General features: G+C 40.3%; 5 protein-coding genes across 12 annotated transcripts; 1 reads left to right on the forward strand and 4 right to left on the reverse strand.

The window, feature by feature from the left end:
- Positions 1 to 11214: 11214 nt before the first annotated feature.
- Positions 11215 to 21254, forward strand: IRAK1BP1 (interleukin 1 receptor associated kinase 1 binding protein 1). Of its 2 annotated transcripts, XM_072332837.1 has the most exons (4): positions 11233 to 11627; positions 15393 to 15458; positions 19945 to 20075; positions 20973 to 21254. In XM_072332837.1, exons 1-4 carry the CDS (start codon positions 11352 to 11354, stop codon positions 21241 to 21243), a joined length of 744 nt encoding a protein of 247 aa, XP_072188938.1. In that variant the 5' UTR covers positions 11233 to 11351; the 3' UTR covers positions 21244 to 21254. The 2 variants fall into 2 exon arrangements, with proteins under 2 accessions (XP_072188940.1, XP_072188938.1); XM_072332839.1 differs by lacking the exon at positions 15393 to 15458 and having other exon boundaries at positions 11215 to 11627.
- A 179-nt stretch (positions 21255 to 21433) lies between these two features.
- Positions 21434 to 34828, reverse strand: LOC140250534 (F-box only protein 21-like). Of its 4 annotated transcripts, XM_072333303.1 has the most exons (10): positions 34796 to 34828; positions 34099 to 34214; positions 33129 to 33203; positions 29201 to 29368; positions 27971 to 28060; positions 26798 to 26860; positions 26095 to 26165; positions 24989 to 25152; positions 23013 to 23123; positions 21434 to 21619 (listed from the first exon to the last, which is right to left on the reverse strand). In XM_072333303.1, exons 4-10 carry the CDS (start codon positions 29323 to 29325, stop codon positions 21524 to 21526), a joined length of 720 nt encoding a protein of 239 aa, XP_072189404.1. In that variant the 5' UTR covers positions 29326 to 29368; positions 33129 to 33203; positions 34099 to 34214; positions 34796 to 34828; the 3' UTR covers positions 21434 to 21523. The 4 variants fall into 4 exon arrangements, with proteins under 4 accessions (XP_072189404.1, XP_072189403.1, XP_072189405.1 ...); XM_072333302.1 differs by lacking the exons at positions 33129 to 33203; positions 34099 to 34214; positions 34796 to 34828 and adding an exon at positions 30384 to 30442; XM_072333304.1 differs by lacking the exons at positions 33129 to 33203; positions 34099 to 34214; positions 34796 to 34828 and adding an exon at positions 30329 to 30432.
- Positions 34829 to 36479: 1651 nt separating this feature from the next.
- Positions 36480 to 139554, reverse strand: PHIP (pleckstrin homology domain interacting protein). Of its 2 annotated transcripts, none has more exons than XM_072331402.1 (40): positions 139034 to 139554; positions 138888 to 138946; positions 138669 to 138698; positions 138502 to 138561; positions 129067 to 129217; positions 128857 to 128955; positions 117685 to 117845; positions 111584 to 111805; positions 110947 to 111047; positions 104117 to 104187; positions 103209 to 103309; positions 103076 to 103116; positions 101982 to 102080; positions 99483 to 99636; positions 98529 to 98663; positions 83763 to 83891; positions 78590 to 78815; positions 76039 to 76176; positions 74771 to 74954; positions 73735 to 73858; positions 66583 to 66723; positions 65850 to 65926; positions 64956 to 65187; positions 62588 to 62707; positions 59882 to 59989; positions 59351 to 59475; positions 59075 to 59157; positions 56808 to 56919; positions 56546 to 56607; positions 54948 to 55103; positions 52896 to 53016; positions 50914 to 51039; positions 49595 to 49667; positions 49175 to 49225; positions 48656 to 48805; positions 47303 to 47455; positions 45213 to 45376; positions 44455 to 44738; positions 43967 to 44128; positions 36480 to 42799 (listed from the first exon to the last, which is right to left on the reverse strand). In XM_072331402.1, the coding sequence occupies exons 1-40, from the start codon at positions 139077 to 139079 to the stop codon at positions 42159 to 42161; spliced, it is 5472 nt and encodes a 1823-aa protein (XP_072187503.1). In that variant the 5' UTR covers positions 139080 to 139554; the 3' UTR covers positions 36480 to 42158. The 2 variants fall into 2 exon arrangements, with proteins under 2 accessions (XP_072187503.1, XP_072187502.1); XM_072331401.1 differs by having other exon boundaries at positions 36480 to 42802.
- A 13494-nt stretch (positions 139555 to 153048) lies between these two features.
- Positions 153049 to 176853, reverse strand: HMGN3 (high mobility group nucleosomal binding domain 3). The gene is made up of 6 exons (XM_072333246.1): positions 176669 to 176853; positions 161186 to 161236; positions 156053 to 156082; positions 155407 to 155454; positions 153552 to 153665; positions 153049 to 153434 (listed from the first exon to the last, which is right to left on the reverse strand). Exons 1-6 carry the CDS (start codon positions 176681 to 176683, stop codon positions 153303 to 153305), a joined length of 390 nt encoding a protein of 129 aa, XP_072189347.1. The 5' UTR covers positions 176684 to 176853; the 3' UTR covers positions 153049 to 153302.
- A 45285-nt stretch (positions 176854 to 222138) lies between these two features.
- On the reverse strand, positions 222139 to 240567 carry LCA5 (lebercilin LCA5). 3 transcript variants are annotated; one of them, XM_072331958.1, is made up of 8 exons: positions 240432 to 240567; positions 234755 to 235146; positions 231994 to 232523; positions 230531 to 230668; positions 229252 to 229348; positions 227632 to 227777; positions 225868 to 226006; positions 222139 to 224111 (listed from the first exon to the last, which is right to left on the reverse strand). In XM_072331958.1, the coding sequence occupies exons 2-8, from the start codon at positions 234951 to 234953 to the stop codon at positions 223309 to 223311; spliced, it is 2052 nt and encodes a 683-aa protein (XP_072188059.1). In that variant the 5' UTR covers positions 234954 to 235146; positions 240432 to 240567; the 3' UTR covers positions 222139 to 223308. The 3 variants fall into 3 exon arrangements, with proteins under 3 accessions (XP_072188059.1, XP_072188057.1, XP_072188058.1); XM_072331956.1 differs by having other exon boundaries at positions 240319 to 240563; XM_072331957.1 differs by having other exon boundaries at positions 240309 to 240563.
- Positions 240568 to 260294: the final 19727 nt, after the last annotated feature.

The following is a 260294-nucleotide window of genomic DNA, read 5'->3' on the forward strand; positions in this document are numbered from 1 at the left end:
TACATCTTTGAGTTGACTAGCAGAACTCTTGAGATTTCTCCTTCACAAGGTCATATCCAGGACCTTTCTTCCATTCATTAATAATAAAAGGAGTTATGAATTAATTTATGAATTAATTTGTCCCAGCATAAGGGTAGACAACAGGCACTGTGAGTTCCATACTTCTTGTTCAACAAGAAAATCTTCAGCTGTCATCACTTTGTGTGGATCATTGTTAGTCGTTGCTCAGGACAGTGGGATGACACTTATGCAGCCATATGTGTGATTGGTATTTCTGACACACAAACATGGTCTGTGATAGAGAAACTATCTATGTCACGTGTGATCAAACAGTGTACTGAAAAGACATCCAATAAAATGTCCATGTGACCTGCCCAAAAGCTTCATTATTTTAAAAATTGCTGAAGTAATATCAACTGACTTTTCTTCTTATTTCATTTTCTGAAATGTTAACATCCTGACTGGAACGAATCAAGCACGTATGAGCTACAATGAAATAAGATCTCATACCTCAAAGATGAAAGTAGTTGTAACTCATCAGGACCCAGCTCCTGGCTTGCAGACTGAGGCCTTCAGGGAGTGTGACAAACCCACATCATCCCTCTACATGCCAATTTTGTGTTTTGACCCATGGCTTAGATAGCTGATGAAATTCACACATAACCACAGGAGTCCCCTGTGACTGCATTAATGCAAGTACTGAAAAGATTCAGCCATTTGTGTGAAAAGCTTCATGAATATAAGCAAACATGAAAATCACTTCAAAATCTACCTTTCCCTGATAAAACAGAGCTTAGGAAACACACTGCAAAGTACTTTAGAAAATCTTATTGCCCGTTGTTGTTTTATGTTAATTTTATTTCATCTGATCACATTAATCCCTTTTTGGTAAGCGATAAGTGCTTCAAGCACTTTCAGTTCTAAGGATTAAAAGCCCTAGCTAAAACTGCTATCACCATTTCCACTGCAAAGGATTCAGAAGACGTGAATCTTTTTGTTTGAGAGGAGCAAGAAGTATACTCCAAGGCAACAGCACACAGCTTTCAATGCAAACATCAAGTTATTACTGAAAGTTTCAGCACAGATCTAATGGAATCATTGACACTGAGAAATTAGGCACCAATTTTGCAAGTCACCTGCATATTCTCTCTTAGCAATGTTAAATCCAGAGAAACCCTGATGGAATCAGTTTTTCACAAACCCTCTCTTTTTTTCCAGTTTCTTTCCATATAATCTTCACAAAAAGCTATCATATTCAAATTCAAGACTCAATTCTTTGCCCAGAAATTAGGTCGTAACCCTGGACTGAGATGTCTGAAGTCTCTAAACTGCAACTAGAACACCTGACAAAGCCCTCCCCCCAGGCTCACCAGACCAACCGGTGCTCAGCTCATCAATTACAGCCCCGTGTGGCTTTGGCTGACTCTGCCAAGAGGGTCCCCACCCACAAGAAGCTGTTCTCTGCACTGGAGTTTGTAGTGAATTATCTTTGCAGCACCTCGATATTAATGGACAGAGTGATATTACAAGTCCACATCGCTTGTGCCCCACAAGGAAGGCTGCAAACCTATCTGCACATTACTGGTGTGGCTATTCCAATCAACTTAAATCCCTCCAGCATTTGATGCTATATTTAATACGCCTCTAAGTTTGGAGTAATTTTCATGCAACACAGCTAAAAACAAAACAAAACAAAACAAAACCAAAAAACATGAGCAGCAAACTTCAAGCACTTTCACACAGATGGCAATGCAGTGTGAAATGTCATTCCATTTTCCCACACTAAGATAAGAAAGTCTAAATGCCAAGTTAACTGGAAGTTTTCCTCTGGGGAAAAAAGAAAATGCAAAATATTTAGAAGCTGGTGCCTATATGGAGATCAGCGACCCCCATTTTGTCACTTGTTATACAATCATGTTTATTGCAAGCCAGGGGTTGATTCACTGGAACGTGTTGCTCCAAACCACTGTATTTCCCAATCTCTTACTGCCATCTTATGCCATATCTTGTCACTGCACAACCCAGGGCTCACTAAAAATTGTCAAAGAAACACTTCATCACATATATCTTTACTTTCATAACTGCTTGCCACCCTATGAGCTCATTATCTGACACCCCTTTCTGCACCCTAAGTTCTGTAGGAAGACATTGGAACACTGGATTAATTTTGAAGCTGATGAGAGCCCCAGCACCTCTGAGGATCATGTTTAAAAGAGTAATAAATAATAAGGTCACCCCTCGACAATTGTATCTGCAGTTGCCCACTGCTTTTCAAACGTATGTCTCCACTCTCATTTGCACTGACTGACTCCTTGTGTCTCATACAGAAACCACAATGCAAATGAAGACAGGCCTGTGCAGGTTTGTACACTGAAAAAAGATGACTATTGATGGTGAGAACAGACCCACAGTACACATTACTCACATAAAAACAATTCAGAAAGGTTGCAGATCTAAAGAGCCTTGAATGCCAGAACAACAAAGTGAGTGAGGCACAAGCAAAATTAGTAGTCTTTTAAGTGATCTTTTAAAATAGTTTTTCCCCCTCAGAAGCTAATCTAACTTACATCTGGGGCTTCCATGGACATCTTCTTTCTTGAATTCCATGTTACATTTCCAGTCTGAAGGTAAAGGAACACTCTGGCGTTCTATGAGCAAAGCATAAAAATTCAGCATCAAGAATTAGCAAAGGTTTTCCTCTTTTCTAGTCCCAAGCACTCTAACAAATTTTCAGCCAGCCAAGATATTTCCCCAGCACTGTCTGTAAAAACTGCTCCATTTTAGTGCTGTTCTAAACATTGATGATTTCACTTTAGTAAATAATATATCTTGTGACTGATGTATGAAAGCAAATAAATTCATTTCTCCCCCCTTCCCTTTTCCCACTGGGCTGTGGTTTTGTTCTGGTTGCTGCACTGATGAAAATTAAAATAGAGATCAGCTTCCCAATAGAGCTAATGTAAACTAACTTTCCAATTCACAGCAAACTCTGCAGTCACATTTTATGCCACATCAAGTCCATTTTCTTAAAACGCATCGATTTCAACCATTCCCAACTATCACAATCCCAAAGCACAATATTGCAAGACAACTAACATTTGTATTGATTTTCCAATATGTACTACAACAACTCCTTTTAAACACACTTCAGTGATCACTCTAAATGACGATGCAACTCAAGGAGAGTGCAAAGTAGTTCACTGGTTGGCTCTCTCTAGCTCTGGAGCAGTTCCTGTGTTTCACTTAATAACATATCCACAGGAGATTCAACTAATGCAGTAGGACTCCACCATCTAAAAGCAAAATTATATTCTTCTGTACAAGTTTCTTTAGAGATACTAGTGCAAAATTGTATTAAGAAAAAGAGGACAAATTGATGCCATTTATTCCACCCTCAGACATCATTCAGCCCTTGTCACTGCTCTTTCTCTGTGTCATTGTCCAGAGAGAGGAAATCTAAGTCGTTCTAAAAGTCCCAGTTTTCTGCTTACTTGCAAAGAAAAGAAATGAAGAATCTAAGCTTGAAAAACATGACAGATTTATATGAACAGAATAATATGGTTAATGGTACAACAATTTCCCTTTGTGCAGATCCCTGTGGTCTGCATTTTTAAATATGAGATATAATTCACCCTTTCCAGACCAAAACAAAGCTCCCACTGAAAACAAGAGATACTGGAGTCACCCTCAGTATCATTCAAAATACTTGATCATTTTTAAATGTAAACCTTGTTAATTGCAGATCTTATTACTAACAAAAGAGGAAGAATAAAAATAGGGAAAGGTGGCATGAATTAAGACAGTCAACCCAGTTCTCACTGATAATAATGGTCTCCTGAAAACTGGGGAGGGGAAGACAGCAGATATCATGTTCTGCTAATACTAAAATGGCAAGAAAAGACTTCATTCCTTAAACAAAATGTAAAATGACATTCTGTTACGTGCTAATGGGAGAATTCAAATTCAGGCGAGGTCCATAGACACAGAGACCTACAATACAGATACAGTACAGATACAGAGACCTACAATAAGTAATTTGCCAGTTTGACACCAATAGCTAGCAAAACCTTCCTCTAAACTAAAGATGATGCATTTGTAAGGCTGAAAGGTATTTTACATATACCTAGATTGCATAATTACACAGAGCAATTAACCCTTTGAAATACCATATTAAAAAATATATATATGTATATATAATATATACATATATATTATATACATTAAATACATTACTATATAGTGCCTTCATTGACATTTTCAGAATATAATTTCCTATTCAGAAAAAAAAGAGGATAAAAAGAATAGAAACATTTGCCTTTGCTATGCATTTTGCAAGGCTGTTGAACTGATTTTAATTATTTGCTATTTTACATGGGTGTTTAACAAGGTTATATCCTTCAGTGTTACTAAGTACTATGTCAGTTTGCTCCACTTCACAGCTGCTTTCAAGCTTCTATACAAATCAGTCCTCTCTCTTCATGAATTCATTTTACACTTAATAGCAAAGCAGCAAAATTCCAAGTTCATAATCCTGGCATGCTTACAAATACTCTCCTGAGATTCAGCTTTCAGCTCACAGACCATTCTGCCTTGGTATAACTACACCCTGATATCTGCTTTGACAACCCTTCTTCTGTCACCCCTCATTCTCATATTCACTATGCAGTTTCATATTACCTCTGTAGGTCTTACCGGTTCTATTTTATTTCCCTTGAACTTCACCTCCAAATGCCTTCAAATGGATTTTTATACACATTGTTTTCTGTGAATGTTTACTCTGCTTGTTCTTCCAGTTGCGATTTGACACGTCCCTTGCTGCACCACTTATATTTCCATCAACCCAGTTGCTATTACAGCTATTATTCCAAAACTATCTCAGGTTTCCTAGCAATTATCAGGGTAATTTCAAAGTCTGGAAGAATCTTCTCTGTTAAATGAAAGCAAGATCAGGAGTCATATCTCCCACCTCTTCCACCTGTTAGCAGCTGTACAGCATGAAGACAGGCCAGCAGCCCACTAACTGTGGTGCATGAGCAACATATAACTTCTGCAACAAGCATTTCAAACTGAGAGCAACCATGCTCCTGCACCAAGAACCTGCTCTAGGGCTCAGGAATATAGAGATGCTTTTCTTGGGCAGCTGATGTCATCAGGAACATCATCATCACCTGTGTTATGCAAAGTGAGACCTGAGGCACCTGGGCAGGATGGGAGCCAACGTTCCTAGCTTCAGGAATGCTAGGCAGTGCATACTGTTATTACCACTTTGCATGGTTTCACTTTAAACCTCCTTGCTGGGGACAGTCTCAGTGTTTTTCTAGGTCTTTAATAGTGGGAGAATCTCTAACAGGTAGAAAAGAAGGTGAAAAAGAAATAAGTTGGATTTAGTAGAGCAAAGCAAACGGCGGAGGATACAGACAAACTCCAAGGTCATCAATGGCAATGTGAGCCTTAATCACTGAAACTCTGAAGGGCAAAAAACAAAGTTAGTAAAAAACAGAGAGAAAACACAGTGTCACTGCCTGCTTCTAAAGCCAGCGACTCTAACTTTCATTCCCCCGAATACTGTCAGAAAACAACATCATCCTCTTGCTGTCAGAGGCCCTTGCCTAATTTTTCCATTTCTGCTGCTTCCCATTCAAATTTCTGCATGCCAGACCTCAGCTAATTTCAGAACTGTCACACCCTCTTGTAGCTATATTTACTTCTCACAGGGGGGAGGAAGATTCAGCTCATCCAGACAATGACCAGCCTAGATTTAACGAGTTCAGTTTTTGCCTCGTCCTCCACCTGCTGTGCAGTAGTGAGATCTCATCTGAGTTGACAGCTTGGGAATGACAAACTGAAGAAAGGAAATGTTCGGTCTGTACATAGTCAAATTATGGATCTCCATAGTGCAGGAGATCCCTGCTACAAATTAGAAGGTCAAGTCTAATGACTGCCTGGGTAATTTTCTGAAAGCTAACATTTGTTGTGTTGCACACCCAATTAACCTTATGCTTCAATACATTAAATTCCAACTTGCTTTGCCGAAAAAGAAGCTGGTTTTTAACCATGCTGTGATGTTGTCAGATTGGGATAGGTTTGGTATAGCTAAATAAATCAATAACATGTAGACAAAAGACTATTTCTTAATTTAGAAGAAGTATTTTTTTTAATCCAGGCTCAGATGGACAGTTTTTAAGTACTGATTTTTACATCTATTTTCCATTGTGCAGTTTCCATTACATGAAGACAATTGTGAGTGAGCAGACAGATGCAAGGAATAGGACTGATAAATCTGCCCTGGGGGAAAATAGAACAGCTTTGGGCCCACACAGTTAAAGAGTATTGATAAATGAGATCATAGCCATGAGGCTGAGAAGTGAGCCTCAGAAAAAAGAAAGGAAAGAAAAATCCAAGGGGGCTAAAAACCTCAATTTCTTTTCATTATGAAGCTGGAATACGGGCTTCTGCAATCAGTCATGAGGAAGAGATGCTGCATGGAAACCTCATCTGAAATTTAGAAGCTCCTTGTGGAAAGATGGAAACCGCATCTCTCAAAGCAGTGTGTCTTCTTTGCTGCTGATTATAATCAAGTGTTGAGTCAGTGCATTATAAAGCCTCCTGACAAAGCGAATGTAAGCAAACAATAGGAGGTTCAAACAGCTAAGGCTGGGAAGTGAAAAATATTTATAATCAGGGGGATTTTTAGATGTTTTAGTTCAGCCAGCACACTTTCAAAGTTATGAAAGTTCTATGGCTTCCTGCAGGGACCAATACACACAGTTTTCCTTTGGCTTTATAGTGCAGTGCTCTGCAATTCTTCTTTGCTCTATAGTTGCTTCCACAAAGTTCTTTAAAATGTTTTGCTGAGCATGTAATTGCTGCAACTGTCAGGTTCCTGCTGGTCAAATTACAGTTATATTTAGCCTTGCTAGAAAGGAATATTTAGGGACACTTAACATTAAGATGTCAGCAGTACTTACATATGTGAAGTATAAACGATATTCATTCTCAGCTGTTGTGGACATTAAGGAAATATAAAGACGTAGACCAGGGAAAATATATATTATTTCCTTCAGAGCTCATGAAAGCTCGAATTTAAGTAACAACAAACTGAGAGTAGTATTAAGCTCTGTTATACCCATTAAGCATGAAAATTTCAATTAACAGATGCTTATAGTATTAAATCACATTTCAGTCATCAGATCCTGACGAGTTACTGTTTTTCAGTTATCAATTAAATATTGTTTCTTATGGTGCAAAAATTTTGGCAAATCTTTATTGTTCACAGCAAAGAATTGCAGGTCATTTCCTACGTGAATTAACATGAACTATCAATAATGATGCAATGATGACTTCTTGTTCTTTGTGTTTGCCACTAGTAGGCCAAACCTTGGAAGTTCCATAGGTAAGAAAACATTTGAAATTCCTTGATTATTAAATATGTAAGAATTCAGTAAATTAGGAAGATAGAAGTGCCCGTGTTCTGAGATCTAACCTGAGTTTCAAGTCTAACATGGATTTGAAAAGGCTGATAGTGGATATTTATTCGCCCTAGAGTGCTTGTCAATGCCATGTAGGAAGTGGGTGACCAACTTGCAAATAAACGCTGTAATAACACACACAAGATATAACATGGAGCCTCCATTCATGGAATGTTTTACAGCACAGTAAGTCAACATCTGAGGACACAAGAGAAGGACATTGGTATGGCTACCATAAATTTCACAACAAACAAACAAGCAAACAAAAGGCATTAGATGTAACAGTGACTTCTTTTTCACACACACTCAATTTCTCAAAGATCTTCAATTAAGAAATAAATCAATTATTAAAACTTACACATAACGCAGTATCTCATTGCTAGCAAACAGAAAGAGAGCCAAGCAAAAAAATTCATGTTTTCTAAGGAAAAACCCAAACCCAACTGCAGATTAGCACCACCTCCATCACTTTGTGATCTCCAGTTAAATTTTCAGTTTTTCAGTTCAACTGTAATAGAGCAGAATGATTCTCTCCATTAGATCAGTGTTTCCAACGCTACAACAACATTTAAATCCACCATCTGAAAAAATGCATCCCACTCAAAGATAATATATCATCCATAGACTTGGTCTTAAATTCCGATTCTGAGTGTCAATCACAATACTTAGAACAGTGCTTTGCAAAGTACCCTTTAAAAGACTGCAAAGTAAATATGTCTATAGTTATCGCATTATTTTTAGTGTATGATGTTCTTACATTTTAACTACTCGGTAACGCTCTTACCCTGCTGCACAGAAATGTATACTTCCACCAGTAAATTTGCATCTAAATCCCCTCTACTCAGCTCTTGTGAGGCCCCATCTAGAGTACTGCATCCAGTCCTGGGGCCTCCAGAACAAGAAGGATGCAGAGCTCATGGAGTGGGTCCAGAGGAGGGCCACCAAGACGATGAGAGGTCTTGAGCAGCAATCCCATGAGGAAAGATTGAGGGAACTGGGCTTGTTTAGCTTGGAAAAGAGTAAGCTTCAGAGCAGACCTCACTGTGGCCTTCCAGCACTTGAAAGGAGCATGTAAACAGGAGTGGGAACAGATGTTTACAGTACTGGATAGTGATAGGACAATTGGGAATGGTTTTAAACTGAGACAGGAGAGGTTTACGTTAGATATCAGGAGGACATTTTTCACTCAGAGGGTGGTGAAGCGATGGAACAGGTTGCCTAAGGATGTTGTGGATGCCCCATCCCTGGAGACATTCAAGGCACGGCTGGATGTGGCTCTGAGCAGCCTGGTCTGGTGACTGGTGACCCTGCACACGGAAGGGAGGTTGAATCACAGAATCATAGAATTACTCAGGTTGGAAAAGACCTTGAAGATCATCAAGTCCAACCACAGCCTAACCATAGTACCCTACCTCTAAGAACCCTCTGCTAAATCATATCTCTGAGCACCACATCCAAATGACTCTTAAACACATCCAGGGATGGTGACTCAATCACCTCCCTGGGAAGCCTATTCCAGTGCTTAACTACCCTTTCTGTAAAGAAGTGTTTCCTAACATCCAACCTAAACTTACCTTGGCACAACTTGAGGCCATTTCCCCTCGTCCTGTCACCTGCCATCAGTGAGAAGAGACCTGCCCCGCTCTCACTGTAAGCACCTTTCTGGAAGAGATACTGAAAGAGAGCTATAAGGTCTCCCCTCAGCTTCCTTTTCCCCAGACTAAACAGTCCCAGCTCCCTCAGCCTCTCCTATTCTGTCAGAATAGTTTTAAACACACAAAAACAATCTGGTGAGGGCATAGCTTGGCTTCATCGTAGTACCTTTAAAAGCTTTATTGATCATTGCTTGGTGAATGGCATTCAATATTTACTCTGTCCATTAATATTGGCATGTATTTAAGTAAATTTTCTACAAATATTTCAGTAAAAGAAAAAATAAGAATGATAGAAAAAGAAGAAAGAAAGACAGAATATTTACAATTTTGTTTTTGTCCAATGAATTTGTTTTGTCCTGTCCAATGAAATAATTTCTTTCCAAGGAATATGCATTGAATATACATTTATAATTTCCTCCGTACTCATTTTCCTTTTATATTTCCCTTCTTAAAGACAGCCCTTTTTTCACATCAGCTCTGGAACTGATCTTTATAAGTGACTAGGCACCGATATTTTGGATTCTGTTACAAGCTTCTTCCTTGTCTTCCTTGTCATATAATTTGATCAAAGTCAGTTACACTCAAACTTTTAGGTGTCTCTACTTTCCTTTATTCATGCTGAGAAACATGGAACATCATCTCCAGAGATAATGAATACCTAACAGGTTCAATCTATTTCATCTGAAGCTCCAAGTGTTCAGCAAGTCTGAAGAGAAAACTGAATTAAAGGGAAGAAGACTCTAAAAGTCAAGAGGCATGCAAAAGTCACTGACACTTCTTAAGGCAGATGTGATATTAACAATGGGAAAGGCAATCTGTACAGAATCTCTCTAATGACAGGACAGGACATGAAGTATATACTGCATCAAGAAGATTAATAAGGTAAAAAAAAAAAAAAAAAAAAAAAAAAAAAAAAAAAAAAAAAAGAAAAAGAAAAAGAAAAGAAAAAGAGAGAACTTCAATTCCCTTCATATTTCCTTTCCTGCCACTTCCAATGAATCTGCATCTGACTTGTAAAATCAGGTCTTAATGTCTTTACACGACACGTCTGCACCTAGGAGAGTATAGCAATATTTAGCTGTATCACATCAGGCAGATATTCTGACACAAATTCTGATGGTTACAAGACCTTCTACAAACATACAGCACTGTTAGCTTTCAGCCTCTGTGCCAGATTCCAGATTTAAAGTCATCAAAATAAAACGCATCACATATGTACACAGTAACAATGTACTAGAGCTCTCCTCAGAAGTTCTGTAACAAGTGAGACCAGACGTACAAGTGAATGCTAGCTGGATGCACCTATGAAACGTGGGGGTTAGCTCATTAGGGAGGTAACTTGGCACTGGTGAGGCCTCATCTCGAGTACTGTGTTCAGTTTGGGGCACCTCAGTACAGAAAGGACATGGAGGTAATGGAGCAGGTCCAGAGAAGGGCAACGAGGCTCGTGAAGGGCTTGGAGAATCAACCCTATGAGGAGAAGTTGAGGGAGCTGGGGCTGTTTAGTCTGGGGAAAAGGAGGCTGAGGGGAAACATTATTGCTCTCTTCCAATATTTGAAAGGTGCTTACAGTGAGAGTGGGGCAGGTCTCTTCTCACTGGTGACAGGATGAGGGGAAATGGCCTCAAGTTGCACCAGGGTAAGTTTAGGTTGGGTATCAAGAAAAACTTCTTTACAGAAAGTGTTGTTAAAGACTGGAATAGGCTCCCCAGGGAGGTGGTTGAGTCGCCATCCCTGGATGTGTTTAAAAATGGTTTGGATGTGGTATTCGGGGACGTGATTTAGCAGAGGGTTGTTAGTGTAGTATGGTTAGGTTGTGGTTAGACTTGATGATCTTTAAGGTTTTCCCTAACCTGAAAGATTCTGTTTCTATGCTGAGGGCTTGACTCAGCCCTCATAGGCTTCATTAGAAAGAGCATTGCCAGCAGGTGAAGGGAGGTCGTCCTCTATTATTAGTCATTAGTGCATCATCAGTGCAGGAGGAGGTAGGGCTGGTTTGTAAGAGAAGAGGCACGACAGCACTGCACAACCCAGGCTTCCCTATACACAGAGGGTCGACCCCAGAGCTCTTCCTCACGGCACGCCCCCCTCAGGTTGCCCTACTCTCACGTAGCTCTCGCGAGAGCTCGGCGGCCACTGCAGCGCTGGCGGTGGGGCGTCACGTCCGGCAGCACCCAGAGTGCACCGGGCGGGCTGGTTGCTATGGTGCCGCGAGGGGCTGGCCTGGATGACGCTGCCCGCGCCGCCTCCTGCGCGCGTCTTCGCCGAGCTCTGCCCCGTCCCAGCCTCAGTCCCGGCGGGTAGTGGTGGTGGCAGCGGCCTCCCTGCTCCGTCCGGCCGGGAAGTCCACGTGAGCGGCAGCGCGGAGCTGAGCGCCGTCCCGGACCGTGCGCGGGTGTCGCTGCGGCTGGGCAGCCGGAAAGGTGTTGCCGGCGCGGCGCGGAGCAGCGTGTCCCGCAGGCTGGAGTACATCGCGCACAGCGCCCGGCAGAGAGGCGTCCCGGTGAGCGGAGGCTGGTGACAACGGGGTGGAGGTTTCATCTGCCATCAGCATGGCGTGTTCAGCCAGAAACAGGGGGATTATGGGCTGAGCGTCCCTGATTTCTCTCATGTGAGCTAATAGGAACTTAGTCTGGTGGACTGTCAGGGGAATATGGGAAGATAAGGCAGTTTGTGCATTCGGTTTTATTAGTAGGGAAAATGATAAGCTTTGTACCATGGGGAACTGTCACACTGGACTGGGCTGAATGTGGCTCTGGGCAGCCTGGTCTGATGGTTGCTGACCCTGCCCACAGCGGGTAGGTTGAAACTGGATGATCATTGTGGGCCTTTTCAACCCAGGGCATTCCACGGTTCTATGTCAGATGATGTGTGAATGGAGTGAACTGTGCAAAGTGGGTGAGCGTGCTTTTGGGGTGCTGTGCACGCTCCTGCAAGGCAGAGAAAATAATCACAGTGATGGTGTAAGCGGGTGGAAAAGAGGCTGGTTTGACACTGAGAGCTGAGCAGTCTGTGAGTTGTTACAGTAATTCCTCAGGACTCTGTTGCTATTTCAGAGATGGCACGTGTTGGAGGATGGAAGCGTTCCTCTGCTGACTAGAGAGGCTGTGACATGCTGCGGAAGTTCTGGGCTTCTCAGTGTTAGCCGCACGTTAACTCCGAAGAACAAGTTGTGTTTCTTGATGTGTTTTTTTTCAAGGGTAGTTCCCTATGGTGTCATTTTTTATTGCTTTGTTCTACCCAATTTTCAGTCACTTGCCTTTTCTGTTGACTAACAACTGCTGGCAGTTTGTTCTTAACGTTTCCTAACATCCGTTATTAACAGCATTCTAGACTCTTCACATTCTCCATATGGCTCTATTTCTTTCAAGGTTATAGAAGGCCTCTTTAGAACTAATAGGTTAGTCTATATGTTTACTTGTTTATTTATTAATCCGTGGATCCGTGTCCTTAACCCTTTGTACTGCTGTTTTAAGAAGCCTGTGAGGTCAGGAGTGTGTAACCTCTGCAGCAGGAGGAGCTTGTGTTAGCAGCTTGTCATGATGCTGCACCTAATTTCCATGTATATTTACAAAGGAATTTAATCAAAAGTAGGTGCACGTAGTAGCATTTATTTATAGAGTGCTATAAGGATATACTCCAGAGCACAGAACCTGCTGCAGGGAAAGAAGAGTCAGTAGGGAAACCAACCTCTTGCTGAGCCCAGCTGTTTAAAAGTAACATTTTCCCCCTTTCTGTCGAAGCGTCCTGTTTAATATTCACAACTAGGAATATACCTGGGGAGTGGTGTGATGCGTGAGGATGACACCCATTTTCTTTAATTACTGCATCTAACAATTGTCATGGGCCATCTTGTTTAAAAACAGCAGTGCTGGTACTCGTGCCAGTTTATCTGAGGCTTTGGAATGAGTGTTATTTAACAAAACAAACCATTCACAAACAGGATCCCGCAGGCTCTGGTTTGGGATTTGTCCATGCTGGGGTTGTGTCCTTGGATATACGTGCGTATTTGGAGACAGTTATTCAGGAATCACAGTCATGGATGTACATTCAGTACCACCAATGGAGAAAAGTAATCGAACTTTTGCTCACTTATGTACAGTTTACCAGTTTCAGTGCATCCTTGATTAAGAGATATAGAAACCTCCATGAGACATCAGCTTTTTAAGACTACCGTGTATTTTAGGAAGTATCCTCAAAACATCCTGACATGTGCTTGGAGAAAACAATTGCAGAAGTCCAGGACACCCGAGGCATTGAAAGTGTAACTAGGGCACAGTGAAAACTGCTTTTCCCTTGTGGCTACTGTGATCAAATAAGCAGAGTTCTGCAGCCAAAATATAAACAGTAGACGTAAGCAGTAGTAGGTAGATAGATGAGATAGATAAATAGATAGATAAAGAAGCCTTTTGCTTCTGATGTTGTCAAACCCCATATTCCAGCTTAAAATTCTGTGATCACCAGCCTGTCGGTTCTGCTTCCTTGTCTGAAGATACAACAGCCCACTGAAAGGGAACAAAATGTCTAACAGAAGATGTATCGCAAGAGGCCACATTGTTATGACTTCAGCAATTATGTCTTCCATTTATCTCCAGTAGCTCGTGCAGCTACTGTCAAATCGGGTGGGATAAAAATTAGCTGTTGAGGGGAATGTTACAATAGATGGCACAAGAGGATCTTTTCCTCCCCATCGCATTGATCTTGCACTAGTGCCTAGAACCACACGATGGCACTGCCCTTAAACATACAGCAACGGGGTGAGTGCAAGACCCAAACACAAACAAAAGATACAGAAGATGAATCCCTTTCGGGGGAAACAACTTTTTAAACAGGAATAGAGAATGGGGTGGAAAAAAAATGCATTTTTTCTGTTTACTCTCAAGCTGTATTGCAGTAGGGTTACTTCTATAGAATAGGAGTTATTCCTATGAGAAATGTTTATTCCTATAAGAAAAGAAAGCTTTCCTGTAGAATTTAAATTGAGTCTGCTAAAAGTGGAAAGATTTACTCCATTTCATGAATAAAAGGAGTAATTCATTCTCTGTTCATTGCAGGGGAGCTGGACTAAATGACCTTTAAAGGTCCCTTCCAACTCTAAGGACTCTGTGATTCTGTGTTCCTTTACTGAACCACAGCTGCAACTACCTCAAACCTATGACTATAAAAAAAAAGGGAAATACAGTTCCTAGGAATTCACTGTGCCTGGGCCTTGCCATAAGAGATTGTCCCAAAACGAAGATGGTCATGCTTGTATTTCAGCACTGCTTATCAATCATAGCATTGAAAGAATTAGTTAGTTGAACATGCTGTGCAGTGGCAATTACTCGCTTCCATTCCATGTTTTAAAAGGAAAGTGCTCCTCACAATTAGTGTTATTTCTAAAACAATTCTCCATGCTACTCAATAGAAGTGAATGCTCAAGTCCTGTGTAGGAAATATTCTGACGCAGAGCATCTTCTGAAGTGTGTCGGCCCTGAAAGCAAGTATTATGTGTTCCAATGGAATTAGGATTAATAAAGCTTTGTCAGTAATTTGGGAGGCTTAGCAAGTCTGCTTCTCTACACTTCATGACTATTAAATTCACGTTTATATTCACAATTAGATTGTAAACTGCTTTTTGTTGTAGTTTTACAGTAAACTGCTCACACAAACTGTTTACCAAAGAAGGTGAAAGGTGGTCAGGTATTCAGATGTAACCAGAGTTACTCTGTATCTGAGTTTAATATCTTACTGATAAGGTTTTTCTAGTGCTCTGTGCAGACATGACATTGAATAATATAGCTGCTATTACTGCAGAATGTCAGATTGGAATAGCCTCTCTTAAGGGTTTCCTTCCTGCTCAATAACCGCTGATTAGGCATTGTTTAAATCGTCTTGCCATGAGCTGCTGTGGTTGAAATGTCTGCAAATCTGAAGAGTACTTTCCATACGCCAGCTTTCTGAAAGCAGCTGAAATCTCCTACTTTTTTGTATCAGGTGGATTGACAGTTACATGCTGATACACAGAGCAAACAGTTGCTTTCAAGACTTCATTCCTCCCTTCAGGTGGATAGCAGCAGAATTAACCTATAGCGCTGCTGTGTAATTTGCTTTAAATAACATCAAGAAATCTTTAACATCCAGCTTTAACTGAAGAGATTTGCATGGAAAATTCCCAATTTCTGTTGCTAGGTTATAAGTAATAAGCCAAAACCGTTCGGCGTACATACGTTTCCAACAGACCCTTCATTTCTGTATCTTGATATTATATCACTGTGTCTTGTTTTAGGAAGAAAATATGACTGTAACAGAGGATTTTAGCAGAGTAGAGGACACTTACCAGATGGAAGCAGAGGTATGTATTCATCCTAATAAAACAAAACAGTGGAGCCTCATAATGAGGAGCAGGTATTCTCTGCAGGAAAGCCAGTGTTTCCAAAGAATCTAAGGAAGGACTGAAGTTTAAAAGCAGCATTTGGTTGCAGTTTTCTGTTGTGTACAAAACTTCTGCTACTGTAACACGGGAAGGATTCTTTTCTTCTCGGATTAATATGTGCTGTGATGCTGCAGAAGGGACTGCTTTGTCCTAGGACTCCAGGGCTGTTGTCCTGTGGTGTATAAGCAAACCTCTTGCTCTCACCTCCTCCCCTGGATGTTCTTGCCCTCCTTTTGCAGGGTGTTTTACTTAGGTGGGAAGGTAATGGGTTGGTTCAGAAAGCTGCTCCAATTAAAAGCTAATCCAGGAAAAATAAAGTCATTATTTTTTCAATATTATAGCTCTGCGAACTGGAGGCAGTGAAAGGCAGAGGACAAGAGTGAATGGGGGACAACAGTAGCACAGCATCCCTAATCTAGGCTTATTTAAGCCACAGCTGAACATCACCTGGCTTTTAGTCTGTTCTACATGACTCTGCCATCAGCCTGCTGCTAAAGCAAAGCTAATTGTTTCCTAGGTAATTTGCTTTGAATTCTGCAGGTAAAAAGTGCTGATTGGAAGTCAAGTGTTACGGGAATAATCCCATGTACTTCAGAATCAGCTCAAGGGGGTGTATTTTTGCACATTCGTACTGTTGGGAGAAGTAAATGCTATGCTGAAAGTATTCCCTAAGGGAGATTAACGTAGTCTGTGAATCTTTTCAGCTTTTATCCCTTCAGTCACAACAAAGCAACTTTACTGGTTCTTACAAAGTAAACATAGAAGTCCACAATAAAATGGTAGCAGTGTAATAGAGCTGCTGTTCACCTTCCCCTTAAAACAGAGTTCAGCCTCTTCAGTCTTTTTGTCTAAGGTATATTCTCCCAACAACAACAAATATACAAATAATTGAGTGTTTGGAGAACAAAATTTGAATTTTGGAAGCGAGTCCTTGGCTGTGTAAAGTGATGTCGTCAATGTCATCTACTGAATGGCTTTAATTTCCTAGTTTAGATTACAGCTTTCGTGAAAGCTTCCACTACAGAGTCTTTTAGGTAACCTATAGCTAAAAATTAATAAAACTATATCTACTTATTGTTTGGGCAGTACTTTGTTACCAGCAAACTGAGGCCTACAGCTTCAGTCTTATGTGGTATCTTAACCAATCACCGTCCTTCCCCTACCAATAATTTTCAGTCTAAAAAGATTGTAAGTGGAAAGCAAATCACATGGATTGAGTGTTCAGTCAGCTTGGACCAACTGTAATTGCTGTACTGAAGTTTTATGGTTGCAAAGTGCCTGGGAACCAGAGCATTAAAATCTGCTTACCCGCAGTGCTGCTGCTGGCTACTCTGCGTGCTTAAGTAGCAGTGTTGTGGCTCCTGATGCGGAGATTTGTTTCTCTTTGCCTCTCCCTTTCTGTAAGCACTTCTTTTGTTAGTGCAGCTTCATAAACTGTTGAAGCTCCATTGACCAGCGTGCTGTACTACTTCAGTGATATAAATGAATTGAAAATTAAATAACATCGCTTTCTGTACTAAGGAATTTGCCGTTGTGTTCATTATACATCAAATCACAGAAATCATGCATTGTTTCATTCTGTAGACTCTTTACCATTTGTCTACTGTAAGAATTTTCAGGAGGCTTAAGAAATACCCGGACAAATAACTATTTTAAGGTATAATTAAGATACACTTTTAACTACAGCTCTAATTTATCCTTCAGCAAAGGAAAATGTGCAGAAGAACAAAGTTTTACAAGACCACAAAGCTTTATGATATCTTAATCATAATAGTTCATTTTGTGCGTGCTGATCAAATGGGATGAAGATTAGGTAGTTCTTGTACACATCTTAATATACTTGCCTTTTCATAAATCACAACTTCTTGTCCTTTACAGCCTTACCCAAACCTTACCACGCGTCCGCAGTGGTTTTGCCTACCATGTTTTCACACTTCTTAACCTTCACTGTAATTTTATTAAGGAAATCAAAAGCCCATTTTGCATTTTATTGCTCAGATATTCTCTTTAGATTCAAGTAGAATTTACTGACTGTAGGCATAAGTAGTCCAAGTGAAAACTGGGAAAGAACAAAATTCAGTATTTCTCAGTGTTTTTCTGCTCTCAAGAGTACCTGATTACATGCTGCTTTATTAACAATAAATTTCCTGAGTGCCCAAAGCCACCCCAAACCGAGTAGCTTATCTCTTACTTAAGACCCACCGTTCTTTTGCTTGATCATTCTTCTGTCTCATGCCCTTGAGGAAAGTAATCTTGTAAATGTTGATAGCAATCTGGAAGACACTATGTCAGTCCTCATAGTGAGGCCGTATCATAGTGAGACCAACTTCCACAAAATGCACAAGAAAATACGTGAGTATGGCAAGAGCTCTCACTTAAGAAAGAAACCAAGCCTTAGTCTCATCTTTGGTCTTAGTTCAGGTTGGTGCTGCACCTCCCAAAAGTGATCCAGCTACCACTTTGTCATGGTTTTGCAATTTTGTAATTTTGCTATCAGTATTCCACATCATAACATCATGTTAAGCATAGATAATTTTGACGAATCTACTGCTCACAAAAGAAGACTGAATGTCCCAGGGAGCACCACGGTCAGTCATATGACCAGGACTATATAATCTCACTTCAGTGCTGGACTCGCTCTCTTGGATCCTGCCAGCCAGGGGGAGAGTCGTGTGGGAGCGTTCCAGCCGTTTCGCCTAGAGTTACAGTAGGCCTCTCGGTTTCGGGACTCACTCTCTCTTATTTTACTTGATTCATTAGCCTTAATTCCAGTTATATTGCATTATATTGTGTTATTCTGTATTCCGATATAGTATTTAGTAAAATAGTGTGCCTCCTTAGATCGTTGCCGCTGTATTTATTTTCTCTTTCCCTGTTTTCTTTTCCTTTTGGGATAGCGGCCCTGCAGGCCGTCTATAACCCTGTCATGGGTGCCGGTAGATTTTAGGATAACCTATGACACACTTTATGGATGAAGGGTGTATAAATCAAATGAATGTGCATACTTCGTGCACAGTGAACATGATTTGTCGTCATAGAAGGTGTAGTTACTTGTTACTGTCACTCAATCTTGGCCAGTTTTTAAGGCCCTAAGCTGAGCTGTGGCTCAGTTTTATGAAGACTGAGCCGGTACAAAGATTCAAGCCAGGATAAGGTGCATGTACACTGAGAGAGGCTAACAAGAGCAACAAAAATAGTGCATTAATTGCTTTGTGATAACTGTCGGTATCCATTTTTTACCTTACCCTGCAGATGAAGTAGCTCTTTCTCACTGAAAGATTCAACTCACTTAGATGGTCTTTACCACCAGGTAAATGTGTGGCATGCCCACAGGAAGTTACTGCAGTGCAGTTGTGTTGCAGTAGATTGGATTTCCATAGCTATGCGTTCACTGGGGTAGGTTGCATGGATTGCGTGGAGAATGTGTTCTGTACTTCACATGGGTCAGCAGTGGAATTTCCTGTTCAACAGCTTTCTTTTTTCCCAACCTGCTGAAGCTTTATTGCTGTCCAAAAAGAAGTGGAAGAGTCAGGGATATGAGATGTTGACCCTGACTCGGTGATCAGAGCAGTGTACTGATAGGTGAAGATGAGGATTTGGTCCTAAAGAAAGATTTTGAGAGCTGGGATTTCTGCTTGCTGAACGCTTTGGCAGCTGGGCGTCATTACTTCAATGCTCACAACTGCTCTGCTGCAGGGAAGGCTGGAGGGCTCTGAATCCAGGCTGATAGCAATGCCTGTTTTGTAGCACTTGGGAAAACACTTTAATTCCTTATGTATCTATATTTAATGCTCCTTATTGCCAAAGCTACAGACAGCTAAATATTTAAATTGTATTTAATCCAAGACTGAAGTGCCGCGGTCTTCTTAGCCTCTGTAATGAATCCGTTCACCCATCACAGTGTTTTGAGCCCACTGCAAACTAGACTGGACTAAGCTTATTTTCTTCTCACAGTTTAGATTTCTTGGACGTAATGCGTGAAATTAAAATGTAATTTTCCTTCCTGCACAATGTTTTCCACATCATTTTGCTTGGGCTTCTGCATAATTAACATCCACTAATCTGAGTTTAAATTTAAAAGAGCTAAGATGCATCTAATCATGTGTCCCAACTAGCACACGTTCATTTTTCACATTGACTGCATAGCACGAACACCATGCTGCCTCCCTAAAGAGAATTTTCTTAGTCCTCAATTTTTAATCATTTTATGAGTTTCCATTGCAAAACAGCTCATTGTCTGTATGGGTATGTAAGTGTTCCAACTCAGTAAATGTTTGTGTTATAACACAAGATTAGCACATTTAGTTAGTTTGTAGCTGTCTTCATGCTGACTTAATTAGACGTGTTGAATCATTGGAGAAAACATAACAAAAATTACCTGTCTGATGTCTGTGTTCACTCCCAGGTCTGCATTATATTCACTGATTTTGGACAAATGCAGAATGTTTGCAATCTACTCATTGAAAAGTTGGGGACTTCTGTTACCATCAGCCCACCTCATTTCTACCACACGCCAGAAGCCATAGCCAACCTTCGGTAAGTTTTCTCTTGTGCCGTGAATTTTACAGCCTCAGATAATATTTAATATGCATACTTAATTTCTACAGTTCGTAATGGGGGGGAAATAGTTTCCTTCATACATATGAGAATTTATGTTTCAGATTTTAGCATTTGGTCTAAATATAACTTAATGCTTTTCAGCTTGGGAGGATGAATCTTGTGCTTTTCTTCAGTGCCCCTGTGCAAAGGCAGAGTGTAATAAATGTTTTCTCACTGATTTCCATTGGGAGCATAATATTAGGTCAACACAATTTGACTTCTTTTACATCAGTGTGTGTAATTTGAACTTATTTGTGAAGGTACAAATATGTGACCAGATGCTGATAATTCTAAGTACCCTTACCAATTCCCAGTGCTTTCAGCTACTGACGTGCTCTGACGTGAGCCATGTGCAGTGCTTGCTTAGCATCAAAACATGCTCCTTGCTACTAGTCTTGCTATTCTAGGTCCAAGAAGTGAATTCAGCTTGCTGCTGCGAGCACGTCTAGAGATGTCAGTATTGTATCTCAGATGCGTCTATACAAGAGTCCATTAATCAGGGCAGTGATTTAAATAGATGCTGTTATGACTCACAGCTGGGCCACCATAGTGTTTGGAGCAGGGGTTGGATGCTTGCTGTGCCCCACAAGCCACTAGTGCCTGCAGCATATTGTAGGTGTTTGAAATGCTTGATTATAGCTGATGAGGAGGCTGACATTTTCTCCTTAATAGTTTCCCCTCAAACTTAAAAGCTACCACCCAGAAGCTGTGGGAAGGTGACGCTCCTTACACCTATGCAGTTACAAGAACCGATAAACTTGAAAAAGGTGTATGGAAGGAATACTCGTACAAGTTGGCTTTGCTTATTGTCATGCTGCTTTTTCTACCTCTCAGCCGTAGAGTGTGTGTTGCTGCTGTTGGAAACACACGGCAGAAAGCTCAAGAGGTGTGTCGGCTGTTTGGCCAGTCATTGGGAAAACCTTTATTAATAAAAGAAGAAGAAACAAAAGAATGGGGAGGCCACATAGACAGTCACCTATCTAACTCCTCAGATTCACTGACGCTGCAGGAAAGAATCCAGAATGCTACTGCTTATGCATCTTGTAGAGTCTTCGCTGTGTTTGAGATAAAGGGAAAAGAAAACAGAAGAAACAAGTTGCTCTAACATTTTTCAAATCATATTTACTTTCTTAATAAATTTTTATGCTTTCTTAATAAATATAAAGCTTAAATGTTTCATTTTTTTCCTCTGGTCTGCAACCTACCAGTTGTTCACTTCTGATGAAATGAATCTTTCAACATAAAACACCCCTAGGAATGCTTTATTCCATCATACAAAAGAAAAAAACCCATGCTCTAGTTTTATCTTGGTGTCTATTTGCTCAAGTTTAAAAAGGAAGTAATGTTGTCCAGATGTATATTATATGTACAGATACTTGAATGCTTCAGTCATGAGGATAGATGTCTCTCAACCACGGCTGCAAAATATACTTTGATCCATCATATCCACAGAAATAGACTTGAAGATCAGGGTGGTGAACCTGAGAAAATATTTCAAGTTGAATTAGCAGCAGAATTAGCAGGAAATAGGAAGGGATACTTGGATGATTTAAGTTCCCGTTAGCTTTTTGAAAACTGATCAGCCCAAATTCATAATGTACACAGATATACTTCCAGTGGGATTTTCCACACACTTTAATAGAGATCATGCAGTCAGAACGGTGGCTTTCACAGACCATCAAGGGCTCTACAAACGAACAAATCTCCTGAGGTATCACTTGCTAGATCTAACTGGGTTTGAGTTTCTAACACAACGCTGTTTCTAATTGAAGTGGTTTCCACTCAGTTGTCACTGGTACAGCTTCCTGTTATTTTTTTTGGCTGTATCAGTTATCTAATCCAACTAGCCTGGCAGTAGGAACGCAAGAACAGTCAGGGAAGAGGTGAAGACGCATCAAGTTGATGATCTTTCACAGAATCATAGACTGGCTTAGGTTGGAAGGGACCTTAAAGATCACCTAGTTCCATCCCTCTCCACCACAGGAAGGGTTGCCTCCCAATAAATGAGGCTGCCCAGGACCCATCCAGTTCATAGTATCATAGTATCATAGTATCATAGTATCGTGCGAGTTGGAAGGGACCTTAGAGATCATCGAGTCCAACTCCCGGGATTCGAGCCCTCTAGTGTAGCAGAGCGGCAGTTATCCACTTGCGCCACAAGGGGGATTCGAACCCGGGCCTCCAGTGTTGCAAGCGGCGGTTCTAGCACCGTGCGCCACCGGAGGCACACAATGTCTAATTTGAAGATGCAAGTCCACAAATGGCAATCCAAGGTAAGTATTTTCTTATGATCCCGAAAGCCAGTGGGTTAAAACTGTCAGCTGGAAAATGGTTAGGGCAAGTTTAAACATTTTCTTGTTATTTTCTACTTTTTAGGAAATAATTCTGCCCATTAGGTTGTGAGGACAACCTGTAAGAATCAGAGTGGTCAGAACCCATTTTAAATACTGATGATAGTTATCTGCAGCACCATAGTTCCTATTCCTGAGTTCTGGCGTATTAATTGTTCTGTATTACTGGCTAACAGTTGTTTTTTTTTAATAGTCTCTGGCTAGTTTAAGGATCAGGTTCATCTTTTGTAAGCTAGAAATCAAAAACCGCCAAGACCATGGTATACAAAACAGAACTGTAGACTAGCAGAGTCTTGCAATTAAAGAAGGGAGACGTTAATCAGTCTAGGCAGCGACTAAGCAGATGCTTTTTGAAATGCAGATTTTTCAGGGTTGAATTGAGAAACCGATGTACTTGGCCAGATTCAGTAGAAAGAAATTAAACGACTTGTCCAACATTGATGGGTCAGTGATATTCTAAAACAAGAGGGTAACAAACAAGAGGGTAACAAACAAGTTGCAATTAAATAGGAATAAATGCTACCTGTAATCCCACAGTGATTGTTATCTCTTCCTCAGAAACGTAAGCGGTAGATTTGCCAAATCCACTTGCGTTGTTAATAAGAATTCGATAGTGAGGAGTATCTCTTACATCCTGTTAAAAGAGAAGATAAAGAGCCTCAAGAAGCAATGGTGACTAAGGTTACATTATATAATCCATTAACTTTCACTAGACTTACAGAGCCAAAACACTCAATATATACATATGGCAAGTTTATGTTTTGTGATCACGCAAACATCAATTTGGAAAACTAAATATAAAACAATTAAAATGCAGCGTGGTTCTTCTTGGCAAATATATATATATATATATATATAACTTTAAGAGCCAAGATTTTAAGTACCATTTTCTTCCATGGGTCTGTGAAAATATATGACTTAGAATAAATAGTTCTTGGGGCTTGCTTTCTGTGTATAGGTCCTGTGATGTTAGCCCTCCTACCTTCATAGCTGTTGACAGAGAGCACCAGAGAGAAAGGATCAAATTCAGAGCACCTTCAACAACCTCAGTGTCCAATCGTGGATAAAACTACAGCAACTTGTGTATACAGCAATGTATAATAATCCTCTAGCCAAAGAAGGAAGTGTCGCTTACTATTATTTTCGTAGTGCCTACAAACTCCAGTCATTGGCCAGGGTCCCGCTGTGCTAACTACTATCCATAAATGTTCCCACCTAAAGCAACTCACAATCTAAACACAAAACAGTGACGGATGAATATAGGCAGGTAAATGGAGTTTGTGCGGCAGTTAGTATTGATCCATGTGACAGGCAATGGCCTCTGCTCAACAATGTGGTAATGAATGCAAGGCAGAAAAAGGATGGAATATAATCTTGGCTAATATTCAGCGGAGGTTTGCAACAACCAAGCTTAAGGGTTGCCTCGTAATGGTCAGAAGGCATTTTGCATAGCAGGAGCACAAGACATGAAAAGGTAAAGGCAAGTCAAAAATAGTATAAAAAACCAACCAAACAAAAAACCAAAACACAACACTTAAACCACACTTTCAGTACTGAAATTAAAACCATAATATGAACACAAGGTCACTGGGAGAACAGAAAACTGGAAGATGCTTAAAACGAATCAGAATGCCTGATGGAAAATACATGGGTTTGCAGTTGGTAACAATACCATTGAGGGGACAAACAGAAGGGGGAAGAGCGAGAATGCAGATGTTTTAGAAGCCAAGGATGAGTAGCAGATGGATAAAATTACAGCAGGGAAGGGACAGAATGAGCTGAATGTCTGTTCCCAGCTGAACATGAATTCTCATCTACAGGCAGTTTCTTGTTTTTTCTCATTTTCAGTCCTCTCTGGCTTACCAATGAGTGCCTTCCTGCCACTTAAGCAGCACGGCAACCCCCAAGTATCCTGCACTGCATTATCGGGCCAGCACTGTCAACAAACATTTAGCATCTGATTTTCTAATACAACGCAGACTTAGGCTACAGAAATTTCAAAAGCTTCAAGAATTCCAATAAAAATTCACTGTAAAACAGATAGGCATTTCAGCTGCCTCAGAAGCATGGCTTCCTGTCTGAAAATGATTAAACACAAAGGCGTGCTTGCATTTCTTAGGTGCAGTTACCAATTATATCTGCTCTAGAAGATCAGGTGAAACTTTTCAACTTCATTTGCACGTCATGAAAAACTTTGATATTTTAACGTTGATGCTGCTATTTTAAATACAACGCTGTGTATTAAAACTAATTTTAAGTCAAGAAATGTCAAGCACAGCCCAGACCATCAGAGTTTAACCATCAGTGCTGCAAAAGCAAAGCTCTGCAGTGATGATAGTGCAGAAGAAACAGAGGTATATCTCAGCTGCAGAGCTAATAGGGGAATCAAGTATTTGCCCTTAGGCTAGCAGGAGGTCTGAAGGAATGTTTGAGATTTTGTTTTTAATCAGAGTTATTCTGTGTCTGTATTCATAAAATAGGAGTTTAATTCAGCCAAACCTGTTTTTCTGGAGGATATTTGTGTTGTAGCCATTCTTCTGGAGCTTCAGCTTTCACATCCCATCCAACAATGACTCCCAAATAACCAAATGTTTTGTGAACTATCACCTGTCCCACGCTGAAATGGATAGATTCAGGCTTCGGACTGTGAACGTGAGATGAAGCTAATTTAATAAAGAAAGAAAGTTAGTGAGGAGAAGTATTTTATGAAGCACATTAAATACAGTTGAGTCACCATCCCTGGATGTATTTAAGAGCCGTTTGGATGTGGTGTTCAGGGATATGATTTAGCAGAGGGTTGTTAGAGTTAGGGTACCATGATTAGGCTGCGGTTGGACTTGATGATCTTTGAGGTCTTTTCCAACCTGAGTAATTCTATGATTCTATGATTAAGCATTTACACAGACAATCGCATTCTTCTGACTTCTAGGAGAAGAGAAATTGTTAGATTTATAGGCAAGAGTTAGGAAGGAAACAGGTTGGTTTGGTTTTTTTCAACCCCCAGGAGTGTTACCATGATATTTGACAAAGCAGCAATCAGTAAGGAAGGTCATTTTCTATTTGTGTGTCTTTGATGTTACATACAAGTCCTAAAAGTGATTTGGAAAGCATAAACACAGGTATGCATTGGCAGTTACTGTTCAGCTTCACCTTTATATTCAACATTTTACAATGCTACACGCAATAACTAATTTTGTCATTATTCTTTTTCCATTTTGGGCCATGGAATGTTTCTACTCCGTCTGCTGTGGGAAATTTTTTGTCAGAGCAGAATAATCAATGGTTTCTTTTTCTTTTTGTGAAGTTGATTTAAATGTATTCGTTCAAGTCAAGTGAAAGCTATACTGTTATTTCATACATCAATACAAAACACACTCAAATCTATTCAATAAAACAGACACATATATGTGGTGTATTGATAACATCTTACAGCACAAGGTGGAAAGGCCTCAGATTTTACATGTCCTGTTTTGCTTGCTGAATCATACCGGTGTTTAGAGAGCACAAGGAAAAGAAATACAAACTAAGTATAGGAATGCACTATAGGAGAACTTGAAACACATCATCACTAGCAAGATCCAAAAAGATTGCGAAGTCTTAAATACCTGCAAAATAAGAATTGTTTTCTGCTTCATTGTAGGCACTTTTAATTTTCTTTTCTCCATGGTACCAGGTCCTAAAATGCAAAATTAATAACCAAACATTCAAACAAGTTAATTAGAAACTGAGTTTTAGGATAATCAGCTTTCTGATTATTACCTTAAGCCCATGTCTGAATAAAGGAATGCTGCAAAGCCTTTGGCTCGAAATTCCTCATAACTTGAAGCCCCAACAGAATGAGAATTTTACTTTAACACCACTTCAAGACAAAGGATTTTTTTTCCAAGAGGATAAAAGAACATGAATAGAACTTCCTTGGATACGTAGCTCTGCAGCTGCATTAGAATCTGTATTTCAGAGAAAATCCATTTACTTTCTCTGGATGAGCCTGATATTATTCGAATTTGTAAATTCTACTCTGAAAACTTTAAGATCGGTTAACTGTGACTTGTACAGGATGTCAGCAATGAGCCCCAGCTTAAGGCGGTAGAAAATACAGCTTATTTGTGCCAAGCTGAATTTAAAGGTGGGGAACTCAACTTCTTTTTTGGAGGGGTTCTGGGGTAGCCTATCAAATATTTCTTTGCTCAAAATATAGTAGGAGCAATCTATGAAAAAATATAATCTGGGCAACCCAGCCCATGGCAGACCAGTCCATCCACTGCAGCCAGGAACCTGCTGGTGCCAAAGAACTAGTGTTTGTCCTACCTTCCCTCCTCTTCTATGAGCTTTGCCAGCTTTGCTCTTTCAGTCTTCCTCCCTTCACCCTGCCTGGAAGAAAGCAAAAGTAGGTTCCACAACTGTGCAAAATATATAGTTCTTTTTTTCTTTTTTTTTAATTAATCTTAGGTTAACTCACAGCTGTTGGAAGGCTTAAGGTTGACAAATATCTTTTAACAGAAGCAGAAAGGGGCAAATAACCTGACTTGCCAGACTGTGTTGTTGAAAACAGCAGTTAGTAAGGAAGGTTTGGAGTGTCACAAATATCCCCAGATTTTTAGGATAACCAATTTTTTTTTTTAATGATAAAAACCAAAACAAACAAACAAACAAAAAAAGGCAGAAAACACAAGTTGCTCCAAAAAATACACAAATAACTGACCGATCTTTTAGAATTTGAAGGTTTTGTCTTTACACACAACTGACACTTTCTGTAAAGCTGAAAAGCAATTTACAGCGAAGCTGAGAGCAGCACAGTTTCCTTTTCTGTGCCACTCTGCCAGGCTTTCCTGGGGGCAAAAGTAAGTCTGAATTTTCCACAGTTGTTCTTAGCACCTGGATCACTGTACATGAATCAATTATAAAGCACCTTTAATGTCTAGGCAGCATAGAACCTTTGATATTTCAACTGCACAAGGGTTGCGTATCACAAAGAAGCCCTTTAACCTCCCTGAACAAATCCATTCAATAATTGCCTTAAACTGAAGTGGCATATTGGTAAATGGATACAATTTTATATTTTTCTGGACCACTTCAAACACATGCAACCAATAACCAAGACTGAATCCTAAACCCACAGATTTCCCATCTGCATCTTCTAGGGCCGCCATGGACAGCGTAAGACGCCCATCTCATCCTTGTAGATCTTATCATGCAAACGTTAACGCAGTTAATCCAGTGGTCTTTGATACAGATTTAAAGCAGCAGATAACACATAGAGAATTACTGCCGTGAATTATGTCCAGCTTCACCTGGAGTTCAAATTGCACATTTGTATAGAAGACATGCAACGGTTATCTTAAAACTGGTGCAAAGCCACAAATCAGTCTCAACAAGAAAATGAGAGCCATTTCCCCTCTGTTGCTGATTTCACCCCTGAAGCATGACCTCCTGTTAAAAATAGGCCGCGTTTGAAAGATGCAGACAGTGCGTAACACCTACCTCGCCTCTGATAGCCACAGCTTCAAACGATCTGCCCACAGGTCCAGGCTCAAGTAAGATTTCGTAAAGCTGCTCCTACAGGCAATTAACCTTCCGTAGTAAAAAAGAAATAACGCCACAATGTTTTTAAAACCTTCTACAGGCATTTTACCTTTACAAATACATCAGCATTTACATTTATACGCATTCAAACTTGAAGGTTTCACTTCTGCAGCGAACAGGAAAAAATAAAGCTCACAAGACAAGGAACAAGTTCTTCTCAAGATTCATATCTAGACTGCAAATAAATACCCTTTCAATCACCACTTGTGCCAGTAAACCACATGTAAATGTTGGAAAATATCACCTGTCGTGGCAAAGCAGCTTTTTTTCTGCAATCAGGCCACAGGAGTTGCTAAACTGCATCAGATTCTGCTGTTCCAACTGTTAGCTGGGAATATCGAGCACAAGGTGTTTTAAAAATGGTACCCATCACTAAATGACTATTAAATAATACCCAAAATATTCTTCATGAACCTAAACAGTTAGCAGTTGTCTTCAGCTGTGAAATCTCTTAAGTGTTTTAAATGGGGAATTTTACCCCCCCATCTCCTTTGCATGGTACATCCTTAAGATACCAACATTGGCCATTGGTACAAGGACTAAATACTTGGATCTGATGCACTACTGTCTGCCTCATGTTTAACCAAATGTACCTGTGACCCTGTCAATACATAAACTCTTAATTCATGAACAAAATAGGACCATTTGCCTAACTCTATCGATACAACTGATAGAACTTCCTTAAGTAATGTGTGATGTGAGAATTTCTGTTACTTAAGACTCTATAGTGACTCGTACTGTACAAGAAAGCCTGTATTAAGAATTAGTATCAAAAGGTAATGGAAAGTTAGAAATAGTCTTACTACTCAAACATTTCATTTCTCCCCTTTTAAAATGACTTATTCATATAGATTGGAATGTCCAAAAGCAGAATGAGATGCAGCTGTGCAGTCAGGTAGATTATACACAGATTTTTATGTGAAGACAGCAAGAGTTGTCACTCAGATGCTGAAAGTCTCTTTAATACAGCCACATTAAGCCATAAAAATATCTTAGGTTCGGTGTGAATGTTTCTGTGCAGGAATGGGCAGCGTCCCTCTCAAACTCTCAGACTTTCAGGACAAAGATTCACTGGGAATGTCAAGAGAACTCTCTAATGAATAGCAAATGGGAGGAGAGATGTACCACCTTTTTGTCATTCGGACGCGCTGAGCAGGCTGTGTTCCATACCACTGGGATATGTAGTACTGCGCAGGAAGTGCAGCCAGCAGCGCGCAGATCTGCAGGGCTGCAGCTGTGCTGATGTGAGGCATCCCAACAAGAAGCTCTTCAAAGACACTTCCCTGCTCTCCTTATCTAGAAAAGAGGGAGGGGGGAAGGGGAAGGGGAAAAGGAAAAAGAAAAGATAAAAAAGAAAAAAGAAAAAGGAAAAAGAAAGATAAATAAGGCAACATGCAGCTTGTCTAACTGCACAGAGCTTAAAAGTTCCCCGCGGATTGCTTTGTTACTCCACAGGATAATACACAAACTGTACACACAAACGTAAATTAGGTTTCGCTACATTAAATTTGAGAGCGTCTGTAGAAACTAATAGAAGGCTGAAGTAGAGTAATTAAGTGCATTAAACACATTTGACACATCAGATCGATGGCCTCAGAAAAAGCCGTTTAGATGCAGAATTGCATGTGCAGAATGGAGGGATTTCTTTCCAAGAATGTCTCCTTCAGATCAGAAGCGTTACCATAAGGTAAGAGTAACAGGTCACAGTCACACCACAGCCTGGAATCACAGAATGCCCTGGATTGGAAGGGACCACAAGGATCATGAAGCTCCAACCCTTCCACCACAGTCAGGGCCACCAACCTCCCCATTTAATACTAGACCAGGCTGCCCAGTGCCCCATTCAACCTGACCTTGAACATCTCCAGGGACGGGGCATCCACAACCTCTCTGATCAGCCTGCTCCAGCACCTCACCACTCCTATAGTAAAGGACATCCTCCTGACAAGCAACCTAAATCTTCCGTCCCTGAACTTAAACCATTTCCCCTTGTCCTGCTGGAAGCACAACGACACCACAGTCACCCCTTCACAATGGTTAAAGAATGCTGGGGGTCACTGCAATTGAACTGCCTGCACAGCAGGCAGGCCCCACGGCCCCAAAGACCTGTGCCCAGGTACCTCAACAGCCGTCAGCACACGTTTCTGCTCCGCTCCGTTCACCCTGAGGTACAGCCAAGGGCTGCCTCCAACAGCCCCCACCCCACGGGCTCTTCACTCTGTGGCCCGAGGGAGAACAGCACCCCTAACCCCTTACCCTATGAAAGGAGAACAGAAAGAAAGGAAAAGAAAGAGTTGCTTCTTATTCTCACAGCTTCCTTCTGAGTGAATACGCGCTGCTCCCCTTAGCACAGATTTCAGCTGTTTCTTCCGGAAAGGCGAACAAGCCCATTTCCCTGCCACAAGACAGAAGCTTGATGGAAGTCCCCTGATTTGAATATTATGCAAAAGACAATCAGGATGTAACGCACACTTGTAACACAGTGTGCCTGGGACCACCCTCCTGGCAGCTCCAAGTGCTCTTCACAGCAGGCACAGCACCTGACTCTGTCATGGGTGGATGAACGCATAACTGAAGTCTGTCTGTCTTCTTCACCTCTCAGGACATCCATCAGACTTCACTCTGGCCTCTACCAGGTTGGGTCTGTTTGCACAGCATCCACAGCTGCTGAATGTGTCACCTCTTTGTCACTGCAGTGAGTAGCATTGATATCTACACTTCTTTCTAGTGTAGAAAATACTTTGAATTCCTGTGCCTTGGCTATGCAGGCAGCTAAGGAAAAACAATTCAAGATTTGGCTCTGCTTCTTTCACCCCTCCATAGCTTGTGTTACCCCTCAACGTTCTTTCCTCCCAGCCTCAGGGCCTCCCCAGAGTCCTTCTTTGCTTTGGGGTCTGCCCACATTAGTAAGGTTTTACAAAGATGACCAGAGGCTGACAAAAACTACAGTAGCAGCTTCAAGGCAGCTTTGATGGAGAACAAATTATGTGGGAACTCAATGCGTAGTCCTGGGGTTTTGTCTGCGGGTGGATGTCGGCCTATGCAGCATGGAGGTCTGCCCCATTAAAACCTCACATAAATACCAGCCTAGACTGGAAATACAAACCTAACCTGAGGAGAATGCTTTTAAAACAACAGATCAAGTTGTTTCTCAATAAATAAAATATAGCATAACTCGCTTCAGTTAGATAATAAAACCGTTATTCTTCCATGCAATTAAAATGTCGTTATAAGGAAAACATAGCATTAAGCTTTTTGAAGGTACTTAGGAATAGCTTATCACAGAGGAATCACAGCCTGTGACCAATTCAGCAAAAGAAAATGCCTGCTTATTCCCTGTGTTGCTCTAACAAAGGGATGAGATCAGGACCTGAAGAGGAAAATGCAAATATGCTTCTTCTAGAAGCCTCACTTCCAGCATCAAAAGCAACTGGGAATAACAGGAAGGAAGAGAAAGAGGGGTAGAAAGGAGCAGTTTTTGTCTGAAATGCCTTTCTCCAGGCGGAAGTTTGGTGCTCAGGCAGCTGTGAATGTTGGTTTTTGCATCTACATAAGCTGGCTGGATATGAAGTTAGAAACTCTTTAAGTTTCTCTGCATCATGTCTTTATGTGTTCTTGGCAATGGTAGGAGTTGAAGTCAAACTCTTTTGTTTCCCTGGATTGAATTTGTGCTTTTTTCAAGTATTAGAAAGCATTTTTTCCCTACCCTTCCTCCCCCCCTGAACAGTAGAAAGCTTGGGGAAAACAATACGAGTTTGCCATGATAGCAATCAAGTCAAACTATGAAATGGGATGGGATAGGATAAAAATAAAGTATGGAGTCAGACTTGTAACGCAGTGACAGCAATACCAGCCTCAGCACTTTGAAGGGCACCAGATACCAAACCAGTATTACTGTCCCTCTAATCTCACTTCTGCGCTGACCACAGCTCACAGCTGTTACTACTGGCCACATTTCATAGATGTAACCACGATAGGGACCGAGCAGCAAAATGATGTTCAGTAATACAGAGCTAAAGCTTTTTTTCTGGTGGAAGATCAAGCTCAGTGAAACAAACCTTTGAAAATCAGGCAAGAGAATCTAAGGTACATTTTCTATACAGGCTTAGCCTGAGCTGTTCTTTATCTTTTTTGAGCAGCCCCTCTCTACACTTGTTCTTTCTGTGTCCTGTTAGCAAAGAAGTCATTTCTAGCACTCTGAAGGCTTTTCTACTGATGTAAGATGCAGGTACCTGCTGACTGAGGTAAACTCTTCAGAGGGCAGCAGTGATTAAATATTAAGTGACCCATTTTCCCTGAAAACATTGAGCAGCCTATGCAGTACAGCGTGGGCAGATCACCCAGAGATAAATGCTAAACATCATCTTTCAACTCCAGGGTTTTCACCATCATCATCTCCATCAAGAACTTTCAGTTCGATGCAGCTGTATTTCACTCAAGTTTAACCTCATACATACATTTGCATATGACAGCACATAACAGTACCAGCCATTCTGTAGTTACTTAAACAGGGTCCTCCCACTTAAAACTGACACCCCTCCTCCCCCGGGGAGGAAGGCATTGGCAGACAGAGCTGCTTCAGCATGAGCCTTCTCAGACTGCATCTTCATTCCTCAAAATGGAAGATGTTAAAAGCAGGGCAGGGGCAGGAACATCCTTACAAGCAAAGTCAAGTCTCAGTCTCTGCTAAAGCAGGCACTTTGTTTGAGGGGGTGCAAAAAGCTGTCAACCAAAAACATGACAAAAATGATCATAAAAATGGTGCCCTATAGCACATTTGGCTTCCCATCACTTAGCTGTGTGCCTGGAAACCAGTTCTGGGCTTGGGTGGGACCAACTGCAACACTGCTGTGCTGTGATCTCTTTAAGGGAGCAAAATTCCTCACAGGAGTTGTAAAAAATAATAATAATTAAAGAAAAAAAAAAAAACAGGAATGAAAGAAAATCAATATTGATATAGAAGGAACCACAGACCAAACACTCAGAAAGCAAATGCTTCTTGATAGAACGCAATTCCATTTCCATGCACAAAGGGAAACTGGAATTTTCTGCTGACCTGTGAGTCTTGGAAAAGGGTGTTCCTTGGTGATCTGCACTCCCAGCATCCAGATTCCTCGTCAGTACCAATTCTCTAAGAGAGAGAAAGAGAAGTAGCTGAGCTGGGAGCCGGGGGCACCCGAAGGAGGGCACAAACAGAACCAAAGCTCACCTGAAGCCCCATGCAATTCTTAATATAAATTTTGACACCGGTACGCAGACCGAAGCATTTTCTTTGAAGAATTCCAAAGTGGAAATCGGGTTTGATAAATGAGCGTGTAAGAAGAAAATGCTGCCCTTAAGACAATTTCTTGACAGAGAGCTTGTACAAATTTTCCCATCATTTTCCTAAATAATTTAACCTCTCGTTTTCCTCGTAGCATCAGCTGTCAGGAGACATTAATATTAATGCACATTTTACAGCTTCAGATTCTTTTCTATTATTAGGCTGAATAGAAATTTCAAGTTCTGGAGTCCCAGTCCTCCCTCCAGTGTTTTTTTTTGCCAGAGAAGGACGGCTGTTGTGCATTGAGTTCTCCTATGCTGTTCTCCTCCATGCTAAGGTGCTGCCTGGGTAAAAGCTTGCACTGCTATGGGATCTGCTGACACAATCACAAATTAAAGAAGTTATTTGTTATTTTTCTTCCTAAGTAGTTTTATTCCATAAATATAATTAACATAAAACCTTGGCAAAGAGGAAGCTTTTGACAGCTGTATTCCCATTTTTAGCAGTTGATGGCAGCTTGCCCCAGCCTCCTTAGTAACAAAGAGTATTCAGATTAAGATCTGTAAAACGGGGTAAAAATAATTTCATTGCATTTCTCTACGGTGGGATGTAAATCAAGTAATTCTAGTGGTTTAGTCACATTCTATACCAGCTTCACATCTTATGCTACGGTCAAATATCCTCGCTCAAACAACACAAAATCAAAGACCTGAAATAAATCACACATTAGCAGATTAGACCGCATGGCACTTTGAACACTAACCGGTATTGACTTTGAGCTTGGTACCTTCAGGAAATAAACACGACCCTGCAGAAAGGTGATAATGGATGAAGCAATTACCCACTTCTGCTTTTGTTTCTTCTGCCTCTGTGACATACCTGAAAGATAGGTGCATCAGATAGGAGCAAGTTTAGGTAAAATCCCCCCATTTCTAAAATAGCAAAAGGAAGCATGGATTAGAAACAGCCCTCCACAGTCCTCTATACTGTCTTCCCTTCAGCCAACACAAAGATTTCAGAGTATGAGAGAGGATCTGTTAATCCTTACTGCGCCCCTGTCAGAGTAAATAAAGCCTGTTGTGCAGAGATCTAGCACACAGGATGCCAGTGAGACAGAAAAACAGCTGGGGACTCTGGGCTTTGAGTTTCCTGTCCACTGTAGTAAAACTCACACGGACTATTTTTCCTGCTAATTTTAAACAGAAAGTCAATTATATGCTATTTGAATTCCAACCACCTTCCACGTTGCTTGCAGCATTTAGCTGTCTGACACTCCTTTTATTTCCACACATGCTTCAAATAGAAACATCGATCAATTTTTACAGCCATTACACTTTGCTTATTTGTCTTTGAGGAAAAATGACAAACCTGTTCTTTTGTAAGTGCGTATTGATTGCCAGAGCAGGAAAGAACAAGGGGTTTTGTACAAGAACTTTTCATGCTGAAAATAAAAAGCCTACCTTCTGTGACGATACTTGTTTGCCTTCATTTAATGAGTATTATGTTCCAACAGGATTGAATGGTTTTAACAAGGTAGTGAAGACTTTGTGCACTCACATCATCTTCCAGATGTCAGACATCACTTATGCCACCTGCTGTAGCAGAAATGCAAAGTCACAGCCTGAAGCAATGATTGAGCATTTGGTGGGAAGGCAGGGCCAACCCCTTAGAGCTCAGGTGCATGTAATGTACCTGAGTGACCAGAAGGGGTGGAGCCAGGACCCCTTCCAGACCTCATTTAAGGGTTGGCATTGGCAGTGAGGGCATCTCACTGGAGATCCCTGCCTACCTGAGGCCTTCCAAAGGAAAGCAGTTCTTTTCCTTCATTTCTCTATCTGGGTCTCCTGCATTTGGGTTCATTCTCATTTGCTGTAGCCAAAGACTTTGCTACCCTGCTGTTATTGCAGTACTTTCTATCCCATTATAGCATTACATGTGTCAATTCTGAAGGAAGCCTCACTTTCTAATCCAAGTAGGACAACTGCAGTAGGGTTCAAAAATACACGACAGACGTATGATGATAGAGAACTGGGACATGATTGTGTTTTAAAGATGGTGTTCACGATTACACTGAACAATATCCCTTCAATACAAAAGACTATAAACTTCCTATAAAATCATTTCAAGTGTAGTTCCCTAAAAGAAACAAACAAACAAAATTATTAGGTGCTGAGAGACAAGATCAGTAACAAAACTAAAGCCAGGCCTAATGCCAAAACCAGGGACCTGGGGTGGTTTGCTTAGGGGAAAAAAAAAACACCACTTCTAGAACACAGAGATATTGAGTATGTGTAGAAGCACCGATTTTCCATACAAATGTAGGAGGAAAAGTATGTTGCACTGTCAGAACTCTGGAATTTTTCCTCTCAGTGCAAAACACACCGTTGACTAAAACTCACGTGGGTACTTGAGGGAACCAGAGACATTTTTCTCCTGTGCAAACGGGACTTTGCCACAGGACCCATCATGGGCAATTCTGATAAGAGCCCCAGACCCGTATTCCTGCATCTTGACTGCCCCTGGTCCCAGAGCTCAGCAGCAACCCTACCTGCATCTGTTTGGCTGAACAGGGTTTTGCTATCACTTTCTTGGGGTTACAGATAAAGTACATGAGGAGAAAAGATCATTTGTTAAAGCAAGTAAAGTAACAGGTGAAATTCAACAGAATCCACACGGTGCAGTATTTGAGATATCGAGCGTTTCTTTCTGCCTGCAAGTTTTTAACTGCTTGCAGAGCTGCTGAGAAGCAGAGGTTCCTGCACAAATTGCTGTAGCTGTGATGCAGGCAGCTGTCACATGGGCAGGGCGATGATGCTTCCTGCAGGATGAGGTTACCCTGCTGATGTGTGAAAACAACCTAAGAGAGCTGGCAACAGCTCATCTTCAGTGCCAGATGCTACTGCCATTATATTGCCTCCGGATCTGCAGTTTTAAGTGAAAGAGGTGACAAAGCAGCAAGTTCTGATTTCTCTTGAAGGTTACTGTGGCTGAAATTCTGTCTATAGCCACGTAACGCATTAGGAAACACAGCTCCACAAGGAACAAAAGTCAGCTGATTTTAGGCTGTTTTGAAGAACACAGAATGCAATTGCCCCAGCACACAGTAAATCAGCAGATAGAAACGAACACTGTCGGACAACTTAGAAAAACATGTTTTCTATTTATTTAAAAATAAGTTTGTAGTTACTACATTGCAGTGACAGTAATTCTTACACATACATTCTAGTTTGTATAAAAGGATTCAAAGTATTATGCATCAAAACTAACATAGAAAGTGTCCACATAACAGTAAAGAAATTTCCAATCCTTATGTACAAAAAGAAAGGGCACTGTTATCCTGGTGAGATACTTCAGGTTATAACATGATCATCCAGAGCTCTGGAAGGAAAAGGAGAAAAAAACAAACCAAACCCAACCAAACCCCTCGATAAAGCTAAGGAATTAAAGTTTTTAAAACTGTTACTCATTACATACAACAGATGTGTTTTACATAATTCTGTACAAAATAAGTGTAATTCTTTAATCTGAAAATGTGTCAGTTTCAAAATTAACCTTTCCCGGTAATTTCCTTGAAGTTGAGCTCAATTCTATACATATTTTCAACGTTGTGAAAGAATTTAATTCGCTTGTGATCATTATCCAGTTGTCTGCCAGTTCTGCAGTTTTAGTATGGTCCAAAAATGTAACTTCTGTATGGTCTCAATGCATCAAACCAACACACGCAGTTGTAAGCACAGAACAAGTACATGTACATCATACAGGCACGTGTGTACACGCCAGGTACTTAGATTTCTTTCTACTCCTAATTTTTTATGACCTCGTTCTTCTTTCAGGGTAGAAACTGTTAGCACAACACTACCTTCCTTCTCTAAAATGTATAATTCGCATTTGAAGTGAATTTCCTGATGTATTTATCTGCATTAGAAAAGATCCAAATGGCTACTTGTCTCACCACCTCACCCCTAAAAGCTAAATGAGGGGGGGGGAGAACAGCACAAGAATCTCCTTGATCTGCAATTTAAGAAGCCTTTTAAAACAGCCTTTCTGGAGCGTTTCCTTCTCTAGCGGGTTGTAACACAACATGGCAAATTCCCACATCAGAATTAGCACAAGTGCCACAGCGCCTGGTGGTAAGCTGTAGTTCACCAGGCTACCTGCTGTTTCCCCCAGACACAGTAGCAAGTGTACAAGCCGTATTCCTGCCTCAAAAATAGGAAATCACATCAACCATCATCACCAGATTTGTTATTGGAAATACATTGTCAGCTTCGGCCAACCTTATGGAATTGGATACACTTCATTCTGCATACGAACAAGCATTTATATACAATAATTTACAGCAGAAAGCGAACAGCCCTTCTATCAGTTCAATGCCCAAGTCCCCTTGGAAAGCAATTTGTTATAACAACTTTGGGGAAAAAAAAAAAGAAAAAAAAAGGAGAAAATATGTAGGAATCTGTAAACAGAAAATGAGCTTTTGCTGTTCCTAGGTGAGGCCTGAAAGCCCTCCACCACCGCAGCCTCACAGCACTGCTGCAGGGATGCGCTGAAGTTGGTTTCTTTTTTAAACATACAGCTGTATTAAAAAAAAAAACAAACGACAGAAACCTTGGAGTAACTATGGTGGACAAAAGACACTACCTTAGAGTAAGGTAAGGACTCGGGACACAACACAATTACTAGGATACCTCTGTATCCCGATTGACCAGCAGTAGGCTATAATTACCTCCGCAAGATTTGCACGCTACACATTAAATGCAAATGTTGATGAAAGTGAGCTTGAAATCCTCTAACCTCCCATCTAGCATTTAAGTACAGGGGGAAAGGACTCTGGTTAAGTCTATTGCTTTTACAGGACCAGCCAACCATTTAATGTGTGCCTAGATTGAAATTACACATGAAAGCGTGGACCTTTAATTCCTCAGCCCAACAAAGGTGAGCAAAAGATTTAACAACACGGTGCAGAAATACTAACGAGCTCAAAGTTACCAAATGGACTGACTGTTCTTTTGTTGTACGTCTCGCCTTTTTTGTTTCTATTTGGTAAGGCAAAAGCCTTCGGCACAGAATCAGAATTGGTACTCACGAATACTTGTACAGCAATACAGTGAGTAATTTGTCTCTACACTACCATTTATTTATTTATTTTTTAATAGATATTATATATCCTACGTGCTGCATCAGGGTCCTTCATCAATTAATAGTTTTACAAATATTAAGTCATAGTAATATTCAACTCAACCAACTCAATCTTACAAATCTACCCACAAACTGATCACACGTACAAACCAGACACTGTACAAAGCAACATATGCAAATATATCACACGGCAGTCCAACCACTGGAGGAAGACATTTTTCTGTAGAGTCGTACCACTGTCATTGCTGAGCGACAACGAACTCCAGTCAGTATTGACATCAATGATCAATATAGCGGTAAGATTTAAGTTCAGTTCCTGGATAACACGTTAACAACAGAAACAAAGTGGCAGAAGAGTTGTTAAATATGTAGGCACGAGTACAATGATTTCTGTTACACATTTAAAGCACACCGGTATCACAGAAACAGAAATTACTTCCTCATCTGCAGTCAGAAAACACACTGCTATTAAGATACCACTCAGTGGTCAATATCAATTGGAACGTTCCCCAGCATAGAGCAGAAATATCAGAACAGTATCTTCATGTAAATATAAACAAATGCAATGAATGTATGCGTGTTAATTGCTACCAGGTCTGTAAGATCATCTGATCACATATGACTATGAACCTATATAATATTTAAAATGCTGATGTGAAACAAGCACATGGGAATCTGATAGCCCGTTTTCTGAGTTGTTAGGTACTTGGGATGGCATTACAGAACATGTACGTGGCTGCAAGTTCTTCGTTATCAGAACACTGACCAACAGTTTATTGCTCACATTACGGAATTTAAAACTTGGCCATCAAAAGCTCCTTTTCTGTCTCGGTACAGTGTGTCACAACACCAAATAATACAGTTTTTCCCAACCCAATGCAGTCTGATGGTGACTGAAGTCTCAAGTAGTTTGCAACCTACTGAAACTAAATTATAAAAATAAACCTTTTAAATAAGTCTGATATTAACTTCTAATATCATCTGTGTGTGTGTGTGTGTGTGCGTTAAAAGTTACCTAACTGACACACAATTGATTTTAAAAGTTTTGAAAAACATTTATGTATGTAATAGGAAGTTAAAAATATTGCCTAAGTCACCGCTGTCACTGAGTGGGAAGAGTAGCCCTGTTCTGCAGGTAAGGCCTTCTATTCTCATAAAATGAAGATGGATAATTTTCTACCTAGTGTTAAAGGGAACAGACATTATTTAAGTCTCCAAAACTTACATACAGGGTATTTCTGATATATAAATATATACATAAACATGCCATATAAAACATTATTACAAATGGAGTAAATACAGAAGTTGAATTTTAGATATAATCTATTTTGTATATTACAATGCAGATAACATCAGGAAATTACACGTTTTCAAATGATTGCCTTCATCAGTGAGAATTGACAAAATCAACAGGTGGAAGCAATTAGCTTTGAATTAGGAAGCTGTACTGTAACTGAACAGCCACAGTTCATCTTACCACATGATCAGTGATTCCATTTTAATTGAATAATAAAGACATGTTCCTTGAAAAACAGATACAGAACAACAAATGAAATGCAAAGTGATCCCTGTTCCCCCAATTTATAATCACAACAGTTCAAAGAGGATCTGGAAGAATATTATAGTCATTTCTTTTTGGTAACAAAATGACTAACAAAATTACATCAAACTGAGCATGGTGGATACTGGTTTGTCATCCACAATAGCATTTTTCCATTCCTCTTTGTGCCAGGTATCAGTGTTCTTTGCTCAAATATCAATGCTTTTTTTGTAACAGAAAATAAAGAGTGAGGAATTAGGCCCCAAATACGTATATGGAATCCGTGCAAAATTTAAGGTTTTAATTCTGTATGCCCTCCCGGATACCGTCAATGTCGTTTGTTAAAGAAAAATGTTACTAATAGAAAGAATTGTTATAAAGTAAGGGTGTACGGAATTGAGGTTTCATGTCAGGTTTATTTCTTCAGCTAAGTTAGGGTCACACAGAAATCTGTCACACTACCCAAAGTTCCAAAATAATGCATCGTCAGAAAAATTTGGTTACATTTTTGTACCATACCAGATTTCAGAAAATTGGACTACTTCCGTATTTGTTCCTTAACACTGGACAACGCTCGTTTTGAAGTGATAGAAAATGGTATTAAAGGTTGTTTGTAAAGGTATAAAATAACTAAATGTACCATAAACAAATAAATAACTGCTCTTCTTTTCCATAGCAGTACATATAACAATACATTCCCCTAAGTCATATAGTTATCATTTACAATAGACAACTTAATTTTACTAAGGATGCAAGAAATAATAGAATACAAGGCACAATCATTAAATGGAATTTTTCTTTAGGGTGAATATTGACGTATGTCAGCGTGATATACCATAAAAAGTGCAGAAAAACGCAATGTGCAATGAGACCACTGTATAAAACATGATTGCATAAAAAGTGATTTGGCCTTTTTAACCTTAATAATTGAAAATAACCAATCTTCCCCTTAAAATTAAACTATAAAGTATGACATTTTAAAATTTATTTTCAATTCTAGTGCTATCTAAAAAATCCTGAAAAAAATTTATACCTGGGAAATATTTTATACGTACGTGTTTATGTATATATTAATATATACACATACACTCTTCTTTGTAGCTCATTTTAGCCTCTTAAGCACGTCTCAAGTTGTAGAAACAACAATCAATCTGGATCAGAAAGTAAACATCGTAATTCCATACCTGTCCTGTAATTTCCTTGAATCCTTTAACCAATTATACATTTTGTCTAAAACATCTCTGTCAAAGGACCCCACCAGTGCATTATTTTCTACCAAAAGTACCAAAAAAGGATACAGTTCTGAACAATGTTAACAACTTACTATTTAAAACAATACACAGCTTTTTCACTGCAAGTTGTATGCTGTACTGACACTCAAAAAGAAAAAAGGCTTTCCACTGCACTGATTCTCAGTCTTTGGCACAATAAACAGAGATTTAGTGATTGATACAAGAATCAAGGTCTGAAAAATTAGACATTAGTCAAACTTTTTCCAATGTGGATATATATATGTATATATATATATATTTGTGATTACATTTTTGCTATGTTTGGCAGAACTTGGATAAACCAACAGCCTGTGGTAGGCTTCTTTTGCAGTTGAATGCTCCATCACTACTGAAATCAAGCATTTTCAGATTAGCAAAGTTTGGTATTTTTGTATTCGTATTTAACAGAAATGTAAGTGAATTTACTGCCACTTTTTGTGAAGATCTGCCTTCCTAGGCAACCTAACTTTACAATCAGAGTGTACCTTGCTTGGTCAAAAATAGATTTCTGTTTTCAGTTTGTGGCATTAAAAGTTCCGTCACCTTTTCTAATTGTGTAGAGTACTACGCACTACTCGAGTGGAGTAGTTCTCAACTCTGTACGTCAGTTGGAAACTGTTTCAATTATTCTCAACTACGAACAAAATGACTGTTGAAATGCATAACCTATTTGGAGGGCAATAAATAGCAAAAGTTTAAAATATATATTTCTTTCAAAGAACGTTCTTTCAGTTTGCTTTTTTGCTAGATCTTTCTCCCAAATCAGAACATATTCTTCTAGCCCATAATAGCAGCAGGGAAGCAGAAGTCTGTTCTGCTGTTCCTTGACTGTACCTGCTTCATAGCATTCTGAAGTAGAACACTTGGTAAAAGTTACCAACCGATTAAATTAGCTTTTGCTTTTTCAGTCAACTTTCGGACTCTGCCTCTGCTAGAAGTTCCAAAAGTTAAGGAGGTGTCTTCAAACAATAGCTGCCTTTGCTCTTCCTCAGAGTCGTCTTCGTTGTAAAAGGCTGTCCTCCTACCCTGGTTTCTAGTTCTCATGTGAGGTTCAGAATCTTTAAGCTCCTCAGACCCTTCTTCCATAGGCTCATCTATCTTTTTCCTCCTGCTTCTTGTTTGCATTTTAACATTTGCAGGAACTAACAGGTCCGAGCCTGATGGATGCGTCTTTATCTTTCTTTTTGGCTTTCTACCCCCACGGCCTTTTTTTTGTACCAAGTCTTCCTTCATATTATTTTCAGAAAGCGAATTGCATGCAGTAGAAGCAGAGGCTTCTTCTAGTACATCCTTTGTGGTCTGGGCTGTATTCTGCTCTGAAACCTTTTGCTGTTCAACCATTTGTAGCTTTTTTGGTTTTCTGCCTCTTTTCTTGTGCACCACTTCACAAGTACTGTTATTAGCCTCAATCTTCGGTTTCCGTCCAGGGCCTCTTTTAACTGGAGGCTTTGAAGGCTGCCCTCCATGTCCGTTTACCTGAATGCTTCCTGATGCCAAAGCATTATTCTTGCAATCTGCTGTAAAGAACAAAAGAAACAAAACATGAGAGTATGGAAGATTGAACGGATTTGCATTTATGTTTATCTTCTCACTGCATTAACAAAACTCTTAGTAAAATATCTGAATGGATTCAAAGTGATTATCAGATCCAAGAGACCCAAGTATAACTCAAAGAGTTTCATATCAATAGACAACAATGACTAACTTCTAGCTGGTCTTAACTCAAGGTAGCTTGGGACAAAAAAGAAGGAGAAAAAATGCAGAACAAAAAGAACAGAAGAACAGATACAGTCTTTTTCTTGGCTGATGCAAAAGAAGTGATCGAAAATTCACACTTGTTATTTGTAACAGCAAAAAGTTGTTCATAAAGCACTGCTGCAAGGATATGGAATGCCTCACAGCAGGTCACCTATAGATAAATGAAAGTTGTTTACAGCCCAAGGTATCATCTTCTGTAGTGATTTCATTAGATTGAGCTTATTTCAAAAATAAGTGAGGAAAAGGTTAGAAATGTGTGAGACAAAAAAAAAACAACAACAAAAACAGACCATGCAGTTTGCTAAGATGTCTCATCAGACAAATGTCAGAAGAAGACATCTGGGGAACTGTACGAAGGTTTTCCTTGCTGAGTGGTACTGAACCTGTTCATGCAAAATAGGACCCCTTACAGAGGTGCTCTGATACCACAGCCTAAAACATGACCAAGATCAGATTCATAGTATGATCCCTTTGACTGAACAACCATGCACAGGTTCTGCAGTGTTCAAGTACACCCAATAAAGCACTAGTAGCACACAGCTCTTTTTAGGAATAGTTGTGCCACAGACATCGGGAATTTATGTGACCGGTCCTCCAGCCATGTAACAGGCACATGCTCTGCCATGCAATACAGTAACAACTGAGGCCTTTGTGAGAACGCATGTAAAGATAATTTAACATATCAGAATTGGCTTGACAACAGTATTACCACACCATGCAAATGGTGCTGTGAGCAATAAAAATCATGTTAATTATCAAGAAGAAAACTGTGGCCAAATTATTCCATTAGACTTCCTTAATCTGCAAAATCATAACATATATTAATTATCCTACTTGTAAATTATAAAGTCTGAAGTGCAACTACAGTCACTACATGAACAAAAAGGTGTATGGGGGGGAAGTTTTCCAAAGAAACTTCGTACCTTGTTGATTAACAGCAGAGGATTTTACTTTGCGTTTGAGTGGCTTCTCTTTCTCGGGATTTTCTTTTGTGGAGTTATTCCTAGTGTTATGACTGTTATCAGATTGGCTGGAGACTGGTAAAATATTCTGGTTCTTGGAATGTTTGGTTGAATTCTCCAGTACTAGAAGGGATAAAAGAAAAGGATAAAAAGAAAAGAAGCATATATATATTTATAAAAATACTTGATACCATGTTTAATCTTATCTGTCTAAAAAGGATACCACAAGAAAGAAACTTGAATCTGTGATTAAGGAGTGGAAAAAAGTTTCCTGGATTAAGTAACATACCTTAATCTGTTCAATTTTTTGCTGATGAACCTCAAGGCTTGAAAACAACACCAGTCTTAACTGAGACAAACACATCTGATTTTCCAAAAAACGACATTTATGTTTAGAAAGATTCTCTGTATAAAAAAGGTGAGCAGGAAAAATAACTCTAGCAACTCACCTGACTTTCCTGACGCTGCAGTAGCATTAGGTTTTGTAATTAAAGGCTTTATTGTTAAAGGCTTTCCTCCTGAAGAAGTAGATGGTTGCTCTGTAGAAGCCACATCCGTTATCCCCCTATTGCTTCTAGTCCTTACAAGAGAAGAGGTTTCAGCTGCTTTTCCATTCATCTGAGGTGGGGCATGCCTCGGTGCTGTTGATCGCGCAGGCATAGAAGATGAAGAGGAGGAGGCAGAAGGTTCTCCCTTCAGCTGAGGTTTTATTAATCTCCTTTTCCTTTCAGGACTGCAAAAGAAGTAACAATTTGAAACCTGGATGACCACTCATGTGTACACTTATGTTGTACAGGAATACATAAAAATAAATACTAGTGTCTGAGACCACAGGAGAAATACAATCATCTCTGTATCAAGTACGTTACAGATATGATGTTTTCTGAAGAAATTTCTGTAGTTGTGAGCCTTTGAAAAGTAAATCTTTAGGAAAGGATCACAATACGTGCTACAGGTATATGACAAAGCACGAAGCCATCACTATCCTCACAATGCTGATTTACCGTACATGTTTAGCACTTACACTAGGGATAGCTCCAGTTAAAGGTCTAAAACCTCCCACACCATACCAACTTGCATTTCAAAGCTATCATTCTGCAACAGAGGGGACAGTAAAGGAAGTATTAAGAAACCACCACATTAACTTCTATTCAGGTATGTCAAACACGCACAGCCCTTCACAAAAACCATAAAGAAATGAACGTACCTCGATGCAACACTACTGGAAACTGAGCTGCTTCTGCTTCTTTTTTTCCTTCGTCTCTTTATTGTATTTCTTTTATGAAAGCGTAGGGCAGATTTATAATCTGATAAAATAGAGCTTATATGTTCTTCAAAGAAAGCAGAAAGGCGCAAACTCATGCTGTAGATCTAAAAAAGAAAAAAAAGGCACTAAATGAGCAAGTTTTCTATTCTTCCAAAGCATCAGTTTATTTATCTACTGTGGTGCAATATCTAGAAAAGGTACAGACCAATATGGAAATATTTTAAAGAAATATACAGAAATTGCAACACGTTTATGCTAATCCAGTTTGTAGCAACTGTTCTCATAGTTCAAGAAGTATATTATACTGAAGAGCACGCACAAGCAAAACGAAAATCCAGAAAAGCCATGTTTCCAGCTGTCACTTTCCAACTGCCTTTCTAGAATGTATTCCTTTCCAGCTTTTGAGGAAACAATAGAGAAAGATCCCTACTGGAATTTACTTGTTCATACCCAGGGTAAAGAAAACTGATTTTCTTCTGCATTACGTTGCACCCATACATCCTAAATTTGAGCACCTCTTTATTCCTCTTAGAGATGATTTAGTACTACTGGTGAGTTGGTTGCAATAACTATAACAGACAAATTAGAACTATGTAGGCACACATTTTTCTTTTCTTTTATTTTTCCCCTCTGTTCTTGGATTGCTTACAGAGAGACACAATCCAACTCACTTTAGATCACAGCTAACTGATGGCACACAGCTGCTATTAATTCTGGAAAAAGAAATTCACAAGTGAACTGACTAAACACTTTAAGAAGGGACACAGAAAAGTCTTGAAATACGAAACATAAAAACAGTATTGCAACAGTTGACATACCAAATTATTTGATAGCCAGACTAAACAGTGGATGCGACAGATACTGAGTGTTTCTGGAGAGGACATCCAAAGAAAATGCATAAAATATGTGAAAATATGTAGAAATTAGATACAAACGTATGTCTGACATGCCAAGAAAAAAAAAAAAAAATCCAATGGATTTTACATTTACTTTTCAAGAAAAGCATCAGTGATGCAGACTAAGATACTAAAAATATCACTGACTTGTAAGAGTGAGAATAAAAACACTGCCATGCCTATGCATGAGAGCAGAGTTTCCAGAATATTAAAATGCCCAACCACAAAACACTCCACTTTTGCTTCTAAGTAAAATACAAAGGAGCTACAAGCTTAATTCTAATAACACAGTCCATTAGGAAGTACATGGAAAAGAAGGTAACAATGTCAGAAGAACCACTGAAGCCACACTGGAGCCAAAACAATGACCAGAATTCTCCTGCTTTGGTTCTAGCAGATAAAGTAACATCACAACAGAATCTAGATCTACTCCAAAAACTTTGGTCTTTGTTATAACGACCGGAGAAGGGACTGATTTTTCAGGCTGTTCAAACTCTGAGTGGAACTACTACTGACTGCAAAGAGAACAACCACTGAAAAAGTTCTTTTAAGGCCCCTCCGCCCCCCCATTAAGCCATTTGTTCTGCTTAATAACAGTGGCTTTGCAGGCATAATTCTGTGCAAGATTTCTGGGAAACAGAACTGTTCAAGTGCCTCTTTACTGTCTCACCATATTCTAGTGAACATTATTATTCTCTGTTCTCTGTGTGATATTTCTGTTTCGAACAACTTCAGAGGTGGAGGTATTTGGGGGTATGTATATGTGCACATCTCCACGCACGATGAAAATCCTATTTCTTCTACTACTGTGCACACAACCACATTTCTACAGTCTTTCCTGCAGTACAGATCTCCCTCCTGATCTACTTTGAAACACTCTGAAACAAACTAGCAGAACATCGGAAGTACAGCCATTTAAACAGCAAACTTTCTTTCAAAATACAAGGCTGCACTACCTTGTCAGAAATATTCATATTTGAAAACCAGAAATAATTAAATTTAATTGATTACTGTAAAAAACAAAAAACACCTCATTTCTGATTTTCTGTCCCGTCAGATTTTTTAAAATCATAAATATACTTAAAAAATTAAACAATAATAAATAAATAAATAAATAAATAAATCAAGTCTTACCCTTGATCTTTTACTTGGTGTGTAGGCCTTTGAATTGCTGAAAATGAGTCTCACATCTTTACACAACTCCATTGGTGACTCATAGTTACCAGCTTCCAGTGTTTCTCTAACAGTAGCAAAATCCATGGGGGTGTCAATGATATCTCTGTAATCCTGTTAAAAAACAAAGTATTAATATATATTTTTTTAATGTATCATTTTTATCTGAATGAATTTGATACATCTGTTAAAGTGTCATATTGTTTTCACATACTAGCATTAAAACATGCAGTTTGAATATTTCAATCTGATGATAGTCCTGGTGTATTTCTGCTGAAACCTGGATGGAGATCTGACAGTTTAAGAAAGTTAATACTGAAATAATGAAAACTGCACAAACCCCATTCAAACCAATCACAGAATTTTTACTAGGCTACAGGAGAACTTTAATATAAGAAGCTCAAATACCCACACGATGTTGAGTTAATCCATCAGAACACACGCAACCTGTGCAAGAGACTCTGAATGTTAAAAGCTAGGGAGGAGAGCATTTCATGCCCAAACCCAGTAAGGTGCTCCTTCCTTATCTGCTCATTCAAAGATCTGAATCACAAAGGGTGGCTACTCGTAATTAGCCATAGCACGAAGTTTACGTTTCTTCAAAAATTATGGTGTGCACAGCATCAAAACAACAGTGAATAAATGTTACCAGAGCATCAAGACCAACCTAACCACTGACTTCTGAGAGAGAATCCTTTCTGGTTTTCTAATTGAGACAAATTATTTCTCCCAGTTTAATCAGATTCTTTAGAGAACGGAGATCCAAGGCAACAAGACTTTTGTGTTAAAACATTCAGTTTTCACAACTGGCTGCTCACAGCTATTTTCATTCCAGTGAAATCATCCAGGCAGAAAGTTGTTATTGTTATTACAGTTAATATTTTACTGCAGTGCTTCAAAGGATACTTTTTCCGCAACAGTCTTGATGACTGTGATATGAAAATTACTCTTAGTTTATATACTTCTGAAATGAAAACAAAAAATGTGCCACAATAATATCTGTCACAACAAGCAGCCAGACATATTCACTTCATATACGACCATTTTTCACCCAGAAAAGGATACAGGCATCTTAATCTCAAAAGCTGTGCACTTAACAACACAGTCATTTCTTTTAAGAGAGCAGAGATGCACATTTTATTTTGAAATTAAAGAGATAATAAACATTATTATAGGGCGATAATCAAGCACTGACAGAAAAGCTCTGTCAATAATACTGTCTGAAGTCTCAATTAAATGAGGTGAAAAAACGGTCACAATTGAAAAAACCTAACTATTCTATTATAATCAACCTTCCTGTTCTCAAACACTCACTGGATATTCAAGGAGATCCACCGGCTGCCGAAATGGTTCAGAGTCTTCACACTGAAAAATGAGATTCAGCAGCTCCTGGCACTGCTTCTTCCATGACTGAATGTCATACGATTGGGCTCTATTACGTAGCCGCCTCTTTGGCTGATGATCCTGAAATGACAGTATTGTCTGGTATTTATTCAATAAACCACCTCCCTTTTTTACAAAACCAAATGTAAAGGGTACCCTGCAGGACACAAGTTCTGATTAATTAATTAATAACGTGCAACAGAATCACAGAATCATAGAACTGTAGAGGCTGGAAGGAACCTTCAGAGATCAATGAGTCCAACCCCAAACAGCACATGCAGAAATCCTTTTACAATAACAACTCAGGAGAGCAACGCTTCAGTCACAATCAGTTCAAAACTTTCCAAAAATGAGATAACACAACTAAAGACATCCAATTTTAAATCCAGTTTGTTTACAAAGACATTTCATATTATTTGATGCACTATAAACAACAAAATATGTTTTTACCTTTCTTTTTCTAGTGGAAGTTCCTGGCACATTTGTATCTTTCTCTTCTTCCTTTGAGTAAGATAACGAGTTGCATAAAAATGTTAAAAAAAATATAAGCATAGATGAGTAGGTAAGTTCTTTCATACTTCGCCTCGTAATTTGAGACTTAACAATTCTATCCACATCTCTCTAGAAAGCATTTTGTGCTACTGTCAGTTTTGAGAATCTCTCAGAAGTCTAAGGAAAAGCCCTCTGTGCTACAGGACTAGAGGAAGCTGGATTTTTACCAGTTTCCCAACTAACAAGAAACATCTAATTGGCAATATTCCCTACTCTATTAAAGTGACAGAACAAAGTTCTTTTGCATCAAGTGAGAAAGATGCTTCAGTCTCATTTCTCCCATCAAGCACTGACAACATTCAAGACACAACCACTTACCTCATCAGAGTCAGACAACACTTTCTTCTTCATTGCGTTGTATAATAGAATGATGTCATAGCAGCTCTGGTCTCTGTACAAAAAGAAATACATGCTGGTGTTATTTTTCATCTTCATCTATGGGATCAACTGTATTTTGCATAAATTAAGGACAATATTTATGAAGTCATGCTTAAATGAAGCGATACAGTGTTTAGTGCCTTAGGAATACTTAGAGGACCACATTAATAAGAAAAGCTAATTACTGCTCAGAAACTGCAAAATATTTTCTATATTCCATAAAACATAGAATGCTTAACAGTGACATTTCAAAATGAAAAACCGTAATCCCTTACCATAAGCTTATTAGCATTAGGAAAATGTATTGTACTGCATAAAGGGCTTCGGAGCCTATTCAGCTTTATAAGAAGCACTTTATTTGTGTTTCTAGCTCACTTAAATGAGTATATTAATCGGCACAAGTAGACCATTATTAAATAAGAACAGCCATGCACTGCAGTAATTTAGGTAAGTCAATTAAAAAACACACAATTTTAATAACACCAGTGTGCTTAATTAATCAAAAGAAAAGAAGCTATATAGGGTAAAGGCATTAAAGAACTAAAATTAACAATGAAGCCTTTCAGGTGTGCATCTATTCCTAAAGGTGGGTTTCACTATAACTTTAACATCTGATGCAGTTAAGTATATTTCACTATTTCTGCCAGTGTCAGAAATCGAAGGCACTGCAAACCTCAGAGATTTATGAGTGGCTACAGAAGTCTTAGATTTTTCAAGTCACTCATATAATTCTAATGTTTTTAAAAGAACATACTAAGATCTTGTTCATCTAATGAAGCATCTTGCCATTTCAACCATGTAAAAGCAGATGCATTCGCAGCCTACAAGCAAATCAGGACAGCGGGTATAATAAGCTCTAGCAAACTTTAGATCACAGACAGTCACGAAAAAGATTTGAGACTGTATCTACCGACTCCCATTTTTATTGCGTACATCAACCATCACTTTCAGGCACTTTCAGCTGTAAAGATTTTAGAATTAAATTCCCAGTTACACTAAGAAAGGCACTAATACAATAAAATATATCCATCATTCCACAGATACTCAGACCCATGTTTATTATGTAGTAAAAAGTCTCCAGTCAGTGTATTATAAAACTTCATCTTGTTTTGCAACCTAATGTACAACAGAACTTTCTTTTTTTCTGCCCTAGCAGCAGACAACAGGCTTATTAAAGCTACAGAACCACCTCCTCGTACCCTATATTCCAAAGAGCTAAGTACCTTGGTAAGAGACAAGAGATGCATTAAGAAACTCACTTTATGAAGTGTAGCAGAAGATCTGTGACAAATTTGGCAGACTTGACAATAGGACTTCCAGGCTCATTAAATGTGCGTGTGTTATGTTCTATGTATCGGACCTCCCACATCAATGAAGAAAGTCGCCTGCGTAAGAAAGAGCAGGAGTCAAGACCGTGGAAAAATAACAGTATAAAACAGGCTACATTTCTAACAATGTATTATAAAAGAGGAGAAAAAGCCTCATGTTCTTCTTCGAATGTATTATCCTCTGCATCTTTCGATGCACAAAAATCAAAAAAACACATACACTCAGGCACATTGTTCTGCAGGACATCATACAGACAGCCTGCACTCCCCAGAAAGAATCAGCTGTAATGCTTTAGCTATTACCAATCTTTTATGATATAAATAACCCAGCATGTATCACTTCTTAAGTCACAGTTGAGAGTTACCAAAACTGTAATGATGAAAATGTACTAAAAGTACACATCTTATTCTAATAGGTGGCAATGATCAGAATTCCTCACATAGATCTGATTTAATGATCTGACTAAGGAATAGTCACAATATTGTGACAAACAGCGTATAATCAAAGCAAAATAAGTGCTGTGCATGTCTGTGCGTTACAGGAACACACTGGCATTCCAAGACCCTTGTTTCAGAAGAGGAATAATGCCCCATGGGCAGGCCTCATGAAAAGCTAGAGGACATCACAAGCAATCTGAACTGCCATTCCTGCACACGTTAAAGGAAAATAATTCACTGTAATACACAAGGCAATACCCATTAGCTAACCAAGCCCAGGCAATCCTATGAACTAGTAAAAACCAATGTACCAAAGAACCTATGCCAATGACCAAAAATAACTATTGCTTTTGACAAAAGGAAACAAACCCAAGTGAAAACTCCTTGCCACTGCTGATGATGCAGCAGTACATTAGAAAAGCCAAACCTAGATTATCACACAGTTAACACGGAATCAGATGTATGTGCATTATGGCATTATAACATATAAAAACTAAGCATACTTCAAAAACTAAAAACATGATTTCTGTTTAGAGTACAATCTCCAGTCAGTACATGTGAAGTGCTAGGAACTAAATGAAATTTGGCCCAAATCAACATGCTGTAGAATCATAGAAATGTTTGAGTTGAAAGGGACCCTTAAAGATCAGCTGGTCCAGCTCTCCTCTGCAATGAACAGAGACACCTACAGCCACACCAGGGTGCTCAAAGCCCTGTCCAGCCTGACTCTGGATGTCTTCAGGGATGGAGCATCCACCACCTCCCTGGGCAACCTGTTTCAGAGCCTCACCACTCTTCCTGTAAAAAAGCTTTTTCCTTATATGCCATCTAAATCTCCTCTCCTTTTAGCTCAGAACCATTGCCCCTTGCCCTGTTTGGATGAAGTCAACAAAAGCATTAGAGGGAGATGCAACTGCAAGCCATAAATTTTCCAAGACAAAAAAGGAAAAAGAATTATTTTAAAGGAAACTCCTCCTTAATGGGTGATATTTTTACTGCAAATAAAAAACACCGATTGCAATCACAGTTACGGTAAAAAGTCAAAATCACATAAAAAAGCTTAAAAGTTACTTTTGTTACTGTCCAACCATTTAGAATTTCAGGGCCAATAATTTAAGAATCTACGTTCCATTTCATGTCTCAAAGTGATGATGCAAGATTTAAAATCAAACAAACAGAGCTGCATTATAAAGCAAACGCTTTAGAGATGTCTAAGGTTTCTCCCACTAAAAAAAAAATATCAGAAGGAAACTTAAGTTACTTTGCAATTTGAATCTCACGTGACATAAAGAATTTACACCACATAATTGTGACATGCATTTTGGTCAAGAGATGTTCAATCCCTTTAGGATAGAAGATTAGACAAACAGAAAAGCACACCTGTGCACATTTCCAAGGTGGGTATAACAAGACTAAGAGCTACCAAAACCACTGTCAGCAGGATTTCACAGCAGTAACTGAGACTTGGTTCTAACCTGTAAAATCTGCTTTCCAGCCTTTGTTTAATGGTACTCAGGTCTGTGGGATATGCCACAACAGTGCAGTACATTGGGTAAGCTTGAAGATCCACAGGAGCCACAAAAGCAGATGCAATATCTACACAAAAATCAAAAGAAATCCAAGTTATGTACCATAAAAACAATCAAGAGTTCCAAGAATTTTAAAGTTTCCTCCTGCAACATATGCTATTTATTCATGTTTGAAACACATGGCACTTACCCAAAAACAACAGTAATAACCATGCTAGACGCTCTGAACAATTTGTAGGATTTTACATATAAAAGTATTTGCTGGCATGTATGACTCCAGCACAAGTGCTGCATTGCCTACCCATCCCATTATGCATGAAGCACCATGCTCTTCAGAGACACAGCAAGTGAATGCAAAATATACACATTTGAAAAGTAAATTTAAGCATATGGATTACACACATAAGAAGATATGCAATCCAGTATTATTATTTACAAGACACACTCATTCCATTTAGTTTTATATTGCCATTCTCTCATCTTCAAACAAAACATCTCATTAAATTCTCACCATAAAAGTCATAGTAGTATTTTGATCTCATTAAGATACATGGAAAAGCCATTCTCCATATAAAATAGAAGTACAGCCCCCCTGTCTTGACCAAATAGCAAAGAAGCTATTTCATACTGATCCACCATAAAGTCAGAGACCACCGGGCAGTTTAAGTCTATGCACCTGGCACAAATTTTGTTTGCTTTTTTTCTTCCCCCCCCTATACTTAGAAGCATCATGTCTGCTTAGACATCATCCTAACTTTTCAAACCTCAAAGGAAAATAAAAGAGAAAAGCAAAGAACACCTTCAAAGCAACTCTCCAATGTTTTTTAAAAACAGAAACTCTCTCCTTCAAAAGGCTGTTAAGTTTCTCTTATAAACATTCAAGCAACAGTTACTTAGGACCAGTATGCACAGCATATGCTACAGTTGAGTCCCAAACTAAGTAGTCTGCCTTAACAAAGATGCAAAATGTGAAACTATTACTCTTATATACATACGTAACACAGAGAAAACAATCAAAACGACTTCTCCTTAACATTTTTAAAATGTAATTCTGTAATTTGGATTAGTGCATTGCATGTAAATTTTGGAAGCAAAAGGAAGCTTCTTATAACATCAAATGAGTTGTAATGTAGCATACTTGAGAGTCAGAAGCATTTCAAAAGTTAATGGTTTTCTAGGACTTTTGAACATAATTCAAAATCAGAAATCTTTGGCAACTTACATATGTGTAAATTATGACCACTGTTACACAAAGACCAGAGACAGCTGACTTATCACAGAATACACAGACATTTGTGATTCAGCCTGTATGATGTATCCCCAGCTTACATGTCCATCATATAAATGTTGTAGTGACGTGTTTAGCGTTCTAACAATTACCTTTTCAAAAGCTGCCTTCTACTTCTAAAGCGTAATTGTTCTACATCCAAATAGCAAGTGGCTTTTCATAAGTTAATCAATTACTTTATCCTCAATATTTGCTTTACAGAACTTCTGGTTTTTTTCAGACACAGCTAAGGCGATGTGGGGGAGAAAAGTGGAGTTAAAACAAGGCTAACAAAGGAGAACCCTGGACACAGGTATCCACTCGTTCTTTAAGCATGAGGGGTTTTTTCCTATCTATCTGTAGCACCGTTAAGGCTGGCACTCCTAACCCTAGTAAGTAATTTGAGTAGCTAACATCAAAAATCAAGTACTTGTTATTACCTGCGTGGTATATATACCCAACCCTGCTCGTATGTGTCAAGTTACCAAAAATATAATATTAATTACTTTTTACAATTAGGAGAATGTTCAAGTCTTTGTACATACTCACTGTATGAAAGTTTAAAATGTGCAATGATAAAGTTCTGTTCCATTTAATCAAATAGAAAGTGCATCACTGTTACTATTATTTTGCAACATTAGCAGTTACTGATTTTTGTAATTTCAGAAGTATACATGAACTGTAAACTGTATAACATACAAAAAGTGCTTTCTATAATATTCCAGACTTACCTAGAGTCATGAGTTGGTTTATGCCTGCAATAATTCTGTCACACTCCTGGTCTCGCGTCCTGGAGCCCCACTCTCCATCCAGAGGTTTATAGAGCAGTGTTCTGCGCTCTTCATCTGTTAAAGGAACGCTAGTCCCCAGTTCTTCTGGAAATACAGCTAGAATGTAACACAGAAATTCAATGAAATATTCATCTTTGTACCTAATGATGCATATGTATCTACTCAATTGAGAAAAATTAATTCAAAATATAGACCATCACTAATCAAGACAAACACATTGTTTTTGTATTAAAAATGTTTTGAGCAAATCATTCATTATTCTTTTTATTGCTGTATTTTAAATTTAAATCTTTATGATCCAATTTGGTGCACAGATCCTCCATTACACTGGATTTACTGCCTTCCAAACAGCTAACTGCAGAATTTGTTTTACAACTAATTAGGGTAAACTTTTATCATAATTAAAGTTTACGTTTGTTTCTTAAAACCCCAAATTCTTGGTAATGAAGCCAAGATTCGAAGTGGATGACCTTCAGACATAGCTTAAGGTAATGGTATCAGTGTTGGACTCTGAAACAGTCTCCACAGAGGAATTCAACCATGGAGGGATTCAACACTGTCAATTTTCTCAAGTCAAATAGTAAAGGAGGACTTCTAAGCAAGCAAAATGAGGTGCCATCAGTCTGGCATTCTTAATGACCTACTAAATTGAACAACTCATAATGTAACAGGTAGTTGTTCAGAGAACGATGCACACTGCTCTTCTTTTTTTTAAAAGGAAGTTATAGCACAAGACAGCATTTGTGGATGCAGTGTGGATACAAATTCAGATTCAGTCATCTGCTTACTGTAGGTATTTACTCTAGTCATGTTATCAGTCTAGATTGTGACTTATTTATAAGAATTACCAATTAAAAGAAGACACAAAATGAATTAAAAACTAGAAATGAAACATGTACAACTTGAAAGAATGAAGAATTATGTCTGGTTACGTGTGGGTGATAAAATTAGAAAATAAAATTTCCCACAAAATGGAAGGAACAAGTGCTCATTTTACTTTGCTTTTTAACCAGACTTTAATAAAATCATCAAAACATTTGAGTAAAGAAGTACAATGTTGTGTACATGGCCTGGGAACAGTGCCCCTACTGTACTGCCTGTTCTGTTGTATGTTTATCTACCACAAGTTCTGGATCAAACAGGCAGCAAAACATACTATTATTAAATGCTCCCACTGGTGCATGTTGAGATACCTGCAAGCATGCCAAGAGTTCTGAGAATAGGCAGCTTAGAGCTGACATGGCGCACAGACTCTCTGCAAACCTCTCCAAATGCATAACAAGTTCACTGCAATGGTACACTGCCTACTAAGAGTTTTTGTAATATTCCTGGCTATTTATTTGTTTAAGCCTGTTTTTTTTCCTAAGGGAAAAGTGTCAGTTCATTTATCTTGGTCCATATTTAGTTTGATAATTACCAATGTTCTTTAAATGCAATGGTTTGTGGGCTACCCCGCCACTCCTTAGAAGGTGAAATTATACATTTTTTACTTTTTTATATACACTCTTAAAGCATATTCAATTAATAATGTACCATACCATTAGTTGGTATCAGCTCCATGTCCCAAGGACTCATCTTCTCAGTATCTCCATTATCCCAGCTTAAAAAATAACCACATTTAAATTACTAATATTGCTTAAACTAATTAAATGTTTGTAACATAACTTACTTAGATTTAACAGACTATTGTAATAAACTGGTACAGTGAGATGCATGACTGAATTTAATGAGAGGAAGTTGCTCAGTCAATACGTCAAATGAAATATTTAATTATAACAGACTGAAGATAAGTTTGCTAACCAGACATTGTAGCACTGAAATAAGCTGTCGGGATAGTCGGGCTGAAGAGGTTCTTGGCTTTCAATTGTTCCAAACCACCAGGCATCATCTATTACTGATCTGAAGCGGTCACCTGAGTAAGAACACAAAATAATTTCATCAATACAGGGTACATTTCCCCTCTGAAGAAAATCAGTTCACAGATACCTTCAGCTTGTTCTTGAATAGAGAAATCCCTTTAAAAGCCTGCAGCATCAACAAATACAAATCACATTATTTAAAGAAACAAATGAAAAAAACAACCACAATGAAACTCTTAGATTAGTTGTGAAGGTTGCCTTTAAATCAAAATGAAGCAGTTAAGAACGGGCATAAATAAAAACAATCAATGGCTTGAAAATATAATTCGATGACCCTTATATGTGAACGTATTTCTTAATTTCATACAGAACTAGGACATTGCAATGCTGCGCCTTCAAGACTAAAATCTACTTGCATTAAATGCCACATGCTATCTTAAAATAACTATGCACTGACACATCTGTACAGGGAATACTTGTACATGCTGCTGAGCTCACTCTCCTTGGTTTCTGAAGTGTTTTTCAGCTACGTGTATAAACAATTTCCAACTGCAACTCAGAGGCTCATTTCCTTTATTCTGCAGGCAATCTGCCTGATAGAAGAACTTAATTTATTAAAGATTCCTCAAAAGGTTTGCAGAGTCATTTATGATGACTTGAAATGGTTCACTATCGCAATGCAATCTTAGAGCTAAGCAAAAAGGTCAGAAGCATTATTTAAATGCAAGGAACACACGTCATCATAATTTTTAACATTTTCCATAAAACATGCCACAGAATTTAGAAACAATTTTAGTGAAGCATTTACCTCACTCAATCCAAGAACAAAGATCATTTAAATTATCTGAGATTCCAAGAACTGTATACTCCTGTTTTCAAGAGATTTGAAGACTACGCACACCACTTTCTAGCCTTCTGCAATGCTTTTGTCCCCCTCCGAGAAACTCAAACAGAGGAAAAAGCCCACAACCTTCTGCTCAAACACTTGCTGTGGTTGTCTGAACTATTAACGACTACAGATATTCTCAAGATGTTTTGCTCTCTTTGCTGCACTTTTTCTTTTTTAATAGACTGCAAGTATATATAACAAGAACAAAACTTCCATTCAGTGCTAAGTGTACTGGAAGTAACAGAGCAAACTAATTCATACCAGTAAAATCTGAAATGCAACTTCCAAAATGAAAAGAAGGGTTGATGCTGTATTCTACACAACAGAGTAGCCTGAAGAGCTCTTACAGAACAGTCTCCCTACATGGGATTCCGCAGCGATCAGTTTTAGAGACATGAGTAGGTATGATTGTGAGCACTTTCATGGTGCTGAGCATTAAGCAGTTCAAAAACACATAAGGGGATATATACCAGCTGTCTCTTTGCATTTTTTCAAGAGCCGCAGCACTTCTGTGAACAGAATGCTAAGGTAAGAAGAGCAAATAACTGAAAATGCCCACAGACAGATCCCTTTGACCATTATTTTGCCCTCTGTGTGATCTCATCTGTGGGATACATGGAAGCTACCTATGTAGACATTAGATCAAAAATTCTTATTAAAAGGAGGGATTTAATATAATTTTCCCAAACTGAATGTCACCAGACAATGTCAGCTTGGTGGAACTATAAAATACATGCTAAACTTATAGTGGCTGCTATCTATGAGATATGTATGTCTACCTGTCTTAGATGAATAGCAAATGCTCAAGGAATCCTATCAGAATTTGTTTTAGTTCAAATATTAGTATTCTAGTCCAACCAGAAGACAATGAGATGCAATAAATACATAACTGAGTAGAAAGAAAAACTTATCACTTCTCAACCTTTATAGGTGTGTTCTCTTAAAGACTGATACACTGAAACCACAGCAATCCTCAGTATTAAAAACTATAAATAACATATATAAAGCAAATATTCTTCCTTTTCACCACCACCACAAAAAAATCCCATACATAACTACTACCTCTGCTTTAGTGTTTCATGTAGTCTCACAAAAGGAGACTATTCTAACACTATTCTTACCACCCAGAAGAGGAACTGAACAATGAACCAAGGTTCATCTAAACACAGTTGTTAAGAGTTATGAACTCGTATTAACCAGTTTGAATCATATCAATCAGATATACCACCATGTTGTATATATATATATACATACATACATATATATATATATATATATATATATCAATCAAAAAGACCCAGAAACTCCACACAACTCACCTATATTCCATCGTCTATGTTTTGCATCATCAAATTGCTGCCTCAGAACTAGGAAGTCAATGACATCTGGCATGTCATGGTACCTAAATACAACAGAACACACAACTAATAAGTAATAAAAAACACAAAGTGAGGCACTTATGTAATAATTCAACCTTTTGACTTCAAACCTTCAAAAACTACAGTTCTAGTCACTAATTTTCAAAACAATCCAGAATTAAAGGGGGAGGGTGGGGGGGAAAGGCTCCAATTTGAATATAACAGTGCTTTTCTTACTTCATGGTGAACGATCCTCCAGTTAGTTTACCCGTATCAGGGTCAAGAAAAGCTAGTTTAAGACAGCAGAGAGTAGGCAATCCTACTTCATATTTAATCCCAACTATTTTCATTAACTCTTGCTCCTGGAATAAACAAAATGCTATATTAGTTATCTTTAAGTTCACTGGTCATACAACTTTCTGAAACATGACAGTATGAGTGTACCAAAATTAGCAGATTTCTGCCAGCACACGTCAAATAATCGAGTATTTAATTCCGTATTGTAACTTGTTTGAAATATATTTTGCTATGTGATATAAGTGAAGTAAAAATAAAATCAGACTAACTGATATTTGCTCAAATAATTCAAGGAAGAAGTACAGTTTAAGGTATTATTTAATTTGGCTTTTAGGTAAAATTTTCCCCCTTACATATATCTTAAGATCTCAATACTAGGAATGTCTGTATCAAGTATCTTCCTTGAGCTAGTTTCCAAAATTCCTTTTTATATTAAGATACCTTAAAAAAAAAAAAAAAAAGAAATCATACCCGTAATTCCATTTTATGCCATGGTTGTTTTTTGGGATTAATACTATATATTTTGTTCTTCTTAGCCATTACAACATATGCTTCATGACCTTGTCGGAAATAGTAGACCTAAAAGTGAAAGGAGACAGTTATCTGACTAAGATTTTAAGCAATCAGAATGTTAGTGCACTGCTGTCGTACAATGTACGCGCTCTCTCTTTTATCAACAACTTCTCTGCTTCTTGTTTTTCCTGCATAAGTCACAAGTTCTTATAGAAATTTAGAAGACAGACAAAGCAGGTATCATAAAAACTCTTCTGCTTAGACAAAAAAAAAGTAGGAAATGATGTACAGTATGAGGAAAGCATCCTAAACTACATGTTAAACTAGAACAACATCAACAGCAAAGCCCAAACTGTCCACTTATCACGCTATAGCACAATTCCATTACAGTAAGAAATCCCACTAATCCACTTGCTTATTCAACACAGAAAGACAGCCCTAAGATGACAATCAGGCATCACTAAATGGAGTATATAGTTAACTGCACCTTTTCTGAACAAGAACTACACTGACTATTCTATTGGGAAGATCTTCACATCCATACCACCAAATAAACAGACTAACAAAGACAAGAACAAAACCAGATATTTTAAGCACTTGAAACAAACTATTTCAAGTATTTTCCACTACAAACTTCCACAACTCAGAATTTAGTTTTAATAGAAACTGGATGAACATTTCTTGTTATAAGCCCCTGCTGTAACCAAGCGGTTAAAAAAAAAAAAAAAAAAAAAGTCATTGTGGAATGTAGTAGGATGAAGGAACAACAGTTTAAATGTGAAGGCCTAACACAACAAACAAAGCAGAGGAAACGGCCCACAGTAAAACTACCAGTTATTTTTCACATGCTTCACAAAACAGTTGTATCACAAAACACTATAGAGAGCATCTGTTAAGCTTCTACCTCCACTGCTCCACTGTTACTGAGTTTTCTTAATGTCCTATGACTTTTTTTTTTCCCTTTGACATAGAGAAGGACTTCAGCTTCACATCACAAATGTTTCATACCTTTACATTTCAGGGTACTTGACATGAGCAATATCCTCAAAGAATGTAACTGGCAAGAGAAGGTAGAACTGTTTCTTGCTACACATTCACACTTAGAGACATAGGCTACAACTAATTCCTTCCACAGTTACTGTTTCTATTAAGCCTCTACACAAATACAATAAATGTAGTTAATAAAAATGGATTTATTATTTATTTATTTTAAATTGCTCTGAGCTCTGCTCCAACAACAATTTAGGAAGTTATCTGCGGAAAAAAGACTTTGTGCCCTTTCCCAGGGAATAATATTTTTAATCTTAATCAATTACTGCTTTTGGATGTTGTGTTAGTGCCCAGTCACAAATGTTCTTTATCACGTGAAGAGCAAATACTGCAGAGATATGCACTGTATTTGGGTAATCACACAAGCTGAACTACAGTCCCATTTCTGTCATATGGTTCCCACTGTTCCTCCAGACACATGACAGGACTTTAAATGGCAGTATGCAAAAAGGAAACAGGGATGGTACATGCTATTCTTATGCACTGAATATAACTAAATACAGCACTACTGTTGTTTCTTGTTTGCACAGCTTTAAGAAAACAAATCTATAACTCCTTTCTTTCCAAATCTTATAAAACATATCAACCAGCCCACCAAAACATTCACAAACTGGAAGATCAGTTTTTTTATCACGTTTCTCTAATTAAATCTGTCTTTTGTCTCTGTGGACCTTGAGAGCTACTTTCTAGTGAGAAGAAAGTAATCACCATCCTAAAACAAATCTGGGAAAAGAAAGTATCAGAGAGAGAATTTCAGACTGAGCAATTCCATTACAAACATTCTCTCTATTGACGCAACTACTCCTGCTTTCTAGGCACAGGATAGGAAATTCCCTGTTCACTGGATCACAGTTTTTTCAGCAAAAGAATGTAGCCTGCTTACATATTACTGGTATACAGCGCTATTCTGCAGGTACCAGACCAAACACAGGAGTTTACTTTACTTAACTGGTATGATATGTCTTCTGGTAACATGGTAATGATGAATCCCTGGCTACTTCACTGTATCCAGAAGGTACCTGGCACCAAATGTATTTGTTTGAATTCAATCTTTTGAAAGGTACTGTCTCCAAAACATGTTTGCTAGACTGTCTAAGTACCTAAGCACTTTCTCTATCTGAAATACTGACTTGAACTGCTACTCTTTTCAGACTCATATCATTACTACATAGTTACGCTGCAAACTGGATTCAGTAAAAGCACAAGTAAAAATTTGCATGTGCAACCACTGGTTCAGCTTTTAAGTTGGTACCCATGAACAGCTGCAGCTCAGAAACAAAAGTTCTATAAATGTGTCATAAAGGAAAGCCACACTCTGAATGTAGTAGAAACAGCAATGTTATTGCAACAGCATGGAATAAAAAGGTCACGACAAAGCAACACCATGTGCAAAACATTTTAAGTATGGAAAAGCCTTTCAGAAGCTAAAGCAAATTTTAACCTAATCAAAGAATGTTTTGAAGAAAATCCAAAATATTCCAATAATAAATGGTATTAAAACAGTGGAGGGAAAAAAAAAAAGAAAAGAAAAGAAAAGAAAAAAAAGCTGATTATCTTTTAAAAAGGCAGAAACAAGCTGAAAGAAAAAAGAATGCAGGGGAAAAGCTACAATACCTCATCCCCCATCTGTGGTACAAATGGGCACCGACGAGGAACAGTGTCTGTAATCCATGCTGAAGGCAGCCATTCCTCCAGTGTCAAACCATTTTCTGCCAGAACTCCTACAGCCAGCCTCTAAAGAAAATGCACACGCAAGATTAGCATAAGTAAAATAACATTTAGGGCAGCCTTGTGTTTTGGGAAGTGCTTCATTAAAAAGTGACTGCCAATTCTCTAATATATTTAATGTAAAAAGGAACACAGTGACAATGTGAAGATAAACCCAACTTAGCCAAAACCAAAAGTATTAACAATTTGAAGATTTGTTTAAATAACCATCTTTTGTAATAATAATTGAATTTATTAAAAATGAAGTCTCATGCCAACTTAAATATGCCATTCTCTTGAACCAATTAGATAAAATGCTTACAACAAAAACTGTTAATTCAAAAGCTGCATGTGTCTTGACTTTTAGCTCTTTTTCTATTAAGAACCTATGACTACAAATTCCTATTTAGCAACAAGGTTCAATGAACAGTTTCTACACTTATCCTTCTCATTGTTAAAGCCATGTTAAAACCACCATCCTTCAAAAAGATGACATCCAGGAAACAGATAACTCATAAGGACTGGAAATCATTCTTGGTCAGGCCTGATCTGAATAGTGAGATGCTGGGTCTTAAGCTGAAAAACCATACTCAGGTTTTGTTCTTGAGGAGGTAGGAAGAGAATGGGGAAAACTTTTTTGAGTTTCATGTCTGCTACTGGATGTCTCTGTGTAACAAAATAAGTAAGAAAATCTTCCATATTGTTTGTTAAACTACTGACCAGTTTATAAAAGGTTTTATGTCAGATGTCCCCAAACTTCCTTCCTGAGAGAAGTCGGTCTGTTAGTCTGCCCTAACATAGAAAAACACTCTTTGATCTTCCTATGTACTCCTTCATTCTTGTATTAATTTTTACACAGACTGATGTTGGAGGGGGATTAGAAATGAAAGCACCATTCAAGATCTTGGCAGCCAGTGCATCAATAGAAAAAACATTCTTCTATAATTTTGTGCCTAGATACAAAGATAATTAGTACTTCTTTCCTCTTTCTTTCCAGTGGAAAGATCCAAGTTTGATTCCGATTCAGAAAACAGAAAGAACTTTTACCAGTAAGACTATGAGCTTTCTGTCCAGCAAGGCAGTAGAATGTCTAGCACAAAATATTCAAAGGCTTATCAGTCAGGAATAATGGGTATACTTAACCCTATCTAGACTCAGGATTGAAGAGATCATTTTCTGATGTTCCTGAAGGTCTTTAAATATGAAATATTTAAGTCTGACATTTCTTGAATCAAAGACCTCTGTCATAGCAATAACTGAGACCAAAATAGATGCAAGTCCTCCTAAGACACTCAGTTCAGTTTTAACCCAAGTGGAAATGCTAGGTTGTTACCTGATTCCATATGTTAAAATAAAAGGCTAAACTAGGGCTTTAACCTATAAAAAAATATATTGCATACAATAAACTAAAACCTGTTTGATTTAAGAGTAAGACTGCCACCTAACATTCTTTATGACTTTACTGAAGGTTCATTAATGATAATATGCTAACATGCATGTTGGCTGTTTCATCAGTCTACCATCTAATTGGAGGCAAAATGATGAAACAGTGATCTTGAGAACTAGTCAGGACTCCTGATCTTATAAAATAAGCCAAAATATGGTTATTTCATCACTTAAATGATATAGTTGCTTCCGTAGGTATTACAAAAATAGAAGCTTTGCACTTATGAAAGCAGATAAATCACTACTGGTCTTCATAAAGAAAGAACAATTTTTTCTGATCAAACCAAACAAAAAGCAAATGTTTCATCAAAAATATGAAAATAACATAAATCACTGAAAGTCTTCATGTGCTGACCTAAAACAGGAGCTACAAAAAAGCAAACAAAACCCTAACAGGCATTAACAAAATCCTGGTCAACTGAAGTTCTACTTGACAGAAGCATAACTGAAATATAGTTCAAATATCATACACTGTGGAATTGATAGAAAATGACATGATTGTGCAGACCTAAAAAGAAATTGCAATTAAATGTTGAGACTGTCAGTACAAATGAAAAAAAATACAGGCACATGTAACATCAATACACCTCTCTAAATGAAATTTACGGTTCAAGACAACACAGTGTTAAAGCCATTAAGTGTTCCTTCAGTGAAATGCTAAATATTTAGAAAGCACGTAATTACAACAATCTATTGACTTACATGACTCAGTACTCCTCAATTATTACTGGTATAAAACATGTTTTTAAATTAACATTACTGAATCAGTCATAGAATTCTGTTAGGATGCTTAGAATGATCACTTATTAATACACAAAATGTGTCTAACCTTCTGTTTTCTCTCTTTGGGTTTTCTCTTCTTTGGTGATGTTGATGGTCCATCTTTCTCCTCACTCCCTTTCTTCCTTTCCTTTTTAATTTGCTTCTTCTGTTTTTCAGGTTCTTCCTCATCTTCTGAACTACTTTCTGCTTTTTTTGTTTTAAGTTTAGGAATTTTCTTTGGTGGCTGCAGATTGATTCCTGCATCTGCTGTCCAGTCAGAATAATCACTAGAGTAGTCACTGCATGTGATATATCAAAGAAATAAAGAAATTTAAAAAAAAAAAAAAAAAAAAAAAAGAAAACTACAATATTTTAGTAGTTTAAAAACGGTGCCTAAAAACATATATTCTAACTTCAGTTTAAATGGTGGTAAAACAAAAGCTTTGAAATCATTCACTCTTGTAATAATCATCTTTTAGTATCACTAGAATAAACCCAACTTGGTCAGTTCAGATGATATATTTTAAATTCCAAATATTATTCTCATGTCTTCTGGCTTTGAAGAGCTTTGCGCTAAAGTTAACAACAAAAAGTCATGCTCAAGAAGCAGCAATGGCTCAAAACAACCGCAGTCTTTGCTTTAATTTCAAGCTACGGAGCAGCAGACATGGTCACAAAACTCAGACTGTTAGTCATAGGAAACTGCAATTACGTGCCTGAAGCATGTGCACCTGCAAAGAACCTTCCCAAAAACCAGGAAATACTTCTACCGATAGCAAACAAGGGTGAAACAGTTCCTGGTTTTTAAGTTAATCAATCATACATATGAAAAAAAAAATCCTGAAAATTTTATGTTCTCTGTCATCTTCTAAATGTACATTTTTGATATCGCTGGTTGTTTGAAGTAAAGATAAGATTAATTAAATTGGTATGTAGAACATTGAGGTGTACTGTCACTTACCTAGAACTGCCATCACTGTGCCATGCTCTTTCATCATCTTCTGATGTTCCACCACTGGCAACAACTACTTCCCCTTCCTATCAAAGGGCAGAGAGGAGTGGAGATGGACAATGACAGGAAAAAAAAAAAACAACAAAGTATTTTCTTTGGAATTCACACTTCTTTAGATGAATGGAAATGAAGTGTTTTTGCAGAGATGCATAGAACACAGCAATATTTTTCAACACACAGGCAAGTCCCTGGTGTTTCTCAATCCCCATTTCAAAAGGCTAGTTTTCTTCTAAAGAAAATTATTTCCAGAACTTTTTAATGTAGTGCTTCCCTATTTTTTCTTATTTTTTAATTGCTATCAAAGAAAATCAGGACAAATTATAAACACCCATTTCTCCACTGTAGCTACTTTACAGAAGCACAGGCTGCAAGGGACCTCTAGAGGTCATCTTGTCCAGACTGCCCGCAGGTGAAAATACTAATAGGCTACACAGGCCACGCTTTTAGGTTCGCTCATCTGGGAAAGATTTAATATTGCAAGCATTTATTTTGCAAAATGGTTTCGTTAAATCCCTTTTTGTCAATTTTTATGCAAAACTGAACACACATAAATGCACATGAAAACATGATTCAACATTGATTTTTAAAGAAATAAATGAAAACGCACAAAGAAAATACTTAGTAGAAGCTTAATTGGCTGAAGCAGGAGCTTAACAAACAGAAATGAAAACAAGGCTCTTACGTCTGAGGAACTGTGTCCATTTTCTAACTCTTCAGCAGGCCTTGCAGGTTCTTCTACCGCATACCTCGTACGGTAGTTGTGCTGGTTAGCTTGCTGTTTTCTTGAGTCACTACTGTCTAGTAAATGATCATGAGAATGGTTCTGCGAAGACATGAGAATCAAAACAGATTATTTTTGAGTATGCGTCTTATTAGTATACACAGTTTTATTTAACATTTGTATTATAGGAAGCAGCTTTTGCTGTAGGTAGATGATACAACATCAGAAATTTCAAAACACATCACAAGTATAAAACTAACGCTGTCTAGAGGAGAACATTCTCTTTGGAGAATTCAAGCATGTCTTTTTTTTCACCTAAAGCATCACATCTGTTAAAGACACTACACAATAACGCAACCCTTAGTAATAGTCATCTCTATATGCTATGTCAAGGCTTTTAAATGGTAAGGTGGTGCACGAAATGGTTCAATAAATGAAAGTCACTTGTAAAGAACAAGTTCTTACAAAGCTTAGACAATGTAATGCAAACAATTGCTTTCAACACTTGAAGTATGCAACCCTATATTGGTCTCCCATTCTTACATAGCATTTAAGTGCTTTCATCTTGATTTCAAGATTTCTGTTGTAATATTTTTCACATGTGTACTTGAACTTCAGGCCTGATCAGTCCCAATGAAACAGCTTCTGCACTCTTCCCTAGATGCAACAAAAGGTGGTATGCTCCCCCCGTGTTCCCTTTCTTCCCTAACAGAAACCTGATATCTATCAAGTGATGATATAGTTGAAAAACGTCAGCAGAACTGGAACAAACAGCAGAAAGGTATTAATATTATCCGAGCATTCTAGTAGAACATACTGCTTGTAGCTAGTCTTCTTAGACTCTTTTTCTTTTTGAACAATGGCATTTTGTTGTAATGTTATTCCATGAGGTTTGTATCACCTCACTTCCAAAACAGAAGTAATTGCTATTTTATGCTGCCCCCGTTTAAGACAAAGCTATGACATCAGCCCTCATGGAGATTCACAAAGCTACTCTGGTGTGGACCCCATCATCCCCAAGTTAAAATCTGCCCCCTTGTTGAGGCCCATACAGTATAGGTGTAAAAAGTTTTCAGCCCTAAAACATTTATATAGCATCCAGAAAGGGAACCAGTTCTGCAGTAATAGGGACAACCTCATCAGAAAACCTCAAACATTGTAAAGAAAGCACAGACAAAAAAAACAAGAGATGGAATAATAACTTCATCTCTGGAGGCTTTCAAGATGCATTTGCAGAGGGTGCTAGGTAATATCACATCTAGGCTCCCTTTTCCCATGAAACGCTGGACCTGATAATTTCTTGAGGTCCCTTTCAGACAGGGTTGTTCTGTGACTGTGATCTTTCTTGTCCCTATATGATGAAAGTTGGTTCATAAAGGTTAAATTTTCCTCACTAAAAACAACTTCCTGTTAAAAAACACAGTAAAACTTTGCTAAGCAGCTGTGATGTGCTTTTCCTTAGTCAAATGCAGAAGCTTGATAGCTAGAGCTTTTCTCTTATCCTCTATGTTGGAAGACGCATGTTTTTTTTGTCAGGAATGACAGCACCTGTCCACCTGGGTAGTCCAGAATGCTGTGTAATACCATTAAGGTTTCCACTGCAGCGCACAGGACCAACACACAGTACTCTGTGTTCTATTAAGTGTGTTTTGTTTATTCTGTCCAGTGAATTCAAGCTGGGAAAGCCACGAATGTCCCCCTCTTGAGAAGCTGACAGCACAGCTGCTTGAAGACACTTCTAGCAGGACTGCTTAACAATCAACATTTCAAGATTGCCCAGACTTTTGAAACCTACAGCATTCCTTCTGGACTCACTGGCAGCACATGCCAGATCTCTTTGAGCTGCCTTGTTGTTACCCAGACCAGCTCTAAGGCAGCCCTAAGACTAGCAGCTCAGTCCATCACACAGTACATTCTGCCCTCAGCCTTCTAGGGATGCTCACTTCTTGTCAGGCTCTCAGGATTGATTACTGACAGGTTACAAAAGCCACTGTTACAACAACTTGTTTCTGTTACTTTCATAGCAAACCCACTGGGAATCACTGCTTTTGTATATAGCCCATCCAGCTCTTAGCATCATGAAATATTTTATGAAGAACTAATGACAACAGAAATGAGACTGGCTAAGTCCAACGAAACAAATGAGTCAAGTACCCTCTGTAACAAGCGTTAATTTTGCAGAAACTATGGTAAAACTACACTAAATTTGCTTACTCATTTTCTCTATAGAACTAAAACTCCTAAAAATTCACACACCAACTTCTGTTCAGCAATAAGATTGGTTATTAGAAAATCAAAACAAGAATCTTAAAAAGCTGTTGCCCACGAGGAACAAGATCACAGAAAAGCTGAGGTTGGAAGGGACCTTTGGAGATCACCTCAGCGAACCGCCCTGCTCAAGCAGAGACCACAAAGGTACACAGCTTACACATCCCGCCAAAACATGCAATTTGACACCACTCCTATTCACCACAACATTGCCAAAACGTAATGAGGGGCTGTAGGCAATGCAGATCCTCATTTATTTGGTGGTAAGTTTAAAGTTAAAGTTTAAAGATAAAGTTTTCAGTGGAAAGAAAAGGCAGTAAAAGCTGTTTCTCTTTTTTTCTCCTCTTTTCTTTCTTTTTTTTCTTTTTTGGAAACGGAAACTATGACCATCCTCTTCAACAATGGCTGAGGGAACACAGCTGATAGGTCTTTTTTCAATAGATATTCCAAAGAAAAGAGTTTGAAATTGCACTCTCTAATGTGAAGTTTGAAAATAAAGCCAAGATTACATATGATTTGAGGTTCAATCATCACTCTCACTCTCTCTGTATACTTTGATGAACCGTCACACATGCTGACAAGTACCTTGTATCATATCCAGGGCTTTCATTCAGTATCAGAGCACATCTATTGATACGTTAGAAACTACAGCTTCTGTCAGAACAATTTTCCTGTGAGATACAAGTGATGGTATTTCTGCATTTGAAAGGGACAGATACATATCTGGACAGAGCTGAAGGACTTCTTTACACCTTTTCTGAACACCAACTGATACAGTGGAAACTCAGAGGCATCCTAGCAACTTCCAAATTAAAGTACTGTGTTCTACTGTTCTTAAGACCTTGACTCCAGAAGGAAGCAAAGCACTAATACACTTTTATACAGTTGCAGGAATCTTGATAAGCTATCATTGTTTCCTCGCCAGCAGGATGTGCTCTGAGAATCATTCCTTCTTCCTTATCACCACAGAAATCAGTCTTATTATTATTAGCAAAGTAGTAGGTCACAAGCAGGTGTCCAATATTAGAACCCCAGCATCAACAGATATGTTGATAAATTGGATATGTTATAAATTAAAAATACCAGTTTGCCAAATACTGGACCTTAAGCTAAGCTACAGATATTGTTAAATATGTTATTCACAACTAATTTTCAACATACCCTGTAATAAAAATTTGTAATAAGACTTGGGAATCTCCTTAAAAAGTTATTATAAATGCTCTCTGTTTTCCCCTATTTATCTACACTTTGGCCTGGAATCCAAAATGCTATGATTAATTCCTGCTCTCCTTTCCACTTTTCTTCTTCCACATTTCTGAGTCATTTTATCAAGAAGAGTAAAAAATATTACTTCACCATTATTATACGGACAGAAATTTCACAGGTTGATATAAAAATAGTATTTCCTACCGCACAAGTATAATTGAAATTTAATTAGAACAATATTTAACTTTTTTCAAGATCAGCTGATGTTATTGTAGAATGACAATGTTGTACAATTCTTCATGCTATAACTTTTAGGCTTGAATATTACTGGAAAGAAATATTTCCCTGATATTATGCTTGAAGTGATACCCATCTTCTTTAGACTACTCACAAAATTCTTAAGAATCTACTAAGCTACGGAAAGGGTTGCAGTCGCAACGTCACTGAAATATAAATTACAAGGTATGAGTATCGGAACCTGCTGTTTCTGAAAGATCAGAAAGATTTAAATGGTATTTTCTAGTTGTATCTTCAGTGTAACACAGTTTGTAATTAAAGTCACACAGTCACCGTAAAGAAATGCAACAGAAGAGCTGCTGAGTTAATTCCTATTTAAAAAAAGAAAAATCAAAAAAGTCTCACTGCAGTTTTTGAAATGAGATCAGTCTTGCTTTGCTTCCCTTGTCCTTCATTTTATTATGGATTACAGAAGATGACAATTTCAGATGACTACTCCTATTGTTTTGACTCTATAAAGCAAGAATGTACTCGTGCTAATGATACACAGCAATAAAACTTACTAAAATCACAGCATTTTATCTAACTGGGAAACTTAACCAGTTGGGATCAAGCACCCTTTTCTCCCTGCAGAATTGCTTATTTCAAGTCCATTTGATATCTGCTTACATTTGAATCCCTCTGAGGCTTATCTCAAAGGATTTTAATTATCATTACACTTCTCATCAACCCAAGTCTTCCAATATGAAAGATGTAACAAAGAATAAACAAAATATAAGTTTTCTTTTCTGAAATGCCATAAGAAATAAGTATCATGTGGTATCACTTTTATAAATGTCTGCAAATGGTTACTGAATTCAACAAGAATTACTGAATGGAAAACTTCATACTAAAATGCAGAGATCTTGACTGTCTGCACTTTCCTGAGAATAAAGGAGGAAAGTGCCTAATGGGTTGGCCAAGTTACCTTACTCATAAACCCATACATTCTGGTCATAAGAATCTAGATCACAAATATTTCAGATATGAGATAAATGAAGAACACACTCTTCTCTGGGTTAACAGAAGAAAGTGAGGAAAGTTTTTCCTAAGCTACATGTTCCTCTGTAGGACTGTAAGGGAAGAAATGTCTAGAAGGAATACATAGGACAACTTCTATATCATTTTCTTTCTTTCAAAAATGTAATAAAAACAATCGCTGAAACCAAAATTCCAGACCAACTAGTCCACTATTTTTATGCTACAGTGATATTTTAGGACAACTATAAGCCAATTAAAAATACAAAGGTAAGCCAGTATAAATTCTCAGAGGAGAGAAGTTTTGACTGAGATGTAGCTTAAGTAAGCAGGAAGAAACTCTACAATTCGGTATCAAAATACATCCCCTCATTTCAACCTTATTATTTAAAATTAGCTTGGAACATCTTCCGTTGTTACTGAGAGAAAGAGTTATTAAATTTTATGAATCAAAGAATCATAGAATTACTCAGGTTGGAAGAGACCTCAAAGATCATCAAGTTCAATCGCAGCCTAACCATAGTACCTCAACTCTAACAACCCTCTGCTAAATCATATCCCTGAGCACCACATCCAAACGGCTCTTAAACACATCCAGGGATGGCAATTCAACCACCTCACTGGGGAGCCTATTCCAGTACCTAACTACCCTTTCTGTAAAGAAGTGTTTCCTAATGTCCAACCTAAACTTACCCCAGTGCAACTTGCCATTTCCCCTCATCCTGTCACTTGACACCAGTGAGAAGAGACCTGCCCCACTCTTACTGTAAGAACCTTTCAGGTACTGGAGCGATAAGGTCTCCCCTCAGCCTCCTTTTCCCCAGACTAAACAGCCCCAGCTCCCTCAGCCTATCCTCATAGGACTGATTCTCCAAGCCCTTCACAAGCCTCGTTGCCCTTCTCTGGACCTGCTCCAGTACCTCCATGTCCTTTCTGTACTGAGGTGCCCCAAACTGAACACAGTACTCGGAGCAAGGCCTCACCAATGCTGAGTACAGGGGCAGGATGACTACCCTAGTCCTGCTCACCACACCATTCTTGATACAAGCCAGGATGTCATTGGCTTTCTTGGCCCCCTGGGCACACTGCTGGCTCATATTCAGCCAACTGTCCATATATCATATTATGATATTCTACCATGACTACCTCCAAGACCATGAAGGAGAAATAGCTTCATATCTCTGGAAACAAAATTTGGCAGATAAATTGAAAAAAAATAAAATAAAAAATCTTCAGTTATTCTTGAGCAAACACTTAATTGCAATGCATGTAATTTAAAAGCAAGACATTTGAGAAAGAAATTGAAAGCAGTACTCAGCACATTAAACTTATTTCAGACTGTTTACAGTATCAGTCCCTTCCTCCCAAAGAATGTTAATTATATATCATAGGAATTAAGTGTGTGGTCAATATCTGCACAGGGTTTATACATTTACTTTCTTAAGATTTTTCCACATTTGATTTCATGATTTTTACTTTTCAGTGGACAGCTTCAAGAAATCCTGGAGGCATGTATTTTCCTAAGGTCTTTATTAAGGAATAAATAGTCCTGTTTAGAATATTAAGGAAAGCAAGGTATGTGTTCTCCTTTCCATTTGTTTAATGTTTACTTCTTTCATTAGAGATTCTGGTTGGTTATTCAGCATAAATAAATGCTAAATTATTGGCTGGTTACAAAAGCATAAAGAGAATGTGAAGAACACATAAAACTGATTTCTAAATTAAAAAGATCTGAAGTCATTTCTGTAAATACAGAATGTGCAGCCTTCATTTTCTTACTGCTATAAAGGCTGTAAGATTTATTTTTTTTCAAAGGTTTATGAAAATCAGTTACGATGACAGTGTAATTTTTAACACAGCCTGCTCCCTTCTATTTCTTCTTTCCCCTTTTATTCTTTTCTGAAAAATACATTCCATGTTCAGCAAAATGCATGTTTTAAGAAATACCACAGAAATTTGCATAACAATTATTAGCCCAGCAAGACAGAAAATACCCAATTCCTCAATTGGAGGCTAACATAAATGCATTAAAGAGCTATGACTTAAGTATTAATTTAACGTTTCCACAGAACACTAGGTCATACTCTAGACATCTGCATCAAGATGTACTGATCAACAGTGACAGCCACCCTACAGCAAAGCACATTCCAAGAACCAGATTCACAATGCTTCTCACGCAGGGGAGTTCTAAGAGCAATCTCAGTTTATTCAGAGCACAGTGAAAAATCAGTGTGGACATATGTCCTCATTCTGTGGAGATAAACAGACTCCCCTGCCCCTGATTTTCAAAGTTAAAACCGAGAATAGTTACGCAAACTCACGTGGCCTAACAAACAACATTCATTTTATGCCTCTTAGTGTGATAAAGTACGAGTGTCTGCTTACCTTAGAGAAAGTAGGTATTTTGTTCTCTCTCTGAATGTGACTCATCACATGTTTTCTTTTCTCTTCTGATCGATACACCTTTATTTCTTCTTCTCCCTTTGCTGTTCTCCATTCTTCCTGCCGACTGAAAATAGAAAATTAAGATGTTAACCTTAAAGCAAAACTATTAACACTTCTCTACTGAGTCATGGAATAAATGTTCAATAGTTGTGACGTGCTTTGAACAGTCATTTCTTTGAGCAGAGTCAGAACTGGCTTCAAAAATTACCCTTTCCAGATAAAGATTTCAAGTGGCAAGAATTGAGTACATGGCTGCGTTCTGTTCAAAGGACATTGGACTTAACTATTCCCAAAGCCACTATTCTAAATTCTAAGGCAACTGTCTTGAGAAATATACACAGAATCTAAAAAACCTAAGTGAAAAGTATCTTTCGTTGTAGTTCTCAAGATGCCAACTTCTGATTCTAAAGAAAACCTGCACCTTCATACATCAACATAGTGTCTATCTTCTCTTGAAATGATTTTCAAAATTAACCATTCAGAAAATCCTTTGTTTACATAAGAATTTCAATCTTATTTCAAAAAGTTTGGGCAGCCCAGATGCAGTTAGGAGGGTTTTTTGCCTCATTGATAGAAGTATTCATCACAAGAGTATATTACTGAACTAAATGAAGTTATTTCAAGTTTGAAAATCAAAGTTCACTTCAGGCACTCGATGGGTCAGTGTTCCAGCTGTAAAATGTTAGGAACAAATGCATCGGAAACATACTGCAATGCCATGGTACAAGTCAGAAATCAGCTAGGCAGTTAGACTCTACTGCATGTGCAAGTTGAATTACTTTACCACTTGCAAAATCATTATTTTTTTATTCACATTACCTGTACAATTCCAAGACTTTTCAAGTGACAAGGAAACAAGAACTATTTCACACAAACTGATTTTATAAGAATTGAGACCACAGAAGACAGAAACTCTTCACAAATAGGACTGTGACAACATTCAATTTCATGAAATGCAAACAGGACCTTTGCTTACCTGGCCACACCAGAAGACAGTTCAGGCACCACAACCCTCCGACTCCAAGCCACAAGGTCCCGCTCAGTTGCTATTTCACTTCTGGGTGCATTACTATGCATCTGACGCACACCTTCAATTTGTCCACTGCGTCTTAATCCTATATTTGGTGGTGAATGAACTTCGGAGGTAGAACTTACAGATGCTTAGAAAAAAAACCAAAAGGCAATAGTTGTACTTAACTGGAAATGGTTAGGGTAACATCCAAAAAGAAAATTTCAAAATGAATGGAAAGAAGGAACAAGCTTTTCTTTTTTACTTATTATTTCAGGAGGAAGCAAATATTAAAGCAATTCCTATAACTTCCAAAACATGCTCTATAGGGCTTCGGAATTCCATGTTAAAAAGCCATACCAAAAAGGAATGGAGGCATCAGCTCAAGGGAAGTAACTTGTCATGTGTCTCATTGGTTCACTGTCTTTGAAAATGTTTACAAGGCGACAGTTTGTGCTACTGTTCTCTAAAATGATTTTATATTAAAAAAAGAAGGGAGATCTCACACAGACAGTATATTTCTTAAACTATTTTCTACCTTAAAAAAAAAAAAGAAGCCGCAACACTGCAAAGTACTCGGAATCCAAACTGCAAGATTTTCAAACAAGAAACCCAAACGATCAAAACAAACAAGCAAAAAAACCATAATGGGAACAACAAAAAACCCCACACATGCAGCATCCTACAAACACCTACAATCGTAGCAAAGACTCAAGCGTTTTTCCACACTTTGCACACATTATTCTTGCTTATTCAGATCGATCATCAACCAAGATTCTTTTATTATTATTTATTTTATTTTTTTAAGCATTGAAAACTACCCTGTAACCTACATTAAAACATGGAATAGCTATTCTGAGATATAAGTAACCTTTTCCTTCTTTCTCCCTCCTGTTTCCTTGTTTGAGACAATTCAGATTTCCCTCAAATAGATGAGCAATTCCAGATTAAACTGCAAAATAGTTTCACCTGAGGGAACACAGCCACACAGCCACTGCAAATCCTCCAAGGGAGCACGCAACTTAAATGAAGACAATTTTGTCATGTGAATAATTATGAAGTTTTGCAAAAGCAGAAAAACAACAGACAAAAAATGAATGATGTCCTATCATTCTGCACTCCTTCTCTAGCAGCTCAACAAAATCATACAAAATGATATGCAATTAACATTTCTCCAACTGTCAGATGGTTCCATTGGAAAACCAGAACACTCTCACCACAGCTGTGTAATTTACCTCTGCTTATCCGGCTGGTACTACTTGTTCCTGCCTCCCCAGAACGTCTCAGATCCTGCTCTTGCTGAAGTCTTTGAATCATGCTATCCAGTGGGCTCACTTCTTGGTTTGCTTGTTGACTAAGGACTTGATTCAATCCTGAAAAGTAAAACAGACAAGAGAACAAACACACATATGTTAAAGTATCTTGTATCACAAACTGCTCATCTATATTTTTAGCTTTCAAATTTACAAGTACAGTACATAATAATTTGATGATGTATTGGCTAAAACATACTTTTAATAGTCTTCTCCTTGGTGTTCTTTTTTATAAAATAGGATAATTTTTTTCTTAAGTTCTTGTATTAAATTTCCTGGAGCAGGGTGAAGGTGACCACTGATTCCAATAAAGATTTAAATTTGATCAAGTGTAAGCAAAATACATAAGATTAACACAACTGTTGTAACCTTAATCAGGGCAACATAAAGGTTGCACAGCACAGGAACAGACCACCCATAGAGGTTGTGGAGTGTCTTCTGGTGATATTCAAAACCCACCTGGACACTCTCCTGTGTGACCTACTGCAACATGCTTTAGTAGGGGTTTGGACTAGATGATCTCCAGAAGTCCCTTCCAATGCCTAGAATTCTGTGATTGTGTGAACTGTGTGCTCAGCCTGCCCCAAATGCATCACAGAACACATTAATCAAAACTTCAGTTAAACACATGGTGGAGTAGAGACTGGAAAATTCTTGTCGGCAGAAGCAGAACTTGCAAAACTTCATATTGAGGGGTGACAATGTTCAAAGAAACAAGCTACAGAAACTATTTTCCCAGTATCATCCAAAGAGATATCGTGGTATAAGCTTTGCAAGATGAAATACTCAATATTACAGCAATTTTGCTATGAAATACTCAGCTTGGACTGTGGCAAGAAAGAAGTCACACTGATTATGCTGCAGAGTAGGAATATAAATATTGAAGACAGAGCTCTCAGTTTGGAAGTTGGTTTAGTTGTAGCCAACTTCACCAGAACAGCAGAAGTCATGGAGTGAACCCTTGCATAACCACAGTTGGATGTTTTCTGACATGTGTAGCAAGGCAGTCAGATTTATTTGGTGATCTTACAAGTAAATGTATTGTCTTATGAAAACAGTTGGAAATACTACAAATAATCCCAAACTGTAAAAAAAGAAACTGCTTCCAAAGAAAGAGAATTTTTTTTTAAGTACCCAGCCTGTGAAATTTTGCTTTCACAAATAACAGCAAGTTCAAAAAATCAAGTCAGAAAGACAGATGCATACTTGATATTTTCTGATACACCTGGTTCAAAAGAGCTTCAAGTAACATTTAGGGAGTAAATGAATCACGAATATCTGAACTACTCCTACTCTCACAGGCTTCTACATAAAACTTCTTAACAAGAAGTAAATTGCCAGTGCTCTGAGTGAGACCTAGCAGTTCCCACAATAAAGTTTCAAAGAGCTTCCTTAGAGGGAGGGAACATACACAAACAATGTTTAGTTCTGGATAAAATGGCATTTGCTGCTGCTAAACTGTAAGGTGGTAGAAAATAAAAATCCTCTGTCTCTCCAGCCCTCTGTCAGCCTCACTGAAGGCTTCCTGCTATGAAATGAAACATTACAGACATAATCTTTCTATAGTCATTCACGTATCATCAGTAAATGTAATAATATTGAGCATATGTGTAGGGTCCAGCTTGTTTTAGGATATTATCTTCAAGACTGTGTCCAGTACACTTGCAGACTTGGAGAATTTAAGAATGCCATGTTTCTCCATGTTGCAGCTGTAGCACGGTAAAAATCAGTCCTTCATGGAACTCTAATTTAGCTTCAAAACTACTATCTAAAGAGATAAAAAATGGCATACATCGACGAGAAAGGTTATTTTTTTCCTTCTTGTAAGTGCCTCATGAGCAGCTTTTCTTCCTAAAATATTGGAGGACTTGTTAAATTTTTCCCCACCCGTACTACCACCCACATGGACCACGTCTAGGCAGTGTTCCACAGTGACAGGCAGAAAGTATTCCTGTTCATCATATACAGCACACGTGTACTATAAGATTTCAAAAAAAGTCATAGATTTTCCATCCTTATCAAAACTTAAGAGCTCCCATAACAAACCAAAGCTTAAGTAGAGTGACTGTCTTTATCTACAGAGGAAAAAGACCTGCATGCTTCATGTTTTTCTCTTCTTTCAGTTGTTACCTGTTACAACTGATCTATGGACGACCAGACTTTTAGGCTTTTTGATGTACAACATCTTAAATCAAAGAGATCAACTGAAAGCTCATTCAGCATCACATGCTGTTCTCAAAGTGAAACAAATTCCAAGCTAACTCGTACTGTAGCATCAACTAGTATTAATCTGATTGATCACAAGCAATTACTTTTCTGTCACAAGCAATGAGTGCCAAAAACAATGCAACTTTTCAATGTTATATGAACTACTACTCCCAGAAATGAAGAAAAAGAACAACATGAGAGAGAAAATGTTTAACTTCTAAAAGCAACTACAGAGGCTACGATGTACCAAATAAGTTTTCCATACCTGAAGATGTCACTCCCATCTGAGGAATAAGTTGCTCTTCCCTGCAGTTTTCACGACCAGGAACCAGCCTTTGATACCTTGCAGGATGCGGGTTGCCATCCACATCAACCAAAAATGGGGGAGGCATAAGGTGTGGAGCCTGCTGTGTTTGTTCATCCAGGACAAAGTTGTTGGCATCACGGATAAGGGGCCGATAATCACTATGAAAGAACATCTGATCTGCTATCTGTAAACAAAGTCATTTTGTAATATATATATGTATGTATATTTTTAAAAAGACTACTAATAAACATATAGAAGAAAATACTGCCAAAAATCTTTTTAACAAAGACATCATCTTATTTTTTATTTATTTGGTCACTTTTGCATAAGCAAGATTGTAACCTGCTCTGTTTGTCTCACTTTAAAGAGGAAAAGTAAGTGACCATTCTCCAGCATTCACTTTCTATATTCTCGCTACAAATAAATAAATAAATAAATGCAAGTTTGATGATGAGGAGCACTTGAAGAATGGACAAATGGGACAATATTCAAGTAATTGTAGATGTTTGATGGAACACGGCATCAAAATGTTAAATAGGTCACAAATTTTCACATACATATATCTGGTAACGTAAACCATGCCATAGGCTTAGAAACTATGGTATAAGAGATTATGGATCACATTTATCACACTGCATCACTGTTGTGTATTTTTATCACAAGTCAGACATACAATTTTTTCTGCTACAGTGCAAGATATGCAAAGAAAATGCAGTAGCTAAAATAAAGCTAATATAAAGCTGAAATACTCAAAATTATTTCAGTCCACTTGCTCATAATTTATTCTAATTGACTAACCACAGACAATGAAGAGGAAAGAATTCTTTTGTCCAAATAGTATGTAAAAAGGCTTTTGGAACCACCACTCACCACCACACACATCCCAATACTGCAATCAGAAAGACACTGAATCACAAGGAGAAAAGAGAACACGAAACAAATGGCACTGCTTATTGTCAAGCAACCCCTCTTGGTAACTCGCATACTCTGCTTAACTTCTAACAAGCAAAAATAAAATCATAAAATCATCATTCACTCATAAAAAGATTTCCAGAGCAGAATAAAAATAACTGAGCAAATGAGCTAAGGCACTGAGATCTCAAGAAGAAAAGTCTCTTCTGTGTTAAAAGACGGGTATTTTATCACAGTCAGAGGAGCACTCATGTACAAAATACTCTGTTTTCTGAAGAGCATGCTCTATCAAGAACAACTTGTAACACAATTTCCTGTAATTTGTTATGTAGAAATCAGTAAGGCATCTGGAATGGATCATGTTCAGAGATTTAGACTCTCAATGACATGAAGTCCACCCATCTGGAATGTAAGAAGACCAGAAAAGGACCAAACATGTCAGTTACAGAATCAGAAAGTGCCTACGTGCACCTACATGATGCAAATACGGAAAAAAATACATGTATAAAAATCATAGGATCTGGACCCCACACAAATACAGCAAAGTTATAAAGGGAAGAAAATTTGAAAGATGCACGGAAAGCTACTAAATAAATTTAATTCAAGGACTCAAAAGATTACCCTTTCCACGTACGTATGGACAAGGCAACATCCCACTTCAATAAAAAGCCCTGGATGGAAGCAAGTACTATCTCTGTTAACAAAGGCTGAATGAGAAAGATGCAACCTTTTGCATGTATTTCATTACAGTCAAAGCTTGCACCAACTTTGTTCCTTCAGCTCAGCAGCTGGCTCAGTATGATAAAGATACAGGTCCCTTTTGAGCATTCTGCACAGAACGTAACTGTAGAGTATCTACTACATTCACCTAGTGCAGATTTCCCTGTTAAATATTTCCAATACTGAGAAAGAATCCAACAGTAAGATTGGAACTGTACACTGTGCAATGTACAGTGTTGTCCGCATCTCATGCTTACAAAACTTCATGCGACTAAGTGGAGATCTAGAAATTCTTCCTCACACATTCAGCATCCTCATAACTGAGCACAAGATCATAAGGGACCTCACGTGTCATCCTCATCTGACACACAAGATCATAAGGGACCTCACGTGTCATCCTCATCTGACACACAAGATCTTAAGGGACCTATCCACCATTACCTTTCCTTTGTACTCTGCAATGCAATCAGATATAGCAGAGAGAGTAAATAGCTTTTTACTTTGTGGTAAGAACAGCATTTCATGGAAAACCCGGGCTCAGTCCAACTCCTGGACAGAACTCTGCAAAGCATCTACTGAAACCTCAGGAATGATCTCATCTTCAGGCTAGTTTGGGTCCAGAGAAAAACTGGAAGAATTATTAAGAGAATCTCAAATGGCTACATTCGTTTACATGTCCAGCAGGCAAAGAGAAGTACTAACAAACAGGTCTGCTTCTTGATAATCTTTTAGAGATTAAATTCACACACACACGCACAACATATTGTACCACCTTTAGAATCACAGAATCACTCAGGTTGGAAAAGAACTTAAAGGTCATCAAGTCCAACCATGAACACACAGGTCCTCTGTATTTTATATTACTTGTTTCAGGTGAGAAAACTTTCCACAAGGTCTGAGCTCTACAAGAGTTATTTCTTTGGTAACTACACTACACGTATGCTGGATGCTCAGTTTCTCCAGATGGACACACATACACAATTTTTTCATCACTGCAACAATATGCCACACAGGAGCTGTCAGTGAGAAACAAGGAACTGTGGTTTGGGTAGACTATAGGAACTAACATTTTACAAGGACCAGAGATAGAGTAATCAACATGGAAGTACTGCATCTTTAGGTCAGTTAGTCCTTCCTGGACAAGTTTCTATCTATACAAGAACTTCAGAAGTGTGAATGCAGTCAGAAATTCAAGGAATTAAACTGAAATTGGCTCAAGTTCCATTAAATGGGTCACATACTAAAGGAGCTGAAAGCAAACAATAAGCATAGTCCTTTTTTTACTCCAAACATATGTGCCATCAAAAAAAGAGGAAAAAAAGAAAATCCCTCCAATGCCTTCACTATCACAGCCAAGATCATAATGGATGGAGGGGGAAAAGAAGACTGGACATTGTTTCCAGTCAGTTACAAAAAACCAGACAATATTTACACAAACATTCTGTCATGTTGTGTTAAGCTAACATGATTTCAGCTAGAATCATTGCCTTGAACAGAACTCACAAATACAGGAGTGCAGAACTGCTTACTTATATTTCTTCCTCCTGTAAAAATCATTCCCCAAGATGCATGGAAATCACTTTAAACCTAAGAAACAACATAAAACCCTCTGTACTTCCTACTAGCACTTATTCTCACAAGATATCTGGGAAAACAGACTAAAAAACACACCCAATCAAATTAACAAAAAACAAGGAGCTGAGGGTGGGACATCATAAAACAGAGTACCAAATCCCGAGCACCTGCCAATATGTAGTTACCTTTTTCCATAAGGCATGTAAGAAAAAAATGAAGGAAGAAACAGAACAAGAAAAAGAAGTGCTCTGTAACTTCTAAGCTGACATTTAAGGTGGAGATGCGAATCCTACGTGTTCCCATTTCTCCTATGGTCAGTAATGACAGGATTACCATGACGCAGTAGCAGCTGGAGAGAACAATTTTAAATCATCAAATAGCTTAAGAGAACAATCTTTTCTTGAAGACTGCAGATAAAATTCCAAAGAACAACAGGTCTGCAACATTCAAGGTGTGAAAACTGTTTTTCTTCAAACAGGTCTAAATCCCTCAGGAGGAACGTTTTCATATTGCTATGTAACAGAGACTCCTGGTCCGTCACAGCAAAGATAACAATTGCTTTTTGCTCAGACTTCATTTCCAACATTTATGAGTTTTGGGGTATGATGCATTACCAAAATGATTAGCAAGAAAAAGAGTTATTAATGAACACGGTGAGAGAAATGTTTGATCGGATCAGGATTTAAAACTTAGAAGAGACAAACTACTGAAAGAGAAGGACCTTGAAACTGATCTGATAATGCCAGTTTTCCTTGCAGGTGGTAACTCTGCTCCTGTTTGTCTCCCTTGAAAGGGAAAATGCTCTGATGGATTGAGCCATAGTAATGGCTACAGTTGCTATCTCCCAAATAAGTGCTTCGAGTTATAGTTGAGAAATGTGATCATAAAGTATTCTAGAATGCAATGCTGCTGTAATTGACATCAAAATATGAGCTAGAACACAACAGAAACCACAGCAGTGGTTTACATGACAAAGATTATAACTGCTTTTGTTATCTCTTCTTCAGGTCCCTCTGCACTAATATTTGACATGGCGCTTCCAAGGCCAGTCTGAGTCAAAAGACCTGCAAGTAGAAAGCAAAATCCAAAAACCAGCACTTCAACAGCCTGTACTGGATACCAGATGCACATATGAAAACCGTGGAACATATATCTCTGTTTAAGTCTTGGAAAGGAAGGAGAGACATCACCTCATTTCTGGGTGATAAAAGAAGCCCTCTAACTAGTAGTCCTAACTAGGTAACCTACACAGCTCAAAGGTCATGCTCACCAATAGGGAAAAACAAACCACCACAAATTATTTACAGTCATGAGGGTCTGCAGCAAAGCATCTGCACTCAGAATAATGCTGAGTATAGTCTTGGAATAAAGATGTAACATTTTAATTACATAGTAATAGGAGAACGCTGCTATGTAAGCGACATGGCATCCATGACAGCAGAAACACAGCAGACAATTCTTTTCTTCTTTTTTAAATAGAACATATAATACATTTGCTGTAAATAACTGTAATTCAGGCTACGCAGTGCTTCAATACAGATCCCAGGAGTTGGTTCTATGGCACCTCCCCACATTTTCATGTTAGTTTAAGCAAAATATTTAGCTATTACCAGTTCCACTATTCATTATTCGTGTGAACTCATAGCGACACTGGTAACCTCACCAGTCTCACTGAGGAGACAGTGACTGGGTGATTTTTTGTTTTTACTTTCAGTTTCCCATGCAAATAAAACATGCTTGACAGCATGTATCTGCAGGTAAAAAACAACAGATAGCAAAAGCAAACTCAGTGTCAATAACAGGAATCATACATTCCTAACTGAAAAATGAATTACGATGCATTCTCTTGAGACAAAGCTCTAGCAAAGTTTGCATAAATACATTCAAAACAGATAAACAATTTGACACATATCTTGTACTGTACCTTGTCATATTTGCTACTGGAACCAAAGCCAAAAATCAGAAGGTGACCGTGAGAATCAGTACATGCAAAATGCTGCCCATCAGGAGAGCACTTGCAGTCAAAAACTGCACCATGTCCTTGTCCTTCAATCTGAAATACATCAATAGACAAAATGATTAAGTTACCAGAAACAAACTGTTTGCAATTATGATTAGCAAAACTGTGGTGCTGACGTTGAAATTTATATAAAATCTGCAAGGTGGTGTACTGCTAGAAGGAAGTTCCTTTCAAACACCTTACTTTTTTGGCTATTCACTTTCCATCCAATTTTTAAAATAATGCTCGTGAAAGATGCCAAATTGATAGTAGTAGAAACTGACAGACTTAATCCGCAAAGCAGGCACAGAACAGGAAGTGAAAATAAAAGCTTCCCCTTGAACGTCCTGCTAATAAACCTAAACAGAGAGCTGGGTCCAGTTCAGGGCTTTAATCACTACACGCTTTCAGTCCTCTGCCTCTTTGCTAAGCTAGCCCATAGCAATGGCTGCTGTGGTGCTTCGGGACACCTGCCCACTACAAAACACACTGACATTGACAACCCACATTACACAACTTAGCAACTGCCTGTTTCTGTAATTCCTACTCCTAATTTATCGGAGTGGGGGAGGTTTTGATTTTTGTAAAAACTCCACTTTTTAAAAGGAGAACTGCAAAGATTTTAAAAAAGGAATTTTTACCTGATACTCATTTTCTGTTTTCCAGTTCCTTTAAGCCAGAACAAATGGGTTTTTGTTTTTCCCTGCAACCTGTCAATCAAGCAGAGGTGACCAATCACCACTCTGAATTTTCACGTCTTCAGCACCTCTTCAGAAAGCCCCTTTCTATTCTCCCCAGTAAAGGAATTCTGCATTGTCCTTAAAGCAAAAGATAAAGGAAAAAAAGGAAAAAAAAAGAAAAAAAAAAAAAAGCAATTCTTTCCCTAACTGTGGAGGGCCTATGTACTGCCAGAACAAACAACAGTATTCAGTCTTCACGCAGAAGCACTATGCACTTCAACAGCACCTTCCAGAGGCCACCAGCATTACTTCCAAAGTGAATGAACTAAGCCTCAAAAAATCAAGTGAAGCAGGCAGTGCCTTCCCTAAATTGCAGACTGAGACTAAGGCAGAAGTCCATTTCTTTTGCCCATGGTCCTATAATATTCCTGCTCCCCTGCACACCCTCCCGACAGTAAAGGCTGCTACACCTATGACCAGGGCTTCAATAATTTGACAAGGGTCTTTCCTACTACGAGTGTGTTCCATAGCAGTTTCTGGATTGGGATAAAAGGAACATAAATCAATTCAAGTTTTATGTTCTATTTTGCCCATTATTCCAGAAGGAACAAATTCTTAACAGAGGTATCCTATAGAAAAAAGGTGGAAAATAAAAACAGAGCTTCAAGTGAGCGGCACTAACATTGCAACAGCTAAGAACATAGAATTACTTTAGGCTAAGCAAGATCCAACAACAAGGCAAAATTACAACTTTGTGCTGCTTTTTGCGTACAGAAAGCTCATCTTATTCCAGGGAGACAGTCTGGAGAAGCAGATAAAAAGGGGAAGGAACTCCAGCCCAAGTGCAGGCTTTACAGATGTAGAGGAAAAATCTCATAAAGAAGTATATGCATAGAGACTGCTGCCTGCCTTACCCCAACAAAGGAAATACTAAAGTTTCAAACCTCCTAACATTAAAGTTCTTCATAAACAGAATTTCAGGGTCCTCTTATAGAGCCCAAGAATTGAAGACCTTGTTTCACAAAGAAAACATGACCAGGGAAGAAGTACTTGCTAACAGCTGTGGGGGGGAAAACTTAAAAACAGAAGGAAAATAAATCAGAATCTTAGATTATTTTTACTCTTAATTTTTCCCAGCAAGAAATGTCTTAGATGGACCATTTTCAAGAAATTCCTATATTTTAAGAGTGAAACATTATTTGGAAGACATTCCTTTCTTATATAAAGAAAACACGGTGATCTACTTATTCAGTAATTTGTACAGATTAAATAGTTTCACTGTAAATATGGTCAGAATCTGGTGTAAAACGAGCTTTATGAAAAGGATAGAACTAGGATCATTTAGTACAATCCCTCAAGTCTGCTGCACCACTACTTGGAAATAAAGACTCTTAGTATTACAGAAACAAAAAAAAATTACTCTTAGGAATAAGCTTCCAATGCATAATTGCTATTAAAAGCAATTGGCAAGGCCTGCCAGAGTGTGATATCCAGTATATAACACACACACAAAAATATTCTGATTTAATAAATTACACTTTACAATGGAACTTCTTTAATAATAAAAAGTTAACACAGGATTTGGTCACTTGAAACAGAAACTAAATTTAAAGTTGCAAAAGGTAAAGCTGAAATAAATCAATGAAGCTCTAACTTCAGTAAGCTAAATGTAGGGCATTAGCAAAAAGGAAGCTTTCCTCATCCTATCCCCTTCAAGTCAAAGTACCATCTGAAGACAGCATCCCAAAAAAATGAAATGTATTTTACTTTCTGGAATCTTTCCTTGCTGAATGAGAGGATATCTGTGGCAGGGAGAAGACACCACTCATGAGAACAAAAAAGCACACTCGTTAATTAAGAGCTGTGCATACAATGTGAGGACTGCCAATAAGTCAGCACATTAAGACACCTGTTAGCAAAGCAAGTAGCAAAGATTCTTCAGTCACAAACAAGGAAGAACTAGTGATGCATACAAAGAAGAATAAGGTAAGGTTACTTTTAGTATCAACAACTCCAAGAATTATGCTATTTGCCTGCATTTTATATGCAAGGAAACAGAAGGACATCAGAATGTCAACGAGAGGAATGTTGATTAAAAACATAAATGGACAGCTATTCTTTTCCTCTCAGTTCAGAACAGTTTGCTGTTCTTAAACCAGAGATAATAGAGCTGTGAAACTACAATATAAAATAACGTCTTGGATCCTTAAGGTAGTTTCTTGTTTGAAAACAGAGAAGTACCTAGAGAAAGAGAGAAGATGGAGCTTTTTTGACCCATTATCAATCGACAGTATGAAAGACTTAAAAGCTAGTTTTTAAGGAACACACAGCACATGGGGTAGAAATCATAGAATGGCCTGGGTTGAAAAGGACCACAATGTTCACCTAGTTTCAAACCCCTGCTATGTGCAGAGTTACCAACCATCAGACCAGGCTGCTCAGAGCCACATCCAGCCTGGCCTTGAATGCCTCCAGGGATGGGGCATCCACAACCTCTTTGGGCAACCTGTTCCAGTGTGTCACCACTCTCTGAGTGAAAAACTGCCTCCTAAAGAAGGAGTAGAGTTTACCAGAAAACTTAACAGACTTCCTTCAGTAAATCAAATGATTTTTCACACCAAAGAAAACATAATTCATTTACTTTAAAAACAAACAAACAAAAGGAACCACTAGCTGGATTTCACAGGCACAGCACTATCACATGACATGGCACTTAATTCAAACGGGACAAACTGTGCAGTAGGTGAACTTGTTAAGAATGGATCATAGTTTCTGGTTTTGAAAAAAGATACACAGACCTAAAAGAATGCAAACAGTAAAATCCCTCAATCCAGGTCTTTCTATTGGTGGCTAAAGAAAAAAAAAACTGTTGATGAAATCAACACTAGCAAGTCCACCACTAGGAACAGATGTGGGACACAGCACAAACAGTAACAACTGAAGCAAACAGAGGCCAACAAGAAAAGAATGCAGTAGGCCATGGATTTAGTAAGATAATTAGAAGTAACTTACTAAGGGAACTCTGCCTATGCAGCTCCATCTGACCTTCCAACACAAGTCATCAGTATCGTTCAACAAGTCAATGAACTCTAGCCTGAGGTAGATATTTTCCTTGACATTAAGATACTGAGGCCATTAGTTGGAAACACAGGAAGAAAGAGCACTGTTCGACTGCAACGCATTACACATGATGCAACAACAAAAGGAAAACTATAATCCTAAAGCACACCAGAGATACAACCAGACAAGAAAGAAAAAGCTCATACATGGAAAGACAAGTAGGCACTGAGTCAAAAGAACTCTTCTAAAGGAATACAAATTATTTTTGCTTCCCATATTCAAGAGAAGCAAATTCAAACTGCAACAGCTACAGAGAAATGTTTTCACTTATCGTGAGAATGGAAAACCTCAGAGCTCAGACTCCTAGCACAGGCACTAAGGAAAGAGAACACATATTCAGTATCCTTTAGCAGGAAGACAACAAACCTGCTAAAATGCATGGGTACAAATGAAAACCAATTACAAGCAACACTCAAATTTAAGAACTAAAATTTAGATTTTTAGATTTTCTTCTCGCCACAACAATATGCCAGAGCAACTTTCTAAAAATACCAATAAAATGCAAAGATAATTAATTGTTATTAAAGCAAACGGGCTCTTTTGTAAGTATTGACACTATATTATAGCTGCTTGAATCAAGTCAATCTCCAGCTACTGGGAAGTCTCCCCTGCATATTTAGGTTCTCTTTTGCTCTATGGAGCAATCTCTGACAACTGATAAGCTAAAAAATATCAACAGTCTTCCTACCAAGTCTATTAAAATACCCTATAGATCACCCACGGGTGCCTGAACTTATGTAAATCTCCAAGAAGTATTTACAATTTATTTTTTGTTACTAAATATTCTGCAAACTCAGTACTGTGATTTTTTTTTCTTTTTCTTTTTTATTTCATTAAGAGATGATAATGAAGGCTTTGCTCTTCCAGACCCTTTATATGTCCTTACATACTACTCAAAGGTGAAACCTTTCAAAAAATTCAAAAAGATTTCAGTAAGGCTAAATGGACTGATTCAAAAGTAGTACATTTAAAATCTTAGTTTTAGTCATTCAGTGTTTCAGAGGTCCTAAACTGCACGATCTACATTATTCCAGAAAAAAGGGAATATTCTTCAGACATTACGAAGGCCGCAACATATAAAATAAACGGTCTTCAAATCTCCACTAATGCTGGAGGTTACAAATAGGTTGATGCAGAGAAAACTTTGTTGAGCTACCCTGAATGGAATCTGATCTTCCATACTAGGCTTCTGAGAGGGACTCCAACTTTTTGGCATGCCATTTAGGCTAAAATGAATTGGGAAGCTGCCAACAATTCAGACTTACTGATTAATGAAAAGGAAACAGTGTTGTAACTGATATGATAATGCTACTGGGGCCTCAAAGTTTATCAGGTTGCACTGAAAATAAAAGCAGCATGAGAACATAAGAAAACAAACTGTACAGATCAGTGAGAGAATACACACTCTTTCAGAAGATGAAATTGTTCACTAAGTTTTCAAACTAACGAGTAAACCTCAGAAGAAAAGGTAGGAAAAACACTGATGAACAGACATAAGGAGGCACAGCATAGTCATTGCCTGTAATGAAGTATTCATTCAAAAACAAAGGACAGAGCCAACAACCAGCTCTCTGAAGGAGGAGCATGCAATAAATAAATAAATAAATAAAAAATAAAATCAGAATCACAACTTGGTAGTCTCTGCTTGATTGACAGCTTGCAGGAAGAAACCCCTTTGACCTCAATCAGTTGATGCTGTTTTCACACTGACACAGTAAATTCTACAAAAATTAAGGATTAAGTTGTAATTAAATACTTAAATCATTACTGCGGGATGGGGACAGGGAGTCTGGTCAAATTGACATAAACTGGACAACATCTCCTTTATGAAATATATTACTACCACCACCTCCACGGCAGTTCCCAAATTTCCCTCACTTTTTAATATAAAAACTAAGATGTGTAAGAAAAAAGACACAGTGACTGGAGAGAGGGAAAAATATCCCCCAATCCAGTAGTGTGGCAGGCTCTCCAGTAACTCTAGGGAGGGTTAGAATTACACCCTCAACAGTTTCTGCTGTGTAAAACAGTGAAATACTTATGGGATGCTTGAACTCAGTCAAGTTTTGCGTATGACTCTTTTAAGTCACTGTTCACAGCTTCACATAGATTCACAATATATCCAGACAACAAAGCTAAGTGAGAGCTTCTATTAAAATCTTCCAGAAGATACGGTATATGTTGCAAGGTTTGGAAAATGCAAAAGCTTGCAGAAAAAGGGCCTTGCAATACGCCTACCTCCTATCTTACAGATCTTACACTTGGAAAGAAATGCAATGAATCAGGAATAGTACCAGACAAGTTTACATTAAGTACATGTCAGCTAGCTGTAGATACAGAAACAAAACCTCCGACGTTAGCTTCAGCAATCTTATCCTTATTTCTCAATGTCCATATGATTTTGAATTTGTGTATCTAAAATATAAAGCATTTATTTGCATTAACAGGCTTACACATATTAACTAGTTCCTGGCTGTAAAAAGGAATTTATTCACAACAGTAACTTCATATAGTGATTGTAAAACAAACCCATTTAAGAATGTATCCACCTGCTTCAAGCTGTCTCACCAAGTGAGTGACAGTACACATTTGCAATTTCAAAGACAAGCATGTAATACAACTATTTGATAGTTGCATTATATAACAATTAAATACAATTACTGCTTTAACACTATCACCGCATTTGCTAATTTTGTGTCTGCGTTTCTAGAAGAATAACCTGTTTCATTATGATATCATCTGATACTGCAGCAGCACATTAAGAGCTACACTATTATAATCTTCACATAACCAGGAGAGAGTGGCTTTACAAAGTATATAACATCTGCTTGCTGATTCTACTTGCCCAAGTGTTTTTAAAGGCAATCAAAAGAAATAAAGCAATTTCAGAGATCATCTTCCGAACACAAAAGCCTGAGCTTTAGTATCTTCAGCCCAAGGCTTCTCAAGAAAGAAGCAACCTTAGAAAGAAAACTAAGGACTAAAGAGCAATACATTTTTTTTCATAGAGTTCGATCTAAACTTCAAGACTGGTCAGAAAACCAAGGGACCTACAAGTAAGTTTGTGAATATCCAGAAGCAAATTTTACTATTGTAAAGTTCTGCACTGCTCTTAACAAACTTAATAAAGATCTGATTCTCCAAGTGTAAAAAGCAGATGCTAGATTCTCATCTTCTGAATTGTAGACACAGATCTTCTACTGAAGCAAAGCATTTTTCTTCATAGCTATTACTTCAGCAACACCCAGATATAATCAATGCAGCATCTAGACTTCTATTTCCATGACCTCTTAGTTTCATGTATGTGGCATGGATGCAAAAGCATTAAAAAATAAAATAAAATTAATTAATAATTACATTGAAAGTAACAATATATAGTTCTTTGTCTAAAAAAAAAAAAATAATTAAAAAATAATGTTGAGTATGGAATTTCACTGAAACTGAGATTTCAACTAGACAAGCCAATCCAAGCTTCTGGTCAACTTGGTAAGACAGTGTACGACACTCAATGCTTTACAAAAGAAGTCATAACCCAAAGAATTCAATAGTTATAAAGTTCACAGTTTCATTCATGTTTTTATACTAGTACAAAATAATCCCTCAGGCTTTTGGTTCCACCCACCCTCCCACCCCAGAAGGGCGTTCACCAACTTCTGCAGTACCTTCCTAATCCCAGCCAAGCACATAAGCACAAGATACAAGATAAGCACAGGTTGCTTCAAAGCTGCTGTTTTTCCCACCAATGTACTCAGTAAGGCAAATGATTATATTTAAGTTTTGATGCAGCAATATAATGCAAAGTCAAAATGATGCATACTGCTCAAAGAGTCTATAAATATTTATCTCAGGTTCCAGTAGGATGTCCTTTAATTTCTGAACTCCAAGGATGAAAGTTTCATCCCCAGTTTTCTCTTTTTTTATATAAAAAAAAGAGAACATGAAGAAAATAAAAGTGTTATATTTAGGCAGATAAATTTGAACTTCAGTCTAAAATCTCAAGTAATTTGCTTCCGAGCTGACAATTTTAGATAGATAGGATGAAAATCACATATTACTAACATGAAAACTGCAACTGCAAAAAGCTTAAACTTGTTAGCAAATGGATGCTTTTCAATTCAGCTCAACGCTGTACTCAACGCATTGCTTTCAATACAGATGGAAGAAACTACACACTCCACATTAGTCAAATCTTTGAATAAGCCATTTAACATTTTGCAAAATGAACATGAAAGTCTACGTCCTTGTTTTGTTCTTAAATAAATTCATATTTAAGTTTCATAATCTGTTGCTAACTACTAAGCATGCTGAACACACGCAAGTGACAAGAGTTCTAGATACAATTTACATGAAGTAATATTTTGGATGAAAGTTTGGTAGTGCTCACTGTGGGCTTCCCAAAGTAAAGTACCTGGAATGAAAGAAAACTAGGATGTTGGTAGAAAGAATTAAATGAAAATAAGCACGAGTTGAAAATGACAGTTCTTTCCCCCAGCCCCACAAACACAGGTTTACATGTGTTCTGAGGAACGCTACCTTACAGCAACTACAGTTATCAAAGATAACGCTCTCATTGTAGGTCTCAATGAAAAAGCCTGTATAACGCTTTGGACTGGAGTTTTTCAGAGACAGCAAAGAACTGTTATAGCGTACCCTACACTTTGTCCAACATTGATGCAATAGGGAGGTCACCACTTCCCCAGGGCTTTGCAACTCTAAAGGTTTCTCCTGCTGGTTTCCATAAAGCAGGACAGGGGGTGTAAGGATGACTGATACCCACTCAAGCAGCAACAATGAGGGCACTGTAAGAAATCATCCATTATTCTTCAAATATCAATCTGGTTTCCAGGGGAAGCAATGTACAGTCAGAGAGAACAATCACGTTCCATGGAGAAGTTAAAGTTTCTCTTTTGCACTGTAACTGTGGCTGAGGATACAGGAGAGGGAGAATACGTTTCATGAGGATTTCTTTATCTTCCTCCAAAAAGAATCAAAGTTGCTTCAAATCACTAGTTTACAGAGCTTTAGCGCATTTCTGAAGTACACTCATGTAATTCTTCGGAATCGACAAACCTGCAACAGCTGAAGATACACAGTGTGACCTTTAAGTGTCAGAGGCTAAGGTGGCTCAGCCTTTCAACAAGTTGGAGAAAGGCACAAAGGCAGGAAGATTTTGAAGTATTCAGATTTGTCAATTTAATACAAGACTGTAAAAACATTCTTTCAATATCAGTATTTCAAAGCATTCTTCAGATTCGATGATTCTATGAATACGAAAGCCACCTTTGAACTCAATTCAAAGTAGTTTCCAGAAATACCATTTATCCAGAACGTGTCCCCAAAAGCACTGTAATACACAACAGTGCTCAGAGAAGACCATAAAGCTAAGGTAGAAACAGGAATTGGTCCAAACAAAGTCTTCACAAGCATTAGAACTTCCTTATTACAAGCAAATGTAACTAACAAGTTCAAGTATATAGGAGCTTCTGAGGCATGTGGATAACATGAGATGTAAAAAAGCAGACTAGTGGTTGTACAAAGCCTAACTTCACCAAGATTCAGCTTGCAAAGAGTCAATCCAGGAAGTCAGAAGAACAACGTTTCATCACGTAAGATATTCTAGTTGGTTTGTCTTGCTTGGTGTTTTTCTTGGTGTTTTCCTTGGTTGTTGTTATTGTTGTCATTTTTTATTATATCAGGAAAACTTTCTGATTTTAAAACACAGGAATTCATACTCCTACTTGCCTGCTTTATTAATTTCTACTTTACGCAAAGCAGTTTTTCTTATTTTAAACATAAAGGTTAGTCAGAAAGACTCTGTTAACCAATATAAAAAGCTTACAATCATTGCAAAGCCTACTGACAATATTTAATCGAGTATCTGATTCAAGCAATTACATTTGAAGATAACTGCAAAAACAGATGTTCTACAGTCAACAAAGACTGTGAAAAACCTACCCATCCCTAGTCCTTCATTCTTGCTACTGTACTACAGATATCGTATTCTCAGCTGCATACTTGCAAGTAATGGCAGACACCATATGTTCCTGCAACTGTTGGGCTGTGCTGCAAACCAAATTATTAGCCAAAAACGAAAACTAACCCCACACAACAGAGCGAAAGGCCTTTCAGTACATATCCTGAAATTGTTTAGGAAAGATTTTTTTTCTTTAAACATACTTCTCCTGGGCAGCCCATTCGTGGCACAAGTGGCATTTACTTTACTGCAGGAGAAACCTACTCACTAAAGCTCCAGACAGAAGGAACACGCACTGCAAGCAGTCTGAGCTGTCAGACCTCAGTCCTGACAGGTACTAAAGAAGGGAAGTCAAAGAAATGAAATAAAAATCAAGGGCAGGACTCTAATACCACAAAGATATTTGGAGTCAGACTCAACAAACACTTTGTATGTGATTACAACACCAACAAAAAACAAACCAATCAAGACTTTTGCCTCTTCCCAATGTTATTAAGTACCTCCTTTATTAAGTACCTCACAGAATCACAGAATCACAGAATTGTAGGGGTTGGAAGGGACCTCTAGAGATCATCGAGTCCAACCCCCCTGCCAAAGCAGGCTCCCTACACCACGTCACACAGGTAGGCGTCCAGGCAGGTCATGAATATCTCCAGAGAAGGAGACTCCACCACCTCCCCGGGCAGCCTGTTCCAGTGCTCCGTCACCCTTACTGTAAAGAAGTTCTTGCGCACATTCGTGCGGAACTTCCTATGCTGAAGTTTCAGCCCATTTCCCCTAGTCCTGTCCCCACGCACTACTGAAAAGAGACCTCCTTTTCTCCTTGAAAAAACTCTCAAGTTCCTGTAGTTTTCTCTCCCCATCAAATATTCTTAGAACTGAGAAACTTTTGTTAAGGCCTGTAGGAATTTTAGGTATTAGGCCAAGTTGCAGCATACACCATTCAAGTGAAAATATTAGAACCAAATACTAATAAAGCAAAACTGTGAAAACTAATAAAAAGTAACTCAGTGACAATAACTGAGAGAAAATGGGCACTATAACTACTGAGTGATGAACACATTTTATTATAACTTTATTTTTTAAATGGCCTAACAGAGCACTAATCTTACAAATTCAAGCTTCTACCAAGCCTGGAGCCAAAAGCTTCAATTTACCTCCAATGGACATACCCAAACCAACACGCCTCAGATTCAAGATTCACACCTCTCTGTAGCAGCACTTCAAGAGTAAGTTGGGGAAAAAGTCCAGTCTAGAAGTTCACAGATGAGACAGCCTCCTAGGTAAGTAACAGGTGTTGAATTGAACACCTTGCATTCTGAGCAGAAAACAAAAATTAAGTCTTCTGTTTCCCAGCTGAACACTTAACTAATACGCAGTAATAAATAGCTGAGTGCAACTGCTAGCCAACCCTGTGTCTTCCTCCCTGCTTGTGAGAATCTGCCTTACCACACAAGGCACTCAAATGCCATACTGCAGAATGGAATAAGAAGTGGCAATTCAAATGCATCCCTGTGCCCTCTATCGCCAAGTAGCTCTTACATGACAGCTTACCATTCAGCATGATTTTTTCCTGTGGCCACTAAGATGTTGAAATCTAACACCCTGTTCAGTACATTAAGAATGGGCTCGGTCACTACATTCCACTTTGGAGATTAGCAACCATACTCCTCAAAAGCTCAGATGCCAAGACTGTCAAGTGATTCAGTGAACATAGGCCCTGGGTAAGGAGCCACAGTTTCAACATTTACTAAGTTTACGCTGTGCTTCTGTAGCAAAAACACTGTTTTCTCAAAACATACAAGCTCTAAAACTAAGCAGTTACCACTTAAGGTTTATTACCCTGGTTTCTTCACAAGTCTTCTAAGTGCTTATCTATATGAGGAATTTACAGCCTGTGAAATTACCCTAATATTCCAACACCAAAGCCACAAATTCAGTTGATTCCTTAAAGAAGGAATGACAAAAATACACAAAGAATACATTTTACAATAGCAGCTGCATTAAATCAAGAATGGCAAATATATTACACAGGCTACAAACAACAATAAAAGGCTGTATTTGCTGAATCTCAAAATTGTTTAAAAAAGCTTTAGATATCTCTATTTTGATATTCCTACGGCAAATTTCACTATTTGGGGTAGGGAATAAATCTCTTGAGTCTAGCTGACTGAAGTCTTTAAGCTAAGCCAGCAGTGTATGATCATGAACACATCAAGCTGTGCAGTCAAGACCTATACAAAATCTATCACCACAGTGGAGAGTACAAAAGAAAACATGGAATATATAAATCATATACATACTTACTGAGTGTAAGCCCGTATGTGCAGACACTTAAGGGATCAAGTTCTACTATTATACTCTTTATAACTTAAAGACCAGAATCTGACAGAAACCAAGGGTGTTTCAGATTCAGTTGAGATTGTGCTAACTAATTTAATAACAAATTCAAAGTTAATAAAAAGCCAAAGTCAAGGAGAATATTCTGCATGACACTCGGTCTCCAAGAGACATCTGTCTGCAACAAATGGAGGAATCAAAGTTCTTGCGCCTTGATATAAGTTCAACACAGAACAAAAACAACTATCTGGCTGCTAGAGATTTGCAGTTTCACATTCATTAACTGGATAAAAGGAATTAAGTCTCAAAGTGACTGACACCACTCAAGTTTAGATTTTTGATGCTGAGAATGAAAGAATTCAGACTGGGGAGAGCTTAAAAACTACCCAGTGCCACTTCAGGGATTAAACACGTTTTAGATATAACAAGCATTCCATGGAATACCTGACTGGACTAATTATCATTAATAATCACCTAAGATTTTTCTAATTCAACAAATGTCCACAAGGTCTGCAATTTTTACAGGAACTTTTGCTATGAAACAGTCAGTATTAGTTACATTACCACAGACTGTTTTGCAAGGCACTGATGTGAAGTTCTTGAATGGCAAAGTAGATACCTCGTGTAATTCAACTTCCAGGTTTGGTTCTTTCAAACTACATTCCCCATAGGATTCAATATAACCCAATCTGTGAAAGCTTTTCCATCGCCTTCCCTTTTCCAGAAGTATGAGATGACAAACCGAACAAGCCCACGAATGTTGCGGCAGTTAGCAGAATAATTTAATAGTGGCTAATATAACGATGTTCCCAGTTGACACTCTGGTTAGGAAACTGGGAAAAGACTGGCAGCTCTGCTCATTTGTGCATCCCCTTAGTAAACCAAAACACTTAACAGCTGCAGCTCTGTAACAGTAACTATGCAATCCAATTTCACACTCTAAGAGCACCTTTCCCCGGTAATCTAAAAAAATCCTCCAATTACCACTCTCTTCCAGTATCAGATAGAGAACACAGGTGAAATATGCAGACACTGTAGAGATACCTCTCTCCTAGATACCTGCCTCACACATCTTTGAGTCAAACTGATTTCCAGATTTACAATTTCCCTCGCCTCTTTCAACAGGCAGATATTCCCACATTTATTTCCAGCACAAAGCATGTATTATTAGTGGCTGAGAGATTCTGATTATCTGAACACTTCTTTACATCTCTGAAGATTTTCAAACAAGGTTTTCAATCTTTTTTGGTGTTTGTGCCTCTACTCCCCCTTGATTCACACGTATCAGTTTTTTTTCAAAGGGTTGCCCAAAGTCTCAGGCATCTATAATTTAGATTCTGGCAGCTCCTGAATGGACTTGTCTTACACACAGCAAATGAACTCAGCCTGCTCTAAACTTAGACCTCCATGAGAACCATCATCCATCTGCTATAAGTAGTAGTGGAAATGTATCCTAACAATGCAGTGAGGACGTGCAACTTAACTGGTAACACTGAACAGCAGCGAGGAACAAAGATCTGTACTTGTAGCTCCAAGCTGAGTGACCAGGTTTCCTCTTAAATTCAGTTACAGAGATCAATGCAAAAAGAACAATACTGAACTTAAGTTATTGCTGTAGGAGTCTAGGTTCTACTACAAATTTCAGTAGAATTTCTTCATTATATACTGTCCTGTACACTGAACATGTCAAAACTTTCTCTGGGTTCAGAGTGACCCTCCAAGCTCGAGTCCATTTCTAAATGTCTGATGTTTGGTTGGTTGTTTTTTTTTTGTTTGCTTGGTTGGTTGTTGTTGTTGTTTTAACCGATATATCTATGCCAGATCTCTTCTTCAGCTGATCTTTATAGTGGCTTCTAAGACCATCATTCCACTACAGCTGAAAGCTGGATGAAGTTTATTCTACAACACTCTACAACAACAGTTCTACAAATTTTCTCAAGTAGTAGGCAAGGTCTGAAATGCATAACACAATACCTTTTTGAAGAACAAGATGCATAAAGACCTACTTAATATCAAGAAGCAGAAAGAAATACCTGTTACATCCCACCTTCCAGAACTACTATAATGCAGAACAGACCATAACTGAAACCTGTATGTTGAGGAGCTCTACACAGAAAGGCTGACAGTATTCAATCACAGCTGAGACAGCATACAACATTTTATGAGATCAGGTGACTCCTGAAGAGTTTTAGCCAGATTAAGAATTAGTAACACAAAAAAATAAATGTGGTTTTATTTTGGTTTCCCAGGCAGGAAACAGAATTCTACAGGAGGGCCTCTGTCACTCTGTCTCATATGCATGATCTCTGACAACATAAACTAGCATTCCAGTTTCACGTGGATGAAGCTCATAGAAAGATGACACTATGCAATACAGCCAGAAGACTTTTCATATTTTACAAATTCAGTATTTGTCCCACTAAACTAACCAGAAATTTATCTCAGTTTTTCTATATGCAGGACCTTGGCCTGTATATTACAAATGCATGCTTCAAGATGGCCTACATAAAAAACGTATTAAAAGCAAAAAGTTTAGAAAGGCTGCCTTGGCATATCTGCATAAAGCATAGTAATTACCATGTTGAAGTAAGACCGGATTTTGACCCCTCTTGCCAAATCCCAAACTATGACATTTCCATCATGTCCAGCAGAGAAGAGAACTCTTGGATCAAATGGATGAGGTTCAAGTACAAACACTTCATCTTCATGGCCCTGAAATTAAAGGCACAGAAAGATGAACAAGCGGATTATCTCAAACGCCATTCAATATGGTAATGCAAAAAACTACACTATTAATCTATGAAAGTGTTTGGCATACAATAATTACTCTGACTACACTTCATGGTATTGGGTTGTTTCTTTTATTTGTTTTTTAATTTTAATCTATGTACTACTCTCTATCCAGTTGCAATTTTAGCTTTTTAGTAAGTATGTCAAGTCTGACAGCTTCAGAACAAGCTTGCCCCACAACTTTCATCGTGATTTTAAAAGACCAGAGTTCAAATTTGGTATTTTTTATCTTAATGCTTTGTAGATTTAAATTTCTAACTAATGCCATACCCAAACAAATTGAATTTAGAACCATTCAAGAATCAACTGCAACACTACAGTTAGATAACTACACCTCAGAGTTACAACTTTATTTTCCCTAGGAGTCTGCTTTTTTGTATTCATGGAATATTGAGATTGCAGTAACAAGTGTCTGTGTTTAATCAGGATAACTCTATTAACTGTATTTCAAACATCTGCCAAACTAAACAAAGGACAAAAGAAACAACTGTTTCCTTCTCTTCTTTCCAAGAGAGTGTTTTAAGAAAAATGTCAAAAATTAGTTTCAGACATCTCAACAATAATGACAATCTGCAGCTTTGAAGCTTCATTCTCTACAGAGCAGCTGAGATACCTTAATTACATTTGAATCATCAAAATGTATTTGCTAAGGCTGCAGAGAAAAACGCGTAAGAAAGAATTTTGATGACATACACATGAATTCTGCATTTCAGATCGCTAAATCAATGTAGAGCACCTTACCATGAGAATGTGAATGAGTTGGCCAGTGAAAGAATTCCAAACTTTCAGTGTCATGTTATTGACAGCAGTTATAACAGAATTGTCATGGCGGTCCCACGCCACCATGGTCACCTTCAGTTTTGTGATTTTATCTTCTACGCCTTGTAGAGTTTGTCTAAAACAAAAGAACAGGAAGAGCTTCAAAGCAATTCTAGTCTGCTAAAAAACACTATGTCCATTACCAGTGATAACACACCTGTATTTTACTTTATTATTGAGAATATCAGAATTAGTTCTTCTAACGTGGGACATGGAGGTATGAGAGATGTTGCCCGTTTTTCAACACACATGATCAGAAAAGAGCTATCAATTCTTAAACAGTGACTATTGAGTCCTCTCAATATTTTAAAGACTATGTTGCATATACCAAACTGCAGTTTAAATCCATAGCAGTTGTTAAGCTAACTAAAAAACAAAAATCCAAACTAGTCAATTAGTGAACAGTAATTTATCGTGGAGAATACCTGTGTTAAGTACTTATAAACACAGAAAGAAGTATTCTCATACTTTTAAATGAATTAAAATTCTCAGGAAATGTAGAGTACAGCATCACCACAGTTAGAAAGAACATCTTACTATCAACAAGATGCACTTAATATTGCATGCATTTTACTTATAAAAAGGGAACACCAGCCATATGTAATGCAATCCATTGGAATGTCCCCAAATATCACCAATAAAATGGACAGGAATAAAGAATTGTCCATTCTGAAAGTAATGCTTCCTATTTTATTAAGTGGCCCAAGACACGAGGGGCAGATGTTATTGCTATTGCATCTTGGGCCTTCCTGCCAATATTCTGTTCCCTTTTTTTTTTGCTGTGTGACAGATGGCAGCTGATGGACAGTCTGACAACACAGCACATGATATGGAAGCACACATGAAGTGTGCAACTGACTTTCTCCATGTAGAAACAATTGTACCCACTGACACTTGTAGAACGCTGATGGTGATCAAACAGTGGAAGTAAGCACTGGTGTGTTTCAGCAGTGGAGACAGCAGGTCCCCTCCACTGGTGTAGATTTTGAAAAGCACAGCATGCAGACTCTTATTCATCACTGGCAAAAATGCACAGCTAATAGCAGTGACTATGTTGAAATGAGTACTTCGGAGCTGAGAATTTGCTCTATCAGTGTTATTGTGCTCTTTGTATCAGCTATAGTTTCCATGGAAATAAATAGTAGGCATTACTTTCGGAACAGCCTACATTGAAATACAGTACATTATCTAATTATATATACCATACAGTTCAAAAGTACAACATGCCACTACAGTGAGATTCCTTTCTAGATACAAAGCAGAACGCAGGAGTCTTTTTATAGATTGAATTCTTGCTTTTCTTCCAGTGCACCAATTTCATTATCTTTGATAAAATTGTGCTTATGCAAAAAAAGATCACATGCAGAATTGCACTTTACTCCCCTAATCAAAAGAGACAAATAATAATTCAACTACTTGGCTGAAACAAACAGTTCAGTTTCTCTAAGAAGTTCTGCAGTTTGACCATAATGAAAAAAGAATCCATTGCTGTTTTTTCCAGGATCAGTTAAAACCAATAATTATTATGGGCCACATTTTGAAGGAAAAATAACTCAGACTTTGGTTTTGGAGTGGTAACGTACAACAGACTTTCATCCAAAGGTTTTATACTCGTGTGTTATTGTGCCTACCCGTAACAAGATACCTTCTGATCCAAACTCCTAAGTAAATCATAAGAGCTCACTTAGCTATCTCTTCCACCCCTCTCTGTCTTTCAAATGTCTTTTCATAGGATTACTTTTGAATATATATATATTTTATTATTAAATAACCTCCTTTAAACCGCTCAATACGATCAGTTAATGGAGAAAGTTTACCCATTAAATCACTGTAAATCTTTTCATAATATTGGAAAACGTTTCCTCCGTGCAGAAATAGTATCTTCTACAAAGTCTCCATCTTCAAGTCTTTTTAATCACTTCGTTTACTGGACAGAATTTTTCCATACCTACAAAGCCTTGTAAATTCTCAGATTATTCTAGCTAAGTGGGAACTTGTTACATGGCAGGTGACTTATTTGCCTTGGCACATAGTATGAAAGAACTCAAAATCCTTTTTCTGAGCATACAGATTCCACAATAACTTAAATATCACTAAAATGCAAGAAATGGCAGTAAGAGATCTGACCTGGTTTTCTTGGTCCAGAAGCCTATGTAAAAAGCTAAGTTTAGCCTTCAGTGTGTATTGTGTATCTTCTACTCTCTTAATCTAACCAAAGTACTAACGGAGCTATTATCTGGACAAACTAATTAAATATGTAGTTAAATATTTGTTTTCATTGGACTTCAAGAACTAGACAAGCATATTGTACATTTAATCCATAATCATTTAAGGTGGCTTTTTTTTTTTTTAATATGCCAGCAAACAAAACCAATGGACTTCAAACATCTATGGGACAACAGAACATTTCATACTACTTACCCTGATGGGCGAGTAGCCATATCTAACAAAATGCTTTTCCATTCCCTTCGCTTAAATTGCCAGATTCGTGCTGTTCCATCACGGCTTCCACTCACAAATCTAAGAAAAGGGGAAAAAGTTAATTAGATATTAAAGACCCTTGCACAGAATGAACTTGAAGCTGGAGAACTCTGAACTCCAAAATGTAAGCTGAAGCATAAGGAGTCCAAACATTCTAAGAATGCTGTAATACCAGATTGAGGTGAAAACAAACTTCACGGACCAGTAAAAATTTAAAGGCTTGTAAAAAGTGGAATTTGCTTCCCTAATATGAGCCCCTTACAAACTAACAGCACTTGGATCCATAGTGCACCTTGCATAGCTACCACACTGCACACACATTGGGACTTCAAAGCCCAGTGAGCACTGTAACACTGTAAGTCACCACCTATCACTGCATGTAAAGCTACAAAAGTAATTTATGAGGTGAAAAAACTGAAGTGTAAGGAGAGTTGCAAGCTGAACTAGAGTCTCTATTTAAAACACACAAAATCTGTTACAATACTTTTCTGAACAGCTGCAAACAAGCCTGAGCTTCTTCCCCACCTATTTCTTACCCTTTATTGGGGGTCAGAAGGAAGTGAAAGAGGTGGGCAGAGGAACACAATGCAGCTTGCTTTGCAACTGCTTGCTTTGTAATAAAAGTTTATTTTACAGTATCATTTGAATGAAATATCAGAAATTCAAAATTAAATGAGGTATTTTCTTTAGCATTCTTCACATACGAAATTCAGAACTTCAGTGAAGCATTTAAAAAGAGTAGCTGAAGAAAACCTTGTCTGATTTTGTTCAATAGTTTTCCTATTATCCAACAATCACATAACTGAGATTATTCACACGTATTCATTTTTTAAAAAGTGTTACTGTTACTTAATTTGCACATTGCAACAAAGACCAGTGTAAAGCTGAAAGATATTATTTAAAACAAATTATAGATACTTTCTGTGTTGAGGTTCTTATAGTAAAATCAGTTTTCTCTAACTACATCAAGAAGCTGCTATTCACATATTTCCAAATCAAAAGACTAGCTTTGAACAAATAAATGTTTTGCTTACCTGCTACTACTATTAGAAAACTGAATGCTGTCAACTTTGTCCTATACAAAAAAAAAATAATTATCAAAAGTGATTCCAAACTAAACAAAATTATTTCAATCAAATACATATGTAATTTTAATAAAGTATTTACAGTATGAAACTCCAACTCTGATATCTTCTCTGGCTGACCTGATCCAAAGAAATAAACCCTAATGATGTGATCTGTACTCCCAGTAGCCAGAAACATTCCACCTGAGGAAAGAAAACACGGGTAAGTTATAATAACAAAAATGGGCAAGCTAATGATATTACAGAATTTTCAGATGTGCCTAAGATTAAATATTTGTATTTATTCTCTTAAATGTGCAGCTGTATCTCATTTCAGTTTTGTCTACAGATGACCCTTCAGTAAAACCAAAGAAGTTTAGAAATGCAAAAGTTTTACTTGTGTTGAATTACCTCACATTTGTTGTCACATTAAACAGGCATCTGGAGACATACTCCAAAGACTGGCTAACTGCAGTGATTTATTTGCAACTCAGCTCTTATTGGCCTGAATCTTTAAGTGAATAGAATGGAAAAAGAGCTCCGGTAATTCTGAAAATACTTCTCTGCCATTTTACTATTTTATCTCATTGTTTACACTACGTTCTTCATCAATTGCCAGCTGCAGGAATCAACAACATTCAGAGCATAATAATCTGTTAATCGACGTCTTCTTAATAAAACCCCTATGAATTCCACTTCAGATAAAGCTGACTTTCAGAATTGCTCTGAGGAAAAAGGTTTTACCACCTTATAAGGAACTGTGGTCAAGAAACTTCCCTTCAACATGTTATGCTCAACTGCTATGCTCAACAATTTCCGCGTCACCAAAAGTTAATGAACAGATTCTAAACATTATTAATATCTAGCACTTCTTTCAGTAAGCATTTTAACTCAATTTCATCTTATTAACAAGAAATATGCTACAGTAACTGCATTAGACTACTTTATTCTCCAAGTGGCTTCTTAAAGCAAGACAAAGACTAAATAAAACAATAAATTATAGTCTTTTACCAGCGCTAAAAGAAGAACAGATCATTTGGACTCCGGGCCGAGGGCGTTCCGTAAACTTTGTTGGTCTTGGACTACAATAAAAGAAACAGTTAAATAATTTCCTAATATGGCTTCAGAAGAAACAAAACAAAACAAAAAAAAAGCCAGAATCTTAGAAATAAAGCACAGAGAGACAAAATTAAATATGACAGAACAGATGGCTGCCCATCTATAAACCATTTGCTGTGACTATGCTTCATGATCTGATCTTTGGGAAACTAAGGCACACATATGGACCAAGCAATTATATGTATCACTCAGAACTGTGCCACATCTTAAATCCCACGTCTCTCTCCCCTCGAATATTGACATAGAAAACATTTCTCTTTAAGTCACCTGTAAAGTGGAAGACATCAGAACCAGTTACCCAACGTTCAGTTTTAATCCACTGAGTATATCAGAGCTCTGGCTTTCTCCTGCTGAATGTGGCTGCTTTTAGTAAAAATAAAAAACAAAGCCTAGCACTCTATGTAGGAAAATACACATACACACCAAAAAAAAAAGTAAATAAATTTGATGTTTTTTACAGTGCTAGAAGGTAAGAGTTTCTTCAGAAAGCACATATTATTTGCAGCTAGCGCTAGTTCCAGACAGCCCCCACAGAATGTTACAATAATGCCTGGAAGCATCAAAGAAATTTTACTTCATGCACTGTGCTTCCTCTCTCAGGTATTTCAATACCCGATGTACAAGCAGAACTAAAGCATCAATGACTTGGCACTTTAAGAGCGCATGTATAAAAACAAAACTAAATCTGGTCCTTCAGTCACTTCAGTTTTGCTCACATACTGCAGCAACCCCAGATCAGTAGGTGGTCTTGCACAGTATACCATCTGCAAACTTCAGTCCTTGAAGAATAAACTTGCTTGAGAACAGCAGCATTACACCCACAAGTGTCATCACTAAAGATCTGTTTAACATAAAAGAATGCATATTCATGATTTATCTAAAATTTTCTCTTTTTGAATCAAAATGGCGTTCTCTTTTTCAGCTGAAGGCAGATGCATAAGAGACCTTTCTCCACCTATAAGCTGTTGCAATCTCAAAGTAAGTAGTAAGCATTAAACCTTAATGGTTTCTATATATAAACTAAAGTATTAAACATGCTGTGAATAGCAGTTAAGAAATCTTTCTCCAGCTTGCCCATTCAGTACAGGTTGTTTCTCTGAACCTTCCTTCAGGAGCTAAGATTACTCCTAACATCTCCCTGCCAGAAGTCTTTGCAAGATAAGTTAAACAAGACAGATCTATCACACAAAACAGTTCAAATCCTTCTTAAGTGAGATACTAACTTAAAATGAACTATCAGATGATTCAATATGCAGCTTACATAACATGGAGCAAGTGTAAATAGATAAATAGGCTGCTGTTTTCTTCCACTGTGGTTTGTGGACTCTGCCTTTGGAGTTAGGACAGCTGCAAAACAGAGCAAGTAAGCACTTATGTTCTAGTTTGGATAATCAAATTCTCCAGCTTACATCTCTCTAATGTGTGCTATTTTAGGCAATAGGAAACAAGATTATGGCATTCTTTCACACTAGAGCAGACTGCAATCTATATGACAAACTGGAGAATCAGTAACTTGGGGAAGTGAGGGAGGTGGACAAAAGGAAAACATCTGGAAATATACAGAAGTAAAGTTATTTTTTGTTTTAACAAGCCTTCTCACTCCAATTATACAAGCAGTTGAAAGACACTAAGATACTTTCAATGCTTCACAGGCCCAGGAAAGCTCTGGTAAACCAGGGCCTCCCAAGATGAAATGCTTCCATAAAAACACAACCTGAACTAAGAGCAGCGGTCAAAAAAAATCATTTGCACTATTTGCCTCAATCAAGGACAACAATCTCCCATATAAGCAGCTCACAATTCATCTTCATTGCACACACCTAGTGCAGGAATGGTTACACAACCTGAGCCATGCAGTCTAACCTCACTCTGGACAAACAGCAGCAGCTTAAGCAAGATTTCTCCAAAAAAAAAACAAAACTCCTCCAACTTGAGTCTTGGTGTACAAGCCACCAATGAACAAGGTCAAGCGTACGTGCATTGTAGCGTATGACCAGATCCCTTAACATGAGCTGCTTTCTGCACAAAAACGCAAATTCTAAGTATGCTAACACCTTGAAGACAGATGAGATACTAATGCCTTCTTGTCCAAAATAGGAATCACAGAATGGCCTGGGTTGAAAAGGACCACAATGATCACCTAGTTTCAAACCCCTGCTATGTGCAGGGTCATCAACCACCAGACCAGGCTGCCCAGAGCCACATCCAGCCTGGCCTTCAGTGCCTCCAGGGATGGGGAATCCACAACCTCCCTGGGCAACCTGTTCCAGTGTGTCACCACCCTCTGAGTGAAAAACCTCCTCCTAACACCCAACCTAAACCTCCCCTGTCTCAGTTTAAGAACATTCTCCCTTCTCCTATCACTATCCAGCCTTGTAAACAGCCATTCCCCCTCCTGTTTATATGCTCCTTTCAAATACTGGAAGGCTATGAGGTCTCCCTGGAGCCTTCTCTTCTCCAAGATAAACAAGCCCAGTTCCCTCAAACTTTCTTCACATGAGAGGTGTCAAAATCATCAGCACGTTTTGCTGAAGGTTTTTGCCTTTTGTTTTTGTTTTTTTTTTAATAGAGCAGACAAAAAGCAGTATAGTGAGTTTGTCTATCCAAATCTGTGAGACAGTTCTGCTGCCCTGTGTACTCGGTCTGCCAATAACAGACTAAAACTGGATACTCGCAATCCAAATAGGTAGTATAAGAATAATAAGAAACCACAGCATCTTCCTTGAAGTACTTATGCAAATATTGTGCAATGCAATTAACTTTTGTGCACTGATAACAACTCTACCTCATACTTGAGGTAAATATCCATTAAGTTCTGATGACCGAGGGTTGATTTCCTCTTCTCCCCACTACCACATCAAACAGGATGCAACTCTTGTTTCTTCTACTCTAAACCAGAGTAGTAAGAGAGACTAAATGCAGGTGAAGCTGTTGATCACTTTGTTTCTCATTTATTTCCCTTTGAACAACTTTTCATTGACCTCTTTATCTACAGAAACAACTACCTTAACCTCTTCTCTGTTTAGAAACAAAATCGACAGGACTGGAATACTAACAGCCTCTGGGCATTACGTCTAACTGCCTGGACTGGAAGCTCTTCCCTGAAAGAACAGGAGCACACAGGTGGCTCCATGAAGATGAACTTCATGAAACCACACCAGTCACAGAAGCCTATGAACAGAGTTGATCGTCCTCTTTGAGAAACACTGAGATTTTTGTGCTCAGCCATTCATCCTATGGCATAGAAATCTGCTGCTAAGTATCTTCCTGCAGTTTATGAAAACAGGGCTATTGCCAAAAACCTCGTGTTTGGGCCATGTGTGTAAACTAAACATTCAACATGCCTCAATGAACGACGCTATCCAAAAGACTGGGAGACCAACGTAGGATGCCTCTAATTTCAGAGATACAATTAATATAGCAGCAGAGCTGCTGGCAAATAGATTGCAGAAACCCCTATGTTTATAAGAGTGAAACAAATAAACATTTGCAATTTAAAAAAAAATAGAAAACAACCAGGATAGGACCTATAAGAAAAAAAATATATAAATCAACAACAAACACACACACACAATACACCTTATAATGGGCCTTAGGAGTAAGATTCCTCTTTCCTTTGAAGCTGTTCTACTGCTACTACTTATTTTCCCCCAGCAAATCACCAAACACACGTGGAAGAAATATGCCATGTTTTCACAGTTCTGGAAGTAGATCCAGAACTAAATGTGTAAGGAAGAGTAAACAAAGAATCACAGGGGCTGGTGATCCCCGGTCAGACATCTAGTCCGACACTAGGAAAGCATCCAGTGGATTCTGAATATCTCCAGAGAAAGAGACTCCTAGAGAAAGAGCCTCTCTAGGAAGCTTGCTCCATTGCCAACTGCCTCACCTAAAACTACGACAATGCTTACCTAATATTGAGGCAAAGTAACCATGAACATGGCCTCCTGGTGAAAAACTACACTGGATTCCTAGTTTCAGAGTATCACTAATATAACTTATGATGATCACAATTAGAGCAGATTATAGTTTAGAAAACTAAATAGATCCTCCTGTAATAACAATGTTAAGAAGAGAGATGTGGAGACTTTTCTGAGTGTGCAACTACTTCAGTGTCCTACCTAACATACAAGTATGTTCCAGTCCTAAAAGACACAAATATTTCTTATTCAGATTTAGTATATGCTTTAGGTTTCATGAAAAAGCATGAAGTACTTCAAATGCATAATAGCTATACTAAATTAGAACAAACACCTAAGAATAGCATCCTAACCCAGCTGTAGCCAAAACTGGGTGTGTATGAGAACAGAAAGAAGTACACAATGATAACTTTCATTTTCCTCATTTAAGCCTGTGACACATACAATAATCTATGACAAGGAGTTCCATAACTTAGCTGCAGGTTAAGAGACACCTCCTTCTGAGGGTAAATTAGCTAGTTTCAGTTGATACCCTCTAGCACAAAAAGAGCCAGCAGCCAATTATGATACAGTCTCTTCAGGACACCCAGAAATATACGAGTCTCACTCATTTCACACACCCATTTTCCAGACTGAAAAGACATCTGTAGGTTGCTCCAAAAGTAATGCCTCCTATTTATTTATATGGAAACCACAACAGATACGAATGGCAAAATTACACTACTTAACAGAGCACATACTTAGCTACAATAATAATAATAATAATGAAAATATTATCAGCATCGTGACAGAGCATTCAGAATTGATGGTTTGTGCAGATTCCAGAAAATCCTGGTGGGTTCCCTCTTTCTTATACCAAAAGACAGGGCACATCGCTTTACCCATTGAGGGCTACATCTTCAGTGCCGAATTCACATGCCCTCACTCTATTTTAACTCCAGCTCATAGTGGTATCACCACATCTTGTCACTGTTAATGATGCAATCCAACAAACTGCCACCTTCCACCTTGCATTGGTTCAACAGATCCTAACAAATTTGCATGTGGTGTACTGGATGGATCCACCTAGAACACACTTTGTGATATTCCAATGTTGCCACCACTGTTTCCAATGCATTCAAGCTAATCTTCAGCTCCAGAGTTCCCTGTTCAAAATCCACCATTCAGCATGGATGAGCTGATTGAGATGCTCTTTACTGAGTGGGGTCACAGCTGTGCATGACCATTCAGAACACAGTTTGTCTTCCATGTTGCCATTGTCACCGTTGAGATGCACCACCCACTACCCCACTGTGCTCACATCCACTCTTCAGTCCCCATAAACATTCAAGCAAATGTCAATGAATGTCAATGGGTGCCATTTTTTCCTGCGTGGAGGAATTTAACGACACACCTTGGCTTCATATGACTTTCACCTCAGACACATTTTGTCAGACTGCCCCTCAGGTGTCATCTGTCACATGACAGAATGTAATGGAATGCTTGCAGAAAGATTCAGCCTCTACTGCCATACCACCGACATCCACCTCTGGCACCAGGGGACAACATAATAAAATAGGAAGCATTACTATCAGAGTAGACCTCATAGTTTAAAGGGTCCCTCTATCTTCTGAAACTCAACATGGAAAACACTAGAAGAACAATTGTTAAGGGCAGAACAAGCTCCACTCACAAAGGTACTTTGCACTCTCCTGTTGAGCAGCATGAATTGCTGCATGACTTGGGTTATGAGACTATCCTTTCAATTCTTCAAGATGCAACTGAACTCCTTTTGTTGTTGTTTTTTTAATTTCAGACCTTTTCTGTGGCTATTTACACATGAAAGCAAACAACAACAGCCACCTTAATTCTTTTGATATTTTCTGAGTATTAAAATTTGTATTCTCCACTTGTGTAACGCCATGGATAGGAATTGAGAATCCTCTACCATAAGTGAAAACAGCTCACTCTTTTTTTTTCCTCAAGACAAATTCCATCTAACTCCATGATTCACCCAAATATTCATCTCCCAGCTTATATATTGTAAGCCATTTAAGTCTCATTAATTCCACTGCTCTCTAATTAGGAAAAGGGAAGAGATCCTTGCTCAAAACTGAATTATCAGTGATTATTAACTATTTCCAATTTTACGCTCCAGATGTTTCGCAATTAAGGAGGAGAAAAAGCATTTGAAAGCTACCGAAGAAGTTATTTTTAATACTCATAATAAAAAACGAATTGAGGGCTCTGGCAAGACTTTTCATATCCTTTGAAGGCAGAAACTTCAGAGTCAACTTCATCCATCAATACACAGCCCATGAGTGACACCCTCTTTAACATGCTACAGTTAAAGAGCAACTAAAAACAGGTTTAAAGAGAAGAAATCAACAGACAAACAAACCAAAATCAACTCCATCCTAATTTCTTGCAAGGACGTTACCTCCTCCCACTAATCCTTAGATTCTCAAATCTAAATTGCAATCACCTTGTAGCGCATTTTGTCAAAATATTCATTTCATTTGGGACTAAGAGATGAGAATAGAATAAAAAAAGTCAACTTTGACATCACGTCACTTTATTAAGAGAGCCACAGGAAAAAGTGGTTGTATACTGATTTAACCATACAAAAACCCTCAGTGGTTACTTATGTTTTTAACTTAGTCCTTAAAAGACAAACAAGCAAGTTATAGAAACTCCCAGAAATGGATCAATCCAACTACTGAACAGACAAAGTAACAACCAGTGACAAGACTTTTCTACAATGTTTGCATATCCATCTTAATCACAAAGAAAAAAATAGCAATAAATAAAATAATAACTAACTTTATTTTAAGGGTGCCAGCATCCCACAGCCAAAAGCATATTGTTCCATCCGCCCCGGTTGAAGATAAGTATCTCTTTGAGCCACTGCAGAGTGGAGAGAACTGGGAGGGAGAAGACAGGGGGAAGAAAAGAAGGTCAGTACTCCAGCAACACAGTGCTTCTCAGAATAACTTTCTCCCTTCAGAACAACCTTTCTGGGTTACTTGAAAGCACTGTGGTTTCTCCTTCCCCACAGTCCAAACTGTACAATACCAAGCAACTCCAGTCATGAAGCAGAGCAAACTGTTCAGCAGTGACTGCAGTTTTTACTCAACATACTGGTACCCAGAATCACAGTCAGCAAAGCAATCATAGTTCATTACAGAACTGTCCACGTGCACTGTGCAATTATTATTTTTTTTTAAGGAATTTTCTCTTTTATTTTTCCCCTCCCACAAATAGATTACGCCTGGCATTTTGCAAGGATCAAACACTGCAACGTGTCATTTTTGCAACAAGTACCATGCAAATTTCTTCTTCCTTCACAGCTTAGTTACCCCATAGACATTAGTACTGTATGGAAAGTTCTCAAGTGGTTTCTTTCTCAGCCAAAAAATTCATATTGCAACTCAGGTGACTTTGCAAAGAGAAAACCTACCTGCAATGACGTAATAGATGCACTGTGGCCCTGCAGAACTGCTAAGGGTGCACAAGTTCGAAGGCACCAAACTCGGATCATCTTATCACAGCTTCCAGCAGCTATCATGGTGTTCTCGTAGTTCACTGCCATATCAGATATTTCCGCTGCATGCCCCCTCAGGGTAGCCAACAACCTGCCATCATCTGTTGCCCAGATTTTTACAAGGCAATCATCTGATCCCTAGAAAGAAGGTAGAAATCATTAGCTGTTTCTATCATGCAGTTGAATTAGACAAAATTCAAGATATTGAGCATTAGATTTTCTGAACAGAAAAAAGATTCTGATAACTATCCCCTTAATCTAAAAATCTCGCTCTGCATCCTGGTTCACTGGAAATCTTATGCGATGAGATGCTGCTTTTCGAAACAGCTGCTCTAAAGACACAACGAGGGAAGCGGAGCAGGGCTCTAGGAACAACAAACATGCAATAAAAATCCTGTGCAAAGCAAACATCAGTATCACATTAATCACCCCAACTGTTGGGTTCATCTCATTAGGTTTTATGTGAGAAAAAAGTTGGCTTAGACAACACGCAGAGCAAAGGTCTGAAGCAGACACAAAGACTGAGGACAAGCGTCCCCATTCCCCTCTGTCTGCGTGCATATTGTATACACTATAACTCATGTTTCAATTTCTTCCTGAAGCTCTGCAATTCAGAACAAATTACCTCAGGAAGCCAAAGCTTGGGAAACACCAATATTCCTGAGCTTGAAATTGCCAAAACCCTAAGTAAGCCGTTCTAAGAGGAAATAACTGTTAGTTTGTACTTTATTTTACCCTGAACTTTTCTCCTCCTTAACTAAAGCAGCTATAACAGGAACCACTGAAAACAACAACAACAAAAACAAAACTAACATTTCTCCATTGATAAATCTGCACAATGACCCAGCCTTTCCTTTACCATTACACTCCACACCTCACACACACGTTACAACACTTAACTAGCAGGTATCCAAAATTGTGAACAGAGCCACAACACTTTTTTGAGCATTTATTTCCAGTTTTTCCAATAGCATCATTAGCGCATTACCATTAAAAGTAAATTAAAAAAAACACGCATTCTAGCAGCAAGTAGAATGTAAGTTCTGTAATTTCCCTGAATTTTACCTGAAGTAGGACCTCACCTGACATTTTACCCACAGTGCAGTTCTAAAAGTAGATATTAATCCCATATTAATCCCAATTTTTTTTGATTCAGGCCCACTGAGCTAAGATCCAATGATTGAACCTACTATGCATTTGATCTACCATTACTGCAGCACTGAATTCATCTCAAATATCTGCACAGAAAGGGAGAGTACAGGACTCCCCAGTTAAGAATTTTTACAAGAAAGAAGACCCAAGGATCTCTTAAATACTGATATAGCTGTTTAAATGCGTTCAAGTGAAGTTGTGAGCACTTAATGCTTTTGAAAAGGCTCCAAATCTCACTTGTATTGAATATCTTTATTTAGGCTAGTTTTACTTCTCACCTGATTTATTCACTTTATGGTACCGAGAAACCAAAGAGTAGAAAAATAACTGGGAAATAAGCTCAGTAGTTCATATTTTCAGACTTATCCCAATGCACAATTTGACAGGCTCTAAACTTGCTGTTTAGAGTTTACAAGCAAGAGTTAAAAGGAAAAAGGGCAGCATTTTTTCCTCTAAGCTGTAAGTTTTAAACAGATTGTTTTAGGCCCTTTGCTTCCTTAAAATGAACATATAAACAGGCTATAAAGCACCCATACTACTCAAATAAGATGTTTCCTATTTTTCCTAGATTTAAATTTGCACTTCTGTGCTTAAAAACAGTTTCAAACTCTATACCAAACCCCATCATACTTCATACTCGCACTCCCAAAGTAAGAGCCATCAGTGCACCAATATCTTCAAGTCCTAAACATTCTTCCAAGTTTATATTGTTCTTTTCAAGTACTGGTGTACTACAACAAGTTTTGTAAATGACAAGAGCCCTTAACAGAAAGTGAAATATACTTTTGCTACAGATTTTTATTACAAGAGGGTTTCTGTGACAGCTCCCTGAGCCTGAGAATGTTTAACTAAACTCTGGCCAATAACATTACCTACTTAATGCTCTTTAGATCACTGTTGCATTATGAGCTCATTCTGTTCTACAGTGATTACACTGCAAGATTTTTAGCATGCAAAGGCTTGAGTATTTGTCTTAGAAATATACTTAAAACCAAAAAGAAAACCCAAAACACAGAAGGGATAAGAAGGGGTGGAGTGAATGAAATTAACGGTGATAGAGGTGATAAATAATACTCTCACCCACAAAACAGAGACTTGAAGCATGAAGAGAACAGAGATCCCAAAACTTCCAAAGGAAGTCAAAACCTCCAAACACTCCAGGAGAGTGAGGAGGGAAAACACTCGCAAGCGGATTAATCTCTTATGCCAAGCAATAAATGCATGAGAACAGTACCAAGCCATTAACATTAATTGCTTGCATCACAGTGTAGAAGTCTCAAACCACCAGCCCCACTTTTTCTTGGAGCTGCACAAGTAACACTCTTTACAGCACCGTACATATCACATAAAACATGCTTCTGCAGTTCTCACATCATAAGGATCAACATTATGAATAAGCTATTCACTTACAGCTTGCAGCCATTCTACTGGATGAACAGATTGTTCAAAGAAAATAAGTAAACAAATAAAAGACAACCCAATAAACTAAACCTTGAATTACAAGACCCCTAAAAAGCTGCTTGCAGAGGGGAAAAAAGACACAACAAAGAAACAGACAAGAAGAATGCTAGTTTTAGGACCTAACGCCACCTGGAGAAACCAAGAGGTCTATTTAACAGCAAACTGAGGAAAGCAGATCAGCATAACATCAGCTGCTTCCTACCAGCTGGCTCCAGGACAGCTATAGAGGCATGTGTTGTACCCCTCCCCTGTAGAGGAAAATTAAACTGTTAGCAAGTCTCAGCAAGAAAAATGACTAAGGTAAGTTATAAATTCTGTAGCATCTTGGCAAGATAGTAATATAAGAGCTCAAATAAATCCATGAGATTCTGTCTGAATTGAATGGGATAATTCACAACTCTTAAAAATACTGCTCCAGTTCTACCAGCAAGGGCATCGGCTTACACCACAGCTTCTGTTTCCAAGGTTATGTCTGCAACTACTACAAATTATGTGCCTATTAAAAGCATTTGTCAAAAACAAATCCTAGAACTGGCTCAGCCCTTACAGAGAACTGATGACAGCACTACCAAGGTATGGAGTAAAACTGGTTCACTTTCCTACCATTACAGAGACTTGTGGGCTGCAGTGAAACTGCCGAAAACCATACAGATCGGTCTCTTTCCAACCACAGGTTATTACACTCCCCTGCTTATTATTATTTCCTAGAAAGAGGATTTCAGAGGAGATGGGAAGATAAAGGTGAGGGAAACAACGTTGGCAACTTTCTGACTTGGAAGGATCAAGCCAGTACAGGAAACAGAGAAGGCAATGCCCGTCCCTACCGCTAGCACATGGTTCCAAGAGATCCAAAACAGTCTCAGAAATAGTAAGGCTTCCTTCACTGAAGGCTGCCAGTTCTTTCAGGTGTGTTTTTGCAAGTAATGTAGTTGCATTCATTGAGGTTAATATGAAAACAGAAATCACCAAGACACCCCAGTTAGTAAACTGGGAATATTTTCATATATTCAGAAAAAAAAGAAAAAAAAACATCTTAGAGGCTGATCTTTAGAAATCTCTTGTGAAATCTTTAAAGGCAGGTAAATAGGACCAGTCATTGCATGACCTACTAGCGAGCAGGAAAACTGCTTCGTGTCCTGTTTTCACCGCCGTTAGGCAAACCAAGAGCATCTTCTTCCTAACAAAGATAACATCTCTCAGAACAGTATGACTCAAAAATGTGCTGAGATCACTTTTTCTTGCTTTTAATTTGAAGCAGCACAGGAACAGAACTTAAACGTGGAGGCTTTCAGCCTTTCAGAGGAAAGGAAAATGCAGCTTCTACAACCAACTATAAATCTAAAACAATCTCTCTTACCTAGCTAATATTACACTAAATGTTAGAGGTTGTAGAGTAAAATCAGAGTAAGAATGATTGCCTACTGATACACACAAATTTATATGCTGGTAGCAGACATGTCTAGAATGAAATCTGTCCTGCTTTTGTTTATAAATGCATTTATAAATGCCAACTTTATCAACAAATTGCATCACCACAGCAACAAGAACTTGGATTTTACTGCAATATAGAATGGTATACTTTGGTATTCCATTTGTCAAAAGACATTTAAACATTTACACAAAGAAAACTGGATTTATCCGATAACACCGAGGTAAGAGGTTCTGCTCCAGCCCCACAGAGAAAAACCTACAATTACTTTCTACAGACACTTTATTCAACACTGGATTGAAATAATTGTGATCTGAATCCAAGAGCCTTTTTTAAGCAACTATACCATGGACACCATTTTATCTCTCAGTAAAGGACTGCCAGCAGAGCTTGGGGATTACAGGAGCACAACTGCTCCCCTCATTTTACGCCAGGTTCTTCTATTTTTCGTTTAGAAATAAATTGTTCTTATAGTAGAAAGAAATGTCTCTCTAATGACTTTAAAGTCACACTGCAAAACACAAGGGAACGTGCAACTCTACTCTTCATTACAGTTGCACTCAAGGGAACTTTAGTAAGTCCCTCAAAGACAACAGATTGAAGGAACTTGGGATTTAAGAAAATGATGAATCATAAGACCTTAGCAAGGAGTTTCGGGCACTTCTTCAAGGAAGCACAAACAGAAGTTTCTACACACAGCTGAACAGGATGAACACTGGGGATTTTTATGCTTACACACAAGATCTCTAACCCATTCTGCTTTGTCACATACAAAATAAGCCCACAGCATCAGAGCAACACTTTTTTCTGACAGGTGAATCATGCACAAACTAGAGGAGATGGTAAGAATTTAATGCCTATGACTGTTGAGGGACTTAGCTTGTCAATGAAAGCTAAAGAAATATCGAGAAGATCTCTACTATGAACAAGTAAACAAATGAACAGCAGTCTGCTCATACTTCTGTAAGTGCCACAGTCCCTGCAGCCACACATTTTTCCACACAATGAATTAAATAAATGGTATGTGGGCAGAAGGACAAATTGTATTTACAATTTGTTAAAAACATTTGAGAAGTCCAAACTGTAACAGTGTAAAACCAAACTACACTTCCACCTGCACTGCCCAAATTATCTGTCATGGCATTCCAAAGAGTGCAAACAAGATCCCAAATCCATGAACGCACCACAAGAATCCAGCAACTGTGAGAAAGTAATAAATGCAGCCAGAGCATCCTACATTGACACAAGGTGTGCATTTATATAATCCTTGGCTTTACTAAAGTTGACTACTTACTAAGGAATCCAAATCACACTGATGCGTATAGGTTTTCCTAATTCCCACTTCAGGAAACTTGCATTTTTAGTACTGATTTCAGACATCCTCAGAGTAAAGAACAATAAGAGCAAAAAAAAAACTCCACCACAGCAACACAATGAAATTAGCTATAAATACTGAGAACACTGCTATAAAAATCAGTTCCTGGGATCTCACAGATCACAAACCAACATTTGTTAAAAAACACCGTGCTAATTTTCAACCTCCTATCATCAACATGCTGCACAAAATTACCAGCCTATTAACAGTCATTTAAAATGTAATAAAAGGTAAAGAAAAAGGCTAAAAAAATCTAGCTACAAACTGATTATCTACCCTGACTTCTAAAATTCCCTGATAGCAGCCTATTATTTTCTCTATGCCTTTCCTGGAGAAGTCAAGGAAAAGAAAGAATCTGCACAAGGTAATTTCATAGAAAATAACTGCAGTTTTCTGACTGAACTGCATGGATTAGCAGTCACCAGCACATTCAGCATGCTGAATTATCTTAACAAGCAAACTGGCACCATTATGCAAAATGCATCTGAAAGTAACAGCAGCAAATCATCCACCTGCCACTAATAGATGTCAGTACACTCAGGTTTGGGAAACTATGCTATCTGTGCTCTCAAAAGTAATACAAGAAATATTTGTACTCACAGTAAATATTCGCCTTCCAGTCCGATCAAAAGTTACACAGTATACAGAAGATAAGTGTCCTAAAATTCGTTTATGCATCTTCATATGTTGATAGACTGCGGTTGGGACAAGGCGTTCAAGTCTGTATTTTCCATTCAGTTTTCTTGAGAATAGGGTATCCACTACCAAATGGGGAAAGAAAAAAGAAGAGAGATTTATATTGGGTTCATAAGACATAACACGCCTCCAGAAGGGAGAGTTCATTTCAGCACAGCATAACTGGTCACATGAACACCATACTACATTAATTCTCTCCATTTACCATCACTGGGGAAAAATATAACACAAAAGCAGCCTATGATACAAACATTCAAAGAAGTACTAAAGTGCAAGGCAAAGCATGAAGATAGGATACACCAAACCCCCAATTTTAATCGCCCAAATGTACGCTTCTCATTTTATACCTAGGATGAGGCATTCAAGAGGACCAAAACAGCTTCTACAGAGGGGTAAAGTACCTCAAATTTAAGATGCATACAAGTATCCACATAGCTATTAACTGCAGACCAGCAAACATTCAAGTCCTCTCCGGGGCAACCCGTTTTTAGATAACTACAACCACTTACTCTTTTAAAGACAATTCTTGTTTTGAAGAATGTTACTACTTACTGTGGTAAATAAACAAACAAATAGAATATCCACAACAAAACAAGCAAACAAAACCCAACGATGAACAAAGTTCTCCCGGAAAGTTTTGATTTTGACTATTTTTTTCCCCTCAAGTTATAAGCCAAGGAGGTCCAGAAACTTTTGTTGCAACAAAATGGAAATTACCATTCAAAATAAATGTCAGTGGTCCCAATTTTAAACTGCTATTCACACAATGATAAAGCAATAGAGTATAGTGTTTGAATGAATGGATACACACACACACACACACACACCAAACAGTTCCCCATATTGTTATCAGAGCAAAGAAAAAAATGGGAATATATTTTATATTTCATACAACTGCAGCCAGCAATATGCGAGAAGTAAAAAATTAATGCCCAGCGGTATCCACAGCATCATACATGAAAACAAAGACTCATCACTTCCAAGACAGGCAGTTGCTACTGTCATTACTACTCTGGTAAGGCATTCCTTACACTGGACCAAGGGAACGCTTGTACTAGTAAGGAACGCCTGTACTTACTTGAAGTAAGCAGAACCAGGGCATGGGTCTGGGCACTCAATAACCTTCACTCATTAGCATCAACTGTCTACAAGCCTCTTGCACTGCCTGGGTTGGCCCAGGTAAATGAGACCAAAGTTCATGAGTCAGCACAGGTCAAACTTCATTCAAACTGGATAGCAGCTGCTCTACATAGGAGCAAAAGCACTTAGTGGTATGGATAACTGCCAAGCCTACTGGCTTTAGGCCATGAGAACAGCCCTGAAACATTTAGTTTACTGCATATGTAGCCTAAGGATTCCTTTTCCTTGTTTAAGAAGCTTTGTGAAGGAGCAGGATCAGTAGCTGTAGAGTGAAGCACCAACTCAATGGGCCACTACTGCCTTAAGGCTCTGCTATAACCGCTTCACCCTACTCTTATACAAGAAAAAGATGCAGCTTCATTTGCTTTATAACAAAGCTTTTTCTTGCCAAAAGTCTACTTCAGAACAGCACGAAACCCAGATTAGCTCAGTCACAAGATAAATCCAGTTTCTGCTTCCAAAACATCAGCCTACAGTAAAAAGACATCCCACATCCACCACAAAGAATAAAACAAACAAAGAAAGGTATTTGTCACAACAATAAAGTGATCTTACACAATCTCAGCCTATTCCGAAGTTACCTATTATTTGCTCTTAATACAAGATGATTCTTGCTTGGAAATCGGTTTTTACAGCAATGCCTTCAAATGAATTCATAGCTCACGTAATAGAAAAAGATTTAAGCTAGGAGTTTAATTGCAGATATGTTCTGTTAGTAAGTTTAAAAACAAGTGGATTCTTTAACATTAAGCAACCAACAAACTCATTCAAGCATTTAACTTCTAACATCTGAATTTATGGAAAACTCTACAAATGTAACAGAGATCAGTTTCAAGATTACATATATATATAATTTCAATCTTTATATATATACATGTATATATAAATCTTGAATATATATATATATATCGTGAAATTATGTATATATGTTAATTTAATTATCTCCATTAGTGAGTAAACAGAGCCTAAGCCAATATTTCTGCTGATATTCTTGTTGCTGTCAAATAGCGATAGGCAGCTTGCTACAAGTTCACAGATCTCTGGGGAACTCAACAGATGAAGTGTCCCCAGTTTAGCAACTATCAGCCTACTGCAAAATAGGAGCAGCACACAGCGACAATGGAAATAAGAAAACCGAGTCTCACAAATTTGCATTGACCCAAATTTACATTAAAAAATAAATATATAAAAATCACATTACCATTTAGAAATAAATCTAAGTGAACTAAAAATTAATTTTACAAGGCAAAAAGCAGCATTATAATCCTGTATATATGAAATTTTTTAACCAGACTGTGTAATTTAGCAAAAAAAACACAACCATCACAGCAGCCCACAGGATTGGACACTGCCCACTAAAAGTTGGGGTTTCTTTTGTTTGTTTTTTTTAATTTAAGAGTCAATTTATTTTTATTTTTTACACTGCGTTGTTGCATCCATCGCTGTTCCTCAGTTCCCTCAGTACAGCCATCCATTTAATTGTACTTCTGTTTAATCTCATAGAATCATAGAATAACCCAGGTTGGAAAAGACCTTGAAGATCATCAAGTCCAATTGCAGCCTAACCATAGTGCCCTAACTAACAACCCTCTGCTAAATCTTATCCCTGAGCACCGCATCCCAACGGCTCTTAAACACATCCAGGGATGGCGATTCAACCACCTCCCTGGGGAGCCTATTCCAGTACTCATCTCATTCACTTTGCCAAGGGATCCAACTTGTTTCTCTAGAAGCAATTACATATTTTGACCCAAATGCTTATGGCTCCACTGTGACACCTGCCCAACTTGTTAGCAGAGGAAGCACTGTTTTTTCCCTTCAGAGTACAGGCAAAAAATGAAAGAAAAATAACCTCATCTTATGCAGCAGAACAGCAAAACTGATTTTTCTGGTGCAAGTCAAGGTAAGAGAGGCTACCAACTGTTAATTATAGTGCCTTTGTACTAATTATAGGTCTTCAAGTTAAAGGAGCAGTTCCTCATATTTGACTTTACCATCTGCCAGGCCTTGTATAGTCCTTAAGCTACTTTATCTCAATCTTCTCTGTAGAGAAGATTGATTTTAGAAACTCCTGTACAGAAGTCACTCCTGTAACTCTCCTTTGAGCTCTACTAGCAGTTTTCTGCTTCTGTTTAGGTTCTGCTTGGCCTCACACAATTGAGTCAACATGAGCAAAGGTGATGATTCAATCACAGGAAGAGGGACAATGCATTGGCAGTTGAACAGCTGCAGTGGGAGCCACATGCAGTACATAACCAGCTAAGAAAATGATATAAATTTTATCCAAGGAACACTTAAGAGAGCATTGTGTCAACCAAGAGAAGAAACAAAGGCTTGATGCAAGAACAAAGCTACACATTAGAAACTGGTTGGCTTTTTGTTACTGGAAGGGCACTGCGATGTGTATACTACACAAATAAATACCACCCAATGCCTGGCTAATTAAGGAAGTTAAAATTATCTTAGCTCTGCATGCCTCTTGTACCCATGAACAAGACTGATCTCTATTAAGAAAAAAATAAGTCACAGATGTTGCCAACTGTTGTATGTGTAACACAGAATAACACTTCACTACTTAGTCCCAATTGACATTTTGGTTATAAAGAAAATCAGGATTCTTCCTAGTTAATAATGAAGTTAACTGATCAGAAAGGTGTCTTATAAAGCTACATACACTGCAGATACTCAAACATGTAAAACACACATTTCCTCAGACTGTTATTATTGAAGTCTTTATGAATTATTTAGCAGTTGCTTAGAAATACAAAATGAATTGGCTTGCAGGTTTTGGTCCTGTAACTGCTATCACAGAATTGCAGCTTGGCTGAGGTTGGAAGGGACTTCTGGAAGACACCAGGGTCCAAATCCTTGCCCAAGTAGGGACACCAGAGCAGTGTGTCCACGACTCAGCCCAGTTGGGTTTTGAGTATCACCAAGGACAGTGTCTTAGTTTCAGCTGGAACAGAACTGTTTTCTTCAGAGCGTTTGGTATGATACCATGTTTTGGTTCTAGGAGAAAAACAATACTGATAACACACATCAATGTTTATAGTTGCTGCTAAGCAGCATTGTACAGACCAAGGCCATTCCCAGCAAAGTACCCAAGGAGCTGGGAGGGAACAGAATTAGGACAACTTAAATTAGCCAAAGGCAAATTCCATATAATATGACATCAAGCAGAAGTGAGGGGAGTGCGCAAACGACTGTGTGGTGCTGAGCCTCCTGCTGGGTTAAACCACAACAGGTGGAAACTTCACAACCTCTCTAAGCAATCTGTGGTCAACATCATAGTGAATAGAAGTTTCCTGATGTTTAGATAGAACCTCTTGTGTTCTGGTTTGTGTCCACTGCCTCTTGAGCACCACAGTAAAGAACCTGGCTCCATCCATTTTACGTCCCACTTAGGTATTAATACACATTGACAAGATCCCTCTGAGTCTTCTCCAGGCTATCTGCAGTCTTCTCCCAGCTCTCTCAGCTTCCCCTTGTAGGAGAAACATTCCAGTCCCTTTGTCAATTTTATGGCCCCGTATTAGAGCGCTTTCCAATACAATTCTCTCTTACACCCAAACCAGATACAGTGCTCCAGTCTTGGCCTCCCTAATGCTGAGCAGTGAGAAAGGATCACCTCCCCTTGGTGATGTCATACTTTGCCTAATATAGCCAAAAACACTGTAAGCCTTAAAGGACACACTGCTGACTCACATTCAACTCTGTGTCCATCAGGACCCACAGGCCCTTTTCTGCAAGGCTGGTTTCCAGCTGGGTAATCCCAGCATGTCCTAGTGCCTGCCTACCTTCAGGACTCTGCACTTCTTGTTTGTCAGTAAGAAAGTTACAATATTAAACTGCCCATGGTCTGGATGGGCGCACTCTCCGCTGGATGAAGCACAGGCTGGACGGCCAGGCCCAAGGAGTTGTGGTCAATGGAGTTGAATCCAGTTGGCAGCCAGTCACGAGAGGCGTCCCTCAGGGCTCAGTGTTGGGGCTACTTCTATTTAACATCTTTACTGATGATCTGGATGTGGGGATTGAGGGCACCCTCAGTAAGTTTGCAGATGACATCAAGTTGGGAGGGAGTGTTGATCTGCTAGATGGAAGAAGGGGACTACAGAGGGACCTGGATAGACTGCATCGATTGGCCAAAGTTAACAGCATGAGTTTCAATAGGGCCAAGTGTCAGGCCCCGCATTTTGGTCACAATAACCCCAGGCAACTCTACAGGCTTGGGGAGGTGTGGCTGGAAAGCTGCCTGATGGAAAGGCACCTTGGTGTGCTGATGGACAGCTGGCTGAATATGAGCCAGCAGTGTGCCAAGGTGGCCAAGAGGGTCAATGGCATCCTGGCTTGTATCAAGAATGGTGTGGTGAGCAGGACTAGGGTAGTCATCCTGCCCCTGTACTTGGCATTGGTGAGGCCTTGCTCCGAGTACTGTGTTCAGTTTTGGGCACCTCAGTACAAAAAAGACATGGAGGAACTGGAGCAGGTCCAGAGAAGGGCAACGAGGCTCGTGAAGGGCTTGGAAAATCAGCCCTATGAGGAGAGGCTGAGGGAGCTGGGGCTGTTTAGTCTGGGGAAAAGGAGGCTGAGGGAAGACCTTATCGCTCTCTTCCAGTACCTGAAAGGTGCTTACAAGTGAGAGTGGGGCTGGTGTCTTCTCACTGGTGACAGGCGACAAGATGAGGGGAAATGGCCTCAAGTTGCACTGGGGTAAGTTTAGGTTGGATGTTATGAAACACTTCTTTATAGAACAGGTAGTTAAGCACTGGAATAGACTCCCCAGGGAGGTGGTTGAGTCGCCATCCCTGTATGTGTTTAAGAGCCGTTTGGGTGTGGTGCTCAGGGATATGATTTAGCAGAGGGTTGTTAGAGTTAGGGTACTACGGTTAAGCTGTGGTTAGACTTGATGATCTTTGAGATCTTTTCCAACCTGAGTACTTCTATGATTCTTAACATTGTGAAAGCTAAGATGTGAACGGAAAATTAGGATATTAAAATCAACCTAGAAAAACCTAGTGAAATTGAACTTCATTTGTTGTTTTTTTGTTTTGTTTTTTTTTTTAATCTCACTCCTACTGTTATGATTCACTGCTAGTAAAAACATTAATCTGAAAGTCACACATCTCAGAGACAAGATCACCTTAATTCATTTACTTTGTTTGTCTTGAATCAGAACAATTCAAAAATCAAACAAACATAAAGCTGCTGAATACAAAACAGTAGGAAATTTCAATAGAACCTAAAGAAGATTGTCACAGGCTTTCTCCTGCTCAAAAGGCATACAGCAGGCACCAACCAGAATGTCTTCGAAGTTGTAGGAAGGCTCTAACTCACCCAGCACCCAAAAAAAGCAAGTAACAAAAACAGCAAACTATAAAAGCAAGATAAATGCTGGTATCTGAAAAGATATGGCTGTATCAGTTATGCTGATCCTTCCCCCCCCTCCCCCCCCCAGTCCAGATTTCTTATCTTAGTTTTATCAAAGCAACCAATTTGATCACCTTATTTATATAGTTTTGACCTGGAACATGAAATACGCCTTTAAAGATAAGGGAGAATAACATGCTTTACCCATAAACACAATTAACCAAGTATATGTTACATTTTAAAAGCATATACAAAATCATTACGGCTTATGTTTTATTTTCTTCCATGCCGGACTTGTATTTAATTGATGAAACCTCTATTCCACAGAAGAGAAACCAACTTTGTTCCTTTTCCATTCATGCAAAAATTGAATCGGGTTCAGAAAAAAAAGCTGGAAGGACACCTGAAGAACACACATTATAACTTCTACCCATAACTAATCAAGTTTCATAGCTAGAGAGACCAGTCACACCTCTAATCAACAGCATTTACAGCTGTTGAAAAACAATAAAAACAACAAGACTGACTGACTCCTTTCACTGCCCAAGTCAGTAATATTCAAGGCATTCAGGTTTTCTCCCCCATGCCCCTTCTGTGAAGATGTTCAAAGTCACAAAGAAAGCTCGAATTGACTTCTACCTTCCTACCATTTCTCCGTTCAACTTCCAAACCCCATGCAGAAATCTAAGTCTTCTGGCTCACAGATAATTGGCACCCGTGGTAAAGCTAGCAACTTGAGTGAGCCAGAACTTGTCCCAGGAAAGGTAAAGTTATACTGACTCCCCAGTTTTTGAGAATACAAGAAGTCTACATACGCCTTAAACTGTACATATAAAGTCAATTTGCTCAATTGAATTAGGTGTCAGCCCTTAATAATTCAGAGATGGGAGGTGAGACACTTGGAAAGGCAACAACAGATGAAAGCTACACAATCCTGAGCACTTCCAAGCTGTTCCTTGACTTAATATAACCCCACTTACATTCTATTATTTATTATTTAGTCACTGAGTTTCACTCGAAATATGAGTACCCTAAGTCTTCTTTTCTTGGACAAGAAGGCTTCTATTTTAGTCTAATTCTCTTTAGACTTGAATAACTGTGTGTAAACAAAAGTTACTTTTACACAGATGCTTGAAAATGTATCACACTTCCAATATTCAAAACCTAAAGTTGGTCTTTTGGGTTAGTTTACTTTGGTTTTGTTTGTTTTTATTATCACAGGAGAACAATATAGTTATACAGTGTATTCTGAAGTTAGCTTTTAAGGCTTAAGTATTTGCTAAATTTCTGAGAACAAGCATCTTTTAGACACTTTTAGAACATCATGTTCTGTTTTCAGCCCAAAAAACAGGATAACTGAGAGAGAAATCGAGAAAGTCTCTCAGAACTTTTCTTCAAGTGGACTATTCAGCAAGACCAGGCAGATATCTTAATCAGCCAGGAAACATATTCTTCATTAGAAGGGAATGAGCAGCCAGTCTCACTCAGGTCTTCACACCTGAATAACCAGCTTCCCTAAGAGCTCTGAACTCAAAACTTCCAGCTTTGGCTCTGAGCTTTTTTTAGCAGTTCCTGAAAGTTACTTAAAGTTCTTTTTGTTCTTCTGCATCCATGAAGGTCCTTGTGGATATTTAACAAAACAAAAGAATTATAGAATGGCTTATATGGGAAGAGACCCTAAAGATCACTGAGTGACAGTTCTCCTTTTTGATTTTAATTAAACACAGAGACATTATTCGTTACATTCTAGACATATACTGAAGATTTCTGGTGAAGTATTTGTACAGATGTATCCTAACTGCATATAAAAGTTACCTATAGGGCTGCTGGCATAATGTAGAAAAAAGTTTAATACTAAAGAAAATAATAACAGTATCACGATTGCAGGAAATGAACTAATACAGCTCTGCATTTAGTAATACATAAATAAAGGAAAAATCCTCCACGAGACAGACTGACTTGTTTTCCATTCCCAGTCATTAGTGGGCTCTCCAACTGAAATATATGCAGCCTGAAGAATGAATAGGTTTCCAAACAGCAAATACGTAAAACACAGCCTTAAGGGAATTTACTTAAGAATAATTTCTATTTCTGAATTAAGTGTTATTCCAGCTCCTGGTTTCACTATAAGGATTGGACTAGAATAGGATTAATCAAAATCAAATACTTTAACACACAGATCTGAATCAAACATTCAAAAAGCAGTTGAAAATACGCAGTTACCAGCACTTATTTTGATGTTTGGAAAAGGAAATTGCTGGTCATGAAAAAAGTGGTACGCTGAATTAACTGTAATTTTACAGATATTCAGTGCACTGCAAAAGTTTCCATAAAAATAACGTTTCCTTAGAAAGCCCTACTTTTTCCTTCATAAAGAGTCCGAGAGTTATTTCTCCTAATGGTTAACTTCTGTACATGGCATTTGTACAACTTCCTTTGATACCTAACTGGCAGACTTCATGCACCGGCCCTGTCCCTTGAAAAAATACACACAGTGAATTAAGCTACAGCACAAAGTAACACAGAGCCTTCTGCTCTAATTTTTTCTTCAAGCATGTCTCAGTATATATGCCAAGTATAGAGGCAATTAAGAAAATCTCTACCAAGGAAACCTTTGCTATCAGACAGCTCTGTCCTCCACACACCTTGCAGGTAAGGCTGCTCACTTAGCCCAAGATTTTCCAGCTTTCAGTGCTCAAGACAACACACAGCCACTTGAGATGGGAAATATTAAACAACAGGCATTTCTTCCCCCACATCTAGAATACAACACAGAAACAATTCTTTATAACTAAATACTAAAATGATATCGGTAAAGAGAATCTTGTTGAATGGATGTAGGTTTTAAGAGAACTGCCTCAAGCCAGTACATTTACTAGTTGAGGAAGTTTTGAAAACTTAGCTCTAAATACCCACCAAAGCCATGTTCTTTCAAGGCCTTCAAATAACAAGTCCGCTAGAACACTAAATATTTTGCCATCTGACCATATCAAGGTTGGCAGTACTCAACCTCAAAAGCTTCTTAGCTGTAGCATATTTCTACTTCAGCTGTAAGACAAAACCATAATCCTCTGGCTGAAGGGTAATTTTATTAAACACGATTCTTCAATATTAGAAATAATCTAAGCATCCAAATTGAGCTCCATCCCCATCCACAGAAACCTTACTGGTTAACAACATCCCACCGACAGAGTTCCAACTTCCAAAACCTGCTACAGCAAGTTACCACATTGAGTGTACCTGAATAGCCCCAGCTATGCGTTTCTACATTGTTACTTAGTAGCTCTCCCAATGTATCCTTCCATACTCTGTTTTTTGCCAAGTCAGAAACCACTGTTTAAACAGCAGCCCATCTTTTATCAGCGATGTGCAGCATCTCAAACTGAAAATTGCTTTAACAACTTAACTTCAGGTTCGCCCAGAAACCTGCTGCTACTGCAATATTTACTCCTCAAGGCATCTCAACTCATTCAGTCACCTTTAAGTTTCCCAGGCTCCTTAATTTCCAAGTGTTAAAAAAAAAAAGTGCCCGTACGACTAAAAAGGAACTCTGGATTGCACTCTAACACTGCTGCCGCTAATGAAATCTATAGAAAGCTTCTAGGGAATGTATGTTTGTTCCCCCCTGCCTCACCCCCCACCCCCGCCTCACATACACACACACACTTAGAGGTTAAATGATGTTTGACTAATCATATGCTTAAACAGCTTTCAGGAAAGAAGGTGTAAATTAGCCTGTTCAAGGCACACCTTTAACTAACCACTGTTCTGTTTTTAGAACTAATTAGATGCTTGATCTACTCTGAAGCCTTATGAGATTTTTTGAATATGCTTTTCTGCATGTTCAGCTACACACATGATTGGGAAAAAAAAGGCCACTCCCTGATTAAACCAATATGACTGGTAGCAATATATACTGTGTTTTGACAGCTTTTCTTCCTACAAGTAGTTTTAACGCAGAACAAAATACCACCTTAAATAAAGCTTAAAAAAGTAACTAATTACATACACATTATATATAGTATATATATATGCATATGCACGATTCATGATGTAACACAGCAAACTAAAGCAGACCCATGAAATCAGTAAATGGACCAAGGAGCAGAAACGATCGCTCCTACAGGACGCTCACAGCTTTCCAAAGAAAATCATCACCAGTCTGTGTGACTTATTCTTTCTCTCCAACAACAGGTAAAACCTGGACAGCATGGTCTATAAGTTGGTCTTCTGCACAACTTATTTACCTCCTGACAGCATTATTATACCTTAAACAACATGAGGTTTATTTGTATGTATTCACTGTTGAAACGTAATTTATTCAATTGTATGCTTGAATGAGAAAACTATCTAGCTTTGGAGCAGAACTGGCATGTACATTTACAATATGTATTTTTATCCACATACAAATGTGCAAATATGACCAGTTATTAAGTATTAATACTCAGTGCAAAGAACATGACGCAAACAAGGACAAACAGAACTGCTACTTAGCACTCATCATTACTACTATTAGTTACCCTGGGAGTCAAGATGTACAGTGACAATGCCTCAATAAAGCTGACTTACCTATACTAGGTGGACTGCCATAGTTCACAGGTGACTCTGGAGGCCTCCCACAGTGTAACGCAGCAAGAGCAGACCCCTTCCACACAACATGTTTGCAACCTGTTTTAGAAGAATTACACAAAGAATGGAGACCAGGATTTTCCCAGGCAATAACGCAGAAGGGGCACAAAAATAGCAAGAATTCTCAAAGCCCTCACACAATTTTCATACTTTTGTTTGTACGAAGCAATGACTGTCTGCCAGCTCCTAATAACGTCTGCACTCCAGGGACGCTCTGGGGGATTTCTTGCTCTAGAAGTGGTCCTAGTCGATGACATATTTGAAGCAAGTGATCGGGTGCCAAGTGTCGGTAATATTTCACCTGTTACATGAAAGAGGAAGCAAAACATTTGATAAAGAAAAGCGCAATATTTCTGAAGAATTAATAAGCTTGTGTTATTTTTTTTTCCAGATTATTACACAAATCCATATACTATAATTTTCTTTAGAAGATAAAAACACATAATGACCTTTAAGTACAATAACTCATTCCAGCTGGTCCTAATTAAATTTGCTATTCAAAGTATGCTCCTTGTAGAGAGAACTGTTGGCATTTATTACTGTAACTTTAAAGCCCGGTTGTTCACAGCCTAATAAGCTCCTTTATAACAATGAAAAATTTAATACTGAATTTGTTCTTATACATTTAATTATCTGTCTGGTCAATTTCAATTACCATAACATGAGATTAAGAAAAGGACTTTAAGGAACACAATATTTACAGAATTACTGAAAGGTTGGAATACACTGAATATGTAACACGGCTCAGTTGAAAACCCACCGGACACAATGGCATTCAGCTCACCAAGTTTGTAAGGCATTATGGAAGCTCCACAATTTGCCTTGTTTCTTTCCTTTTTTTTTTTGTCTTTTAAATAAAAAAGATCTAAAGCATCTAAACCAAAAACTTCAGGAACTCCGAAACTGTCGTTTAACACAGGCATACACGCACCAGCCACGACCACTTTCTGTCACTGCTCAGAACCAAAACAAGCTCCTATTCTCAGCAGCAGATCTCCTGTCCACTTGACCACAACATCAAACCAATATTAACGACAACCCAGATCATTCTATTGAACTACCATCATTATAGATCAGAAGATCATCCCCTGCAACACCACCATATAGAACTTAACATAAAGGTTTCAAAGTATATGACAACAGTAAGACACTATTAACCACAAAGCTCTCAGTTGGACATTTATAAATATTCCTTCTCAAGTTATTGCCAGTTTAAAAAACAGAAAAGAATATTTAAACCAGTAAGATGAAGAGGGAGAATGAGAAGCGAATCCTCAGCTCTATTGTGGGATCTGGCACACAGTAGTTAGTCGTCCACCCAGCCTGAGGCATGTCTTCACAGTACTACTTAGCAGAAAAAAGACCTGCAGTAAAAACTGGTGACGCCGTGTTATTCTTCAACTACAAAACGCCATGACTGACATTTTAGGCAGACGGACCCTTCTGCACTGCAATTAATAGGAATATACCTGGTTTTTTGTCAAACAAGCTCCCATCTCACTGACACGCTGCAGTCACTTCAGCTATTCCAACAGTTTGCTAACGCAAAGCTCTGCTCCTACCTGTAATTGCCACCACCCCATGCTTTGACTGACTGACAAAAAGCTCTCTCTTTTGCCACCCCTCCCGTCAATTACATTTCCCTTGCAGAAGGCCTTGCAAGATGCCCGAATTTACCTTACAGTTACATGATTTATTAAATTCATACAGGTTAAAAAAGAAAACGAAAAAGGCTTCTCTTGAAAAAACATTGGAAATTATTTAAGAAGTGCTTGAACGTTACAGCTGATCGTACAGATTAGTTCATTGGAGTAAATTTAATGACATCAGACAGGCACTCGTAAAAGAGACAAAAAATAAACCGCAGCGCTCAGAACTCGCTATTCTGATTCATTTTCCTTATCAATAACATGCAAATGAAACTCGCTTCTCTTTACTCAGAGAAGGAGGAATCACAGTCAGAACGCACGCTTGAGTGCCCCAGAATATTAGAATAGCTGCAAGGAGTGACAAAGCCATGCACGGTTCCTGCCATCAGCAGCCCGGATCTATTTCCTTCGCTTTTATTCTCCTTTGCTCCTATCAGAAGGAGCACAAACCCAACAAATACAGCCCTTTGTACAAGAGCACTCTGCAGCCAGACCTCGTGTCTGTGGAATCCAAACTTGTCTCCCGAAGACTAACAATTAGCGATGGTTTTCATCTGACCACCAGCATTAAGCTCCCTGTGCAATGCAGTTGCCATTTTATCCTGCTCAACACCCTTCATTTTCACACATCCTTGGAAGTGCACAAAATCTCGAGCAAATGAAGCAAATCAGTTTTGACACGATCCAAAACTACAGCTAGCTTGCATCTTGAGTCATATGCCTCATGATTTGTCAGAAACCATGTGTGCAGTTTTTCTTGTTTTCTTGCAGTAAGAAGGCAGGCTCAGCTCCTTATGCAATTGTCTTGAAATAAGGGAGCTCTTCATCTTCAGCAGGTACAATCTCAAAACAAACCTTTTATCCACACTGCAGCCTCTCCTTGTCTAAGCCCATTTGTGTGAAAGCAGCCAGTGACGCCAAGCAGAGCCGCCAAGCAGAGCCGACTCGGTGCTTCTGGGCAGCATTTCCCTAACAATCGGTTTGCCACCAAGCAGCGCTTGCACCCAGCTCATTAACAAAGCAACACAATACCAAGTGAGCTGTGTGCTGAAATAAAATAAGAATAATAAGTCTAATGAGTAGCATGGGCCCATTTAACACTTGCAAGTTCCAGGAAGTTTATAAAAAATTCAGGAACCATATGCAGTCTACACACAGCTCTTATTTTCCTATATAAGAGGAAAGTATATATATACATTTTGCATATATAAGATTGAACGTGCACAAGAATGGTATTATTTTAGAAAAAGGCAGAGTAAGCTTCATTTCATTGTACAGTCTGCAAAGATAAGAATCTCATGTCAGTGCAAGTGTTATTTACTCACTCCCTTCCCTTTCCTCCTATGAAGAGGAAAACGAAGGGACTTTATTTATTTAAAACACAATATTAAGTTTTCTCTGGGTGAAAACTTCTTTCTCCTCCTTCAGGAAAAAGGAAAATAATCCTCCTATACCACTATTAACTTGTTACTGTGACAATTAGCATTGCAGTAGAAGCCATAAAATGAAAAAGTGCTTAAACACAGAAATTCATCTTAGTTCTACGATTTCTGCCTTTCTGGTAAACCATGAAAAGAAGCGAAACCAACACCAAATATTCCTAATGCCCTCAGAGAGAGAGAGGGGAAACCAAGAATAAAGAAAGACTTTGAAATCAGATTTAAGTGACCAACAAGGAAATTAAATCACTTTTTAAAAGGATACTTTACAGCTTTGTCAGAAATAGAAAAGCTCATGACAAGCCAATTGAATGATGGAAAGTCATCTTGAACTCAAGAGAGGAGAAAGCGGAAGCAGGGAAAAAGCCATGACAGATGTACGAGTACTTACGATTCATGCAGCTCTAAGCTAAAGCAGACTGGACTACAAACACAAATCTTAAAATCTGATGTCGAAATGGTGATGTCAGACAGTAAATAAACAGCAGGGATATTTTTTACTGCCGGCCACACCTAGATGAAATTCCAGCTGCTTTCTTTCCTCCTCCTACCAGTATTTCTGCAATATTTAACTCTGAATGCATAAGATCTGTGTTTGTAAGGAGAATAACGAGCTAACTCATTTCTGTGATTATCCTGTCATGTTTCTTAAACATTAACGTAACATGAATCTGTTAGTGCAAAAAATTTCAGATCTTAAGTATGACTGATGCTTTCTATGCCATTACAAAGCATTATGTTCAGCTTCACCCCTCACCTCCCTACCCCAGCTCTACTTATGGCACAAGAACAGCAGGGGAACACACAGCACGCAGCACCAATTGCGACCGACACTCAAAGCACGGTTACCTTCCAAGGAGGCCTAACTGTTCATCTTTTCATTCTGCATGACACTGCAGAATAATTTAACATCCGAGTCACAACGAATGAACCAACAGCATCACAATTTAACTCCTTAGTCAGGTCGGTAATGCATAACGCAACCACATGCCAACTCCTTCACACATCAGCTAAAAGATAACCCCATCCCGGACTCTCTCCTGAGCACTGCACACACTGAAACATCCCCTGAAGTACAGCTGCTTTCCCCCCACACCAACAGTTAACGTGCTTAACAGTAAGTTTCATTGTACATCTTTCCAAAGGACACATTTCCACACCAGGACAACAATAAAATCTGCCAGTCAGCTGCTTTGATCTCAAGATGCAAGATGAATCTCACCAAAACCAGCATTCAGCCCAGTCTTAACTATTCTGCTCTGTAGCACATTACCCAAAACAAGCTCCAAATCGAATTACAGTAATTGTTGCACTACATCTGACCATCAGTCAAACTGAACACCCTGTACCGCTCACTATTGCACCAGAACATCAGGAAATGCAGGAACGTGTGATTACTTTTCTCTGGATCGCTTTGATTTCTGAGAGGGGCAGCTTGGAAGGAAAATGGGACACAGAGGTAGAAAGTGGAGAATTCACAATTAGCCCAGAACGTTCTTGTTTCTCACATACTTCCCAATTACGCGTGATCTGACAAGATACAGCTCCTGTCAGTAATCCCTGCAGAAAACATATTACTTTAACACACACAGCCTCTACTGACATAAACAGACCTTGATGAAAAACCACCCACTCCAAGAAAACACGACCTGCTATTCAACTACTTTGTGCTTTTAATAGGTGAGGTCAGAGGAGATAAAAATCCGCAAGCCTTGGTAGACAAACAGGCTGCTGCAGGTCTGCAGCTCACTGCACGCTAAGTTAGGAACAACTGTAACAGCACTTTTAGCCTGGTGGACCACTCAGCTGTGTGCATTACACTGTGGGCTTGTTTTTAAACTATATGCCCGTACTCAACTCATTGCTTATGTATTTTGGGGCTTTTTGGGTTTTGGGTTTTTCTTTTTTCTTTTAAAAAATAATAATTTTAAAGTGTGCCTTAAGAAAAAAAGAAAAAAAAAGGAAATTAAAAAACAAAAGACAGAAGGGAAGGTACACCTTGGAATTTTAACAGTCTTCTTGGGTCCATCCATCAACACCTCAGTCTCAGCCCAAAGGAACAAGGGCAGAACAGCTCACTTTGCCACGCAGTGGTTTGGTCCTTAGCTGCGGGAGCAATGTACACAACAGCAATGCCCCTCTTGCGGAGCTCAAAATCATGCAAGTTTCTGTATGTCCAACAGCTGTGCTGAAAGTGAAATCAAAATCCTTGCTAAGGACCACAGTCATCTCACAGTTTTTCTTACCACCAATTCTAAGTCTTCCAGACCACCTTCCAAAGTACTAAGACTTTCTTCAAAATACTGTTCCTAACTAGAATTAGGTGTCAGTACAGCTGTTGGATTCAGTGCCAGTTTTCTTCTTCCTCCCTGTTCCTCTGAATACCTTCACAGCGCAGGATTCCCTGAAGAAATGAATCACTTAGTGCTTGGTTACTTCTTGGTTACTTATTAAGAAACCAATTACTAAACAGCAACCATACCGCTGCCTGAAACGCTTTGCTGTGTCACAAACAATGAAGTTCAGTGTCAGTGTACAGTGCCAGTGTCCCACTCCCACAGATCCTCCTTTTGTTTACACTAAGGTGCACGAAGTTAAAGAGATTGAACGCTGAAACGGCCTAAAAATAAATTGTCATTTTCACTTTGAATCACACTTAGTATTTGAGGGCAGGGGAAGAGGAAGTGGCAGAACAAAACAGTAACAACATTTCTGAGAACAACACAGCACGCCGACCTGCCTACAAAACCCAGGGCACGGCCGTCCTACTGCATGGGAGTTCTCTACCTTCTCCCTCCTCAACCATCATCGACACGAATGAAATTGTAGCTCAACAGAGGGTGGGGGGAAATAAATAAATAAATAAATCGCAGTTGTGTGGGTCTTTTAAATGAGAATAAAGTTAATGCAGTAGTTCTGATCATACACACCATATCTGCACCCTAGAAGACCTAGAACACCTGTACGGTAGCTTCAAATGATCACAGCACACTCCAAGTCACCTTCAGCTGGCTAAAGCACCTCGTTCCCAGAAGGAACAACCCCAGCAGACTCCCAAGCCCTCCCCATCTCCCTGGCGTTGGTGTCAGGCCCACACTGCTGAGCGCAAAGCTCGAGCTGAATCATCCCACAAGCATTCTGGTGCTGCTCATTTTTCAGACGGTTCAGCTCCTTTACCCGACTGACCGCACACTTGGATGGGTGCATAAAGGATGCGGCAGAACTGGGCGGCTTTCAGCAACAGCACGCAATTAGATCAGCTACACCCACATGGAACTGGAACATGAAAAAAACAATTACCCCGGTGTCAAATGATGCACCACGGCTTGTTTGTGTGTCGAGGTCCTGATGAAAATGCTTCAAAGCATTTCGCTCCCCCAGCTCTGCACAAGTGATCTACTGACTCCTCAGTTTTCATCCCCTCTCAGAAGAAACCCCCAGTCTTCCAATATTAAAGGAAAAGCAGCGGTTCGCTCCGTTTTCACAACTGACAGAAGAAAAACCATCCCGCTACCTGCAGAGTCCTGCCACCGTCCTTCCGTGTCACCTGCAAACAGACTCCTAAAGACACAGCTGTCAGACCAGCCTCTGTCCCAGCACAAACAAAAACCGTAACAGTGACAATACAAACACTCAGCTGGCACTATGAAGTAACAGCCTACAGCCTCTGAGCAAGAACCAGACAGCTTCACCCCCAAATGCTGACTGTAGGAACAAACACAAATATCTGAGTCGCAAGAAAGCCACTTCAGAATACAAAACAGCAGAATGGCTCTTCTGAACTCGTGTATTTTCTTGTAGAGCTCCAAGCCTGCATTCGCCTGTAAGGAAACTAAGTTTACTTTTGCTGACCAAAGTAATTCACAAGGTTTTTGTCAAATTTAACATCATTTGCATCAATTAAGCTTCAGCAATAATATATTAAAGACTGCGAGTTTCCTTCTAATATTAAGAAATTACATCTAGTACGATTTCTTATGCTTTCATAATCTTAATATATCTCAAATGTTTTCACAAAGAAGACAAACCCAGAAACATCATCCGCTGAAAAAAAGCACTGCCCACAAGATCCACATAAATACATCTATAATAAGTAGCATCAGTTTGCAAACAATAAAACAGGAGCTGGGGCTTAAATCCCATCAGCTGTTGCACAGAGCCTTAATGCCCCTCTAGAGCAAAAGGCTTTACAGCATTACGCTCATTGGGATTGTTGATTCTTAGTTTTTCTCGGACCCCTCTGTAGAGTTTAGTGCAAGTTCAGGGTAACATCAACACAGGACAAAATCTGCTTCCTTCAGAAACAAGGATCAGCACCTTAAAGGTGGGTATTAGAAAAGAAACAGAGGTTCAAACCAACAGCAGCCTCTCGATTCAGCTAAGGATCCCTAGGTTAGAGATGAACAAGTTTCTGTCCAACGTAACAAAACACTGTGAACAACACTTCTTTGTATCAAATGTAACCAACACCCTGCAAATACACCCCGGCAAATACACTTCTGCGCCAGTTTTCAGGAGCCTGAAACGTCAAGTGATACAAAGTTCACACAACTTTGACAAGGGAAGCTAAAGCGAACCTAAGGAAGAAAGTATCGAACACAAAGTAACCAACTTCTTCTCCTCCCCTCTCCCAAATCCAAAGTAGGACAAGGCAGAATAGGAAGACTTCCCGATCAACGCTCAACACCAGAGGAAAGCTTTCTAAAGAATAAAGGAGCAGGAAAAGAGAAAGGATCTAATCACTACCATATTTTCAAACACGTGTACTCACACTCAAGGCCAAACTGTAAGATGCACATCTTACATTCTTACACACTTACACTGGCTAAATGATGTATTTACCTACATTCCAGCAAACAAAAGATACTTGGAAAGAGTCTGAATGAACTCATTTCTCATTATGACTTCTTCGATGAACCTTTCCATTTTCTTCCTTGCTTCCTCTGTCCACATTTCTCTTACATGCTGATGACACAGAAGAACCCCAAACCCATTCTACACCAAAGCTGCACCTCCAGTCTTTGAAAGACAAAACGCATTAAGACACACATCAAGTTTAACCAAGTCATGGATGATCACTGTTTGAAATGGATAACATGGTCATTAAAAAAAAAAATTAAAAAAAAAATAAAAAAGAATTTAAAAATATTCATTAATAGTTTAATTGGCCAAGTATCAGCACTTTAAAATTCCTGGTAGTTTCTTTATTATCTTTAATCTCAAGAAAATGAGAAAGTATTACCATCCAGGAACGTGTTTTCAACAGGCCAATCGCTATCAGTGTTTTGACACCCACGTGTGTTACGATGCATTGGCAAACCTACTTCATGGGTTAGAAAAAGAAAACCACAATGCAATAAATAAACTGTTCCAAGCGCAGTCAGCACCCACGATTCATGTTGTGGCATTCACCTACATGCGTCTAGAACAACACACATGGGAGCAGGGCTTAATGGCTGGGATGGGGGCTGCTCTCTCCTGAGGAGTGAACTCTAAGTTGCCTGAGCTCAGAACCACCGCTCGCAGCCTGGAGGGAAGCACTACTGGGACAGGCATGGCTCAGCGTTCCAGGGGCACACCATTAGCAGGTAGAGGATGAATTACAGCACGGTACTGAAAACAGAACTGGCAACAAGTTGCTAGCAGACACGTGTCAGACACCTAAAGTTCAGCTTCCCAACTAGCACAGCTCACAGTGTACCAAAAAACAGAGATGGATGGATGGATTCAGGCCCACCGCTGCTAGCAAGAACTACACCAGTGGAAGCAGTACCTTTACTACCACAGATCCACAGCTGTTATGAAAGCACACGGTAAGTACGAAAAGAGGATTAAAAACGAAAAAAAAAAAAATAACAAAAAAGGAAAACAAAACAAACAAACAAAAAAACCCAAGCAACCCAACAGCAAAACGACTTGAAGAACCTGGCAGCTCACCACTGCTGCCATCGGCACGCTCTGCACTTCGGAACCGCGGGCACCGCGCACGGAGCGGGCCGGGCCGATCGCCGCGGCTGGGAGCCATTGTGTCCGCGCGGTGCCCGTGGGCGCGGGGCGCGCCGCCGCCTGCTGGCGGCACTGCCGGCGGCCCCGGCCGCGCGCACCCCGCTTGGCCCCGCCCCTCGGCGCGCCCCCGTGACGCGCCGCGCTGCGTGCCCGTACGGCGCCTCCGCGCCTCGCGCAGTGCGGCCGCGCGCTGCGCCCATCGGCACCTTCAGAGGTGCGAGAGGAGACGGGGGCTCGGGGGGCTCGGCGAGATACGAACAAATAAATACAGCAATAAAGAGATTGAGAGCTAAAAAAAATAAAGAAACAACTTCGGAATTTTTTTTTTCAAGTTTTTTTTTTTTTTTTTTTTTCCCTTTTTCCTCCCCTCCTTCTTTTTGCGGGAAATTCAATTTTTCTCGGGCAGGCAGCTCAGGGAGGGGAGAAAAATAAAAGGGAGAAGCAGCGAAGCCCCGCACGCAGAGCGCGGCCGCGGCCCGGCGGTGCCTTACCAGGTTCTGGTAGCTGCGCGGGTGCTCCTTGCCCGTCCAGTCCGTGCGCTTGGGCAGCAGCTGCGGGGGGAGCGGAGAGCGTGAGCGGGGCCGGGCCGGGGGCGGGAGGCAGAGGGAGGGGGCGGAGGGGGGGGGGGGGCGCCGCGGGCGGGGCGGGCCGCGCTTACCTCTTTCTCCGCCACTTCTCGGATCAGGACCTGCGGCAGCAACAAAAGGGGGTCGGCGGGTTGCGGGGAAGGGGCGAAACGAAGAATAAAATTAGGAAGGAGGAAAGAGGGGGCGGTGGGCGCGCGCCGCGAGGCTCCCCCCCCACCACCACCACCATCCGCCTCCTCCTTCTCTCCTTTCCCGGCCAGGCCCGGCGCCATCCGCCCGCGCGTCCCTACCTGAGCCGCTTGCTGGCAGGGCCCGTCCTCCAGAAAGCGGGCGATGAGGAAGTAGAGCTCTGCGGGGAGAGGGCAGGGTGAGGGCTGCGGCTCCCGGCCCCGCCGCCCGCCCGCCCTTTCTTCCCCCCCTCCCGCCCGGCACTCACCCGCTCGCAGCTCCGCCGTGTGCCTGCTGCCGCCGTCCCCGGACATGGCGAGGGGGAACGCGGGAGGTTGCGGGGGGGGCCGCGCCTGTCACCGCCGGCTCCGCGGGCAGCGCCTCGGCTCCGGCATTCGCCCCGCGGGCAGCGCGGCGGCGGGAGGAGGAAACAACAACTCGCGGCCGCCCGCAACGCCGCCGCCACCGCCAGCCGCCGCCAGCGCGATCCCTCCGCCCGGAGAAAGAGTCCCTTCCTCCTCCTGCTCCGCGCCCCCCGCCTCAGCCCCGCCGCCCGCAGCGCGGCGCCCCTCCCCCCCGCGTCCCCGGACGCAGCCTCCGCCGCCGCCGCCGCCGCCGCCCGGGCGGGGAAGGAGCGCCGGGGAGGGAGGGCGGGCGGCCCGCGGCTCCCGCCCCGCCGCGCCGACACCGAGGGGAACGCGTTGACTGGCGGGCCGGTCGGCTCGCGCGGGGAGAAGATGTCGGAGCGGCGGAGGCGGGGCGGGCGGGAAGGCGGCGGGCGGGATGAGGCCGCTTTCTCTGCGCCGAGCGGGCGGGCGGCCGGAGCGCGGAGGGATACGGCGCGCGGCGGTGGGAGGCGGGGCCGCGCGGGCAGCGGGAGCCGGGAAGTGGCCGAGCGGAGTGGCGCAGCGCGGAGCGGGCAGAGCGCCCCCGGGCAGCGCGGCCTCGGCGGGGGGCGGGCGGCACCGCGACCCTCCTCCTTTTGCTGCTGCCGTCGCTGCTGCCCGCCGGCTGCCCGCGAGGCCTCGGGGCGCGTGAGTGACACGGCGCTGCGGTTCCTTGTGCTGCTTTTAGGACAAAAAAAAAAAAAAAAAAAAAGATTGTTTTTCCTCTTTTTTTTATGTTTTATTTTTTATTTTTAATCGTTGCTCTCCTCGCAGAAAAGCGCCGCCAGAGCGATCGTGGCGCCTTGAATCGCCGCTCGGCCGCGGACGCGCCGTGAGGTAACTGCCGGCCGCGCGGAGCCGCCTCGGGGCTGCGGGCACGGGTGGGCCAAACCGGGGTAAAAGCGGTACAGATAAAGCGAGGCCTGCCCGTGGTCACCCTCTATTTAAAAAGAGTAAATAAATAGAAATGGACGACGATCGCGATCCCGGCCCGGTAAGTAGGGCTGTCACGGAGCGCAGCCATCCGCCGCGGTGGTTTCTCGGCGTGCCGGGCCCGAGCCGCGGCCCTGCCTGCCTCTGAGTGCCGAGCTGCCAGCCCGGCTCCGGGTGGGCTCTGCTGGCTGTATACGGAGCTGGGGACCTTGCGTGCGTCTCAAAATGTCCGCGTCTCCCCTTCTGTAACAGTTCCCGTTCTGTCTTTGGGCTCCGTTTGAAATAAACGCTTCGGCTGAATCGAAATGGCAAAATTAGATCATCCGGTGTCAAATAAAGGCTGATAAAACGAAGTGACTCGGGTCGTTCTTAGCGCTGCACGACGGGTACGGCAACGTCTCTCGGAGGTGGCTCTCACAACAAAGGGCTGTGCCAGTGCTGCGATTAACATTTTAATTTCCCCTGATGTTTACATATAGGAAAGCTCACTAATGTATGGCATCAACCTGCCCCACGAGGAAGAGTGGATTTGTATCGGTTTAGGAGTCTGAAAGCAGATGAAAACCGCCTTGGATATAATGAGCTTCCCCGTTCTGCAGCGACTCGTAACTTTCCTCGATGCGCTTCAAAATACAGCCACAGAATCAAAACGTTTTGATGCTAAAATAAAAGGTTTTTGTCTTTTATTTAATGTTTTAGAGTGCCTCCCAAAATGGAATCCCAACCCCTGACTACAGCAGTACTACAGGCAGCACTCGCTCAATGAGAGCTCTCACAAACGCACATCCCGCTTCTACTTACTGATGAGATCTGATCTTTTTTCCTTGCTTATTTGTGGCTTAACACGAAGCCTCGCTGGCCGCGACAGAAGATGTGGGGTTGTTGCTCTTTGGTGAGACGTGCTCAGGCCAGTTGTAACAATTCCTGCAGCAGCAGCAATAAATACTCTGTTAATTTTAGGGGGATTCGTGGGATTTTTGTTTTTTCTCCCATCTCAATTCAGCGGAGGATGTTTTTGTTACGCGGCGAAAAACACCCCCAGCTCTGATTTGTATAGGCTCGAGTGTTGTTGCTTTCAAATGATTCCCCCTCCTTCGCGTGATTTATCACCTTGCGTTATCCTTAAGTACAAACGCATCGCTGCTGTTTTATCACTGAGATTGAATGGTTTGGGTGGTTTTTTGTATGAGATGTTTCCACTCTGAAAGATCTCAGTTTAAGGGGGGGAAAAGAGGAATTATTTTCCTTCTTTGGGTATAATAATCATTTGAGTCTAAAACGCGAATCTCCGATTATTTTAACCTGTCGATTTGGCTGTTTTAACGCTGGCAGCACTGCGTGCTCTTTTTTGCAGATACAAAGATTGTGACTTTCAGATGGGAATGTCCTTCGGTTACTGTTTGCTGTGGGGAAATAAGGATGTATGTAGCATCTTTGATTTCTCCTTGATTTTTGTGTAGGGTTTGCTGTTGATTTTTCTTTTACTTTTTGCTTGTTATTGTTTTTAATTACTTTCCCGTTATTAATATTTCCCCATATTAGTTTATCAGCGTGGTTTAATCATGCTGTAACCAGAAAGTGCGCTGCTTGCTGGCTGCGGCGCTCGACGTGAAAGGCTTTCTGTTCCTTGTGAAATCTGGGCTTTTCTTTATAGACAAAGGGAAGTATTTATGGTTTGTAAATCGCCAGGCTGGACAATGTAGCTAAATATTTGAAGCACAATATTGGGGGCCGGGGGGGGCTGAGAACAACGTAAAGCATTAACTGAGCTTCCTCGGTCGATTTGTTTTGTTTCATTTTCCCCCTCCTCCCCCCGCAGTGGGAACCATCACCACCAGTTGCTCATCTTTTTTTTCTGAGTGTTGGTTCTTACTCTCGAAGCCGACCGTTAATTTTCCAAGGGTGAGAAGAGAGGGATGTTACTATGGAGCCAGCCAACTTTGTTTCGTTGTTATCGTGTATATTCTCTATCTGCAGAAAGAACCGGCTGTGCCAAAATGCAGCACTACCTTGAGTAAATGCCTTCTGTTCTTTTAAATAATAACCTACAGCTTCACAAAAGAGCTTCACATCAAAATGGTATTAAATACTCACTTGTTGATGCCTCGTGCCTGAAATGCATCCCCTCTGCACGCTGCATTGGTGACCCGGCTGAGCCTGCCACTGGAGAGCTCCTTATGGCTGGTGTAGCCGGTGTGACCTGCCCATACCAGGCACCAAATTCTGAGCCATGTGCTTCAATCCCGTGCTTTTCTTTACATTTTTCAGTGCACCCTTTGGCAAAGAATGTAGACGTCTTCCCCGTTAGCCCAAAATAAGCCTCTTCTCCTTTTGTTTTCTTCTCATGGTGGTGGAAAGCAGCGTGGGATTAGAAATTCACACTACCCAAAGTACCATCAGCATTGGCAAGTTCATGTGTTATAAAAGTATGCAGATCAGTTCACCCCTAATAGAATTATGAGCAATCTTCCACAGGCAGAAGAGCTACATCCAAGTCACCTATAAAAAAGTTGCTGTGTTTTTTTCATGTGACATATGTGTGTAAAAAATAAACGATAAATTATGAACTATAGCATCAAGCTTCTGATGTTAGATCCGTCTGCCATTTCTATTTGGAGTAGTAAACGCGTCTGGCTGAAATTCATCCTCTGCAGCCTGTTGTTACCCAGATACATAGAAACTGCAGCAACTGTGACATTCTTTCAGTTTCGCTATTAAATCTCTGAATGGACACAAAAAAAATTCCCTTATACAGAGAAACTAAGAATTAGACCTAGGCAATTCCTACCAAATAAAGGACTTCCACTAGTTTAAAGGGTTTTTTCCCTCTTGTTATTTTGAAGTCATTTAGTTTGCGCCCCTGCATTCTGTAAAGGAGTTGATTAAAGTTACCCCACCAGTTGGACAGTCCAGCTTCCCGTGCTGAATACACTGCTGAGCTATCCAGACAACTCCAACAAAAAGATGGATGCTGTACCACTGCTGGCCCTCGGGCTGCTCTTTACAGAGAACTGGGGATCTTTGCCATCTTCGGTTTCACGTCCATATGACATGTGGAAAGTTTCCTCAGGATGTTAAGGATTGTGGTGTGTGGGTTTTCTTAAGTGAGACTTCCCAAAGACAAACGTGCAGGGTGTATTTTAGAGGCGGCGTACCCAAAAACAAAGGAGGAGGAGGGGAAAAGTGTGTTTACACCATTCCTTCCTATATTGGTAGTGATTTTCTTAGGTCACTCCTGGTTACTGTACTTTCCAGTGGTGTAGCCGTGGAACTTCCACAGCGTTAATGCAGCAGACTGTTACAGATTAACATCAATGTAATAACTGGAGAGATTCTGCCACGCTGTTATCTGAGATAGGGTCCAATACGCTTGTAATTACAGGAAAGGCTGAAGGACAAATATCTTGGTGTTTGCACGGTGCAGTTTAGATAAAACCAGAGGAGGCTGTGAGAAACATCAGGGATCTGCCCAGAGAAGGGCGGGAGATCAACGTTGGTAAAACGTTGTGATGTTAGATTCAAAGTGATCTGTAGGGAGAAGTGAGTCAGTTTATGCTCCTGATGGGCTCCTCAGCCAGACTAAATTTGATATCTGGTCATAAATCTTTTAAAACCTCTATTTATTATGTACTCACCATTGGGAATATGGGTGTGTGTGTTTTTTTCCCCCCTTAGAACTCTAAGATGAAACCGATGGTACACCTTATGTTGGAATTCTGAGTTGGCTCTTCCGCCTTGTCCCCAAGGAATCCCAGTTCGGAGGTATGTGAGGAAAGCAGTTAGGATCAAGACAAAGTAATTCTGGGAAATAGAATAAGCACTGAGAAAACAGAATCAAATATGTGACGGAGGTAAGATATAGACACCCCATGATAGCAGAATGCAGAAGGAAGGGTCATTAGTCTGACCCACCCCAGCGTCGCTGCAGTTCTGGCACTGAGGCGATGCTTCATTTCTCCTGAGTCTTTCCTTCAAACGTGGTTTGATTTCATTTAAAGCTGCGACGTGTTTCTATTTCTACGATGTAGAAATATCTGCTTTCCCCAACATAACAGCGACGTAACGTGAGGAGCACCAATATTTGCACTTAGAGCGTAAGACTTCCATGCTGTTAGCATTGAACGGTTTGGCTGGCTGTGCCAACTTGGCACAGTGTGTGTGATCTGTCAGTCATCCACGAAGCACACATCGCTGAGGTCCCGATCCCCACTTACTGATACATCTTTTGAGAAAATCCTGGGCCGTGGATCCACATTTCTTAATATTTTGTTCTCTTCCGTGTTCACCTACAAGGGGAAGAATAAGAACTGAACCGGTATTTCCCAACACACCCCAGTGGGTAAAAACCGCAGAGCTGCTGTGCGAGGGCCGGGCCGCCATCTTGGTGGTGTCCGTGTGGTAAGCGTGCTCTGGAAATTCTTCTTGCATCCTGTTTGCAAGTAAGACAAGCAGCTCTGTGGCTCCCAAATCAGAATGGACAGCTTTGGGGACCTGAGAATCCTTTCAGGGATCTACAAGTGATGCTAAAGTCTCTGCTATAGGCATTCTCACCCTGCTTGGGGTGGGTGTCCCACAGGCAGGTGCTCTTGAAGCGGGATCTGCAGCTTTTGCACGCTGCTGCTTTTTGCATGGGTGCGTTTTATTAAAGCTCAGGCTTCTGAGATCAAATAAAAAAAGGAATTGAACTTGATCTTTCAGCATCAAGTTTCACTACTCCTAATTGCCTCTCAGCAGGCCCTTGTAAGAAAAGCACTGAATAATACTAAAACTCAATCTACTAATGTAAAGAAACGAGATGTTTTACGATGACTAGACCGAGCGCCTAGGGAAATGCACAGGTACTTCCTTTTAGCACAGTTCTAACTTTGGAGTTCATTATCCCAGCAATGACAGAAATGCATCTATTTGTCAATGTATCACCTTTCTGTATATATGAGTTTGAAAGTGTCTTCAGATACAAATGAGTGCGTGGGATTCACTGCGCCCCCTGCGTACATACAAATGGTGTTTGAGTCACCTTGTTAAATACTCAAATACCACACCGGCATGGCAGCGTTTGAGGGGCTGGGACTCTATTAAATCTTCACCCAGAAATACTGGGTTCTTAGCTGTTTGCATGCCAGGCAGGTTTGGTCTGACAGAACAGCTGGGTCATGCTTTAAGCCTTATCTGTAAGACATTTATTAGAAGTGAAAGCTGAGGCTTACAAGGTTTACTTTCTTCTAGATAAAAAAACAAAACAAAACAAAAAAAACAAAAACATCAAATTCATGCAAACAGAGAAATAAAAATAGAAAACACAGATTCTCCCATGTAATCTAATACAATTCATACAAATTGGGGGGGGTGGAGAAGAACAAGGTGTGCTGTTCCGCTGAGCTGCAGGAGGTGACGCTGCACATAGCACGCTGAATATCAAAGAAAGGATCACTTGGATCCTGTTAATCAAAATTGCATCAGAACCTATGTTAACGTTTCAGATTAAAGCGTAAATTTCAGCCCACAGGTATGTTTCAGAGAATTCTGGTGAAGTTGTTTTGTATAAGCAGAAAAGGGATGACTAACAAACTATCAAAAATGCTTCCCAGAGTGCTGGTGGCCCCTGAGCTTTGGGCTCACTGTATTTATGAGGTGAACGTGGAACAGATGTGGTCAGAAAGCAGTGGGTGAACCAGCAGTTGGGGTAGAATACCAGTGCTGTAACAAACCCCAGAGTCAGCGTAAAGCTATTTCAAAAGGTGGGAAAAATAAGATTAAAAGAAATGGACATTCCTTTGGTGTGCTGGAAGCAGGCTGTGCCAGCCCTTCGTCCTTCAGGTAAATGCCTGAGCTAAGAAAGAATTGGTTTATCCCAAAACTTAGAATCAGAAACTTCAAATCACAGAGGCTTCGACTACTTCCTTCTGCTTTGAATCCTATCGGTGTTAGTAAGCCAAACTGTACCAGTGCTCACACTCTGGGGCTGACTGCCACACTCTGGCCATGCTCATACTGTTAAAACTCTGACAGCACAGACGCAGCTGTCCTGGGCTTTGGTAGTTATAGCTTGGGCTGAGCTGAGCCCCGAGCCACAGCAGGGATGCCTGCAGAGGAGCTGGGCACAGCTTGGGCCCATGTGGCGAGCAGCTGGGCTGGAGGGACCCACCCTGGCACCATTAACTTGCCAGTTCAGTGACATGGAGACGAACTGAAAGCCAAAGACTGACACCGTGATCCACTTCTAAAAATCAAAACCGGCAAGAATTTGGGGTGCAGGGATCCTAAACTTACGGCATAATCAGTAGAGAACCTGGTATCACCTGCATTTTTCTGCTTCTAGTTGATGGAAATCCCATGAAAGCTCTGGGCGCAGGGCAGCTGAGGTTCAAGCAACTGACCATAGAGGCTTCTCAGGACTACAATAAAGATCACTGAAAGAAGAAATGATGTGGAAAATGGAAACTTGAAAAACAGAAAGCATATGGCTGCTGAAAAGTTGGAAGAAAACAACACAACGTTAGATGGAGGTAAACATAAATTAAACCAACAGGGAGATTCATAGCAGGTCTCAAACGTCTGCAGTGTTCCAAACTGCTGACTGCCTGCAGTCAGAGGCAGCGAACAGCTGGCTGCAGTCATTCACAATGAATCCATGTAAGGTGCTCAAGGCACGATGCAAAGGAGAGCTGTGGTGATCAAACACACCGCCAGACCTCAGTGGGAGCAGGAAGGCTCACGCATGAAGAGCACTGACAAGAACTCTTCTGTGGGATTTGGGCTTGGGACTTCTTGTTACCTGATGAAATCAGGTCTCACGAGCAGGCTAAATACCAGGCAGCTTTGAGAGAAGCGGTGGGTAACAGAGCCCTCCGTTCATAGCCCAACAGTGACAGAATATCAAACTGCTAGCCACAGAGATGAGCTGCTGTAAAGAAGTGTACAATACCAAGAGCACAATCATCCTATTGCTCCATGAGATCAAGGAGACAGCCAGCACCTTCCATGTTTGCTGTTACAAAGCAAGGCTATTGTTATTGGTAAGAAACTGGATCGGCCATTGACTTTTCTAAGAATGTGGTATTTCTGAGAACGTGGCATTTGGTACCACAGGCTGCTTTCTGCGTACTGCTTCATGTGTTTCAGGCCTATGGACCAAAAGAACCGCCACATTCTGAAAGGGCAAATCAGGTCATAGAGGACTCCCTGTTAACTGATGCATTCATCAGGCAAGGAGCATCACCGCTGCTTTCACTTACCACCTTCCTGAAATGCTGGATTGTTTGCCTTCATCTGCAACCTCCTATCTCACCTCCAAAGTTGATACGTGTTGCCACCTGTGCATACAGCAACCTTCTTGGCATCTTGATGCCAGACAGACCCCTTATCCTATGCGACCACCACCTTCATGCCAAAAACAGTCAGTGAGATGTTATCTTCTATTTTACAGATAAGCTGAAGTGTAGAGGGCACAGACTGCTATTCACATCATGGAAGATTCTCTCCTACTGATTTTAGGAGTCTTTAGCTGTGACCTGTCACCACGAATGCCGTGCTTGGCTGAAGGCTCACATGCTGGCAGTTACAACTAACAAAGGAAAATTACATCCCTGTTCAGGGAGTTTCTAACGAGCAGAGTAATGAGGTCCTAGAATAGTGTTCCAAATAGAGCCTATGGGGAAAAAAAAAGCAACCGAATGTGATACATTTATAAGACTCTATAATACAGTGTGGAAATCTTTAATGTCAGGTTCCAGACTCTGTGTCAGAGTTTCCTGATAGATCAAACTTCCACACACACACCCTTCCCCATGCTGGCAAAGCTTCCTGAAAGACTGCAAAGGTTCATCAACCAGTAGTTATCCCACAAGTGGAAATTTGGCACCGATGCCCAAGTGATGCTTAATTACAAAAATACACAGCAGCCCAGAGGGAACCAAAAGTACACGCAGTAACTGAACTGTTGATACAAGACTAGCGGGGGTGGGGAAGATACAGTGATACTCAGGGCTCGCTTACACATGCAAATAATTGTCATGTTTCCCTGATTCATCTGTTCCTAGAAAAATCAGCTTCAGGTTATGGGTCACCCTTTTCTTTTCCTGCCATTCATTTTCCAGCTGGTCCCTGCAGGGCATTCACACCTCTCCTCCCCCACCCGCAGCCTGGAGGGAGCTTTCTTGCCACCTGACCTTGGGACATCCCCAGCTCCTCCCTCCTGGGCACAACAGATGTCTCTGAAGTGACTGTAAATAACAACAAGTTCTCTAGACCCATTGCTCCCTTCTTCTTGTTGATTAATCCAGGTACAATTTACATGTTTACATCCCTAGTGGTTATGAGTCGCTTCATCTTCCTGTAAGAGCTCAAGTCTTCTTCCACCTCCTTCCATTACAGAAAATGATCAGAAATAAGGAGGGCCTTGGTTTAAGACATTAGATCATTACAATATGATATTCTGATGCTTCTAAGAAAAGCTGCCCTAGAAGAATGGCCTTCCAGCTGTCCTACGTAAGGCAGAAGTGCTAGTTCTAAAACCTTTATTCACGATGTTGGAAATGGGTGGAAGACTTGGACGAGGCCATTACATCCACGCTCTATCTTGTCGCTTTAGAAGTTCTATCACTTCACATTAAATTGTTTATTATTAGAGTGAAAGTCGTACCAGGCAGCTTAGAAACCTCAAATCTTCCAAAGCCAAATTCATTTCTATAGGCCTCAAGTCTGAAATTTGTTTCCGAACAAGAACCAAAACAATGATAAAACAATTCCTACGAGTTACACCACAGTAACAAATTCAGTGTTAAAGTTGAGCACAATGGGCCCATGCGCTCAATTTCTTGTTCAGGCATGTATTTATATTACTAGCTTCATCCTCAGCAGATAAAAAAAAACTATATTCTTTTTAATCCATATTTGGTGTGTGGGAAGAATAATTAGTATCAATAGGCAAAGAGCAGTGTTAGTTATGTCACTTTGCACCAGAACTATCTGGGAAGGTGTTACAATGAAATGCTGTTTTGCTATACTAGTCAAACACTCGACAGTCTGCTTCTTACGTGTGAACTACTTTGTTGCTAATGCTTCAGCTCATCACAAACAGAGTAATCTATGAAAATAGCTTATTCCTCATCCCCTCTGTTTTCTCTTTAGGAGAGGCAGTAATGATTTCATTTTCTTATAAATTTAGGATTGGACCTTAAGGAAGGCAATTTGTGGGTCATAATCCATAAAACAACAGCTTAACAGCAAGTTCACAGTTTGTAAATGTGGCAAAAAGTCTGTTTATTCCATTCTAATGCTGTTCCTGTCCATTACATTTGCAGTAGTTTAACCACTAGTAAAAGCATTGCTCTGGGAGTTTCAATACAAACAAGGGAACAACAGTCCTTACATCAGGAGGATGATCAGGCTCTTGCTGCCAAACCCTTTTGCAGGCAGTCCCCTGTATCTTTTTACACTTCAACTCCAATGTAGTTTACTGACTCATACAAATTAACACGGGGGCCAACTTGTTGCTTTACATCAAATACCAACCTGCTGCCCAGCAGCATCCCACGTACAATGATGTAAATGAGAATAAAGATCCAAGGAGGCTGCCAGGTCAAAAGTGATCTGTTCCAAAGAGATGCAACACTCCTTCACATTTCAGGTTACTTTTCCCTCTCTCATTGGACGACACCTTCTCTTTACAGAACACACACCGGCCATTTGTTTCTCAGTTGTATAATTTCCTTTAGGTTACATAAATTTCTCTTTTATCAGAAACGTAATGAAGATTGTGGTACTCGAGGCTTACGGTCAGGAATGTAACACTGACTTAAAATCAAGCCATGTTCTCTCTCAAGGGTCTTTTCTTGGTTCTCCTGAAGGAAGCTTACAAATATTTCTGTATCTGTATTTCTACCCTACCAGAACTCTCACATACCTGTTTTGCTATTTATTCCAGTACAAGAACTGACACATCCCTTAAGTTACCCATTTTCTTGCTATTCTTTCTCCCTTTCCCTTACTTCACTTTCTCCGCTCTTCAGCATAAGCATTAATTTTCCATTAGCACCCCCCTAAATGTCTGTGTCTCTCCTGCAGTTCTCCATTCACAGAACACTGCGTTTGCCATTTCAAGAGTCAAAATAACAAGAGCAACATTTGCTGCTACAGGCAATTAGCCCAAGGTCACTCAAGGACATGGAAGCAGCAGAAAGTAACAGCCGCAAGATAAAGCTCGGGGAAGGAATGGGGGGTCTTTAACTACACAACACCGATGCTTTCTGATCGTCCATTCAGTCCTGCTTCTGACATGCCTGCTTTCTTTAAACTTGAAAACGATCCCAATTAAAACAAAAACAATAAAATGGTTGTGGGTACCCTGAAGCACACATCCGTTACCTCCCAGAAAGGTCGAATAGCTGAGAGTTCTCCCAAACCCTGCGTATAAGCACAGAGCAGCCAATCATTAAATACTTATGATGCGTTTTGCTTCACGGCTGAGATACGGCATCTGGGCACTTTCAAGTAACACTTCAAAGCTCAGACGTGGACGTGGGCTCCGTGTATCACCAGATGCTCACAAAGCATCTTAGCTACGTATGTTTGAAGGTGCCGTCTAAATTAATTAAATAAAGGCGTTCTACAAGTTGATACAGTTCTCTGCAACGTTTCCTGCCTCTCTGAGAACCTGACACACAGATGAAAAACACCACAGAGCACCGCATTTACAAAGCGCTTCTGATAAATTAAAGGTATTGCTCGAGTCAGCAGGGTTGCGTGTTTCATTAAACTTCAGCCAAGTCAATTTGCTCTCGTTAAAGGTTTGTACCACAACCCTACCTCTGAACTGCAGCTACTCGTCTGGTCAAGCCGACAAAGAGGATTTTGTGCCAAAACTGTCAGGTTTGGATACTGCCCAATTAACTGAAGGACCCTATTTCTCCCTGCTGGAGGTTTAGTAAAAGAGAAGCCCACCCTTAAGAGAAGCCCATCCAGAGGTGTGTCAGTGTCTTAAGGCATTTACACCTAAGTAGCATTTCTGTTGTGAACCATCACTGCAAGACCTCCTCCTGTCTAGGTAAGCTTGAGCATCTCCCAGCACTCTGTAAAAAAAAAATAAAAAATAAAAAAGCAAAACCATGACACCTCCCCACAGAAATGATAAAGCCCCGAATTGGTAAATGCACACAAAAATCACCACGGTGATTCTGTGGGAAAAGTTCAGACGCACACAACATCCCATGACTATAGTTTCTAAATTAACACTTTTCAGCAGGGACGATCACAAAGTAATGCACAGGACTTCCCAAACATACCAAGGAAACAAACAAAAACAGGTACTTTCCTTCTCACTAGGCTACAAGCTTTGTTACAGCCTTCAACCTTCCATTGCCAAAACCAGTGACTTACTTTAACACTTCTTCCAAAGCTATGCCCATGGATGCAGAGAACAGACTCCTCTTGTTTGGTTGTGGCAAGCCTATCACAAGAGCAGCACTGGCACTTACCTCAATAGCAGTCTTTATTACGCTACCTCGCACATAACAACGCTATTTGCTTTTATATTCGGTCTTAAGTTTTTAAGTACAGACATGCTTGGCTTTTCTTTTTTTTTCCTGTTCAATTAGAAATGGCACCTGGAGATTTCTTCCCAAAGAATAAATGGAACACTGGGTCAAGCAACAGTCATTTATTTATTGACTTAAACAAGCAAGAAGTATCCTCAGACATAATGGCCACCACTTGAGCAATACAAATCAATATCACTGGAGAACAGGGAACATCTTTTCTCTCACCCCTCCCATCCCAGAAGTAACAATAGAAATCCCAGGGCCCCTAGAGAAAAGAGAAGGAGAAAACTTATAAAAGGCGCTTAAGAATGAGCTGAAAGATGGATAAAAAATAAAATCATCAGCTATTCCACTGTATCATACCACAGTCACCTCAAAACCAACGTTCATTGTTCCATTTCTACCAGGTACCACGTATATAGCGCTGTGTAACAGCGATTTCAATGTATTATCAACTGTCCTCGGCTGAAGCAGAACAGCAGTTTTGTATGAAGATCTGAGTGTGCAGGTAGAAAGAAGGGTTTCCACAGAACACGACGCAAGTCTTCTCTAGTTAACAGAAAGGGGAGCGGGGCAGAAACAAAGCTGCTTTTAACAGCTACTGTACACCTGCAGCAAGGCATTCACTCTGTTGATGCTTCATTACGGCCACAAGATCCCGATAGAGTACGTCAGCACGACTCACCCCATGAGGGTCTCTGAAGAACATATATCTGCAAGTCATTTAAGTTGCAGGCCACTGAAAATCCCCACCTGCTACTCCCGCGTGGGTATTCTTTATTTCCAATCAGACATGAGCGAAAAATCAAACCGACTGCATGCAAAACTATCATCGCCCATCGCTCTATCATTTGGTCTTCCTTCTAATGGCCGAAAATACGAGTAAGGCATTCCTCAGATTTAGAGAAAACATTAGGAAGCTGCAGTTTTGCAGGCAAAGAGACCTTTTATTTTAATCCATTCAAAGAACCCAAAATAGTCAGCAGGTGGCCACATCTATCCATGTTTCATTAAAATCACATAAACCCTAAGTACAAAAGCACCACTGATTATTGCTCTAGAAAAACTGCATGAAAAATCCAAATACGCACAGTAAAAACATCACCATATGCACAAGACTTAATTTCTTAAAGCAAGTGTATGGAATGCCGATCCAATTTCACACATACCTTGCAATATTAAGTTGATATTTATATTACTTGGCAACAATGGGAATTCCTAAAAGCGCTGTTATGAGAAGGGAAATGTTCATATACAGTTTAATATGTCAACTATCATCGTCCTAAAAAATTAGCATTTACAAAATACTTGATAAAAATATCTTTTAAAAGTTGTCCAAGAGGTACATAAAATCAACCCCAAATTTTCATGGTATTTCATTCATTCTTGTCACCTACAGATTCAGTTTTCTGAGCCTGCGGAGAAGAGAGAAAGGAATTAATTACTACGGTAAATTGCCATTACGTCTCTAAATACCCACGCTACCTTTACTCCTTCCATTTCTTACTTGCAACAGCTCATGTTTCGAACCTACATCAACGTTACGCTCACGCAAACAAAACAGGTACATTCACACACTCTTCTTAATTCGTCAGACTCAGCTCTTCAAAAGCAATACGAGCCTTACCTGCCAGCTTCCACGGTTCATACTGAAAAGCACCACACTACTACCTGTTCCTACTCACTGCACACAAGTAGAATGCTCTATCGTACCCTTAACTTTCACTGTTTCAATCTGCCCTTTTACTGACAGTGTGCTGGCTGGGGCACCTCTGGATGTTGAAACACTAACAGTTGAGCGAGAGATGTGAATCTGCAATAACATTATGGGCAATAAAAAGAAACATTATGAACACGCTATCGATGTCTGAAAGGCTGAATAATTAAAAAAGCACTGATTCAATCAGCAGGAGGTGTGTGTGGAAAGTACCTCTTCAGCTTTATTTTCACCATTTTCAGATGGTGTAGTACCTTCCTTTGCAGCTTCTTGCTTTTCATCCTTCTTCCCTTTAGCACCTTTGTTGGCCTTTGTTCCAGGTTCCTTCTGACAGAAGATTACAAATATGGGCATAGACACCGCATGAGTAGACAGCTCATCTACATCGCCTACATCATTCTTACCCGCTAAGTAACACATTTTAGCAACCTGCATGTGCTGGACTGAAACAAAACCAGATGAAGGCTACCTGGAAAATTTATACCACCAAAGTCATACAGATTCCTGAAATTTTTGGACAAAAATGTGCTGACACATGCTGTCTTACTGCTTCTACATACACAGAGCTATATACATGGCTATATATACGAAGATATATATCAATACGCAAAGCCAAGTATGGTATATAGAACTATACCGTTGTTATTCAGTCAAGCACAAACACCATGCTGCGTGTGTGACAGCATCACGCTTTTGATTCACGTGAAAAAATAAATTGGATTTTAAAAAAAAACAAGCATTTTTGTTGGTTGTCCTTTTGTTAGTCTGATAATATCTGTGATGTTCATTTCATGTCCACGGAAGAACCAACCGACACATTAGGAAGGCAAACACTGAAAATTCTATCTGCAGGAACACAAAGCAGAGAATTTACTGAAAGAAACTATTCTAATATCTCCAGCTCCACAGAATCACAGTACAGAATCATTAAGGTTGGAAAAAGGGATCCTGAATCCGTATTATGTTTTGTTGCTTATTAGCAGGCTCAGAGTACAAATTCATTGCTTTTTTGTTTCAGAGACTAAGATTAATAGATTCCTTAAAATGGGATCCAGTTTCAATTTGGAAAAATTGAGACTACCGTATTAAAACATTACCTAGAATTATGTCAAAAAGGACTCCGCTTGCCTGAAATACATCTCAGATTTCTCTAATGCGGTCTCGTTGGACTCCCTAACACCACGCTCAACGCACACACAACATGTACCAGAAGATACAGAACCAATGCATTCCCTTCTTTTTAGTAGAAGAGGGAAGCTCAAGAGACTTTCAGTTGATAAATTACCATGTGCTCCAAGTTATGGAGTCTTACTTCTACACATTCACTTCATATTCTGGTACTTCCCCAGCCGAGATACCAACACAAGGATGTGAAAAATGCGAGTGTGAGGAGTGCTAGATTGAATTTCCAGCAGTATGCTTTTTTATGATAAAGCAATTGTTCTTACTTAGCATTCCTCTTGGGCGCAAATAGACCTACGGTTTCTGAAGTACATGATTTACATGCAGAAATCCTGAAAAAGGTATTGCAGACACTAATAAAATTTTAATTTGACTGTAACTGGCCTAGAAAACCCAAGTCATTCAATTTAAATGCATTTAATTTCACCTTTAATTATAATTGTGCATTCTCAGCAATAGTCAGGCTTCAAGAAGAGATAACAGTGTCTCGCAATGAAATGAAGTACTGCCCCTCTCGACAGCAAAACAGAATGGCACAGAGTAATCTCAGATCCTACCGTAGAAATCAAACCTGCAAATTGTAGGAAAGGTGAAGATTTTTCTTAAACTAGGAATTCACTATGAACTAACATATTCTGCATATCAAACAGGCAAGCCGTTTTTTTGTTGAGGCCAGTAATGAGGCCAGGGAGGGGTGGAACCAAAAGAAAAGAATGATCTAATTTGTTTTGGTTTTTTTTCTTTTAGAGGGGAGAACTGGGAGGAGGGCAGGCAAGCTGATGCCTCTTGCAAATACTCTGTGAATTCAACTGTTTGCAGTGCAAAGAGGGAGTGTACTTGCTTATTATTGGCTACAATGATGGCAGCTAAAAAGAAGAGTATTTACCTTAGTGGTTTTCCTTGGCTTGGGTTCAGGTTTTGGTGGAGCAGGTTTCTAAAAAACATTTTTAGTTGCACAATGCGTTAGATATATTACTAGGAAGCAACCACCCAACCTCCACTCAGCAGCTTCCCCACACCTCACCCTTTCTTACTTCCCACTCCTTACCATGCACCAAAAAAGACCAAAAAATATTAATGTACCTCATCACCGTACACACATCTATTTTCATTAGCTCACACATCAAGGAGTCAAGGCAATTTGAGGGTCATTCTAAGTCAAAGTCGAACATGGAGATTACAAGTAACTATTAAAAAACAGAGAAAAGGAACTAAACCCAAACGCTAGTGGCAGCATCAAACTAAACCCTGAAAGGACAGTCCTTTCCCATTTCAGAGAGCAGTTGCATTTCCGCAGCTAAAATCCACCTGCAAAACAGTACTAAGTCAACATCACACGTAACAGTGTTGCACTGAGCTGGGGAAGAACAGCCTCCTGAAATTAAGAAAATAGAATTATATTTAGCTCTAGAGTTCTTAAATAGCCCTCAGCAAGAATAAAAACGGAATCAAGTAAAATATAACAAACCTGTTTTGTCTGAGAAAGCACGCGCCTAGAAAAGTATACCCCAAGAGCTCTTACACATACTTACAGCTGACAATCTTGCTGATCGTCTTGTGGGCTACAGAAAGGGAAAAAAAGGAGAAGGCATCTTTATAGGGTTACACAGCAAATGGTACTCAAAGCAACACAGTTAGCATTTGTTTCATGATGACAGCATAAAATACGTCCCTGCCAAAATAGGTATCTATTGCTAAACACAATTCAGGGTTCCCTCATCTTGGAGGAGCATTTTTAAGGGTCTGAGTGATGTGGAAACTATAATTCCTGAAAAAGAAATTCATTGCTGATGTCAAAGTCTGCTCTCAATATGGTAAAACACTATTTTTTCCCCCTATTTTACAAGTGCTTCTGAGTCCACTGCTGCTCTAGGAAATGTTCAAGAACTGGGCAAGCTGGGCTACCCGTGCACTGAACCTTTCTCAAAAAATACCGCAATTTCTTAAATATTTAGAATGATGTTCCTGTAATCTGTTTATTATTTGTAACGGCCAGTAAGAAACACTGTCTGACAAACAGCAGAATAAAGGTAACATCCTTTCCTAAAGGAAGTGAGAAAACTCCAAAACACAAAACTGAGGGGCCCCTCATTTCCACAGCTGCTCCCCACACTCAATTCTGGAGTCAGGCATACAAGGCAGCTCCTTGTGACCTCCTTTGCTTAAATATTATTTGAAAAAGGAAAGAAGAAAGCCAAATACTCTACTTTTCTTCTACCTTTCATAATCACCTTCCTTACTAAACTTTATTTCCTTCTGAACTTTCTCATAAAGTTACTGAATGTTAGATAGGTAATAAAAATGCTTGTAAGCTCAGTAGTCGGCTAACAGTATTTTTTGTATTCACTAACACAGTCGAAGAACCCACAATCCAGTTATACGGCATGGTTAGCAAACACCATTAAGGTTTGGCCCATGTCATAAAACTGGAAACTCGCTTGTAATGAAAATAAAGAGACAATTCCCTTGTAACAAATATCCACAGCTGAAAAAGTAAATCAAAAGTACCTTTCTAATCATGTGTTAAGCATTTAAGCTGAGCTGGAAGAAATAAAAAAAAGCCATGGCTCCACATAACTTGTAAAAGAAAAAAAGCTGTTGTTAACATCCAAAGAATGCAGTAATTTGTATTCATTGGAGCCATTTAATTATCCTTCACGGAAAGTGGTAGTGAAAAGTTCGGATCTGAGTTCAAGGGAATAGAAGTCCTGTCAAGGAACACCTAGAAATACTTTTAGCCATCAAATATGTTTGTGACGTTAACAAAAAAAATGCAATCCTCTCCTTTCCTGACAGTTTAGACTACTGACCGCTGGTTAAGCAAACTAGCACTACTCTGAGAACAAACTAAATAAGCCATTTCAGTTGGTCTGGTAATGAAAGAACTCCTGGCTCGAGGTACCTCCTTCTACAAATCTGTTTTCACAACCAATTATTTCTATCCCTCAATGTTTGGGCACTGAATTGCGATGTTAGCATTTCATTTGGCAAGGGTAATATATTGTTTCAGATAGATTATAACATCTCACGTAACCCCAACCGCTTCAGTTTCATGAGCAGCTTTATATATGATTTGCACTGTCATAAGGAACTCAGCACAGCCCCTGCCTCCCAGTTCCTTGTAAATGCCTGACCGGTAAGTCACTTTAACTCTCATTCAGAGTTGGTACGTATGTTGTGCTTTCTGACTACAAGGAAATAACTGCAGTCAGGTCGGCAAAGGCAACATTGCAATGTACTTCATGTACTTCCCCCTTCAAATGGTCCTACCAGGACAGAAACAACCAGCATGCTCTGTATGACACTAGCAAACATCCGTGGAAACTCCCTATGAAATGGAGAAGACGCAAAACAACACTTTGCACTTTCCTGTTTCTCCAGATTCTGGCAATCCACCTTGCATACTTTCCAACCAAGATATTTTATACACATCATGTGTTTAACAGCCCCCAAGGGACTTTTTTTTTTCCCCATACATTTGTCTAATAACCTAGTCAACTCATTTACGCTATCAGTTTCCATAACATCCTGTGGTAATGAGTTCCATAAGGCAAGCATATGCTGTGTGGAAAAGAAAAAACTCCTCCCTTCATTGTCTTTCTCTCAAGCTTGCTGCCTCTTAGCTTCACTGCATTCCTCCTGCTCCGGGGTTACTCCCTGCCTGTCTCTGTGTGACTGATGACTTTACCACATGGCATATGAAAAGTCAAGAATCTGGAGTCTGCTGGATTCCATTAGAGGGGGGTGTAGAGCAGCCTGCCATGTGCCATTACCCTTCATATGGTTTTCCTTCTATCCTTTGTAAAGATGAGCCAAGAGAACTTCATTCGGTAGTTCCCCTTTGGGTGCTCACTGTGATACTCTCATACTTCCCACTCTGTCCTCCATTACTGTACCCACACTCTATTTACCTTTCAATTAAAATAAATGGGCATCTTCTAATAACTACTCATTGTTTCTACAGTCTCTCCAATAGCTGATTAGTGATCTGTCCCTGTTTTAATTTGCATTTCTCCACATTGAATTTGACTCATCTTTCATCCCATATTATCAGACTTCCTCACTTCTGACTACCCTGATAATTGTTCATAAACTTTAGCAAACTTTGTCATTTCTCCACCACCCGTTCTCCTAAATCACATAATGAATATACTCAGCAACACAAGCCCAAATACAAATGTCCTCAGTAACCCACCAATAATTCTCCTCCACTGTGAAAATGAACTACTACTTCCCTATCTCTCCTACCTTTATCTGCTATCAGTTGTTTAGAAGGCCTAAATCCACACAAGCTCATTTCCCCTAAGAACCTGTTTGGGGAGCCTTATCCAAATGTGCTCTTTATATGCAAGTAAGGTGGCATACTGACTGACAGAGCATTTATACATCCGTTGTCTTTTACACACAGTTCAGCCAGGTGAAGTAGGACTTTGCAAGACCTGTGCTGATGCTCCCATTATACATTCATCCACATGTACTCATTCTACTGTTTTTTACTTACTAGTTTTCCAAGTCAGACTTACAGCCTTTGTTTTCCAGAATCCCTTATCTAAAGTACCGGGAGTGTTTCATCACTTCCAGTTACCTTGGCACTGGGGCCAATGCAAGCAGTAAATTATGTCTTGCGTGTTACAGTTTGGCAACTCCATAGCTGGGCTGCCTACATCTCCCTCTCCTTGACAACATCCTCCAAATATTACACCCATGGGAAATGGCTCCGCTGTAAGAACCTCTGTAAGAACCTTCCACAGCAAGAGCAAGAGCTTCATTACTGTATTTCAGCTTCACCGTCCTACTGGAGAGTCTGGTCCCTTCCTCATGATTTTCTATCTCTACAAAATACCTTTAAAAAACACGTTCCCTTCATTTTGCTATTCAGTCATTTTGATGGGTGGGAGGGGTTTTGAAAAACAGCATGCATTTCTGTGAGCCTTTGGTATGGTATATCACACAGCTCCTCTGCCACCTGAAACCATTAAACTTTTTCTTTGTTATGGTTTTTTGGGCTTTTTTTTTGGTCCCTGCAATGCCACCCTATGCCTGTTACCAAATATCTGAGGGGTAACAAAACCTCCTGTTACCGTCAGAAAGATTAGCATGGTGGAAAGGCAATTCAGGAATTGAGTGGCAAAAGGACAAACAGGAAAGGTGCTCACTCACATCCAAGGATCTAGGCTTGTGGGGAAAAACTCCGCAAAGGAGGGATCTCCATCCAGAGATCCTTCCCCATTGGGGGTCAGCCCTTAAATGGGGGGTCTATAAGCAGCCAGCCAGGCTCCACCCCTACCAGTCACACAGCTGAATTGCCTTCACCTGTGCTCCCACAGCTGACTGGGTCCTTTCCCCAGGCGCTCAATCTGTGGTTCAGGCTGTGACTCAATGATTCCCATATACCTCTATTAACACCACTGCTGTCTTCAGAGCCTCTTTGATGTTCCTGAACAATCCACTGCCACTTTTATTATTGTGGTCAGATACCTGGCACAATTTCTATACTACATACTTCCCATTTATGCATGGCTCAGCCGCCAATAAGGAGTTTAGCTGCAGTTACTAGTATTATTGATCTGGATTACAAGTACCACATGTAATAATGTCATTCTATAACCAAGGATCTCTAGTTTCATTCTGCATGTTCTACTTTTCTGTCCCTTGAAGAAATTATATTTAAAATATATTTAAAATTGAACAGAGAAAAACATTAATTTGGTGCAAAAGGGATTATCTTTTTAGTTGGCCTTTCCATGCTTTGCAAAAAAACAAAAAAGCCAAACCAAACCAAAAACCAGCTAACTGGTTCTATAGGAAATTCCAAAGGAAGATATCAAAATCAAGTCCTCCCACATCTCCTTTTGTCTCAACTAGTTTTATTATTTTTTTTCAGGAGCTCATTTAAAGCCCTGTTATTTTTTGAAATATTTGGACATTTTCCTGGCACCATCTTTTCCTGCTGGATTGACCAACAACCAGTTTTGCAAACCACAACAAGTAAACTTTCATCAGACTTTTTCCCTGTACCAGTATGCCCAAATATTTACTAGTTCATTTGAATATTCACCCATTCTTCTCACGGTCCTGATTTAACCTGGTCTGCTACAAAAGATGTCAACCCAGGAAAACATACTCCTCTACCTCTCTTTTTACATTCCCATGGCAGACAAGCTCCAGCACAGCTTACTGTAGTGGTCAATATACCACCTGCTGTCTCCTTGCCTTTTCTGACAGAAGTTACTGTGCCCTTCAAAGAAATTCAGACAAAGAAAACACATGAATGCATCAGCTGCTCCTGTTCAGAGCCCAGTATCTTAACTCAAGACACCATTTTATCGGTCACTCAAGTCTGGAAGTGGTGTGGCTGAGGTGTGTGCATTAACCCCACTCGCCAAATCACTGGAGACAGTGACATACAGTTTCACAGTGACATCCTATGCTGTTGCCTTACCACAGCTTGTGTAGAGAAGCCCTAAATTCATTTTGTGTACCAAAACCAGGTTATACTATACAACCTACAAATGCAGCTCACTTCTAGTTTTAAGCAAACTGCCTTGCTAGAGTGGCATAGCAATGTATGGTCTTCTGATATGCAAGGCTGCAGAGACAGTTAAATAAACACATGCCTTAATGAATTCAAACAAACAAACAAACAGAAAAGGAAATACACTTGCCTCTTGTTTAGTTACTTTTGCTGCATCCTTGCCTTCAGCACCCTCTGGAGACTGAAAGAAAATATTAAGTCAGCGCTTTTATTTCAGAATTAAAAACATCCAAGCAACAGCAAACAAAGATTACGGTGAAGATTCTTCTTTCTATATACTGCAGCAACTTAAGGAGGCCTGGTACAAGCATCGTTGTACCAACGCCATTCTAGATTTTCCAAGCAGGAATACAAGGACTGATCACCACCAGGATTGTAGGCATCAGATCATGCAGCATACATACCATCAGCCCTCAGTAATCTCTCCAGCCAATTAACCACAGCATCTGCAGGCCGCAATGGGAGTCCCACCTCATCAGTGCATGGAATTACAGCAAGTATGGACTAGAAACCTGAGGTTTGCTCTACGAGGACTTTGGAAGTCCCCAAGAAACTTGGCATGTTCCTTTCCAAATACCAACTTCGGTAGTAATGAGATGAGGCAAACCAGAAAACCCCAGCATTACTGAATGAGTGATTTATTTATCTCCTTTACTCTTTTTGTGCCTCAGGCTCACTCAGCTGGAAGCTGTAACAGTATCTTTCCCTCATCTCATCTCTCCCATCAAAACTGTAAAAAAAATAGAATAAAAAAAAATCAGTAAACCATCAAGACTTCAGCAGGAAAGCCAGGGACAAGCTTAGCAAAGACTCAGCCTGATCGATCTAATGTTTGTCTGCCAAAGGTACCAGAGAAGCACTGCTCAAAATCCAGCTTATGTTCTTTTATTTACAACTCAAGCTACATTATTTTACATTTTGCAAACAACATGGCTTGCACCTAAATGCAAGCAATTCATAGGAAAACAGCAAACAGCAGCAGCTGGAGAACTACAATGAAGGCATGTGGTTAAAAAAGGCATTTAACAGGCAGCAGAGAAGGCACTGCGGTGGCCGTTCCGTGTTCCAATCAGTACAAAAGCGGTCCGGTTATCTTCTCCATCCTCCCTTCAATCCAAACCTGCCCCAAACTGCCCCCAGGTCTGGACACGGAATTCCTCAGTCACACACTCAGGGTTTGCAGCAGCTGACCACTGCCTTCTGTCACTGGGTGCTAACATCCTTACAGAACGATATTTTCAGCTCCCCGGCAGAAAACAGAACGTGACTTCGTTGCTGAGCTCTCCTGACAGAAACGAAGCGTGCCACAAAAGCAGCTGGTTTAAAAAAAGCCGAGGAGCGACCATCTAAGTAGCTGGAACACAGCGGGAAGTTAAGCTGCGTGAGCAGAGAGGCGCAACTCAGAATAGCAACAGCTCGGCATCCAAAATGGAGCCTGGCTGGCTGCTCCCTGCGCCACGCAGCCTCGCCAGCCTCCTGCAGGGCTGCATTCCTCAAAGCCTCTCCGTTCGGTCATGAAAGAGCTGCTGCAGCCTGACACTGTGGTGCTGGGAGCACAAAAGACAAAACCGAGCAGCTCCACGATCAGTCAGTGCGCCTCGTTCCTACAGCTTCCCTCTTCTGCACACAATATGGTGCAGGCTTTGAGCACAGCCTTTCTCTAGCTCATGGATTCAAAACACCTGCTTCTCCCATATGAATTTTTCTCAAGTCTAACAAACTTGCTCTGCGCCCTTTCCATTAGAGGGAACTGAAATAACATCCTTCCCATGCTAAGTACTTATTTGTATAGAAACTCTCACAAGTTTTATAATCTCCTCACAGTGCCAAGGAGTTCATAATTGATAGGGGTAGGGACAGCAAGACAGCACAGTTCATTTATTTTGGAAGCCAGGTGAAAAACTCACTGTTTCACAATTCCCACTCCACAATCAGGCTGGCTTACCCTGTTTCACTTTAGGAACTTCGGACCTTTGAAATAGGGATAAATCTTCACACAGCCTGCCACATGCCGGCAGCTTCGCAGTGATGGCCAGGAACAAACCCTCAACCTGCAATACTGTATAGTTAGCACACAGTAATTCACTCCATTGTCTCAGCACTGATGAAAGCCATAGAGTCATACAATCATCTGAGTTGGAAGGAACCTTTAAAGGTCACCTCGTCCAACTCCTCTACAATGAACAGGGACACCTGACCCTGAATGTCTCCAGGGATGGGGCATCCACTACCTCACACTGCAATCAGCATTTTACTGTAGAAAACTTCTTTCTTCTATCCACTGTAAATCTGCCCTCTTTCAGTTTGAAACCACGCCTATGCTTCTGACAGACAGAGCAGTCCGTTTTTAGATGTCAGTATTACTGCTTGACAACAGATAACAAAACCATTCACAAAGCTAACCACAGAACAGAGTTGGAGTTTCATGAAAATACTGTTAATGGAACCACAACCACTGCATTCTACTATGATACATTACCTAACCTAGCCCAATTAGGTTAGCTAATTAGTTCAGAATTCCTTCCAGAGCAAGAAAATCTGAGAACAGTTCGTAGAATGGAATTGAGGGATCACAGAATGTCTTGGGTTGGAAGGGACCTCAAAGCCCAACCAGTTCCAACCCCCTGGCTGTGGGCAGAGCTGCCCCACACCAGCTCAAGTGCCCAGGGCCCATCCAAAGCCTTGAGCACCTCCCATGATGGGGCACCTACAGCTCTCTGGGCAGACTGTGCCTCACCACTCCCTCAGTGAAAAATTTCTCCCTGACTAAAATCTCCCTAGATTTTAGTTTAAAACCATTCCCCTTGTCCTAGCACTATCTATCCCTGCAGAAAGTTGATTGCCCTCCTGCTCCCTTTAGGTATTGGAAGGCCACTACCAGGTCTTCCCTGAACCTTCAGTTATGAAGACCTAACATTTTTCTCCCCAGCAGGATGTGCCCAGTGACCATCTCCAAGGCACAGGGGCTGTACTACACTCTCATATCATCTCGCAGATGGTCCCTTTCCACTGCAATCACTACAAGTAAGGCACTGCAGGCCACGTGTGCTCCCAGGCCTTGGTTCTCCAGCAGGCCACAGAGCCGCAAGGGAGACCATGTCACAAGGAGGGTAACTGATCCCATTGAAAAACAGCCTGCTGCTTAAACAAGTGTATAAATCTTATAAATCCATTTGCAGATTATAGATCTATAGCCTTTCCTGGCTCCAGCAGAACCATCTGACTGCACAGCTGCACAAACAATTAAGCCAGTGCAGCAGGCAGGAATGAAGCAGTATGGGGCAATTGCAGGCAGGGACTCTTCAAGTAGACAGAGACACCAAAAACTCGTCAGGCTACGATATATTTGTTAAAGGAGGAAAAAGAATTTGTTTTCCCCCTCTTTGAGTTCCATTAAGAGGCTACAGCAAATCTTGGCTGGCGTGGATCTCCACGCAAGTTTCTGCAGCACTTCCTAGGGATCAGAGATTTGCAAATGCACGTATCTGGGCTGAGCATGACTCCCAGAGAACGTGGCACACCACAGGCAGCAGCAGCCTGCACAGCTATTTGGAACTCTCAGGACTTCTATGTAGAAACCATTAATACCTTCAAGTCCTCATCCCCAGCTCTTCCACAGAAACCCTTGCTCATCCTCTGCCCTGGTGACACATTTATGGAGGAACTCTGGGCTCAGAGCAGCCAGACATGCTACGAAACCCATCTTCTTGGCAGGTTGTCCCACACGAGGTAACGCCACAGCTTGCCATGCTTCACGTGACACCCTGCTCACATTAAGCACAGCCTGGTTCCGTGCCTTGCACTGTAAGCTAGCTGGGGCAGGACTGTGCATGCTGCAAGTCTGGTGCTGCAAGATGAAGGACCAGTGCTGGCGATGCACCACAGGGAAGAGCACAACATGCCTGCATTATACTGGAGGCAGCCTCTATAGGCCAGCCATGCCTGACACTGTATGGTTGCCTAGAAGAGACAAGACAGTCAGAGAAACTACAGACAGGGATAGAGATAATAGCACTATGGGTTTGTTTTTTGTTTTTTCCCAGACCCAGAGTTACACAGAAGGCACAGCAAAGGAGTTGACTGGAGAACTATAAATATGCTTTTGACATTTAATCCAATAGCAAGTTTTAGGTTCAGATGACCACACATTGTGTCATGCCTCCATTTGCACTACACACTGGCAATACGACTGCAAATTGAGCTGCAGTTAAGCTTCATCAGATCTGTCAGATCTGCATAACTTCTATATCACAAGGGTAATGTGAAGGGCTGTAGGCCAGATTCCTCCTGCCTATTAGCGATCACTTGTATCAACCAGTTGTTACAGAGCTTTTTTCCCCCCTCTTTTTCTGGGACAATCTAAAAAATGTTTTTGAGAGGACTAGGATAACAAAGATATATTAATAGATTAACACAGCATTCAAGAAAAGTAAGGGAATATGAATTTTGAGATTGTTTACATACACAGTTCTTGTATTTATTTCAATAGCTGTGTGGTAAACCCAAGAACTGATGCCTCCATGCAGCAGGACAATGGAGTGGTAACCGCAGGGCCAGCACCATTACAGAACTGTTAAGTTGAGAACAGAAAACTAGATAAACTTTTTGAGAAAACATTTCATCAGACAAACAAGCAAATTTCCTTCTCATTATTGTTCTGGAGGCCGGATAACCTCATAGTGATGGACTACAAAAGAAAGAAACAAACAACAAAGTGTCAATTTCTATATCAAAGGCTGCAATATAAGCAGGATTTGATGTAAGCACAGTTACACAAAGGAGTAAAGTTAGTGAAACCCATCTGAGAGAGCCAAAGGTGCAGGTCTGAACCTGCAGTGACCAGCTTCAGGATAAATATTTTTGTAAATAATGAGTGGGTTGCACTATCATGAAGGAACATACTAAAAGCACAAAGAGCTCAAGTACATGAGAAGTAGCAGTTGGTACAGCAGGTTGCTTGTAAAATGAAATAGATGGCTCATTCTCTGAAGGATCGTATTACTAGCCGACACTTAATGCCTCAGCTCTGGTGGGACAGGAATTAGTTCTCTCATATCCTTGTAAAAAGCAGATACCGATTTCATAACAACTACCACATTAAGAAGTTAGGAAGGCGACAAGCCCTAGCTGTCCTAGCAGATGAGCATTCTCCACAGCAGTTCCTCCCCTCCTCGCGAGCTGTTCTGCTCAGCCACACCGCAACACGCCGCCCGCGATGGGACTGCCTGGAGATACTTTCCTGGCTCACTATCCCAGCTGCGATTTCCATGACGTAATGCTTTGGTTGTTCCTCCAACAACTCTTTTCATCCACCAAAACATGGTAAAAGCTTTTAACCAAAATGACAGCAGCAGGAAAAGGCAACATATCGAATCCTAAGCCTTATTGTACTGGTATTCTAAAATTGCCCTTCCTTCCCTGTGAATAGAGCTCCGCATTAGACTAAACTCAATTCACTGAATCCTTTACCCATACACGCAAGATCTACTAATTATTTCCATCACAGCAGCTCTAAATTTTGTGCCATTTCACAAGTGTAATTAAAATGCTGTTTATTTCTTGATTTAGATTAAGGAACGCTCTGCATGTTGACTAATTCAGCACCAACCAACTCCCTCAACACCCTTCTAACCATTGTTTCCTCATTCAGCTCCTGCAGCATCTTATCACTGACCTTTGTTTATAGCTGGTTCTTTGATCTGTTTTCAGCTGATAGAACCGTGCTTGCTGCCAAGGCAATAAGAAAGAACTCTGCCAGTGGAATTAACTCACCCTATCAAATGCCCAAAGAAATCAAGTGTACTCTCCTTCTAACACTTGTTTTCCCCTACAAAAAGCCCAGCTATGGTTTATCCAAAAACCAAACAAAAAACCAACTACGCCACTAATGTTATAATCAAGTAATTCTGACCAATCATGTATGAAGTGCAGAACAATTCTGGCTAGTACCTGCATCTTTAAAATATTCATTCAAACTAATATCTGATTTGTACTCTTCCAAATAACTGAGGGGGTTTTCTGTATATTCTTTTGGTATTTTCTTTTTCTAAGTTCTGCTATGCAGATTGCACTAAGGAGGTGTGGGTACACTTACACAGCATTTATATAAGTACACATACAAAAAAACCCCATAAATATATGTGCATATAAAATATACACACATGTATAAAATGTGTAAATTTTACATGTGAGTATACATACACACAAGTCCTATTTTGTATGGAGAGAGGGTGGAAGCTGCAGTTTCCTAAGGTATGTCAAGCATTTAGAAGTATTTTAAGACATGTATGACGGAGTAACTCCTCCTGCTCCAGATACAGAACTATCAAGTTCTGTTTTGCTACCTGTACTACATCAAACACAGATTCCCAAGGCGAAATAAATAAACAAATAAAGGAAAAACCACCAAAACAACAAACAAATACAGTCTACATAATGCTTTATCCTCATCCCTTAAGGAGCATTGCAGCATTAAACACTGGAATAGGCTCCCCAGGGAGGTGGTTGAATCGCCATCCCTGGATGTGTTTAAGAGCTGTTTGGATGTGGTGCTCAGGGACATGATTTAGCAGAGGGTTGTTAGAGTTAGGGTACTATGGTTAGGCTGCGGTTGGACTTGATGATCTTTGAGGTCTTTTCCAACCTGGGTAATTCTATGATTACCTGTGCCTATTAAGAGCAGGATATTTCATTTTCTAACCCTTTGGGAGAGAATGTTGAGATCATGAAGTTCTGAAAACACAGAGCGCACCAACAAGTTTAAATACAAAAAAGAAAAAAGGCCATTAATGTCCTCTGCTATTAATATGCAGCTGAGGGGAGGGGGTGGGGGGAGGAGGAGTGAAAAAAAATACACAGTTTCTGATCTAAATCTCTGTTGTTGATTAGAAATTCAAGCCAAATAGAGTAAACGTGCATCATTTTCTCATGCATTCTCTGAGAGTGTAAGAACACAGCCTGGTTATAATCAAAAACAGTAGGATTGGGGAAAAGAAAAAAAAACACCAAACTCATGTTATTACATTCCTTAATTTTTAAACAGGTAAAATCCGTGAGCTTTATCCACAGTGGATAGAAGTCAGAAAGCAATTCAGGCCTGGAGCACTTTTAGATATCCAAAACCATCCACAATAAGTACTTCGCTTTCATTGCAGACGGAGGTTTTGCTATTCCCACTGAAAATGGGAATAACAAAAGACTGACCAATATAATTTAAGACACCACTGAAATTCAATGCAACATTTTAAAGGTCTTACAACTGATTCGGCTTTTGCTTTTTACCCCATTTACTTGCCAGAGTTGTGTGATTTGGGGAGGGACAAATGGCTTAAGAAAACATAAGCAATACCTTCTGTATTTGCCATTTGGAGCCAGTTTTCTGAATACGATGTTTTCTGTCTGTACCAGTAAGAGCAGTTTCTAGGGGTTGCAGCTCAGATTTTAACAGCAGTACTGTAATTTACAACAGTTCCTTCCTCAGCCACCGAAGTAATTAGCCGTGTTTTGAAAAATGCAGATCAGCCACGGGAGCAGCAAGGAGAGCACATCTGAAGTCATTCCATTTCCCTCCAACCCCACTGCTGAGAATTCTGACAGCTAGTGAATAAATTCATAGAATCACAGAATGGCCTGGGTTGGAAAGGACCACAATGATCACCTAGTTCCAACCCCTCTGCTATGTGCAGGGTCACCAGCCGCCAGACCAGGCTGCCCAGAGTCACATCCAGCCTGGCCTTCAATGCCTCCAGGGATGGGGCATCCACAACCTCCCTGGGCAACCTGTTCCAGTGCATCACCACCCTCTGTGTGAAAAACTTCCTCCTAATATCTAACCTAAACCTCCCCTGTCTCAGTTTAAAACCATTCCCCCCTTGTCCTATCTCTGCCCACCCTCATAAACAGCCGATATTCTTGTCTCGATATTTGCTTAGCAACATTACTGCCACCATAAAGTAAAAAGGCAGATTCAAAGAATATGATGGATGAAATTCAACCATTAATATCATTATTTCTGCAGCCTCCCAAAGCTGCTGCCAGTTCTGCAAGCGAGATGAAGCTGATAGACTCATGCAAGCCTACATGCACAGAGTTTTTAAAACCTTAAAGACGGGGCTTTTAAGTCGTTTCTATCTAAATGAAACTGATCCGATCTCCAAATCTAAGCACCAAGTACTTCTATAAAATAAAATATCCCATCTGCTTTAAGACCGAGATTAATTAAATGATTTTCAATGCAACCAATTCCTGAAAATAGCCACACCTCCAACAAAGAGAATACTGTGAATGACAGAAAGGCGTGACAGCTCCCCTCCCAGAAGATGTAACTGTGATGAAAACAGGAACATAAAAAGAGCCCTTGTTGTTGCAGCTGCAACTAACTGGTGCCATGGACCATCCCGCCCCCGAGGTGACAGCAGCAGGTCCCCAGGTAAAAGGCAGGCACTGAAGGTGTAATTGCTACAATGCCTTCAATTCTCCAAGCTCTTCTGTTCCAGTAAGAGCTCCAGCGGGGTTAGTTGCAGCGTGTTGCACTGCTGCAATAGAAGAACAGAGAGCTCCATAGCCAACCTAAAAACAGTTTTGAATAAAGATAAAACTTGCAGAGGAGGCAGCTGGGATAAAGAAGGAAGGATGTGGCAGAGGCAGGGATGTTCTACTACAAAGAAAGAACTGGCAGCTCTGCTCAACTCCAACAGCACACAAATAAATGTCATCAGATACTCAATTTCCAGCCACGTAAGTGCTCTCTGCTACCACTAACTCAGCATTAGGACAAGGAAGAAGGCTAAGTGTGAAGAGCTGACACATCTAAGTAAACCCAGTGCTGTTGGGAAGGAACACACACCATCTTTTAGAATAGACGGATCCTAAGACTCCTGGGGAACTGCCTTTCATATTTGCAGCTTTCTCTGTTACCAAGTACTCTTACTCTTTACTATAAGAAGACAGGAGCAGTGCATCCAAGTTACAGGAGCAATTAATTGAAAGTTGGTCACCAAGAGACACCAAGGGGAAAAAATAACCAAATGAGTTGGACACATCTTTTTCCATGACAGTGAAAGGATACAGCCTGACCACTGAGTTGTTCTGATGAGCACCAACTAATGAATTAAGGAATCCTCACTGCTCTCTGAGTTAGGAACTGTGGGGACAGTTCAAGCCAGGTCAGTGTGATGAATGCTGGCTGGCTGAATTTGTACTGACTGCTGCTAGGGAGTGCTCTGCTTGTCCCAGCCAACCCTGCCTGCCATGAAGCCAGTTCCACTCTTGGTGCCAGGGAAATCAGAACAGCATACTGCTCTAGCCAAAAAAAATCCACCTCAACTGCATACAATGTCTCACAGGTCTAACCTGGAATTGCTTCTTTTGGGCCACCTGAGATCTATCTGTTGAACTACAGTCCACTCACTGACAATAAAAATGATTTATGAAGATCTCACTTCTGAGTGTGGTCAGTAGCCTGATCCCAGCACTACTTCCCTCTAACAGGTTGTCACTATTTGGAATAAAATGGCAGAGAAAGTTAAAAGCTTTTCAAGATAGAGGAAAAGCAGTATTAAACCACACAGCATATATCAGCCACATTCCAGTTATACACATGAGACTTTACATATATATTTATTTATATACATAGATTTGTGCGATACATACATAATATATAATATATAATATATAATATATAATATATAATATATAATATATAATATATAATATATAATATATAATATATAACACATAACACATAACACATAACACATAACACATAACACATAACACATAACACATAACACATAACACATAACACATAACACATAACACATAACACATAACACATAACACATAATAAATATATAATATATAACACATAACACATAACACATAATAAATATATAATATATAATATATACATTATATTTTATATATTATAATATAATAATAAATAAATATTAATAAAAATATATTATATATTTTTATATATTCTATATATTATATATTAATAAAATATATTAATAAAAATAAATATTAATAATAAGTAATAATAATGTATTATAATATAATATAATATAATATATATATTATATATTATACATATTACATATAGATAATATATATTATATATTTATATAAATATATATGTTTATGGAAAAATGAGCAATGTTGATACTTCCATAACATGAAACATCCCCACCGTCAATCTGAACCACTGTCAAGCTTACTTTTCATTTTCATTACGCACTCCCCTAAAATCCCTGTATACAAAAAGATTACTTGCATCTGGTTGGGTTTGAACTGGAAGGTGATGACTTCAAAGTAGATTGTATTGCTGGTAGCACCTCATCGGGTATTATGCTGCAATACACCGAGCAGCATTATGACTTTTAATCAGTAATGCAGTGAAAATGTAAAAACACTGAGGATTCATTAACTCCAGCTGTATTTCAGCCTGATCTCAAAGAATATTTGTATACATTGTAATCGTTACTAAATGAGTCAGATTTTCACAGAATTGTATAAAGCAACCAAACATTTTACATCTATAAAGCCTCGTTCGATGAGTTCATAAATATCATAACTCTAAGACCCAATCAAAGCTAAAATCACATTAATATATCTCTTTACAAGCTATTTTAAATAAACCGTGGATAAATATATGTTGCAGGTATTTATTAGCCCTGCAATATCATTTATTGCAACGTGGCACAGCAGCATTACTCAAGCATGTATTTTTTTCCCAGTGCTACTCAACACTGCTACGCTGTTTTCCATCTAAGTGTGCCATAGGCAGATATAGACCTATCCTTTTTGCCTAGTTTTCATATGGAAGTTTAGCTCCTTTGAGACAGTCAGGTCAGCACAGTCCTGGAGCTGGCCAATCAGCAACTTGCTATTGCTCCAAATACATCACGTTTTAAAACTCTCAGTGGCCTTAGTGGCACACAGGTGCACCTCTGACCGCACAGCAAGCACTTGGCCTGTCCCTGCAGAGGAGGCCATAGGTGGGAGCCCATCTCAGGGCTCTGCTGGTGCGCAGGAGTTCTTCAGTTTGGGCTGTCAAAGCCCAGGGTACTTTGTTGATATAGATCAAAAGAAGGTCTCATTCTGCTGTTGTCTCACCTGTTTTCTGGCAGTTACTGGTCTAGGATTGACCTAACATAGAAATGGAAATCACCTTTTCAGAGCTCTGACTTCTCTTAGCCCCAAAGTCACAGAAGGAGGAAGGAGGATGAGGTCAGTCTGAAATGCAGGGGTAGTCTGAAGTGAGAACAGGGGCAGAAGGGAAGCAGGCAGCAACCAACACCTGAGCATCTGCTGCTAATTCTCCTTGTCCCCATGGTCTGTAATCACTTCCAGAGCATGACACAAGCCACACGTTCCCCTATCTCTGTATCCTGTTGCTGTGTTCTAGGATGAACCAATGGCCTCGGCTACAGACCAGGAGCTTCCAAGCCCAGTGATGACGACAGCAAGATGTGAATCAATTTGGCACCACTGGCACTCAGCAGCTTCAAAACAAAGAGAACCTTAGCTGAAAACACACTGCATCGCATTGCAGGATGCCAGGCTTCATCGGCTCATTGGTGTTCAGTCACAGACAAGTTGCTCCAACCAAATTTCAGAGAACCAGTCATCAAGTGCAAGTGCCTCAGCTTGTGCGCATGCCACAAAGCAAGAAAACAAATGCTGAAAGTAACAAACACTGCTTATGTGCTCTTGGTGCTGCAGCTGATAAGGGGGAAGTAGCCCTTTCACTTCAGACATCTTAAACTGAGCATCTAATCCGAAGGGACCATTGGTCACTTATTTTGTGCTCCACTTCCCCAACAGCAGACAGCGATTACATTCCTCTTTGAAGACTCACAACACTTCAGAAATACAAATTCTAACACAAAGAAGTATTTCACAAAGAGAACCGAGTTAAGGTCCAGAGGAAAATAAACACTGTGTGATTTTTATGGGTCCCTTCCTACTTGGGACATTCCATATAGGTTAGTATGTGAGAACCTGCACTGAACCACAAGGATGGCACCTCCCAGCTTCTACTGAAGGAGCAGCATTCCAAGCACAGCTTTCAGAAGGTCTGTTTTCCTGCACAGAGACCAGCTGGGTACGTGTACTGACTTTGGAGAAAGCAGGTTTGCATCACAGATCTGGAACCTGCCTCAGGTGTTCTCTGTTTTCACAGTATCAGCTGCACCACAGAAGCTAACATCCTTGGCTACAAGGCAGCAGATAGGTTACAAAAGTGGTGAATTAGATCTCAGTACTTTTTATAAGCTCTGAAGCCACAACAAGGTTCAAAGATGTCATTAAAAACAATGCTGGATCTTGATCGATGGGCCAAGGTGAACGGAATGAGTTTCAATAGGGCCAAGTGTCAGGTCCTGCATTTTGGTCACAACAACCCCAGGCAACCCTACAGGCTTGGGGAGGTGTGGCTGGAAAGCTCCCAGATGGAAAGGGACCTTGGTGTGCTGATGGACAGCTGGCTGAATATGAGCCAGCAGTGTGCCCAGGTGGCCAAGAGGGCCAATGGCATCCTGGCTTGTATCAGGAATGGTGTGGTGAGCAGGACTAAGGAAGTCATCCTGCCCCTGTACTCGGCATTGGTGAGGCCTTGCTCCGAGTACTGTGTCCAGTTTTGGGCACCTCAGCACAAGAAAGATATGGAGGTACTGGAGCAGGTCCAGAGAAGGGCAACGAGGCTCGTGAAGGGCTTGGAGAATCAGCCCTACAAGGAGAGGCTAAGGAAGCTGGGGCTGTTTAGTCGGGGGAAAAGGAGACTGAGACCTTATTGCCATCTTCCAGTATCTGAAAGGTTCTTACAGTGAGAGTGGGGCAGGTCTTGTCTCACTGGTGACAAGTGACAGGACGAGGGGAAATGGCCTCAAGTTGCGCCAGGGCAAGTTTAGGTTGGATATTAGGAAGAACTTCTTTACAGAAAGGGTGGTTAGGTACTGGAATGGGCTCCCCAGGGAGGTGGTTGAATCGCCATCCCTGGATGTGTTTAAGAGCCGTTTGGATGTGGTGCTCAGGGATATGATTTAGTGGAGGGTTTTTAGAGTTAGGGTACTGGTTGGGCTGCGGTTGGACTTGATGATCTTCAAGGTCTTTTCCAACCTGGGTAATTCTATGATTCTATGATCTATTCCTCCCATCCGACTCAACTCTAAGAGTGTTAAAAGAACAACATGCGAGGCACGGGTCACGGTGTCTGCAGGTGGATTAACAAACAAACTGGATCCTTCTGGCATGCAGCCCCAAACCAACAGGTTCCATTCTGTGCAGGACACATAACCACCTGCCTTATTGACATCCCCAATGAACAGTGCGTGTGTCACTTACAGGTGCAAGCACCATTCATCCCTGTGCTGAACACATTAATGCTTCACAAGAGTGAAGAACAGCTCTTCACTTTACTGCAGAGCAGTCCTGCCCACAACAAATGGTTGGAACCAGATGGCTTTTAAGGTCCCTCCAACACCACCGTTCTGTGATTCTATGGTTCATTCTTCCCAGCCATCTTTACTGGTAACAGTAAGAAGGTTTCCAGTATGGCCCAAGAACTGATTCCAGTCACACAGGCAACCAAACAAACCATATCAACCCATGTCAGGGCGTTCACGCTACTGATACCATAGCAAGCAGTGTGGTAAATCCCACACCAACATGCCATCCTTCTTGTGAAATACAACATCCCAACCCATCATTACAACACACACAGAGCGCAGAAATCTGTCAGGAAGGGTCCAGAGTTCAACCTTCTTCTGTCTGAGAGCAGCAGTTATACCACCTCAACAGAGGAAGGTTTTCCTTTTACCCATGAACTCAGGGACCAGCGATACACCCGTCACAATGCCACAGCCCCCCAAGCGAGGACAACTTGCTGTCACCACTCATCATGTTCACAGCGAGCATCACGCAGAGACGCAGACGCTGACTGGAGTTTGCAAAGAGATAAAATCTTCGGAGATGGATGGAAAAGCAAACAGGAAGGAGTAGCCATTTAGGTAACAAAGGCATCCACAAAAACAGGAGCAGGCAGACGCACACCCTTCTGCAGTATTATTTATTTACCCCCACGACTGAGATTTTCTCACCTTTAATTTTGAGTTTTCTTCCTTAACAAAACCATTGGGATTAGCAGTCTTTCTTACGAGTTCAAAACCATGCTTTAATAGAACCTGCTGTTAGTGGCAGCAACGGTCCTGTCCCCACACGGACACAGGACGATGCCATACCCAGCCACTGCCATGCCATCCAACCCTTGCCCTGCCACTCTGAATGGAAGTGACCACTGTGGGACACTGATGGCAATTCCATTTCTCTCAAAAACAGAGAAGTTCCACTTCCCAGAAGTACTGCTTCACCCAACTCCATATTTTATATATAGCTCCACATCCACTGAGCACGCTTCGTCTCCATTGCTCCAACCACACACATAAAACTCTTTAATAGCCTTCTAAGAATGACATGTTCTCCTGGACTTGTTACTCACAAAGTTTCTCTTAATAAACATTTCACCGTGGACAATAAAACCTTACAGAAGCAGTTCCCTCTGTGGAGGGCCGGCCTGCAGCCCTACCGGAGAGCTCACACGCAGGCAAAGGGAGCAGTGTGGGAAGGCAGCAAGGCTCTGAGAGTTGCACTGCGTCGCCCCATAGGCACAGGCTCACCCTCAACTTTTTCCTACAATGAGCAGCAGCACAGAAGGACAGAAGGCCCGTGTGAAGGTGCAGTGACAGAAAGGCAGGAGGAAAGCCCAACTTCAGGGTGGGGCACACAGCTGCTGTCAGCCCCACCGGCACAGCTGGGACAGGGTTGCTAACTTGGGGCAGAATAACTCAGGTGCCTGTCTCACACGCTGGCACCACCCACACGGAGAACTGAAAGGTTCTGCAGGCACCGTCAACCTGTGGCTGTATTCAGAGATGTGCTGACCGGCCATAGGGATATCCACGGACCCCCATCCGCGATAAAGCTCTCGGGCCGACCCGCTTGACACACAGGGCCTCGGTTACCTGTTAACGACGCACACGGCCGAGCCCCCGCCACGGGGAGGAGCCCCCGGGGACAGCCTCGGCGCGGCCGCCCCCCCTCCCCGGCGCCCTTCTCGCAGCCCGTGAGCCCCGGCGGGGCCCCCAGAGCCGGGGGTGTGTGTGTGCTGCCTCCCGGCCGCTCCCCCGGGAAGCGCCTCCCGCCGCCCGCCCCCGGGGCGTGGAGCCGCTGCCGCGAGCGACCGGGGGACCCCAGGCGGGCGGGAGCGGCCCCGCTGTGGGCATATATACATACACGGGGAGGTGCGGAGGGAGCGGCCCGTTCCGAGCGCGGCTCGCCCGCCCGCCCCCGCCACCCTCCCTTCGCCCCCCGCCTCCCGGAGTTGGCAGCGGGAAACTCCTCCCGCAGCGCCGCGCCGCCTCCCCCGCCCCGGCCGGGAGTTGCGACCGCCGTCTCGCCCCCCCCCCTCTCCGCCGGGGCCGGGGACGACACCCCCCCGGGAGAGCCGAGCCGAGCGGGGACGGCGGCCCCGTGGGGAAGGGGGCCCCGCAACAGGCGGCGCCGCGCCGCGGTCGGGGCGGCCGAGGGACGAGGCGAGGCGGGACCCAGCGTTTACCTTTCTCTTCGGCATAATGTCCCCGCGGCGCTGCCAAAGTCACGCGGCGAAAGCGGCGAGCGCGGATCCGCCCGACAGCGCTGGCGGCGGCGGCGTCGCTGGTGGTGCCCGCGGCTCTGCCCGCGCCCGCTGCCCGCCGCGCCGCCCCCGGCGCCCCGGCAGCCCCCACCGCCAGCGCCCGCCTCGCCGAGGGAGCGGGCGGAGCGGGGCAGCCCCGGCAGCTGATTGGCCGCCCGGCCGCGTCGCGCCCCCCTCTCCGGCGGGAGCGGGCTAATCAGGGGCGGCCCGCGCGGGTCAGAGGCCGGGCGTGGGGCGAGGCGGGCCGCGCGGGGAGCGTTGGGGCCGGAGTCGGGGCCCTGAGGGGAGAGGGGGGGGCCGGCGACTCCGGGCCCTGGGAACCTGGCCGCGGCCTGGAGGCGGTGAGCCGTGGGGATGGGCGCCGCGGGCCGGCAGAGGCCGTGGGGAAGCGCTGCCCGCTCGGCGGCTGAATGATCACAACCCGTTTAAATTTCCCTTCAGTTTCTTCTCCTCCCGGTTCCGTTTCATCTCGGCTGTAACCCTCTGCAGCTTTTTCCCGTCGTCGCCGTTCTCCCTTTTCTAACTCCGTTTATTTCCGTTTTTCCACCGAATAAAGCCCTTCATCCTCCAACCCTCCCAACGCGAAGAGCAGCCCTGAAAAAAAACCGCTTCCTTACATGCCCAGTTCAATCAGCGGCAGGACACGGCAGAGCCGGCGGGAGAAACACCACAGCTCCGGGCTGCGCCGTCAGTGCTCAGCAAAGTTTAAGCATCAACAAATCTCTTTTTAGAAATAAAATATAAACTGTAATGAGAAAAACCTCAGTGCTGTGCCCGCAGCCTGGAAGTACCTACGGGGCAACACAGGTTCCACCATCCCTTCTGTCCAGCACCTGGCATCAGGGCACCCGTGGGGCTGTGGCAGTTGCAGGCCTCATCCTGCTCAGTACCTGCTGGAGGTTGAGGCTCCTGTGATGTTATTTATACTATCGAATACTATTACCAAAGGTACTGGGCTTTGTATAGTTTGATATAGTTCCGCACGGAAACACTGAAGCCCAGGGCCTAAATATTAATTGACACAGAAAGGAAATGAATCAGAATGACAGCGGAGCTTAACCTTTCCTTATTTCTTTATTCACCTGCTCTCCAGCATTTGCCCCACAGTGTCTTTAATTATTTGTGGATGGCAGTAGCAACCCCTGCAGCTTCACTGTAGGCCATCTATTCAGGAAGAGAAACCAAAGCTACGCCTCCGTTAGTACAGATGAAAACTGTTGAGAGGAGAAGTGCTGAACTGATGAATACAATCGTAGTGTTTCCTCCTCTGAGACATAAAAAATAAATAAATTGGATTAAGCCCACTTCCAATTCACACCAAAACAACTTTGGGTGGAACAAATAACAGATTCCGTTTAGCACTATGACTACCTTCCTTCTTGTTGAATTCTTGGTTGATCTTTTCCCTCTACTTCTAGATGTGGAATAATTCAAGCCGGGAGGGATCTCAGGAGGTCACCTCACCCTGAGCCAGAGGCTGAGGCCTCATGGAGTTTTCAAGGAGACTACACAACCTAGCAGCCTATACCAAGTCTTCAGTTCTTTCACTGCGTAAGTTCAGTTGTAAGACTGTCCTATCTCCTCTTCACTGTCACTTACCCAGGATCCTATAAGCTTTCAGCTACAAGAAGACAACATTCCCGAGAGCTGTAGGAGACCATGAAAAAGAGGAAAGTCCTGTACACTTGAAGAGGTGTTCTGGCTTTGCACAAAAGGGAGAAGCAATCCTACTGGCATCTCACTTGTAATTAGCTCAACCTAGAGAGCAACGTGAAAGATAGAACTTCAGCTGTAAGAAAATGAGAGAAAGAACTGCGGGAGCTGACAAGTTATTTGCAGATGTTTTTCTTGCACCACTGAACCAAGCTGAGGTTCAATGAAACCCTTGTACCTGAGGAAGAAATTGCTCAGGAAAGTTGCTGCTTTGTAGAGCAGCAACTAGGGACATAATTGTTCCTAGTTGTTCACAGCAAGTCCTATCGTGCTCCTTGCACAGCGGCAGGTCGCAGGGTGAACTCACTGAGACGTAAGAATAGAAGCAAGTTGTTGTTTCTGCTGCCCATCTACTCAGCACTCTGTGTTACACTCTGCCTGTGACAGAATTGACTTTCAGAGTGGCCGGTCTGCCACTGCAGCCTTCAGTAAGAAATCATCAGTATTGATTGGTAGGTTGTTTGGTTTTTTTCTTTCCTTTCTGCAGCTGTCCTTTTCCTAACACACCCGACCTTATAGTGTTAAATAGCACCTCTTGTTTGAAAATCACCAACAAGAAAAAAACTGATGTGTATGTGTTCAATGGAATCCCAAGCCCTTACAGGAGCAAAAATGCTCTCTTCCAATGTGTAATGAAAACTGTACTACAGATGTAGTTTGCCATACAGAACAACCCAGATACCCTTGAAACAATCAGACTCACTACTGTGAACAGTTCCTTATAAATGAATGTGTAGCTGTAGGCCAATCATTCAAACTTGGGGTGATATCAAGGTGAGGGGATGCAGGTACATAAAGTAAGCAATCAACATCCTTTCAGTTAGTTCAGCTTCTTCAAACACGGGCATCCCAAAGTTTGGTAAACTTGTCGTTCAGTCCCTCTAGTTTTCATTTCCAGTTCTGGAATAACTGAGATTTCTAGGCAGCACCAGGTTTTAGTGATCTGTGACAGCTAGCTTGAAGAAACTTACTTTTTCAAGGCCAAGCAGTTCAAATGATATGAAAGAATTTCCATAAACTCCTCCAAAATGTTCGTATCAGAACAGCATTATGGTTTGTCACTGAATAAGAAAGGCATCCGAGCACTCAGATTCACCACACCACTATCATGATGGCTTCCATGCTATCTGCCGTTTTGGAACATGTCACTGTTTCCAACAAAGCTCCTTCTTCCAGTGTTTCAGGGGCACTTCTACTGTCTCAAGGAACTACAGCCACATTTTAAACCTTGCCTGTATAACAAAAAAGGCAACTTCCATCCAGATGTGCTTTGCACAAATACTGCAAGGAATAGAAGAAAATGGAGACACTCAGTAGCTAGTTACTATAGAACAGAAAGCAATTCCAATCACTGCTAATCACACTCCTGTGATAGCACTGCCAAGCCTGGACCTGACAGCTCAGCCAATTATCAGTCCATCTCACTATCTAGCCTATCCTTCAGCATGTTGTCAATAAGGATATCATGTAAGAGCACTGAAAGCCTCTTTAAAGTCAGAACATGCAACACCCACGCTCTCCACACCAGTCACCTTATCATAGAAGGCTATTGGGTTGATTAGGAGTGATTTTCCTTTCATAAACCCATCCCAACTACTCTCAATCACCTTCATGCCCTTTTTATGTTCAGAAACACAATCAAGATTATTTTCTCTGTCACATTCCCAGGGATGAAGGCAAATCTGACCAGCCTGTACTTCCTCCTCATACACAGGCACGACATTCACTGTCTTCCAGTCCACAGGGACTCCTCTCATGGCCTTTCAAATCAAGGTTGGCCTCACAGTGGCACTGGGCAGTGCCCTTAGCACTTACCTGTGCTCTCTTGGAACAACTTTGGTTTCAGGGAATCAAGAACAAAAGGAGCAGTTTCATTCTCTTTCATTAAGGTAATTCTTGGCAGCTTGTTGATCAAGTGAAACAGGTTGGCTATTTTTTTTTATTTTTTATTTCTTTTTAATTCATGTATTAGAGATTTCTGTGAGGAAAATCCTGTCAGATACCAACATTCACACTGTCAAAGTAAGGCAAAGAAAGCATTCTGGCACTCTGTCACATACAAGCATGAGGCAACATATGACCTATTTGTATAACTAACTGCTCTGTTTTGCATGACTTGGTGAAGCAAGAGCGAAGGCCTTTTTCTACCCTAAGTTCAGCAATGCCTTCATCCATAATGCCTTCCTAATGTGGACACTACATTGCCACAACCAGCAATATTATTACAGTATTTTCACTCTCTCACCTCAGCTTCCTACTGTCTAATCTCCTTTCATACAAAAGCTGGACCAAGAAAGATACCACCTTATGAGATAAAGTGGCATTAAAACATAGTCAATCTTGAATTAATCTGCACAGCCAGGGTAAAAGTCCTTCTCATCTCCGCAGGAGGAGAATTCCAGAAGCACAGTATCATCTTAACTTTTCTCCCATGTCACTCTGCTTGCAATTGCCCTGTTCTCAGCCCTTTCTGCAAGCATTCACAAGCACATGCCTGTAAATACACTCACTGTAGTATTTATTTTCTGAGTACAGATTAACCCTGTACGTGCTCTTTTCCTACCTGCGATCACAGCGCATCTAAGCCCTCTAGAACAAAGTAGCTGATAAATTAGAACTAAGTAACATTCTGAAGTGCTTCCCACACTGCAGTACATATCAAGCATGCCAGAGCAGACCTGGCCCTTTTCACCAGGCTTTAGGTGTTTTTCCTCCTACCTCTGAGCCAAGTGAAGCTAGAGACGAGGCTCTTCTCCGCCCTGTCAGTATGGCAATTTACATGTGCACACCCCAGTAGTTCATGGCTATCAAAGTTACTGAGTTAAAAACACAACTGTTCACAAGTATTTAATTCATCCAAACCATTCCATAGGGCTTAAACAAAGGGCCATCAGACACAGCAGCTCACCTCCAGCTGATGAAGCAGGGCGGTAGTCTGCAGCTAAAAACAGACATCAACTAGCTGCTGCTGGTGAAGCCTGACCACAGTATACCGCCTCATTTGTCCTGCCTGAAGTCTGTTAACTGGGGTGATGCCTCTTTTCAAGCTGCATCTTTGCTACATGAAGGCACCTCTTCATCCCATCCAGCCTCTTATCCATAAAAACCTAAAAGCTGCTGCCCCAGTTCTGTTGGTCTGCTTTTTCCAACTGTCCTTCTCTATCTCATTTTGGGCAAACCAAAGTGGACTTGCGAGCACTCATCACTGGAAGTGAATGGGACAGACTCATTTCAGCACAAGTCTGGGAACTATAAGTTATGCTAGCAGAACCCAGGAATGGACATGGGGTTGATAATAAGCAGCTGGGAGTGCCCTGTGTGCCCTCAGCCCAGCTACAGCCAGAACAAGTTGCATGACCATGGGAAGCAGGCTGCCCTGGGCATTCTTTTCCACTGATGGAGAGACCTGGGAAGGTGTGGGAGGTGCTTTATCCCACTGAAGGTCTGAGTTGTCCTTTGAAATTGCGAAGACCACATAGAGACTGGGAGGAGAGGCAATACATAAATCCAGACTTGTAAGTAACATTTCCATCACCATCAAGTTTCTCTGAAATACTTTGACTGATTGCCTAAAACAAGAAAGAGCTCTTTAAGGTTAAAAATCTAGTTCAGTTTTAAGGGAAACTGAGGTAAATGATAAGTCCTCTACTAATATACAGTGAGGAAACACACAACAAAAAATAACCCATAAACCAATGATGTATTTCTGTTTCAAGGTATTAAGCCCAGCTGCTCTCAATAATCAGGAGGAATTTATTTGTAAGGAATGTTTTACAGGACCTAATTAAATCAGTTGAAATGCAATAGTTGTTTGAAATATTCTTTACGTGTTCTGAATTCACATTTAGTTACCCAAGCTTTTTTCATTTTTATTAATTTGCTTATTTATTTATTTGTGTAGGCACTGAATGAAGTTCGTCTCAGGTGAAGATATGGACAGCCTATTCTAATTGATGGCAAAATACTGCTGCAACATACAAGAAATAATATGTCTAAGCTTGTTATTTGGAGAAACTTTGAACAGCTTGGGTGAGTGCTATGAACGTTCTGCCGAGATTCTGGATCAGCTAAGCAAAACAGGCACATCTGCATTTCCTTATTACTTCACAGTCTAGGCAAAATACTTCTCTGTGATGTGAATTCATCTTCCTTAGACTAGAAGGGTCACAGCCATACAAGAGAACATAAACTGTAGCTGCAGTGGTCTGTTCTGGAGTTGCTGAGATTACACTAACGAGCTTGCTCTCTTCCCTCCTCTACACTGAGGCTGTATCCTCTACTGGGTAAGAAACTGATGTTAGATATGAATCAATCTTTACGTTTACACTAGGGATGTTGAGGCTGGTTTATTAGCTAGGAAGAAGTATAAACATTAATTCCTTGCTTGCATATGTTTTCCCGAGCTTTTGTGTTTATTTCATGATAAATACATCAATAAATAATTGATTGGGATGACAGGAACAAAAAGACAATGCAGGGGAAATCTTGACAAATAAATAGCTAATATAATTTAAATGGGAAATCCTAAATCACGTTGTAGAGAATGTAGTGAGTAAACATATTAACTAGCCACAGAATCATAAATGATGTTTGTTCATATATCACAGTCTTCTCATAGTAATTGACAAAGAGATGCTGAGCAGCTACTGAAACTCAGGAAATGAAGACAATACATAATTTTATGGAGTTAAAAAATTATGGCTTCTAAACACTTCTTTGAAGAAAACATTTCCAGGGTGCCATATTAGAATCATCGTTGACAAACATATTTTGTTCTTGATAAGACCTGACCACCTGGGAGATTTAGAGGCACTAATGCTCAAAGAATGCTTTAGGGCAGCAATGCATGATAGAACCCTCGCTGTGCTGTACCAGTACTCAGTTCTATACTGTGAAGAATAGGATGCAGTAATTGTACAGAATGTTGATGAAATTTTGTCACTTCAAAAAAAGGAAATTATATGGTTGCAGGCAAGATGTTTATGTTATACTTCAATCAGATAACTGACCGATGTTATATATATTTATATATCTGTGATTTACAAGGCCTTTTTTCTTTCATCTTACTTGCAGCTATTCATATTCTTTTCATTACACGCAGATCTTACTCTTCCTGTATTTTTCTTATTGCTGTTACTCTAAGAAGAGCAAATGTCAGACTGTAACTTAGTCCATCCTTTTCTCCCACAAGTCGGTTCCTCACACCCTAAAATAAGTAAAACCAAACCAAACTAAAAAAGGTGCCACCATTCCCCAAACCCACAAAACTTGACATCACTCACCTTCCTGAAACTGAGGCAAAACTGATGGGGTTTTCCAAGGACTTGCTGTCAGCCACTGAAAGCTGTGAAACCATTGCCTTTAACAGAAGCAAAGTTAGGCCCAAGCTAACTTCGGGCCTAATCTTGCTCTTGCAAATCCTTTCCCTGTCAACTGCAAAGATGACGAGCATTTGAAAATACACATTTAAAATGTTTATAAGCATTTATGACTGACTCTTTGAAAGCCCTTTCTGTCACAGACAGAACCAAAAATAAACCAATCTTCCTGAAATTTCATATCTCTGCTTCACTTCCCCATATGCTAAACTGTTAGCTGTCTTTGAGGGGAACCTTCACAGCTGTGTGAGCTCCGGAGGTCAGCAAATATAGTAACAAGAGTTTTCAGTGGGGCACCAAATGGATTCTATGGTTGTTAATTTAGGCATTTGGAATTTAAACAGTGGAGAATTTTAGTGAGAAGAGTGTTAGCTGTAGCTGACTGAAGATCTCTCTTTGATTTTGTTTTGTTTCTGTTTAATAAACAGGTAACCGTAGCTGAGGCCATACTTGATATGCCTTTCTAATGTAGGAATGATGACATCATTGCATAATCAAAAGTTTCAGAGGTCTACGACATCTTTGGAAATATACTGATAATTTTATAAAGTATTTTTTTCTTTGCCAGTGTGGTGATGATGCTTCTGGCATTAAGTCACCTCCATGAGCATCAGCTTTATGTCTACAATTAGTGTGTCTCCTGGATTTAATTTTCTTTATCTTTATTGCCAGCAGAAGTTATGATGACTTTTTTGAGCATTCACAGTACTATCTTCAACAAAGACATAAATGTATAAACATAAGATGGCAAGCTGGGTCTAGATGTGCTGTTAATAGTATTTCTTCTTGTTTCCTGTGCAAAGAAATCAAAGCTGTTGAAGCACTGTATGCTAAGCTGCTCTGAAAGTGTTTCTACATTGTACTTAGCACAAACTGCCTCAGTGTTTTACTGCAGTATTCTCCTTGACAGTTTCTCTGTATGTGGGAGACATGTCTTTGAGGGTAGAAGAGGTGAGGTTGTTTTGCTGTCCTGAGTTCCATTGATGTTAAAATCTTTCTTTAAATTAAGAAGTAAATACAATTTCACATATACGTAATGCAAACTCTATAAATTGCTATGGAACACAATATATAATAGGAAATATAATGCAAGACATCATCTACTGTAATATATGATTGTAACATGTTACATATAACATGTTCTGTATATATAATGTTATATGTTACAAGGTTTCATTGTTGATTTAAGACTTCTCAGCTTCTTTAATGTAAACTCGTCTTGACCATTAGAAGGGAAACAGATGAAGTCAGCCTCAAGCCTGCTTCTTCAGCTTCAGATATCTGCTGTTCATTTGCTTCTTTGTTCCCCTTTAGATACCTTATGTAGCCAAGTTATGAAAAATAAATTTGCTAGAATTGCTGTTATTTTATAATGCAGATGAAATGCTCCTGTCTGGCACTATTGTGCCAGAAGAGTGCTGTAACACACAGGTTGTTCTTGCTTCAGTGTAAAGCAAGCAGCTCTAGTCAGTTCAGTTCGGTAGTCCTCAGTAACATCCTTCATAGTGTGGTGTGGACATGCTCCCTACCGCTGGCCGAAAGCATTGCCAAGACTGATCATCATGTTGTGGGACAGAGAGATGACTGAAGATGAAATCCTATCTTACTGAAGCTAAGAAAAACGTATGCAAATGAACAAAAAACTCTTACTGGATTATGGGCAAAATGTTGAAACACGAAATATGGTACATCCTATTGGCCTTGGAGAAGACTGTTGCAGTGCAGAGTTTAAGCTCATTCATGGTCATGGAAAGGCCTGGAGTTGTCCTTGAAATGGGCGTATATATATCCTCAGGATGAACACAACACAAACCCCATAGCTCAGAATTCAGTATTTTACTTGAAAGCTCTCATCTTTGTCTAGTGGAGAACAGCACAGTGATGAAAGCTGCAGCCCCTTTGATCCCATGCAGAATTCAGCTCCCTGCACTTTGTATGGTCAGAGGAAGAGAGCATTTACAGTCAGCCTTCAATACGCAATGCTGACTGTGATTCCAGCCCTGCTCTGAAACTGAAGCATTCATCTTGGCTAGAGGGATCTCCCCTCCTCAGGCTATGTGGCAGCAATGTCTTTGTAAGGATAGGAGCAGAACTACAAACTCGAGAACAGTGGGTTTTTTGGCTCTTATTTCTGGACATCTGCAGCCTCTTGAAGCTACAACTGCCAATAATTTATCAGCACCAGAAGAATGAAAAAAGTCTTTGAGTTCCACCCAGTGGAAAAGTGGATGCAATTTTATTCTTCTCAGCTGTCAGCCTTTACCCAGGAGGGGGGAGATCCTTTTTTTTTTAGTTTTTGCTCCAAGAACCATTTATGGATTCTCTTCACTGACAGTATCTTGTAAAAGGCAGAAATTGCCAAAGCAGAGCTCAGCACCCAGATGTTTCTCTAAGGCCATGACTGTATTTACTCTCTCTCCTCAGGGAGCTGGAACAACCTCATGGTTTTGCTACCGCTGTTGGTGCAGATGAGAGATAGGTGCTGAGGTGCTTCATATGCACTTACCGAAGAGGGCTGAGAGATTTGTGGTGATATATTTAGAGGTTTCCTCATTGTCATTTTGGACTTCAGCATCTCTTATGAATGTTTGAAAGCTGAGAATATTGTTCTATTTTTTTCCCCTCTTCCGTGTGTGTATCAGTATTTGATTTGATACATATCAGCTGGATTTAGCCAGTATCACACAATATGGGTAAGATAGCAGAGAATGCAAAAAATCTCACAGCTGGAAAGCTGAATTCAGCCGAACTTTTAATAACTGTGAAGACTGGCTCATTCATGGAGCAGGTAACCAAAAAACGTCCTCTCATTTCAAAATTAAGAACATAAGTATTTCCAGAAACTATGTGTTGCCTACTGCTGAATTACAGGACTGGGGTATGAGGACTGCAAGACAAATACCTGTTGCTCAGCACTAATATTAAATGAGAATGAAATGTTAGACTTTCATAGACAGCTCCCTTCTACAAGTCTAAGACCTGTATACATTTCCAAGGAGACAAAGGTTGCTTTTTCTGCCTGTGACTGGATTTCTTATTTTTCTTTTCTCTTCTGGATGTAACTGCACAGTTGTTAGCCTGCACTATGGATGGGCATGAGTCAGCTCCAAGCTGTAAACAGCACAACCATGGCTAGTAAGCCTGAACTGCTAAGCCTGTGCTGATAGCGTGGGCACAAGTTGTGTCTGCTTGGAGTACAACCAAAGCAAGCCCACATCTGCTTAAAACTGAAAAATGCCCCTAAAAAACAAAACAAACCTGACATAATATCCTCTGTTCTTTTCTCGCTCCTTCCTTTGCCTTTCCCTTCCTCTCTGCCCTGCCCACACATCCAAGAGAACACCCACCGAAGCTCCACCTCTCTGAGCCCTCCACCCAGACGGTTCACATTCCTGGGTGGGATCTCACAGGGTGCATGTTTGTTTAGAGTGGTAACAAGTAGCTGTGTTTTGGTCTGAGGCCACTCCTGCAGTTCCTTACGATTAATCTGTACAAAGAGCAGCTGTTGCATTCATTGCTCCAATGAGGTTTAACTCATAGAAAGGTGGGGTGAGAGTGGGGTACCACTGTGTTGAGATGAAAACACTTTTGAGCCCCTCGCTCCAAAAGACAACAAACTCACCATCATTTGAACTCCATCCACTACAGTAGGATGTCCCCACAGCTCACAGCAGAGGCTGTAACTGCAGCAGTGTGAGCAGCAGCCCTTCTTCATTGCTGGAAGTGACATCCAGTGACGTCTGAACATTGAATGACTTTTTCATCTGGCTGTGTAATACAGCTTCTATGCCTTTTTGTTTGTGTATTTTATATCATGCACATGACAAGAAACAGGTTACTCTTCCCCTAAATCTTCTTTCCACCTGTCCTTTCCTTCACTAGGTAGGTAGTAATTATGTTGTACATCATCCTCCGCCATTTTACTGGCACAGGCAGCAGCTATCACAAATCAGTGGAAACTCAACATTCATTAAGGTCAGGCTGTGTATTTCCTGTTATCTTCTTTGCTCTTTTTTCTCCCTCTTAGATGATCGCTTACAAGAGCCAGACTAACACTTCATTTCACAGCAGGAAGCCTTCCATGTTAGACAGCAGGCCTCCATAAGCTGCATCTGGGCTGGTCCCGATGCCAGGGATTCAGGTGTTTCTAAGAGCTGAGGATTTTCACCAGTAGGTTTTGAAAAACATCAGCAAGCTTAGTCACCTACGCACTTACACAAGGACTGTGCTCTCCAAGCAGCAATACTTTCTGTCAGAACAGCGAGGAAAAATGCTGAGAAAGCAAAGGATCATGGCAGAACACATTGTTTTGTCTTTTTAAAATGTATGATCTTCACAGGAGATGGCTGATAGGTGGATACTAGAGCTGCTATGCCTGCTAGCTTGCAAGCTTCTTTCTTAGGGAAAGCTCTCTTCTGGCAAGTTAAAGGAAAGTGGATCTCATTTATCCCAGTTCTCCACAAGAAAGCTGATAGAAAAGGAAGGAAGCTTACATGTTCCTGTGAATTCTTCCTCTGTGCGTGTGTGTGATATTCTTCTTCCAGTGGTAAAATTTAAATATACCAGACACAGAGCCCAATATTTTCTCTTCTCATATTATCTACATCTCAAGCAAACACCAGGAAACTAAATAAATGTGGTTCTTCCTCTGCCACTTGCTTCTGCTGTCCACTGGATGCCATAGGTTCTGCAGCTTCATCCACATGCCATAAGCCTTGGTTAAATGGGAGAGAAATATTATGTTGCAAGATGCTTATACAGTTCCTCCTCCTCCAGCATACTCAGAAGGTTATTATTCTTATGCTGTGATAAGACTGGGATAGCACTGGTATTCACATTTTACAGAAAGGGAACAGATGAAGGAAGTGTAAATGACTTGACCTACGTTACATATGTCCAAGATCGCACAAAATCACATTTGTTCCCTGTCAGAACAACACTTGATTTGTTTCACAAGCCAAAACAGTGACTTAATTTCTGCATTAACCCTTTCGTTTCCATGTCAGTGTCCTTTTACTAAGGAATTTAGTATCACATGGCACCTAAAACAAGTACAAATTTCTCATATCTGCCAGGTATATATAGAAACTCCACAGTATTTTGGCCAAATGGATCAGTCAGGGATAGCAGATGGAATGCAGAACTCCTCACTTTCAAAACAGGCTTCTGGCCTGGAAAGGTCAGTCAGAAAACTGTCATGTCTGACCTGACCATATTTGCTGGAGAAGGTGAGAATTCCATTCCTGTGCCCTTACCTTAGTTAATTTCCCGTTCCTGCTCAACATCCTAAACATAGCCTGCACTCTAGGGCTATGCTACTGATAATGGGGAGAGAGAGAATCCAATTATGTCTTACCTCGCATTCAGCTTTCAGCAAGCAATTATTAGACAAAACCTGGTGGAGGTCCTTATTTGATTTAGGAGGGCTGTGTGTCTTGGCATTCATCAGGATTTACTGATGTTGATAAATTGCTCTTCTCTGTCATGGCTCTAAATAGATATATCAGGTTTGTCCCAGGCTCCTTGCTGAGCCTTGATTTAAATGATCTTTCATCTAGGAGTATGGAGCAGTTGTTCTTTTATCTGGAACTGCAAGATGGTGGCCAGCAGTAATGAAACTGACATTTGTCTAATTACAAATTCCATTATTGTATTCTATTTCTATTATTTTCAAGCAGCTGGGGGTAAATTCACTTGAGTCCTTCTGCTTTAGTGCTAGGATAGTAAGATAAATTAAAAGTACCATGAACCAAGCTTCTTTACATGCACTATCCAAGGGACAAATGTCATGTAACATCTGTAACAGAATCACTGCACGTATATATTAAGTAACTTCTGAGTTTTGTTTGTTAGTGCCAAGTAATTCAGGGTGGGCTATTTTTGATATAACTACATGTAAAATCCAACCTGTTTTGATCACCTCCATCCCACTCAGTATTCAAATATGTGCACAGCATACACCAAATCTGCATTATGGGACATCTATGAAGTCTCAAAGAAGATCCTCAAACAACCACAGCAGCATTCTGTTCCCCAGCTGCATTCTCTACCTAGTGGTTTTTAAGAGCTCAAAGTAATCATTAGGTTGTTCTTTCTGGATGAAGCTGTGCGTTCATGCAGTGACCATACAGCTTCACAGTCCACTCGCAATTCTCGTGCTGCGGAACTTTATGCTCTGGAAGTGGAAGTGGTCCTTTCTCCCTGTAGGGCTGCACACACCTTCCAGGGGACATTCAGTTCCACTTCCCCGTGGCCTCAGCCGAGCTCATGGAAGTCAGGCGGTCTGGTGCCAAGTATCTGTAAATCACCTTGAACTTCCTTGTGTCAAAATGTCAGTAGTATGAGATACTTTCATACTGCTCGGTATCAGTATTATTGTTTTCTTCTATGTCAAACTGAAGATACAGTAGTATCATAAAGTGATCTAAGTGTCAAGGTATTTCATTGTTATTTGATAGTCAGTGCAGTTTTCTCTGCTGTCCGGTAGCCTTACAGTAAAAGTTGACATATTTCTTTATAAACCATTTATTACCTTATGTATCGGATTAGCTGATATCAGAGAAGGACATACACTTAAAGAAAAGGTGTGTCGAGCTTAACAATTTAAATAACCAAACAAACCCAAATGCCTAATTGTGTTATTTGGAATTATATGTTCAGTGACAAATGTCTGTATGGACAGTCGCAAGAAAAAAGCATTCCTGGCCTGAAGGAAGAGGTGGTAAGTTGCTGGTCTTTTATGGGCTGCTTAACTAAGAATATGGGAAAGAAAGCAAGGGTCATCAGAAAAATGTGGCATGAAGAAAGCAACCGTATGATTTTGTTACGGACGTACAAAGTTACTGCTCTACACAAATATATACGTGTTCATTAGCACTGCATTTTTGCAGAGTATGACAACTGAGCAGATATCTTTAGCAGGTAACCTTGTGTGAATATACACCAGCTCATATGAACCATCTAGCATTGAGGTATCCAAGAATTCTGCCCAAAATCCAGTGTACAGTTTAAGGCACGTATTCAGATCAGCACTTCATTCTGAACTAGCATTGTCTTTTGCCCTTAAGATACAAAGCTATTGAGGGATAATACTAATTATTATACTAAATATTATCTAGCAAGTGAATCTCACTACAATTAACAGTAAACTAAAATTCTAAGTAAATTACGTTGATTAAGATAAGAGCACGCTACACGTATCATATCAAAGGTCCAGATAATGTAGCATCCTGTTTCCAGCAGAGGTAACAACCTCATTAGCACCAACATGAGTGCAGCAGTTTGTTTCAGAAACAACTGGTTAGAGCACTGCAGGAGTTTGATTCATCTCCCTTAACAGCAGCTATTTACAGTGCCTATGCCTACACCTCAGCTAACCGTCTAGCCTCCCTACCCAAAATTAGTCACTGGAAGGACTGGAATTATTCATTTCTGATTTGCAGTCTTAAAACGTCTGCTTCTCTTCAGGGTCCGTAGGAGGAACCTGCAGTGACTATCTCAGACAGACACTTACATGACTCCCTCCGCAGGATCTTTGTCCTGCCTCCCTTATGATTTACAACACTCAGATGTGTACACATGCAGATAGGGCGAGGAAGCCAGCAGCACTGCATTCATCTTCACTGCAAACAAATGCCAGGGAGATACCTCAGGTGAGATGGCTTTATTCAGACTCATTTGCCTGGACATCTAAATCACAGCCCAAGCTAACAGAGCTCAAACTCTTTCAGACAGAGAATACAGCAAGGAGCTTACTGGTTTCTGCCAGAGAATGGTGATGAAATGGAAGGATTAACAAAAATGATCCGTACCTACCTTGCTTTTTTTCCAGCATGTCAGGGATAGATGGAAAAGAATCTGTTTTGTGTTCAGCAGAAGTACATTACATCGTAACAAAATGATTTCTTAAGGCAAATTTATTTACTCCATTTTGTCTTCCCGTAGAAATGCAATGGATTTAATCAACTCGAACTTTGTTTCTTTACCTTCTATTCCGTACAGAAGATCATCAGTTTAAGGCAAAGAAGGTGTGTACAAGAACTGGAAAGAGAGCAGTCAGTTAAAAGGCAAATGATAGGAGGTTGTGCTGAAAACGCAGTCATCATACTGGAGAGGAGCATGCCACAGAATCCCTCCAGGAGCAGTGCTGGTTGTGGTCTCTGATCTAATATTTTCATGTGGGATATGTTGTCATGGGAAAACGTGTATCTCCCTCTGAAATCTGGAAACGATGTGACGTTGAGAGGCAGCATGTCAGCATACAAAAACATTTGAATACTGAGTGTATAAAGAGGGATCAGAAGGTATAACGGAGGATCGGAGAAGCATCTGAGGATGAAATGATGTGTGACTATGCCAAGTGCAAAGCAACAGGCTTAGGGGCAAATAACAGGAATCTCTGCTATTATGTAGGCTGTCATCAGACTAATATGGGAGGACACCGTGGTGTCAAGGCAATATGAAAAGAGGCAAATGTAACCCCAGAATGTGTCAGAAAGTGTCAGTGCTGTAAGCAAATCTGTCCCTACATTCTTGCTTGGATGGACCACCATTACCTGGTTTGCTTACTGAGATCTTTGTCTTGAACTCTTTGCAGACAGAGGCAGCTTCTAATTGCCAGGTTTTGCTTCCTTGTTCCTTAACATTCTTCCAACACAAACCCAGAAGGCCTAAGGCATCCTACAACTCCACTGTGTTGATGCCAGGCCCCACAGTGATCAATACATATTTTACCATCCTTATGAAGTGTGTGCAGGTCTGTGCTTGAGGATGCTTTTGAGCAGTGCAAATGCTGGCATCCCTGCACTCGTAGACCTGGAGTCACTTGGGGTGATGCCTTCAGACACAGACACAGGCTCTCTGTGGATGTGCAGAACTGCTACCCGCCACCCTACTGCAGCATAGACCTCTTCTCTGTTTGTCACTGGATAACACTAATTCCTTATCTTTGTGGTTACAGCTCTTAAATGAGCTCTTGCAGCTACCCTGGGGATACAGTCCTTTTTCCTTTCATTTCAAAGATCAGTCCTAACAGGCTATCAGAAAGAGACTATCAGGTTCAACTCCCTATGCAATCCTTCAGCAAAGCCTTTTTTGATATCATCTTTGTACCCCTCAGCTTCCTTGAAAAAGCAACACAAACCCCCCAGATTCAGCCCACCATGACACAGCAGTAAATAGGCTTCCACATGGTCCTGAGGTTTTACAAGGAACTTCTCAATAACAAAAGCAGAAAGACACAAGATAACAATATCTTAGGATCTTGGGGGTAATAGGTAAGATTCAGAAGAGACTCGGTGCCAAGTACTCTTCAGTGTGGCTGTGGCTCACTTCTAAAGCTCTAAGCAGTGGGGACCTAAGGTCATTCATGCAGAAAGGAAAGGAAAAAGGAAAGAGGAAATAGGGAAAGGGGAGAAGGGAAAAGAAAAAGGGAAAAGGGAAATTGGAAAAGAAACTGAGAGGGAAGGAGGAGGGATGGGGGAAGGAGAAAGGGGAAGGAGAAGGAGAATCAAAGTGGGAAGGGAAGGGAAGGGAAGGGAAGGGAAGGGAAGGGAAGGGAAGGGAAGGGAAGGGAAGGGAAGGGAAGGGAAGGGAAGGGAAGGGAAGGGAAGGGAAGGGAAGGGAAGGGAAGGGAAGGGAAGGGAAGGGAAGGGAAGGGAAGGGAAGGGAAGGGGAAAAACAAATGCCAAGTTCCAACAATTTCAGTGCTGTATGCATAAACTTGAGAGAAGGAAAGTAGATATTACTGAGTGCTTCCTCCTGCTTGTTGCAGAAATAGTGATTTATTCTGCTCGCTCCCAGGATCACTTTATGTTTTCACTGATAATTACACAGGGAAAGGAGAGAAATGAATAGTGACACTAGTCTCTAAGGCCATCTATTGTATTTGGGATCTGGAAGGAGCCACATGCAGCCATCACTAGACAATCTACAAGGAAAAAAAATACTATATTTCATTAATTAATTCACGTTCTGAAAAAAAAAAGTAGGTGAAATGCAGACCAAGAGATTGAAATTCAAAAGCACTCGCTGATGTGGAGAGAGAGAGCCAGGAGTTCATTGGGATGATTTCCTAGTTTGTGATTCTCTCTATCCTACTTTCTGAGAAAGCCAACCCTGCCAACCAAAGAGTGAATGCAGTGCCCTGTCACTGTGTTGAACATCATCTAGTAGCACATTCAGTTTGAAAATGAAAGGAGAATGATTCAGCTAGTGGACTATATAGCACCATTGCGTGCTCTGAAACTGCAGCAATGCTAGCTGTATTTTCCTGACTTTATGGCCAGGTCATAGAGACTCTGCTGCTGTTTACATACAGTTTCTTTTTAGACTAACAGCATCAGTACTGATAATGTTTTCAAGTTGGCTGTGGATATAATCATGTCTCTCTTCCATGCCTAAGCTAATCAACCAGAAATTAATCTTGGTGGACAAGTTCTCTAAGATCTGTGTGTTGGAGCCCCATGTCTCAAATCCGCAGCACCATTTGAACATTTGAAACCCATTATTTGAACATCTGATATCCAAACTTCTCCCTCTAATGAACTACCAGTATCTTCTACTTCTGTATCGATTTTCAATTATCTGCAAATCCTTGCTGTCACCCCAGCTGACTCAGACAATCAGCATTTCACTGCAAAGCAGGTGCGCAACAGTGAAGCTCAGGCAGCCCATAACTTTATACTTTGCAGAGCCATGTAAACAAAAGGAGCATCTCTACAGTTATAGCACCGCAATCTTGTGTGTTCTCTTATGTTGTACTGCATTATCTAATTCAGGAAAAAGAAAAAAGAAAAAAACCCCAAACAAATAGAAGCAACCTATGAACAGAGCTGTTGTGAAATACGTATTTATAGTTATTTGGAAAGAGAAGATGAACTCCCAAAACACAATTATATTTTTATAGCTTGTTCAGCTTGAAGTGCAATTTGGGTTCATTGAGACCTAAATTCATTCTTGAATTGTTTGTTCATTATTTGATATTACACTGCCTAGTAATACATGGCTGTCTGCTGCTTTCAAAATAGGAAGTCACAGTTCTGTGTGTACTGAATCAACGGGCTCTTTCTGGTGTGTGTTCTCTTGTCATTACTACCAGCAAAGAAAAAGGAGAAAACCACAACACAACTAATCATGCTGGGCAGGAAGACAGCAAATTGTCTTCATGGAGTCATTGAATGGCTTGGGTTGGAGGTGACCCTAAAGATGGTCTAGTTCCAACTCCCTGCTGTGGGCAGGGCTGCTGGCCATCAGCTCAGGCTGCCCAGGGCAACATACAACCTGGCCTTGAGTGCCTCCAGGGATGGGGCACCCACAGCTTCTCTGGGCAGCTGTGACAGGGCCTCATTGCCCTCCAAGTACAACATTTCTTCCTAACATCTACTCTAAACTCTTTTAGTTTAAAACTGTTCCCCCTTAACCTTACACAACATATAAAAAGTACCTCTCCATCTTTCTCATGGGCCCCCTTCAAGTATTGAAAGGCTGCAATGAGGTCTCCCTGGAGGCTTCCCTTTTCCAAGCTGAACAAGCCCAGCTCTCTCAGCCATTTTCATTTGGAGAGGTGCTCTAGACCTTTTGTCGCCTCATCTGGACCAAAAAAATGTGTTTTGTGGCCTGTTCCTTTGCTCTTGAGAGTTTTCCATCACCATACCTACACTTCAAATCACAGTTACTCTTTTATCACTGTTTTCTTTCAAGTTCCAGTTACAAGCTGCTTGTTTGTCACTGTTTTGTATTCTTGACTTCTTGTCTTAGTGAATTCCTGAAGATGAGGCAGGAAATGGAAACACAGCATTTGAATTCACCGATGACTGAAGCAAACTACTAAACACTCATTAATTATAATAATTAAGGGAATTATTAAGGAAACACTTGAAAGACTCTTGTCTTTGTAAATGGTGTACTACAGACTGACTGGCAAATACAGGCAGTACTGGAGAGGCCTTTGTAGTCTCCTCTCCACATGCCTACATTTCAGCTGCAAACTTGTCCAGCTTTTTGCCCACTTCAACTGTTCTTTATTCGTTTTACAAATAACCAACTAACGACACAGGAGCTGTATTGCTGTTTGCCAAGGAGAGCCACCCACGAGGCCCACCCAGCTGCTGTATGTCTCTCCCTGCAGCACTGCTGGTGTTGGGCAAGTATTGGGGAATCACAGAATCACTGAGTTGGAAAGGACCCTTAAAGGTCACCCAGTCCCATTTCCCTGCAGTGAACAGGGACACCTACAGCTACATCAGGTTGATCAGAGCCCCATCCAGCCTGACCTTGAGTGTCTCCAGGGATGGGTCTTTCACCACCTCATTGGGCAACCTGTTTCAGTGCCTCACCACCCTGATCATAAAAAAGTTCTTCCTCATATCTAATCTATATCTCCCCTCTTTTAGTTTGAAACCATTTCCTCTTGTTTTGTCACAGATAAACTGTCTGTCCCCTTCTTTCACACAACCCCCCTTTAGATACTCAAAGGCTGCTCTCAGGCCTTCTCTGCCCCAGCTCTCTCAGCCCGTCTTCAGAGGGGAGGATGTTCTGCCACTTGTTTTCAGTATGATTTGGGGGATAATGTGCCTCACTTAATGGGACTTTCCTGCTGAATGAAGCTTGAAGTAAATAATGTCAGCTTGTGCTCTTTGTCTTTGTTAACAATCCCATGTTTTCCCTTATCATTAGCTGTGTACAGAGCTCAATGCTGAAGATGACTGTATGCTGATTTTCCAGACTGACAAGCAGAAAATTGGCCAAATACATATTACTAAGCACATGTTAGACAGTGTTAAGCACTGGTAGATTAAAATACTGTAAAGATGAAGTGGCACATCCATCTTCAGACAACGGACATTTGAAAGATTATCTATTGCTGAGTTGTCTGACTGGTGCTCATTCCTCTTAACGGAACAGCTTTGCACCATCATGCCTAGGAAGGCAGTGTGTAGGCGGGGAAGAAGTGCTCATGGCCGCTCACTTATGTGACCTTCTCACTAGTGACATGTGACAGGACGAGGGGAAATGGCCTCAAGTTGCGCCAGGGCAAGTTTAGGTTGGATATTAGAAGGAACTTCTTTACAGAAAGGGTGGTTAGGTACTGGAATGGGCTCCCCAAGGAGGTGGTTGAATCGCCATCCCTGGATGTGTTTAAGAGCCGTTTGGATGTGGTACTCAGGGATATGATTTAGCAGAGGTTTGTTGTTGTGGTGTTGTTTCGTGGTTGCTTTTTAAGAGATAGGCTACTGGTTAGGCTGCGGTTGGACTTGATGATCTTCAAGGTCTTTTCCAACCTGAGTAATTCTATGATTCTATGATTCTATTCTATGTGCATGACTGCAGAGTGAGTTAAATGCACAGCCCCATCCCAAATAGAGAAGAGCAGTACTGTGGGGACAGCTGTCCGCAGCGCCTGTATGTGGAGCCTAGGATAGATGCAAGAGCATCTTTTTGCCACCACAGGCAAAACTCAGTCTCTTCACCAGCCTTTGCATCCTGCATACCTCTGGGGTAGGTAGTAGGTAAACTGAACTGGGTATGCAGTGAAGCCTGCAGTACTGGAACTAGAGAAATTCACTGGCTTATGGGTTTATAGCCAGCCACTAAAGAAAATGAGCAGAGATGTACTTTGTGACCCAGAGAGGACGGGTGATGGAGAAGTGCGAGTCCAGAAAGGGGAAAAGCTCAGACCCTGAACCTCTTCTGCTGCTTTGTTCATGGGCAAGACACAGGGCTGGGTGGACTGCTGGTATCACCCACTTACTGTGATCCTGCCTAGGCAGTCAGTGGCAACAGAGGAACCTGAAAGCCATGCTTCAAACTTGCAAAGCACCATATGAGACATGAAGTTGGCAGCACTTTCTTGAACGTGCCTCATGTCACATTGTAAGCATTGCCCGCTGTGGACCAGGAGTGTGGGATAACTGCTGGTGCCCACCAAGCACAGCTGCAGATGGAATGCAGCCCAGAGATGTGCCCACAGAGATTGGCCCTACCCTTATCAAGATGAGGAGACCATCAGGTTGCCTTAACAGCCACACAAGTTGTGTTTACAAGGGCTGTGAAGGAAAGCTACAGCCAAGTCCTTGTCAGTCCAACATGGAGAATGTCTTTGCTGAATGCTTCCTTTGGCTGCAAGAAAACCATGAGTTAATGTGACACGTTTATGTTATCCAACTTGCTTGGAAGGTTGCTTTGAAGCAGCTCTGATTTACAGCAAGTAATCGTCTACCTAATTAATGTTTTTTAATTGAAGAGAATGAGCATAATCTAGTTATAACGACTTTAGAAGAGTGTGACGGGTTTTTACACTAAAGCCAAAGAAGATGACCCTGTAATTATGGTTCTGACAGCCTGATATCAGTCCTGGGCAAATTGATGGAATGAATGATGCAGGATTTGATTCATCAGGAATTAAAAGAGGGGAATATAATTAGTAGCAGCTAACAGGGTTTACTGAGAATAGATTGGATTCTATTATCTCGATGGATATATATATTTTTAAATGAGATTACACGTTTAACTCATAACGCTAATGGAATAAATAAAAAATACATGACATCACAACATTTTTCCTGTTGATTAACGGGGGCAACTGCATATCCCACATGATATGTAACAGATGAAGGGCAAACTGTTTAAAGGACGGTGTCTGAATGTAGTTCAGAACCTGGAAACCTGATGCTTTTAATGGGTGCTATAGGATTCAGCTGGGGCTGGCTTGCAGCCGTATCCCGATGTTAATGATGCTCAAAGATCACACCAAAAGGTGTGAGAGCAGCGTGCAACACAGACTCAGACAGGTGTGCTCTGCTCTTCACGTGCACTGAGCACCCCCTTGGGGATGGCCTGAGTGCTACTGTAGTCCTGTGGGACAAAACAAGTGGGCCAGACTTGAGAATGGGACAATCTCTTGTTAGACTGTGGCTGTGACAAGGAGTGATGGATGGGAGGGGCCTGGTGATGAAACCCTACCAGGCATGGCAGTGGTGTTTGGTGTAAGGTGGATGCAGAGCTGGTGGTGGCACCAGGCCCTGCTGTGATGGCAGCTGCAATACGTATTGGCTCAGTCTCTCCTTACTCTCCTTACTGCTCTGTAATGTGATTTCCCTGCTCCCTTGCTGTGGGGTCCATCTTTTCCACCCTCTGCAGTCCCTCTGGTGCTGGGAGTTTCTGGAGCAACATGGCACAAGTTTCCAGGAGAGGCAGGATGAAACATCTGCTGAAGGAGGCTGTTTCTCTCCATGGAGAACAGGTGAAATCCAGAAACAGGTTTAGACTCAGCCTTGTACTTCTAGAGAGCCAAAGCAGAGTAACATCAGTTCTACCACGTAACCAGCATTATAGAGAGACTACAGCTCCTACAGTGTGTGAATGGCAACCAGACCAGCAACCACTGAAGCTGATTAAGCTTTCTAAAGAAAAGATAAGATGACAACACTTGTTAAAAGGTTTAAAGTGGTTGTCTCTGTTCCCTGGAGCTGTCTGTGATCCTTCAGACCAAAAGGACACCAGAACTAAGGTACATTGTGCCACAAGAATCTATCACGTAGCTTGAAGGGCAATATAGTATGTTAGAGAAGCTAAGATGCTGCTCGTTATTTCTGAGGGCTTGAGGGAGTTCAGCAGCAGAAAGAGGTAAATTAGAATATTTTTAGAAATGCAGTAAAGCCATTTTGCATTGAGAAGCAGAGACGGTATTCTGTGCAACAAATGCTGGTTATCATCCAAGCTGTATACTGTAAAAGATAAATTACTGATACAACGCAAAACCTGTCTCACTGCGTTTGTTGTTCTAATTGGCTGAATCCCAGCCAAATGACAGGAAATGATTGATCTTTCATCACAGACGCGTCGTGAGTTTCACGTTACTGCATCGTGAGCAATCTTACAGCAGGGTACAGCTATTTTAATTCACCAACTTCACCACCAGGTATTTCTGATGACATACATTAGCTCTGTGGTTTCAGCATTGCTTTTCCTCAGGTATACTTCAGATGCTGAGACTCCCATCCTTCTTGCACTTTGAGTGAAATCTTGCCCTCCTGAACACATTGTCTTCAATGGAGGTGGATTTTCATCCACTCTCTCCAGTACAATTCAACACTGAATCATTACACCAAACTCAGCGGTAATGTTTGCCCATGCTTGCAGGGTGGGACCTATGTGTAGAGAAACAGGATTTCTGCAAAGGGATATTTGCATAGCTTGCTCAGGTTGTTAAAACACTATTTGGTGTTGGTACACTCAAAAGCATTTTAGCTTTAGGAGTAGCCTGGCTTCAAAAGAACAGCTTCCAATGTACTGAGAGGACATTTGATATATTTAATTCCATTCCTTTCTGCTGAATACTCATTTCCTTCAGAAGAAAAGTTCATAACTTGAGACTATCGCCATAATGTTATGATATCCACACAACAGAATGACCGATATAATGGCAAACCATAATATACACACAGTGATAAACATGGTGCAATTCCACTGATTGTGGCCTCAAGCATGACTAAGAAAATTCAGCCTCCAAGCAGAGACTATACTACCAAGTATCTTGGTAAACCTTAAGCAACTACAGTGACGTAAATTTCAATATAAAGTAGCTATGATAATCTCAAATCAGATGTGAACAGTGGAAAGCCCCCAGCTTTCAGCCAGTAGAATGTCAGAAGACCTTTGGAAAGCTTTGTAGGCACAGGTAAAATGATTCTAAGCCACCTTCCTCAGATACACCCCACAGAACTGAGGGTGGCAGAGAATGGCAAAGATGAGCTTTTGCTTCCTAGCTGGGATAGCAGAGATAACAGGCCATGCGGCATTGAGCTTTAAATATTCCATAAATAATACTGCGTCGGTTTGTTTGCCTATGTTGAGCCATTTTAAAGGCATGGAAATGAATCCAAAGGCGATGTTAAAGCAAATATCAGGAATGTCAGTGCTACTTTTGTGTATTAAAAGCATATTAGAGGTAATCATTCAAATTATAGAACAGCCCACGAAAGGCTGAGATATTTTCTTAAAAATAAAGGAAGAATGCATACATATAAAATGAAATGCATGAGTATTTTCCATATTTAGCCCTGCTGGAGAGGAAATGAGGGGAGAAGTTCAGTTCTGCTGTGCATCTCCAAAAAGAGACCTAATTGGTAAAAACTTGTTCGTAGCACAGAAGTTAACTTCCCACAACCATTCCTCCATGCTCCCATTCCTTAATGTAATTCACCACATTTAATGTAATTAATTTGGAAAGAAGGAAGAACCGTTTTCCCAAAGGAATTTCCTGACTGACAGCTGTTTTACATAATCAGTGCAGACACAGCGGTGGTGGAGCACACTCCAGCTATTACCTCCTAATGGACATTTATTTTGGTCTCCTACTGCTTTCCGCAGCAAGATAGCTGGGGAGATTCAATTTAAATTCCTTCCCCTGTAAAATTAATTCTTGAGCTAAACACGTATGCTGCAGAACCTTCTGCTCTGGGGCAGTGCCCGGTCAGCCTGCTGCCCACCCAGGGATTCCTCAGAGATACCCACATCACAAAGTGCATTTTTGAACACCTGTTCAAAAATAAATAATCCTCCTTCTCAATGAGAAAAATGTTGCATCTTTGAGATCAGGTTCAAGGGGAAACTCATCAAGACCCATAAATACCCGAAGGGAGGCGCAAAGAGGATGGAGCCAGGCTGTTCTCAGTAGTGCCCAGTGCCAGGACCAGAGGCAGTGGGTACAAACTGGAGCACAAGAGGTTCCCTCTGAACACAGGTTGCCCAGAGAGGCTGTGGGGTCTCCTCCTTGGAGATGAATCCTCCTGGACGTGGGCCTGGGCCCCCCGGTCTGGGTGTCTGTTGGAGCAGGAATTGGGTTAGATGGACATTCCACCCTTCTGGGATTCTGTGAGGGATTAATGAGGGCAACTACATTCATGTTAAGAGCCATTAAAAGCATTGAAGAGCATATATGCAACTGGAATTGTGACGTGAAATGGAGAAAAACATTGCGGAGAAAAAGCAAATTGTGTGCTTTTCTACAGTGAAGAGCAAGGGGGACCAAAGGAGGACTGGAAGGTAGTAAATATGTAATAAGTCCAGTATTTGTTTCTATCTAAATAACGTTTTGCTTATGTGTAGGAGGAAAATAATTGCATCTTTCCCTCCTGGCTCATTAAATGTACAGGTGGGTTATGGAATACGCCTCTAATTTTCCATTTTTATTTCATAAATGCAAAACTGCGTGTTTTCAAACCTAATTTTAATAGAACAGTAAACTTGGTATGTGTCCTCCCGCACCATATTGCACACGGACACGTTCAGCGGTAGGTGGTGTTCCCAGGGTGGAAGTGAATGTAGTTTAATATGCAAATTAAAGAGGGTTTTCTGAGGAAGGAGAGATCTGTGGGGTTTTTGAGATGGAAACTGAAGGGTATTTAAAGAGGAAAGTCTCTATAATGGCAATAACTGTTCCATAGATTTTTTAATCCTGTACAACCACTCAAAAAGATGGACGATGCACATTCCATTCCTGTCTGCTTTGTTTTCCTTGCAAAGATTCATGCAACAAATCACACATTTAAATCATATCCTGATTGTGGAATGACTGTAGGTGTGCTTCACTGCCCAGATTTCCCTCGTATTTGTTGAGAATACAAGTAGCAAGTCCAGATTCCCTACAAGGTTTTTCAGTTCTTAAATAGGTTTAATCTCTTTTATTAGAAAATATTCACTTTAAATATTCTTTTCAAGTCATATCCCAGATTTATAGCACATTGCATGGGATTCTTGAGAGTCACAGAATCCTTTCAAAGCTATAAATAACACTATAAGCTGACATTTTCACTGCTGTAAGAGTTCTTCATACAATATACGTTTGCTTTTCTGTTTTGTTTCTTGATTTTTATGCTACAAATATGGTCTCACATTCTTTATATGACCAGAGAGCATCGCGTGAGGGACGAAACTGAGTGTGCTCAGATTCCATCCATACAGACATTGGCAGAGCATCATACAAATTCTTAATGAAATATAGAACTGAAGTGACAATTGCAGCCGAAAACAACCCACAAAAATCAAACACCCTAAAGAGCTTCCAAAGAGGAGGTGTGGGCTTTTCTTATTGAATGGTGGACTTTCTTAGCCTGTTTACATTCCTGTACGCTTCACCAAGGTTTGCATAATATACTGTTTGTTTATGTATGATCTGACAAACCCAGTAATTCACAATCAGTGTGCTTTGTTAATTATAGTAGGTGCATTGCCTATTTATGTAGTTGAGCAGCTTGAGCTAAATCGAGAGAATAAAACCAATGAGGCAGGAAAGTCCAATTAAATGTATATTAATCAAATGCCCCCCAAATGCCTTTACTCCCTAACACATTCTGTTGCACTTTGTGTGGAGTGCCTGTTTGATGTCAGTTGCCCTTCTATATCTGATGCTGTACCTTGGCCAATGTGCAATATTAAACGTCACTGCCAAGCGCCTGCTTTTGGATTTCATCTTTTACAGATTTTATGGTTCATTTACATTTTAAACCAACCTTCCTTTAAGATTAATTATAACGCAGAAGTTATGGGAATGGGAAAATGACTATCATGTTAAGAAATGACTACATAAAACACAGTCTGCTTTTGGTTTAATGTTCTTGCAGTAGCCTATTTTCTGCTCGGCACTGGGATAAAAAGACACTGATGGTTCTCATATAAAATTCAAAATAGAAAAGTGCTTCAACAGAATACCTAAAATCTGTTCCCTTAGTACCTGATAAACATTATTAACCTGACTCAGCTTCCGGTCTAACAGCATAAAACTGGAATAGCTTTGCGGGTGCCCACGTGAAAAGTGTATTTTGCTGTTATCGATCCATCTCTAAATGTAAGAATGTTGCTCTGATACATGAAAATTGGGTTTGCTACACAGCAGTTGTCTGTGAGTCAGAGACAAAATTCCAGTTCTTTGCTCCACTGTAGCATTTTATGTAATAACAGGAAAGAGGTTTTTGAACCAGAAGGCTGAATAAAGATCAGGAGCCAGGAAAGGGGCAGGAGGGCTGTGGAGAGCCAGTCACACATTCTGGCCCTCAGCCCTGGATGTTCCTGTGCCTCACTCTGGACAGTCACTGAATTAAGAATTAGAAAACAGGCAGAGGAGGCAGGAACACAACACAGCCTCGTCTCCTGCCTTTTGGTGTTCTCACCTGTATGCCAGCAGATCATGGTTCACTTCTCTCTATTTCTTCTTGACTCCAATGGTTTTCCGTTCCAGCTCCAAGATAAGGGATAGAGGGTATACCCTCCTTTCAGCATTTGGGATCTCCTTGAGAGGAGTGACTGGAGTTTAAATTCTCTCAAACTGGTGAGACATCTGGCACAAGACCTTGGTTTAGGTTTTTCACTGCTAGACTACTATAAAAAGGAGAGTCCAGAGGCCTTCTTCTCTTGGGTGAGAAATAGCCATAGATAAGCTCTTTGGGTTAAAGGAGTGTAGAATCCAACTGCAGGAGATGAGCCGTGGGCACCTGCATCTCTGTGTGATGCACAGGAACCAGACGAGGGTGGGATTGCAGCCACACTTTTCCTACACATCAGAGACTGACATTTTACACAGGCAGACAGTGATAAGACAAGGGGAAATTGTTTTAAAGCAAAAGAGGGGAGTTTTAGAGTAGATTTTAGAAGGAAGTTCTTCATTCAGAGGGTGGTAAAGCTCTGGCACAGGCTGCCCAGAGAACTGTAGACAGCTTGGAGGTATTCAAGACCAGATTGGATGGGACCCTGGGCAGCCTGAGCTGGTGGAGGCAGCCCTGCCCATGGCACAGAGTGCAACTGGTTGGCTTTGAGGTCCCTTCCAACCCAAGTCATTCCGTGATTCTATGATCAGTGGTACCTGGTGATGTATTAATGTGGCAACATCAGATAAGTTCCTGAAAGCAGGTTCAAGCAAGTCATCCTTTGTATTCTTTTCTAAGCTACCTCGCCATTGGCCCAACTACTCCCAGTTCAGCAGAGCCAACTGGAGATGCTCCTCTCCCTAGGTAGCTTCTGGCACCCTCATTACCCTTCACATCCCTGCCATCACAGACACACCTCCCTTTACCCACTACCTTGCACCAGAAGTTTCCATACTCTTCATCTGAGCTGTCTATGGGCCAATCCTGGCACCAGAAATTGAATTCAAAAAGATCGAAAATAATTCTGATCCAAACATCTGAGGTAATGGCACCCAAGGCAAGAAGAGGCGAGTTTATAAGAGCTAATCAGAGGACAGAAGATTCAAGACTTGGTGGGGGCAGGAGGCCCTGCAGGCAGTTCTGACGGAGATGAAATGGGATATGTGTTTCCGGCCTAGTTAGCATTCCTTGTCAGTAGAATAAGTTTTGGTAGGAGACTTAAAGGTACTGTTTTGTACGGGCATTAAACACTGAGCTCACCTATAACATTCTTCTGGGAATGATCATTGTGCCGAACAGGAAAAAAAAAAGGAGTCTCTTCCTTATTTCTATTCAAATGACTTATATAATTGTTTGCATTACCTGAGGATTCAGTAACAGGCATTAATATTGACTATTGAATTTTCTCCATTGAGAGGCTTTTCAGGAGAGGACTTCTGAATTAAGTTAAAGAGGTTTCATCATACAGTTTTACGTATCTAAAAAGCAATCATCTTTGGGGTTGCATTACCAAAGGGTATTTATCACGATACCAGAGGAACAGCATCCTATGCTAAGGTGAGGCTTCCATTGAATAAAGAAGGTTTATTGGAGTATGCATTCAACATGCATACTAGATGGCATTTAACAGGATTCAAACTGTGGACTCTGGACCGGTTAATTGGAGCCTTCTGATTGCTTTTCCTAGTTAAGACAGAAGTAGTTTAAAGAACGCGACATCCCTCAGTGAAAGAGCATGGAAACCAGACAACTTTCAAGAAGAATAGCCCTAAATAACAAAACTCAAATGTCATCTTCAGTTCAAGAAGCCCTAAAAACAAAGATTGCAAAAAAATCTTCGAAGGAATACCAAGATAAGTGCATTTCCAATTAGTTTCTTTCTACTGTACGAAATTCTAAGTAAAAAGACAAAGTATACGTTTTTCTTAATGAGGAATAAATAAAATATACACTGCTTTATGATTGTTTTTTCCATTAGTAACACCTCTATGGGATCCGGCATATATATTTCTTTTTAAGAAAAGATGGCTGCTGGTACTCTGGGTTAATTTGTTTGAATTTGAAATACTGAACTGAAATAAAACACATGCTCTGTGCATACGTTATGCAGGCATGAAGCACTTTATGCACGAAGTACTGTGGATAGATATTCTTCTCAGGAGTAAATGAAGGTGTTTTAAAACATGAAGATCTGATTTCTTTCTGGGTATATCAGGCTGAGCAGGTTTGCCTTATCTCAGCATTGTTTTAAAAGCAGACTCGCAGAGAACTCTGAATCAAAGATTTGATACAGTCCTCTGACATTTCATGATATACACCATAGAGGCTTTTAAGTTTATTCTTCTATTACTGCATCTTCAAAAAAATAAATATCAAGAACACAGGCAAGAATTAAATATATGGATTAGTTCATTCTGCCTCCTAGCAAAACAACGGAGCCTGTTACATATTTATAGAGCACTCCATCCACCCCCCTGGCCTTCCGGAAAGGCAGTTTGATTTATTGTTTTGCAGAAAGGGAAGACTGAGGGACAATGGAACTGGGAGGACTGCCCAAGTTGGACATTGGATAAAGTAATAGAAGTAAAAGGAAAACAGAAAAAAAAGAAAAAAAGAAAAAGTCTACATATCTCCCATAGCAAAAGAAGAATTCTCTCCAGTATTATTATTAAATTACAACAGAAAAGCTTATACTCTCTCCTTTCTTCCCTCCTTCGTTGTGTAGTAATGTTCTCCTGGCTAAATAGCTCAGTGGTAATTGGAAACCCAAACCTATTCCTCAGCCTAAAAAACTGCCCTGTGCTTAAGTGAACATAATAAAGAAACACTTAAAGGAAAGAGAAACAAAAATTTGGATTTTTTTTTTTCTCCAGAAAAACAAACACTGTGGGACTCGTTTCCTTCTAAAATCCTGCATTCATGTACTGATTATGGAGCATAGCCCAGGGTCTTACTACAGAACAACTCAAATCACCATCTCTAAGGAAACGTTAATAGCATCTTATCCCATTGCTTGGTTCATGAATACCAGGTGTCTCCAGCTCATATTTTAGTACCAGAAATGGACTCACTGTTCTCTTCACAGTTAACCAGCCTTTGAGCCTGGGATTGTGTTGGTGTCCTGGCCACATCCACCTTGCACCTGGCAGCATCCTGAGCTCAAAGATAAGCCCCAGCACCAGGTGTCTTTTCTGTGGAAAGGCTTAATTCTGCTAAAGCCCTGGGTGCCCACTGCTCTGGCATTTACTAAGGCAAGGAACATCACTGCTTTTTATAGAAGGTCCCACTCTGTCTTCCCCCTGCACCTCAGGACATCTTTTCTCTCTCCTCTTCTGCAACACGGCTATTGGGAAAATTACAGAGAAAGCTATGCCTGATCCTATGGCAGAGCACTGCAAAAAGGAGAGCATTAAATGCAAATGCAGCTGAGATTTCTCCTGGAAGTAATGAGCACACTGGCAGTTTCTGCAAATGGTTTCGACACCTATTTTAGCCTTGAGCTCATGCTTGAAACCACTGTGCAGCAGTTCAAGGGCAGCCACTGGCAAACAGAGGTCCTTAAGTTTTGCCCACGTAGAAAACGGGATTTAAATTTGTTAAAAATCTTAATCAGGACTCCAAAGTCAAATTACCTGCCCTGTAAATTGCTAAGAAGTGTGTTACTTCTGGACTAAACTGGCATTTACTCAAAACTTGAGCAGGAAATCATTCTATTGTCTATGTGTTTGTTTGCCTCATTATTCAGATTAACAGATGCACTTACAACAATTTGGTATTTTTTCTGTCTATAATATACAAATCCCGTGGAAGCCTGCCAAAGATTTTCTTAGCAACCAACCCTCTTGCCTGATGCACATGATTAACTACAACAGTCTGTTAAAAGCTTAAAATAAACCTGTCTTTTTTATTTAGAGTTTCACATAGTGAAATAAAATTAATTGGTAATGAACTTAGCACAGTTTAACGAGAATTTATTTATTTTTATGGAGGCTGAACACTCAAGGGACATCACGGTAAAAGCAAATGTTGCCATAAAGGCAAATCTGCTGGGATCATTGCAATAACTGTGAGCTCAGGTAAAGTAAAAGCACTCACCAGGGAATGGTATTGGCTGTCCTGTGATTAATATGTAAATCTGCTCGTTCCTGCTTAGCACATAACATCACTGTAGAAACCATCCTTCTCAACCAAGCAGTTGTAAATTCTGTTGTGAAACCTTGACGAGGCATTTCTGGTTCCAAATACCTTGGGCAGAAGCACACAGACTGGGCACCACTTCCCAAGTATCTGGAAGGTGAAGACTAATGGTTTTCAGAAAACAGGAGTTGTAGATGCAAAGCCTCTGAATCCAGATATGAGAAAATGTAATACAACATCACAATCTCTATCGTTTGTCTAGATAATGCTCTTAGTCTTTGCTTAGAATGCTCTCCATTGGTTTTGAGGTCTCTGAATGAGACCCGGGGTGCGGACTGATGGCATATAAAAAAGGATTAATTTGTAAAAGTTGTGAGCATGAATACTATGAAAAGAAAGAAAACAACAGAATCTGAGGTGAATACTGGTACTCAAACTCAGCCTTCCAGATGCTGCAGCCATCCAAAACCTTGCAAATATTTAGCTCTCTCTTTTAGACAGAAGTAGAGTTTAAATACCTCATTTCAAAGAATCATTAAATTATAGAAACATAAAATCATTTCTCCAACAGTCTTTGACTGGATGTTTTTCTGGCACTGAGAAAAAAGAACACAACATAGCAACTATTAAATAGAGGGAAAAAAAAAAACTACAACAAAGGAACAACAAAATGCAGCATTAAACAGCTGAGGACCTTAATTAGCCCTTTGTTCGGGTCTTTTAAATGCTTTATGGGCAATGGCAGCTTTAGTGATCTCATAGGAAGGATGACTTCTCTAAACCTGCTTGTTGAAATTTCATGATATGCCTCCAAATGCAATCCTCCTGATTTGTGTCTGCTGTAGGAAACTACAGTACGTCACCATGACTCTTCTCTTCACAGTTGACCCACAAAATCTCATGAAACAGCTGCAATGAAGTGAGGTGGGATGACCAAAATGACCAAGCTGAAGCTTTCAGCAAGTTAAATGCTCATAAAGATTTGCAAAGATCTAGTAAATCTAGTAAAGAAAAAATAGATCCTGTTTTTATCCATTTTTACAGCAAAAAGTTATGAAAAATAAGTGCTGCAGGCACACTTGAAGAAAGAATGTGTCAGTAACCTGGAACTGAGTGGCTTGAGATGTGCCCCACTGCAACCACTAGGTGTTCACGCTCCCATCATATGGGTGAAAAATACTGGGATAGAGAATCATACTTGCCTGAGCTATGGCATGCTAATAAAATTCAGTGACCGCTACCAAGTGCCCCTGTTACTCATGTCTGCTGCCAGGGGATGGAGAAGGGCTTCCATGGCCATCTAGGGAACAACAGTGGCATGCCTCAGTACATGGTGCTTTTGCCTGATGCTGTCTCTAACCTCTATACCTCCATCACAGAGTATAAAATGCCCTTGAATTAATGATCTGTTTTGGTTAAGATTTGATCTGTGCCTAAACTTCTGAATGAGTGCTGTAGAAAATGGCCTCATAGGAGGGGAATCTCTTTTCAGCTCCTCATCACCCACAGTAGAGAAGTCTGTCACTTCTCATGGATTTGATATGTCCATAGGTTCTGGATTGTGGATTAATTCCGCAGGGACCACGAGAAAAATACACCTCCTCCATCTGGTATTTGCTGTCTGACTGCAGAAAGACTGGTCTTCTGCAATAAGAGCACTGCTTGAGGTAGGAAGAGAGGATAACTCAAGCTGAACCACTCCACCCCTAGAGCCAACTGCTGTTAAGGATGGGAAGGAGTCTCTTCTTTTATGTATAAGGCAGTAGTTCAGTTCTCATTAATTTCAATTAGAAGTTGATGAAGTTCTTTGGTTTATTACACTGCCATTTGCACTACATTTTCAGATTGCAGTAAGACATTAAATATTCTCACAGGCGGTAACTGTTCACAGGGGATTTCACTCAGGGCAAGACATGTAATGAAACCCAGCTCATTATTATTATTAATTATTTGCATTACTTTACTGCTTAGGAGTTGTAGCAAAGGATCAAGACCTCACTGCATGACACACCAAGTCAGAACAAAAAGGCCATTACTTCCTTAATTGTTACAGACCTAAGGTCCTTCATAGCATAACCCAGCTTGGGAGCCCGTGTTTGGACTTCCACCTTTCCAAAAGCCATTTGGATTGCTCACCAGGTGCTCAGCCTGCCATACAGAATGCCCTTCCTCACCCAGCCAACCCCTGAGGAAGCCCTTGAGCTGAGGCCTAGCCCCTCTCACAGCAGCCCCAGAGGGCTTCTTGAAGCTTCTTTGGCGCTGAGGAGAGATGGCCTCTCACAGAAGCATCTCCCAGCCCTGTCCACATCACAGCAGCACAGCCTGAGAAGCAGAAACTCTCCCGTGCAGAGCAAGCACTGAATTATTTTATTGGTGTTGTACAGAATGGCCTCTGGAAGAAAAGGCAGACATGTTTGGCACCTGGCTTTGCTGTGGAGGGTTTGAAAGTCCTTCCGATCATATCAGATGGCTTTCCCAAGGCAAAAGAACACTACTGGCTCTCCACGGTCCAAAGCTGATGCAAAGGATTCAGGAAAAGCAGGCAAGAATAATGCAGAGGCTATGCCCTTAAGCTATCCTTTTAAATATATGGCATACCTTTTAAATGCAGGGGGAAAAAATGCAGGTGTGCAGAAAACAGTTGCCAAAACCTCAGCACTTTGCTGACAGCCACCCACATCCCAGAAGAGAATGCTTCACTGGAGTCATTTTAACAAGCACTGTATGTACACTAAAAACTGCTCATTCCTCTGTCTGAAACACCAAGAGTTCCTAGATATCTGATTTCTAAGGGCTATCAGTTCACCCGACCACTGGGTGACCTGGAGCACACGGCACCTTTCGAGCCCCAACACTGGAGAGGAGCTTGAATGAAGGACCTATGAAAAGACAGGGGATTCTGTGAACATTTCCTCCTAGTAAAACTGGGAATTCGGCAGTTTTATGAGTTAAGACCTCTCAAATATATTTATGTAAGTGTAGACTCCAGATTTGCAGGGATATGGACATGGAAAGACAGTGGATTTATTCAAATCAGCTCTGCCTGGCCTGGAAGCTTCTCTCGTGTTGTGGCATCTGATTATACAAACACACTTTGGAAGTCTCGTCACAAACTGAAAGAAGGCAATACAGTGGATTATGGCATTGGAGACTCTCTTTTGACATATACTACGAATTTAGAAGGCCATCCAGTAAGAGGAGCAGGCAGATAAAATAGGTAGTTATGTACAAGCACATAAAAGGCATTCAAAGAATTACAAAATTTACCATGCCTCCGACAGCCAATGATTGGTTCTAATAAGTACAACAAAACTGCAGATAAAAGATTTCATTATTAAACAAACAAAAGGAGAGATGCACAATCGATAGCAACAAGAAACAATCAGGCTTTTTTTCAAGTACTTCAATATATCTTCAGTCACGTCATGCCACAGATTTGGTTGATAAATGCAGAAACACCAGTTTAGGTTACAAAATATATGTATGTACGAGGGATTTCAATAGTTACCAATTATACTTCAGCACAACTGCAACTAAAATTGTAGGTGATAAAAACAGTTAACTGATGGATCTCAGGCATCAGCATGCAGAGGGAATCATCAAAGGAAGTGCATTTGCAGAGTGTTGCCACATCTCGTCATGTTATTTAACTTTTATCAGTGAGCTGGAAGGAAATACAATAATGCTGATAAAGTTTGCCAATAAAGCAAAAATTGGAGGACTGCTAAGTAACAAAAAGGGCCGCTCTTCCCTCCAGCAGCAGATGTGAGCACAAGCCAACAAAGAGAATTCATTTACAGTGAAGCCAAATAGCTACATACTTGGGAAAAGAACATCATTTGTGCTTGTGGGAGCAGAGATTATGTCCTAGGGAAAAGAAAAGAAGTTGAGGAGTCACAGTAGATGGTGAACCAATCATGAAGCTCCAGCATATGGTGATGGCTTAAAGGGCTCACGTGACCTTTGAATGCATAGCGGGTGGCATGCTGAGTAAGAGCAGAGGCTTCTATGAGCTCTGCATCTGACATTGTTTACTTGAAAAATGACATTTCTGGCTTCAACAGAAGCAGTGGGAAACTGTCGCTCATCACATCAGTCCTTTGTCCTCACATTAGCCGGGTGCAAAAGGCATTAAGCCTGTCCATGTAAAAAACAGTAGGGCTAATAGCAATATGTTGGATCTATAGGTTCCATTAGATATAAGAGATATGTGGAATTGTGATACATTTGAGTACATTTTGTTATTTAATTATACTCTTAATTATGATATATTTGAGTAATTGTCATAAAGTTTTAATAGAGCTCCTAATCAAATTACCAGATCTTTGGAGTTGCAGCTACATTTTCATTAGTGTTTTGGGCAAACCACTATAATCAATAATAAATAATAATTATTACTAATTAAGAGAGAAAGCACAGAACATGTGCTTGGGTCCTAGCTCCCTTAGTTTTGAAGATACAATCGAACGTGGATGAGAGTATCTCAAAGTCATCTCTACCTGACTAGCTCCTAAGGAGAGAGCCACACAAACCTGGGGAGCGTAAGGACAGCAAGGGACTGGGGAGCCTGAATTTCCAGAGGAGATAAAGGCAGCTTGTCTTGTTTAGCCTCCTGAAGCAAAGCGGTAGTTTTTCACTGCAGAAATACCTTGGAGCTAGTGGAGAGCCAAATAAGAACCATCAGGGTAATTTTGGAAGTCAGAGGCTTTTTCATCACTGAAGCAGCAAAAACAGCTGGGTAGAAGGAAGCACGGGGCACAGAAGCCAACTTATGTTAAGACTGAACTAAATCAGATTAAGTCAAAGATTATATGACACGGTTTCGTGTCTGAGCAGAGGACTGGATTTGTTAATCAAAAGGTTCCCTTCTGCTCCTATGCTGTTACACTGAATGAGGAGGTTAGAAGCAAGCGGTTACATGGGAGCTATTCAAAGGTCATAACATGGAATGGAAGGGAAAATTTTTGGAAAAAAAAAAATAAATAAAGAGGCTTAGGAGACCGGGGTGCTATTGGGTTTTGCATGACTGCAGTGGGGCACAGTGCCAGATTGAGGTGGAATGGAGAATCTCTAAAAAGGAGATAAGTGGAAGTCTTGGGAAGATAAAAGGGTACAGTACTGGTGCTGCTTTGAGGCTTCTCACACGCACTGGCTCTCACTGTTTTCTTCACAGAAAGCACAAACTGCAGGTAGTTTATAAACGGTGGAGGGCCCAGAGGCAGAAGTGCTCGCCTTTAGGAGACCTCTGAGTTAGAAGCAGGTGAAGAGCTGCTGTCTGTGTGACAAACCTCCAGCAAGAAGTGTGCAAAGAGCATGCCAGTAGGAAGAAATGTAACTTCATCTGCTGTTGAGGCTGCCTTGAGGGTGCAGCCCCAGCCTTAACCTTTCTTAAGCACCAGAACTGTCTATGCTGCTTTGTCCTAGGGGGGTTCGGGAGCCTGTGAGATGTCCAGGGTCCCCAGTGTTGTAGCTGGGCCCCTCAAGAAGGCTCAATGCCCACAGCACCGTGCTTCACAGGAAAGAGAAGACCCCTCACGCCATAAGCAGGGAGCCAGCACAGGAGCTGACTTCAAGCTTATGTTTGGTTTGCAGTCAGTTTCTCCTTCATTAGGTCAGCATCTGTGAACACCTCCCTCACTACTTTGAATATTTGATGACCAGGAGACTGCTCAGCTCCTGAAGAATCACTATGTGAGGTAAACCTCATATTACATGCAACATGCCCAGGCCCCACACACTGCTCCAGCCCCTTTTCTTCGTGACCACATTTAAAGCAAAGTGTTTGGTAAATGGTTTTGAAACAAAATAGATGAGAACACCTGAGATCAATAGGTAACTGACTTCCTTCGCAGTTAGGTTGTCCTTCACTAGAAGGATCTTAATTCTGAGGTGCCTCAGTCCTTTGAGTGGAAGAAGGTCTCAGAAAGGGTTACAAACATGTCTAAGTTAGCCAGTACTTTCCTGGGCACATCACTGTTCTTGCCATGCAGCAGCAGAAGAAACACAGGTACAAGAACCTACACAGAGGCTGCCACTTGCCATACTGGCTTCCACGTGAAGATAGATGAAAACACAGTACCCCAGTTCTGAAACATGACCTATGAACTATTTACAGAGCAGCTGAGCCTTCTTCAAGGTACCTGGAGCCAGAAGTTCTAAGCAGCCCTGAGAAGATCAGATTCTGTTCGCTTGTATCCATTCTGTGAGACAGAGATTCTGATAACACAGGTTTATTTCACTGTCTACTTGTATTCAGCCTATCTCATGTAGCACTCAGCGTACAGCACAAACAAGCTCCAAACTCAGAGTCATACTGATGGAGACTTGAAATATTTTCCCGAGCAATTCCAAAACCAAACTGTCATCTTTGTTTTCCTGACAGGAGATATTACTGAACAAAATGATTACAAGATGGAATGCGTATTTTGAATTTTCATTATTTTATCACTGTTTTTTCTCATTATCTTTGTTTCTTAAATGTACTTTCTATTTCTTCGAGTCCTCCTGCTTCTAATCTTCAAACCCCATAGCAACAGGTTTTAAAATTATAGTTAACAATCTCACGGGAACTGCAAGACTTGGTGGCCCTGAAATGCAATGAACTCCCTGAGGTTCAGTATCACAGATGTAAACATGCCTGCCATAGAAGTCTATCCAAATAAACACAAAGTCTGGGAGAACTCAGTTTTCTTCTGACTGGGTTTTAATTACATAAGTAGGAAAAAAAGAAAACCCATTTAATAAAATTGTAGAGGAGATCTCATGCCTTCAGTGTGTTGTAATGAAGTTAAAAGTGAAGTTAAAAGCTTTTGTAGGTAGAGGCGTAACACAGAACACCACCAATGTAAGTTTATATGAAGCCTACTGAATACCAGAGCCAACCTGAAGGCTTAATCTGTTGGGTGTGACAAAAATCTCCTGTACAGGGATGGAAGAATAGAGAAGCGAGGGGTTGGTGAGATTCACAAGATTACATACTTGGCAGTTTCCGCTAGGCTCCTCTTCCAGCTATCAATGCCACTCTTGAGTGCTTCATGGTGCCTGCAAAAGACCTTGCAAGCCATTAAAGGATGAGTTTACTTTCCTCATATGAGTTTTTCCTCTTCCATCAGGCCAGCCCTCTCTCTCTGCCTGTGCCAGCCAGTCTGCCTGCTCCCACTGTAGGGTATAAGTACCTTTCGAGGCAGCAAAAGATGTGATGAGAGCGGTTAAAGATCTGGATCATGGTCTGCAAACTCACTGAACGGCCTAGCATTGCAGATGACAAGGGAAATGGGCTCCCTGGAGCTCTGCAGTTAATTAACCTCATAAGTATAAAATATGAACCCACATTATCAGGATCGTACTGATGCAATTGCACAGAGCAACGTATAAACAATCATAAATAAGGAGCGAGAGAGAAGGTAAGCATCCAAACGACCATTTTTCTGGATGTCCCTTCATCTCCATGAAATTACAACAGTTATCTGGACAAATGAGATGCATCCAATTCTAAAATTAATCTCTTTCTTTCCCTTTTTTTCCTCTGCAGGGGAGACATTTATTTACACAATTATCCTGCTTACATCACCACGGACTATACATTGCCTCAAGCTGGGACAGGAAAAGTCAGAAGCAGAAAAAACCTTTAAAAAAAATCTAACAACAACTTTCTTCATTCTAGTGAACAACTCACATCACTTATCCACCTTTTAATGCTGAATGCTCTTAGCATCGCTTTATCAAGCAAAATGACCGCATAGCCACATCCTCTCAGATAAAGCTTATGAAAATAAAGAACAAAACATAGTAAAAAACAAAATAAAACAGTGTGCGTGAAAGAAAGATGACAGAAGTGGTTGTGAAAATATCATTTCTGCTGTGAAGCAGAAAGTCATAGCAGAGGAGTATCTAATCTCTCTCTATAGGCCCAGTGACCAGTCCTGGTATATGAGAAAACCTGCACTTCTAAGACCACGCTGTTAAAATGATGGCTCATATATTGCAGCCTCTTTGGCTCAAAGCTGAGCCTCCCCATTCTTCTAAACACTTTATGAGTAAGGCACTGCTCAGCACTGCAGAGCATACTCAGCTTCCAATGCTTCTCTTGGTGATTAAGGTCATCATAGCCAAGGCCTACAAGTCTATAAAGAAGTGTCTTTTATGTCAGATATTTGCATATGGTAGATGATGTGTGGTAGCACACAGCATCCCAAGTATTTAGAAGAAAAAATATTCAACAAATGGACCTAAAATGACCAGGTGTGGACAAACGTCACTGGCAGTGCGTGCAGACATCTAAGCAGACTTTAGGGAAGTCAATGGTGCCCTCTAAAGGAAACTCATGTGACATACAAGAGTTCTTGACAGTTGTACGCACTGCCCATATGGCCGCTGTATGATCCATAGACTATTTCGGAGTCATAATTTAATTAACAAGCTAACAAAATACAGAATCCTTCATATCACTTCTTGATCTGAAAAAGGTGGCCTGTGTAAGGTTCACTGCTTTGGGTTCTTTTCCTCCTCAAACATTTGCTGTCCAGGGTAAGAAAGTGTTTTCATGCCAAGATGCACATAAGTGTTGTTAGGAGCATGACCCCAGATCACAGCTCAGGAAAGAAAGCTGCAACAAACAGACTCACAAAAGCAAGAGTGTGCCAGAATGCACTTCATAAAGCGTTATCCAGACCTAAATAACACAGAACAGCAGCAGGTACACGCCTGGGAATGAGAAGTGTGAATAAATGAGCACCAGAGAAGAACCAGAGCTCTGTAAGCAGTATTTTGTGTCAGCTATACCCATCACAAATTTGCAGCTACTTTGTGAAGCACTTACAAAATTCAACAGATTCCCTTTCTAGAAATATGAAGTACCACGGACAACGCTTCAAATTTCCACCATTAGCAAGCTAGAACTGTATTTAAACAGAAGAACTCTCGGTAAGAGCAAACTTAAAGAGGACAAGTTTTGCTGTAAGGGTCTACAGAGGTAACACTCAAATCCCAAGCTGTGAGTTCTGGCTGAGTGCCACAAGTCAAGGGCTGCCATTGGGCCAAACAGGAGAAGAGCTCCTGAACTCTAAAGTACAAATTTGCAGATCTTACATAGGGGTTAACGGAATTTCAGGATGACAATGATCTGCTTCCCAGGAAGATTCATCTTACTTTGAACTCAATAGGCTCTGCAACGCTCCACTCCTTAGAAAATCAGGCCCGTTTGTCAACTGCCACTCACTAAAATGAGGATTCACTGAATCAGGCTTTGGATGGACTCTAAACCTCAGAGTGCAATTTAAAATTGAGAAGAATATGGAAATATTAATATTTAATCAAATCACATTTCTAGTGAATGCTGTAAATGTTGCTCATGCCACGTAAATGGTGGATATCTTTTCTGGATTGCAGGATGCTGGGATTTATCAACTTAAGCAAAACTGTATCCTGTGCCATCATGTGCAGTAGATTCAGTAGAAACAAAATCCAAGAGGAAAAGGGTAAGAATACATGAGAGTACTCTTAAGAAAACATGCTATATTTGTGCATTTCTCTGATAGAAGAAATTACACATTGCAACTCGTTCCAGGACAGAAAACTGGCTGAATGCCTTTTGCATTCCAATATTTGAGATTCAGACAGAGGATGCCTATATACACACGAAAATGGAGCAGTGCCATCAAACGAATGAAAACTCACATTTTTAGTCTAACTTCTGCCAGCAGTGACACAGAGAAGGGCTCCGTGCCTCTCATTTCCTCAGGGTTTCCACATGGGTGCCACAAGGCCAATAGGTTCAGAAAGCACACATAGACAAACTTCCAGTGAAACCCAGGCAGTGTTGTTGTTATTCTCTAAGATGGGTTATGAGACAAAGAAAGCTACGCACAAAGAAAGCAAACAAACAAATGACTGCTGGTTAAATAAGAATCGTGCCCCGGGACCCAGATGCTTGGTTCACACAGGCAGTTTAAGGTTTAGTTTCAGGAGAACACAAACCCACATTTAGCTTTATTGCTACAGGAAGGTCAGGTACAGGAGTTTAGTAAGTGCTCTTTGACAATCCAAACAGCACTTCTTCGTGCTGACTACTAGTAATCAACTGATCTTTAGTGAATTACAGAAGGTGGGTTATCCATCCTTGCCATGAGAATTACTAAGCAAGGCCAAAAACTTTTTAGAAGCTTTGCAAAAACACAGCAGCATGCAGCTTGAGTCCTGCAAACTCTCATGATACCACAGTGAACAGTAAAGGAAGCATTTAAGCCTGATGTAAATGAAAAATGAATGGATAGGTCAGAGATGTGGGAGCAGCAGACAGTTCAGCAGAAACTTCTGCATCAACTTCTCACCAAGATCCTGTCACAGCAATATGCAGCTTTTCAGGCTACTGGGAATACAAGGGCAGCCTATACCCAGAATAAAACAAAGACTTAAGCCATTAAAGGGGCATGGAGGACAGATGAAGACCAGCTTAGAGCTCTTGGCAGCTTAGAGATCCTAATAACTCTCAGAAGTGAAAATGGAAGAGCACCGAGGGGTACTTGCCAAACCCACAGCCTTCCATAAACCAAGCAGTGACTAGGGGATGCAAGGGCTTCCTATCAGACAAGCTTCATGCCCTGCACTGATGCAAGAAACCCTGAAAGTCCAGCTGGGTATAAGAATCCTGGTACCCAGCCAGCGGACAATGTTACATCAACACATCCCTCTTAGTATTCCACTTAGTACTACCGCTTGTATGTGGTAGTACAGACAAAACCAGTTTTGAACCATCACAACCCCTTCTTATGAAGCCTTCCAACATTACTTCAACCCATGGATGAGAAGATACACATGGTTGGTAGGAAGCTACAGGGCAAGAAAGGAAACCCAGAGAATAGGGAAAGCGAGGGGAGTTGAGGAAAAAGATAACTGCTGTGTTTAGGTGAAGTAACAGTCAAAACCAGAGAGCACAAATGATGGTCAACAGGGAGGAAAGTCACAGCCATAACAGCATAAGTTTATGAGAGTAAAAGAAGAATGAGGGTTCTGGGGCAGTGGAAATATTCACAGAAGTGACAGGAAAAGGTCCTCAAGACAAGGTTTGAGCAACATGCTTCAGAAAACAGGAACCTGGAAAAAGCTTTATAAGGTACAGGAGGGATATTGCCTTACTGTGGCAAGAAAGAGTTGAGTCAGCATTTGTGCCATAAATACAGTGCTCTCATATTTAAGAACAGATGGCCATGCAGGAGTAACTGAGGCAACTTTGTTTAGGCAGTATGGAACAGCTTTGTACCAAGGTCTTACAAAGGGAGCATTAATACCAGTGGAACACGGGAAGGATGGCAGAATCACAGAAGGGCATAGGCTGGGACCTCTAGAGGCCAACTGGTCAAACCTGCTGCTCAGAGTCAAGAAATAATATACGAGAGGTGAAAAATTCCCTTCTGTCTTCACAGATACAAGGTTAAACCATACCTACAGGCCAAGTCAGACTTATCCTTGGTTTTCTATGGCTTATGTTACCCTCTGGAAGCAATGGTCATATGCTGGTGGAATCACTATTCTCTCTGTGTTCTTTACTGCAGAGCACAGTTTTTGGCTATCAAAAGCAGATATGCACAACAGTCACTCTAGCTCACTCTAAACACACACACCCATTGCAAAGACATGAACCTACATTTCAAACAAACTGGCTGGTGCTGAGCCAAGTGAGCCATACCTGTGAGAGGTATCCTAGCAACTCCTGGCAGCCAGAGGTCCTGGCTGACAGTGCACACTGATGCAATTGTTCTCCCACTGACATCAAAACTTCACAGCTACTCAAAGACAGAATTCAAAACAGGAGATCACGTTAAATATGATCCAGCAAAAGAAAAATCTTATAAATGAGCAAAGTCACTCAGGGCATCTCTTGTTTTTAGAGTCGTCAGACCAGGACAAGAGAAGATCAGACTTCATGAAGCCACGTAGCTCTGGGGACAAAAACTCCCTTCCTGCACTTATTCTCCTGAAGCTGTTAATTTCTGCAGTGTAGATCCTTGCTAATCTTGGCTTTAGAGCACTATGTCAAATTTATTATTTTCTGGAATACTACAGGCTCACCCTGAGGACTCTGGTATGTAAACAGCCACAAAAGTCCCACTGATGCTCTTCTAGCCATTTGCCACAAGGCATTTTCCTAATCAGATTTCTACTCCTAACATGCCAGATCAGATATTCTTCCATAACCCTCAACAGAGCTAATAGACTCTGGGCTAGCAGAATTAGAGCTTCTGTCTTGGCACCATAACAAACCTCAGGCTACCAGGTAGCCTAAAGCACATCCTCTCCAAATTTCCTCATTTAGAAGCATTACAGATTTGAAATCAACCTCTTCAGGCATGCATGCAATAAGCAAAGCAAAATTAGAAAAACAGAATTTATCAGAGTTCTAACAGAATCTACAACAATATAAGCATCGAGTCATCATCACAGATCATCATCAGAACAGTTTACACTTGTGGCCTGCTCCTTATCCCCCAGTGTGGAGTGTTCTGCAAACACTTAACCACTGCTAAAGCAACATGCACACTACGTGGATATGGATGTCAAGATCAGGGGTAAAAAGGGCTAATGCACACCGATGAACCCAATCATGATGTTTATAGACCCTTTTAAGACCTTGTAGAAGTTGCTTCCAGACAGTGGAAAATCGTTACTTCTCAACATCAGAAATTCTGCTTGCAGATGTCAAGAAGGATCCAAAAATTCCACCCTCCTGCTCCCTCCAAGTCCCAAGTGCTTGATTTATACTTCTTGACCGTAATGGCATTTACACACAAGTAACACTAAAACCGTAAACGTAGCAAGAAAAGACAATAAGCTGTAGGGATAGAAAGCAATCGGGGAAAACAACAAATATACCTGTGGCACCATTCCCAGCAGATTAATTTATTTTCACCTCCCTAGAGGATATACCTTTTTGTGCAAGCCGGCACAATGTTTGCTTCAGGAAAGGTCTGCTAACAGAACATGGACACTTGTGAGCTTCAGAACAGGCTGATAGTGCAAAGCAACTTAAGAAATATACATTTACAATTGAAAAAGCAGAGCGCAACAGTTCAGCAAGATAATCAGAATCTGCTAGATGTTAATGGGTCACTGTACAAACAAACCAACCAATCCTCCATACACTACGTGATCCTTAATAACCACGGCAACTACATGTTTCATGTCCTGTAATCCTCAACCACAGGAAACAAAAGCAAGCAGCCACAGCAGTATCTTCATGAGCACAGCCCCTTAGTCTTGAAGGGCAGTACTCATCCACAGTTAAGAAGAGAAAAATATAAGATAAATATCCACTCGCTCGCATACACTTAACATGCTTACAAGCCAACTTTTGCCACTCAAAACATTGTATATCCCCAAACAAGTAACTGAGGAAGAATAACAGACATTTAAACTCATTACCACAGGTCAGAATTAAACTTCTGACAGTAAGTAAACAAATGAGCTGAACTCTGTAACACTACAACCGACATAAGCAGGTTTGCACCGTAAGCAAGCAGGTGAACATGGCTTGCTTTTCGCTTCAGCCTGATTAGTGAGAATAGTCCTCCATGCCCAGTCTGGATCTGTGACTAATTTTCTTCTGATTTTCTTTCTGAACGAAAGAGCAAAGAAAGTTATTACATGATGCAGGCGCCAGCCTTTCTTTTCAGAAAAGCCATTGTTTCCACAGAAATCTTGATTCAAAGCTTCTTGAAATCATGATAAACCCCGTCTGTATTTTAGTATGTTTTAAATCAGGCTCATAGGGAGCGTTATCAGGAAAGCATTTAAAAATCTGCCACTCTAGTAAAGAATGATGACCTTCATGTAATTATCTGGAATGCCTCTGCTATATACTTCACTGCCTGCAATTCTAATTTATGTACATGCACCATGCAGTGAGTTACATGACTGGCAATGTCACTATGAGATTCACTCCCCACCTCTCCCTCCCACGCCCTCCATCAGTAACACAATATAAAAAGTCAAAACTTTTTGTTAAAGATGATCTACACGTACAGATTTTACTTAACTGTTTTAATAAGAGCATTTTTGTTAAAAAAACAAAAAACAAACAAAAAAACTTCCTAATGATTGGAATTTTATGTAGAAAATTACAAAAAATGGCATTATATAATAAATATAACCCGAATATATTGGACAACCTGGACAAGTTTGTTATTAAGGTCTCCAGAAAACCTATGCAGAAAAGAGATCAGCTGCTCCTGAGTTAGTTGTATTTTTGTTGAGGTTCTTCCAAGATAACACGATTGCAGCATAGAGTATTTTCTTTCCACCTGAGGCTCTGTGCAAGTTCAGTCTCTTCCATCAGTTTCATGACATTGATGTTACATATGCCTTTTCCTGATACAGTTTACAGGCTCTCTGAATGCCCGAGAAAGCAAACTGAAGCTTAAAAGTAAACCAAACTAAAAGTAGAGTGAGCAGCCTACAGGTAAAAAAAAAATACACCTCCTACACTGGCTAGCCAGAGATGCACACCTACTAGCTGCTCTGAATGCCAACGCTGCCACTTAAAAGCCCATTACTTTCTCAGCTAGCTAACTCTGTCATAAATAATTCTCCTTTGTGAGAAGTATGGTTTTAATGATCTATCACAGATGACACATAAGTCTTGATAATTAAGAGAGTGATAAAGACTGTGTGCAGAAGTCAGCAAGAGAGCACAAAACGTCTATGAGTGCATGTAGGTAAAAGGTGCACATGACTGTAAGCTTTTGTAAAACCTTCCCTTCCTACAGTGTGTTAGCACTGTGCTAACAAGACTCTGGCACCCCAAGCCACAGCCGCATACGTCAGATGGCACCATGTGGCAACAGGAACCATTTATCCGGAGCCAAGGTAGGGGCAAGTACATCTTCTCTGACTTAAGTGGCAAGCTAGTCGCTATCTCACCTATCAACAAGTCCCCCAGGACAGCTTCACTGTCTTACTGCCAAAACAGTCCCTACCAGATCTTCCAGGCCTGTATTTAGATGTTATTTTCTAAAACAAATTTCCTGCTTGTAGCTTAGGCTGTTCTACCAGAGCGCATCTTTCCTCTGTACAAATATATCCATTTAAGTAAATTACTCCTTCATAAGGCTTTACATCTGAAATATTTCAAATCTGTATCTAATAAATATTATGTGAAAATATTCATTCAGTGTTTGCATATGAAAAATATAAAATATGATCATTTTAAGACTACTTCTTCAATCTCATCTTCTAAAGAACCCAGAGTTTTAAAAGCTGGCTTGCTTCCAGCATGTTGCAGACGGTGCCTGTTTAGGTTTTTTCCTTCACTGAAAAGATCATTGTCTTCCTTTACTTTGATTTTGCTGTTTTTATCAAGAAGGGTGTTACTAGATTCCCAATCTATGTCAAAAGATTTCACATCCTTACTTTTAGGAAGGAGGATGGTACTGGCACTGTTTCCAAAGAGTTGTTCCATTAAATTGGACTTCTTTTCTTTCTTACTATGGAAATCTGCATTTTCCTTCATGTTTTCTTCTAAAGTGTCACCTTTTTGACTAAGCCAACTTGGTCTCCCTGATACTTTTCCAAAGGAAGGTACATAACTACCAAATGTCAATTCATTACTTAAATCTACAGTCCTTAAATTTCGCTGCTTCTGCCCTTGTGTTCTTGTGGCATCCTCCTGGTTGTCCTCTTGGGGAAACCCATTTGTGACCTTCCCTGGAATTTCAAACAACTGACCATTTTTTTCTTTCTTCTCTGGAGAATCAGATTTTTTCAACGTGTTTACAAACGATGTTTGGGAAGCAAGTTTCATATTCATTGCATTTTGAGTTTCTCTATCAATTTCATTCATTTTGGCAAGTAGAAATTCACTTTTTCGACGTTCTTCCAGCATTTCAGTGCTATCCGTCTCTATTTCAGGTTTGTGTGTTTCTGTATCCATCTTTGTTTTATCTTCTTTATCCAATAAAAAGCTGCTTTCCTTTTTCATTTTGTCACATTCTTCCTTTTCCCACTCTGTAGGAAGTTCAAACATTAGTTACAATGTCTTAGTCTTAAGCTGCCTTTACAAGAATGTTTTGAAAACAGTGCAAGGAAAAGCCACTGAGTATGCAATATGTTCTTTTATGCACAGTGTGGTATTCTCATTGTAAAATTACTCAAACTACAACTAAATCCACAACATTCTCTGCTGAGATACAAAGGTATACTACCATTTTTATAAAAGGATTAGGACATTTTCCACATTTTAGAATACCGGCGGAAATTCATTTCTGCCAACTGCCTTCTTATTTCCTGGCTCTGAAGAGAAATTAGTGTGACACCACTGATTTTAATAGTTCCAACTTGCACAGTACTTTGGTCTTCATCAGCATCACAGACACTGGGATAAATAGATTTTACTGTCAAAGGAACCAATCCTGTAAAACTATCAGGCAACAAAGTCACAGACAATCATCACTGTTTTCATGTTGTGCGTGATTTTAAACATTCTGAATCTTCTGCATAAGACACTTTCACACAAGGGTCTCATATCCCATTATACGAATACAAAGAGAGCGCCTGTGCTAATGACAATCTGCATAAATATAAAGGGGCACGTAAAGAGCAGAACAGTAATTAAACTACTCATATGTGCAAATGTTTATGTGTACAAGAAAAAAAATGCTTCTAAGAATTTATCTTCTCAAGTCACAATAGACATGTTTGTTAGGTCAAAAGTTGAATAAGAGTTGGCCTATTCAACACATTGGCATTTCCTTTTGAACTCTTAATTCAAACTGTTGATTGATGTTTTCACAGCGTTCCATGCTATCTACTGTACTTCTGACCAAGCCTACAGAAATAACTCCAACAGTTCAGTTTGTAAGTATTTTCAATCACATTGTATTTGAAAATATCACTGCAAGTAAAGTAGCTACCTTTCTGTATGCAAAGCGGGGAAAATATCAGCTTATATGATTAGAAAACATGGTCAGAATCATCTTAGGTAACAGAACAAACTCCTGGCTTGTTTAAGTTAAACACCAATGTGAGTGGAAATAGGGGAAATTATGTAGAATTTAGTTAAAGGCAGCTGTAGTTTTTTAGATTTCTTCTTTGTCAGCTACAATAACTGCTTCTGTTAATTAACTATAATCACTGAAAGAGCATTTTAACATGACAGGATGTGGTTTGTCTGAAATACTTCAAAATACATAAAAGAATCTTATAAATGTAAGCCACTAGTATGTTTTGAAAGCCAAATGAATAAAGAATAAGCAATATTAAGATGTAAAGATAAAAACTGATATGTCACAAATAGCCACACGAAATGATTCACACAAGATAAGGTAAGAACATAAAATTACTATCTCCAATGACAGAAGTGAAATAAAGACTGAAAAAAGAGGCTTTATTAAGGACAGCAGATTTGTGTTACAACAGTACCAAACTACTGTCTTACCTTAATAACATGTAGCAAATCAGAGATTATGTCAGCATTTACTTGCTATGTCATCCTTGTTTTGTAAAGCAAAATCTCTCAGACTTCAATATATTTTTGCTGCTACACACTTAATCACATCTGAGTACAGGATTCAGATTACTCTATATTCCATTTTTCTTTCTGATCTCTTTGCATAACATAACTGAAAATAATTTTCCACTGTACTGATCTCTGCAAAATTATTTTGCTCTTCTCACAAAAAAAAACCCCACCAAAAACCTCGCAGTCTCACTTGCTTAGTATTCCATGTTACATTATCCAGCTTTCAGCTGCCCATTTTCTTACCATCATGTAGCTTTTGAAACCTCTCCTCTGAAGTCTGTAGTTCCTGAACACGTTTCAGCTTCTCTTCCTTTTCTCCGTCTTGCTCTTGTTTTAGGAGGTCTGCTTGCTCTTTCCATTCTTTGTTTTGAGGCTCTTTTTCCTGAAACAAATTAATACAATAACAAACCAATGCAGAAAAATAATGCAACAAACAATATCATACAACCTTCTATCTCACTCTAAAATTGTGTTCTTTACTGCTAATCATAAAAATGAGTAAGACATGTAAGCTAAACCAACTCTGACAACTCAGGGATTTGGCATTATTATCTTAACACCTCTAACATTCATTTGAAACAAAACTAACAACCAATTCTATTCAGTAATACACATTTCAGGAACACTGCTGCTTCAATGTCATAAAATTGTCACTGTGTTAGAATAGTTTTCCCTAAAACTCAGTAATTGATGTTAATAGAAGCCAGACCCCAGCCCGTTTTTGTTTTAGCAAACAAGCAATTAGTTACCACAATCTGACTTCTTGCTGATGTGAGTAGGTTGTAGATTCAGACAGTTTCACAATGGTACTTAAAGTTACGGAGTATCAAGTGACAACAGTGAAAGAGAAAGGTTCATTCTTGGGTTAAAAATCAGCTAATGAGTACACATTCACACATTTAAAAGAAAATATGCTTGAAAAGATATTAAAGTCAACAGTAAGAAACCACTAACAGAAAAGCAAGGAAGAGAAAGGCAGCCTAATCCAACAAGTGGATGCTAATCTTGAGGCTTGTGCCTATTTCTCTAAGAAAGCGTATTTTACTTTATGTGGGAGTTTACTTTACTCTAAAACAAGTGAAATAGATTACCCAAATTTAATTTACATTACTTAAAGTAACAACTGGATTTCACAAGCTGTGCTTGTACCTACTGTGTGCTTATGGAACTCACACTCTGAAGTGCTGGAAAATACATACACTAAACTATAGCCATACACACAGAAAAGATTCTGAAATAGAATGCATGAATAAAGAAACCAGCCATGAAAATACTTCCCTCCTATCAGGAAGTCAGTGAAGACCATCATGAGAGTATTATTTCTTACAGACAGTCCTAGCCTTATGGAAAGAAAGTGCATCAAATTTGTACCAGAACCTGTCTAATGTTATCTTTCAAATCTCTAATTCTAGCCTGAGCTCACAGAAGCATTAGGAATACTTCTAATTGTACCATTCTATAATAAAAAGGGAAGCAGGAAAAAAAAAACAAAAAACAACAACAAATCCAACCACGTTCACAAAGCTGGATAAACGACAGAAGAAATACCAGTACTCTGACAATAAGAGGAAGCATTAGATTTATGGCTCGTGAAATAAATTTGCAAAGTAAAAGAAACCATAATTAAGACCAAAACAAAAAGACAAAGCAGCCAGCACTGTTACAACAGATTGCTCACATAAGCTTTAGAAGTAAAGAAAAGGAAAAAAACAAAATGAAGGCTTGAAAACATCAAAGAAATGACAGAGGCAGAAAAAGAAACAGGTAGAGTTAGTGGGCATCAGTACGACACAGAGTATGGTGAACTGTCACAAAAAATGGCACACAACATTTCTGAAAGGGTAGAGTTTCTCTTAAAGATCAGAATGTTGTCTAAATTATTTTTTGTATATTTATACATTTTTTTTTCCCAAAAATCAAGCTGGGTATTCAATATTCAGGCTGATAGATTAATTATATGGAACAAGTCTCAAATACTTTTATATATATAATTTAAATGGAACTCACTATTCTTGAAAGAATCCTCTCTTTCTTATCTACTGCATCACTACAGATCAATTCTGACTCTGGAGGAAGTTCTACTGGTGAGAAGCATCCACTGGTCTGTACTCCTTTCGTGAGCTGTGCTCCTTTTTTGATATTTTGGTTGTTGGCTGTAGCAAATAAAAACAAAGCGTATCTTTACTTTAAAATATCCCACTGTGTATCTACCCAATTTTCTTTTTTCCCCAAGTATTTGCAAGTATGGAAGTGGAAAACGTTGACAAATTTCACACAACTGTTCCCAGCACCTGTTACATGCTAAATAAACAACCAAAAAAAACATACAACCAACAAACCCATATAAAAAAGCATGCATACAAGATGAAAAAAAAAAAAAAAAAATAGAATAAAGCTATTTATAAGACTGAGAGGGGACCTGATCCAGGTCTATAAATATCTGAGGTGTGGGGGGCAAAGTGGTGAGGCCAGACTTTTCAGCAGTGCGTGGAGACAGGACAAGGGGAAATGGCCAGAAACTTGAGCATAGGAAGCTCCACACAAATGTGCACAAGAACTTCTTTATGGTGAGGGTGACGGAGCACTGGAACAGGCTGCCCAGGGAGGTGGTGGAGTCTTCTTCTCTGGAGATATTCAAGACCTGCCTGGATGCCTACCTGTGCAACCTGGTGTAGGGAACCTGCTTTGTGAGGGAGGTTGGACTCGATCTCTGGAGGTCCCTTTCAAGCCCTACAATTCTGTGATTCTGTGATTATACAAATCACAGTACACTGAATATTTGTAAAAATTTAGCCACAAGATACGTTTTCATCTTCTTGCTTGTCACAGAGTTCAGAGAATTCATATTCAGAGAAGTAAGATCCTTAAGTTAAAATATACTTTTTTGTATCTTAAAAGCACAAAATCTTAGTTCTATTAAGTAGTGTATTTTAATACCTGAACATAAAAACAGATTAATAGTAGAATACCTACAATAAAAATGAGCAATAGATAAAGTGTTTGAAATGTTGGCATTAACTATTTAAAACAGTCCCAGAAATTGCTTCTTCTGACAAATAGATTCTACTGATCCACCAAAGACTGCCTGAGTACACAGAGACATACAAACATAAATGTATATTTATGCTGGTAGCATAAGGCTTGCGGCTGTTCTGTCGCTCCAGAAGAAAAATCACCGTAATGATGCTTTTAGAAGATTACATCCAGGAACATATGTACGCTGATGAAAAATGTACCACAGCCAATCTGACTAAATAAATTTCAATTGGAGAAAATTATAAACAAAAAATCTTTCCCAAAATACAGCAGAGACATTTCGTATTTTCAGTCTTCTGTTCACTGTCATGTAGACATCTATAACCTATCAGAAATTTCACTCTGTAATCTTCTGGTCCTCCTTCATCCAAAAACATCTGAGAGAAATTACCTATATGGAGGAAACCTGAAGTTCTAGTTCTACTGCAGCTACGGGCCCTTCTTCCACAATGACTGCTGTGTAGAAAGCAGTGCCAAAAAATTAAGTCTTCTCAGACAAGCAGTGATAGGATCAGTATGATATAAACCTGGTAAAGTCTAATTTCAAAGTAGCAGTACTAATTTTTCTGTCCTTATTGCTTTATTTGTTACCTTTCTTTCTTTGAATAACATCCATGCCTTTTCTCGGTGATACCTTCAGCATACGATTAGCGTATATATTTTTTGCATCAAGTTCTCTTTCTTTTTCCTATTAAGGAAAGAGATGTAAGCAGGAGTTAGTAATGTTTCATTCACTAGCGGTAAACTAAAATACAGGTTATAAATGGAATTTAAGTAAGGCATCAACAATTCTGCCCAGTTTTCAAGGAGAACAATCACATTCCTAACTTCTCTTGTGCTCAAAAATTCAACTAGAGCTTTCCTCTACTCCTAATCCTCATTACCAAAATGCTCTGGAAAAAAATATTGCAGCTCTGCAGCAAAAATTAAAGTAAATGCCAGTGTTTCCATAAATGTAACTAAGAGTAGTGATGTATATATAGACTGCACAAGAAAAATTTCTGTATTGTAGAGTTAAACATTTCAAGGTTACTTGTCACAGGGTGAGCTAATATTACAGAGCAGCGTCCCACTGTTATATGTTATATAAAAGCCTCATTATATTTATTAACTAAAATACAGAAATGAACAGTGAATTACCAGAAGCCATCTGATAATTAAAATATTTTCAGAATCTCAAACTCTCCACTAACAAATGGTGCTAAAAACATTCACTGTTCACAAGCAGATTTTTGTATCACTAGCGCTGTGTGCTCAACAACTAGTAAGGTGACAAACTGCAGCATCTTCAGTATATAAGAATGTTTCTAACATGGAGTTTCCTTATAAAGGCATTTTCTTTATAAAGGCAAACTGATAAGGTAGAATACATCGCTTTCTGAATCACAGTTTTACAGGAAAACTCAGAATTTTGGCAACCAAACCAGGAGTTAAATAAAACTGCACAGATTTAATAAAGTGTGTAGATCTCTCACAACTAATCTTTACACAAACCTACTGAAATCCAAGTACACTAGTAACATAAATGGCTGCATATAGCTGCAGATCTGATTTAAAAAACAAGTCTTCAATATTTAACTTTCCAGTATACCTTGTGGTTTAATGACCATTCTTGGCTAAGTACTTGGTCTTGTTTTGTTTAACTAGCGCTATCAATAATGATAACATGGAAACACTGCTGCTCAAAAACAGGCCGTAGAGTCAGAGCATAGAATTTATCAATGTGAAACCGGAAAAGAACTCTCGTGAGATAATCAAGTACATTATGAGAAAGTGCAACCACTGCTAAAATACGTAAACTTGATCACAGGTACTTCCAAAGATAAAACACCAGAACACAGATACCAACTTGCATTGCTTCACATCTTACCTTCAGCTTCTGATTTAGTTGAAGAAGCTCTTCTTGGAGAGCTCTATTTTTGTCTTGTGCTTCAAGCACCTTTTTTTTCTTCAGTTGTAACTCTCGTTGAAAACTGCTACCACTTAATTCAAGATTTTTCTCCAGATCCTTCAATTAAATCAACAAAATAATACTTTTTAAATAACCAAGAACACTTTTTTTTTTTTACATAATCAACATGGTTTTAAAAAAATAAATAAATAACAAAAAAATAAACATCTTGGATGCAGAGATCAACTCCGCCACTACTTTAACACCAAATACATTTACACCCTAATCCTAATGCTTAAGGGGGCAGACACAGCACTTGTGGGTGCTGCTGCTCATCTTTCTGGAATAGCGAGGGGCAATCTGGAGACATAATGGTATCCACTAGCCAATGCTCCTGAAACAGGCAGAGAATGCACCTCCTTATCTCTAGTAAAACCCTGACCTGATGGTTTAGAAATGAGACAACTGAAGAGGAAGAAGACAGGAAATAACCATAATCTACTAGAAAGAAATTTATGATGGTTGTTTCTTTTGCATACCCTCACCTCTCAATAGCTGTTTTAAGTGAACCTGTAAGGATGGGAGAAGGTAGAAAGCAGATGAAAAGATTCTCACTTTGAGGGCATGACTCACTTTCATATATTCCATGACTACTACAAATGCTGAGATACCTGATCTCCAGGTGCCAGATGGTGACACCACAGGGTGACTGGAGAAATGTAGCCATTCCTACTACAGGAATATTCCTTTTATTCTGGGGTCTATTTCATGAAAGCTTAATTTCCACTTTAATCCTTCAGGTTATTGTTATCTATTATCACCGCAATATAACTTACAATTCAGTACTGATACTTACAATTAGGATGAAATTGAAATTACGATGAAATACCAGCTAAGCATGGTATTGTATATAATTACCAACAGTTTAATATTGCTAACACTTTTTTTTTTTTTTTAAAGTAAAGTGAGTTTTTAAGGCATATCTTTAAATATTTTTTGCAAATAAAACTAAAACATATTGAAGATGTATATATATAACTTACATAATATTTATATTTTATATAGTACATTATATATATAATTACAGTATATAATGTTTTATATATGTGTGTATATATATATATATAAAAAAGAATTGTAGCATACAGTTATCTGAATATCTGATAAATGTTTAAGAAATGCTGCATATACACTGACATGTAATAATTCGTAAACAGCCATTTGAATGCATGACTACTGAGTATACAACCATATAGTCACCCCAGGAATATTTTTTGCACATAAATAGCATCAAGTAAAAGAAAGATTTTCTACTTGCTCCACCAAAGTGAATAAAAAAAACCAACAAAACAGCAAAGAAAACCAGAAGCCAAACCAATACATAAAACTCACTGAGTTAAGAAATATCTGAACAAGTATTTCTTATCAAAAGCTCATCTCACCTTAATTCTTTTTTCACTCTCTTCTAGTCTGCTCTCTGCATAGGCTAGTTTCTTAGCCAGGTCATCTCTTTCAGCGAGGTTTTTATCTGCAGACAGCTTTTTCAGTTTCTGCAAGACAGTTTTTGTTCGGTACAGTTCATCTTCTGAATCTTTCAGCCTTCTCTCAGTGGCACGTTCCCTCTCTTGAGATTTTCGTAGGCGCTCCCTTAATATTCTAATCTCATTGTTGTGTTGAGCAATGAGCTGAGAGATTTCATTTTCTGTATCTTCAAACTTATTCAAGGCTTTCTCCTGCCTGTGCTGAAGCCTCTTCAGTGCCCTGTTTTCCTTCTGCAGCTCATCCAGTTTGATATGGAGTTCGGTCAGTTCATTTCGGAGCTCATTGATTTTCAGCAGCCTAGCAGAAAGAACTCTCTTTGTAACAAGATCTATATCTTTCGCAGGAGAATCCCTAGTGAGGCTTTGAGAACGGAAACCCCACCGTGTCCCTCTTTTGCTTGGTGCATATTTGGAACCAAACTTCTTTGTGGCTAAGAGAGGAAAAATCAAAAGCACGTTTATTAGAAGACAATGCAAGTTATCGATTCAGGCATCCTTCTTGGAATGAAGTTCTGCTTGAAACAATTCTATAATACTTAGTAGAGACTGCAGCTTTCAAATCAGAAAATAAAAAGCGCCCATGTGAAAGCATTATTGTGCTTCCTTCCATAGATTTAAAAATGGGATATTATGTCTGTGATTTACTGAAAGAGGTAATACCTGCAGACATCAACACAGAAGCATCGCAAAGTAATCACCTACAAACTGTATCAGAAATGACAGACATTTTATTAATATTTGATCACATTTACTAGCTTGCTTAAGATAGAAATACTGTACCCTTACGCATGCAATACTATCAAATGCTTTTAAAATTGCAACAATTAGCTGAGAGCTAGCTAGTTATGCATTATGCAAGATGTAATTTTCTCAGACAAATGCAACAGTGTTTTTAAATCCATGCTGACAGATAAAACTGCAATTTTAAGGGGTCAAAAAAGCATACAAAGCAAAATCATAAATCTGATGAAAATCCAGTTGTCCCTTGAATTACTTATTCCTGTATCACAAGCTATTTTCCTCAGAGTATCCTTATTTGATTACTAGTATCCATCACTTACATTTTTTATTTGCTATTATTTTATTCCCATCACTGCAGATAACAGCTGAACATTGGTGTTTCTATCTTATTTGCATCTCAGGCAAGGCTGAGAAAAATAAAGCACATCACACACCAAAAATCCATCTTAAAACAACTGACTATACATACAGCTTAGTAGAAAAAAAAAAAATAAAATACTCTGAGCACTGGTTTATACAGTATAGAGACTTGAAAACTGGTATATAGAAATAATGCAGTTATGCACACACACAGTGTATATGACAGCAAATCCTTCCTTCCCTTTAATGTTCATCATGCTTCTATTCTACAGAAAGCGATTTTCAGCAAAAATAACCACTCCAAAAAAAAAAAAAACAAACAGGAAAGTTTTCTCCCCCCCTCCATGAATAATACTTATGTGACATTTGGGTATGAAAAGATTAATACAGAAACTGCATCTTTCACTAATATAGGAATCGCATTTTTCCTGCTGACAACTAAGAATGTTACCATGAACCTTGCAGCCTTCATAAATTCCTCCAGATTAAGAGCAGAACCGAAAACTCAAATACCAAGTTTGCACTTCTGACCATATAGGTAAGTTGGGGAAGAGTGCATTTCAAGAACAACACTACATTCACCACGCCTTCATGTAATAATTGTATTCAACTTTAGCTATGCCAAAGACCTATTCATTTCTTTGCCCACTCCAAACCAAACAGAACAGTGGAAGTGCAGTTTTTGTTTCTCAGATACCCAACCCACAACTGCAATGCCACTTCTGAACATAGAGAAGTTTGACAAAATGCTGGGGTCTGGAGATGCTCTCCCTGGAAAACTCTGCCATCAAGGATTTGCAAATAAAAGAGTATTTGCTAAAGAAAAGTAAGATATGCTTTCACTTCACCAGAAAATGCATGCAACTATTTAGAAGAACCTGTCAAAATGTGGGAGAGAGGCTTCATAACCCTCCTTCAGCCCCGAAGCTGTATAACCATTCTTTTCTTTTTTGCAGGGATGTTTGCCTCCCACACAGTCTCAATCAACAAAGCAGCTCATGAGGTACATGTGAGGGAGCTCAGAGTACAGCTATATTTTACCCTCAGGAAAGGCCTATTAAAAAAACCTCTTGAATTTCCATTCCACAGGCAACTAAACTTTCCCCAAACATTTTTATTTTGTTGTATTGCAACATTGGTGATTGTTTCTTAGGTTTGTTTTGTAACTACACCTTATTATACAGGAAAGCTCAGTCACGCACACTTCCACAACCAAAGGATCTTCTCTTTTATAGACCATGTAGTACTGCCTTGCCTTGGGTCTTCTTGTCAAAGACTCAAAGAGAACAACAGCAAGGTGCAACAAAAGGCTAGTTTAAGAGCTGTGCTTTTCTGTCAAAAGAAACATGAGTAATTCTGAAAACCAAAAACATCTCCCTTTTACAGCAGTAGGTTAATTTCATTTTTCAACTGAACAGATAAGAGTCTACCTGCCACCTGCAGTATAATTCACACAAATGTTATTAGCAGATTCTTACAACAGTAGAATTCCCACTTTTATTCCAGCTTTCAAAGACTCTTTGGAGAGGCTACAAAGGAACAGTTTCTGCTATCCACCTACCTTGGTAGTGCATAAGACTGTCTGAAGCTCTTGTTTTGTGATCTTGCTTTTCATGGCTTGTAGATGGATAGCTTAGAGTAGGTGAACGGTCAGATGAATGGGATGCATTATCTTCATCTGAATAATAAGAGTCACTATTTCTATCCTCATCTGATCTTCTGTCTTGCTCAGAATCTGGGCTCCTTACCCTTTCTCCCATTTTTAAGCTTTAGCAGCTTTCCAGATTCTTCTCAAAGGCTGTTCATTTTGACACAAAGGACCTTTCAATATTCACAGCAGCAGAAGCTGGATTATTTCTTTGTGTTTATCATCTTCATCTCCAAAGCATGAGATCTTTGTAGTTCAGCTCAGCAAACAGAAGTTATCATTCCAAATGCATTTTTCTGTAACAACTGAGAGAGATAAAAAAAAAAGTGAGAATGGCTTTGCTGTTAAGAAAGATATAAGAACTGTAAAATGACTCAGAATTCCTATAATCTTATGATGAATAGCTACATTAGTCTTATTATTTATAATAAATGGGACAGATGCCACTCTAGGAATGGAGCTAGTACTACACTCAATAGTTTGAGGCAATTCATCGCCTAAAGATTATCAGAAAATTACTATAGCTGAATCTAGAATAAGAAATTCCCAGACCAGACAGCAGATAAGCCCCTGGAAAATAAACCAAGTGAAAGCCTGAAGCTATTCAGGAAGCTAATATAAACATGTTGAAAAGCTTTCTAACCCAAGAAATTGACAACTTATTCCTATGACTAGAACTGAAATGGTATTTGCAGATATAGACTAAGCCTTCTGTACCTCAATTTCTCATACTCTGATGATATTAAATGAAATGCTTGATTAAAAAAAAAACAAACAAAACAACAACAAAGAAAAACTGATCTGAAGTTTGTTCTACTAATGACCTCTGAGATCCTACCTGTGTTAGTGTACTCCTTGCCTTGGGAAGTACTCTTGTGCCCTACAACTCATAGTGCATCATAAACTGCTTCCAGAACTGGTAGGATCACATGTATTTGTATCATGTGCTTTACATGCTAACGTCATGTACAGTCTTTTAAATGTTTATTTTTGAAATAACTGATAGAGAGACCACTGCTGGTATGTGGTAAACATCACACGTTTTACACCTGGTATATGGTAAATATTACCAGATGTAAAAAGGGAATGACTGCTTCTGCAGACTGTCTTATGATGTAAACTGAAAAGTCTACTCCCTATGTAAAAATCACCTTTGCATTTTTCAGACACTGAGAACATGGAGCAAATACACTGAAAGTTTTCCTTGCCTTTCCTCAGTCAAAACTGAATTTTTGCATCAGTGCATGAAGTATTTAACTGCCTAAACTCAGCCTCCTGCACCTTCCACCTCTCTCCCCACACTTCAAGCTTATTTCTCCACCTATTTCCAATCTTTCCAACCTTTCCAACCTCAAGACATCAGGAGTCTCTAACAGATGAATAAATAATACACACACAGGAGCCCGACACTTCTGCCTGTAGAATGAAACAACCATTTTGAAACAAGATAGGAGCTCAAGTAAACTACCCACAAAAACATTGAGCTGCTTTCAATCAAATCTCTTCTACACTGCAGGGCATATGACATACCTGTAAATGAGCTGCAATTTTTTCACCATATTATGTCACTTTGCTATCCTAATGAAATAAACTTAGCATGCTTTCCTGGCCTTCTGTTCCCCTGTCTATAGATAAGAACTGCATAGCCAAGCAGAACAGAAACGTCAGCTGCCAAGACAGTTTTCATCACAAATTCAAGCTTTCCAGCCCACTACACTGTTAGCACACACAGCTCTGCCTCCAGTGACAAAGATGGATTTGCCCTCTTAATCTATATGGCAGGAATTAGAATATTAGAATACTCCAACAGATTTCTAAACTGAGAAGCTGCTGGGAAATAATTACTGAATTATTTGGAAAAGAGTGTTTTTTCTTTACCTGGGGAGTAACTTTCTAATACGCTGCTTTTCGAGCACCTAAGTATTTCCAAAGAGATTAAAATAAATCAGGTGACTGAAACTTAGTCTGATGAAAACAGAAAGATGAGCAGTGCTTAAGATCACTTGTACTAGCGATTCCTTAACATGTGCTGGAAGGAGTCAGTCGTAGTGAGCATTCAGATAACCAGCAATGACTATTTTCTTTTGCTTTGAATTCATGAAGCCATCAAAGATATTTCAGAAGTATACACCTAACCATAATTGTATTACCATGTTTGCCTGTGAAGGTGAAAAAGATTTCACAAGCACTAATAAGCGCAAGACTAAGATCATGTAAGACACCTGAACTTAGGAGGGCACAACCACACTCCCAAACTGCTCACAGAATTTGTTATCTTGCTCCTTGATTCCAAACTGAAACACAGGCACAGTTTTGGCAACATCCCATTCTCTACAGTGTGCACAGGTAAGACTGCATTAGGTCTGCTTCCACAAGATAGAACCTCAAGTCATACTGAAGATAGACCATAAAATATAAGCTAATGGTAAAATAGTAAAATAACATAAAATCTGAAGATAATACTCTGTAGGGCTGTAACAGGCATCAAACTACTTCAGTCATCCTGACTGAAACAACATAAAAACTGTAATTGCGTTTGCAGCCTACAACAAATGAGGTGTTGTCACCTCTTCCAAGAAGCCATAGGCTTTATTTTCAGCTATCAGAATGGGCCACGAGACTTGTCAGACGTTGTCTGGACTCCTCTTGGATGTTTGGAGCTTTATTGGGGTTTATTTAGCTGCAAGGAAATTAGCTAACCACCACACAACTTACCTAACTAGTTTTTGCTTAGCTTTGTATAACTGCACACTTCAGCACCCATAGTTTGATTTATAACAGATAGCAATAAGCACTAGTTATTCTGTGCAGAGCAAACTGTCTGCAAGCCTTGGAAAAATAGAGCATGGAAGATCACAAGCATGGGATGACTGGGGGCCTTAAAGTACACAGGGCAACAGGGGGGCCCTGGACTGTAATAGCTCACCAGTGGTCAATTAATGATTGCTCACCAGGTGATACAGCCTCAGTAATGGGTAAAATCAGTTCTATAAACATCAATACACATAACAAAGGACAAGTTCTTAACATGAGTAAAATACACCAAATGTAGTAAATTTGGTGATATGATACAGAGCCATGAAGTGCTGAAAAAAGAACAAGGTGTGCAGCATGTTAACAAGCATAAAAGCAACCCCAAATGGACACAAAGAGAAGTAAACCATCAACACACTCCCTCCTTCCAAGAGAGGATGTGGGACACTGACAGCTCCACCCTGCCCCAGACAAAGCCCTTCAGGTCCCAGAGGGAAAGTTGGTGGGTGAAGGAAGTTTGGTATCAGAGGTTGTACCTTTATCACTGTAACTGCACATAACCTGAACTGTGTTAATATCTGAACTAGAACTAAGCCTTTGATTAGACCGTTAAGATTTTAATTAGATTAACAACCAGTTCTCAGCTCTGAGTCTAACATGTGTTCCCTTTTTTGCCCACAGCAATGGGCTGAATGAAACAATGTGGTGGGAAGTCAAGCAGCACGGACTGCCCCGGAGTGCTGAGGTGGGCAACCCGGCACCAAAGGCACCACATCCACAGCCATTAACATCTGCACACCTAACTTCTGCAGCGGTACTAACTTCTCTATTGGGCAGCTATCTTCAGTGATGGGTGTATAGCCAAGGTACACCCTACTTGTGTCTGCTGTTAAGACACTGAAAGGAATCTCTGTGCACAATATTTTTTCTTCTTGAGACGAAAATGTATATAAACCAAAACAAGTGGTATCGCGTTTGGGGAAAAATGTAAGTGTCTGCGATTCAATTATCTAGATGTCTAATTATATATATAAAAAAAGAACATTCGCTTTCACTTACTAACTTAAAGATGATCAGTCAGTAATTTTATAGTCCCATGAGCACTCACTGAATAGGCAATAACCTTTTGGAAGAATGCGTTTCACAACGGTATTTAAAACAGAGAAACATTATCTTGTGAAGTAACATGTAAAAATGTATCCACTTCTCTACTGGATGCTCCCTTTCAAGAATATTTTCATAGAATCATATATTACTTGAGTTGGAAAGGACCCTTAAAGGCCATCTGGCCCGACAGCCCTGTAATGAACAGGGACACCTACAGCTACATCAGGCTGCTCAAAGCCCTGTCCAGCCAGGGATGGGGCATCCACCTCCCTTAGCAACCTGCATTAAGCATTACTTTGACATACAGCAAAGAACAGTAATTTCTGTTCTGATGCTCATTGGAAAAAGGCGGGGAGGGGGGGGGGGGGGGGAGGGGGGGGGGGGGAGTTAGAAATCATCAGACAGAAAATAACTTGGAAAAGTATAACCAATGGAAGCTCCCTCGAGGAAATCCCCCAAAACACTTCCAAACCTTCAATTGGTTTTCAGTTCCATCACTTGCTAATATCGCCACACTTACCATACAAAACAGGAAGCATCTTTCAAGCTTTGCCAGATGCCATTTTCCACCAGTTTACAATGCAATTTGATTAACATTAACAAAAACCACAGAATTTATCTTCAGAGCAAACAAATCACTGTTATAGGCATTTGGATTTTACTTTAGATGGCTTAAGGATTATTCAATTAAGAAATTCTTTGGTTCATTGACTTTTCAACTGTTACCAACAAGCTTGAGTTATTATAAAAATAACCATAACTTGCTTGAGCAAAATCTACAGAGATACTGGTTTTGTCCCAGTACCTTTAATGATGTAAAGAGGGAAACATTGAATTACTGGGGGGAAAAAAATATGGCCTGAAACAATATAAGGAATACACACCAACAAACCAAAGCAGAACACTCCATCAAAGTGAGCAGAACTTCTCCCTCCCCCCCCCCCCCCCCACTTTAGCAGCTGAATGCATCGAGATCAGACCAACACAGCACCCATGAAATAAGTCTGGGACTTACACAACTTCAGAAAGCTCCATTTCCAGAATTTCACACTTGTTTACTTCAGCAACTATCTGTTGCTACTCTTTACGTCTTTGCCCTTGTGAAACCCTCTGGTGTTAGTGGGAAGAAAAAGAAAGAACCCAACCCAAACGCACTGGCAAGCAGTAAGGCTGCAGGTCACTGTGGAGCAGCGTTGCAGAGGTCACAACACAACCCCAAGGGATGACAGAGGGCTGCCTCCCATCGCTCCTAAGCGTACCACAGAACCAGAAAGCAGGCTATGAGCGAAAAACAGGGAGAGAGAACCACTCGGAGGTTCTTCCTCCCTTCACCACACACACGGGCCCGGCACTGCAGAGCAAGGCTCAGCCCAAGCGCCAGGCCCTCAGCCTCAGGGCCGTCCTGACAACACGCAGCTCAGGTGTTGATCCCTAACGGCGCGGAAGAAAGCAAGAAAGTAGCCTTCAGACAGAAACACCCACCCAAGAGACGGGAATGCCGAACTTCAGAGCAAATCACCGCCAAAGAAGGCAGCATCCCTGCTCCTCCCCCACCTTTTCCGTGTCTCAACGCCACAGCCCTGCCAGAGCCCGTTAAGGAACGCACCGAGCGTTACCTCAGGGCTAACGCTTTCCAGCGGAGCACCTCACGCCGCGGGACAGCGCTGCAACCTCCCACCTTCCTCGGCTGCTGCTACTGTCCGGCCACCCCCGTGGAGCCGCCGCTTACCCAGCTCGGGCCCGAGGCCTCAGGGGCTCGGCCCTTCTTTCAGGCCGGGCCGCTGCCCTGGGCCCCGCTCCCCCGTAGGGCCTGGCCCGGCCCGGGCCGGCCGCCGCTAGCTCGGCCCGCGCGGCGCGACGGACGCGGCGCCGTTGCCACGCTACACTTAAAGGAGCCGCGGCGGCGCTCGGGGGCTATTGACAGCGGCTGCCCCAGCAACGGGGCGCAGAGGGAGGTGGGCTCTCCTTATCAGCTATTGGCCGTTAGCGCTGCCAGTTTAACGGCTATGGCGTCTGATTGGTGTCAGTGGAAACCGACTGCTGCTCCTATTGGACGGAAGCTAAATTTTGGCTGCTTGAGTGGCTTAGTCACTGCAAGGGGGGCGGGACGAAGGCTGGGCGTCGCGGGTAGCGCCGGATGCGTTGCTTCCGTCCTGTGGTGCCATAGCGGCGCCTGAAGGCGGAGGGAGCTTCGTGTCAGGTCCGGGACCTGCCCCTGCGCCGCCATCTTGGTTGGTGTTGGAGGTCGTGTTCAGGTTGGTGGTGTGCTGTGCAGGGTCGGAAGGCGCTGAGGAGTGGGGCACCCTGCCTGGTCTCATCACCATTCGCATGTGGTTTGCAGGTGTCTCTCTGAGCTGCCTTGAGATAACCTTTAATGATGAATGTGCTCAATCGTGCACCTTTCTGGGGAAAGAGAAACCAATAGCTGACCTTCCCCCATTTAACTTACTGGTGGAATCCAGTATGGTAACCCAGCAATGAAAATGGCGTAGGAATCTGGATGGAATAAAATAGAACATTTTGTATGAAAGTTGTAGGAAAAGAAAAACTGAATTATATTGATTGTACGCAAGAACTCTTAATGTGCACAACTGCGTGTCTTGAAAATGCAGTTTAACAAACAGGCTGGGATGCAACTGGTAACATATTGGCAGAAACTCCAAATAAAAGGGATGGAGACGTGTTTGCAAGAGCACCAAAGCACTGGGGCGGTGTAGACCTGACGCAGAGCCTCCCAAACTCAATAGAGCTTTTGACTTTTTGACAGCAGAATCACAGCTGGCAGGCAAGCAAAAAGAAATCCACCAACAACTGGTCTTAATTTCCTAATTTCGATTGTCTTCCTAATTGCACTTACTATTTTTGCTATATTTGCATCGCTATTATGAAGTTGATTTGAAAAAAAAAACAATAAAACCTACTCTGGATCATTTTTTCAGCTCAGCTTCCCGTGGCTTTGTATAGCTCACCCTTGTGCTAAACAGCTAAAGCGTATAATTCATCACAGCGACGCTGGCAGAGATTCATTCCTGTCCTTCAAAAAGATCCAGGGAAACGCGGAATAACAAAGACAGAATAATTTTATTGCTCGCAACTGGAGGAAATGTATTGCCTGTCTCTGGCAGCAGGCCAGGCCAGAGTCTGAAATGCTGTTACTGCTGTAAATGGGATGAAAGAGATTCATAATCCATCTCCATGCCTACTCCAGCTAAGAAAATTATAAGCAGAGAAAGCAATTAAAAAAAAAAATAAAATGAAGAAGGAGAAAAGGGGGGGTAAAAAAGGGGGGGGGAAAAAAAGAAGAAGAAGAAATACTGAAGATTTTGTGTGTGTGTGTGTGTGTTAATAATTCATGGTCTAATTATCATGACTAACCCTTTGGGTTTGGTTAACAACTAAGTAATCGTTAGTTATTGAATGTAAATAGTAAAGGAATTGAATTTGGGCATTATGTATCTTCAGTACCTGGACTGAATTTAGGATTTTTGTTCAGAACGATCTAATCAGGCTTCTCCATCAGCTGCTCCAGCCAAAATAATGTTAACATTCCTAAATCAGCTGCCCGACTGGAGTGAACTCAGACATTGTGCAATATTGGCATAGGGATTAATCAATAGAGGTTCTGAACCTGTTAATGTAAAACCTACAAATATTGTGTTCTCTACACTGCATTTGATATGGTAAAGATAAATGGTATGACATTTCGGATTCCCTCGGATGAGGCAAACATGTGAATCACCTGAGCAGAAAGTAATGTTTTGCAATTTTCTTCTGTCTTTGTAAAGCCAGACTGATGCCGTAACTGCCTGCTTGGATGGAGATGTTGTTGGAACAAAGTGTTTCATTCTGGAGCTAGAGAGAGAAGCAGAAGCACATGTTTTCCTATGCTTGAAAGCAAAAATGCCACTGCCTCACAGCTTAAGGGAGAAGAGGGCTGCTTTAAAGAGAGGGATGGAAGCCTTCAAACACTAAACCAGATCACAGTGTCACAATGTTCCCAGAGGTATCAACAGTGGTGAAGACCCCATGATTATTGGAGCCCTTGCGCTTTTAATCATTGCATGTAAATATTGATGGGAAATCCCTGATGCACAGAAAAATGCTATTGATTTCAACTACACTGTGGGATGCCTATGACATACTGGGTGGGAACTGTTATACTGACTGTATCTAATGTGGCAAATAAAACAGATTCCCTCAATTACCAGAACAAAGATGATGTTTGAATTTGGAAGGGGAAAATCTTGGTATTGCTTTGAATGCCATAACTTGGCTGTGTACTGGGGACCTAGTGATATACATGATACATGATGATTTAAACAAGGCAGCCGAAGAGATATATGTAGATAGTATAGGTATTAGGAGGAAAATTTTTACTAAGAGGGCTGTGAGGCACTGGCCTGGACTGCCCAGAGAGCTGTGGGTGCCCCATCCCTGCAAGTGCTCAAGGCAAGGTTGGATGGGGACCTGGGCAGCCTGAACTAATGTGTGGCAGCTCTGCCCATGGCAGGGGGTTGGAACTGGGTCAGTTCAAAGTCCCTTCCATCCCAAGCCGTTTTGGTGTTCTGTGATTCTGTGATTCTTCCTGCCTTAACCAGGAGTAAAGCATGATGCTGAAATTTGCTGTGAAATTCAGACTTCGACGCTCAATTTCTGTAAAAGATCCAAGACTGAGTATGAAATGCCAAAAAATGCCCCTTTTGGCTTTTGCAGCCTTCAGATTTTCTGAGGGAGTCAGATCAGGCTAGAAGATAATACTGCCTTGCACACTAGAAACAGGTGCATAAACATTTACACACCTCTCTCGTGTATATGCACCAGACATAGGAGTTTGCATCTTCACTGTTACAGAAAAGCTGTGTTCAAAATCCAGGAGCATATACTAAAGAGAATTTGGCTCAAATAATTTCTATAGATTTGTGTAGGCCAAGAGTGCTTGTAGCAGGGCAGATCTTTGCTCCCTCTCTGTGCTGCTGTGAAGGCGGTCTATCATGTGTGTGAAACCTTTTTATTAGGGCTTGTATGTGGGTATAGTTAGGATCCAGCTGAAGTTCTTTAACATACGCTGAAATATTTTCCTGCATGAATGATACACTGTGTGTTAGTGCTGCTCTTAATTATCTGCAATTCTACCATCAAAATATTTCAAATACAAATAATTGTCAGTCTCTTTTGATGCTCAAGAATTCAGCAATGATGGAGGTGACGGCGTGGTCCTCGGGGCAGTACCAGATGGAGAAGTCATAGGTGAAGCTGTGCATTTATGGTCTCCTTGTACTCCTTAATGCATTTGTCAAAATAAGCCGTGTTTTTGTGGGAGGCTGGCTGCTTTCCTCACTGTGTGCTCACCCATCCTGAGACACACAAAGCCCGAGATCTCTTTCAGAACTTATCTCCCATGCCCCAGACTCCAAGGTGACATGAAGTCTTTCCACTCTTTCTTTTCTCAAGTGCTTCTGAGTCATCTACTGAAAAGTCACCGCTCACCTTCTGTGTTTTCCTTTTATAATTCTTTTAAAGGATTTCTATTGGTGTCAGTTCATGTCCTGTGACAGGTTACAACACCCTTCAACAGCGTTTTTTTGAGCGTTCTCAGCCTGCAATGGCATTAGAGCTGCTGCAGCATTCCTGACATCCCTTTTGTGTCCCTGACAGCCAACAGAGAATGGGCTCCTGTGAACTGAGCTGAACTTGGAGATGTATGAAAGAAGCACTTTCGGCGATGTTCATGGTGAATTATTTTTAACAATACAATTTCCCAAGCCTGTGAAATATTGAAATATTAACGAAAGAAATACGGTACAATTAGAGAAACGTTTCTGTGTGCTTCACAGTACTAGCTAGATATTTCATTCGTCAACCATTTCCTTTTAGTACACTTCCTTTTATTTTCAGTTCACAACTTCCCTGTTGAGAAATATCAGGTGAAAGACAAAACTGGTTGATTGTAAGTTTTGGGAAGATAACTTACAGTCTGAGGAACTAACATGTCTACGTAATAAAAGAAGATAGTCCATTTCTTCTATAAGAAGCTTTCACTGCTCATGTTGCGGGTATTGGTCCCAAAATAAAGTCAAGCAAAGCATTTTTTTTTGCTTATGGGATAGCAGCAAACATTTTATAAGCCATTTAAATAACAAAAAAAAAATCCTGGGAAGGTGGAATGGATGGTGAAAAAACAACTGGTGACTGTATGACTGGAAAAAAATTATGTGAAGGAGACATCCAAGAGGATTTCACACAGATTGCTCAGAATCTGGTAGTTTTCTATTAAATGCTGCTTTTGTTCTTAGTTGGCTTTAGCAAAGCTTTTCTAGACAATCTCATTTTGAAGTACAAACGTGGCATTTGTGAATGTGTTTCTGCTGCTTTGTACAACCTATGGTTTCGTATTCACAATGTGCTTACTAGTCTTCGAGGAAAAGAAATGAAAATGCAGAGGCCAAATAATTTTGACATGTTCTTTAATCAAAAGCAATGCATGTTGCTTCTGAACATTTGTCTCTTTCGACTTTAAATTTCCTTCCTATTGCTAGGATAGCAAATGAATTTTGTTCTGACGCTGTAGAGTTTAGTGATACAAATTATCTTATAGAAGAATAAGGTCAAATGTATCTTCCAAGCCACTGAAGAGAATGGCTGCTTTATCAAAACAAATTTGGCCTCAGTGTTGAATGTGGCTGCTTTGAAGACTATTTTATTGTCAAGAGTTACACAAGCGCAGTACTGGGACTGAGAAGAAAAAGAAAAGCTTTAAAAAAATTCAAAATGTGAAGATATCTTGATTTTTTATGAGTGTCTGGTAGTCACAAGGGATTAACTCACACCACTTTGAACCACCTGACCATATCATCAACCTTGCAGTAAATTTTAATGCAAAATAGAACATGTCCGGTGAGCACAAACATCACAGTCTTTGGGGAAGTGGAAGGTGGGGATCTGTACCCTCTTTCAATTAGAGGATAAAGCTGGAATTTAGGAAACCTGGGTGTACCTCTGAAATCTGGTTTGTTACAGGGTGTGAACAGACAGGTGAGTTGTCCTCAAGATACCTCCCAAGCTGCCCACTGCTGTGAAGTTTGAGGTACTTCTTAGCGAACACACACCTTGGGGACTTTGGGCATCACTGGATTAGGACAGCAGTTTGGAAGCATCATTCTTAACTTAATTACCTGAATTTGTTAAAATCCTATTTAGGGCAAATCTGAGCCTTTACAGCTTGAAACAAATTAAATATTGTGATGTTTGCATCAGCTTAGTGGAATTATCTGGGATTAAATACCAGTAAACCAACAACATCCTTTTCATATTTTCAGAATTTGTAGTAACTTTGGTGGGGGCTGGATAATAAGACCTAAAGTATTCTGTTATTGGTACTGTGCCTCCATATTGTTTTTCAGGGATGATTTCTTTGATTAAAACTGCTTTGAGGATGTATTTTCCCTTTTCATTTTTATAACTGAAACTGTCATTCCTCTTTTTAAGACCTAGTATATCGTGTGATCAATCACTGCACTCAGCGTCAGCCACACTCACCCACCTGCACTGGTGGTTGAAGCTGTTGGCCCAGGGAAATGGGATTGGTATCATGCTAAATCACCTCAGCAGTGTTTGCCTCAGTACACAGTAAGAACAACCTCTAAGTCCTGGTTGACTAAGACAAAGTGTCACTTGGTGAAAGAATGCTGATGAAACAAACTGGAGTAGTTCTCAAAGAAACAGGATACTGAAAGTAGCTAACCTTGTGGTTTTAACTGGATGGCAGCTCAAAGGTCGTATCCAGCCTCTGACAAGCTCAGCTGCATACCTATGCCAGGATGATCATTAGATACAAACATGATGAAGAGACTGGAGCTCGGGAGACACTGTGGGAGCTTGAGCTGCTCAACCTGGAAAAGGGGATCTTATCAATCTGTAAAGAGCTGATGAAGGGAGTAAAGGAAATGGAGCCAGGAGTTCAGCTGTGCCCTGTGACAGAGGGTGTACTTTGAAAAAAAAAAAATAAATAAATAAAAAGGAAATTCCACTGAAACAGAACATGCATATTCTACTGTGCAGGTGGCCTAACAAAGGAAATTTGCCTGGGGAGGCTGTGGAGGCTCCATCCTTGGAGACACATGAAACATAATTGGATCCAGTACCACACAGCTTACTCTGCCTGAGCCTGCTCGAGCAGAGGGGTTGGACAAGATGATCTTCTGAGGTGCCTTCTTATGTTAGCCATGGTGTTTGACTCCATAGAGCAGAATGCATTTGACATATGAGGAGTGCTGGGGCTGACAATTGCTTTCCTGTGATGTGGGTTGGCTGGCAATTAACAATATTTTACTCCTTGCCATTCTGTGTGATAGAAGAGATCTACGGGTTGTTGTTAATCTTGTTGTAGGGGACAGGATGAGGTGCTTGTACAGGAGAGAAGCAAGCTTTGAAAAGAGTGCTCCTAAGAAGGTTCATTATAATTGGAATTCTCATGCATGCAGTGTTTGGACTAGGACTTTTCACCTAAACACTGTTGACTTGCTGGCCTTTCTTCTGATGGGGTTCCATGCTTTACTGCATTTTAGCACTCAGCCCTGTAACTAGAAATCTGATTATGCTTTTTCTTCTTAGGTTCATTACATTTGTGTTAAAATTTTCATTAGCAAAACTGGACATTTTTTTTTTTATCTCAACGAATGACTGATCAGTTTAGATAATAAAATGGTTGCCTTTGTTGTTTCCCACATTATCATAGAAATGTATGTCGTATTGCAAATTTTATGTGCAGTAATGCAATGTTTCCACCAAGGTCACTGATAAATGTATTGAAAAGACTCGTGCTAAAACAGTTCCCTCTAGGAACTAATAAAATATGCAGTCCCTAGGAATGAGAGCACTTCACTGAGAGCATATTTTTGTGGCGGAGTAGTTAATCACTTTAAAAAATTAAAATAACTGTATATGTTACATTTATTTTGTTTACAGCTATTTATTTATTTTAAATGCAAGATTCTGTCATGTGTTTGGTAAAATCGCTGTTTCAACCACTGTCATCATGAGCAGTGAATGAGCACTTAGTCTCATTAAAGCAGTACCAATTTGTTTGACAATCTGATTTCCTGGGAAACTATATCAACTGATGCTAATAAATCCATAATCCGTTAATTCTTTCATTAGCATCCCACTTCTATTAGTTTGCTTGGTGTTGTTTGCTAGCTAAATCTGCTTGTAAAGCTGCCTGTAGCTGCCCAAGCAATTATGCTTACTATATTAAGATACTGGTTCCATGCTAACTTTGCTGAATGGCCTGCCAACATAAGTGCAGAATTCCCACCTAGAATGCCTTGTTTGCAGTTTCCCATCCAGTTTTCCATTTCCAAATGGAAACATTTCTGCAGAAGACATTGCCGATGGAGGTGCTTCCCACCCCAAGAAGCCGCAGTCCCTCCAACTCAAATCCCGGCACATGTCGTAGCAGCGGGAGTTTAAGCCTCCCATCCCCTCTCATGCAGCGTGGGCACCTGGTGCCCCTGGTGTATCTCAGGCCTCCCCACCTCACTGTTCCTCCTAGGGAGACGGAGAGATGGGGAAAGAGGAGGCAGGCACAGCGAGCAGCAGTAGCGCACAGATGCTCTAGGTGGAGCTTCAGCACTGGCAGAACCCTCCCTCCTTCTCTTCTTTCTCCTCCTCCTCAGGTTCTTGTAGTTTTCGGATGATTCCCCTTTAAAGCTGGCTTTATTGCCGAGCTGTTTCCTTTGCGTTTTGCTTAATGAGGAAAACCTTGTGTCCGGCATCATTTATCTTCCTTTAAAATTCATGTACTAATGTAATGGCAGCCAGCCAGTAGGCATGGAACAGGTTTCCACAGCAGTACTTCTCAGAGAAAGATCACAGAATCATAGAATCATTCGAGTTGGAACGGACCTTTAAAGGTCATTCTTGTCCAAATTGCCTGCAAAGAGCAGAGACGTCTATAGCAGATAGGTATAAAAGCCTCTAAATTATTCTGAATACCTCAACCATCCATCTCACGAGTACGCCCTGACCTGTGCTAGCAGGGAACTTCATCTTGGCACAACACAAGAGGTCTCTGCAGGCAGCAGGAGAGCTAGCCCTGCATGACGTTTGGGACCTGGGCTCTGCATCTGCAGCCCTGAACTGAACTGCTCTGGGAGCCTCTCAGTGGCACTGGTGGCTGCTGTGCCTCAAGGCCAGCACTGTGACAGAGAACTTCCTCAGTATTCCTGATGGTGTTTCCAAGTCCTTTGTGGAGATACTGTGGACAGGACTGATCCCTGCTGACAGGATCTGCTTTTACAGTGAACTTTGGCCCATAGATTGCACTTCTTGGCTCAGCCATGGCCGGCCCTGTGGCTTTATATCCTGGTAGCTGCAGGGTCTGAGCTGGCCCCATGACCACCCCAGCCCTGTTCTTCTAGCCTTTCAGGGGCTGTGGGGCTGAACTCAGCCATCAAAGCCCTGCTGGCCTCAGGGACAGAGTAACCACGTGGCAATGCATGCAGAGCAAATGCAAGCCAGGGGGTCATGGTGGAGAGCAGGTTGAACAGAAGTTAGTGATGGGCTCTGGCTGCAGTAAAGGTCCTTCACATGCTGGAGAGCAATAACAGGATATCAGCCAGCAAGTTCAAGAAAATGATTCTTTTCATTCTGCATTGTTTTGAGACCGCAACTGAAATAGTGTGCTTGATTTCAAGATCCCCAGTAGAAGAAAAATGAGAACCTATGGTGAGTTGTTTAGAAGATCATCAAGGAACTGGAACACATGACACAGAATGAAAAACTGAGGCAGCAGGCTTTGCTCAGGTGAGAATGTGCTGATGTTCACTGTTACCTACTGGGAGAGTGTGGAGAAGATTGATCCAGTCTCTTCCCTAAGGTGCCCAGGGCAAGGATGTGTGGCAGACAGACAAAATACAGCATGGGAGATTCTGATCAGTTTTGGGTGGGGGGAATGGATCACTGTGATTGTGATCAAGCAGAACAAACTGCTCAGAGAAGCTGTGGGATCTTTGTCCTTGGAGATATTCCAGTCTAGAAGCAGCCCTGGGCATCTCAGTCCAGCTGGCCATACTTCCAACATATATTTCCCTTCCAAACTGTTTTACTCTGTGACTCTGTGATTGTAAAGTTGTGTGGCTGTTTCCAGACTGCCAGACCTCCTTAACTTTTGCCGTCTCCCATCTCATGCATGTTGGTTATTCAGCAGGGTGCTAGCTGACTAAGGGGAGAGCTATGCCACTAGCCATGGCCACATTTTCACAGTGAAGGAGGTTGAGATGCTGGACTCTTGAATAGTTTAAGTGACTAAACACAGCTTCCAAAAATAGAAACATAAAAATGTAAATATGAAAAAGAAAATCTCATTTAAATTATGTTACGTTGTTAATTCTATTCATTTACTTTGTGGCAATAGAACCAAATGTGAAATCCTGATCCCTCTCAGGCTGCATGTTGTATACACCACTATGTCATCGAGCAAATATGTTTTCATTAGTAGTGGCATTTCATTTACACTTTTGTGATTGAAAACCCTTTTTAAAGTGAAAACTTAGATACTGGAACCAAACTAAAGAATTCTTATAATAATTGCCTGATTTTCTATAACAACGCATATACCTAATTATCTATTCTCATTATCTATTATCTATCTGTGTTAATATTCCTTGTATTAAGACTTATAGAACAAAATGACAATAAAGTTTGCCCAATTCTCTGCATTCAGAAGAAAGTGTTTACTTCATATGTACTTCTAAGCAGGTTTATTGCAAACCTTGGGGGACAAAAAGAGCATTTTCTGTGCCTTCCAGGTTCACAGTGACATTCCTAGAGGGGGAATATAATCCAAAACAACTAAAAATGCCCTGAGATCAGGCTTTCTCTGTTTAATCTATTAGCCACTCAGCTGCATAATGTATTATCTGACACACAGTGATAATCAGCTTAGCTGTCCGCAATCATATTAAATACGTTCAGTACAGCCTAATTCTGCACTGTGAGGAGGCACCCTGATGTCCATCTGAAACCCTTTTGAAATCAGTGCAGCTCTGCACAGGGATGGACATACCATGAGCCTCATGGCTTTGGTAGAGAATATATTGTCCAGTTTCTTCTTTGTTTAAAACCCTTTCTTCAGCTCCTGTTCACGCACTTACAAAATGCACCATGTGAGTGAGCTCATGCCCTAGAAAACACGAATATCCCCGTAGCAAATCATCCAGAAGTTTGTAGGTTATAATGGAAGTGCCTCGAAATATCTTGTTTAATGAAGTCTGCTGTAAAAACACATTTTAGAAAGATTTCCCACCCTGTAATTTTCCATATGTTAAAACACCTTCATTTTAGTATTTTGTTACTAGTTCATTGGAATTTGACAATCACATCCAGTCCCTGTAATCTCTCGTTAATGACTAGTAAAATTAACAGCACCGTGAATAATCAGATTTCTCTTCAGTCTGTTGAAAGCCTCGACACTAATACACAGGTGAGGAAGCAGTCGCTGCCTCTTTCTGATACCTCTCTGAGGTCAAAGAGATCAAGACTCCATGAGGACAGATCTTCTAAGTCACCTCTCCATTGAGGCTCCATTACTGGAATGGATGTGTCAACTCCTTTTGCTGTACGGGGAGTTCCACTTGCAGCTCAGGAATAAGAAGCTGAATTTTAATCAGTAGATATAAATAGGCTTTATGTGGACAGTAAACGTGGTTGTCATCTTAGGCAGCCACATTCAAGAAAACAGCAAAGTTATTTTAAAAAATCCAAAATATTTGGCTTCTACTTTTTTATTGTAAAGCGGGGACAAACTGTGTTGGAAAGGAACAGCTAAGGCAAACATGTAACTCAAACGTAGCTTTATATATCAGCATCAATATCACCATCTGCTAATGCAACAAATACAAGTGCAGGTCTACCAGTACTGGTGGGTGATTCTGATATAAGATTTGGTATATGTTGCTTGTGATAAGAAAAGAAGAACAAGCAAAATGCTCTGCGTTTTTGGCTTGACTTTCCACTCTATTCTTGTTTTTTCATATTTTTTAAGCACAATTGCAGTCTTCAGCTCATCAGCTTCAAAACAGCCTGCTCAGGCTTCTCCTTAACAATGTCACAACAATGTCATAACAAATGTCACAGAAGTCTATCTGAAGGGGATTTCTTGTGCTCTGTCTGATGGTAAATTACATTTGCCACTGGAGCTGAAGTTCGTATGACCTCTAACAGTACAGGTACCAGTGCTGAGAAAACTGAATAGACTTGTAACATTTCCACAGGGTTTAAATTTAACCTCGTTGCATGATTGGCTTACATTTCTAATCCGATATATAGGCTAAATATATCCTTTGAAGACAATTTCTTTCCATGCAAATAAACACCGCAGGCTAAAAATGAGTAAAAATGTAAATTAAGAATAATGTTAGATTTAATTACAGAGAAACTCATCTTGCTGGAATATTGACCTGAAATTGCACAAACAGAAGGCACCTGCAAGAGAGACAAGGCAGAAGAGAAAAAAAGAAATGCAGAAACTAGAATGTTTGAATATATATTTATAGAGGAGGATTTTCAGAGGCTGTCAGTAATTCCTATCAGTGTTTTACCTTCCGAGGCATCACTGTTGGCTTTCAAACCTTTCATGTTTTATTACTGCATTTTAATCAGCATCTATAAATGGAGTCCCTGGATGATCCCCAGGAGCTATGAATCATTCATTATAACTAAAAAACTCTTCTCCTCCTCCCATTAAAACAAGCAAATATTAAATATTTTCCAAAAAAATCAGGACAGCAAAACCTTTAGGAAAAAATACATAATATTTTGGGAAATGCTGTAAATCAATACTCTGAAAAATCTACGAGGTCAGAGAAGGAGCCAACAAGCAGGGAGCTGAGATTAAGACTGCATGTGGTTTGTTTTTGTTTTCTCCTCAAGTCTCCTAAATTCCTGGAGAATGTGAATATCATAAAACTTATTTTGTAGGCAGACATAATTTCAGTTTAATAAGCCCCTGCTAGTATTTTGTCTATAAGAGAGCTGCTCCTAAGCAAGAACCAGCTCTATAGCACTATAAACATATTAGGGAAAGACATAAATTTCCATGTGAAACACAAAAAAGATTTGCTTCACTTAACAAAGGTTCCTACCACTGTTGGAATTCAGTGAGGTCTAAACATAGAAGAAACACTATAACCCAGATCACTTGGTTTTATTTATTATACCAAAAAGTATAAATAGCCCTTACTTCCTGGGGAAGTTCATGGCACTGTTTTTGATCAGTCTCGCAATAAATTTGCTCTGTATCCCTAAGGGGTTCGTTCTTAATACATGCACTCCAGCTTACAAGAGAAACAAAATCTTCAGGCATGGTATTAATTGAATCCAAGTCCCATAGAAATGAGTCTCAAGGGTACAACATCTAAATGCAGCTTTCAGATAAGCAGATGAGACAACCCAGGTTTGGAAGTGACAGCAACACTGGTAAAATGAAGTATGAGCAAGGTGGAGGTGTCTGTAGGTGTGAAAACTGTGATTAACAATTATCTACTGCTTGTCACGCTTGATGGCTTCATCCCAGTAAATGGCAAAATGGAAAGATTCCCCCCCAAAATACTGAGGTACTAACAGTTAAAAAATGCCTTTGATAAAGTACAGCTGCTATACTCTAGGTTAGTTGCAGACCTCAGAACCACCACAGGCTTCTTGTCTCATAGGTTTGTAAGACACTCAGCAGTCATACACTGAAGAGAAATCTGCTGTTTGAGTTCTACTAGGCCTTTGCTGGACCTTGTTGCTCTCTGACTCGGTAGTGATCTAATGGATCCCTGACCCTTGCCTCCAATACAGCCTGTTTGGAAGTCCAAAAACTCTAAGAAAAGGCTTACTTCACAGCCTTTTATTTATACTTCAGTGAGAAATGCTGCATCTGATTAGGATAGCAGCATATCCACAGTGGTGAGAAGAACATTCCTTAGACTTTCCCGCATTGCAGACATCAAGGTTAGAAAATGAATACCAAATCAAAGTTATATGTGGTATTTTACACGTAACTTCTATTTTATTTATTTATTTATTTATGTAAGACCATGGAGTATACTGGGTGTCATAGCTATTAACCCACTTAGGGTCTGAAATACCTTTGGTGATTTATGTGCCCATTTGTAGGTAAAAGAGAACTAAATAAGGTCATGATTCCAACAGTTATGCTGTCTAAAACAGGCTTGTTTGAAAGCATTCATCTTTTAAGCTTTAAGGTTAGGGATGTATTTCTGTCTGTTATCCAACTTTCTTAATCATTTTCTCTCTTAAAATTTAGTCCAGTCTTTGGCATTTTTACATAGTCCAGTGTCAGATTCTGCTCTCAGACTCATCACTGAAAGCACCTGAGAGCAAAATGTTGCTATTGAGTTTAGTAACAAAACTGCTTGGCCATAGTTTTACAATTTATATATATCTGATAATCTGAAAGGGATTTTAGTTCAGTCCAGCTGCATTTAGAAAAAATGAGTTACGGCTTTGATGTTCTCACTTTTCCCATGTCATTACTGCAGCAGTAGACCTGACCCTGTTGGCTGCACGAGGAGTTTGTAGTTTAGTGAAATAGAAAGAGCGTGTATCCTGACAAGCTTGGCCTGTGTGCTTTGAAGAATCAAGCAAATAATATTGCTCACACTGAGATTTATTCAGCTAACCTCTCTTAACTTCTCATTTGGCTTGCCGTGTTTACTTTACAGTTTCCCAATGAAGACAAGTTGTGTTCCTTTCACCATCCTTTTCCAATTAATTAAAAAAGAGAAAAAAGGAGTTGAATTAGTTTTTGTTCTTGCTATTGGACTCATGCTCTGAATAGCCTGGAAGCTGTCCTAAGCTGTGCCTTCACTGACAAAAGTAATACATGCTCATTGCGTCAAGTGGCAGCCCTCCCAGTGGAACAAGCATGGACACAAAGATGTCAATTTTCCTGTGAAGAAGAGCAGATAAGGTCAAATGTGACCAGAGGTAACAGCACTGATTTTGTAGCTGTCTTTTGGGAAATGCTAGAAACGCCACTTCTCATTTTCACCACTTTAGATTTTAGAACTGAACAACAGTTACAGGTTAATTATTCCTCTATGGAAAGTATTACTACCCATCCACTGACTCCCCAGCATATTTGTAGCAGCAGAAAATACATCTCAGATAGCTCAGAGACCAAACAACAGCTGCAGTGGTGTTCTGATCTCGTAAAATGTGGTTCAAGATCAGGGCATGGATAGAGCAGTAAGGAAATGTAGAATATCACAAACATAATGCTTTAAAAACATACAGCTCTGGAAGGAATAAATAAACATTAGGAAATTCTGCAGGGTTACTTTACCAAAGGATCCCAAAGTGTATCTGCTTTGACAGGCAGGTACACAGTGGCTCCGAAGAGCCTGAGTTGAGATGAACAAGATGCACGGAAAGGCAATGATTTTTGTATGTAGCTTTTAAGAAGCTGTTTGACTTCTTGTTTCTTGCTTGAAATGCAGTGCACAAATAATCTTTACCCTTAAATTTACAAGGGCTGCTCTGAAAGTAATACCTCCTATTTCATTATGCTGGCCCAGAATGTCAGAGGTGGAAGGTGGTTGTATGGCAATAGACGCTGAACCTACTCACCATTTTGTTGCTGTGTGGTAAATGGTAGCAGAGGGGCCATCTAACAAAATAGCATCTCACATGGAAGTGAGTATGAAGTGACGTTATGGAAAAGATTTCCTCCATGCAGAAAAAAATGGCAACTGTTGGAATTCATCCATGCTTGCTGAACATTTATGGAGACTGAACAGTGGATGTGAGCACAGTGAGGCAGTGGGTGGTACAGTGGCATAAACAACGTAGAAGATAAGCCATGTTCTGGATAGCCACGTGGATTTTCATGAGCATGGCATGTAGGCTCTTGTTCATCACAGGTGAAAATGCACAACTAATGGAGGCGACCATGTTGAAAAATGCTGTAGCTGAGAATTTGTTCCATCAAATAGTCTTACTTGCTCTTTGTACCTCTTGTAGTTCCCATGGAAATAAATATGAGGCATTACATTTGGAGCAACTATCACCTTTCCAAGTCAGAAACTTTTTTCCTCTGCTCTGTGAAATATCTGAAGAATTTCAAAGTACTGGAAAAATGATCACTACTCTTAGTTTCTTCTGTGCACAGTTGCTAGTACTTTAACTGCCGTGTCTTTAACTGCATCTTATTCTCCAGAAAACTACCTATTTTTGCCTTTGTGTATGTAAATATCATTGCTGATCCACTTCTCCTGCGTGCTGGAAGAAGTGAATCTAACATACTCTGCCAAAATGGAGCTGGAGCATCATGAAAAACTAGCCAAAGAAAATGGCCAAATTGACTGTGGTGGTAGGAAGCTTTTCTGAGGGCAGAAGTGTAATGCTGTATGACTGCTTCCTGAGTGCACTTTGCACCTAGACTGCTTGCTAACTTAAGCTTTACTGGAAATGCCGTGTAGCTGTAAGCTCAACGAATGATGAATGATTTAATACAGAAGATGTTTTTACCTTCTGGGTGAATTATTGCAAGTATGATGATGGGATTACATCAGATGATGAACTTCACAGGAAAATGTTTTTATTTTCAAAGGTTCTTAGTACTAGGAAATCCCAGAGAGAATCAAAGCAGCCACAGATAACCAGTCACACTTCAACTGAAGGGCAGCAGCTGAAAAGAATCAACACAGGTTTGGAATCATGTAGACGTGCTTAGATTGAAATGACATGAAAGAGGGTTTACTTGGCTATATGTGGTTAGTTTTTTATTTGCTATCAGCTATAAGGAGATGGCACAAAAATCATTCTGAAATCAAAAACAACAACACTTTTCTGCTTTCCTCAACATGCTACAGGTTTGCAACTGTGATAATTAAAACCTTCATCAAAATTGTTCCATGTCTGTCTCCTTTCCAAGGTGCCCGTTTTAATACCTTCAGCTTTGTAGTAGCTTTCCATGGTAACAATAGTCTCAGAGTACTTCAAGCCAAAAGAGAAAAAAAGTTATCTTGCGACAGTGTTTAGTTCTGTTGATGTTATCCCTAAAATTTGACTGTGGAAAAAGCTATGAAGTGCTCTGAAAGTAGAACTCCAGCCACAGTCAAGGTTTTGGAAAGCACGGCATCTTGTGTGAAACTGAATTTGCTTCTGGGAGAATTTGGTGTGATTTACAAAGCCTGTAAAGATATTTCTGCAGAGGACAGAGTGAACTTGGACTGTCTGACCTGATGTGGAATCAGAATATGATGCACAATCCACCTCTGCAGACATTAATGCACCACTTAGAAACTGTACTCCGGAGATTTTTTTTTCTGTGATTAAATTGACCCTTTAAAAATCCAGTGATTTCTAGGAAATACGTGCAGAATCTGGCTCCATACTGTCTTATCTTGCATATTTGGAGCTGTGTCTAACCACCAAATCAAGTGCTGTTACTCCCCTAATGGAACAGTCCTATACTCTTATTACCTTGGCCATTTTGTGGCTATTATAGCCTTTAAGTTACCTACTTTCTCTTTGGGTTGGCAGTGGGAGATCAGCTGAAGATGCTCTGGATCTCTGTCGCAGCTGGAGTGCTCTGTTTTCTCTAATATTTCTCTTCTCTTGTTGCTTACTACCATGATGGGCACGTTTCTACCAAGGAAACTTGTTCAGGATTCCCAAAGCTTTTAATGACACTCTAAAGCAGATGTTCTTTTTTTCTTTCTCCCAATATTCTGTGATACCTGGATTTTCTTCTAAAATGTCCTAGGCAAAGAATCTGCCTCCTTATCCATTTATTCTGGCCTAAATATAATGTTCAGTTTCTCCAGAGTTTTTCTTCTGTGCCCGCTGCATCTTGCTAAATAAACGATCTTTTGTCATGTTTTTCATACATCTGCAATCCTCAGTTTGTGTGTTCCTTGTTACCTTAGTAGCAGTAAAGTTCTGTATAATCTTCCATGAACATCTGGCATGACAATGAATCATTCTTACAATTAAAGTTTAGAAACAGCACCTCTCCACCATAAACTCAGATTTTCAACTCCAGTCTTCAAATGCAGTGTTTGTGCACCTCCTATGAACGTGGAAAACTGCTTATAAATCATTTTAATGTTGTTTTCATTTAGTAAAGTTTTTATACTTACCTAAATGTTTGTATATCTTGGTCTTCAAGCCTTTAGAACTACCTAGTAGAAATGAAGTTAAAAATATGGCCTTGGGACATTTACCATTGTCAGCTGTAGAATCCTCATGGTCAGTCTTAACCTACACATCTCCTGAAAGTGCAGAATGTAATGCAGCAAAATCTAATGGCATTTACTCTCCATAAAGTAGTAGTTCTCTGCTTAAGACCTATGTAAAGGAGGAAGCTGCTCTACAAGCTTAAAAATCTCTACCTTAAAAGTGAACTTTGAAGTTTTCCCTAACTTTCTGTGTTACTTCCATGGCAGAACTATCTTCTTAGCACATATGATCTATAATGAAACACTAACAAAAATGAAAATGAAAAATTGCCTGGATTCTGAATGCTTTCTGGCCCATGCTACATCACATGTGATCCTGAGAAATCACACATGCAAGATTTATATCACAAAATACTAGAAAATTACTTAGAAAAAAATGAGAATTATGTGAAAATTCACTGAAATACAAGAAAGATGTGGAGCTGTTGGGGCAGGTCTGGAGGAGGGCCATGGATATGATCAGAGGGCTGGAGCATCTCTCTTATAAGTAAGGTTGAGGGAGCTGGGCTTGTTCAGCCTGGAGAAGAGATGGCTCCAGAGAGACCTCATCACTGCCTTTCAGTACTTAAAAGGAGCTTATAAAGAGGAGACAAAACAACTTCTTACACAGGCAGATAGTAACAGAACAAGGGGGAACTGTTTTCAAGGAGAAGAGGGAAGATTTAGATGAGATATTAGGAGGATTTTTTTTTCTATCAGATGATGTGGTGCTGGCAGAGGTTGTCCAGGGAAGCTGAGGATGCCCCAACCCTGCAGGTGGACAAGGCCAGGTTGGATGTGCATTGGGAGTGTGGTCCAGGGGTTGGCAACCCATGGCAGAGCAGTTCGAATGAGATATACTTTAATATCCTTTCTAACTCAAGTCATTCTACAACTCTATGAAAATCTGTTCTAAATGATGTTTGAAATGACACTTTGATAAAGTTCATGGCAAAGTAGTGTGGATGCAGGCAGGATGCCCCCTTCTCTGTCTTAGGTAGAGCCTATAAGTAAGTGTGGAATAAGGAAGATTAAGTATTGGCTAAGTGTGTCAAATATGATGGATGGATGATCTTCATTAGCTCTGACACTTTAGCTCAACTTGGAATATAATACCTGGCCTTGAGTTTGACAGCTTAGACTCCAGCTCTAGGGACCTACTGACCTGAGAGCCGTGGGGAAAGAAGGGAGACTGCAGAACACTGAGAAACATTTATTCTGGCTTGGCTGGCTGAGGATTGGTTTGGGGCATTTGAAATAGAGTAGTGGGTTTGGATTTTTCTATCAGGTGTTTGTTTTACTTTTTCCATAGCTTTTGAGAATGTATGCAGCTCAGCCATAGACTCAAGTGCACTGAAATGAAAGTTGTTTGTTTTCTAGGTGGGAAAGGAGACTATAGTTTATTCAGTTCCCAACAAACATTCTCATGGAAATAACGCACAGTTATAAACAAAGCTTTTCAATGGTAGCACCTGACTTCTTGTTACACAACTGCTCCAGAGGACAGTGAGGCCAGTAGAAAGCTTTCCTAATGACTTCTACAGGGCATAAACTAAGCTCAAAATGAGTGACTGAGTGTCCTGATTATTCTCTATTGCTCTTGATAGACACATTCCACAAAATATGTCATATTTTGAAAAATGTATACAAATATTAATTATATATGCATATATGTAATTTATATATATATAAATATATATACTGTGCGACGTGGTGTAGGGAGCCTGCTTTGGCAGGGGGGTTGGACTCGATGATCTCTAGAGGTCCCTTCCAACCCCTATAATTCTGTGATTCTGTGATTCTGTAAATAAAACATAAAGAAAGCTTTAGGAACATAGCTGGCACTTGGAGTTGTTTGACTATGAAGAAAAAAGCCAAGTCATAGTCTGTGCTGAGATCAGACAATGGAAATTTACTGAGGCTGGTGACAGGGCAAAGGTCTGGAAGAGCTCCACCATTGGGGTAAAATGGTGGAAAGAGAGAGTTTAATCACAGGAAATGAATAACCATCTGGCTGCATGTAGAGAATTAAGAGGATGTAGGTTACAACCATACTAATGCATTTAAGTCTAGTAACTACGTATGTCTGAGTCCTTAAATACAACCCTCACAGACCCAAAGCTTAGGAGGGCTGCAGGGTTTTCTCTGTCACTTGCTGATGAACTGACTGATAAAGAGTGATTTGGGGTTATTCTGTTGATTAACAACATCTGTTCTGTCCCTGCCAGTACTCGACAGCCATACGCCTACACCAGTGCACGAAAAGAGAAGATGGTGTTTAACTCCTCTGGGATGTGCAGGAGTGCCCCACGTGTGCCAAAGGCTGCCCCATGTCCCACCACTCACCCTGACGGGAGCACAGT

Source organism: Excalfactoria chinensis, chromosome 3 (assembly GCF_039878825.1).
Source record: "Excalfactoria chinensis isolate bCotChi1 chromosome 3, bCotChi1.hap2, whole genome shotgun sequence".
Classification (NCBI taxonomy): Eukaryota; Metazoa; Chordata; class Aves; order Galliformes; family Phasianidae; genus Excalfactoria; species Excalfactoria chinensis.

Bases quoted from the DNA above. Each gene is read 5' to 3' on its own strand.
- IRAK1BP1 (XM_072332837.1), top strand. From the start codon at position 11,352: ATGACGCTGCCCGCGCCGCCTCCTGCGCGCGTCTTCGCCGAGCTCTGC. The intron at 11,628-15,392 runs GTGAGCGGAGGC...GTCTTGTTTTAG, and splicing joins CCCGGCAGAGAGGCGTCCCG to GAAGAAAATATGACTGTAAC. The intron at 20,076-20,972 runs GTAAGTTTTCTC...TCTACCTCTCAG, and splicing joins GAAGCCATAGCCAACCTTCG to CCGTAGAGTGTGTGTTGCTG.
- LOC140250534 (XM_072333303.1), bottom strand. From the start codon at position 29,325: ATGCCTCACATCAGCACAGCTGCAGCCCTGCAGATCTGCGCGCTGCTG. The intron at 28,061-29,200 runs GTGGTACATCTC...TTACTACGGAAG, and splicing joins CGCGTCCGAATGACAAAAAG to GTTAATTGCCTGTAGGAGCA. The intron at 23,124-24,988 runs GTTTGGCTGAAT...CTCTTTTAACAG, and splicing joins AATATCCTCCAGAAAAACAG to GATGTAAGAGATACTCCTCA.
- PHIP (XM_072331401.1), bottom strand. From the start codon at position 139,079: ATGTCCGGGGACGGCGGCAGCAGGCACACGGCGGAGCTGCGAGCGG. The intron at 129,218-138,501 runs GTAAGGCACCGC...TTCATGTAACAG, and splicing joins CGCGCAGCTACCAGAACCTG to GTGAAATATTACCGACACTT. The intron at 99,637-101,981 runs GTAAGTAGTATG...CTTTTGTTTTAG, and splicing joins ATGGCTACTCGCCCATCAGG to ACAAACTCTACAAGGCGTAG.
- HMGN3 (XM_072333246.1), bottom strand. The intron at 153,666-155,406 runs GTAAATACTCTT...ATCTTCTGTCAG, and splicing joins AGCCAAGGAAAACCACTAAG to AAGGAACCTGGAACAAAGGC. The intron at 153,435-153,551 runs GTACTTTCCACA...ATGTTATTGCAG, and splicing joins GTGAAAATAAAGCTGAAGAG to ATTCACATCTCTCGCTCAAC.
- LCA5 (XM_072331958.1), bottom strand. From the start codon at position 234,953: ATGGGAGAAAGGGTAAGGAGCCCAGATTCTGAGCAAGACAGAAGATCA. The intron at 230,669-231,993 runs GTGAGATGAGCT...ATTTAATTGAAG, and splicing joins AGAGTGAAAAAAGAATTAAG to GATCTGGAGAAAAATCTTGA. The intron at 224,112-225,867 runs GTAAGAAAATGG...AACTTCCTACAG, and splicing joins GTTTCAAAAGCTACATGATG to AGTGGGAAAAGGAAGAATGT.